The 288,358-nt window shown below is 37.2% G+C and overlaps 2 protein-coding genes across 3 annotated transcripts; one reads left to right on the forward strand and one right to left on the reverse strand.

The window, feature by feature from the left end:
- Positions 1-57,690: 57,690 nt before the first annotated feature.
- On the forward strand, positions 57,691-80,891 carry CHODL (chondrolectin). Its single transcript, XM_065913654.1, has 6 exons — positions 57,691-58,138; positions 68,522-68,831; positions 68,977-69,134; positions 74,180-74,266; positions 76,317-76,419; positions 79,531-80,891. Exons 1-6 carry the CDS (start codon positions 58,060-58,062, stop codon positions 79,613-79,615), a joined length of 822 nt encoding a protein of 273 aa, XP_065769726.1. The 5' UTR covers positions 57,691-58,059; the 3' UTR covers positions 79,616-80,891.
- Positions 80,892-83,150: 2,259 nt separating this feature from the next.
- On the reverse strand, positions 83,151-222,533 carry TMPRSS15 (transmembrane serine protease 15). Of its 2 annotated transcripts, XM_065913759.1 has the most exons (26): positions 222,389-222,533; positions 218,898-219,028; positions 218,322-218,389; positions 211,159-211,310; positions 209,015-209,059; positions 207,413-207,448; positions 195,671-195,802; positions 186,515-186,626; positions 172,992-173,098; positions 165,072-165,212; positions 164,236-164,385; positions 154,777-154,882; positions 154,301-154,451; positions 151,090-151,225; positions 143,968-144,057; positions 140,274-140,399; positions 137,957-138,097; positions 129,734-129,844; positions 128,078-128,210; positions 114,288-114,383; positions 108,279-108,328; positions 107,946-108,120; positions 94,257-94,438; positions 92,493-92,588; positions 87,857-87,996; positions 83,151-83,306 (listed from the first exon to the last, which is right to left on the reverse strand). In XM_065913759.1, exons 1-26 carry the CDS (start codon positions 222,531-222,533, stop codon positions 83,151-83,153), a joined length of 3,108 nt encoding a protein of 1,035 aa, XP_065769831.1. The 2 variants fall into 2 exon arrangements, with proteins under 2 accessions (XP_065769831.1, XP_065769832.1); XM_065913760.1 differs by lacking the exon at positions 209,015-209,059.
- Between the last annotated feature and the right edge of the window lie 65,825 nt (positions 222,534-288,358).

Here is a 288,358-nt window from a genome sequence, read left to right on the forward strand (position 1 = left end):
AAAAAATACAATAAAACAACTGGAAAATGTTATATAGTGAATGTTTCCCCACCAAGCAAAGTTGAAACTTGAACAAAACTGAAAAATAAGCTGAATGGTTGAAAATGTCTTTTTTGGTAGTAAAGGGACATGGACATGGGCAAAATGAGTGGAGAGGGTCAACCATATGGTTATGGATGGAAACTTATAATAATAATAAAAGATTTCCCACAAGTGCTGCCACACAGACTTCCATTTATATTTCATTGGCCGGGTCTAGGTCATGTGGCTGCCCACACCTGCAAAAGAACCTGGGGAATAAACAACAACAACAAAATGTATTAAAAAGCAAAAACATCAAGCAAATATCAAAGGAAGAGATAGTTTTGTAAAAATACTTTTAGGAGTGATGATTTTCCTGGCCATGAATGCTTCATCGTAGCTTCAGTGGAGGTGGTCAATGAATAAGAATGAAAAACTGTAAAATGGACTTTCTACTCTTCTGGTGATTATGTTTCAGAAAGAAACAAGAAAGTGTTTTAAGAATAGTAGCTCTTCATCATTCCACTGTCACTTTCAAGGGTGTCTCTTCTATCATCTTTGTGATCCATCAGGCCTTGATACCTCCTTCGACTGCAGTGATATCTCAGACATATTTGCCCAATGTTAATACTTGGCATCCTCCTCAAAATGTCTATACATAATTATGATGCTGTTCTCTTAATCATATCTGTATTATAATCCAAAACTTTCCCCACACATTAATATAATCTTGTTGTTGAGTTTTGGAGACAGAGTTATAAGCTACCTTGTTTAAACATCAGCTGATCAGTATTATATTGAGAAAAATGTATATTATTTGAAATTTGGATTTTAAAATGAGACATTCATCAGGAAAACATTACCCAGAGAGATAGTGATGTGTGAGGTATGATTCCTGTTCTTATTTTTGGTAGTATTGGTTAGTAATATTCATACATTTGAGGGGAATGAATTCATTACTACTTCAATTAAAACACAACTGTTAGATATGTTTGACCATGCTAGACTGAGCACAGGTGTTAGGGTCTTTGAGGGTACCAAACAGTTTTCTTTTTTCCTTAGTGGGCTCTAAAAAAGCGATTTAAAAAAAAAGAGTACGGAAAACATAAACAGTTTCGCTCACTCGTATCCACGTTTTCTGAGACCTCATAGACTATGACCTGCCAGGCTCCTCTGCCCATGAGATTTTCCAGGCAAGATTACTGGAGTGGGTTGCCATTTCTTCATCCTGGGGATCTTCCCAACCCAGGGATTGAACCGCCATCTCCGTGTGTTCTGCCTTGTGAATGAATTCATTACCACTGAGTCACCAAGAAATGGTAGTAGAAGTTGAAGTATATAGCTGAAGGTAATCACCAATGGGCCTGGCAAATGAAAACCGGAATTAGATGTACCTATTCAATTATGACAAAACAAGACCTGAGGAAGGCTCTTAAGCATTGAGTCAAACTCTTACTGTGGAATCAGAGAAAGTCTCCATTCTACAGGCAAAGAGCAGCTCTTGGGGGTGGGGGGGAGTTGAGCAAGCCCATTATAGCCTCATCACATTTACCTATTAGAAAAGTCACTGCAAAAATAAATAAATAAATAAATAAATAAATTTAAAAAAAAGAAAAGAAAAGTCACTGCATCTCCCATTGGACAGAGTGAGTGAAGGGCATGGAGAGAGGCTGGGAATATTACACTTTCCAATGAAATTCCACAAAGAAGGAAACAGTCATTTTCTCTTAATGTTTTCCAAAGCTTTATTCTCTGTTAAACTTTGAAAGAAGACAATATTTTTTATTCAAATACTCTTCTCTTGGAGAAGAGATATTGTATATAGGTGGGGTATTATCTAGAGATGGTAGGTCCACAGTGCCAAAATTATCTTGTCTGTCATGTGTGGATATAGCCCTTCTGCATTTGTACTAAGTCGCTTCAGCCATGTCCGATTCTGTGACTCTATGGGCTGTAGCCCACCAGGCTCCTCTGTCCATGGGATTCTCCAGGCAAGAATACTGGAGCGGGTTGTCAAGCCCTCCTCCAGGGGATCTTCCTGACCCAGGGAAGGAACCCATGTCTCTTGCATCTCCTGCATTGGTAGGCGGGTTCTTTACCACTAGCACCAAACCTGGGCAGCCGCCTGGATATAGCCCTCAAATTAGCTACATCTGATTTTCCAGCTGCCACTTTCATGAGGTCACTCCCCTAATTCCAGCCCCTGTATCGGTGAGTTTCTTTCTGGGGAAAAAAGACTCTTAAAATTGTTTGACTGGGACAATGAATCCATGATCACTATGCGACAAACACTGAAATTCTTTTAATTAAATGTTAATTAGTTGCATTAAAGCTTTATCCAGTTGCATCAGAAGTTTCTTTATATTTCAGTAAATATAGCATAAAGATGTTTCAAGAAAAATGTTCATAGTTCACTAACAAAATGTTAGCCACATAGGGATATAAAAAGTTGAATATGTCTGCCTCATCGATTTTATGGGAAAATTAATATTAAAATATTCCTTTTGCAAATTGAAGTCCAATGGCAAACAGATTGAATTCCAAATTTCTGCCATCCTTTGTGAGTGAAAATCCAAAGCCTTCTTCCCTGTATTTCTCTGAGTCTCAATTAGAGATGTTCTTAATACCTAGAGAGCTGGGCTGCGTCTGTCTGGAATGGAATCAGTTACACAGTGGCGTCTATAGCCTCAAAACCAACTTTGACATGCTTGACTTTAAGCTTAGAACGAGCACCTAGACTGGTGTTTAGATGTCAGAGAAATCTTCCTGAAGAAAGTCTCTACAATTAGAACTATAAAAGATTAATAGAAATAGTCGGCTAAAGGAGGAAATGGTGGTGTTGAAGCAGTATTTTAGTTTGTACAATATTGTGCAAAAGTTTAGATGCAAAAGAACACTCGCATATGTAAGACGTATTCAGTATAGTTGAACAGAATAAAAAAAAAAAAGTGATAGAACGTGTGTCTGGAAAGGTTTTAAAGAACTGAGGCTTTACTTACTGACTGATTTTAGGCAGAGGATTGGGATGATTATATTTTAGAAGTGTCCTCAATATGGTGTGAAAAGTCTATGTAAGATTGGCAAGAAATAAGTCAGTTGTTTCACTGGATGATGATGGTCCACATCATGATGACCTCAACAAGGTTAGGAACAGAGGAGAGAGGATTGGATGAATTTAATTAGTATAGCTAATGTACAACATTATGTCAATTTCTGCCATACATAAAAGTGATTTTATATATATATATGTTGTATAGCACAGGGAACTATATTCAATATCTTGGGAAAAACCATGATGGAGAAAAATATTTAAATGTATATGTATGTACATGTACATACATACATATACATTTTAATATTAATTTAAAATGTAACTATATAGTGAATATAGCCCCCTGTACTATACTGTAGGACATGGTTGTTTATACATCCCATAGGTACTTGTTTTGTATCTACAAACCCCAAACTCCCACTCCCTCCTTCCCCCAACCCCTTCCGCTTGGCAACAAGTCTGTAGATAAGTCCATTTATGTCATATTTTAGATTCGACATAGAAGTGATATCATATGGTATTTGCCTTTCACTTTCTGAATTACTTCACTTAGTATGATAATCTCTAGTTTCATTCTTTTTTATGGCTGAATAGAATTCCATTGTATATATAATACGTCCATTGTATATACGGACCACCTCTTCTCTATCCACTCATCTGTTGTTGGATGTCTAAGTTGTCCCCATGTCTTGGCTATTGTGAATAGTACTGCTATGAACATAGGGGTGCATGTATTTTTTTGAATTATATAGCTTCCCTGATAGGTCAGTTGGTAAAGAATCCACCTGCAATGCAGGAGACCCCAGTTCGATTCCTGGGTCGGGAAGATCCGCTGGAGAAGGGATAGTCTACCCACTCCAGTATTCTGGCCTAGAGAATTCCATGGACCATATAGTCCATGGGGTCACAAAGAGTTGGACACGACTGAGTGACTTTCACTTTCACTTTGTCTGGATATATACTCAGGAGTGAGACTGCAGATCATATGGCAACTGTATTTTTAGTTTTTGCAGAACTTCTATTCTGTTTTCCATAGTAGTTGCACCAACATACATTCTCACCAACAGTGTAGAAGGATTACCTTTTCACCACACTCTTCAGCATTTGTTATTTTTAAGACTTTTTAATGCTGGCCAATCTGACAGGGGTGAGGTGGTATCTCATTATAGTTTTGATTTGTATTTCTCTAATAATTAATGATGTTGAACATTTTTTCATGTGCCTACTGGCCATCTATATGTCTTCTTTATTGTTGTTGAGTTGTTTGTGTGTTTTGGAAATTAATCCCTTGTTCTCCTTGTTTGCAAATATTTCTCCCATTCTGCAGGTTGTCTTTTCCTTTTGTCTGTGGTTTCCTTTGTTGTACAAAAGCTTGTATGTTTGATTAGATCCCATCTGTTTAGTTTTGCTTTTATTTCTGTTGTCTTTGGAAGCTGACCTAAGAAAATATTGGTATGGTTTATCACATGCTTGACTTTTTAAAGAGACTTAATAAGACATCGATTACCATAGCATTTGCCTTAATCAAACTAAGTTAAAAACACAAGCAAATTTCCATCTTCCTGAGCAGTTATCTCAGGCCAATTTATGTTTCCAAAAACTAGTATCTTTTGCTGAGGAAAATAACAGGGACTCAGTGGTACCTGAGGATACCATCTCGGTGTTGTTTTTGCCGGGATAGCAGTTACTATCAATCATCCTAACCTGAATCTTGAAAATGAACTGGAACCTACTGGGACAAGTTAATTTTGGCACTATGAATCTATCATATTTGGATTATGACCATGGCCACCTGTGAATATTACCTCCTCTCTAAGCAAATGGTGTTTGGGAAAAAGATGTGTTTGTTTGTTTGTTTTGCAAAGTTTAAAATGTGCCGTATTAGAACCCCCCATCAAAGGTCTTACTTGAGGTTCCTTTCTTTTTCAGTTGGGCTCCCCTTGTGTCTCAGATGGTGAAGAATCTAAGACAAAGCAGGAGACCCAGGTTCCATCCCTGAGTCAGGAAGATCCCCTGGAGAAGCGATGGTTACCTACTTCAGTGTTCTTGCCTGGAAAATTCCATAGACAGAGGAGCCTGGTAGGCTACAGTCCATAAAAATCCTCCTAATTTTTTTCTTAAACGCTTTGTTTTTGGCACCGCAGTACTGAATTGAGTGTGGGTTATATCTAAGAGTAAAGCTTTGGCCACCTCTCACAAGCAGACGTCGTTAGTTCTGTGCACAAAGTTGTCTCTATTACCTCTTTCCAAGAAATCTCTTAAGCCTGATAAGGCTGCATTCATGGGAAGACTATTTTCTCATATATACTATTTATACTACTTATGTTATTATACTACTTATATACTATATATACTACTTATACGATACAATAAGACTATTTAGAAGCAAAGAGAGACCATATGACTTGGTGATTGTCGAGCTTATGGACAGATAATAAGAATCCAAATTTAGCCTCTGCAGAGTTCATTCCTTGTCTCAAAGATAGATAGATAATATAACATAAAAAGGAGCTTAATTAGGGAAGTGCATTTGCTTCTAGCTAACCCTAACACCAATGCTTTCCTGTAAGCTGGGTTTTTTTTTTTTTCCCTTTATAATCATTGCCTCACCCACGCCTGCTAAGCACAACTAGGTCTATGTTGTTGAAGGCTGCAGAAGCCTCCACCCTAGGGTCCCTGGTGCTTGCTGAGAGCTCATGTTCTTGCCAACAAGTCTTGAAAAAATACCCAGACTTATAGCACACTGAATGCCATACAGAACTGCCACCATACAAGTCCCAAGGAAGCCAAGAAAATGGCCATGAAGGCCAAAAGCACCTGGCCAAAGGACCATCAAATGCAAGGAAGGAAAAGCAAACATAGCTTTGTCTACTTTACAGTTACTCACATGAGTACTATATAATTTGCAAATGCAACCAAATAAATATTTCATGATGATTTAAACTTACCTAAGCATTTTGAGTCCCCATTAAGGAGAGAGGCACACAGTTGACTTGACAATCACAGGGCATTTAGTTAATGAAAAGCTATTGTTATTAGTGGAATTTATTATTTATTTGAAAATAGCAAGCTGAAAGTTATCTACAGGTCAGCAAATAATACAGACAATTGAAAGCACATAGATTGCTCTACCATCTACATTAATTAGACTTTTCAGTTACATGTAACATAGTACATTACACAAAGAACTCCTATATTCCCTAGGTAGATATAATGCTTTATGGAGGCTTTGCATTCTATTAATCATGGTGAAATGGGAAATCAAAGCAAGATTATATTGCTTCATTTTACAGAAGATAATGCAAATATTGCAGCAAGGTTAAAATAGTGCAAATAGTTACTGAAATTGTTTATTTTCCCCTTTAGTATGTCAAAGTCTACCATGAACTTTACAGAACTTTAAAAACAGCAGGCACTATTACAGTTATTTAAAATAATACAGCTTCACTGAAATCATAATAAATTTAGTTAATGTGATCTGACCTTGTTGTTGGCATAATTGTTGCCATACAAAAAAAATCTCCAGCCTCTCAAAGAGCAGGTTTTTCTTGATGTTTTGCACTCAAAAAATTTTGCTGTTTGTGATAGTATTTTAGAAAGATAAACAACGTACTTTTTAAATTATTCAGTTTAATTGCAGGCTAATTACTTAACAATATTGTAGTTAGTGAGATAATACATAACATTAACATGAGGAACATATCTGGGAGCCACATTATTTTTCTGTGTAACTCCCAGATATGCTCCTCATGTTAATGTTATGTATTATTTCACAAACATGGAAACCTTCAAATAAGGGCTATAATAACATCACCAAAAGGGAAAAGACACATTTTGTGGCATTAGATAGCTCTGCCCCAGTGGACGCTCAAAGAGATAGAGGAAATGAAAAATAATGCACGTATTAGAGTATCGGCATTATCATTTAACACATACACTTGTCCTTGAATCCAAAATATTATAAAATCAATCTGAAATGACATTTTTTTAAAAAGAAGACTTCAGCCCCTGTCTAATGCCATTTAAAGATATTGAGAGAGATCCTACAGGCCAAAGAATTAAAATAAATTGATTAAGTAATTTCCTGCTAGATAGAAAATCTAAAATGCTAATAAGTTTACATTTGGAGATTTAGTTCTCAAATACAGATTTATTTTCTGACTTTTAGATATCATTGTAACAGAGCTCCCCAAAATATACAAAAGCAGTAAATAGAATGATTGTTCATAAGCCAGGCAGCTTGGGTGAGGAGGGTAATCCCACATCATTCTCAAGGGCTGCATTTTTTCAGTCAAACTTGATTTAGGATTAAAAACATGATATTTTTTTATTAATAAACTCTAATTTTGAAAACAATTTTAGATTTTCAGAAAATTGAGTACAGAGTATTTCTTTCACATTTACTTCCTCTTAGTTGCTCACTTTAGCATCTTGATGCTTGTGGTACATTTCTTACAATTGATGAACCAGTATCAATGTGTTATAAACTAAATTCCATTGTTTACATTAGGGTTCACTCTGTGTTTGTAGTTCTATGTTACTCTTTTCTTTTTTTATTTAAATGTATGTTATTGGAGGATAATTGCTTTACATATCGTGTTGGTTTCTGCCATATATCAGCTTGAGTCAGCCATGGGTCCACATACATCCCCTGCCTCTCGAACCTCCCTTCCCCCGCCCACTCATCTCACCCCTCTAGGTTGTCACAATATGTTCTTGACAAATGTATAATGTCATGTATTCACCATTCTAGTATTATGCAGTGTAGGTCTGTTGCCTTAAATCCCCTGTACTCTACAATTCACCCATTCCCTCCTCCTGAACTTCCAGTAATCACTGATTTCTTTTCTTTTCTTTTTTTTCTTTTTTTTACTGTCAACAGATTTGCATTTTCTAAAATGTCATGTGTTTGGAATCATAGTGTATAACCTTTTCAGATTTCTTTATCAGCAATATCCTTTTATGTTTCCTCCATATCTTCTCATGACTTGATAGCTTATTTCTTCTTATTGCTGAGCAATTCACCATTGTATTGATGTACCACAGTTTAACCCATTCACTTTAAAATAATTTTATTGGAGTGTAGTAGCTTTACAATGTTGTGTTAGTTTCTACTGTATAGCAAAGTGAATTAATTATATATATGGTTATATTATAGATATATTTATATATGTATCTATAAACTCTTTTTAAAATTTCCTTCCCATTGAGGTCACCCCAAACACTGAGTAGTTTCCTCTGTTATACAGTAGGCTCTCAGTAGCTATCTATTTTATACATAGTATCAATATGTACATTTGCAACCCCCATCTCCCCATTCATCCCACCCCCTTTTACCCCTTTGCTATACAAACCTATGGATTGTTGTTCTCCAGTTGCTAAGTCGTGTTTGACTCTGGGACCCCATGCACAGAGTTCTGACAAAATGTGGTCCACTGGAGAAGGAACTGACAAACCACTCCAGTATTCTTGCCTTGAAAACTCCATGAGCAGTAAATATATGTGTACCCATTCACTTTTAAAGGACATCTTGGTAGATTCCAGTTTGGAACCATTATAAAGAAAGTTCTATAGTTCATATGCAGATTTGTGTGTGGATATAAATTTTATTTGGATAAGTATGTAGGAGCTCTATTGCTGGATCTTATGATAAAATGCATGCAAGAACCTGCCAAGCTGTCTTGCAAAGTGCCTATACACTTTTGTGTTCCCACCAGCAATGAACAACAATTCCTCTTGCTCTGCATTTTGCTAGCATTTTTCACTTTTTCACTGCCAGCTTTTTGGATTTCAGCCATTAGAGATTTTGGCTTAGTGTGGATTCAGGGCTTTAAAAAAAAAGTCTTTTCAATATTCATAGTTCTAATACCATTAAGACAATAAAATTCTTATAATGGAAAATGGTAGATATAATTGTATCTAAAGAATTACACGGACAAATATATAAAATGAGGATATAAATTAATTCAATAGTCCATTAAATTGAACTTCTAAGTAAGCTGCTTGTTTCAAGGTACTATTGTTAATACAGAATGTTTCTACTTGCTCTTTTTTTTTTCTTGAAGAATGTACTTTAATTATTGAGGGTAAGATACTTTTTATCATATTACACATACAATTAATTTCAGAGAGTAAAATGAATGTAAGCAGTAGTTATAAATAAAGATAACTACTTTTCCTCTTTATATCCCCCATCTCATTTCTCATATACTTTCAGTTCAGTTCAGTTCAGTCACTCATTTGTGTCCAACTCTTTGCAACCCCAAGGACTGCAGTGAGCCAGGCCTCCTTGTCCATCATCAACTCCCAGAATTTACTCAAATTCATGTCCATTGAGTCAGTGATGCCATCCAACCATCTCATCCTCTGTCGTCCCCTTCTCCTCTCGGCTTCAATCTTTCCCAGTGTCAGGGTCTTTTCCAATGAGTCAGTTCTTCACATCAGGTGGTCAAAGTATTGGAGTTTTAGCTTCAGCATCATTCCTTCCAATGAATATTCAGGACTGATTTCCTTTAGGATGGAATGGTTGGATCTCCTTGCAGTCCAAAGGCACTCTCAAGAGTCTTCTCCAATGCCACAGTTCAAAAGCATCAATTCTTCAGCACTCAGCTTTCTTTATAGTCCAACTCTCACATCCATACATGACCACAGGAACAACCATAGCTTTGACTAGACAGACCTTTGTTGGCAAAATAATGTCTCTGCTTTTTAATATGCTATCTAGATTGGTCATAACTTTCCTTCCAAGGATTAAGCGTCTTTTAATTTCATGGTTGCAATCACCATCTGCAGTGATTTTGGAGCCCCCAAAAATAAAGTCTGACACTGTTTCCACTGTCTCCCCATCTATTTCCTTTGAAGCGATGAGAACGTATGCCATGATCTTAGTTTTCTGAATGTTGAGTTTTAAGCCAACTTTTTCACTCTCCTCTTTCACTTTCTTTTATTTATTTATTAATTTATTTTTATTAGTTGGAGGCTAATTACTTCACAACATTTCAGTGGATTTTGTCATACATTGATATGAATCAGCCATTCCTCTTTCACTTTCATCAAGAGGCTCTTTAGTTTTTTTCACTTTCTCCCATAAGGGTAGTGTCATCTACATATCTGAGGTTATTGATATTTCTTCCGGCAATCTTGATTCTAGCTTGTGCTTCTTCCAGCCCAGCGTTTCTCATGATGTTCTCTGCATATAAGTTAAATAACCAGGGTGACAATATAAAGCCTTGACGTATTCCTTTTCCTATTTGGAACCAGTCTGTTTTCCACGTCCAGTTCTAACTGTTGCTTCCTGACCTGCGTACAGATTTCTCAAGAGGCAGCTCAGGTAGTCTGGTATTCCCATCTCTTTCAGAGATATTCTTTCACATACCTTAGACATTTGATATATTTGGCAAAATCTTAACATTCTTAGAATAGAAAAGGAATTGAATGGAGTCAATTTTTCAGTCTAACTGCTTAAAGTCAAATAGCCAGGACATGGAAGCAACCTAGATGCCCATCAGCAGACGAATGGATAAGAAAGCTATGGTACATATATACCATGGAATATTACTCAGCCATTGAAAAGAATACATTTGAATCAGTTCCAATGAGATGGATAAAACTGGAGCCCATTATACAGAGTGAAGTAAGCCAGAAAGATAAACACAATACAGTATACTAACGCATATATATGGAATTTAGAAAGATGGTAACAATAACCCTATATGCAAGACAGAAAAAGAGACACAGATGTATAGAACAGACTTTTGGACTCTATGGGAGAAGGCGAGGGTGGGATGATCTGAGAGAACAGCATCGAAACATGTATATTATCAAGTGTGAAACAGATCACCAGTCCAGGTTGGATGCATGAGACAAGTGCTCGAGGCTGGTGCACTGGGAAGACCCAGAGCGATGGGAAGGGGAGGGAGGTGGGAGAGGGGATCGGGATGGGGAACACATGTAAATCCATGGCTGATTCATGTCAATGTATGGCAAAAACCACTACAATACTGTAAAGTAATTAGCATCCAACTTAAAAAAAAAAAAAAAAGATTGCAGTCCACTGAATTGTAATCCAAAAAAATGTGTTCAAATTTTAGCTCCTATTATCTGTAAATATGATTGTGTTTGAAAAGTCTTTGCAGATTTAATTAAGGATCTTGAAAGTCAAAGTGGAAGTGTTAGTCACTCAGTCCTTTCTCACCCTTTGAGACCCCATGGACTGTAGCCTGCCAGGCTTACCTTTCCTATGGATTTCCCAGGCAAGAATATTGGAGCAGATTGCCATTACCTTCTCCCGGGGATCTTCCCAACCCAGGGATTGAATCTGGGTCTCCTGTATAGAATCAGCTTCTTTACCATCTGATCCTATCTTGAGGTGGGCCTTAAATCCAATGACTAGTATTCTTACAAGTGAGAACACAAACACACACACAAACACACAGGCAAGGAGAAGGCCCTGCGAAGACAGAGGAAGTGCGTGGAATGATGCAGTTGCAAGTGAAGAATTCTAGCAATGTCCAGGAGCCACCAGAAGCTAGGAAGAAGCAAGGACAACTTCTTCCCTAGAACCTTCAGTGGAAATGTGGCCCTGCCAAAAGTTTGGTTTCAGAATTCTAGTCTTCAGAATTGTAAGAGAATAAATATCTATTGCTTTCAGTCACTTACTATGTGATAATTTAAGGCAGCCCTAGCCAACAAAGACAGAATATTTTTAATATCTGAATAATACCTGACTATGACAAACCTAGACAGCATATCAAAGAGTAAAGACATCACTTTGCCAACAAAGTCCATATAGTCAAGGCTATGGTTTTTCCAGTAGTCACGTACAGATGTGAGAGTTAGACCATAAAGAAGGCAGATCACGGAAGAATTGATGCTTTCTAGGTGTGGTGCTAGCGAAGACTCTTGAGAGTCCCTTGGAGAACAAGGAGCTCAAACTGGTCAATCCTAAAGGAAATCAACCTTGAATGTTCATTCGAAGAACTGAAGCTGAAGCTCCAATACTTTGGTCACCTGATGAGAAGAACTGACTCATTGGAAAAGACCCTGATGCTGGGAAAGATGGAAGGCAGAAGGAGATGGGGATGACAGAGGATGAGATGGTTGGATGGTATCACCTATTCAATGGACATGAACTTGGGAAAACTCTGGGAGATGGTGAAGGACAAGGAGGCCTGGTGTGCTGCATCCATGGGGTCACAAAGAGTTGGATATGACTGGGTGACTGAACAACAACAACAATATCTGGTTAATATCTTACTCTCAGTAACACAGTGATATAAAGAACCAGGTCATCAGTTTAATGAAGCTGAGTATAGCCCTTCACTATAGATAAGTCACTGTTCTTTTTGCACTGGTACTCATTCTTAATTATTTCACCACTGTAAACATGTTAGTGTTTAAAAATTGCAGTGCTTAGATTTAATAGTGTATTGCTAAAATGTTTGTATACATTTTTATTTCAATAAACTCTTATGGTACAAAATAATTTACTTGATTTGGGAAAGGTGATCAATATTTAACCTTATTATATTGGAAACTAGTTGCCTATTAATTTGTGGAGAAATGGTCTATGCAATTTGTCCAAAATATGTTGAGTATCTATTGTGTGTCTGACATTTTCCCTGAACTATCAAAGTAAGCAAAACAAAGATCCGTGCCCTTTAGGATCTTATAATTTGCAGGGAGTTAAACATACAAGGGCTTCCCAGGGGGTGCTAGTGGTAAAGAATCTACCTGCCAGTGCAGGAGAATTAAGGGATGAGGGTTCAGTCATTCGGTGGGGGAGATTCCTTGGAGAAGGGAATGGCAATCCACTCCAGTATTCTTACTTTGAGAATCCCTTGAACAGAGGAGTTTGGCAGGCTACAGTTCATAGGTGTGCACAAAGTCAGACATGAGTCAAGTGATTTTGCACACAGATACACAAGAAACATCAAGGTGAACTATATCGTATGTTACTTATGAATCTAGTGCTAACTGAATAACAGAAAATAAACAGACCTTTAGTTTGAAGGTCAAAATGTTAGCTGACTTAGTGAACTTCCTTGAATGAGGATATGAGCAATCAGGCATTTCATAGGCACTTATTTTGAGTTTTCTTTCTTTAACATATTAAACTAGGACAGGAACCATTTCTAATCCAACAGTGAACATCTAATATAATAAATTATTTGACTTAGAAATGGCAATCCAGTCCAGTACTCTTGCCTGGAAAATCCCATGGATAGAGGAGCATGGTAGGCTACAGTCCATGGGGTTGAAGAGAGTCAGACACGACTTGACTGCGCTTTCACTTTCATATTTTAAAAAACTCCATCCTTTAAATGCATAAAACCATTTGGAATTTCAAGATAATGCCCATTCCCAAGTTTTTACATTTAAGAGTCTTTATAAAATTATTTTCTTAAATTGTATATTGTGACTTCTTTTAAAAAAAATTTTGAAGTTGATTTACAACATCAAGTAAGTTTCAGTTGTACAACACAGTGATTCAGTTAAATGTATTTATATATGCATGTGTATGTGTATATATATATATGTTTATATATATACATATTTTCTCTTATAATTATTATATATTATTGAGTATAGTTCCATGTGTTATATAGTAGGTCCTTGTAGGTTACCTATTTTATATATAGTGACGTGTGTAAGTTAATCCCAGCCTTCTAATTTATTCCTCTCCCTGCCCCACCTTTTCCCCTTTGGTAATCATATGCTTGTCTTCTTACATCTGTGAATCTCTTTCAATTTTGAAAATAACTTCATTTGTGTGTTTTTTTTTTTCTTTTAGATTCCACATATAAGAGACATGATATTTGTTTTTCTCTGACTTACTTAATGTGATAATGTCTAGGTCCATCTTTGTTGCTGTAAACGGCATTATTTCATTCTTTTTGTGGCAGAGTAATATTCTGTTGTGTATATATACTATTCTTTGTGGCTTCCCAGGTGGTGCTAGTGGTATAAAACCCACCTCCAAAACATGAGACACAAGAGACTTAGGTTCAGTCCCTGGGTTGGGAAGATCCCCTGAAGGAGGGCATGACAACCTGCTCTAGTATTCTTGCCTGGAGAATCCCATGGATAGAGGAGCCTGCAGTCTGCAGTCCATAGGGCTGCAAAGAGTTGGACACGACTGAAATGACTTAGCATGCACACACCATTCTTTATCCATTTATCTGTTAATGGACTTTTAAGTTGCTTCCGAATCTTGGCTATTATAAATAGTGCTTCAGTAAACATTGGAATGCATATATCTTTTCAAATTGTGGTTTTCTGTTGACATTTGCCCAAGAGTGGGATTATAAGATCATATGATAGCTCTTTAGTTTTTTAGTGAACATCTGTACGGTGCTAATAGTGGCTGCACCAATTTACATTCCCACCAAGAATGTAAGACGGTTCCCTTTTCTCCATGCCCTCTCCAGAATTTATTATTTGTAGACTTTTTGATGATGGACATTCTGACCAGTGTGAAGTGATAATTTGTTTTAGTTTTGATTTGTATTTCTCTATTAGCTATATTGAGAATCTTTTAATATACCTTTTGGCCATCTGTATGTCTTCTTTGAGAATTGGCCAGTCAGGTCTCCTTCCCATTTTTTTATTTGCTTATTTATTCTTTTATATTGAGTTGTATAAAATGTTTGCATATTTTGTGAATTAATTAATCCCTTGTCAGTCACATCATTTCCAAATAGTTTCTCCCACCTCCTTTCTTATATGTGAGAGAAAGGCAGAATCACATTTTGAAGTTATATTTTATAAACAGTTTTTGTTAAAGTTCAACAGCTCCTATGACAGCTTTTAATTATTAAAAGGTTATTTTGAAAATTGCTTTTTATTCTAATAAATCCTGAGAAAGTAGAAGTTTAGATTATGAAATAGTTTTATTTAATATATTCCAAGTTAAAATGATTTACTGATGATATAAATAGAGAATGGAAAACACACACCCACAGAATTAGTTAATTGAATACCTTATGTTTCTTAGTATTTTTATATAAATCTCACTTTTTGTAAAATAGACTGAGGCTAGTAGAAAAGTAACTTTTTTGTTTTCAACAAAACAAGACCAGATTTTCATTTTCATCCATCTTGGCCTTTAAAAGTATAATATCCTGCACAATTTAACATAGACAGTAAATACCCTGCATGTGTCCACATCTACTGAATCTAGCTGATCATTCAATGTCAGTGATGAACTTGAATAATTTAAAAGGAAAGTTCATCTTGAAAAGTCATTGTTAGAGAATGTCAGCCAACATAAATCAAAAATAATGCTTTAGATGATAAAGATTAATCTAGTCATTAAACTCTGAGTCTGAAATGCAGTGGGTTTTGGATATGCAGATCAAATCCATTTAGAAACTATCATAATTATTTTCTTATGTTATTTGGTGATCTTTTGGCTCACCAGAATTTTGTTTCACTTAGGTCTTAGAGGATCCTTGCTGATTTACTTTTGTGATCATAAGGGAAAGAGTGGGGACAGAAACCAAGTTTAAGAGCCATTTGTATATCCATTAGCTTTTGACATATGAGGGAAAAGTCAACTCAGACAGTTGATACTTCTTTCTTTTCAACTTTTGAATTAAATTCTGCAATATTCTCAAGTGACTGCCAAATAATTTACAAGTAAAAATGTACATATACATAAAAGCAATCATACAGTTTGCTTTAAAATTTCAAACGCTCTTCCAAGTTGCATTTAAATTGACAAAAAGTTTGTTATGATTTATAATTTCAAGTTTCATTTCTAGATAGCATTGTACATCTTATTATAAGTGAAAATATAGAACTTTTGATTACATTAATCTGGGGTCTTTAATCATGGCTTCTTAAACCTCTATCATTCCCAAGTTTTTCATTTGAGGGTTTTTTAAAATTACTTTCTCTCGCTAAGACAAATATCATATAATATCACTTATATGTGGGATCTAAAAAAATAGTACAAATGAAATTATTTACAAAACAAATAGAGTCACAGATGTAGAAAACAAACATGGTTACCAGGGGAAAGTGGGAGCTGGAGTAGGGGTAAATTGGGAGACTGGGATTGACATATACACAGTGCTATACATAAAATAGATAACTAATAAGCACCTACTGTATAGTACAGTGAACTCCTCTCAATACTCTGTAATGACCTAAACCTAGAAAAAAATCTAGGAAAGAGTAGACATATGTATATGTGTAACTGATTCACTTGGCTGTAGAGCAGAGACTAACACAATATTGTAAGTCTACTATATTCCAATGAAAATTTAAAATGCTGTTTTCATCTATCACATATTTTGGAAGGTTTTGATCATAACTGGTATTTAAAAATAATGCATAACTAACTTTATATGAATGAAAGGCATGCATGACTGTACTCTGCTCAGCATGATATATTAAGTTTAGCCAGTTAGTTGATATAATTTCAGTTAAAGACAGTCTGGTATTTTAGACAACCTAGGTATCTTCATCCACAGCAAAGGTATAACTATGATTCATGCTTATGAAATATTAATTTTATGGACCTCATTCTTATCCCTATGGATAAACTCACAGAGAAGCACCATCTTGAAGACAATTGATATAAATCTTAGGGTAGTACTTGTATGCAAGTTATGCCAAAATGACCTAACATGGTGTTATTTGATACCTTATTTTCACTCAAAAGTCACTATAGGATCTGAGAAATGAACTCAATAGAAATGTCTCAATTAAAAGTAACATATTAATCAAAGTCTACTATTACACATTGCTATTGAGGTATAGTTGATTTACAATGTTGTGTTAGTTTTGGTTGTACAAATTGATTCAGTTATACACATATATATTCTTTTTCAGATTACACTATTATGTAATACTCTTGTATTCCCTGGTAGTTCAGATAGTAAAGAATCTGCCTAAAATGCAGGAGATCCAGGTTTGATTCCTGGGTCAGCAAGATCCCCTGGAGAAGGGAATGGCAACCCATTTTAGTACTTTTGCCTGTAACCCCATGGACAGAGGAGGAGCCTCATGAGCTACAGTCCATGGGGTTGCAAGGAGTCAGACACGGCTGAGCTCCTAACACACAGAGTGGTATCTAAGGGAGAAGTCAGTGCCTGAAAAAAGAATCCTAAAAAAAATCAGCTCACTGAAAAAAAAAGAAAGATTAAACTCTGCCTCTTTTTCTGTATTCCGTTTAGAAAATTTTAAAACCTTAGGACAAAAAAAAAAATCAAGGGATCTCTTCAGTTTACCAGTTAAGACTTTAAAAAATGTTGTGGCTATGGAAATGGAAAAGAAAGTCATAGGAGCTGAAATCTTACTGGAAACTATTAAGACGTCATTATGGATTCTTGATTCTAAATCATACCAAGGTCCTATAAGACTGTTTTAAAATGAGTACTGCAGTTGTCTGGGGAATAGGTAACTAAAAATTATGGCAGCAATACTCATACTTCCAGACATATTGCAGCCACATTAAAGGTCAGATCCTGCCATTCCATGATATTTAGATTATTTTTTAATATAAAACATAGGCCATTTTCCCCCCATTGCAGTTTATTATTTCTATCTGAGACACAGTACCTGACAAAACACTCAGCATCCCCGAGTGAATTTCAGGACATGAAGCATAGGGTTTGGACAGCTTTACAGAAGAGCAGAGATAGGCTTTCCTTTTTACAAACTATCAGTATATACAACTATTAAAATATATTATTTCCCTCCTTCCCTGATGGATCAAACAAAGCAACTCTTGGAAATTACTTTTTCTGTGGTCACCGTTTGACTGTAACCTCTGAAAAGAAAACAATCTGCTCAACCCTGTTCACATCTTTACAACAGACTCTTGAATTAAGATCGCCATTGAGAAAATGGAGTTGCTTAATTCCAGAGACACTTAAACTTTCTAGCAAAGATTTGGTTTACTTAATAGATGTCACTTGGTGGTTTTTAAAGTTTATGTACAAAAAAATAATAATTTCTTCAGGCTACAGATGGTAGGTCCAAATAGTAGAGTCCATTCAGTTTAGTCCAGTCACTCAGTCCTGTCCGACTCTTTGCGACCCCATGAATCGCAGCACGCCAGGCCTTCCTGTCCATCACAAACTCCTAGAGTTTACTCAAACTCATGCCCATCGACTCAGTGATGCCATCCAGTCATCTCATCCTCTGTCGTCCCCTTCTCCTCCTGCCCCCAATCCCTCCTAGCATCAGGGTCTTTCCCAATGAGTCAACTCTTCGCATGAGGTGGCCAAGGTACTGGAGTTTCAGCTTCAGCATTAGTCCTTCCAATGAACACCCAGGACTTATCTCCTTTATGATGGACTGGTTGGATCTCCTTGCAGTCCAAGGGACTCTCAAGAGTCTTCTCCAACACCACAGTTCAAAATAATCAATTTATCAGCACTCAGCTTTCTTCACAGTCCAACTCTCACATCCATACATGACCACTGGAAAATCCATAGCCTTGACTAGACGGTCGTTTGTTTGCAAAGTAATGTCTCTGCTTTTTAATATGCTATCTAGGTTGGTCATAACTTTCTTTCCAAGAGTAAGCGTCTTTGAATTTCATGGCTGCAATCACCATCTGCGGTGATTTTGGAGCCCCAAAAATAAGGTCTGACACTGTTTCCACTGTTTCTCCATCTATTTGCCATGAAGTGATGGGACCAGATGCCATGATCTTCATTTTTTGAATGCTGAGTTTTAAGCCAACTTTTTTACTCTCCTCCTTCAGTTTCATCAAGAGGCTTTTTAGTTCATCTTCACTTTCTGCCATAAGGGTGGTGTCATCTGCATATCTGAGGTTATTGATATTTCTCCTGGCAATCTTGATTCCAGCTTGTGCTTCATCCAGCCTGGCATTTTGCATGATGTACTCTGTATTTAAGTTAAATAAGCGGGGTGACACTATGTAGCCTTGATGTACTCCTTTCCAGATTTGGAACCAGCCTGTTGTTCCATGTTCTAACTATTGCTTCTTGACCTGCATACAGATTTTTCAGGAGTCAGGTCAGGTGGTCTGTTATTCCTATCTCTTGAAGAATTTTCCACTCTTTGTGGTGATCCACACAGTCAAAGGCTTTGGTGTAGTCAATAAAGCAGTAGATGTTTTTCTGGAACTCTTTTGCTTTTTCGATGGTGCAACAGATGTTGGCAATTTGATCTCTGATTCTTCTGCCTTTTCTAAATCTATCTTGAATTGCTGGAAGTTCATGGTTCATGTACTTTTGAAGCCTGGCTTGAAGAATTTTGAGCATTACTTTGCTAGTGTGTGAGATGAGTGCGATTGTGCAGTAGTTTGAGCATTCTTTGGCTTTGCCTTTCTTTGGGTTTGTAATGAAAACTGACCTTTTCCAGTCCTGTGGCCACTGCTGAGTTTTCCAAATTTGCTGGCATATTGAGTGCAGCACTTTCACAGCATCATATTTAGGGATTTGAAATAGCTCAACTGGAATTCCATCACCTCCACTAGCTTTGTTTGCAGGGTTGCTTCCTAAGGCCCGCTTGACTTCACATTCTGGGATGTCTGATTCTTCGTGGGTGATCACACCATCGTGGTTATCTGGGTTGTGAAGATGTTTTTTATATTGTTCTTCTCTGTTTTATTACCACCTCTCCCTGATATCTTCTGCTTCTGTTAGGTCCATACCATTTCTGTCATTTATTGTGCCCATCTTTGCATGAAATGTTCCCTTGGTATCTCTAATTTTCTTGAAGAGATCTCTAGTCTTTCCCATTGCTTTGTTTTCCTCTATTTCTTTGCATTGGTCACGGAGGAAGGCTTTTTTAAAAATCTCTCCTTGCTATTCTTTGAAACTCCATACCAAATGGGTGTATCTTTCCTTTTATCCTTTGCCTTTAGCTTCTCTTCTTTTCTCAGCTATTTGTAAGGCCTCCTCAGACAACCATTTTGCCTTATTGCATTTCTTTTTCTCAGGGATGGTCTCGATCACTGTCTCATGTACAATGGCACAAATCTCTGTCAATATTTTTTCAAGCACTCTGTCAAATCTAATCCCTTGAATCTGTTTGCCACTTCTGCTATACAATCATAAGGGATTTGATTTAGGTCATACCTGAATGGTCTAGTGGTTTTCCCTACTTTCTTCAATTTAATTCTGAATTTGGCAATAAGGAGTTCATGATCCAAGCCACAGTCAGCTCCTGGTCTTGCTTTTGCTGACTGTATAGAGCTTCTCCATCTTTGGCTGCAAAGAATATAAGCAGTGTGATTTTGGTATTGACCCTTTGATGATGTTCATGTGTAGAGTCTTTTGTGTTGTTGGAAGAGGGTTTGCTATGACCAGTGCATTCTCTTGGCAAAAAAACTCTGTTAGCCTTTGCCCTGCTTCATTTTGTACTTCAAGGTGAAACTTGCCTGTTACTCCAGGTATCTCTTGAGTTCCTACTATTGCATTCCAGTCCCCTATAATGAAAAGAGCATCTCTTTTTCTTATTAGTTCTAGAAGGTCTTGTAAGTCTCCATAGAACTCTTCAACTCAACTTCTTCAGCATTAGTGTTTGGGACATAAACTTGTATTACTGTGATATTGAATGGTTTGCCTGGGAAATGAACAGAGATCATTCTGTCACTTTTGAGATCGCATCAAAGAATGGCATTTTGGACTCTTGTTGACTATGAGGGCTACTTTCTTCTAAGAGATTCTTGCCCACAGCAGTAGACAAAATGGTCATTTGAGTTAAATTCACCCATTCCAGTCCATCTTAGTTCACCGATCCCTAAAATTTCGATGTCCACTCTTGCCATCTCCTGTATGACCACTTCCAATTTACCTTGATTCATGTACCTAACATTCCAGGTTCCTATGCAATATTATTCTTTACAGCATCAGACTTTACTTCTATCATCAGTCACATCCAACAACTGGGTGTTTTCGCTTTGGCTGTGTCTCTTGATTCTTTCTGGATTTATTTCTCCACTCTTTTCCATATTGGGCATACTGGGCACCTACTGACCAGGGAAGTTCATCTTTCAGTGTCCTATCTTTTTTCCTTTTCATACTCTTCATGGAGTTCTCAAAGCAAGAATATGGAAGTGGTTTGCCATTCCCTCCTCCAGTGGACCACATACCACAGGGGGGATAACAATAACATTTCAGTGTTTGGAATGGTAAAGTATATGTATCTTGGAATAGATTTTCCAAATTACTGAAAATTAAAAAAAAAAAAAAGTTAATGTTTATACACAAACCTTTATAGGAGAATACTTTAAAAATGTTCAGATGTTCCCTTTGAATGAACATATATTCTGAATACCATGCAGAGTTTTTTCTTTATTAGGAATTCAGGCTCATCATTATGATCCTTTTCTGTTGCTCTCTGACCCTCCCAGGTGTCAGTAAGCAGCATCAGTTTCTTTTATTCTTACCCTTAGGTTTCATGGCTTTTCTAGGAAATGCCGTTCACCTTGCCTTCATCATGGACATTTCTGCATTCCCTGCAAACGGTTGTATCCTTCTTTGGTCTTAGTGGACTTCTCTGATAACTCAGACAGTAAAGAATCTGCCTGCAATGCAGGGGGCCCAGCTTCAATCCCTGGGTCAAGAAGTTCCCCTGGAGAAGGGAATGGCTACCCACTCTAGTATTCTTGCCTGGGGAAGTCCATGGACAGAGGAGTCTGGAGGGCTACAGTCCATGAGGTTACAGTCATACATGACTGAGCAAGTAACACTTTCACTTTTTTACTACTTTTTGGTCTTAGTAGACTTCCATGATGCCTTTGGGTTTCAAAGAGAGTTTAGATTTTGATGACTCCCAGATTTATATCTGGACTTATCCCCATTTTCTTCTAACTCTAGAATTTTTAAAATCTGTGACTACACACAGACATCTAAGAAACATCTCAAATCAACTGAATTCAGAATTTAGCTACCAATAAGTCTCTCCCCAAATTCCTAGTTTCTAGTTGCTTCCATTCAATAAATACCACTCCAATCAGTTATTCAGATTAAACATCTTGACTTTTCTTTTCTCACATCTACAGTAGATCCATCCAGTTCATCCAGTCCCTTAGATGTACCTTAAAACTGTATCTAGAAATTGATCATTATTCATCTGAGCCAATGCAGTCTCTTCATCCTGAGCTCCTGAACCCGATTCCTTTTTCCCTTGACTCTTTGCAGTCTTAACACAGTAGTCAGAGTGCGGACTAACCCCTCAAAGTCTATATTACAGAATAAACATTTAAAATCCTTAAAATAGTCTTAAAGTCTATACCCTTTAGCCTTCATTACTTCTCTTATTTGCCTCCTACTCCTCTGCTATTGTATTCTGTTACAGTTACACCGAGTTTTCTTGCTCTGCCCCCATCCCTATTTTTACCCCTGACTGAAAAACTCTTCCTTTAAGTAGTCACATGGGTTGCTACATTGCTACAAGTAGTCACATTGTTCTATGGAACAACAAATTGGTTCCAAGCAGGCGAAAGAGTACTTCAAGGCTGTATATTATCACCCTGCTTATGTACAGAGTACATCATGAGATCTACTCTTATATACAGAGTACATCATGAGAAACACTGGGCTGGATAAAGCACAAGCTAGAGTCAAGATTGTAGGGAGAAATATCAATAACCTCAGATATGCAGATGACACCACCCTTATGGCAGAAAGCAAAGAACTAAAGGGCCTCTTGATGAAAGTGAAAGAGGAGAGTGAAAAAGTTGGCTTAAAATATTCAGAAAGCTTTGGAGAAATGTCTGTTTAGTTCTTTGGCCCATTTTTTGATTGGGTCGTTTATTTTTCTGGAATTGAGCTTCAGGAGTTGCTTGTATATTTTTGAGATTAATCCTTTGTCTGTTTCCTCATTTGCTATTATTTTCTCCCAATCTGAGGGCTGTCTTTTCACCTTACTTGTAGTTTCCTTTGTTGTGCAAAAGCTTTTAATTTTCATTAGGTCCCATTTGTTTATTTTTGCTTTTATTTCCAATATTCTGGGAGGTGGGTCATAGAAGTAAACAGACATTTCTCCAAAGAAGACATACAGATGGCTAACAAACACATGAAAAGATGCTCAACATCACTCATCATCAGAGAAATGCAAATCAAAACCACAATGAGGTACCATTACACGCCAGTCAGGATATCTGCTATCCAAAAGTCTACAAGCAATAAATGCTGGAGAGGGTGTGGAGAAAAGGGAACCCTCTTACACTGTTGGTGGGAATGCAAACTAGTACAGCCACTATGGAAAACAGTGTGGAGATTTCTTAAAAAACTGGAAATAGAACTGCCATATGACCCAGCAATACCACTTCTGGGCATACACACTGAGGAATCCAGATCTGAAAGAGACACGTGCACCCCAATGTTCATCGCAGCACTGTTTATAATAGCCAGAACATGGAAGCAACCTAGATGCCCATCAGCAGATGAATGGATAAAGAAGCTGTGGTACATATACACCATGGAATATTACTCAGCCGTTAAAAAGAATTCATTTGAATCAGTTCTAATGAGATGGATGAAACTGGAGCCCATTATACAGAGTGAAGTAAGTCAGAAAGATAAAGAACATTACAGTATACTAACACATATATACGGAATTTAGATAGATGGTGGCGATAACCCTATATGCAAAACAGAAAAAGAGACACAGAAATACAGAACAGACTTTTGAACTCTGGGGGAGAACGTGAGGGTGGGATGTTTTGAAAGAACAGCATGTATATTATCTATGGTGAAACGGACCACCAGCCCAGGTGGGATACATGAGTCAAGTGCTCGGGCCTGGTGCACTGGGAGGACCCTGAGGAGTCGGGTGGGGAGGGAGGTGGGAGGGGGGATCGGGATGGGGAATACATGTAACTATATGGCTGATTCATGTCAATGTATGACAAAACCCACTGAAATGTTGTAAAGTGATTGGCCTCCAACTAATAAAATAATATTAAAAAAAAAAAAAAAAAAAAAAAATATTCAGAAAGCTAAGATCATGGCATCCAGTCCCATTACTTCATGGCAAATAGATGGGGAAACAGTGCAAACAGTGACAGCCTATTTTGGGGGGCTCCAAAATCACTGCAGATGGTGATTGTAGCCATGAAATTAAAAGACGCTTACTCCTTGGAAGAAAAGCTATGACCAACATAGCCAGCATATTAAAAAGCAGAGACATTACTTTGCCAACAAAGGTTCGTCTAGTCAAAGCAATGGTTTTTTTCAGTAGTCATGTATGGATGTGAGAGTTGGACCATAAAGAAAGCTGAGTGCCAAAGAATTGATGCTTTTGAACTGTGGTGTTGGAGAAGACTCTTGAGAGTACCTTGGACTGCAAGGAGACCCAACCAGTCCATGCTAAAGGAGATCAGTCCTGACTGTTCACTGGAAGGACTGATGCTGAAGCTGAAACTCCAATGCTTTGGCCACTTGATGTGAAGAACTGACTCATTTGAAAAGACCTTGGTTCTGGGAAAGGTTGAAAGCGGGAGGAGAAGGGGATGACAGAGGATGAGATGGTTTGATGGCATCACCAACTCAATGGACATGAGTTTCAGTAAACTTCGGGAGTTCGTGATGGACAGGGAAGCCTGGAGTGCTGCAGGCCATGAAGGTGCAAAGAGTCGGACACGACTGAGCGACTGAACTCAACTGAATATTTTGCTGCCTTGCATCCTAAACATGTGGGCTAGTGGTAAAGAGCCTGTCTGCCAAGGCAGGAGACATAAGAAACATGGATTTGATCCCTGGATTGGGAAGATCCCTGGAGGAGGGCATGGCAACCTACTCCAGTAGGTTCTACTGGAGTAGATTCTACTCCAGTAGATTCTGGAGACTCTCAGAGACAGAACAGCCCAGCTGGCTACAATCCATATAGTTACAAAGAGTCAGACTCTGAAACAGCTTAGCATGTACACAGACTTCCTAAACACACACACAAACACACACCCTATTTTTGCTTGGTTTTGTTCAATAGCACTTGTCATCCACTAGCATATTTCTATTGTGTCATTTGTTTATTTTTCTTATTCCCCTACTGTAAGCTCTAGGAAGCAGGGATTTTGGTTTTCTTTGTTCAGATCTGTACCCCAGTGTCTGGGACACTAAACAACCTGTAAGGTGATATCCAATAACCATTAAATGAATGAATTACTTAAGTCGGAGGAAAGCAAGTCAAATTAAAAGCAATCAATGGCTAAACAATGAGTCCAAAGGGAAGGTTAATGTCAGAGTCGTTATAGTTCCGGGGAAATTTGGTGGCAGGGCACGTGGTCTTGGTGCATTGTGAATTTGCCTATTACATTCTGGAAATTCATGTCTGAGGCCTGCATGTTTCAAGAAGAATGAACTCTGATCATACTCACTGCTTTTTTAATAGCCAATTCTATTGGTCATCACCCTCTTGTACATTTAATTTCCTTTTTCTTTGTTCATCCGCTTCAGTTCAATTTTCCTCTGGGGCTCAGTAAATAGACATGGCAGCAAAAGGCAGCAGTTTTTGAGTCTTTAGATCTGGTTGTGGGATATCTTCTCACTCTTTATTTAAAATTTTGGTGTTTTTTGGTCTCCATCAATGCAGACTTCATTATGACATCTCATTAATGATAGAGAAATCTTTAGTTGAATTCCCATTTTAGCTTTCTGATTTCCTGACATTTTTGGAAGAAAATTGGCAATCTTTCAGAAGTACAGATAAAGTTTATACCTTAAAGAACATCTAGAAATGTGCTGTCCAGTACAATAACTACAATATGTCTCTTTATATTTCAATTTAATTTTAAAGAAAGATAAAATTTAAAATTCAGTGGTAGTAGCCACATATTGTGTGTAACAGTCATATGCGGTTGGTGGCTCCTGTATTAAATAGCATTGACCTACGACATTTCAATTTTCACTCAAAATTTTACTGGATACTCCTCTCTAGACTTACTGTTGCTGATTTGAATTTGTCTATCATAAGTGCATTCATTTGAAAATATTTATTGCATGTTGAATATATGAAAGCCTTCCAAGTAAGTAGGACCCTGGAATTTTAAAGAGCTTAGAATTCATGTATAGAGTAAACAATAAATACTAGGTCGTAAGTGTTCTTCTCAGGCTTATATAGAGTGCTATATGGGCATAAATAAGGCAGTAATTCATTGTGGCACAGGTATGGGTTTGATCATGCAACACACGTTTTGAATCTCTTTTTGCTAGTTCCATAACTGTCAGAAAAGAAATAGTTGAACATTGATGTCTAGTAAGTTTATATTTATTGTCAAAAAAAGCCAATCAATATCAGTCTGAACGTTAACTAATAGCATGGCTTTACCACTGCCCAAACAATATCGTAGTTAATAGCAATTTTAAAGTCTGAAACCACTGTAATTGCCCTCAGAAGTCAATAGATCAATAGGAGAGTCTTTTTGGTTTTAGTTATGAGTATTGAGCAATACATCACATCTTGAAAAGGTTGCTTTTGATCATGGCAATCTCGACAAATTTAAAATTAATTTGAAACCTAAATATAAACAAGAATTTTTATTTTTAAAGTCTGTAAATTTAGACTTAAAACGGTGCCAACAGGCATTTACACTTTGTTATTATTTAATGAGTCTGCATGTTTACATTGGAAATATGCATTAAACTGAAAGAATTCAGAAAGCCACAACTAAATAATCATGTTCAAAATAAATTTAGAGCAACATAAATTATAGCTAAAATAACAAATTATCAAAATATATTGAGATAAATATTTTGGATTTTAAAAATAAACTTAATCTAGAAACAAATTTATAGAAAGGTTTCTCTTGAAATGAGAATAGTTTTCATTTGTCTCTTTTATTCTTTATATGTAAGTTATATTTTGAGATTCTCCTATGACAGTATCATATTTTAAAATATTTGTCTCCAAAGGGAAATTTCTAATTATCCTGCATTGGCATGTGTAAATACCTTGTTTATCTTAGCTAGACATACAAACTAAGATGAAAGCAAAAAGACAAAAATCATCACATTATTTAGAAGAAGTGATGGCGTTCTCATTTAAAGAGCAATCACTTATATTGATTGCTTTCATCATTCAGGAAACACTAACAGAGTGCAATGATTTGTTTGTTTTCTAAGTTGTTAGGTGATGTCAAGCAAATTGCCTGGGTCCAATTTCTGATAGATGAAAAATTCTTCTTTTGGCATATGTTACTGGAATTGTGAGTAATGTTCTGATCGAAGGTACATCTTTTGAGACACTCTTATAATTTAACCAGCCTTGCTGCTTTAGATAGCTGTTTGTACATTTTCAGCATTTAGTATCTGTAAGGCTTGTATCAATACAGACTGCTTATTGTTTTTGAAATGATTATTAGCCTGACCAAAATGGGTATAATTTCTAAGGAGACAGAAAGCAATCCTTTCTGATCTAGAATTCAAACAAAATGTCCAAAGGGACGATGGATCATTTTATCTTATTTAGTATACACCAATCAAACAACAAATGCTATTATTCTCCAATTCTCCATTTTGCCTATGTTGGCACACAAAGAATACTTCTTTGTCATCACAACCAGTAGGGTTTAAATATCTTAGCATAGTGCCAGTCATTTGGTGGACTAAACTTGGAGGTAGAAGAAATTAATAGGAAGATAAAAGAAATGAAAATGCTGGGGATAGGCTTGTGTGTGAAGGGAGACGAGATGAAACTAAGTATAAAATAGAACAGGGGTGGGGTAAACAAGACCAGAGGCTAAGAACCTGGGGGCATCTGTTCTAATTTTGGGTGTGCATCTTAAAGGCTACCTAGCATAGGCCAATGGAGATTTCAATTAGCTATGCCATCATAAGGATTTTTATCTATAAAATTGAGACACTGGAATAAGAACTGAGCCCAGTCAATGGGTTAGTTCAAAATGAGCTTATTCAACAATTGTCAGTGTTCAGGAAGGGGCAGTATTCCCACCACTCTAAACAGTGAACTAGATTGAGAAAGATAGGAGGGGGTCCTTGGGATCTCAGCTAGTTTATTCTTCCTCTACTGGAAGGGTTCAAGCTAGAAATTCTAAAGTAGGAGCTATGACAAGTCTTGCCTCAAAAATTTCAATGAGGCTTCGGTCTCTGAAATTATTTTTTTCTCTGTCCATGGAATCTAATAAATTTGTAATGGTAACTCTATCACCATCTATTTTCTCTCCATATCCAATTTCCTTCAGCTTGCAGTGGTTTGAATTATGATTTGTAATATTACATTAGCCCAGCATTCTCCCTTCTTTACCTTTTAAAGTCTTATCCATTAAGGGAATGTTAAGTCACCTCATTTTTAAAGCTTTACCAGGTCTATTCATCATAATGAGTCATGTCTTCCTCTGGACTTTCTGCTTCTTTAAGGCTAAGTAGTGCTTATTTCATGCTATATTTCAGTTTCTATATTTTACCAGTTAGACTGTAAGCTTAGTATGCACAGGAAGAATGTCTTAATTATCTATCTCACTAGCATCTAGCAAAGTGGTTTGCCTATAGTAATCATTAAGTGACATTGTTTCAATCAGGTTACTTGATATTTACACAAATCCTAAGCCGGACTCAATGGGCCACTTATTGTTCTCAGGTTACTAAACCTGTCTTTCCCTCAGTTCTTTATTTGCAAATTGAAGGGGAATAATTTAATTTCAGAAACTTCCCTGGTGGCTCAGTGCTAAATGATCTGCCACCAATGCAGGAGACCTGGGTTTGTTCCCTGGGTTGGGAAAATCCCCTGGAGAAGGGAATGGCAACCCCCTCCAGGATTCTTACCTGAAAACTCCCATGGACAGAGGAGCCTGGCAGGGATAAGGTCCATGGTATTACAAGAGTCTAATGTGACTTAGCAACTAAACCACCATCACCAATTTAATCTCACTATAGATTAATTTCATGTCATCCAAACAAGGATGACATAGGGAAGAAGTCATTGACTGTGTACATAATTTTTGAGCATCTAAAATTTGCCAGGCACTCTTTTGAGCATTATTATTGCTAGAGGAATCCCTCTTGGGCTAGCTCAGTGCAGACAACATTTGAACTTTGGCCAGTATCACAATGAGATAGCCACCTAATATCCTTGATTTATACAGCATGGATCAACCTCCCACCTGCTCCTGCTATGATGGTATTGTTTGGTTGATACTTTTAAAAAAGAGGAGTATGGAAATAAGAAGAAAGTAGAATTAGAAACACATGAACAATAAGAGGTAAAAAGTAGAATCCAAAAAGATAAAAGTGGTAGATTAAAATACTAAGCAGAAAAATATAAGCAAAGATAGTCATGATAAAATAACGGTGGTCATCCTAAAACATGAAGCATAGTTTTTGTAAAGTGTTATGGCTTGAGATTGCTCTCCATGATCTGGAAGCATCTTGCCTCATTATTCCCTCCACACTTGGACTCATGTTAGGTAACTCATGGGTGGAAGAGAGAGCTCAGGCTTATATTATTTAATTTCTACCAACACAAGCAAAAATATTGTTCTCTGAGTCACCTCAGGTGGGAAACTCCTATAATTCCAAAATAAACTTGCTCAGGGTTGGCACTCGAAGAAGGCAATGGCAACCAACTTCAGTACTCTTGTCTGGAAAATCCCATGGATGGAGGAGCTTGGTAGGCTGCAGTCCATGGGGTCGGGAAGAGTTGGACACGACTGAGCAACTTCACTTTCACTTTTCACTTTCATGCATTGGAGAAGGAAATAGCAACCCACTCCAGTGTTCTTGCCTGGAGAATCCCAGGGATGGGGGAGCCTGGTGGGCTGCCGTCTATGGGGTCGCACAGAGTTGGACATGGCTGAAGTGACTTAGCAGCAGCAGCAGCTGTCCTCCCCTATGATGCTTTTAAATTGTGGTTGGAAAAGACTCTTGGGAGTCTCTTGTGCTCAGGTGATGGAGCTAACTCTCCTACCCTATTATTCTTTTGAATTGTGGTGCTGGAGAAGACTCTTGGGAGTCCCCTGAAGAGCAAGGAGATAAATCAAGCCAATCCTAAAGGAAATCAGTCCTGAATATTCATTGGAAGGACTGAGGCTGAAGCTCCAATACTTTGGCCACCTGATACAAAGAGCTGACTCATGGGAAAAGATCCTGATGCTGGGAAAGATTGAGTGCAGGGGAAGAATTGGGGGACAGAGGATGAGGTGGTTGGATGGCATCACCAACTCAATGGACATGAGTTTGAGCAAACTTTGGGTGACAGTGAAGGAAAAGAAAGCCTGGCATTCTGCAGTTCATGGGGTAGCAAAGAGTCAAACATGACTTAGTGACTGAACAAAAGTCATGTTTTTTTCAGGGCTTCCATGGTGGCTCAGCAGTAAAGCATCTGTCTGCAGGAGACACAGAAGACATAGGTTTGATCCCTAAGTAGGTAAGAGCCTCTGGAGTAGGAAATGGCAACCCACTCCAGTATTCTTGTCTGGAAAGTCCCAAGGACAGAGGAACCTGTTGGGCTGCAGTCCAGGGGTTTGCAAAGAGTCAGATATGACTGAGCATGCATGCACACACATTATTATTATTCAACTTTGGAAATGGAGTCAGACAGTGAATTTTGAGTACAACCAGGCCTTCTAGGAACACCATAAATACAGGGATGCAAAGAACCTCACTGCCAGTAAAGTTCTACATTATTGATATGAAACTGTCATAATATTTCATTTGAAGAGGGATTGAATAGGAAAACTATTACTAAGTGGAAAGCGCCAATGACTAGAAGGTTTTTAATCACATAAGTGGGAGAAATGATCAGAAATTGAAGAGTGATAATCAGTAAAATTCATGGACATTTAGAAACAAAAGCAATTGGTCCAAAGAACTGAATTAGTATCTTTTCTAGGATGTTTTATCTGAAATATCTGTAAGGTGCAGTCACTGGCACCAAGAGAAAACCTTGAGAAATTTTTTCTTGAGTTTCAAAGTGAATTCTAACTATAGTAATATTTTTCATTTTTTAAAAGAGGGTCATATCCACACTGGGATATCACAGCACTCCCTACCAGAAACACATTTGTACAAGGGACTTGAGGCCTCCCAGGAGACATGGCCAGTGAAGTTTGAGACTCAAAATGGACCAACTAGAATGCCAAAATCAATAATCCAGAACAAAAAAGGCAACAGGAATGTCTAACTTCTGAAAGAGTAAGCTGTTTGTGGTGGGCACATAGGCTCCACCGAACCCCGTGAGTCCCACTCGGCTCCCCAGCTTCCTCCGCGGTTAGAACGTACAGGTGGAGGCAGCTCTCAGTAGGCGTCCTTCTGCCGTTTTTCTGTCAGTTCTCACCAGTGGCAGAGGGCATGACTAAAAGATTAAATGAACCCATATCAGAGCCTATGATCATAAAATAATATTGTTGTTGTAAAGGCATTGAGGTATAAAATACGTATTAACATAGGTATATTTTTAGTACAAGAAGTCAAAGAATTCTCAAGAAAAAGTGTATCTGTGAGCCTTGTGATACCCCTGTGGAAAGGATCATAAAACTGAAAGAAGCCTGTCACGACCAAGAGGCCAGCGTTAGAGGCTGACTGAGAGAACTCCGGCTGCTGGAGGAAAATCGCCTCACTTTTGGAGACCCTCTAAACTACTGCCAGGCAGTCACAGTGGAAAGACCGATGAGGACCCCAACACTGACCATGCTAATCTCCCTGGGACTCTGACCACTGAGTTGAACCCCAGCTTTCTGAGCTCCTGTGCCTGGAGCCCTATTGTCGACAGCTGTCTGAGTGACTGAGGTCCCTCACATGCTCGCTGTTTCTGGTCAAGCCACCTCTTCCGTACCTCAGACTTCTGTTAGAGACTTGCTCTGGGCCACTGCTGTGCTGGAAATCAGACTGCCTGGCTATAAACTCCTGCCTCCAACACTTCCAAGCTGGAGGGTCCGTCCCAAATTGTTTTTTTTTTTTTTTTAATCACTTTAGTCCCTCTCTACCTTTGCTCATCTTTAGAATAATTATTCTGATCTCATAAAGTTGATATGAAGATTAAATGAAATAATCCTATAAAGTGCCTAGGATAGTTTCTGTCATGGCAAAATGCTCAGTCATGGTTTGCCCTCCTTATTGTTAATTGCTGTAATTAACAATTAAGTAGTTGCTATAATTGCTCACTGTTCCTGGAACTTCCTGGTTCTCCATTTTGGATCTAATCTCTGAGATTTAAGTCCTAGACACAAATTAGCAGGGACTTTGTTATATTCCCTTAGGATTGAGAGCTTGGACTTTTTTTTTTTTTTTTGCCCTTTCTGAATATGCCCCACTCCTCAAACCTGCACGTTCCTTGGGTTTCAAACATCAACTATATTTTCAGCATTGTATAAAAACTGAGAGGGTAGGAACCCCCTATATATATATATTATATATATATATATAAATGGAGAGAGAGAGAATGTGAGGTATTGGGGTTAATATTTTTAGAGTTTTAATGGTTTTTCTTCAACTTCTCATAAAAGGCAATTGTTCTCCTTTTTTTTTAGTCTATGCAGTACCTTTGCCTGTTTTTTTTTTTTTTTAATGGGCAAATCTTGAAGTGAGATGAGGTGTTAGTCACTCAGTCATGTCCAATTTTTTGTGACCCTATGCATTGGGGCTCTCCAGGTTCTTCTGTCCATGAAATTCTCCAGGCAAGAATTTGCCAGAATTCAGAATGGCAATTCCAGAATGGCAATACTGGAGCAGGTTGCCGTTTCCTTCTCCAGGAGATCTTCCGAACCTAGGGATTGAACCCCGGGTCCCCTGCATTGGAGGCAGACTCTTTACCATCTGAGTCACCAGGAAAGCTCATGGCAAATCTAGAGGGTGCTGGTAAATCTTTCGTTTCTTTATTAGGATGTTGATTACACAGGTATGTTCACTTTGTGAAAATGTGTGGATTGGACATTTACGATTTGTTTACTCTTCTGAATGCATGTTTTACTTCCTAAATTTTATATTTAAAAAGGCTTGGATAGAAGTGCAGTTTAGTATTCTTTACATTACAGAGTTGATTTTTCTACTATATTGGGAAAGTTTTATACACCCTACACACACTCATTTTATGATTTGATTTGTGGTATTATATAAAATAGTTATTTATGTAATAATCCTAAGTGTACAATTATTAAAAGGTGGTATATTTCATTTGAGTTAAACATACATATGTTCACTTAAAATGTTGTCTTAAAAAAAATAACTAGGTCTTTTGTTTACTCCCGAGTGTGTATCTAATGTGTTTGGTGTTGCATTTAAGGGCAATTGCTTATTACTTGTAGGTGTTACCTTATAGACTCAATTTGCCCACCAGTGGAAAAAATTCTGTTAAATGAATTATGCAACTTGATTAGGTATTGATCTTTTTTTAATTGAAATATTTTTAATTTACAATATTGTGTTTCAGGTATACAGCATAGTGATTCAGTTACGTGTGTGTGTGTATTTAAGTTTTATTCCATTATAGTCTATTATGAGATACAATTCCCTGTGCTATACAGTAAATCCTTGTTGTTAATCTATTTTATTTATGGTAGTATGCATCTGTTAATCCCTACTCCCAATTTATACCTCCCTTCACCTTTGATCATCGTAAGTTCGTTTTCTATGTCTGAGTATTCCTGTTTTGTAAATAAATACATCTGTATAATTTTAAAAAATGTTTATTTAGCTGCAGTGGGTTCTAGCTGCGGCATGCAGGATATTTAGTTGTGGCCTGCAGAATCTACCTCCCCATCCTGGGATGTAATCTGGGCCCCTGCATTAGAATCTGGGAGTCTTAGCCCCTGGATGATCAGTAAAGTCCCCTATTTGTTTAATTTTTTTTAGATTCTACATATAAGTGAAATATTATTTGTCTTTGTCTGACTTATTTCACTTAGTGTGATGATCTATAAGTCTATCCATGTTACTGCAAATGGCATTATTTCCTTATTTCTTATGGCTGAGTAATATTCCATTGTGTGTGTGTGTATGTGTGTGTGTGTATGTGTATGCTACATGTTCTTTATCTATTTGCTTGTTGACAGACACTTAGGTTGAGTCCATGTTTTGACTATTGTAAATAGTACCACTGTGAATATTGGAATGCATATAACTTTTGAAAGAGCTTTCATCTTTTCCAAATATACACCCAGGAGTAGGATTGTTGGATCACATGGTAACTCCATTTTCAATTTTTTAAGAAACTTTTATTCTGTTTTCCATAGTGACTTTGCCAATTTACATTCCTACCAATAGTATAGGAGGGTACCCTTTTCTCCAGGCTCTCTCCAGCATTTATTATTTGTAGATTTTTTGATGCTAGCCATTTTGACTGATGTGATACCTCATTGTAGTTTCGAGCTGCATTTCTCTAATTATTATTTTATTCACTATTTAAACTATTTGAAGACATACAGACCTTCTTATGTTATTAATATAAAATGAAATATATTTTAACAATCTAAAAGAAAGATTTCTTATATAGTTGAATGCAAAATCTTCAGAATATACTGTAAACTTAACCAAAAAAAGGCAACATAAACGTTTGTACATTATTCAATTTTAGTAGGGAAGAAGATAGACTGTATATTTTTTTCTTGCATATGCTTAAAATATACCTGAAAGAACACTCAAGACTGATACAGTGACTTTTTTTTTTTTTTTTTGGTGGGATGAGTGGAAACCAGGAAAACTGGGGAAGCAATTGAAGCAAGATGACACTTTAATGTATCTTTCATTTCAAGTTAATGAAAAATATAAATTGATTGTATACTCAAAATTGGGCTTCTCTGGTGGCTCAGACTGTAAAGAATCTGCCTGCAATGCAGGAGACCCCGGTTTGATCCCTGGGTTGGGATGATCCCCTGGAGAAGGACATGGCACCCCACTCCAGGATTCTTACCTGGAGAATCCCATGGGCAGAGAAGCCTGGCGGGCTACAGTCCAGGGGTAACCAAGAGTTGGATACAACTAAGCAGCTATCACTTTTACTTTCACACACTGGAAATTAACACACAAGCACACTGTAACTGTCCTAAGATAGTAATTCTTTAGATTTTAAGGGTATTTATCTTCAAGACCCATGTAAAATAAATGAATACACACAGACAATAAAGTCCATCTGGATGCATAATACTGTTAGGAAGGGAATCTAGCACATCAGAAGAAAAGGCAGGAAGAGAGGAGAGAGGAGGGATCTAAAAGTGATATGGGACAGGAGCCAAAGGTAAACTCTACTGCCTTGTAAGTATGTCTTTTAATGAACGTGAGGGCTGCCAAGTTTGGGGAAAACCTGAGGTATGTCATTTTCACAAGGGTTCTTCCCCTTCACGCTTGGGAAGATGGAATGCTTATTTCTCCCAGTTCCAAGGGATGGATTCATTATTTTAAGTTATAGAGAAAATGAGTTGTGATTGAAAGGAAATGTTCTGCTTTTTCTATCCTAAATAGAAGATACTCTTCCTGTCTCTTAGCAATATTCATTGAAGTGAAGCGATAATTTCTTGTTTTTTGTATAAATTGATTTTTTTATTATAGTCCTCTGGAAATTTTCATGTTTCCTGTCATTTGTAATAAAATAAATATATGGATCCATTTATTTTAAGTAGTTGTTTAAAGTCTATTTTAAAGCAGTAAAATTTAAAAAAAAATTCTGGGGCAAGAGGAAAAAAAACCAAACAAATAATAGTTATATCCCAGAGAAAAGGCTCATCTTTTATATACATCAGGCTCCTAAAATCTTAGGCTTTTGTTGTTGTTCATATGCTAAGTTCTGTCTGACTCTTTGAGACCCCATGGACTTCAGCATTCTAGGCTCCTCTGTCCCTCACTATAGCTCAGAATTTGCTCAAATTCATGTCATTGAGTAGGCATTGCTATCTAACCAGCTCGTCCCCTGCCACCCCCTGTTCCCTTTGCCTTCAATCTTTTTTAGCATCAGAGTTTTTACCAATGAGTTGGCTTTTCGCATCAGGTGGCCAAAGTATTGGAGCTTCAGCATCAGTCCTTGCAATGAATATTCAGGGTTGACTTCCTTTAGGATTAATTACTTTGGTTTCCTTTCAGTCCACAGGACTCTCAAGAATCTTTTCCACAGCACAATTTGAAAGCATCAGTTCTTTCAATTCTTATTTATCTGCATCTTCTTGTCAAACAGATTTTGAGGAGACTAAGTGACCTAAATAATGTAAACTTTTCTAATGGTGGTGAATGTAAAATAATTTTGCTGTGGAATCAGTGTTCTTAATATGAAACTCATCAAAATTTCCTATGTCTGACATTTACACTAAAAATACTGTTTAATATTATTGTTTAAGCATACTTGTTTTATGTAGTGGGTATTTAAATTTTGTTAAAGTAATACTCATATGAAGAGAAAACTTGTTAATTTAACTAGTAAAATAAAAACAATCTCTTCGCTTATCAGAAATTCAACTTGATTTGGATTTAGAAAAATCTAGGTTCAAGTCTAAATTCTTCCAATTCCCAGCTCTGTCCCTGTCTCAGGAGCCTCATGGTTAAATGAAGATAATAGTAACTAACACACCAAGTGGTTAATTGAATCAACCATACAGGCATACCTTCTTTGTGCTTCCCAGATGTTATGGGATTTTTTGTTTGTTTGTTTGTTTTTTGTTTTACAAATTGAAGCTTTGTAGCAACACTGTGTTAAGTCTATCCTCATGATTTTTCCAACAGCATTTGTTCATTGCAGGTCTGTGTCACATTTTGGTAATTCTCACAATATTTCAAATCTTTTTGTTATTGTATTTGATATAGTGATCTGTGATCACTGTGTTTGATGGATTTGCTGAAGGCTCAGGCAATGGTGAGCATTTTTTAGCAACAAAATAATTTTTAATTACCATATGTACATTGATTTTTGAGACATAATGCTGTTGCACACTTAACAGACCACAGTGTAGTATAAATATGATTTTTATGTACATAAGGAAAAAGATTCATGTAACTCACTTTACTGTGATATTTGCTTTATAGTGGTGGTCTGGAACCAAACCTGCAATCTCAGGTATGCCTGTAAAATTGTATAAAAACATTTTCTGAAGTTTAATTATTTATAAAATGTTATTATTCACTTGCTTATAGCATAAGTTAACTAGAAAATTTGTTTCTCCACAATGCTCTATATATCTGCAAAGCAAAAGATTGTGAGTGACAATATCTGAATGAAAATAGTTGTTTGTGATAAAAAGTTCAAGCTTTCTAAAAAACTGAGACTTTTGTGTTGAAGCCTCTATTACATGTATTACTGCTACACAAGCACTCAGAATACTGTGTTAGCTATGGGTGGGACTGCTAATTTTTCAGTTTTGCATCTTTTTATTTGATAGGAACAAACCCAACCATTCAGTGTGGCGATGCTATTTGTTTACAGTGTTTAAAAAGTCAACTTTTTAATCTGACTTTTCTCGAGGCTTCGTACAGCTCACATCAAGATTTTATAGTAATAAATTAATTAATCTGATGACTTACTTACTGCAGCCAATAGTTTAATTTTGCAACCTGCTGGAGTCACAAGCGTAATTTATGTAGATAGTGTAACATAAGACAGTGCTGTGGATGGACAGTTGCAAATTTATGGGTGCGTATAGTCATTAGGGCGTGTCTACACACCACAAACCTCGCTATGTAAATTGCTTTTCGTGCCATGTTTTTTCCTTAATGCTCATCAGTAGCGACAAAATGGTGGGTGAATAAACCAACAGATGGTTTTCTCTCAATGGCTACATCATGGAACGCATCGTTAGTTTCATGTCTAGGCCACACAAGGAATGTTGGCGTTACTGTGGGCATCTGGTTGGCAGTCCCTCGTGGGGTTGTCACACACGTAATCTAAGCATCCCAGCTGTGATTTCAGTTCCCTGATGTCTACTTTGGCACAAGAAGGTGTTCACAAGTCAACTTAATTCTCTTGTTAATATCCTAAAACCCTAATAACCTACCCTGGTGTACTTCTTTCTTTAAATTGGTTGGTTTGTCAAAAGCTTTTTTCTCTTTAGTTTTGAATAATGAGATTTAGGATTATAGAATATGGCTTATTTCAACTAAATGATTGATATAAACATATATAGGTTATGAATTAGGTTGCTATTAGATGCTCTTGCCTGGAAAATCCCATGGACCGAGGAGCCTAGTAGGCTACAGTCCACGGTGTTGCAAAGAGTCGGACACGACTGAGTGATTTCACTTCACTTCACTTCACTATTAGATGCAGTACAAAGGTTGTGTTGTTTTGTATTTAACTCACCAAATAGAAGTAGTGGCTAATGTAACACTTCCATACTTTATTATAAAAAGACAAATCTTCTATAAGGTCTGTCTGGTTGACCTCACGAGCCCAACAGTTTATGAATCTTCTAAGTCCCTTGGATGTCCTAGGGAAGTATGGGTGAATACAACAGATGCCAACAAAAGTGTACTTTTGCAGTATGGTGACATAGAACTACAAATAAAGCTACAAAAATTGTACATATAAAATGTATGAAAATGGAAGAACACAAGATCAGGTAAAATATCACTGTTTTCTCATGTGTATAGATTACAGACACATTATTTTGAAACTAGTCATTTTCTGTGATAATGTCACATAACATGAATATTTCCCTGACTTGCATCAAAAAGCATTTATTTCTTATAGGTCTTGTAAAGAGTTGAGGCATCACTTCTTGAGACTCTAGGTATGTTTTGATGTGTTCAATATATCTGCCATTCTAAGATGCAAGCTAACCAGAGCATATTATTCTCATGGCAGAAAAGAAGAGATACAAGGCCAAACCAAAACCCATAAGCACCTTGGAAGCCTCAGTCTGAGTTGGCTGTTTGTCATATTCCTGTGGTCAGGGCAAACATCAAAAGTGTGAGAATATGTACTTCTCCAGTAACGTGGGCTGGGAGAATGAATATTTGTGCTGTAATCATGCAATCTATAATTTGTTCTTTGGAAGACAGATGTTAACTACTTTTTCCCTTTCTTTCTGGCTGTGCTGGGTCTTCATTGCTGTGTGTAATTCTCTAGTTGAGTAGTGGGGGCTCTTCTCTAGGTGCAGCATGCAGGCTTCTCCCTGCAGTGGCTTTTCTTACGGGTGGTAGGTGCTCTGGAGTGAGTGCTCAGTACTTGTGGCACATGGGCTTAGTTGTCCTGCAGAATGTGGGTTCTTCCTGGATCAAGGACAGAACCATGTCCTTACATTGGCAGGTGGATGAACAACTGGACTGCCAGGGAAGCCCAATTTTCCTTTGTTCCACCCATAAAATGTATTCATCCCTGTGCCAGTGAAGACCCCTTCCTACCCTCACAATTTTATGCTTTTCTGGCATCATACTTGAAGTTCAAAATTGTGTGGGAGTCTCAGCATCATCGCTGCCCCTCCCCCACCCCCAAGCAATATCCAGCGGTGGAATAGTAGACTAATCTCTAAAAATCTAAGTTTCCTGGCCACCCACATCTGGCCCTAAAGCCAAAGTCATTAATTTTACATTTTCCTTCAGGCATCCCGTTTCTGGTATCAATGCCTGTATTTGTTTCTTTTTGCTGTACTGATGGTAGGTAACAATGGATTGAAGCATGCCGGTAACTTATGACATACAATTAATCTCTAAAAATGGTCCTGTGTGTGGAGGCTGTGGAGGCTCTGCTCTAGGCTGTCCCTGTGGATCTGCTTGGTGCCAGATGTTTGTTATCCTGTGACCCAGAGTGAAGAAGCAGTTTCTGCTTGGGAGAGATCTTTGTAGAAAGATCTAGAGTGTGAATGAACAAGATAAATCACCCAAGCACATCTTAGGTTTTTGCTTTGATATGGCTTATGTCGGGCCTCACAGTGGCGCTAGTGGCAAAGAACCCACCTGCCAATGCAGGAGACATAAGAGACGTGGGTTCGATCCCTGGGTCAGGAAGATCCTCTGGAGTAGGAAATGGTAACCCACTCTAGTATTTTTGCCTGGAAATTCCCACGGACAGAGCAGCCTGGTGGGTCACAGTCCATGGGGTTGCAAAGAGTTGGATATGACCGAATCGAGTTATTATGCACAATGGCTAAGTCACATTCTCTCACATTGTTGGCCAAAGTAAGTCACATGACCCAAATTGAAATCAATTAAATGGGGAATTTTACTCCTCCTGTGGAAGGTGAAGGTGGGGAGTAAATATTTGTGAAACTAGAACCATCTATAGGGTTTCCCTGTGTCTCAGTGGTAAAGAATTCACCTGCCAATGCAGGAGATGAAGGTTTGATCCCTGGGTTGGGAAGATACCCTGGAGAAGGAAATGGCAACCCACTTCAGTATCAGTATTCTTGCCTGGGAAATCCCAGTTGCGAAAGAGTCAGATATGACTTAGTGACTAAAAACAAATAGTACAATCTATGTCAAATGCTTAAGTGCAATGTAGCCAAATAAAGCATACTTATGAAATTTAGCCATGAAATTAAAAGACGCTTACTCCTTGGAAGGAAAGTTATGACCAAGCTAGAAAGCATATTAAAAAGCAGAGACATTACTTTGCCAACAAAGGTTTGTCTAGTCAAGGCTATGGTTTTTCCAGTGGTCATGTATGGATGTGAGAGTTGGACTGTGAAGAAAGCTGAGGGCCGAAAAATTGATGCTTTTGAACTGTGGTATTGGAGAAAACTCTTGAGAGTCCCTTGGACTCCAAGGAGATCCAACCAGTCCATCTTGAAGGAGATCAGTCCTGGGTGTTCATTGGAAGAACTGATGCTGAAGCTGAAACTCCAGTACCTTGGCCACCTCATGCAAAGAGTTGACTCATTGGAAAAGACCCTGATGCTGGGAGGGACTGGGGGCAGGAGGAGAAGGGGGTGACAGAGGATGAGATGGCTGGATGGCATCACCGACTCGATGGACATGAGTTTGAGTAAACTCTGGGAGTTGGTGATGGACAGGGAGGCCTGGTGTGCTGTGATTCATGGGGTTGCAAAGGGTCAGACACAACTGATCGACTGAACTGATGGAATTTAGCAGGACAAAGTTTCTGAACTTACCCTAAGTTGAAGCTATTATCTTTTACAATATCCTCATTTGTTTCTTCAGGCAATTTTCTCAATACCATTCAGGGTCTTCACAATTCTAGTTCTACACAAGATCTGGCTTTGCTAGAAAAATCCTTGTAGTGAAAAAAGCTGGGAAGTAGAACCACACAAAAACAGCAAAACAAAAACCACTCAAATGGTATGCCTCTGATAGTTGTTTTGTATTCCCTAGACAAGGTTATTTTCAATGAGAAAATCATGCACTTCAAGATTACAAAGGTAGCATTACTAATTCCTTGGGAAGTTGTGGCCTTTTAAATAGCTCTACCTTTCTGTGATCACTAAACAAAAGAAAGGGAAATAAAAACTAAAAAGAATTTTAAGTATTTAGGCTTACGATTACTTGGAGTTTATTACCTCTAATGCTCATTGACTCCATATAATATGGCTTTATAATTTATTATAAAATGTTAAAGGAAGGACAAAGTGGAGGTAAATACTCACAAATGCAAATGAATTAACATAACAGAAATGTAAATCTAGTATCATTTTATAAATAAAATGTTTGTTTAGAGAGGACTGTTGGAGTTACAAGGTGGGCTAATGTGCCTCTTAATAGTAGCATTATGCATTAAAATACCAAAGAAGAAGGTAAAATATTACTATGAAACATTGACCTGTAGAGTTATAATTTTAGCATAATATATGTCATAATTGGCCAAAATTGTTTTTATGATAATGACTTTCTCAAAAGATAGCTCTAAAAGAAGATAAATACAAACAACTAGAGCTACAAATACTTTTTTTATTATCTGATTTTTCTTTCACTTCCACTTAGAGGATCTTCATTTATTCCTGCACAGGTGTTTCAACCTTTCTAATGTGTTTGCTTCAATTCAACAAAATCATATCTGCAATCATGGGCAAGACGATATGGGGGTATAAAGACAAAAATGGCCCTGTAGTTGGTGATATTATGGTTCACTGGGGAGAATGTCTGTTGTAGTTTGTCTTTGAAGAAGTAAATTTACTCAGCTTTTTAAATTAAAAAAAGCTACTAATCAATGTTACAATAAAGGTAATGGTACTTCTAATAAGATTTTGACAAGGTAACTGTCAGTTCCTCTCCCTGCCAGTCCACTAACGTGCTGTTTTTGGTTCCAGCATCATGAAATGACAGTGCTTGGAGAGTTCCCTGCAGAAGCCTATTTGTTTTATAACCTATTCAGCAGAAATTGTTTCCATGGCTTCTGGCCATTGGGCGTGTACTAGCTCTGTGACTTGGCACAGCAGAGCTTCCTTCCATTTGACTTAATTTAAGCATCTTCTTCAGCCAAACATTTTCTCTACCTTCCAGCCAATACCCAGGCCTTTCCGAAAAGGGTGCTAGAAAGAGCATTGAACTGGCCATTTGAATATCCATGTTGTAGGTCTGGGTGCATGGCCATTTGGCTCTGCCTTACTTTAATTTTTAATCTATTAAAAAGATGTGAAATATATCATTTCAAGGTCTCTTTCAGCTTCGTTTCACTCTCTATGTATTGTTTCTCTTCTTCAGCCTTAATTGCACAGTACAGTAGAAGTCCTCCAGCTTCAGAATCAAAGAGGCTTTGTGGGCTTTGGTGTCCTTTTCTGAAAAAGAGGGACAGTGATGTCTTCAGATCAGTTATTTGGAAGAGTAAGCTAGCTAGTTGGTATAGTGCTTTGAAGACACTAGTCAGCACAGTGTAAGCACTTTCCCTTTTTGGTCTTCCAAGAATCACAGTTTCTTTTCCTTTCCATCTCTATTCATGTATACCCTTGTTTGCTGCGTGTGTGTGTGTGTGTGTGTGTGTGTGTGTGTGTGTGTGTATGCATGCTCAGTGGTTGACTCTTTGCAACCCCATGGACTGTAGCCAACCAGGCTCCTCTGGCCATGGGATTTCTCAGGCAAGAATACTGGTGTGTGTTGTCATTTCCTTCTCCAAGGCATCTTCCTGACCCAGGGATTGAACTCATATCTCCTGCATTGGCAGATAGATTTTTTTTTTTTTACCACTTAGCCGCCTGGGAAGCCTTATTTTTGCTGCTTGGGCCTCTAGAGAGGGGCCTCCCTAGGCGTTCTGAAAACAAAAGAGACATGAGCTCACTGGGTGCTACATAAGCTTCTATTTGGAAAGATCACAATTGAAAAATGCATATGAATGCTCGGTGACCCTGGGTGGTTGTGACAGGATGCTCTGTGATGACCTAGAGGGATGGGACAGGGGTGGGTGGGACGGAGGTTCAAGAGGGAGGAGCTATATGTACACATATGACTGCTGGTGTTTTACAGCAGAAACTAACACGATGTTGTCAAGCAATTATATTCCAGTAAAAGAAAAATGGTGGCAAAGGAGATGCAACTAGAATAATTCTGCCTTATTTGAGACACTCCAGGGCTGGTTATCTGGAAATTTAGCTCTCAGAAAAAAGCACTGCTGAGGTCAGTGTTTAGCAAATATCCATTTGTCACATGCCGTCTTCAGTATTTCTGCCCCATTTGTCCTATTATTTGCTTAATATTTTTTCTTTAAAATGATCTAAATTATTCACTCTTCAGTCTAGTTCATATCTGAATGATCATGTTGTTGATGTGCTAATTATGTTGATTTCTTAATACACGTAAAGTTAATGTATAGCTATTAAAATTTTAAAGCTATTTCACCTAAAATCATATAGATCATCTTTGGGAAACACTGGCCTACTTTTTGACTAGATTTGGTGGATGGCTGTGTGATGGATGGAGGATTAGGTATATGAAACAGATAAAAAGTCTGTCTTGGGAAACAGAAGCTAGTGGAGGCTCCCGTCTTCCTGTGTCTATCACTCAGGAGGTGGTTTGGTGTTGTGTTAAGAGCCAAGATTCTAGAGCCTGACTCCTGGATTCAGATTCCTGCCCTCATGTTTCAGCCAAGTGTAGCCTTGGGCAAGGCGCTTAACATCCTTGTGCTTCACTTTCTTTATCTTGAGAAATCGGGGAACTTCCCTGATGGTCCAGTGGTTAATCACCTTCCAATGCAAGGGGTACTAGTTCGATTCCTGCCTGGGAAACTGAGATCTCACATGCTTCTCAGGCACAAAGCTAAAACATAAAAAAAGAAGCAATATTACAACAAAATACAACTAAGACTTTAAAAATGGCCCACATAAAAAAAAAATCTTGAAAAAAATGGAATAACAGGAATATCATGACTTTTGTGAGGATGCAATGTATTGACATATATAAATCTTTCAGAATAATTCCTGTTCTCAATGTAACTATAAACTGATTTTATCATTATTGTTATTCTCCTATGAAACTCATAGTCTCCGTAACATTATATGATATGAAGGTCTGAGTTTAGCTTTTACAGTCCAGCTAATATTTTGCTAAAACACCAGGCCAAATATTTTGGAATATATTGAATATATGTATACATTTTCTTTTACTTAGATAATTTGGCTTTAATTTATAATTTTTAGGCTCCTTATGGTAAGGTTTATGCATTTCCTTTTCTCCTCTTCTGAAGTGCCAATGGAAAGATTTCATATGCAAGATTGTATTATTTATTGCTTTACACTGTGACTTAAAATAACCTATCAAGGCTTAAATGTTTAAGGCAATAAAATACTGTCTATAGACTGACTACAACTTTCAAAAAAACATAGTACAGAATGCATGCTATTTGAATTCTTTAGTGATATATCAAAGGATGATATTCCAAATTGTATTATTCATAGAATGAATCAATAAAGCTTAACTTTTAAAAATGCTAAGATAAAGAAAATTTCCATGCTCAAGGCTCTTGGTTAACTGCATGCATTAACACAAGTGCAAGAAAACAAGTCCCATCTTATTTTTTTTTTTAACTTTTAACAGCAATAAGCTGCTTTGTGTGAAAACCAATATTTCCTCATTCAGATGCTCTAGCTTTACTCTGATTGCTGTCAGAGCTGCCCTGTGAGTGAAAAGTGGGTGTCAGCAAGATGAATATAGACAATTCTCTGCAGGAGGTCCCTTGCTTAAAGGATCACATTTCTGAAAGGCTATCAGATGACTTCCTGAGGTGTGACAGAACGGGACAGGAGAGTGTAGAATATCTTGTCAAGAAAGGGGGTTTAATGCCTGACTGGTAGTTAAACAGAAAAGAAGCACCCATGTTTCTGGCATTGTTCCTAGCTCTTAACCCATTTTTCCAGCTTTCCTTGTGTACATTATCGGTGTATGCCAAGGACCTCTTGGGTTGGTAACTGATGAAGTGGTTGTTTGTAGCAATCAAGCAATATCTGGGATAAAAGAAGAGAACACAGTTAAAAGAGGGAGGAGACAATACATTCCTTCACCTTTACTCCCCACCAGTGTTCCCATATGTCTGATGATGCACGGCTGCAAAGTGAGTTATTACACTGCATCACTGGAAGTCAGGAAGGATCTGGAATACCACTTCTACTCTGAAGACTCTTCTATTAAGTTGTTGTTCAGTCTGACTCTTTGCCACCCCATAGACTTCTGCATGCCAGGCTTCCCTGTCTTTTGCCATCTCCGAGTTTGCTCAAACTCATGTCCATTGAGTCAGTGATATCATCCAACCATCTTATCCTCTGTCGCCACCTTCTCCTCCTGCCTTCCATCTTTCCCAGGTTCAGGGTCTTTTCCAATGAATTGGCTCTTTGCATCAGGGGGCCAAAGTATTGGAACTTTAGCATCAGCCCTTGCAATGAATTTCCTTTAGGATTGACTGGTTTGATCGCCTTGCTGTCCACAGGACTCTCAAGAGTTTTCTTCAGCAGCACAGTTTGAAAGCACGAATTCTTTGTTGCTGAGCCTTCTTTATGGTCCAACTCTCAGATCTGTATATGACTACTGGAAAAATCATAGTTTTGACCATAAGGACCCTTGCTGGGGAAAAGTGATATCTCTGCTTTTTAATATGCTGCCTAGGTTTGTTATAGCTTTTTATCCAAAGAGCAAGAATCTTTTAATTTCATTGCTGCAGTCACTGTCCACTGTGATTTTGGAGCCCAAGAAAATAAAGTCTGCCACTGTTTCCATCTTTTCCCCATATATTTGCCATGAAGTGATGGGACCAGATGCCATGATCTTTGTTTTTGAAAGCTGAGTTTAAGTCAGCTTTTTCACTCTCCTCTTTCACCTTAAGTGAAATAGACAAAATTGTTGTTGGGTTGGAAAAAAGACACACCAAACATAGTTCTGCTTATGAATGAACTTACCTTCCAGTTGAGAAGGTAAAATACTTGCATGTAAGCAGCTAAGTAACTTGTAAAAATTGATCATCTGAAGCATTCTACAGAGTAGATTCTATTCAAGGACAAAATAAGATTTTTCCATCTGGGAAAGGTAAGAGAGTTATTTGAGTGGCTTTTTATTTTTTTATTTTTTTGAGAAAAGTGGAATCCATGTTTATGATAGGCATGGTGAAAGAGACAAACATGGGAAGATGTGGAAAATTGTAGCAGTGTAGGGTTAGGGTTAGGGTTAGGGTTAGGGGTGCACTGAGGTAAGAAAACATAAAGACAGCCAGTCACCTGGTTGGTGGTACTGGCTGATGTATGACAGTAGGAAGTGGAAATAAATCTAGAAAGGTAAAGAGGATCACATTTTGGAGGGCTTTGGATGCACGACAAAGGAATTCAAATTTTATTCTACCAGTTAGAATATAATTGAAAACTTCTGAGAAGTAAAATATGTGAAAACCTCTCTCTGTGTGTGTATGTAATAGGAGCTTTTGGTGGTGGCATCATCCATACATTTTCCTTCTGATATTTGTCTTGTTTTCTACAAGTTTATCTATATTAATAGTGGAAGCAAATTAAGAAATTAAAATAATGAATATATGAGAAATCTATATTTCAGACAAACAATGTGTTGCTGGTGTAGAGGATAATTGGATGTATTGGGTTCGGGGGAAGCAAAAGCCTAAATCCCAGGCAGCCGTTTGGATTGGCTATAGCTATGTCTGCACTGAAGTTATTCCTAGTATTGTCAGTGAACTGTAAAAGTTATTTTATGTCATAAAAAGTTTAAGAAGCAGTACTCATCAGGAATAATATGATCAAATAATTCTGTAAAAAGTTAAAAGATCTGTCATACATGCAACCAGCTTAATGTACTCCACTTATACTAAATTAGGTGTTCCACACAGGTTTTCTACCAAAACTTATTGAAAATAGCATTTTGTTGCTATGACAACCTAGAAGAGCAATTGGAAACTAGAGCATTAAAGGTGAGGCAGAAAAGACAGACAAATAGCTCATATTTAGCTAGATGGTATTTCTTTTTAATTTTTATAAATCCAGGGAAAATTTTGAAATTTTTTAGTGTTCAAAAATGTTTTGAATTGTTTTCCCCCTTAAAATCATATAGATTTAGAATATCCAGTTATACTTGCATGATCTGCTGGTTATTTTTTTTTTAATTTATTAATTTTAATTGGAGGCTAATTACTTTATAGTATTGTAGTGGTTTTGCCATACATTGACATCCATCAGCCATGGGTATACATGAGTTCCCCATCTGCTGGTTATTAAATGAGTCAACCATCCTTCATTTTTTCTAAATCTCAAAAGCCTATTTCATCTACTTGAGTGTTGATTGCTTTTGGTAGATTCAGAAGATTTTGACCCTTAGCTCAGCATATGATAGCTATTTATTGATTGAAACTCTGATTTTCAAAATGTGTTTTATAAATCCCAAGTGTTTCACAAAGTGTTTCTAAGGTTTTTTTGGAAGGAAGCGTGGTTATTATGGTTACTTGGTTTAGGTGCTTTCTATTTCTTTTAGATTTTTACCTTACCATCACACTAGAAATTGCAGTTGTTGTACTCAGCAAAAGAGTAGGCACTTTCAGAATTCTAAATGTTTGCAGCAATTTGATAAAAATTTGAACAATAAACATACATTTTCTATTTGTATATATAAAATATACTCAAAGGTAAAAATTAGAATATGAAAGGATAAATGTGGTAGATTAAAACACTAAACAGGAAAATGTAAGCAAAGATAGTCATGATAAAATAATCACAGTCATCCTAAAACGTTAAGCATAATTTTGGTAAAGAAGCAATTATATAAGAATATATACAGATAGTAAACTTTTATATTAACCTTCAGATAGGCTAAATTTAATTCTGTAATTTCTATTTGTAGGATTTTGAGAACACTTTATTGAAGTCAACACTTATGAATTCCTTGGCACTGCAGGATATTAATGACAAGGAATCTACCCTAAAGGAAATTGATGTGTCTACATAAAGAGATATAATGTATTCAATTAAGTATTGGAGAAAAAATATAGTATAATTTTTTTTTCAGAGTAAGAAAATGTTTTTTCTGAAAATTAAAAAATAAGCTTCATATAGAAAATGATAGTCAACCATCAAGGTGTGGACAGGCATTGTTCTGGGCAAAGCAGAACTTTGCCAGGCAAATTGGAATGTGTGGACACTATATTCATGGAAGATGTTACTGATGGGAGTGTGCAGCTGTGTAGAGATAGAAAAACAAAATTTAGAGCCTCTAACATTGTCATCAAGGAATATATATTGGAAGTTTAGATTCATGTTCACTCTCTCACAAAGATCATCTAGCTAAAATGTGTGTGACCACGATTTCTGCAGATTAGGAAGAAAGGTTTAAACTAGGATTCTTGAATGCAAGTGAGGTGAATTACTCTTGAAAACCTCTCTCCATTTGCAAGCCCAAGATCTGTCAATATCAGTCAAAGAAAATAAGGTTTTGAAGAGTTCTTTAGAATTGCAGAAGCCTCTTTTCATCCCTGCCAGGTGATGGAGTAAGGATGGAGGAAAAGAGACTGTCCTTTCTGTCCTGGATGCCACATGCAAAGTCCCTCCCACTCCCACCACCCTCCTTCCTGTGAGCAGAAAAGGAAAAGAGAGAAGTGCCAGAATTGGCTTCAGGTGAAGGTAAAAAGTTTAATGCAGAGATTCACTCATCCTTTCACTTATTTACCTGATAAATAATTATCAGGTACCTACTGATGGAAAATAAAACCAGCTCAGAATTTATAACCTCAGAGGGACAGGCAAGCATTAAACAACTAAACAGATATACCCCCGACTTTAACAGGAAAAAAGTACATGTGCTCCTTAAATGTTTGTTGAATGAGTAACAGATGCTGTCACTGGAAAAACTGGGAGAGATAAACAAGGGGTAGATTTAGCTTGGTGGCAAGGGAGATCTTTCTGCAGGTCTAGGCAGAAAAGGAGGACAGTGTCTTCACTTCCTTTATGGTCATCATAAAGAGCTTCTTAGCCCCATGAACTATTAAGTCAAGTTAGAGAAATCAATGTAGAGTCTGGAAGAAGACCCTAATATTCTAATGGCCCTCAATATGTTAGAGTAAGCCACGCGAAGTTATCTGTTTAGGGAGGGGTTGATGCAGGTGTGTCCGGAAATGATTTGGGGATGAAGACATCCAGACCTACTACCTCTGTTCCCCATTTTATCCCCAATATATGTATATTTTTAAAGTCATTAGGTTATATGCTAACGAGCTCCAATAGAGGTGAACCAGAATCCACAATGATCATCCCAGTTTGTATTAAGAACTTTATACCTTTTTGCAACTGTTATATTATTTGACTTCACAAATATTTAAAAATCTAAACTATTTTTTCAATTGTTTCCTATCCAATTAAATGACCTCTTAAATGTTGGAAAAGATAGGAGATACTTAGCTCATAGATTCATGATGATTTCTTGCCTCTCTGTTCTTTATTTTTTAACTTTTTATTTTGTATTGGAGTTTAGTTGATTAACAATGTTGCGGTAGTTTCAGGCGTATAACAAACTGATTCAGTTATATGTATACATCTACCTATTCTTTTAAAAAATTTTACCCAATAAGTTGTTGTATAATACTGAGTAGAGTTCGCTGTGCTATATACTAGGTCCTTGCTGGTTATCCATTTTAAACAAAGCAATGCGTACATGTCCATCCCAAACGCTCTAACCATCCCCTAACTTGTCTCTGATCTTGAAAATGCTGGAAAATAAAGGCTGTCTTATGAATCTTATGTGTCCACTCTTTGGAGAGAAATATTATAGCATCAATTTCTTATGTAATATGGCCAGTTTATTTTTTCTGGTATAAAAGATTTCACCATAGAAATGTACTCACTTTTGCTGTTTTTATTTTTTTCCCCCTTTCTGTTCAGGTTTATTTTAAAAGGGTTTCTTTACAATGCAGAATATTTAGACCTTTTTACAGATAAATGGGGCTTCCCTGGTGGCTCAGTGGTAAAGAATCCTTCTGCAATGCAGGAGATGCAGGTTCGACCCCTGGGTGGGGACGATCCCCTGAAGGAGGGTGTGGCAACCCACTCCAGTATTCTTGCCTGGAGAATCCCAAGGACAGAGGAGCCTGGCAGGCTATGGTCTCTCAGTTCAGCTCAGTTCAGTTCCGTGGCTCAGTCGTGTTGGACTCTTTGCGATCCCATGAACCGCAGCACGCCAGGCCTCCCTGTCCATCACCAACTCCCGGAGTCCACCCAAACCCATGTCCATTGTGTCAATGATGCCATCCAACCATCTCATCCTCTGTCGTCCCCTTCTCCTCCTGCCCTCAATCTTTACCAGCATCAGGGTCTTTTCAAATGAATCAGCTCTTCACATCAGGTGGCCAAAGTATAGGAGTTTCAGCTTTAACATCAGTCCTTCCAATGAACACTCAGGACTGATCTCCTTTACAATGAACTGGTTGGATCTTCTTGCAGTCCAAGGGACTCTCAAGAGTCTTCTCCAACACCACAGTTCAAAAGCATCAATTCTTCAGCACTCAGCTTTCTGTATAGTCCAACTCTCACATCCATACATGACCACTGGAAAAACCATAGCATACTGTGTCGCAAAGGGTCAGACACAGCTGTAGCAACTGAGCACGCACACACAGATAAATGATAGCTTGTATGTATATTTTAAAATCATAGTCTAGAGGATAAGGAGACTTTATGGATGTCAGTGACTATGAGTTACCTGACAGTGTGCTCCTTGCTTTTCCTACAATTTCTATTTTGCTGTGTTGCAGTATGAACATGCATTTGGCACATAAGCCTTTCCCCTTAGAAATAGTGTATGCACAAATATTGCAGTGACAGATGTACCTCCAGAAGGAAATTTAAGTTGACTTTTTTTTGGGTCCTAAAACCTTTGTCCCCCCCCCACCCGCCCCCCGCCGACATTCTCTCTATATGTCATTCCACATAACTCAGTTTATTGCCATTATGGCTGCTCTGACACCATTGTTTTCTAGGCACTTGATATATTTGGAAAAACATTGAATATTTGTGACTACAACAAAGGCCTCTTTTGTGTGGTCTTTAGCTATTTCTCTTCCTGATACGATTTCCTTTTGAATAAAATGGAGCACTTTTATAGAAAAAAATCTGAGTTCATCAAATATTTATTTATAGTTTTATAGTCTCTTAATTGCATTTTATTTCACTCAACCTGGCACTCAGTATTATTTTGCTGTGTTTGGATTTTCAATTTATGTGGCAACTGCAATATACTCAAAAGATCGTAGGAAAATTTTCTAGGACTCCTATTTTCTGATTAACTTGGAAATCAAATGATGGGATATATCCACTCATTGTAAATTGACACTGGCTTTTTTTTTTTTTTAATAGAAAGAGAGAGTAAAGGAGGGAGGGAAGCAGAAAGAAAAGAAAAGTTGAAGGAAGAAAGAAAAGTGTCAGATTTTCCTAACTTTAGAGAGAATGGATTGTAAAGCTGAAAGGAACTTTAGAGGTAATGTATTATGCTTTAGTGATTCTCTACCTCTATGACTATGATGCTGTAATGTTAATAAACATACTATTCCATGACTCCACATAATAATAATTGTTCTTTCAGTAAATATTGATAAAAATACATGGGGGAAAGAGTTTTATGAATTTACTGATACTGAAAAATTAAACTTGCATCTCTATAAATTTGGAAAACCAATGTGGCCATATCTGGCCCCATTACTTCATGGAAAATAGAAAGGGAAAAGGAGAAAGCAGTGATAGACTTCCTGTACTTGGGCTCTAAAATCACTGCAGATCATGACTGCAGCCATGAAATCAGAAGACAATTGCTTCTTGGCAGGAAAGCTATGACAAACCTCGACAGCATGTTGAAAAGCAGAGACATTACTCTGCCAACAAAGGTCCATATAGTCAAGGCTGTGGTCTTCCCAGTGGTCACGTACGTTTATGAGAGAGGGACCATAAAGAAGGTGGAGCACCAAAGAATTGATGCCTTTGAACTGCGTTGCTGGAAAAGACTCCTGAGAATCCCTTGGATGGCAAGAAGACCAGATCAGACAATCTTAAGGGAAAGGACAGATGCTGAAGCCGAAACTCCAGTATTTTGGTCAACTGATACAAAAAGCTGACTCACTGGAAAAGACCCTGATGCTGGGAAAGATGTGGGTAGAAGGAGAAAACATCCCGGAGCCAGATATAGAGCCAGACATCTGGAGTGCAAAGTCAAGTGGGCCTTAGGAAGCATCGCTATGAACAAAGCTAGTAGAGGTGATTGAACTCCAGCTGAGCTAATTAAAGTCCTTAAAGATGATTCTGTTCAAGTGCTGCATTCAATATGCCAACAAATCTGGAAAACTCAACAGTGGCCACAGGACTGGAAAAGGTAAATTTTCATTTCAATCCCAAAGAAAGGCAATTCCAAAGAGTGCACAAACTACCATACAATTGCACTCATCTCACAAATTAGCAAAGTAATGCTCAAATTTTTCCAAGTCAGGCTTCAACAGTACATGAATCAGAATTTCCAGATGTTCAAGCTGGATTTAGAAAAGTCAGAGGAACCAGAGATCAAGTTGCCAACATCCATTGAATCATCAAAAAAGCAAAAGAGTTCCAGAGAAACATCTACTTCTGCTTTCTTGACTATGCCAAAGCCTTTGACTGTGTGGATCACAACAATCTGGAAAACTCTGAAAGAGATAGTAATATCAGACCACCTGACTTGCCTCCTGAGAAATCTGCATGCAATTGAAGAAGCAACAGTTAGAACCAGACATGGAACAAAGGACTGATTCCAAATTGGGAAAGGAGTATGTCAAGGCTGTATATTGTCACCTTTATTTAACTTATATGCAGAGTACACATGGGAAATGCTGGACTGGATGAAGCACAAGTTGGAATAAAGATAGCAGGGAGAAATATCAATAACCTCAGACATGCAGATGACACCACCCTTATGGCAGAAAGCAAAGAGGAACTGAAGAGTCTTTTGAAAGTGAAAGAGGAAAGTGAAAAAGCTGGCTTAAAACCCAACATTCAGAAAACCAAGATTATGGCATCTGGTCCCATCACTTCATGGAAAATAGGTGGGGAAACAATAGAAACAGTGAGACTTTCTTTTCTTGGGCTTCAAAATCACTGAAGGTGGTTACTACAGCTATGAAATTAAAAGACACTTGCTCCTTTGAAGAAAAGCTGTGACCAATCTAGATAGCATATTAAAAAGCAGAGACATTACTTTGCCAACAAAGGTCTGTATAGTCAAAGCTAAGGTTTTTCCAGTAGTCATGTATGAATGTGAGAGTTGAACCATAAAAAAAGTTGAATGCTGAATAATTGATGCTTTTGAACTGTGGTTTTGGAGGAGACTCTTGAGAGTCCCTTGGACTGCAAGGAGATCAAGCCAGTCCATCCTAAAGGAAATCACTCCTGAATATTCATTGGAAGCACTGCTGCTGAAGCTCCAATACTTTGGACACCTGATGCAAAGAACTGACTCATTGGAAAAGATCTGGTGCTGGGAAACATTGAAGGCAGCCGGAGAAGTGGACATCAGAAGATAAGATAGTTGGATGACATCACTGACTCGATGGACATGAATTCGAGTAAGCTATGGGAGCTGGTGATGGACAGGAAAGCCTGGTATGCTAAAGTCCTTGGTGTCGCGAATAGTGAGACAGGACTGAGCAACTGAATTGAGACTGAAACTGAGAAGAAGAGGGTGTCAGTGGATGAGATGACTGGATGGCATCACTGATGCAATGGACATGATCTTCGGCGAATTTCAGGAGATGGTGTGGGACAGGGAGGCCTGGAGTGCTGCAGTCCATTGGGTTGCAAAGAGTGATGACTGAACAACAGCAATTATATACGTCATGACTTACCTTGGTTGGGGATAATTCTTGGTGAACATAAAGATTAAGATTTGAAACTTTTGTGAAATAAACCTTTCTGGCCCAGAATGTCAACCAGTCAGGGAGCACATAACTTCAATTCATTCTCTTTTTATATTTTAAAAGTCAAAACCAAAAAAATGAAGAAACTTGCCCAAGATCACATTGACTAAAAATCTAGACTAATGATTCTCTTAGCCAAGTAATTTTCCCGTACTTCAATACACAGTTAGGAGTTTGTCAATTACATACCTAGAAATTCAAGCTGGACACTTGAAGTAAGGATGACTTTAGCTTATAGGGTTTTTTTTTTTTTTTGGTTTAATTACCTCAATTTTGCTTGCGTGTATCCATGTATATTAAGATCAGATTTAGTATTTCAGCAAAGATTAGAGTAAAAAGTATTGGCGCATGATAAATTGCTAACAGCAGTACTGAATGCATTGCTTTCAATTAATAAAGAGGCACTAAAAGGAAATTTCAATCTACTGAGTTGATATTTAATTACATATTCATATAAATTCATATGAATCTTCAGATCTGATAACATATACTTCTAGTAATTGAGTTCCATAAATACTAACTCATCACCTGAATGGTTAAAATGACAGACTCAAGAGTTCCTGAATTTAAACTTTAAATGATAGGAAGGCAGGTTTTATTCCACAGGTGCTAGTGGTGCCTGCCAAAACAGGATACGTAAGAGATGGGGGTTCAGTCCCTGGGTTGGGAAGATCCCCTGGAGGAGGGTGTGGAAACCCACTCCAGAATTCTTGCCTAGAGAATCCCAAGGACAGAGGAACCAGGGAGTTTACAGTCCATGGGATCACAAAGAGTTGAACACAATGGAACATGCACACACATAATTCTTCACTAAATTTTAAACAGCATTATGAACACTGAAGCTCATAAGATAACCCTATAAAAATTAAGGCTTCTCTTAGAATTATGAGGGAGAGTAAAACTGGCTCTTGAATGAGGTAGGTCATGTATTCCATAGCACAGACATGGTTTGAAAAGAAAAAGTAAATCTGGGGAGAATTTGACCAAATGCTCATCCTTGCATTTTTGTCAGTTATAGGCCTGAACAGATGCCGAGGTGTCACCTCTGAAGAATTGGAAGGAAAACCTTGGATTCAATGGTATCTTCCTGGAAGTGACTGATAGCTATTATTTAGAAAAGAAAAGAAATAAAAACAGTTTGTGCCTACTGCTGATGTGGTTATATTGTAATAGCTTTGTTTTTTCACTTTCAAATATTTATTTTATTATGTCTTACCAATGATATTGATAGTCTTCAGAAGACTCATTTACTATTTTTAAACTGTAATAGAATGAATAAATTACTTTATATATAAATTTATATATAAATATATAAAAATTACAATGACATTTCAAATATATTCATATAAAGTTGTAATAATTTTAAATGTAACAAATCTCCTTTTTAGTCCATTGCAATGAACTGAATGTTTGTATCCCCACTCCTGCCCCCCTCCCCTGACCAAATTCATGTGTTGAAATTCTACCTCTCAATAAGATAGTATTAGGAGATTGGGCCTTTGGGCAGGAATTAGGTCATGAGAGTAGAACTCTCATGAAAGCAACTAGTGCCCTTATTAAAGATACCCCCAATGCTCTTTAGGTTTCTTTCCTTCACGTGTGGACCTAACCAGAAGTCCACAATCTGAAACCCAAAAAAGTGCCCTCTCTAGAACCCCAAGAGCAACTTTCTGACATAGCCACACCCAGGGGTGCTCTTTGACATGGCTTACAGACTGAGCTATATATTCCTTCATGGCTTTGAGGACTTATGTTTTCCACTTTCCAATCACAATCCTAGCAACAACTCTTTGTTTTAGATCTGTAGCTAGTGGTGAAAATCCATATTCTTTACATGATTTGTTAATTGCCCTGACCCTAGAATAAACTAGTATTTCTAATGGTTCCATAAGGAAAATAAAATACTAGATATTATAATCAGTTTGGGATTCTACTTGAGTAGGGTGGACTTCATATTCCATAAGATCCTTCCAAGTGTTAAAATGTCTTATTCTGTAAGATCTATCTTTACTGTAGAATAACTTTTTCCCGAAGAAAACAGTCCAACAAGTGTTGAGTGTACTCATGGCTTATGAAAGCAAAAGACAAGGAGGTGTTATAAAAGCCAAAGAATTTTAAAATAACTAAAAACAGAGGATTTTATTTAACAAATTCTCATGCACTTAAAGCAACATAATGGCAAAATATCAGTCCTACTGAAACCCACTATGAGACCACCCTCAGGGTTCTTATAATGGACCAGATATAGACGAAACTCTCATGAACTTCTTTTCAGTACTCCAGGAAAATTTAGCATCCTTCAGTGGACTGTTACATTAAAAACCAAATCAGGTTATGGAAAAGTTCATTTGCAACTTGTAGTATGGTTTACTTCTTTTGTTAACCATACCTCACTGATTTGTTCTTGTTCAGTCGCTCAGTTGTGTCTGACTCTTTACCACCCCATGGACTACACCGAGCCAGGCTTCACCATCCTTTACTGTCTCCCAGAGTTTGCTCAAACTCAGGTCCATTGAGTCCATGATGCCATCCAACCATCTCATCCTCTGCCTTCCCCTTTTCCTCCTACCCTCAATCCTTCCCAGCATCAGGGTCTTTTCCAATGAGTCAGTTCTTCCCATCAGGTGGCCAAAGTATTAGAGCTTCAGCACCAGTCCTTCCAATGAATATTCAGGACTGATTTCCTTTAGGATTGACTGGTTTGATCTCTTTGCAGTTCAAGGGACTCTCAAGAGTCTTCTCCAGCAGCATACCTCACTGATAGATGATTGCAAAGAAATACATACCTTTATGCCCAGGAAATTCCCAAGTATTCCAAACATTTATTTTGTGTTGATGGTTTTCTCCGGAGCTACAAATACTGAGATAGAAATCAGTTGGGAAAACTGTGTTTCAAATATTCTCTTCAATTTACTCCTGTGGCAATTTAGTCAAACAACCCTGCTTGGAAGTAATCTCCTTGCAGAACCGAGGTGGGGAAAAACCTGCCAAACAGCATAATTCACCGAATAGGTTTTGGCTCCCACTCCACCAATCCATCTTAAATAGTGGCTCGTGCCCTGCATCTAGCAATACATATGATCAAGCAGTATAGCACAAAAAAAAAAAAAAAAAAAAAAGAGAGAGAGAGAGAAAGAGAGAAAAGCCCCACAGTTTGGCATCCCCGTGGACATTAATCTTTGAGAAAATCAAATGGATACAACTTTTGCCAGAGTTTAATAGCAAAGCTGTCTCATTTTACACAAATGAGTCTGCTAGCGAATGGAAAGGGGAGAGCGCGAGGAGGTGGGGCTGCTGACTGGACTATTTTCAAAGTGGCTCCAGTTCTTAGGGGAGGGGCCAAGGATGCTCCGCAGGGCAGGAGAGACGAAGTAGTTAAAAATTATTCCTGACGAGGGGCTGGAACCTCGGGGACGTGGGTATATAAGACGGCGCCTCCAGCGCAGAGCTGCTGCTGCGTCCGTAGGAGCCACGACCTGGGCGCACGGGCTCAGCCCCTCGCTGGCCAGAGGCCGAGGAGAGGAGCCGAGGGGGCGGCGGGGTCCACACCGGGGCTCCTGCTGCTTTTCTGGGACAGACACGGGACCCCCTAACTTCGGGGGCCTCCCTGGAGACGCGCACTCGCAGGGTCGTGCGCTCCAAAACCTGCGCACTCGCGCGCGGCACCAGCGCGCCCGGCGCCAGGTCCGGCCGGAGGCGATGCTCGCAGGGGGCCGGGCAGCCGGGCTCGGGCGGCGGGCGTAGGGCCTCCAGCCGGGAGGCAGGGGGGTTGCGGGGTTAGAGCCCCGGCCGCCAGGCGGGCAGAGGCCACCTTCGCTCCGCGCCACACCTGCCGCCGCGCCGCGATGAGCCGCGTGGTATCGCTGCTGCTGGGCGCCGCGCTGCTCGGCTTCCACGGAGCCTTCTGCCGCCGGGTGGTCAGCGGTGAGTCCGGGGCCGCCCGCCGGGCGCTCCAGCCGAGAGGGGACCGCGGGCGCGCGGGCGAGGGCCGGCGTGTCCCGGGGTGGAGGCTCTCCCAGGGGTTGGAAACCCGTGCGGGGTAGGTAGGGGGCCGGAAGAGGCAGGGGGAATGGACTGTATGCTGCTTTCTCCCCATCCCTCCCTAAACACCCAGGAAAGTTTGGCATTCTTTTGGAAGTGCCGGTTTAGTAGCTGCGAAGCCAGCTCTGCGCTTTCTAGGACTTTCGACTTTCTTTATAAGAGAGTTGGCCGCAGGGCTGGTACCTGCAGAAGGGGTGGGGTACCGCGGAGGCAGACGGAGCCCGGAGACAGAAGAGCCGCTGCAGAAATGCCACCCCCTGTCGGCCTGGCTCCACTCCAGTCCGCGCCCGGCCGCCCGGGTTCACGCAGATGATTTCTGAGACCAGACCTGTTCGCGGTGGGCGGCTCACCGACCCGGGGGTGCTCAGCCTTTGTTCTCAGGAGAGCTGACAAAGACCAGGCCCCTGGGCGTCGTGGGAGATCTTTCCTTCACACACCTTGCTGCAAGTTGGGGACTTCTCAGAACAGGAAATCGGCTCGAGTTGGGTTGAGGTGTGCATGATCATCAGTGCAGGTCTGCGCACACAGTAGGTGCCCAGTTAGGTCAGTCGAGTCTATGGCCAGGAAACGGATCAGAATTGGCAAGCTTCCCGGCCTTTGCTTTTTTTTTTTTCTTCGATGACTTTTACTGTCCTGTTGTTGAGCAATTCATACCACATTCACTCTCCCTTACTTTTGGAGAAGGTCTCTTTAAAAAAAAAAAAAAAAAAAAGCGAAGATTCTTGAAAGCCTAGGATGAATGAATGGGGCCTTACAGGAAAATTGAGCATAGCTACCCTTATTGAAATTTCTTGTGATGCTAATTATAGTGTTGCAATGGATATTTGTTAGAGGTATGTGGGTTGTGTTTTAAGTGTGTATTTTTTTTTTTTTTGAATGTAGAAAGCACAGATTCTTTTTCACATTCTGTGCGTCTGTATAACAGGTGTCACTAGAGGTAGATGACAGATGACAGAGACTTAATCAGTAGTGAAGCCAGACCTTTAGAAATTGGCCTATTAAGCTTAATTGTTACTGATATTCCCCTCAGCAATGTGATGTTCTGCATCTTCTGAATACAATCCTTCAATGTCTGGGTATCAATCACACTCCACTAACTTTTTGGCCCTCTGGAGATATTGGAATTAAATACATTGTGTGAAAGGTCACTTGGAAATACATGTTGCTTACTTTTTTTTTTCAGACTGTTATTATTTAAATATAAATGGAAACATTGCAGAATCAAATAAGGTTACAAAAACCCTGGCTTTGGATTCCTCCTGCCGATGATAACTTCAAAGAAAAGTCCAGCATACAAACTCATCTGAATGTGTGAATTAAGCATCTGACTGCCTTTGTCTCTGTCAGAATTATTTGTGCAAATGAATGAAGAGCAGAGATCAGGCTCTGAGCTTAAGGTGTTTCTTAAACACATTGAGAAACTTCACTGACTTAGATAGTCTCCATTAGGTACATTCTTGTTTCATCCCTTAAAATTTGCAAAGGGAGAAGAAGAATGCATGAAGCAGACCTTGAGAAAACCATTGATGAAAAGTTTATGTTGTGTTCTATTATTGCATAAATGCTTACAAACCTTTTGCTGTGTTTTTCTAGTAAGTATTTATAGACATCTTGTAGGTGACATCTGGAAAATTTCTAATTAAGTGAACATGATTTATTCGATTTAACATAAATGATGATGTTTACTTGATAGTAAAATAATTACCTAGTTATGTTTTTCTTATGAATAATTTGTCTTGTGCCATACAAACTCACATTGAAATCTAACCATTATAAATTGATTTGTAATTTTATCCTCTGAAGACTAATTTTTAAAAATGTATATATCAGCCATAGTGGCATGAGAACAGAGCAGTCTAAAGCCTGATATTTCAGAAACATTAGCTCTAATGTCTCCTTGGATGCTGTTAGCTTTGAAAGGTGCATCAACTTTTTCATGCCACTAGGGACCATTTACCAAAATTCTATTTAACTGTCTGTCAACTGAAACAAGCTTTTCAGGGCCATTATTAGGAACATATTTACAATATATGGAATGCATTTTTTAGTTATTGAAGATCATTACAACAATTATAATTTCCATATAATGTACCAAGATAACCATTTATCCTAGGGAAAAAAGATATGAACTCATAACTTTATTCAATGAGATACTTTCCAATACTGTTACATACACCACCTTTTTAAAAGTTGAGAGCATTATTTATAAATGAAGTGAAAGCATTTTAATGAGAATGAGCTTGTGAAACATTATCTTAACCTGCCTCATAAGATTTCATAGCAGCTAGCAGTAACAGAAAAGTATGTTTATAAAATTCCTGGCTATGCTTGTTTTGATGCATGAATATGCAATAAAAATATATAACTATAAGGATAGTGATCACAGAATATCTAGTGAATTTTTGATTCTAATTTGGAAATTACTTTAAGGTCTTAGACCAGTACTGATTTGTGTAGCAATGGTCCCAATCTTTTTGATACCAGAGACTGATTTCGTGGAAGACAGTTTTTCCATGGAACGAGGGGTAGGGGGATAGTTTTGGGGTGATTCAAGCCCATTACATTTATTGTGCACTTTATTTCTATTATCATTACATCAGCTGCACCTCAGACCATCAGGCAGGTTGGGGATCTCTCATGTAGAGGATATCCCTGGGGGGTGCAGGCATTTAAATTTGTGAAATAACTGGTGGGTAATGACTTCTTCTTTAGGACAAAGGTAAGATAGATTTTACTTTGGGGGTATATGCATACATGTGAAAAAGAATTCAAAATTCAAGTCTCTAAGATGGGAGAATATATCTGAAGAGCACATGGATATTCTTAAGCATTTAAAGAGTTTTGAAGTAATGTGTGTGTCTTTACTTTCTCTTTTTAAGTACATCCATCAACCTGTTTATACCGCAAAGTGCATTAGGTGTGTTTCAGGGTACCTCCACATATCTGCAGAGCACTTTAATATGTATTCACTTGAAATTACTGAAATTGGCAAACATTTTATTTAGAAGACTGAACGATTTAGAGACTTCCATTTTGATCATCCAAATGCCACAGGATATCGCAAAATCATTGGTGGTGACCAGTAACCCATAGATTAATAGCAAGGGACATACAAGATTTTTTTTTTTTTTTAACTGCAAAAAACTGCTGAGAGTATTCCAGCTTGTGGTACTATTCCATGACATCATCAAAAGCATAAAGTGATGACAGTGCAGTTTTCAAAGACGCAATTACTTTAAGTATCTCTTGGGCAAGAGAGGCATGAATTAATCTTATTAGCAGTCACTTAATAAACTACACATTCATCATAGTCATTAATCCTTACCTGCCGTTTTTCATTATTTTATGGTTTTATTTTCATAATTCTTTTACTGGAAGATGGTAATACCTGTTACATTAACATTAAAAAGGGACGTATTATATAAAGATGTTCAAAGTAGAAATTCAGCTGATGGTCTCATTAGCAATGTTGACCTCCTCCAACTCTCTGTCTTCTGTCTTAGATGCTTAGCACACAGGTCAGTGATGGACACGATTACCAGGCAAGATTGTTTCTTTCACGTTTTAACATATTGCTGATGATAGAACATAGCCTGACAATTTGGTTACAGTTATATCCTTGCTGTTGGGGAGATGTTCAGGTTGGACCTTGCTTGTTTTGTTTGGAAAATAGAAGGTCTGGGCTTAAAAATCATTAAGGAGATATGGAAAACCTGAGATAGATGTTGCAATAGGAAACCTATGTCTAAATGTTAACTAAAAGAAATTCTGCGTTCTGCTTAGAGGGAAACTCTCCATGTACAACCCCAAGCATGTGTTAGCCATCCGTTAATCAATCATGAGCCAATGCTAAACATGATAGCATAGGTTATAGTTATTATGTATATATGAATCAGTCCCTTTATTCATGAATTTTTTCACCTTAGAAAAATATACCTGAGACCTCTATGGAGGCAACCTAGAAATTTGGGGACATGTGTGAACTGTGGAGCCAGACTGCCTGGTTCCAAACCCTTAACCATTTATGAGCTGTGTGAATTTGGCAAATGGTTTAATTTTTCTGTGTCTCCCTTGCTTCATTGTTAAGATGGGATGAGAGCATGCTCACCACCTGTGGGGTTGCTCTCTGTGACCCCATGGACTGCAGCACGCCAGGCTTCTCTGTCCTCCACTATCTCCTGGAGTTTGCTCAGATTCATGTCCATTGCATTGGTGATGCTGGATAACATCTCATCTTCTGCCATCCCCTTCTTTTGCCTTCAGTCTTTCCCAGCATCCCAGTTGTGGGGTTAAAGGGGTTCAAACACAATACTGCAGGTCGTATCATGGACACAGGCTCCACCAAGAAACTGTGAGAGGAGACTCAGCAATTTAGGCCACAGCTGTCACTGAGGCCACCTACAGGAGAGCAGCCTGGATCACCAGGAGAGATCCTCTTTCCTAATTTACCCAAAGGCGTGAGGAAGACTCTTGAGAGTCCCTTGGACTGCAAGGAGATGAAACCAGTCCATCCTAAAGGAAATCAGTCCTGAATATACATTGGAAGGACTGATGCTGAAGCTGAAGCTCAAATACTTTGGTCACCTGATGCAAAGAACTGACTCATTTGAAAAGACCCTGATGCTGGGAAAAATTGAGGGCAGGAGGAGAAGGGAACGGCAGCGGATGAGATGGTTGGATGGCATCACCGACTCCATGGACATGAGTTTGAGTAAGCTCCAGGAGATCGTGAAGGACAGGGAGGCCTGGTGTGCTGCAGTCCATGGAGTCACAAACATTTGGACAAGACTTAGCGACTGAAAAACAACAATGGATTGTGCTAGCTGTGAGGGTTTGCACACTTAGCTATTGATAAATCTCAGGCTATTATCATGATTTCTTTAAATCGCTGAGCTACTCTTACTTTTTAGGTAAGAAAACTGAGGCCAGGAAAGTTTTAAATAATGTCCCTAATATTTCCACAGTTCAAGTAAAGCTCTTATTGATCGAAGTCAGCTCTTAGTGATTCAGTGTTTGAAGTCTTCACTCACATGATTACTTGGTTTACATTTATTATTTAGATCTTATTTTAAATACTGGGTTAATGAAATAAATTCCATCCCCTTCTCAGAAGACTCTCCAAGATGGAGAGTTAGGATTTGCAGATGCCACCATTATTTAACCAATGGCCAAGACTGTTTTGGCTGTTTGTCAGTATAGGGAGATGGATTCCAGCATGATCTTAATAGCACACTATGCAATTAATTACATTACAAAATCTGTTGCAAAAGTAAAGTTTATTATAGCAAAACACTTTTATAATGAAAAATTCTTAAAATGTTGGTGCAATATTGAACAGTAAAAGCAGAACAAATAATCGATAGCTTTCCTTTTTAGTTTCAAAGTTTGGGCATTATAATCGGAAGTCATGTTACATTGTATGTTATAGTTTCAGTATATTTATCCCTTTGATTTTGAGTAGAGTGAAAAAGAACCATGAAAAGCAAATTGATTTATGGTATTCTAGTGAAATGTCCAAAGTCCAGTTAGTCTGACTTGGGGAAGATTTATCATGTAGGTCCTCTTTTGTACAACTTGTTTTTCTTTGCAACTAAAGGTAGATCATAATTGAACAACTGGAATTCATAGTACGTCTTCCATGTTTTTATTGAAAAATATGATAAAATTCAATACTTACTGAATGTTGATAATATATGATTATAGTGTGAGGTGTAAGAAAAAAATGTTATTGCTTTCATAACTGAGGACTCAACTTTCAGAAATTTAATAAATATAAGCAAAACCTAACCAAATCATAGGCTTCTCAGGTAACTCTAATGGTAAAGAACCCACCAGCCAATGCAGAAGATGTAAGAGACATGGCTTTTGATCCCTGAGTGGGAAAGATCCCCCAGAGGAGATCATGGCAACCCAGTCCAGTGTATTCTTGTCCATGGAGAATCCCATGGACAGAGGAACCTGGCAGGCTGCAGTCCATAGGGTCACACAGAGTCGGACACAACTGAAGTGACTTAACACACACACCCGCAAACCCAATCATAGATCCTTTCTGTCCAGGAAGAAAAAATTCTTGCCATGACTTATGAGTTGGTCCCGCTTTTACATTGTTACTAAAAACATTTAAGACTCTGCCAATATTTAGCTCTACAGGAATTTTTATGATTAAGAAAAAAGACAGAGTTATCTATTTGTGGAAATAGTAGAATCTTAGCTATGATAATGATAGGAATGGTTATTTTAGCAGTCAATACTAAAAATTATCACTGAATTAGAGTGCATGTATATCTATGTAGTTGTATATGAGTATGTGTGTGTGTGCATGCATGCATGTATGAATGTATGCATGAAACCAGGAGTTGTTGACTCCTAGGTAAAAAGTCTTTATCTCTTGTAAATAAGCCAACAATAAAAGAAGATTTCCCACCACAGATGTTAGGTAACTTTTAGCAAATTGTCATCAAGCTAGCCCTAGTGTAATAAAAACTGCTAGGTGGTTATCTGATTATTTTACAGGTGGGAGAATAGTAGGTGGAAGATTAGATGTAGTAGATGGAGTTAGATGTAGTAGATGGAAGACTAGCTTCCCCTTGTTTAAAAAAGTCAACGGAGGATTTATTCTGGATCTTTAAAAACAAGAGAAAAGGAAATTCTCCATGTGATCTCACAGAATGAGGAGGGATGTAGTCGTAATGGCTCCCTAAGAAGATTAGCCTTCAGAGAAGTGGGAAAGTTGCTTCCAGAAGACCGGTATTAATGGAACTTTTCTGGAAATTACGGCAACATTTGTTTCCCAGCTGTTGAAAGTTCCACTGCTCTTACAGCCAAGTGTGGTCAGCTGAAATGGTGGTGAGCGGTTCAGAAGCTGTTGCTTCTGCTGATTTTGCTGCAACTTGGACCAAATTTGCCAAATAAGGCGGAAATCGATAGTAAAACAGAATTGGATGTGAAGAAATTCAGTGTCAGCTTTAACTGATTTTATATAGAAATACCATAAAAATGTGCAGTATAGCTAATAATTTCCTCAAAACTGCCTTGCTAAAGCTGAACTGCTAGTAACTTCAGTTTTAAAATGTGTGGACACAGCTGATACTCAATTAATACACTTGGCAGTTAGCATATATCTGTAATTGGTGATTGGTCATCGTCCTCATCCCTGAGAGTCCCCTGATATGCGGCCACCACAGTCTACACCCCATCTTCCAGGATCCTGGACCGTTCCATCATCCACTGCCAAAGAAATGGTGCCTGGCACAGAGAAATGCAAAGGCTGGCTATCGTCCAGGCCTCCTACAGTATTAGTTCTCAGCTGTTTTAAATATAATCCCTATCTCTAGATTTTTCCTTCATTATTATTATTTCCGTACAGACTGATGTTTATCAACAGGTTGACATTTCTAATACCTAGTAGTGGTATTAGGAATTTCCACAAGACACTTAAAGCTCTCTTATGCATTTAATTAGAAGTGCTATTTTAATTTTATAAATAAAATTTCATCATTTTTCTTGTATCCTCATCATAAATAATAAATCTCTGCATTTATTTTTCAGTATGTCAAAGATAATGAGCATGGACTTTTAGCTTATAAAGTGTGCTAGGCATTTCCTCTGAACTACTGCTGCTGGCTTTGTTACATAAATAATTTTTAACTCATTAAAATTTCTGGCTAATGTTTTTTTTTTCTTAATTTGGTTTCTTTCTGTTATCTTGCCAAACAATCTTATTGGACTAGTTAATATTTCAAAAGTACTGGGATCAAATTGAAGTCTGAGAGTTCTTGGGTGGAAAATTGAACAAGTTGAAAGCTCAAGGGAATGCAGCTCAGATATATTTTGAGATTTAGAAGTATGTAAAAGATGTAGAAATGAAAATAGAGATAGAGCTTGCTTTAAAAATACAAGCCTAAAAAGCACTAGGCTTAATGGCATTGCTAACGTATTGACAGGGACAACCATTTTGAACATTGACATCATCACAAACTCTAATAATAAATTAGAAATTAAAAAAAAGTTGTATTAGTGTCAACCATTGGGACTTCCATGGTCATCTCCCCCAGATTATTTATTTCAGGCTGATTTGTCCCTTTGGTGTCTCTTTAATTCCAGTTTCCTGTAGTCACTCATATGAACATGTTATTTTTCATTAACCGTTAGTCGGGGCAGTCTCTTAATTTGTTCTTATTATTCAATGTGTCACTCCTGAGTCCAGATCACAGTTAATGAGACAGAGAGGACATCTGGCTGTCTTGCTTGCATTGCTGGAACTTGTATGTTGTTAGTTGGCTGTTCTCAGCTTGTATCAAGATACTGAATGCCTATCCCTCAAACACTGGTGTGAGGTTAATGGCCTTCCACTGATTTCTTCCCTCCTGCCTCCAAGTGTCATCAGAGGTCATTAACTGCTGATTCTGGGGGAGAATGGATGTGATACCAACACTGGGTCAGTGTGATGTACTGTAATTAAGAGTATAAAGCTTGAATGCTTTATTTTAAATATTCTAACACTGGCTAGAAACAGTGGTATAATAGCCCTCTAATACTGACAGCTTTTCTTGATCAGCTATAAGATTAAATATACAGTGAATAAAGCCTTCAATCCCAAGAAGAATAAGAATTGTAAGCAGTGAAGCTATGTCTTGATTTCTTGGTATAAAGTAACTTGCCTTAATTTTACATAAAACACTAGCTTGTTTTCCAAGGGCAAACCTCAAGCCGAACTGAGAGGCTGAAAGGGAGGTGGAGACTGTGGATAGCAGGCTGGGGATGAGGAATGATGACAGAGATAGGGCCATAGTGGTCTTTAAAGTTGATAGCAAAGACTTGAGGTGAATCAGGGAAGCTAATGAAAAGCAAAACGAAGCAGCAAGACCATTGTGGAGACTGTGTGTATGGCCTTGGCATACTTACTTGGTGATAAAAAGAGGCAGGTGTAAACAATAGAACAATAGGAATTTCGTTGCTAAATCCTGGACGCTACTCCTGTTATTTATATGGCTTTTTTATGATGCGGTGTGTGATCATTCATATTTGTAGTTCCGTCATAAAGTAATTAAGAGTATTCATTCTGATCTATATGTAGAGGTATGTGAAATTCAATTTTGAGAGGCCTTTTAATTCAAACTTTTGTTGCCTATGTATTTAAGTCTTCACAGTTGTTCTTAGTGATGTCACAGCAATGAAGCTTGATAAAAGGTGATATTTCATTAAGAACGATTGAGAATTATCTTAAACTTCATTTGTGGTTCAATCTAATATTTTGACATAAATTTATATTCTCTTTCTATATAGCAACTTTTAAAATCATTCATAGATATCAGCATAGATGGTTGAACTGAGTGTTGTAACTTATAAAAACCTTTAAAATACAAGTGAAAATTTGCATTTTAAATTTCTGTTCCAAATTCTAAGTATCCTAGAGTACTCTAGAAGGTTTACCTGTCACTTCTAATACCACACTATATTAATAAATTGTTTCTTATTACCCTTACCTTTATACTGACTTCTATTCACTTGAATTTTAATATGTTTGCTCTCAGATATATACAAGAAAAACAAATATTTACAGTTTATATTTGCCACTTTATTTAAACTTAAATTATTTAAATGTATTCACTTCATGATGCCTTATGTAGAAATTGCTTTTTTACTTTTTATTTATTCCTTTATGAATTATGATTCTTATTTCATAATTTTGACCTTTTAGCTTCCTTTACTGTGTATACTTGACCTTTCTTTATCTACTTTCACTTGCTTTAGCTATCAGTTTACAAAAGGTAAGCCAGAAGAATTATGACTTCTCTTTACAAAAATTTTCTTGGTGCATTGCTTCCATGGTGGCTCAGATGGTAAAGAATCTGCCTGCAAGGTGGGAGATCTGGGTTCGATCCCCGGGTCCGGAAGATCCCTTGGTTCAGAAGGGAAAGGCAACCAGCTGCAGTATTCTTACCCAGAGAATTCCATGGACAGAGGAGTCTGGTGCGTTGCAGTCCGTGGGGTTGCAAAGATTTGGACACGACTGATCCACTTATACTTTCTTTTTCCCTGTTTTGAAAAGTTTGGGTTACTAGTTTGTTAGGGAATCAATTAGCTTTTGTAGATTGAAATAGGAATCTAGACTATTTTCTAAACTTTATGCAGTGGTTCAGTGGGAGAAACGTTCTTGGTAGAATCTTTCTGTTTTGATTGGTTCTTTCATTTTAACATGTAGCAAGTAGCATTGTGAAGATAGTTCAGATAATCAGTACATGGATATCTTTTCTTTTTTTTCAGGCCAAAAAGTATGTTTTGCTGATTTCAAGCATCTCTGCTACAAGATGGCCTACTTCCACGAGCTGTCCAGTCGCGTGAGCTTTCAGGAGGCACGGCTGGCTTGTGAGAGCGAAGGGGGAGCCCTTCTGAGCCTGGAGAATGAAGCAGAGCAGAAGTTAATAGAAAGCATGTTGCAGAACCTGACAAAGCCGGGAATAGGAATTTCCGATAGTGATTTCTGGATAGGGCTTTGGAGAAATGGCCAGGGGCAAACATCTGGTGCCTGCCCAGATCTCTACCAGTGGTCAGATGGAAGCAGTTCCCAGTACCGGTGAGCAGGGATCCTGAGCAGGCAGAGGCCTCTGGGGGGGACTCAGAGGGCAAAGACTTTGGGGAGATGTCCGTTACCTGTAGAGGATGTCGGAGTAGAACAGGCGAAGTCCCTGAGAAGCGTCCCTGGTCCTCTGTCCTTGCAGAAACTGGTACGCTGATGAGCCTTCCTGTGGAAGTGAGAAGTGTGTTGTGATGTATCATCAGCCAACAGCCAACCCTGGCCTGGGGGGCCCCTACCTTTACCAGTGGAATGACGACAGGTGCAACATGAAGCACAATTACATCTGCAAATATGAGCCAGGTAGGAGGCACTGTAAGCCAGGAGGAGCAGACTGCACGTGTGTATTGGCTTATGCTGTTCATCTTTAACCTTCGCTACCTGGGCTCTTTTGGTTTTTCTGCAGTGAAACACAAAATTACTTTGCAGTTCGATGACAGAGTATTGAAGCACACTAATCTATAAAGCAAACAACTGCCCAGTGAGTTAAATGGAAGGGAGTATCTAGAAATATCCAGGGAGGTGTCTTTAAGAGACAGTAATTATTTCTAATATTAAGGCCAAATTGTGTTTTTGTAAACAGGTTTTATGAAGAGTAAATATCTATTGACAAACATTTAAGCATTTAGTATAATTGTGTAAAGTAGGTGTGTCATCAAAGCACCTACGAGTTTACACATGTAGTAGCTTTTTTGGAAGATTTTCTGGTCTATTTAAGGGAACCGAGCACCATTCCTCTGGGATATTAACTTATCCTGTAATGGCATGATATTTGGTTTCTATTCCTCAGTGAAAATCAGAATGTCAAACAAACCTGGTGCAGAAAAGTAAGAGCATGTGCCATAATCTTGCTGTGGTCCTCAGTCTATGGAATATGCTCCCTCAGTTTCCTCCTGTTGGAAGTCTCCAACTTTCTTACCTCCTACAGCACATGGAGAGGTTGCTCTGACCTGAGCTACGGTAGCGTGGTTTCCTACTGAAATGGTAAACTTGAATTACTTTGAATAGGAAAGCGGAACTGAATTGAAATTTGACCAAAAGAGAGACTAATCAGAACTTTGTAAACTCATCTTTTTAATGATCTAAGAAAGTCAACTTAGATACTCAGGCTTTGAGGTCTTTGTGCTGTTTTTATCCACTCAGTGATTGGAAGTTTCATTTGAACTCTCCCACGGGCTGTCTGCCTGACCTCGAAGCATATGTTCATGGTAGGCAATTATAATCAAGTACTGCTATTTCCATTATTCTCTTGAAATTATACTTCTTCTTTACTCATAAGACTGTAAAGCACAAGGGATTACTTGGATTAGATTTACCCTTCTCTTCTATTTATTCTGCTCTTGAGTATATTAGCCTTCTTTCTTTATCCCTGGTGAGTTTATTCTTTAAACCTCTTGGTGGTTAAATCCATCATTACCCTCTTAGAAGCCTTTGCAAAATGAAATCTGTTTTGCACTTAGGTTCTTTGTCTAGATTTTTTCCTTAGAAAATTATAAAGTTAAAATTCTCTGACATTTTAACTTTGTGACACTAAGTGCTTGAAACTGTTAAATGAAACAAAGTATATTATGGTATGTTCTTAATACAATATTATCTTCTCCTTTCTTTGAACTTTTAGTTGACCCTTGTATACTATTTTACCTTGCATCACACTTACCACTTTATTCAGGACACTATTATCTCTGAATCTTGTTTTGTATTAGGTAGTCTAAGTTTATACTACTTATGGAACAGCATTTTAGACATAAAGTTATTTTTTTCTTTATCTTCTATATTCTACCTAAATCTTCAAATATGTATAGCTTTTGAGCAAGACTATTTTATGTACTTATTGTTTTTGAAGCACTTGAACACTTCCATGGCTGGTCTTATTAATGTACTTAGAGTTTCTGTACCTTATTTTATTTTATTTTCATTTTATTTACCTTATATGTAACTGATGGAGAGGGCATTCCCAGTGGCTCAGCGGTAGAGAAGGGTATGGCAACCCCCTCCAGTATTCTTGCCTGGAGAATCCCGTGGACAGAGGAGCCTGGTGGGCTACAGTCCATGGGGTGGCTAAAGAGTTGGACATGACTGAGTGACTAACACACACACATATGTAACTGATCTTCTTTCCTTGAGTTTAGTGTCTTATTTATGAAGGATGTTGGCTTGATTAAATTCCTTGCTTGTATAGTCAGTGTTATTTTGGTGGTGAATGGCAACCCACTGCAGTATTCTTGCCTGGAGAATCCCATGGACGGAGGAGCCTATTGGGCTACAGTCCATGGGGTCGCAAAGAGTTGGATATGACTTCACTTTCACTTTCAATTAGCTTTTTAGTGGTGTGGGGATTGGAGGAGCAAGTAGTAAAACTAATCTACAAATTGTAACAATACTTTGAACTTTATTCTCTCACTCTACCAGAAGTACTATGTGACTTAAACTCAGTCTCCTCTTTCTGCTCCTGCATATTATCTAATAGCATGACTTGTTGTTTGGTTGCTAAGTCATGTCTGACTCTTTGTGCACCCATGGACTGCAGCATGCCAGGCTTCCTTGTCCTTCACGATCTCTTTAAGTTTGCTCAAACTCATGTCCATTGAGTTGATGATGCCATCTAACCATCTCATCATCTGTCGCCCCTTTCTCCTTTTGCCTACAATCTTTTCCAGCATCAGGGTCTTTTCCAGTGAGTCAGCTCTTTGTATCAGTTGGTTGAAGTATTGGAGCTTCATCTTCAGCATCAGTCCTTCCAATGAATATTCAGGACTGATTTCCTTTAGGATTAACTGATTTGATCTCCTTACAGTCCAAGGAACTCTCAAGAGTCTTCTCCAGCACCACAAGAGCATGACTATTGATATACAAAAGTGGTTAAAAAAAATTAGCCTAGATATACAGAAACTGAATAATTCACTTCTAAATTTTATCACTTTCCTCTCCAACATTTTTTGTTATTGTCCTGTGAGTTGCATATTTATTCTTTGGGTCTATCACTGTTATCCAGAGACATTATTAAGGGGATGCTTCTGAATCCAATTTTTCAGTTCAGTTCAGTGGCTCAGTTGTGTCCCACTCTTTGCAACCTTATGGACTACAGCACGCCAGGTCTCCCTGTCCATCACCAACTCCTGGAGCTTGCTCAAACTCATGTCCATCGAGTCAGTGAGGTCATCCAACCATCTCATCCTCTGTCATCACCTTCTCCTCCTGCCTTCAATCTTTCCCAGCATCAGGGTCTTTTCCAATGAGTCAATTCTTCGCATCCAGGGGCCAAAGTATTGGAGTTTCAGCTTCAGCATCAGTCCTTCCAATGAATATTCAGGACTGATTTCCTTTAGAATTGATAGGTTGGATCTCCTTGCAGTCCAGGAGACTCTCAAGAGTCTTCTCCAACACCACAGTTCAAAAGCATCAATTCTTCAGTGCTCAGCTTTCTTTATAGTCCAACCCTCACATTCATACATGACTACTGGAAAAATCATAGCTTTGACTAGATGGACCTTTGTTGGCAAATTAATGTCTTTGCTTTTTAATATGCTGTCTAGTTTGGTCATAGCTTTTTCCCAAGGAGCAATCGTTTTTTAATTTTATGGCTGCAGTCACCATCTGCAGTGATTTTGGAGCCCCCAAATGAAGTCTCTCACTGTTTCCATTGTTTCCCCATCTATTTGCCATGTGGTGATGGGACTGAATGCTATGATCTTAGTTTTCTGAATGTTGAATCCAATTTTTATATTTATTAAAATTACATTAAGCACTGTTATTCTTAGACAATGAAAACGGTATGTATGAGATTGTATTTCAAAAATTTTGTCACTTAATCAAAAATTACATTAAAACTTTTGAACTATTTTAAACAGAACCAGTTCTATATTGATAAATTGCATAATATCTGTATTATTTGTTCAGCAAATAACCAGTTGAGCACCAGAAGCGAGGAGTGCCTAAATTCTGTAGAAGAATAAGTGTAGGGTAGGACTGAAGGCTAAAGGAGGCAAAGTGTCAGGGCAAGATATGTTTAAAAGAATAGTAAATATTATTATAGGATGGTGTATGATTAAGTTTCTAATGAATAGAGACTATGTGGCCAAATTAGAATAGTAAACATTACAGTGAAATGATTTAATATTCTGAAACTAATGTAAGATGCTGAATGTGTTTTTTCTTTTCCATTAAGAGAAAAATAAACAGAGTTATATTTTTGGAACAAATGAAAGGAAATGTACAGGTTATTTCTTAGTAATTCTGTTTAATTTCTCTAAACTATTAATTAAACCACTGCTTGTGCTAAGTCGCTCAATCATGTCTGACTCTTTGCAACCCTATGGACTGTAGCCCACCAGGCTCCTCTGTTCTTGGGGATTCTCCAAGCAAGAATGCTGGAGTGGGTTCCCATCCCCTCCTCTAGCTCAATCCAGGGATTGAACTCAGGTCTCCTGCATTGCAGGTGGATTCTTTACAATAGTGCCCTAGAAAAAGATATTAGACAGGAGAGCAGTACCAGATCATTATAAAAAAACAATCAGTGTTTTTCAAGTGTGTGGCAGTTGGAAAAATCTTGCCTCAGAAAAACCAGGGAAAGAAACAATTTGCCAGCCTTAATTTATGATAATTTTTTAAAAGATGTAGATACTGTTGAGAAGGAAATCTAAGGATGGCATTGTTTGTAGGGGACAGAAATGTGCTTTAGAACATTTTTATTTGAATCATCAATTCTGGGTACTGCCCACATGCAGTTAACTGCTGTTTTTTGTTGTGAGGAGAAATCTAAATTATACCCGATAACAGTATAGAAGACTTTCGGGTCGGGAAGATCCCCTGGAGAAGGAAATGGCAACCCACTCCAGTATTCTTGCTGGCGAAATCCCACGGACAGAGGAGCCTGGCAGGCTTATAGTCCATGAGGTTGCAAAAGAGTCAGACGTGACTTAACGACTTAAACAACAGTTGTGTAGAAATCATCTTTGTTGATTTTTCTTCACAGCTAGTGCCTCACTTTCTTATGCTCACCGATTCTTGCCTATCTTTGCCTACTTTTGTACCTCCTTTGTCATTATTACCTGTAATAGGTTATCATCAGCGCAGATGCTCTGGATCATTAAATGCAGTCTGGGGCTACAGGAATTCACCCCGTGGATCCAAGTTGCAAAGAGTTACCAGGCAGATCTTTTATTCAGAGACAATTAAATGCTGCCTTTATTGTTAAATCATTTCATATAAATTTAAATTCAAAATAGAATTAGCTGGAAGTTGTTCAGAAATCAATGTTTATTTTGTTTTGTAATAAGCTTTTCTTTTCATCTACATTTGCATTTGTCTTATTTACCATTATACATGATAACTGTGCTTATTATTTACAGAGATTAATCCAACAGCTCCTGTAGAAAAGACGTATTTTACCAACCAACCTGGAGATACTCATCAAAATGTAGTTGTTACCGAGGCAGGTAATTAGTTCATATGTCTTTAACTCACCTATAAAGAGAAGAAAATGTACTTTTTTTTTTATTGGAGGATAATTGCTTGACAGTGTTGTGTTGGTTCCTGTTGTGTACAACAATGTGAATCCGCTGAGTGTGTATGTATATCCCCTCCCTCTTGAGTTCCCTCCTGAGATCATCGCAGAGCACTGAGCTGAGTTCCCCATGCTACACAGCAGCTTCTCACGAGCTATGTATTTTACACATGATAGTGAATATATGTCAATGTTACCCTCTCAATTCACTTTTGCTTCATGTTGGCCCCAATTTTCTTGTTGCTTGGTGAAAAAGTGCACTAAACATAGGCCTATGGAAATTTATTTTAGAGTGGCATTGGAACAAATGAGGCTAAGCTAGTTTTTGTGCGTGTTTTTTTTTTTTTGGCCACACAGTGCGGACTGTGAGATCTTAGTTCCCCAACCAGGGATCGAGCCCACGCCCCCTTCAGTGGAAGCACAGAGTCCTAACCTTTGGACCTCCAGGGAAGTCCCCTAAGCTAGTTTTTGAATAGAAATTGTGTTTTCTGTATCTAGTACTAAACTAAGTATCCCATGTTAAAATGTGGATTCATAAGGATCTTCCCCAGTTTGTAGGTGTTATGATATAAATCAGAGTGTTCAGTAGCCTGTAAGGAGTAGGGAACTGTAAATGTTCAGGTATTGACTGGGGTAAGCCAGGATTTAAAAAGTCCAGTTTGTAGGCTTTGGGTTTTCTGAGGTATGTATGGAAAACCGCCACACTGGCCAAATTCAGGCTACCAAGTGACATGACCGAATAGCAGATTGAGTAGCAGACACATACAATGAGCTTTCAACCCAATGCCTACGGCACACCACTGTCTGCAAAAGAGACAAAACCCAATCCCAATGCAAATCTCTTTGTAGTCAAAAACTGCTCTTAGTGTCCGCTAGGGGCCTATTACAGCTTGGTGCAGTTGGTAAAGAATCCCCCTGTCAGTGCAGGAGACACAGGAGATGTGGGTTCGATCCCTGGGTTGGGGAGATCCCTGGCAGAGGAAATGGCAACCCACTCCAGTATACTTGCCTGGAAAATTCCATGGAGCGAGCAGCCTGGTGGACTAAAATTCATGGGGTTGCAAAGAGTCAGACATGACTGCGTGACGGAGCACGCACGCATTTAGACTAAGATAATGGCTTTCAATTTGCTATCTCAATACATAGCTTTCTAATTTGCTTTTCTTGTATGGATGTGATATTAAACCTTAGTGCTTTTCACTTTTGGTTGTCTGATTTTAAAACCATTCAGACCTTGTAAATCTAATCAAACAGATCAGTAAATAATTATATTAGGAATATTTTCCCTCTTGTGACATTGAAAAATTGTTTAATAAAGTCATTGCAAACTATATGGGGGTTCTGTGTGGCAGTTTTTTATTTTTCCAAGAATACCTAACATTATCTAGTGTGATGGAAAAGGATTAAAAAAAATGATTCATCTTAGAATTTAATTAAGATCAAATATTTATGCCTCTGGAGTCTTATGTCTCTAGGTTATGACTCTATCATCAGTTAATATTTACGTATTTTGGCTTAATCCCAGAGAGTTATGCATGTCATCACGGCACTGAGCTTATTAGTTAGGATAATTACATATCCAATAAATCAACAATTACTTTAATCATGATTATTCTTTAATAATCAGTGCTTGTTTTCAAAGTAATAACTGAGAAGGATTAATGAAGTGAGATAGCTAAAGTTATTAATATGTTATGAAAGCCAGTCCCTATCTGAATTGCAAATTTAATAATAGTTTTGGAAATATGGACATTTAACTGGAACATGGCAACCATGCAGCATGATTTTGTTTTTAACTTCTAACCAAACGTAAATATGTTACTTCATTAGATTATTCAGTATTTTGGGAAGACCTTACTTGGTATCTGCTTATTGAAAATAATTCTATTTTGCCTTAATTTTTTGGAAAGCTTTTATAGAGCCATAATGTCAGAATCCTGCCTCAACTCTCTGTTTACATTAAGACTGTTTTACTTTTGTAGGAATAATTCCCAATCTAATCTATGTTGTTATACCAACCATCCCTTTGCTCTTACTGATCCTGGTTGCTTTTGGAACCTGCTGTTTCCAGATGCTGCATAAAAGGTAAGTAAATCATACATGGAGAGACAACTTGAAAAACTTTAAACATGTTTTCAGAACTCTTTAAACATTATGCTTTTAAGTTGCCTTAAGAAAATTGTGATTCTCATTCTTTCAGTATAAATGCAGTATATATAATCTAATAACATATACCTTGATTATAGGATTGTGAATTATCTCATTTCATCCTCACAGGCCATATGAAGTAGGTATCCTTCTGTTTTCTCTTTTTCAGTGGGGAAGATGGTTGCTTAAATGGGTCATACAGTTTGCCTTGGGTCTCATGGCTAATGTGTGTGATGGATCTGAAATGTGAATGTTTATAAACCGACAACATATGCAACTATACTGTACTGTCTCTTTATATTAAGTACAAGTAGTAATGCTAAACCATTTAATCTTGACCTCAAATTGTATGCCAGACTTGATTTTTGGACATGAACTTTGTAGTACCTTTTGCAAAAACATCCTTCTGTTTTATTTCCAAAGGATATTTTAAGTATAGAAACAATTGTAAAATGAGTCACTTTCTAGTAGGCATCTTAAAATAAAGTGATATATCTTAACATCAAGATTCTTGAGAGTATTCTTTTATATCTGTTTACTCATACCCTTGAATTACAGGTGAAATTTTTCATAGGTGTCAGTTTGACAGTTAAACTAAAACATTAATATGTGAAATATAAGTATGTATCAAAGAAAAGAAGATATGGGTTTAAATTAGTGCATGCTTGTTAGAATAAACTAGACATTTTTGTCAGTGTTTTAAATAAAAAATGATAGAATGTTTCCAACAGGGAAGGACATGCAGACAAGTAATTTTTTTTAAACTTCATTTTCTTTTTCATGAACCCTAAAGCATTTACTGAGTTAAAATGCTCCAGAAAAAAAAATTAAATAGATATAAACTCTATAAAAGGTACATAAAAAATTTCTTTAAAGAATCCAAGCTGTGATATATTGACTGTTTAAAGAAGCCATTTTTGAATAATGATAAATAAAGCCTGGAAAATTAACACTGTAATTTCTGTACTCAGTTTATATATATATATTTTTTTTCAATATTTTATACATAATAAAAACAATAGTAGATATCTGATTTTTACCCTTAATTCTAAGACTATAGATGAAAAGATAATTTATCACTATGCAAACAATGAAGCAGAGGGAGGATTTAATATAAATCCCCCCCATCACCCAGCCAAACTGTAATGAAGAGCTGTAAATAGCTAATCGCTGTGAACAAGGATTTGAGAAAAATTATGTAGATCTTCTCATTTCTAAAAGTAAAATTACCAAAGTGTCAGTAAGTGAGTTTTCTCTGAAGTTTGCTTTCCTTTTTCCTTCTTCCAAAATAGTGTATTATTGTGGAGACTCTGCTCATTCTCAAGTCTTCCAGGTTTTTATACTTTGAAGTCCTTGGAGTTTTCACATGTTGGAAATTCTCAAGGGTGAGGAAATAATACTCACTCAAACATATTTCTCAGAGTGAGAAAATACACTCACTCAAACATAAGCCATCTCCAGACACCAGAATTAGCTATTAGTGCTTAATTCATTCTGCCTTAGATCCTCTCATTTTCCTTTCTTCAGGAAAGCAAGGACAAACTTCATCAAAGACTCCAATCCATTGTCATCTGAGTGCCTTGCAAAAGTTTAAATTCCAGTTGGGTACACATGAGGGCTTCTGTCATTCCATGTCATGTTCAAAATAAGAAGTCTTGTTTCCTTAACCCATGATGACTCTTAAATCACATAAATACTAATGCTACCTCAAAGCCACATTAATAACTTAACCCCCCTTTTGTTTTAACTATTTAGGAGAATTTCATGTTTTTCATCAATTTTGCTTGGCTTATTTTCCATTCATGTAAGATAACTTCCTAGGTAGAGATGTGTCGATTTTACTTATTTGGATGCACATCTCCAAAATGTATCATTTAGATACAATCATGTGTTAGCAATAAATTTACAGTTAAATTGAAGTCAATTAAGTAATATTATGAAATTCTATGGCTCAGGCTTGTTTAGAAAGACTCTTTCTTTGAAGGAATTCAGCAGCACAGTGTCTCATAGACAGAGACTGAATGGGATGGGGCAGGAGGAATGCCTGGGGCGTGGGGTGGAGGCAGATGCTACTGAAGGAAGTGTCTGTAGGAGCAAGGAAGTACAGAAGAAATAACAGGGACCACCAGGGTTAGTGATCTAGGCGAGGGCTCATTCCCAGGAAACTGGATCAAAAAGAGCCTCGATCTCGATAAGTATCTCGGAGAGGCTGACTTCTCTTCAACTCAGGAAGAGAGAAACTCAGGAACAGTCACTTTTGCAGGAGTCTTAGAAGTGGCCACTTTATAGAAAAACTTGGAAGACATCCCCTGAAGAAGGGAATGGCTACCCACTCCAGTATTCTTGCCTGGGGAACTCCATGGACAGGGGAGCCTGGTGGGCTGCATTCCATGGGGCTGCCAAGAGCCGGACATGACTGAATGACTAACACTTTGACTTTTCACTTTAGAAGACATCACAGCTTGAGGGACAAGGTGGAGGGCAGGTCAGCCTGAGAGCTAGAGGAATTCTCTCAGGCCTGAATCTTCATTGAACTGCCTTTGTTTCAGAAACTATAGCAAAATTAACCTTTGGGGAATTAAATGACTTAACTATAGGACAGAAAAAAAGTGATGGGTGGAGGGGATAAGACAGTTTTTATATGTAAGACAAAAGCACTGTTTTGATGATTTGGCATTAACGTACCTCCTATGTTAATGGCAGATTATTCAAAAAGCAAAATTAGAAAAATAATTGATCAAAGAAAATGAAGATTCATTGGTGATTATAATAAACAGTTTGAAACTGGGTTAAATATTTGTGTATGTGTCTGAATTCTAAAATATGAAGGGTCAGAGAGAGATTTATTTTTTCATTATCTTATATGAACTGCTTACCCTCTTCACAAACTGGAATAATCCAGAATTTTTTGTAGGAATGAAAAAATCTGCCGATGAGAGAAGAAAGATACTTTTATAAGAAGTCTGACGAAGCTCCATTTGGACCAGAACATGCCTAGTGTGATGAGAAGTCTCAGACATTGAATTTGTTTCTTCTTCTGTTTTTCAGTAAAGGAAGAACCAAAACGAGCCCAAACCAGTCCACACTGTGGATTTCAAAAAGCGCCAGGAAAGAAAGCGGCATGGAAGTCTAGTAACTCATTGACCTGGCTCCAGAAAAGAAAACAGAGTTTTATAATTCTGGATCTGTATAAGGAATGGCATCAGAACATTAGCTTGGAATGGCTTGAAATCTCAAAGGATGTGCAAGATGAACTGTAAGCTCCCCCTTGAGGCAAATACTAAAATAATTTTTATATGTTCATTATCTCATTTATAAAATAATGCTGTGCTAATCATGGAGTGAGACATGCTTATTTTGCTAAAGGATACACCCAAGCTTCAAGTCAATGGGATGGATAAGATGCAGATAAAATGGCTGTGAACACATCAGAGCAATGAGTGCATTGGAAGCCGTTGTCTTTGTCTCTTTCACCTTTCATAAGTTGTAATCTAGTTAATGTAATGTAAATTGCATTGAAAATTTACAGTGTGCAAAATATTTTTCCTTTACATGAGTGTTTGATAGAATGGACTGTACTAGTATTTATTTTTATGATGTCTCATTTTTCAATACATGCTGTTTTGATTAAAGAAATGTATTGCTGTTGTCAACTGAATTCACACACACATACATCGATTACTGTAGAAAAAAATTTCATTTTCTAGAAATGGCTCATCTTCTTTTAGTTTCTCTGCTTTGGGTCAGAGGAAGTTTAGGAAATGTCTTCAGAAATAAGAAGTTATTTCATTAACCGTGGTATCTACTCAAATATTTTACTTAGAGGCAAGAATTGTCTAATTTCAATTGTGCAAGACATGTGCCTTACAATTATTTTGAATTTAAAGTTCAACAGATTTTGTAATAACTTTGTTAAATAGCTGTATAAACAATAATATACTCAATCTAGAACAAAAAATGGTGGCATACACAATCAAGATAATGTCTTCACATGTTGCCTATATAACCACAAGTAGCTGTCCGAGGGTTCTGAAATCAGTCCCTCTCTCGCCAGCAAAGCAAAGATGGTTCTGGTGTTGACTCTGGAGGTGCAGAGTTTGATTAAGGTCTTTCCTGGCTCTGTTTAGCCTCTATCAGCATATAAGGGGGTTTAAGAGTTGGGACTAGTTGAGTGGTCACCATGAGTGTGGAGTTAAGCACAGCACGTTGACATTTCCACGAGGAAAGAAACTGAAATCGTGTAAAAATGTGTTTGTAGGCATCAGTGATCACGTGTTCCCTGTCCAGGTTTGGGCTGGGAGAATAAATTGGAGCGGCTCTGTACTATCTTCTAGTTTCTTCAATGCTTGTGGCTCCTTCCTCTCAAGAGAGAGATGTAACTATCTGGTCTTCAAATGTCTCTGTGCTCCTTTTAACCAAATAAAAAAGTTCTTGTTTCTGAAGAATGATCATTGGTGCTGTCTAAATCTCTTACATGAACAAAGTACAGATGTGTTTGCAATAATGCATGGAAACAAATGACTGTTCAAGTGTGGTAAGAATGGAAGTTTCACTTGCAGGGTGTTCTAAACCTCATCTTTTCAATTAGATAATGAAAGTGCTTTCATTATGGGAATTCACAACTCCAGTTGGTTGGTAAAATTAAGAGAGAAAATAGAAATTAGTGGGCAGTGGTCCGTTTTCAGCTGCTTAGAGACTGAGGAAATGGGCAGCTGTCTTCTAAGCTTACAGCTGCTCACATTTAACACTCCTCTTTCCTTTCTTGGAGACCCATCTTTCTGGGCAGAATAGGAGACCAGCTGCTGAGACCCACCTCTTTCCTGCAAGCTCCCACCATGCATTACTTCCTTCAGTCCGGACTGGATGGAGGGAGACCTGGGCTTTCCCCAATGTCTGTGCCACCCACAGCTACAGCAGCTGCAGGAGGGAGGGGCAAAGCAATGGGGAAGGGACTTGATTTTGCTTTTTATCTTGTTCCAAACCTGGATTACTCTTCTGGTATCAATTACTAAACCCATAAGTTCCTAGGGATGGGATAAGGAACTTCTCTCTTAATAGAAGATGGTAAAGAGTGACTGTCCTAAGGGTTTCTAAAGCTGACCTTTGAAAAATAAAAAGGAGTCTGTGGTATATCTGTTGTAATTTTCAGAACATTGAAATGCAGGTGAAACATTTGTGGAACAATATTTGGGGAATAAAATCAAATAACACACTCTACCCTTGATGCGCCATCCTTTCTAATCACTTCATCCTTTCTATTAGTAGCAGGTCATTGGAAAGGTCTTAAAAAGGATAGTGTGTTCAAGGACTCCCAATTTTTGTTCTAATAATAAATTCCATGAATTTGTAGTCCTCAATCATCTGGCCATACCTTCTTGTTGTGACACTGTTTTCCCTTTCTCTGACCATTGCCCAGAGAGAACTCCTTTTGCTCGGATAGCTCATGATTGTCTACTGTCCCTTCTCTCTGAACTTTCAGGGTCACTCCCACCTACATGGTGGTCCCTTTTTAGTCCCTCAGTAACAACTATTCACTCAGGTCTAGTCCACGTCTCCTTTCTCCCATAAAACTGGTATGAACTGATGGATCTCTTCTTTCAACTGCTTGAAACTTTTCTATTAGTTTGGACCATACAGACCATGTAAGAATGTGTGTGTGTGTGTGTGTGTGTGTGTGTCTGTGTTAATTTGTATAATTTTTTTCTTTCTGAATAAATCAGTAGATTTTGTGGGGTGAGCTAAATTGAAGTTTGTACTTTGGAAGTGATCCAAGAGATTAAAGCTGCAGAACAAATTCATTTATTCTACATTTTTGGCCTTGTAATGGGTAATTCAGCTGTGTCTAAATAAGCTTTGGCCATGCTAGAAATACCCACAATAAACACATCTGTCAGAGAAAACCCATGTTTGTAATACTTGTATCTCTTTGATATGACTGATAACTTTTTGGAAACCCCAAAAAATGCCAGCTTGAAATAAATGGACTGTGGTATAATAATCCAAGTAAAAATGATCTGATGAGAGAATGACAATGTTAATTAGTTTAGCTTTTATTTTGATACAAGGGGGATATATAGATTTGTGCTAGTTTGCTGTTAAACTAGCTTATTTGAGAGGATTGTACAACCAGTTTAGTCCAGGCTTGTGACATGAGCTTACAATAAATATATTTTATTATGGGGAAAACATTAGGGATGTGCTCAAGATGGATTGAAAATGCATTTGGATAGAAAAACAGCAAGATGATGAGATGCTGATAATAGTGACCTATCCTGGAATTAGATAACTTATAGCAATCTATTTCAAACAATACCATACTTTGTGTAAAAGTTTATTTCACTTCTCTTCCTAATTTTGCTCAAACATTACGTGCTTTAAAATAACATTTCTTTAAATAAGAGAGTATGATAAAAATAACGATTAAGAACAAAGGAAATAATGATGTCTGTGAAAGAATAACTGTTTACAATAAAATCAGAATTTATTATTTTACAGTTACTTTGTATTGCAAAGATTAGTTTTGTTTTTTTTTTTCCCTGTAGCATTTCAGTGGCTTAGGTAAGAATCAAGACTTTTATAAATGATTTTTTAAAAAACTCTCAATTTCCATGCCTCTTAAAGTGAAATGGGAAAAGTGACTGCTTTTCATCTTTGCTCTTGGAAACACTCTAATGTAGAAAGCTGTGTATCCACTCTGTGAACCTGGGAACTCGGGCGTACACCCCGGGGTGGTTGGGCAGTGCACATTGGTATCCGAATGACGTCACGCCAGCCAGGACCCATCTGTTGTTTTCTTGGCACATGAGTGGTCCGCCTGAATCCCCCTGAAGAGTAAATTGCCAGAGAAAATCATCGATGTGTAGTCAATTGGTATAAATATGTATATAATCATTTAGCAAATAAATCCAAAACTGAAGATCAAAAATATGGTTTCATTGCAAGTCATCTATGAACAGTCTCATTGTCACACTAGATCAAGAATGAGAACATTTAGCTGGTCAGTAAAGACACAGAAACTATGACAACTGAAAAAAATTTGTGTGTAATCTTTTATGATTCACTTTTATAGCAAGCATTCCCTTACTGTAATCATGGCATGTTAGTGGGTACCAAGAAACTTGCTGGGAAATCCCATGGACAGAGGAGGCTGGTGGGCTACATTCCATGGGGTCTCAAACAATTGGACATGACTTAGGGACTAAACAACAAAGAAATTTTTTAAGGCACAACCCTGAGAGCATCCCAATCAAAATATATGTTAAAAAGTGAATCTTTTTATTAAAGGAGATATTAATTTATCCTAAGTATTATGAAGGACTTTGTGGAAAGAAAGCTATCCCACATTATGTGCTTTAGGATGACTAAGAACTGACACATAAAATTGATTTTAGTTTGTTGAGTAGGATTACCTTTTTTGGTATTAGACAAGCACAATCAGATTTGAAAAAATAATATTTCAATGGAAATAGACACACTTATAATTTCTAGTGACAGGTACACATGTTTTCATCTGAGATTTTAATTGAAATGTCTATAATTTTCATAAATATTAATTACAGCAATTCCTAGTTAGTTACATAGTTTATTTACATATGATTGTTCCTGTGTAATGCAAAGGAATATAATGCAAATGTATAGTACCATTATTTAATGACAGAGAATTGACAAATATTTTCCCACATTAATGGTGAAACCTATTTTAATTAGTCTTTCCTTTTTTATATTTATGAAGGAACGTAAAGCCCTGTATACTTTGGTTGAAATCACTGGTACAATAGACTATTTCACACAAGCTTATTTAAAAAATTATCCTGAGAGATTTTTTTTTGCCTGATTCTTGATTACCTTTGGAGCATACATTTAAGGGGAAAAAATGTATTTAGAAAATCACCTTTTCTCTCCTGGGTGCAGAGGAGCATAAGTCATATTGGCAACCACTGGTTAACTTCTTTTCTAGATGTAAAAAATGCGCTCAAGTTGTTTGAAGGCAGAGCTTGTGATTTGATTAATACTTCTACATCCTCAACCCTAGTCCTTAATATAGGTTTAGAAATATTTATGGAACAGTGTCAATTCAAGATAAGAATAAATACTGACTCTAAGTGATATGTGACTTAGAAATTAGTAAAAATAAACTCCAACTCTTTGGGTACTTTCAAAAGGACTCATTTGGTTTTCTTCATATTTTCAAAATAATTTTTTAATAGATAGTAGAATCCAGATGCTGATTACATGAACAAGGATTTTGAATTACCCAGCAGAGACTGGCTCATTTGCAATTATTTGAAGAATCCACCAGCAGGCTTGAGGCCAAACAGCTGGGTGGTCCGTCTGGTTGAGAGACCTACGCCTGGGTCTATTTTTTCCCATCATCGAACTGCACCGTGTCAGTTCCACTGTGTAACTTCTCTTTGCCTTTATTTCTGATTTATTCAATGAAGGTATAATCTTCTTCCATTATCTCTGAGGTATGTAACTACTTCAAAAATATGAGTGAAGGTTCAGATCCTAAGGGCTCAGCTGGTAGAGAATCCACCTGTAATGCGGGAGACCTGGGTTTGATCTCCGAGTTGAGAAGATGCCCTCGAGAAGGGAAAGGCTACCTACTCCAGTATTCTGGCCTGGAGAATTCCATGGCCTGTATAGTCCATGGGGTCGCAAAGAGTCGGACACGACTGAGTGACTTTAAGTTTCACTTTCAGAATATAAAGTATTAATCTAAAGTGTGTTTCCACTGAGATGCTACATTTGTGAAAAAAAAAAAAAAAATCACTAACTTCTATGACTGAGAATCTGAGTATGAGGATTGGTGACCATTTTTGTTTTGGGTAGTGGTTCTTAAACCTTGGGTTGCATCAGAAGCCCTGGGGGTGATTGCTCACACATGCATTGCTGGGCTTCCACCTCTAGAGTTTCTGACTCAGTGGCTCTCTGGCAGAGCTAAGAATCTGCACGTATAACAAATATTCGGGTGATGCTAATCTGGATTGGAGGCCACACTTTGAAAACCAGTTTATAGAATAAGACTCAGAATAGTTGGCGGAACGGGTTTGCTCTTTGTCTGTCATTCACCTAGTTTTACAGGGACTTTTGACAGCTAATCATGGTGCCGTAAAAGCCAAACAACTGTCTAGCAAGCACAAGCCTTTGGGAAACTGGAAGATATTCAAGAACGTGTGAATGACTAGTAAGACAAATTCTTCACCACTAGAGGGGAAAAATATACTGTTTCGAAGAACTTAAGTGCTGTACCAATAATAACAGAGGCATAATTTAAAATAATGTATCTTTGTTTAATCAATTCTCCTGTTTAACACAATATTAAAGTTGAACAAAGAAAATCATGTAACTCTCTTAGTATAGATTGAGTGGCTTTAACTAGAATGTGATCCCTCTTTTAACAAAATCTATTCACTTGAATAAATAGTATCTTAAAAAAAGAAAATCATGTAATCTCCAGACTATCAATTCCTCAATCATGACAATATTATGTTACAAAGAATTGTCTTGTGTGGGAGCTTTCTTACTTGCTAATGAATAACATACTTGACTCTCCAGAAACCAGAGCCAAACAGATTTCAGAGATTTGGCATGAGTTACTGACTTAATGTAGCCCGAGCATCGATAGCATCAGCAGTCATACTTCCTACCTCATGTGTGAAGGGGTCTGCTACATAACCCCCATTAACTCTAAGTGAAGTTGTACTGCTGATTTCCCGTCTAAACAATAATTATATAAATCTCCCTCTAAGTGGCAATACATTTTACCTTTAGCACACTTTTCATTTTAAAGGGAAGTAGATATCAGAGATAAATTTTAAACAAGAATGCAATCCTATTCATCTTGAATGTGCAGTGTTCATCAAAGCATAATAAATGTAAAACTAAGTTGAACATTTAAGATGACATGAGACATGGACTCAACTAGAGAACATGTACAGGTCTACCAGCTTAAGTGTCTAAGAAAGTCTTGTATCGAGTCAGATTATTATGACATATGTATTAATCCATGTTCATGTATATAACAAGTTATTTACACCTTAACAAAGTGAAGCCACTTCCGCACTGGATAAATTGCTACATTTACATTTTGTGAATTATTCATTGGCTCAATCTTGCTATCATGTTTAATCTAATCCAGTAGATATAAATATTTTACTAATTTTCAAATATAGAAAACATGGGCTTCCCTGGTGACTCAGATAGTAAAGAATCCTCTTGCAATGCAAGAGAACTGGGTTTGATACCTGGATTGGGAAGATCCCCTGGAGAAGGGAATGTCTACCCACTCCAGTATTCTTGCCTGGAGAATTCCATGGACAGAGGAGCCTGGTGGGCTACAGTCCATGGGGTCACAAAGAGTCAGACACGACAAACCCTCACAGTCCTGTTATCAGATTTAATCTAATCCAGTAGAGGTTAATGGATTAATATTTTATTAATTTTCAAATATAGAAAACATGCCACAAAATTTATTTACAGTCTTACAGTAAAATTTTTTACTCTTTTTGAGTGCCTACTTAGTACCTTACATGTGTTACCTCTTTCAAAACTCAATTTAATCATACCTATGTGACTTGCCCACTCTCACTGGTAACTTTTAAAGCAAGGGTGGGGTAAGTAGTTTGAGTGTAGAATCCATGCTCTCATTGTTATTTCATGCTGTACCTGAAAATTAATTGAATTCTAAAACCTAGCAGAATTGACTTTTTATTTGTTGAGTGTATGTAGATTTCATGGAACTGATAGATGGCTACATTGTTTCTAGGTGCTAAGATGATTTTATTTTCCATGAGGGTTATTTTGTGGGTAAGAGTTTTCTCTGAAAGTCACACAAGTCAAAAGCTAGTGATACTTCAAATACCTTACATGCTATCCAGGTTGCTTTACATCCAGAAATTATTTTGGGTGACTGGATACCTGGACCAGACTCTGAATAAGGGTTGAGAATGGGAGAAGTATGGGCCAAATTGGCCTACAGATCTGTTTTGTTTGTATTAAGGCTTTTCTTTCTTTCTTTTTTTTTAAAAGAATTAGAAATTTGAAAGTAAATACTTCTAGGTAAGGTGTACCTCTCCAGCCCACCCACCCCTATAGGCCCACTCTATTTTACTTGGCAGTTGGACACATTCTTATTTTATGCCTAGCCTGATTTGTAACTCTTGTTGGTAAAATTAACTTTGTTTCTAACGCTTAGGTCTATCTGGAGCACTATTCAGATAAGCCACAATTAAAAGTGAAAAGTCACAGTTTTGTGAAAGAAGAAATACTTAAGATCCTGGTGAATTCTGTACTCCCTGGTCATATTGAATGATGAACTCATCATGTAGCAATGCTTTCTGGAAATTGAGGGTGAGCAGTTTTGCATATTTACCTGACAAGAATCTACCCCTCCTGCTTCATAGCCTGCACACACCATATTTTCCGTAATGTTATATTCTGGCATCTGTTGTTGACATTTCTCATTTGATAGAAGGGGAACGTCAGCTTCTTGCAGTATGTCTGCAGCAGAACCTGTTGGAGATGGATAATGCAGCCAGCCAGTCAGAAGTGATCAACATGCGTCAGTGAATAAGCCATCAGTCTTATTTATTTCAACAGTTCCCTCTCATTACTGAGTGCTGTGCATATATAATGAAACTAAATGCTAAACCTTGTACTTTAAAGCACACAATAAAGCCCATCTGTGGATTTTGCCAGACGAGTGACAGTAAAGCACTTTCTTTAGTTCCCAAGGGTTAGCAGGGATGGTCGATTGGACTAGACAGTCTTTGGGTATTTTCAGTCATTTCAAGTGGTGACCGCATGGTTCATGGGGAAAAAGCCCACCAACACAAAGAGCTTCATTCATGAAAATTAGCAAAGGCGCAGAAATCCAAAAGTGCTTTTCATCTGCCACCTGAATAGGTGCTCCCTTATGATGGTATTCAGCTCCTTTGTGAGCAAACAGGTGCGAACTGAGCAGGAGAAAAAGCTCAGAGGAACTGTGCCCTGGTCTCAGAGCAATCAGCTTGTCATCCACGTGCAGGCAGAGAGAAAGGAGGCATTGAGTAGCGGAGCATACTTCCATACTTCCACGCCTTTTACAAAATGACTCATCCACTGAAAACGTGAATCTTTGTTTACCGAAACACCAGTCCCAAGAGGGGTGTGAAAAAAGCAGGTGTCTAGTGCCCTAGAAAAGGTACATGATAAGCACTTTCCAATAATTAGCAATTCTATCTGGTTTCTCAAGAGAGGCAGAAAGTTGAAAATCAGCCAGCGCATGTGACAGCCAGTGTTGTTGCAAAAATGTGTGTGACCTCATTTCCAGTTACATTTCATTGCCACTCCAAAAGATGAGAAACAAACGTGTGTGTGTGTGTGTGTGTGTGTGTGTGTGATTTAGGTGCAAAGCAATGTATAAATAACCCAGTGATGTGTTTGTAAATGTTCAATAACTGGTTTTCAAGAAATGAAGATAAAGCCCCAATATGTATTGTCTGTCAATGTGCCTGTTATAAGCACTCCAACCGTGGTCGATTTTAAGACATCGGTATGACAGTGAACATGAACTTGGGAACTGATTCCAACCAGTGCCAGTGACTTCAGAGGCTGGATGACTTTTAAAGTTTGACAATGGACTTTCAAAAGTGAATCATAGAGGTTAAGATGGAGGAGAACTTTCAGCATCCCACTGTCATTTATTCTATGAAGATTGAGTATGGCCTGGTAGACTTTAGTTTTACAATAAAAATCAAAGACAATTTTGCTGCTTGTCAAGAAATAAAAAAATTGGTTGGCTATATGATAAAACTTTAAAAAAAAGTTAAAAAGATTTGAGCAGTGGTCTTACAGTTAATACTTGTCAACATGAGTTATCAAGAGGACAACTGAAAATATACATGTTCACACAGAAAAAACCCACACAAAAGTGTTGGTGGAGTTATTTTAATTTTACTAGTTGCCTTGATTTAATCAACTAATACTTCTTTCTTTTCTTTGTAAGCAATATTGTAATAATGTTCTTAGAAAATTAATTAATGTAATATACTCAAAGGGGAAAAACTGGGATTTTAGAAATAGTTGGAAACCCTAGGACAAAGTTCATAAAATTTGTTAAAATTGCCGTCACCCAGGATGTATTTAAGTATGATTTGTTTATTTCTAAATGAAATTGATCTCAGATGCAGACTTTTTTTCTTGGCTCCATACCACTCCCAGAGTCTTTTCTTAAGTCAATTAAATGTATATCTTTAGTAACAATAAGCAAATTGAACAAGTTTACTCAACTCTTAAAAAATAATTTCTTATGCAATAAAGTCTTAAATTTTGTTAGTAGATAATTTGTTTTTGAAGAGTACATTGTAGTCATAAATGTCTTTTAGCTTGAAGTCTGATAGAAAAAATATCTAAGAATCATTTTTACTCTTCAGATTTCAAAGTTAATGAGTCATGACATTTTTCAAATGGAGGAAATAGAATAATAAACAGCCTTTGACTTCAATACACTTTCCGGGCAGCAGCAGCGAAGCATTTCAGCCACATAACGTAATTGTAGTGGAGAACCTTTGGAACCATCATGCAACGATTTGACTCACATTTTATACTCTGTCCCAAGAGAAGTAAGGGTATTTTAACTGTGCATCTTTTGCTTTTGGGACCTGCTCCTCTCCACAAGATTTTGTGCCTTTTCATCTTAAACGCAATTAAGATTTTTACATAAGATGATAATTACCTCTTGTGATCCTAGAGATCAGGTTTTTCCACCCGACAATAGTTCTTTAACTTTTTGCTTAGTTATGAGTGACTGGTCAAATGATCCTACATGGAGTTAACTCCCGTGAGGAATTTCAAAACCAATGAAACTTGTAGTTACATTTATGGGGTATGAAGTACTAGAATTTTTTTTTTTTTTAAATGCTTGATTATTTTTAATGTGGGCATGTTTTCTTTGTTTGGAAAGCAGCTATCAAAAATGCTAGTGAGCCAATGGTTTATTAATTTATAGTCTTCAGTGTAACATTCATGCCATATCTGAGTCTTCTTGTTAGCAGGTGGAATCAGCATGTTGAAAAGAATTTCCTTCTCATCTTTACATTTATATGATTAATTTATATGATTTATCATGTAAACATTTATATGATATTTTATGTAATACAAATCATACAATTTATATGATTAATACAAATACTTTCATTGCTTTGGTAAAAGTAGGAGTTAATAATTTGGCTTCTCAAGATAGAAAGCCCAGAAATAATCTTATTTTTGACAAAGGAGGCAAGAATATACAATGGGGCAATGACAGCAACTTCAATAAAAGGTGCTGGGAAAGCTGGAGAGCTACATGTTAAAAAAATGAAATTAGAACACTTCCTAACACCATACACAAAGACAAACTCAAAATGGATTAAAGACTTAAATGTAAGACCAGAAACTATAAAACTCTTAGAGGAAAACATAGGCAGAACACAATGACATAAATCAAAGCAAGATCCTCTATGACCCCCCTCCTAGAGTAATGGAAATGAAAACTAAAGTAAACAAGTGGGACCTAATTAAACTTAAAAGTTTTTGCATAGCAAAGGAAACTATAAGCAAGGTCAAAAGACAACTCTCAGAATGGGAGGAAATGATAGCAAATGAAACAGCTGACAAAGGATTCATTTCCAAAATATACAAGCAGCTCAATGCCAGAAAAACAAACAACCCAATCAAAAAGAGGGAAAAAGACCTAACCAGACATTATTCCAAAGAAGACATACAGATGGCTAACAAACACAGGGAAAGATAGTCAATGTCGTTCATTATCAGAGAAATGCAAATCAAAACCACAACGAGATATCACCTGACACCTGTCAGAACGGCCATCATCGAAAAGTCTACAAACAGCAAATGCTGGAGAGGGTGTGGAGAAAAGGGAACACTCTGGCACTGTTGGTGGGAATGTAAATTGATACGGCCACTATGGAAGACGGTATGGAGATTCCTTAAAAAACTAGGAATAAAACCACCATATGACCCAGCAATCCCACTCTTAGGCATATACCCTGAGAAAACCAAAATTGAAAAAGACACATGTATCCCATTGTTCATTGCAGCACTGTTTACAACAGCTAGAACATGGAGCAACCTAGATGTCCATCGCCAGATGCATGGATAAAGCAGTTGTGGTACATACACACAATGGAATATTACTCAGCCAGAAAAAGGAACACATTTGAGTCAGTTCTGATGAGGTGGATAAACCTAGAGCCTATTATACAGAGGGAAGTGAGTCAGAAAGAGAAAGATAAATATCATATTCTAACACATATAGTTGGAGTCTAGAAGAATGGTGCTGAAGAACTTATTTACAGGCAGCAACGGAGAAACAGACATAGAGAACAGACTTATGGACATGGGGAGAGGGGAGGAGAGGGTGAGATGTATGGATACAGTAACATGGAGACTTATATTGACACGTGTAAAATAGTAGGAATTTGCTGCATGGCTCAGGAAACTCAAACAGGGGCTCTGTATCACCCTAGAGAGGTGGGATGGGGAGGGAGATGGGAGGCAGGTCCAAAAGGGACGGGATATATGTGTACCCATGGCTGATTCATGCTGAGGTCTGACAGAAAACAACAAAATTCTGTAAAGCAATTATCCTTCAATAAAAAAGAAAATAATTTGGCTTCTGATGAGACTTCATCTATATGCTTTACAGAAATACATTTTTGTAACTTTTGGCTGTATGCACTTCAGTGAGTATATCTTTTCATCAGATAGTTTATAATATTTATATTAACATTAGATATTGAGCTTGGGGGATGCTTGAATTTCCCTCCTATAATAATTATAGTTTTATAATATGGCACGTGTAATTTGGAAATAAAATTTTTAACTATACAAATACAGAACATATGAATATAAGCCTGACAGCGCTTTTAAGAGACATTGCAGAAAAGTGTTATGAGTCTTTTTAAAAATAGTCACAGGGTAGCGTACTAGCAAGCTTTTAATATATTCTTTTGAGTCTGACAATTTACCTTGATATGCAAGTGTCCCCCAGCCAGCAATAGAACAAATTCTTCCTGGGGAAAAAACTTGATTTTCTTCTGGTAAACAAATAGGCTGTATATAATCTGGAAATATGAAAGAAAACAAAACAAGAACAAAAACACACATGCATTTCCAAAAGTTTTAAAAATCAATCTTTTTCAACATTTCATCTAAAAAAAAACCTTGTGTTTTCATTTTATCCTGCCTGGATGTGTTTTAGACATCAGTCTGAAGGGAAAGAAGCGTTGCAGAGCGCTTCTTTGAAAGTGGATTAGGTACCACTGGTGGCCTTTTAGGACTCTCCCCATTGTCTCAATTACTCTGCTGTAATGTACACATCCTAGTTCTGGAATTAGTCACATACATTTGACTTTTAAATCATCATGGTACTTAATAGAATGTGGTGCCAGTTCTGTGAAAATCTTGGTAAGGCTGTTTTTTCAGGGTTAATTAAGAGAAATTTGGGCAAATGTTCTGTGGGGATTTTTTCTTTCCCCCAATTATCCCCACATTAAAAAGGGTTTTAGGCGATTGTTTTACAGTGTACTTAATAGAGGCATTAGCATAGGTTGCTGACTTTTTAAGTCCTTCTCCAACAATTTGCAAGCCTCCTAACATTAATTCAGCATCCAAAACATGCAAATCACAGGGCAGACACAAAAGTAAATAAAAGGATAGGTGAGCACAACCAACTGCAGCAAGCATGTGCCTTTGAGAAATGCTCTCCTACATGCAGGGGCTTCCCTGCTGGCTCAGATGGTAAAGAATCCACTGTAATACAGGAGACCTGTGGGGAAGATCCCCTGGAGAAGGAAATGGCAACCCAATCCAGTATTCTTGCCTGGAGAATCCCATGGACAGAGGAGCCTGCAGGCTAAAGTGCATGAAGTCACGAAGAGTTATATACAACTGAGCAAGGAACACACACTCCTCCACATGGAGACCAAAGTCTTAGAAGCACAGGAATGCCAGCACTTTCTCCTGACGGGACTGCAAAGTCTTCAGAATGGAGGCTGGAGCCGAGCAGAGCCCTTCAGGATGAGGTTTATTCTCCCAGGTGATTTCTTGTACCTCATTTACATATTTGGAGGAAGCCCTCCATCTGCCATTTCATTAACATTACTGACTCTCTTTATGAATGGTGGCAGGGTGGTAAAGACTCTCCCTGCCAGAGCAAGAGACACAAGAGACATGGGTTTGACCCCTGAGTCAGGAAGATCCCCTGGAGGAGGAAATGGCAACATAATCCAGTACTCTTGCCTGGAAAATTCCATGGACACAGGAGCCTGGTCGGCTACAGTCCACGGGGTCACAAAGAGTCGGACATGACTGAGCACAGACACACACACGGACAGCCATTGTCACTCACTTTGCTCTTTGAACACATGGTCATCTCTCATATCCTATTCCAGACTTTGGAGCACGTGGGCCTACCTTTCTTTTCCATGAGAAGGAGAGGTGGTGTGCACTAGAGCATGACCTAGTTTCTCTGGGTTGCTTCTAGGAGTTGACCGTTATGCAGGGCTCTGAGAGTTTTATCTTACTGTCAATTTTCCAGAAAGTTGCATTTAAGCACCTTGATGAACGTAATTTAATGTTTCTCTCCATTCCCCAATCCCATGTAAATTATAATGATTTCTATAAAATTATCCAACATTTATGGACTATTAATACACTGGTACTGATAATATTTCAAATCTAACTTTGAATTAATTTGGTCAAATAAGAAGACTAAAGTTGATTTCGCTTACCTGTGTAATTCACCTTCAATTCAAGATGCATCATGGCGATGTCACTGTCCTTTCTCCGTTTATTGTAGTGTGGATTTATGACAATTTGGTCAATCAACCTAGTTTCTATTTGAGGAGAAGTCAGATTTGATGCCATATGCAGGCCTAGCACTGCTTTCCACTTAGACGGCTCTAAATTTCTCCTAAAGATTATGAAAACGAAAGAAAAAGAAATTTCCCATCCATCACAGTTACACTCTAGAGCAATTCACAGTAGATATTTCAGAACCACCTGTTCGTATCCTCAGGTAATCTTGCACTTCTCTGAGGAATTCTTCTTTAAAAATATTTCCTTTAATTTCCAAATTGGGGAAGGAGTACATCAAGGCTATATATTGTCACCCTGCTTATTTAACTTATATGCAGAGTACATCATGTGAAATGCTGGGCTGGATGAAGCACAAGCTGGAATCAAGATTGCTGGGAGAAATGTCAATAACCTCAGATATTCAGATGACACCACCCTTATGGCAGAAGGTGAAGAGGAACTGAAGAGCCTCTTGATGAAAGTGAAAGAAGAGAGTAAAAAAGCTGGCTTAAAACTCAACATTCAAAAAGCTAAGATTATGGCATCCAGTCCCATCATTTCACAGCAAATGGACGGGGAAACAATGGAAACAATGAGAGACTTTATTTTTTGGGGCTCCAAAATCACTGCAGATGGTGACTGCAGTCATGAAATTAAAAGAGGCTTGCTCCTTGGAAGAAAAGCTATGACCAACCTAGACAGCATATTAAAAAGCAGAGACATTACTGAAAAACATCACTGTAGTCAAAGGTATGGTTTTTCTAGTAATCATGTATGGATGTGAGATTTGGACCATAAAGAGTGCTGAAGAAATGCATCTGAGTGATGCTTTTGAACTGTGGTGTTGGAGAAGACTCTTGAGAGTCCCTTGGACTGCAAGGAGTTCAATCCTAAAGGTAATCAACCCTGAATATTCATTGGAAAGACTGAGGCTGAAGCCAATACTCTGGTCACCTGATGCAAAGAACTAACTCCTTGGAAAAGACTGTGATGCTGGGAAAGATCGAAGGCAAGGAGAAAAGGGATGACAGAGGATGAGATGGTTAGATAGCATCACCGACTCGATGGACATGAGTTTGAGCAAACTCTGGATTGGTGATGGACAGGGAAGCCTGGCGTGCTGCTGTCCATGGGGTCACAAAGAGTTGGACACGACTGAGTGACTAAACTGAACTAGATTGTGGTTTTCAATTTATGTTTCCCATTAGAATCACCTGTTAGACTTTTAAATAACACTGATCTCCCTTTCCTATCTCTGATTTAATGAGTCTGGGATGGAGAGAGGCATTTTTAAATATTCATTTTTAAATTAGATCTCCAGGTTGATGGTAAGGTTTGAGAACCACTGCTATAGATCACATTCCAGTGTGGAGACGTCTCTTGGTCCAGGGCTTCTTCCAGCAACCACAGTAGCTATGGTAACAACGAAAGGAGGTTCAGCAGCACCTCCTATTGAGGGGATCGCTGAAATAACAGAGGTCACATAAGCAATAAAACCTATTGTATTTACAAGGTAATACATGAACTTGAGCAGTTTCCACACATAATGAACTCATAATTTTTCATACACAATGTTGGCTACTGATAATGCACTGGTAAAGGATGGCATTTGTATTATAGGCAGATTAAATTGGAGATTGTATTAGAATTTGAAAGCGTACAGAAATTCCTCGATGTGCTGTTGGTCGGCAACATCTTCATGCCAAGAAATTACCATTGGAAAACTGGTATTAAGCCAACTGAGCCATATTCACAATGAAGTGAAAAGTCCAATAATTGCAATATAGCAGAATTAGTCATTCAATTCTCTGTGGTCACAAATGCCTAGTTTAACATGGTACTTCAAATATTAGAATCCAAGTGACCTATAAATATATGTAAATATATAAAGGGCATGAAGTTATTTCAAGTCCATCTGTTGTGTTTTTACCTATTTATTCATTACATTGTGTCTGTCTCCTAAGTAATGGGCAATTACATCTCTGAAAAAGTTGTACGCATTTTTACTCAGCATTTAATTTATATATTTACTTGATATTTACAAAAAATGCATCTTAAAATTGCCACACTATTTTCCTACTTGGTATTTAATTGTATTTATTTATATTATTTATCTATTTATTTATATTATTTATTTATTTTTATTTATTTATTTATTTATTTATATTTATTTATTTATTTATATTATATCTTGCATTATAGTTTATATAACCAATGCATTATATTAGTATTTATATTATTATTTATATGCTAAATTATACATACTAAACATACTAATCATTTATAGTTAGTATTATTTAGTGATGATAAATCATTATTATTTCTGTTCATTTATTATTAATAAATTATTAAATTTACTATTTATAATTAAGTAAGTGATAATCAAATCACTTATAAATACTAAAATAAGTAAGCTATTTATTTTTTCTGGAACTGTCTTGCTTTTTCGATGATCCAGGGGATGTTGGAAATTTGATCTCTGGTTCCTCTGCCATGGTGTTGGAGAAGACCCTTGAGAGTCCCTTGGACTGCAAGGAGATTCAACCAGTCCATCCTAAAGATCAGTCCTGGGTATTCATTGGAAGGACTGATGCTGAAGCTGAAACTCCAATACTTAGGCCACCTGATGTGAAGAGTTGACTCATTGGAAAAGACCCTGATGCTGGGAGGGATTGGGGGCAGGAAGAGAAGGGATGAGAAGAAAAGGATGAGATGGCTGGATGGCATCCCCGACTCGATGGGCATGAGTTTGAGTAAATTCCGGGAGTTGGTGATGGACAGGGAGGCCTGTCGTGCTGTGATTCATTCATTCTTCTGGGGTCGTGAAGAGTCGTACACGACTGAGCGACTGAACTGAACTGAACTGAAGTTATTTATTTAATAAATTATTGATTTTATTATGAATAATGATGTTATTATTTATTAATTGATATAATTGGTATACTAATTATTATACTAATAACACTATATTAATGATATAACATTTCAATAATAACTATTAACATTTGCTCAAAGTAATTATGACCCCATTTTATAGATTTCATTTTGAAGTTGAGTACATTTAAAAAAATGATTTTCTCCTTAAGTGTTTCTACATATTTTATATTCAGAAAAAATACATAAAAGTTCTCAGTGGTATATTCAATTTACTCGCTATGACTTTAAATCGATAAAATAATGCAGCTCAGATAAAATGCAGTTTAGTAGCTAAATTCCCAAATTAACTCTTTTGTATGTACTGTACTCTATCTGAGAGCTATTGAAATAACACTGACATAAGAGAACTTGTAGGTAATGCAAAGTTTAGTAATCATCATTTTCTCTCATTATTTTGGTATTTCAAATGGAAAAGCAATACAAACAACAAACTATGAAGATTAAGCATGCATGTTTTAATCTTCTGGTCTGATGTGACTTACAGCAATGTTATTCTGATATAATTCTTAACGATTTCTGAAACTATTATTGTGCTACAATGAATAGAGCCTCTCTTTCACGTTTTTATTTTTCCACCATCTGTAAGCAGTGCTATGGATAAGAAATATCTCTCCAACATGTATCATCTGCACTTCTCTCTCATGTCCTTTCTGCATAACTTTCTGTGTCTATGTAATTAGCTTCCCCCAGCATGAGCCCCACGCTAGCACAAGCACAGTAAAATGACTACATCCTTTTCTCTGAGCACAAAGACTTGAGAATACAGAAGTCATAGTCAACGGTACTTAAATCTTATGAATGAATGGAGAAATTTGCTAAAAATTCAGACTCCTACATTCTATCTCTAGAAATTCTAATTTAGAAGGTTGGCATGGGACTCAAGAATCCATACTTTGTAATTGCTATTGGTATATTGAGCAATACGAATCCTTTCTAGCTTTTCCATTCATCCAGAGCCAAGAGATGGGGGAAGAAAGTCTTCAGAAAAGTCACTACAGATGAAGAAAGGGGACTTGTTATGTTTCAAAAATATTTTTGTTTTAAAGCATCTGTAATCTCATACAGCAAAGAAAAGCTAGGGGACAGAAGAGAGGTTGGGATGGGAATAGTATATAGCCCCACTGGATAGGCAGATCCAATCCTGCAGAAGCTAAAGGTGGCAGAAATAGGATATTTTTAGTCAGGGCAAGTGGGCTGAATTTCTACTACATTTCATGTTTATCTGCTTTGTTCAAGCAAAGTGTTTTTCTCAGTAGCAAGGGAAAGAAAGGCGTAGGCTGAAATGAAATAGAGAGGTGTGTATTCCTGACCTCTGCAACTTCAAAGACTGTGCATCTCATGGCATATAGTAGGTGCTCCATAGATGCTGCCCTGGGTGAGATGACCTAATACTGTCCACTGTTTGCTGCTCTGTCCTGGGATGTAAGTAACTTCACAAATCTAAACATAAGAATGACCAGGGGATATCCCTGGTGGTCCAGTGGCTGGGGGGATCTGCACTTCCACTGCAGGGAGCATGGGTTCTATCCCTGGTTGGGGAACTAAGATCCCATATGCCACTCGGCACGGTCAAAAGTAAATATAAATAGTCATCCGATCTGTAAAAATCCTTAAAAAAAAAAAAAAAAAAAAGAAAGTCCATTTGTAAATAGGATTTTCATTGTGGTAGGAAGTAAATATGGTAAGATAATATCATAGAGCAACACAATATGCTTAAAGGAAAAAAAGATCAATGGGAACCCATACTATAGACTGAATTTTTTATATTCTCCCATTACTAACGGTGGCATAAAGCAACCTCAGCAAATTTGCCCACTGCCAACCCATCCATATGTTTACAGAACTTTTAGCCTCTATTATCATTCTCCGTGAATGGAAAAGAATTCCTAATGGAATAGCCGACTTCAATTTTCAAAGGCAAGAAAGAATTGGAATGTCACTGAAATGTGCTACTGTTGTCAGAGAGCAAGAAAGTTTTCAAGAGTATCAGAGGTAATTCGAAAAGAACAAAGGAGCCAGGTTAAATGGGATAACACTGGCTAGCTTTAACAATTTGAGCATCATATAGTAATCACAATAATTATTCCAGTTAATAAAATATATTGTTAATAAAGGGCCATGAGTCCATAAAGAAACTCAAAAGAAAAAAAGCCAAGTGTGTAAAAAGGCAGATGTATTGTAAAGAGGGTTGACAGGAAGGGTATGTTCCATTATTATCCTTTCTCATAAATAGGAAAGCATTTCAGACATATGGGAATTTATATTTCATCTATTAAGTATAAGTATGTTTTTAAAATAAAGTTATGCATCTATGTGTTTAAGTGTTAAAAGAGAAATAAGTACAGGGAACCAAGACTAAGCCAAACAATCCTCAGCACTATTTGATCTGGTGGATTAGTCTGGGCTTTCCAGGCAGCTCTGTGTTAAAGAATCTGCCTGCAATGCAGAAGATGTGGGTTCAGTCCCTGGGTCAGGAAGATCCCCTGGAGAAGGAAATAGCAACCCCTTCCAGTATTCTTGCCTGGAGAAATCCCATGGACAGAGGAGCCTGGTAGGCTACAGTCCATGGGATCGCAAAGAGTCAGACATGACTTAGCAACTGAACGACAGCAAGGATTATATCTGGAAACTTAAGAAATCATCTTTGAGTGCCTTTCTTCCCTTGATTCCCAGGACTATCCACGGATTTGTGATTTTCCTCTCATTTCACTCTCTACTCTTCCTCAGTTTCTCTTTCCCAGCTCTTTTCTTCTAAAAAATTTAGATGTTAGAATACTCTAGGATTTCCTTTCTGCCTTCTTTTCTTCATTAACATTAGTTTCAATGATGATCTAATCCAATGCCATGACTTTGCTTATTTATTTATTTTTTGTCATGACTTTAAATACCAGAAATACCCATGTCTCTTGAGTCTCTTGCATTGGCAGGCAGGTTCTTTACCACTAGCGCCACCTGGGAAGCCTGGATTCTGGAAGGCAGTTTCAAATTTAATGCACAAAACATCAGAACTTTTATTCCCTTTCCAATCCTGTTTCTTCTCATTTTCATCATCTCAATAAATGATATCAACACTCATCTTATTGCTTGAAGTCAAACCCTTTATTCTTCTCCTTATCTATCTGTTGTTGTAGTTTGGTCACTAACTCATGTCCAACTTGCTTTTCAACCCGTTTAACTGTAGCACGCTAGGTTCCCCTGACCTTCACTACTTCCAGAGTCTGCTCAAATTCATATTCATTAAGTTGGTGATGCTATCCAAACCATCTCATCCTCTGCCGCCCACATCTCCTTTTGCCTTCATTCTTTCCCAGCATCTGCTGGTGGCTCTGACAGTAAAGCGTCTGCTTGCAATGCGGGAGACCCGGGTTCGATCCCTGGGTCAGCAAGATCTCCTGGAGAAGGAAATGGACAACCCACTCCAGTATTCTTGCCTGGAAAATCCCATGGATGGGGGAACCTGGTAGGCTACAGTCCATGGGGCTGCAAAGAGTCAGACACGACTGAGCTACTTCACTTTTCCCAGCATCATGGTCTTTTCTAATGAGTCAACTCTTCCCATCAGATGGCCAAACTATTGGCGCTTCAGTTTCAGCATCAGTCCTTCCAATGAATATTCACAGTTGACTTCCTTTAAGACTAATGGTTTGATCTCTTTGCAGTCTGAGGGACTCTCAAGAGTGATGTCTCTGCATTTTAAAATGCTGTCTAGGTTTCTCGTAGCTTTCTATCCAAGGAGCAAGCATCTTTTAATTTTATGGCTGCAGTTACTGTCTGCAGTGATTTTGAAGCCCAAGAAAATAAAATCTGTCACTGCTTCTAGTTTTTTCCTTTTTATTTACCATGAAGTGATAGGACTGGATGCCATGATCTTAGTTTTTTTTAATGTTGAGTTTCAAGCCAGCTTTTTCACTCTCCTCTTTCACCCTTATCAAGAAGTTCTTTAGTTCCTCTTCATGTTCTGAGATCACTAGCAACTTTAGATGACTCTCAGCATCTGAACCTATTATTAAGATCCAGACTTTTGTCCAGCTTCCTCTAACACAATCTTAGAGCCACCATTGTTTCTTTCTGACTGGTTCCCCAAAATTTACCCCTGCTCCCTTCAGCAGTAGAATCTCTACAAAGATACCTGACTAGACAAGGTCACTCTTCCGCCTTCCAAACAGTCTCACATCCCACTTATCACGGCCAGCTGAGTCCTCACCAGGGTCTAGGATCTGGTCTTGTCTATATCTCATATCTTGTCCCCACTATCAGTCACTTCCTGATATAATAGTAAGCAAGGCTTCTCCCTAGCCTGTAATATAAGCATCATTTGGTCTGTAGAGCTTTATTATCCCTAAAACTTAGAACAGTGCTTGGTGCAAGGCAAGTGTTCACTGGGACTTCCCTAGTGGTCCAGTGGTTAAGAATCCTCCTTCCAACGCAGGGGACACAAGTTACACCCCTGGCCAGGGAACTAGGAGCCCAAAACTAAGCCTGTGGGCCACAATAGAGAACTCACACACCTTGATGAAGACTCAGTGAAGCCAAAAGCAGAACAAAAAAAAAAAAAAAAGGGAAGTGCTCACTGACTGAAGGATTATATGAAAAACAAGATGCAATCCAGGAGTCAGAAAGATTGAGCACAACCAGTGTTACACATATCAGCCAGATAGACAGAGGAGGTCAGACAGACCAAGCCATATCAGCACACGTGATTACACAAAATAAATACGGGAAGAGAGCACACAGTAATGCCATCCAAGATGAAGAATTAGTTCTCGAAGTAGACGTAGCTCCAGAGATCAGATGCTGAAACATTTAGGAAATGAAACTTCTGAGTGGACTAATAGTAGTAAGTTACCTGTTAATAAAAGTATGTTATTAAAAGTAGTGCTGATAGAATAACATCAAGGAAATGAGTTATATAATATGGGCCAAAGGTGACTTTAACTTTAAGTAGATGACGCTAGATAGGAAATTGGTATCTCTTAGAAAAGGAATCAAGATCCATGCCATAATCAAAACCCAATAAGTCACTAATCTTGAAATCTCTACTAGTCTAGGAAAATACTCTTCCTTTTTTTGATCTGTAAAAATTACTAAAATCTTGAAAAAGTGTTACAGGATTTCTGCAACCTGAAGGAGATAACTTATTATTAGCTGATCTCTTAAAAACGATAAGAATAGGTAGATAGAGAAATTAAACCCACAATATTTTTTTTTAGAATAGGTTTAAGTAGAAATAAAATAATTTTTAAAATATTATATTTGGGTAGATTCTGTGCCCTAGACCTATCTGATATGTTTGAGGCATTAAAAAGAATCCAAATTTTAAACTGTAATTGCAGTAGCAATTAGTTAATTAATGTTGGTGGCTCAGATGGTAAAGAATCTGCCTGCAATCCAGGAGACCTGAGTTCAATCCCTGGGTCTGGAAGTTCCTCTGAAGAGGGAAATGGCAACCCACTTTAGTATTCTTGCCAGGAGATTTCCATGGACAGAGGAGCCTGGCAGGCTCCAGACCATGGGGTCACAAAGAGTGGGACACAACTGAACGACTATCGCTCACTGTAGTTGATACTATTTAAAAAGTTGGTTTTCAGAGTTTTATTAGCACTGTAAGTTAATTTAGCACTAAATAAAGTATAAATAGTAGCATGTATTTCTTGTCATACCCCAAAGCACCTGGTTATGAAATCATCTATTTCAGAAATGTTAACACCTGTTTCAAGAAATTGTTTTAATAAGAAATGAGGTAATCCATATGGTGCATTTGATCTTCTCTGAAGAGCAAATTAAAGAATGGAAGACTGACAAGAGGCTTGTCAATGATAATTTCATCATTGTGCTCAGTCGCTCAGTCATGTCCAACTCTTTGTGACCCCACTGACTGTAGCCCACCAGGCTCCTCTGTTCATGGGATTTTCCCAGCAAAAGTGTTGGAATGGGTTGCATTTCGTCCTCCAGGAATTTCATCATGGATAGATGTCTATTCATGTGAGAGGTGTGATCCATACTGTAAATTTATAAATGAGTGACCCACCCCGACTGACCACTGGTCCCTTCTGGGGTCTACTTCAAGGACGGTGATGACTGGGAAGGGGTAAAGGAGGAATTTCCAGGGGGTGGAAATGTTTTATGTCTTGATAAGAGTGTGGTTCACACAGGCATATGCATTTTCAAAACTCATCAAATTGGAGACTTAAGATCACACATTTTGCTATATGTCAGTGGGAAAAAAATGAAAGCAATATTAAACTCTGGTTGCTTTAGACAGTGCTGTGGTTCACAGTTTTCAAACTACTTTTCCATTCTAAGCTTGAGCAATTCCATAGATATTTTGTGGACAGCATAAATAAGCTTTCTCATAATTGGAGATGAGTTACAAATATGGAAGGAGAAAAGACTAAAATGTATTCTATTTTGTTTTATTTGAATTGTTCCATTTTGAGTTCATATTTATAGAGCTTTGAGAGTATAGAGCTATGCCCACCGAGAGGGTCTAGAATCAGGGCATACCAGCAGCTGTAGGGCTGTGGACGATATTATTATTATTATTTTTTAATGTAGAAGGAACTAAAATTGCTGAATGGATTTGGGATTTCTTATAGAAAGCTTAATTTGAGGGCAAGGGCAGGGAAACTACAAGATGAACCTGGAACATTTTATTTTGTCAGAAAGTAAGGAAATTCTCAAAGAATGGGGATATATCAAGACCAAGAAGGGAGCAACCTTGAAGGGTTTCCCCAAATATAAGGACTTTCTATGAAATAACTTGCTTGTGTTAAAAAGATATCAAAGACAAGACAAAAAGGCTGAGAAAGACAGAGATAGTAAGGCTAATAGAAAGGCTATTTTAGATTAAAGATGAAAGAGACATGGCAACCAAATTGAGTGCATTATCCTTAATTGGTTCTTGGGTGGAAAGCATACAAGCTACAAATGTTCTAAAAAAGATATTTGGGACAATTTACTAAAGTGAATATATATGGTATTAGATAATTAATTAGATAATTGTATTGCATGTATGTTAATTTCCATGATTTTCTGTGATTATGTAGGAAAATATTCTTGTTCTTAGTTTAAAAAAAATAACAAAGAACACAGTGTAAAGAAGCACTGTCAAATGATTCAGAAAACAAATATTTCTCCAAATTGGAGGGAATGAAAGAATGATGAGAAAGTTCTCATCGCATAAAATGTAAACAAATGGTAAATGTCAGTGAAGGTACATAGGAGTTCTCTGTACTGTTGTTTGCAATTTTAGGGCATCTCTGAAATTATACCAATAAAAAAAATTTAGAAAAAAATGTGCTGAATATCTCATGGGTAAGACTTACAGTTTTCTTTCACGGACATTTCCTGAGCAGGAACAATAAACATTTTATTGCACATTTCTCTAATTCACAAAAGCATTGCAAAAACATTGGAGTATCTTAATTCTGCCCTGGCAATCACCCTAGGAGGTAGATATTCTGTGGACACTCTACAGATGAGATCCTGAAACCCACAGATTCAAGGTCACACAACAAAAGTACCATGAAAAAGTGAAAGGGAAAGTGAAGTCACTCAGTTGTGTCTGACTCTTGGCGACCCCATGAACTGTACCTGCCAGGCTCCTGCATCCATGGATTGCCATTTCCTTCTCCAGGGGATCGTCCCAACCCAGGATTGAACCTGGGTCTCCTGCATTGCAGGCAGACTCTTTACCATCTGAGCCACAAGGGAGCTTCCCCTTTAGTCAGTACCATAAGTAGGATCAAAATCCTATTCTTTGATTTGAAGTCAACCTTCCTTGTCTTTAAATCACAGCAAAGTTGACCCATACTTTCCAAATATCTCTTATAAGGTTGGAAAAAAAAGACACAACAGTAAAGAAGAAATAGAAGAAGCACAGAGAAGTTTAGTGACATCCAGGAATACTGAAGCTGAGGGATGGGAAAGGGGGTGTAAACATACAAATGCAGACAGAACTGTCCAATTAAACCGTTCACCTATCCACAGGTGGAAACTTCTGGAGCAGATTTACATCGATGTCAGGTCAGGTCAGGTCACTAGCTTCCAAGGTGGCTCTGGTGGTAAAGAACCCACCTGCCAATGCAGGATACATAAGAAATGTGGGTTCGATCCCTGGGTCTGAAAGATCCTCTGGAGAAGGGCATTGAGACCCTCTTCAGTATTCTTGCCTGGAGAATCCCACGGACAGAGAAGTCCAGGAGCCTGGTGGGCTACAGTCAGATATGACTGAAGTGACTTAATGTGCACACACGCACAGGTTATTTGTATGGTATGGCTTCAGTAAGTTTCTTGATTTGGGTTCTCCTTTTTATTAGGAAATTAAGCTTTTAACTGTATAAGTAGAGTTTTAAAAATCAGAGGCAGTATTAGCATATTTGTAAGAATATTTTTTTGGATAAAGCTCTCTGAAATAATATCAGAAACTTTCTTGGTTAGAGACATAAATAAGAAAGCAAGAAAACTCCTGACAACTGAAAAAGAAGGAGATATAATACCACGGAGGGGCTAAGGAGAGTGCGTGCAATGCAAGGTTGCTGAGGAAAAGTCTGAACCATCACAATTCTATTACAGCTTACACTTGCTTGCCTTTGTTCAGATTTAAAACTGTGTGGAAAGTCATTTTATGTCCTGTATGACTGAACATGTGTTTATATTAGACGAAAATGTTTTTCCATTTCCTTTATGCATTTGTGGTTTGAAAAGATGCTATTGGTATCCCTAATCCATAATAAGTGCATCTGTAAAGTAGATAATTGAAAGATGTCATTAATGTCACTGCAAGCCTGTTTGATATTTAGAAAGCATATGTTCTGTAAGGACGTCAAATGGACGAATTTACCAAACCTGATGTTAATGCAGGAGGTTGATCTCTTACTAAGACCTACCTATGGTGCAACAGAAAACATTGAATTTCTAGCTAAAGGTACCTTTTACCTGTAACATAGTTAGGGATGTAGGTTATCCATTGGTGACATGCCCAACACATAGAGTATGTATAGGTAAAGGCTGAAGTCATGTTTAGAAGGGAGTGGGAAAATTGACTGCTACAGATGTTTTTTTTATGATATGGGAGGAAAAAAAAGATTAAAATAGAATTATCAAGAAGCAGCAAAGTCAAGAAGGTGCAGTTTAGATATGGGAGAGGCTGTAGTATTGTGACCCAGATACAGAGCGTAATGCACAGACCCTGAGAACTTTAGAAGCAGAGAGACCGTACCCTGGAGAGTCCTCGTGAAGTCCAGGTAAACGGCCAAACTACAGATCAGGGTCCTCACTTCTAGGCTCCCAGCATTCTCATTGTGAGTTCACTCTCATTCTGGCATGATGGTATTTCAGCACAGGCTCAATTCATTCATGCTCATTCTCCCTGGCCCTCCTGTCTCCCCCACAATTCCGACTGCCTTTGTGGCTGACAGTTTACCCCATTCATCCAAGAACTTTCTGTGTCTGTGTTTGTACAAAGGTAGTCTTTTAACCTGCTTAACGTCAGTTGCCTCTCCCATTCTGCACACACATGGCACTTTTTCACTCAGAGATTCTGGATGTTTGAGGCTCCTTCTAACCCTCACAGCTAAGGTCATTTCCTGGAGGCCTCTTCTACTCAATCAGGGGCAGGAAATCACCCTTGTCAGGGTTCATGAATCTATGAGGAAGCTACCTTTTTCTGACCTAATTCAGAAATGGAGTATAATTACCTAAAGAGGTGCCATCTTTCAGACGGCTGAAGAAATTAACACGTTCTTGGACCCAGGAATATTGATGTTTATTTTCTACCTCCTCCATCCACTCTCATTTCTCATTTGTCTCATTTCATCCACTCTCATTTCCCACTTCTCCACTACATCTCTCATTTCTACTGCTCTAAGGATGGCTGCTCTAAAGGGAGAAGACAGATCCTAGAATTCTGCATGTGCTTTGTCAAATTATACTACAAGAAGAGCATTAGACATGGTTGATCTTAGTTCTAAGTTTTAGTTACAGTTGGCATCAAAACAGGCTTCCCTGGTGGCTTGGTGGTAAAGAATCTGCCTGCAATGCAGGAGACCTAGGTTCGGTCCCTGGGTTGGGAAGATTCCCTGGAGGAGGGCATGGCAACCTACTCCAGAATCCTTGTCTGGAAAACCCCATGGACAGAGGGGCCTGGCGGGCTGCAATCCATAGGGTCACACAGAGTGGGAGATGACCGGAGCAACTTAGCACCAGCATCAAAACAGAGCTGACTTGAGAACTAAAGAAACCTTTTTATGCTAATTCACAGCAAGGTGCTTGCATATGAATTTCAAAGAGCACATTTTTAATTTGTAACTCGAGATCTATTGATACAGGTTTTTTTTTTGGCCCTGATGGCTTAATGACAATAAATATTGTCCTAAATGACTGATAACAAACACAAATTATATAGTAAAAGCTCATTTTTTTACCTTTAAAAATGCTTACCTTGTGAATAGGTGGAAATTTCAACTTTTATGTGTGTGGGAAACATAATACTTGATGTAAGAATCTAATGAGTTTTAATTGTACTTCATTTTTATACATGACTTTCATGGGGAAATTGCTGGACAGTTTATAGTGTTATAAACAGTGGGGACGTTTCCCTGCTGGGAGGATTTGGGGAGGCTGCCTGAAATGGGATGCACAGGGTCTGCCAGGGTCCCTCGTTGGGGAAGTGATGTCACACTCACCCGTACACGCAGTGGGCGGCCGACACCAGCCAATCCCTGCTCACCAGAGAAGCTCCGCAGACCTGTTGATCGTTGAAATACAGAGCAACCACCCAAGGCCAGGCTCCTTCTCTGGAGTCATTTCCTCCGACAATCTTCGGGCTAACTTCTCGAGTCACCAGTTTTTTCCCACATGCTATTAAGATAATTGAAGAAGGAGCCTCTAGTTAATTTTGGTGAATTTCCTCTGATCCTGAAAATTGAGTGGGCCACTACAAAATAATTTAAGGTGACAGCGACTCCAGGACATTAAACTGAAGGCTGGAAGGAGAACAAGAGGAAATATTTACTTACATTTATAGTTACATTGTAGCAGAATCAGTGAATCCTCTAAGCACTGTTGGCTGTAATAGAAGAGAAACTATATTTAAAAAATGGTGCACGTAACATTTCAAACTAAACATAGTATTATAGGTTATCCCATTTTTTTCTCTTTAGTAAAATGGGCTTTTAAATATGTCATACTCAAAGTGTAGGGAGGCTGAAATGCACAGCAGAGAGTCTTCAATTGAAAGTCAAATAAAGCTGAGTTTGAACCTTTAACTCTGCAACGCAGGTGATCTTAGATAAGTTGCTCAATATTTCCGAGGCTCAGTTTTTATATCCATTAATTGGGGCACAGTACCTTATTGGAGTTTTGTGAGAAATAAAGAAATATTTGCAATGGAATTATTATTGTGCATTATACAGAATGAGTATTCCATAAACCATGCCTACTGTTAGCTTCTGTGAATCAACCTTGGATTTCATCATTCTGTAATACAGAATGTGCCTCGGTGCCCAACACCGTGTGTGAAGCTCAGGGAATTCAATTATGAATAAATCATAGGTCCTACTTTCAAAGGAGACAGACATGTAAACAGGCACATAAAGTGCAGGCATAAATAATTAAAAATTCACTACCTGTTTAAATATTGGACACCAGCTTTTTTCAAAGCCAAGAATTCTCTTTTAAAGAAAAATTGTTTTGAAATGTTATACTTACCAACCACTAGAGATCAGTATAATACAAGGAATTAAAGAGCTTGCCAACACTCCTGGTGCAGCTATGTAGCTATCGCTTATATTAAAACACACAACTACATATAATTTTAACAGTTTCTATTTAAATATTTAGCAGCATCTCTTGTGCATGTTGTTTAGCTGCTTGAAATTTTAGGAAAGAATAAACCAAGAAAACACAAAACATGACCCAAGATCCATGTGAGATAATAAGCACATATCAGAGCAATTCAATGTTTCTGGAACAAACATGATAAGTATTTGATCCCAGGCATTCATGCTGTCTAATGGGCAAATTCTTTAGATTAGACATATCCAATTGAAATATAAGGAAATGTATGTTTTATTAATAAGCAACATGCATGTAGGTATGTCTATCTAGATATAGATATATTTATATGGCTTCCCTGATAACTCAGTTGGTCAAGAATCCGCCTGCAATGCACAAGACCTGAGTTTGATCCCTGGGTTGGGAGACCCCCTGGAGAAGGGAAAGGCTACCCACTCCAGTATTCTGGCCTAGAGAATTCCATGGACTGTATAGTCCATGGGGTCGCAAAGAGTCGGACACGACTGAGCAAATTTCACTTTCTATAGATGTATCAGTATGCATTCAACATTCCCTAAAGAAGAAGCCTCAGTTAACTCTCCTTCTGTTATTCATCTAGGGTTAGGAGATAAGCAGTTTTTAGGATATTTTCCATGATGATGTCCCATTTCATCCAAACTTACTACATCTACCATCAGTTCAGTTCGATTCAGTTGCTCAGTCATGTTCGACTCTTTGCGACCCCATGAATTGCAGCACGCCAGGCCTCCCTATCCATCATGAACTCCTTACTTAGACTCATGCCCATTGAATCAGTGATGCCATCCAGCCGTCTCATCCTCTGTTGTCCCCTTCTCCTCCTGCCCCCTATCTCTCCCAGCATCAGGGTCTTTTCCAATGAGTCAACTCTTCGCATGAGGTGGCCAAAGTATTGGAGTTTCAGCTTCAGCATCAGTCCTTCCAATGAACACCCAGGACTGATCTCCTTTAGGATGGACTGGTTGGATCTCCTTGCAGTCCAAGGGACTCTCAAGAGTCTTCTCCAACACCACACCTCAAAAGCATCAAGTTTTCGGTGCTCAACTTTCTTCACAGTCCAACTCTCACATCCATACATGACTACTGGAAAAACCATAGCCTTGACTAGATGGACCTTTGTTGGCAAAGTAATGTCTCTGCTTTTTTTTTTTTTTTTTTCCATCTGTTGTGTTTTATTTTTTTTATTTTTTATTTTTTATTTTTTTTAATTTTCATGTTTCAGTGGGTTTTGTCATACATTGATATGAATCAGCCATAGAGTTACACAAATTCCCCATCCCGGTCTCCCATCCCACCTCCCTCTCTACCCGATTCCTCTGGATCTTCCCAGCCCAACAGGCCCGAGCACTTGACTCATGCCTCCCACCTGGGCTGGTGGTCTGTTTCACCACAGATAATATACATGCTGTTCTTTCGAAACATCCCACCCTCCCCTTCTCCCACAGAGTTCAAAAGTCTGTTCTGTACTTCTGCGTCTCTTCTTCTGCCCTGCATATAGGGCCATCGTTACAATCTTTCTAAATTCCGTATATATCTGTTAGTATACTGTAATGTTCTTTATCTTTCTGGCTCACCTCACTCTGTATAATGGGCTCCAGTTTCATCCATCTCATTAGAACTGATTCAAATGAATTCTTTTTAACGGCTGAGTAATATTCCATGGTGTATATGTACCACAGCTTCCTTATCCATTCATCTGCTGATGGGCATCTAGGTTGCTTCCATGTCCTGGCTATTATAAACAGTGCTGCGATGAACATTGGGGTGCATGTGTCTCTTTCAGATCTGGATTCCTCAGTGTGTATGCCCAGAAGTGGTATTGCTGGGTCATATGGCAGTTCTATTTCCAGTTTTTTAAGAAATCTCCACACTGTTTTCCATAATGGCTGTACTAGTTTGCATTCCCACCAACAGTGTAAGAGGGTTCCCTTTTCTCCACACCCTCTCCAGCATTTATTGCTTGTAGACTTTTGGATAGCAGCCATCCTGACTGGCGTGTAATGGTACCTCATTGTGGTTTTGATTTGCATTTCTCTGATAATGAGTGATGTGGAGCATCTTTTCATGTGTTTGTTAGCCATCTGTATGTCTTCTTTGGAGAAATGTCTGTTTAGTTCTTTGGCCCATTTTTTGATTGGGTCATTTATTTTTCTGGAATTGAACTGCAGGAGTTGCTTGTATATTTTTGAGATTAATCCTTTGTCTGTTTCTTCATTTGCTATTATTTTCTCCCAATCTGAGGGCTCTGCTTTTTAATATGCTATCTAGGTTGGTCATAACTTTCCTTCCAAGGAGTAAGCGTCTTTTAATTTCATGGCTACAATCACCATCTGCAGTGATTTTGAGGCCCCCCAAAATAAAGTCTGAGACTGTTTCCACTGTTTCCCTATCTATTTCCCATGAAGTGATGGAACCATAGGCCATAAGCAATGCTTAATGTTATGTTGTCTGCAGAAAATGGATGGATTTCTTTTCAGCGAGCACAGAGAAGTTTTTGGCTAACTTAACAGATAACCAGAAAATTAAAGTGAGCTTAGCACCTCATTTTTCATGTGTTTTGCTTAATAAAACTTCTCATACACAAGCACACATGTAGTCTCAGAATAGAGTGGCAAGAGGCTTCACTTGCAGTCAGAGTGAGCAGTGAATCCATTTGTCCAGGTACATTTGGAGAGATTAGAGAAAAATAGAGTAACTGTTCTGGTCTTTGGTCCTGGAGTAGAGCTAGGTTAGCCCCCCTATGGGAAAATAGACAATGCCATGATGCTGTGTCTTACTCCCAGTCCAGTGGGGCAACACTGGGATACAAATGGATGTCTATCGACTGTGTTGACAAACTGAACTAAATTCTCTCCCTATATTTGCCCAACAACACCGGCCCTTTTTCTTTCTTTTTCTTTTCCAGAACTGCTATTTAAAGTAATATGCTGCCTTGGAGCATTCGCAATATAGTAGGGTAGGCTTAAAATCTCATGTTGCCTCCAGCCTTGTGAATGTGTCCAAGTCACTTATCAATACCAGGCTTGTTTCCTCAACCTTAGAGTGGAGAAGTACTGCCTAAGTCACAGAGCTTTTATATGAACTGGAAATACCCTCTGTAGCACTGTAATGTTTATACCACAGAGTCGGTCACATGATAAGCATTCAATGCATGAGATGCAGAAGATGCAGGTTCGATCCCTGGGTCAAGAAGATTCCCTGGAGTAGAAAATAGCAACCCACTCCAGTATTCTTGCCCGGAAAATTCCATTCTTGCCTGGACAGGGGAGCCTGGCAGGCTACAGTCCATGGGGTCGCAGAGTTGGACATGATTGAGCGACTGAGTGGCAAAGTGTTGATTAGCACTCTACATCCTGTATCTAGAACACATTCTCAACCAACATGTATAAAATCTGAATCTGCTTATATCCAGGACTACCAGACAAAGAAAAAGGAAGCCCAGTGCTGGAAGTAGCACAATTCTACATTTCCAGATATATCAGGCCAAGTTGCTGGTATTATGCTTCTCCGTAGTTAGAAGAATCAACCTCCTTGATATCTTCTTCCTTCTCTTATTTTGTTATTATGACCACTAGTGAAAGAGCATTTTCAAAACACCACATTACATGGGGCAATAAACCTGTCTCTTCGAAAAATAAATAAATATATTAATAAATTAACTAAGTGCAAATATATCTGATTTCCTGCCAAAATAGTATATGTGGCTAATCAAGAAAAAAGATTAAGAATATCCTGGCTTATTGATGTACTGAAAGTTCCAAGTATCTCTGTCTATAAATGGTATCTCTTTCAAATAACACAAACCTACATACAATAGAGACATCAATGTACAATGATACTGGGATTTTGTTGATAAGCATGGAATAACCTAGTTCTTATTTTATACATATATATAATTAATATGAAAATATTTAATACTTTTCCCTTTCTTCCTAACTCATCCTTAAATGTCTGTAAAATATAAATGAGAGACATTCTCAGCTGCCTAACATCTGTAATGGTAATGTAGATTTAGACATGCCTTATTAAAAGGAAATCTATAAAAGGAGATCTTGCAGATTCTTTGCTTCACCCCCAATGAGACTAATAATATCAGCTAAAGCTCTGCAAGCATTCATATAAAATATTCAACTGCAAAGTACTTTAGTACTAAAAATACTCCTTTAACAATTTGTTTTACTGGTTGAACTTACAGAAATGGCAATTTTTCATGAATAGCTGAATAATTATATAATTTCACTTTTCACCATTTAATATGTTAAACCAAAAACTACAATCTAATATACCAGCAATAATATCTTAAATTCTTGTAGTTATAGTCTTTCCTTAAAGATACTTTCTCCACCCATTTTCAAGCTGGCCTTTAATGGAGCTGTAAAATTTGAAGCCAATTTCAACTGAAGTTAACATTAATGCCCGAACAGAATACAGGAAAGATGGTGCTTTTTAAAACATGAGTGAAAACAAACCTAATTTTAAAGAGCAAAAGAGAAATGCAGGCACAGCTTAGAGTCTGGATTCCTTCACTGAATATCCATGCTTTATTTGCTAGGAAGGGGCTTCCCAGGCTGCTTTAGTGGTAAGGAACTCACCTGCCAATGCAGGAGATGCCTGAGAAAAGGGTTTAATCCCTGGGTGGGGAAGATCCCCTGGAGGAACGCATGGCAATCCATTCCAGTATTCTTGCCTGGAAAGTCCCATGGTCAGAGGAGCCTGGTAGGCTACAGTCCATAGGATCACAAAGAGTGGGATACGACTGAAGCAACTTAGCATGTACACATTTGCTAGGAAAAAAAAATCATGACTTTTTGTTTTCTCTTTCTTCTCTTTTGATGATAGATAATGGTATCACTCTTTTTCATCAGATCAACATGTACCTATTTATCTCAACTCACAATTTATTTCTATGGGATTTACTTTTTTTAAATCCAAGAGTAGGGATAAAAAGGATATTGAAGTAAAACTTTTTGAATCTCTGTGTGCTATTTAGTTACACTACAATACTTCATTTGACCATCTTACCGTATATATGGATTAGATAATGTTATCCAATAGGATGGATTAGATATTGTTTGAGATTACTTGAATAACAAAAAGTTAAATGCCTTTCAAAATTATATGGCCAGTATGTGATGGCTTCAAAATCTGACTGACTTTGAAATCTATTATTTGGTCCATGTACATCTAATCAAAGAACACATTTTGTAACCTACCTTGGTGTTAGTATTAAGCTGCCATTAGGTGCTGTGTTTAATTTTACAAACGGTCCACCTCCAGTAGAAAAGGTTGGCATGGATGAGTTTCCAGTCCTAGGGAAAAACCCATGAACAAAATAAAAACACAAACAAACAAACAAACACTGTAAATTAAACTACTAGTTATTTAATGCTGTGGACATTGAAATAAACCATGGAATTTATGACAAAGAGATTAACATTTTAATATTAAACTGCAAGTGTTTTAATGTCTAAAAGATGGTATAGATCTGTAGAAGAATTTCTCACAATGACATAAAATGTCATTTTAATGTTTGCTTAATACTTCTAGTTCTTCTTTGCCTGCTCATATATATTATTTAACTGAGTTAAGATCAGTGCATACATCACTTGAGTGTCTGAGTTTGTCACTTGAGTTTTTCTGTGCTGTCCAGAAATTTCCATAATGGTCAATTATAATGACAACTTCACAGACTTGCTGCACCATAATTTATTAAATTTTTTTTTTCCTGTTGAGTGTAATTCACCTTTTAAGAACATGCACGTTGTCTAAGAACGTAGAAAAAGGACATCTTCAGTGTTTGCTTTAGTCGCTCTGTTCTTGATATTTTATTCAATGCAAAGCCTATGAATAACCATCTTAAAGTCAGAAGCTATGTGATTGTTCTCAAAGAGGGAATATGTAGCCTGGCCCCAGTGAGCCAGAATGGGCTACACACCTCTATGTGACAAAAAACATTAAGTTACTGGCCTTTCTTATCCTTGAAAGTCTGTAACAGCCGTTCTGTCAACTGTGAGCCCTCATGGAAGATTTCTTTTAATTATCCACTCTTTCCTAGGCTTAGGCTGGAAACTTTTGGCTTATGTTTTTACTCTTTTTCCTGCCTTTTTTATTTATTCTAGATTTCAATCTTCATGTAAACCATGCCTTTAGGTTAGAGACATCTTGGTGCCTGCTCTCGTCTCCTGTCTGGCACAAAGATGATGCAGTTCCTATCTTATTTATTTATTTTTTTCATTTATTTATATTTGTTGGAGGCTAATTACTTTACAATATTGTGGAATATCATTACCCGCCCACTGCCTCTTCAAAATACGTCCCAGTGTCTTCCCCAGATGATTGTCAATGCTGAACATTTTCTACCTCTGTACGCAGAGGAGTTTCCAAGGAAGACTCATGCCTGTTATGATCAGTAAGAGGAAAAGAACTAAGGAGAGGGTGTTTCCTCTCTCTTTCAGGTCATTCAATACCTTAAAGACCCTGAAAGTGTCTAGTAGCTTTCATCCACTGAACAGAAAGCTGGAACAATGAAACTCCTATGTAATGTCCCAGGATTTATCACTTGCACTTTCATTTTATAAACAGATGAAAATATCTGAAGCACACAAATCAATGACCAGTCCTTCAATAAAGTCTAAAATGGATTTACCCAAGGGAAAATGAGTCTTACTCCTATTATTGCTAAAGTTTAATATATTCCTTCCATGTGGGAAGAATAATTATCTTTTTTAAAGACTTATATAAAATATAGTTGTTATAGCTCAGAAAAGAAAACAGGAATAAAAACATCCAAAGAAAAGGAAAACACTCACTTAAGATACATGCATTTCAATGTTGACAGCAGTATTAATTACAAACCAAAATATGGAAGCAACCTATGTGCCCATCAACAGAGGAATTGATACAAAAGAATAAAATTTTGCCACTTGTGACAAAATGAGTGGACCTAAGCAATCTGTTTAAGGCACTCATAAATTAATTCATACATCAGGATTCACAAAATGAACATCACCCAGGGGCCTGGTCCTTGTCGCAAATCTAAATCTAAGTCAGCCTACACTTACAGGAAGTGCTTCACTGTCAAGAAAATGTAACACCAGTCATAATCCTCCAACTCAGGTTTAGCTGGCTCAGTTCAGTTCAGTTTAGTCACTCAGTCATGTCCGATTCTTTGAGACCCCATGAATCGCAGCACGCCAGGCCTCCCTGTCCATCACCAACTCCCGGAGTTTACTCAAACTCATGTCCATCGAGTTGGGGATGTCATCCAGCCATCTCATCCTCTGTCGTTCCCTTCTCCTTATGTCCCCAATCCCTCCCAGCATCAGGGTCTTTTCCAATGAGTCAATTCTTCACATGAGATGGCCAAAGTTTTGGAGTATCAACTTCAACATCAGTCCTTCCAATGAACACCCAGGACTGATCTCCTTCAGGATGGACTGGTTGGGTCTCTCCTTGCAGTCCAAGGGACTCACAAGAGTCTTCTCCAACACCACAGTTCAAAAGCATCAATTTTTCAGTGCTCAGCTTTCTTCACAGTCCAACTCTCACATCCATACATGACCACTGGAAAAACCATAGCCTTGACCAGATGGACCTTTGCTGGCAAAGTAATGTCTCTGCTTTTTAATATACTGTCTAGGTTGATCATAACTTTCCTTCCAAGGAGTAAGCATCTTTTAATTTCATGGCTGCAGTCACCATCTGCAGTGATTTTGGATACCCCCAAAAATAAAATCAGCCACTGTTTCCTCTGTTTCCCCATCTATTTGCCATGAAGTGATGGGACCGGATGCCATGATCTTAGTTTTCTGAATGTTGATCTCTAAGCCAATGTTTTCACTCTCCTCTTTCACTTTCATCAAGAGGCTCTTTAGTTCTTCTTCACTTTCGGCCTTAGCTGGCTCACCTTACCCTAGAAAACAGGACCCGGTAGCCTGGGAGCCTATAAGGAAATCCTTGGCCTTCCAGCCAGTGGTACCCGGTTTCTGCCTTGCCTCTTCTAGCATTCTATAAAACTCACACCTGCCCCAAATCCCTCAGTAATAGTGCTCCACTGCATGTGAGGCATTATCCCCTCCAATCCATGGGCTATTTTTTCTTGAATGCATGTGTATGTGTGTGCTCAGTCATGTCTAACTCTGTGAAACCCCATGGACTGTAGCCTGCCAGGCTCCTCTGTTCATGGGATTCTCCAGCAGGAATGCTGAAGTGGGTTGCCATTTCCTTCTCCAGAGGATCTTCCTGACCCAGGGATGGAACCCGCGTCTCCCGCGTCTCTTGCATTGCAGGTGGATTCTTTATCACTGAGCCACTGGGGGAAGTCCTTCCCCTTGAATGAAGGACATCAACTTGTTATTAAATTCATTCAGTTTTGTCATTTGACAGCACTTGTGACTACATGGGGGAACATTTAGAAAAGTTATTCATTAAAAATATACATTAAGGTTGTAGATTTAAGGCTTGCTTTGTCCCTGGCTGTTTTTAGTCTATTGCTTAGTTGTCTTTTAAAGATAGATCCTGAGGAGATGTATTTATTTCTGTGGAAATTCAAAGCAAAGTCTAAGCAAAATGAAATTGAAAAAAATACTGAAAATTATTTATAAATCAGTTTTTAGTCTAATATCTGTTTATCGCACACCTACCACTGGTACTGCACTGTGGTGGGATTTTCAGTTATATTTTTAACACAAGCCTCTGTTAGAAGAGAGGAAGACTAGAGGCAAAGCTTTAAGGATGAAGAATATTTAGTAAATGCTGAATGTCCTACCTGGGATTCTCAAGTAATGCTTCATAGTTATGTTTTCACTAGCTGGCTGAGAAAAATAGATTATGTATGTATGTGGACAAAATGACAGACATCAAGCTTGTATTCTAAGCTTGTGTTCTAAATTTGCAACCTCAAACTTTATATGAGAAAAAAAACTGTAGTTAATGGTGCATGTATCTTGTTTTGGGTTACTCAGAACAACTGGGTAAAACATTCTCTTGGAAAAACTTCTAAAGTACTCACATAATTAACTTTTATTGTAAATATTGCTATCAGCAACCTAAGGGTGGTGTATAGGGCCCATTGGTTCAAATAAACATTTCCAGGCATCAGTGCTGGATATTAAAAGTTAGAACTTAACTTGAGAGAGAGTACCTGCATTTCAAACCCTGCCAAGCTGAACTCACCTTTTTCAAACCAAACATGATGTGTTCCAATTGGTATTCGCAATAAACAAAATATAAGCAGCAGAGGAAGTTTATGATAAACTATTTCTTATTTTAGAAAATGATGGAGATGATAAAGATACATTTAAAATATTCTTGGCAAAGTAAAAGGTTGGCAACCGTATGTTAAGTCACTAGTTCATAGAAACAAAATCTCAGAACTGGGAAACTGAACAGTTGAGAATATATTATACTCAGTTCTTTAATTGAAGCATGTAACTGAAGCCGTCCCTGACTCAGTTTCCTCTTTGCGAGAAAACCAGTTGTTCATTTTTAGAGAGGCATTCTGTCAAGATTACAGCTGGAGTTTGCACTTTTTTAAATTTTGAAAATGCCCCAGCTCTGCAGATTTAGATAACTCCGTGCATATTTGAGTAACTGTTTGAAATCTGCAGTTTCATGCCACATAAAAATGCATCCATACAGCATCACCTTGATGACATGGTAATGCTCCCTGACTGCCTATTTCTAAGACTTCATTACCATTTTTGTACATTGTGCACCCTCAAAGGGCTCCCCTGGCTTCAGGGGAACCTTATTCTCTGCAAGAAAAGAAGCATATAAATGCAACCCACCATTATTATTTTTGAGGTCATATATGGAGTATAAAAATACACTCAGAGAAGAATTCTAGAGAGAAAAAGAAGCCTGTCCCAAGGCATCTTGCACAGCATTAAATCTGACTCTCTTTTCAGGCCCCTTGTAGGTTTCCTCTCTTTTGTCTCTCTCCCTAGACTGTGTATGCTGTGATAAGAATTCCTCCCTGAAGCTGGAGCTTAGGTAGGGATGTTTTAAGCTTTTGGACTCACTAAAGCTGCAAAAAATAATAATAAATGTTGCAAATGCTGCAGTCAGGCACTGCAGCTCATTTCACACCCCAAAAGGTTTAAGTAATGAATGGAACCAGATGGGATTAGTCTGAAAATGGTTTAGAAGAATGGGCCTTCCCTTTCGATTGGAGGGAAAGAGAGGGATCTACTTGGCAGAACAGAAGGTAGGAGAGAGCATTTTAATAGGCAGGGGAAGGGTGAATGAAAGGAATCTGAGGCAATGGATGGCAAAGCATCCCACTAGGAGACTGGGGACACGTGGGCAATTTCACAAGCATCATGACTGAACTGGACACATTGTAACTAAAATAGCTTATTCATTTAACACATTTATAACAACTCACCTATCACTTACCCAGCCACATGTTAGCTCTTAGAAAACAAGTAAGCTTAATTAATTTTAGATTTTCTGATCTCAACTCAAAATTTCATGACAAGCAAAAGGAAAAAAAAATGCCAATAGAAAAAATTTTCTTCCCCTGACCAATTTACCCCTTTGTACAAGCTACTGTATTAAGAACCAGAGAGAAATTGATAGGGTCAGTCTGGTAGCCACTCTACCATATGAATGGTATTTGCAAAGAGACAAACTCCTGGTATCTCCTACTAAAAACCAAAAACATGGCTGAGAGAAGTGATACTTCGATCACGGGAGATGGGATCTCTGTGGACAGCATCTTGGATAAAATGATCTTAACCCCTTGTAGTATTTTCTTGATTCAATTGTAACATTGTTTTCTCAGTCACTGCAGTTTATTTATCTTTGAATAAGAGGTATACAATTTACACCTCCATGTTTACTATAAAATTTCTTAGTGCATGCTTTTTAATGCCTTCATACACTTTAAGGTCATACATGCAAAATTTCCTTTATAATTGAGGGTTCAGAAGAAATCTGTCTTCCTATGGAACTGGTATTATTCAACTTATCTCATAATTAAAGTTATGCAACTTTTAATGTTTTGTTTTTGGCATGGGTTTCCAGGAAATCTAAAACACATATATTAGTAGTTGTGCTGACCCTGTATATTGTATCCATTTGGTTCCTTCTTTCTTTAAACCTTATTTACTCTACTAGTCTATTAACTTTACCACATATACTCTGTTATAAATCAACGCAGTTTCTACTGAAAAGATAAGAGTGTAAAGAAAGGAAGAAAAAATGGAAGGAAATAGAGATGAAAAGTTGAGGGGAATAAGGAAGTGATGACGAAAGCAAAAAATAAAGAAGAAAGAAAATAAGAAAAGAGGAAGGTGTAATTAAAGGAAAGGAGAAAGAGAGTATATTATCTCATTTGATTTCATCAATTTAATCCAAAATTGTCCTTGACCTCAAAAAATATACCACATTGTTTACAGGCTGATCAGTTGGAAATAATTTTTAGCAGGGAGGCTAATAATGAACAAGGAGCTTCCCTGGTGGCTAAGTGGTAAAGAACCTGTCTGCCAATGCAGGAAGTGCAGTTTCCATCCCTGGGTAGAGAAGATCCCTGGAGAAGGAAATGGCAACCCACTCCAGTATTCTTGCCTGAGAAATCCCACGGACGGGGGAGCCTTGGTGGGCTACAGTCTTTGGCGTAGCAAAAGAGTTGGACACGACTTAACAGCTGACTAAACAACAACAGAATGAACAAGAAAACTTTTGTTATTCATTTAGGGAATGATAGTTTTCTCCTGCCTTTATCTGTTTCTATTTTAGAATATAGACGCCTCCCTCCCTCTCTACAACAACAGGATTTAAAGGAACGGTGAAGGATATTTTGGTTTGGGGAAAACTATATTTGTTATTTTTATGTAACACTCTTTAAGTGAAGGAAAAAAGCCTTCGATTAAAAAAGCAGAAACAGCAACCAAAACCAAATGAAAACTCCCCAACTCTGCAACAGGCTTTTGTAGACTAGACAGTTAAGTTGCAGAAAATTTATTGGTAGATGTTTCACAATTGACCAGAAGAAATTTTCTCTCTTTATGTGTATAATTATATTCTCAGCAATTTCCTTGCCCCATAAATTTCTCTGGGTTGCAAAATACCCATTCAAGTTTAAGTCAAAATAAAAGTTAAAGACAACAAAGAGTTTGCTCCCTAAATTGAATTAATAAAAATAAGTGATTTCTTATAAAAGAATCCTTTATTTTCCAATAATATATTTCCAGATACTTACTAGCGTACATCAGGAATGGATTTTTCCCAAGCAAGCAATAATATCAACCTGTGTTTGTTGAAATCTTAACCATGAATTTTTTTCCTTTTTTAAAAAAAATCCATTTTAATGATGTCTTACTTATAGTGGTCTTTTTAAACTCTCTAATTTTGTTTTGATCTACAGGGCGAAAAAGTTTTCCAGAGAAGTTAAAAGAGGCTAGTGTCAGAATGAAAAGCTGAGGAATCCCCAGGATTAAGCCAGAGTTGACCCGCACGTAGGGAGGCTAAACCTGCGTGTTGGGCTTCCGAGGTGGGGCTAGTGGTAAGGAACACACCTGTCAATGCATGAGAAGTAAGACAGAAGGGTTTGATCCCTGTGTCGGGAAGATTCCCTGGAGGAGGACACGGCAGCCCACAACAGAATATTTGCCCAGAGAATTCCATGGACAGAGGAACCTGGCAGGTTCACAAGGGTCACAAAGAGTCAGACATGACTTAGCACACATGTTCTTAGTAGAAGAAAAAATGTTTAATTATTTTTAACTTTGTTTTTAATACCAGATGAAATGAAACTACCAAACTTCAGAGATGTTTTGTATAATTTCTGTTTTCTACTGAAACAAATATGCAAGGTTTCTTGGGATCTTTTGATATGACTGGACTACTTTCCTGTAGTAGGAGAATCATCCAGTGTTCTTGAAAGAACCAAGACCTCTGGCTCTTACTGTAGCCAAAATTCCAGCCTGAGTTCTATGGAGACCCTAGCAATTCATGGTAACATGTAACCAGTTTATAGTTGGAGGAGAAATAATGACATCTTTATTTTTACTAACTTGTAATTGAAACACAGTCTTTATTTCTGCTATATATGTAGGTGACTAACCACAATATTATTAGCAGCACCTATAATTTTGTCACCAAGACAAATTACACATATCTTCAGATTTTACTGCATACATCTAAAAATATCACTTATGCTCATCTTTGATAGCACAGCAGTCATTAGAATCACCAACATATCTTATTTACTCTCTTAAAAAAGAAATATATAATATCATACTATATTTTTAACACCTTGATAGCTTTTTCAATGAAATGAATTTCCTTCAAAATTATGTGTATTTTACTCTTTTGCAACTTAAAAACATGCACCTAAGAAGAGGTTGGTAAGTTCCACCAGACTGCGAAAAATGTCCATGACACCTAGAAAGTTAAGGACAACTACACTTAGATAGTGATTCTCAAACTGTAGCAAGCATCAGAAACACCTTAAGGGCCTATTCAAATACAAACTGTTGGGCTCTGTTCTAGACTTTCAGATGAGTGGGTCTGAGGTGGGGCTCCAGAATGTAAATTTGTATACATGCATCCCAGGCGGTTGTTACAGATGCTGCTAATTCTTTTTTATCTTATTTTTTAGTTTACTTTTTATTTTATATTGAGGGATAGTTGATTAGTTGATTTGCAATGCTGTTAGTTTCAGGCATACAGCAAAGTGATTCAGTTTTATACACATACTCATTCTTTTTCAGACTCTTTTGCCATGTAGGTTATTACAGAATATTGAGTAGAGTTCCCTGTGCTATCTAGTACATCCTTGTTGATTATCTGTTTTACATATAGCAGTGTGTATATGTTAATCCCAAACTCCTACTTTATCCCTCCCCTCAACCTTTCCTCTTTGGTAACAACAAATTTGTTTTCAGAGTTTGTGAATCTGTTTCTGTTTTGTAAATACGATCATGTGTATCATCTTTTTAGTTTTCACATATAAGTGATATCATATAATATTTGTCTTTCTTAAAATTTACTTTATTGAGTATAGTTGATTTATAAAATTCTGTTAATTTCTGCTGTAAAGCAAAGTGATTCAGTTACTAATTTGATTTTTAACTGGAACACTGGGAACCGTTGACCTAGACCACCCTGAATCTAAATGCCTGGGAACATGACTGGGTGATTTTAATGTATCACCAGGTTTGGGAACTGCTGATCCAGCTCTTGGATTACAATTCGTTGGTATACTTGTTTTCACGCCCTTGCCCATAGTAGATATAATTATTTACCACTGTGTTTTCTACATCTTTGTGAGATGATATGCCTATTACAGATTAATCTTCAGTTCAGTTCAGTTTAGTCACTCAGTCCTGTTCGACTCTTTGCGACTCCATGAATCGCAGCACGCCAGGCCTCCCTGTCCATCACCACCTCCTGAAGTTTACTCAAACTCATGCCCATCGAGTCGGTGATGCCATCCAGCCATCTCATCTTCTGTCGTCCCCTTCTCCTCCTGCCCCCAATCCCTCCCAGGAAGTTATAAATTATTACAGTTTGCTATTATTTTCTCTTTGCTTATTTTAATTAATGTATTTCTCATTCTAAATCAGGAAAAAAAAATCAGAGCTACAAATTGCAATTCAGGCAAATGATTAGCTTTTTAGCTTGGTCAATTAAACCAAGTATAATAAAATTTTTTTCACCATTTTGCCCACAGCCCCTCCTACCCAACTAGCCCACTGCTTCAGCCATTCCAACCAAGGAACATAGCTAAGAATAAAATTAAAATTTTCTTGCATGGTGAACTTGTAAATTAAAATTTTAAAATAACAGAAAATATTATTAATTATTTTTTGCAAAAAGTTAGCAAATAAAAAAATCATTTAAATTTGAGGTAGCAGTTACACTTTTCCTATTAATTCTTATATCTAATCTTTGTCATTTTTTTGTGTTAAGGCTTTGCCTTCATAGTTGAAAGCTTGGGGATAGTGACAGAAAATATGTACAAGAACAGGAGCATTGTTTGTCTACCAATTTCTTAAACTAATAGGAGACACAGATTCTATTTTCAATTTTCTATGAACCTATTTTTAGCGTTAAATTGTGAATAAGAATTTGCTCTAGTGCTTACACAGAAAATTAAATTATTATGCTCTATCTATGTGAAATGTGAATTTTTAAAAATATTTACCACTCTCCTCCCAACATTTTCAAAACACCTCTGAAAGGGAATAACATTGAAGTAATTATATTTTTTATTTGGGGTTCAGAATGAGAGGGTCAATTGATGTTTTTGATATATGAACTGAAGGTATCTGGCACAAGACTACTATGGGATTTAAAAATTAACATTAGTTCCTCATGGGGATTCATATAGCTAATTTTATTTCTAAAATGTTAGCATTTCCTAGATTTTGTCGAGGTTTACAGACCTGATGACTTCTTGATTTTAATGCCTTAGCAGAGCACATCAACTGCATCATTCATTTATTGCGTTAATAACAGGAAAGTGTGGTTTCCTAGGAAATACTTTAAAAACCACTACTCAATATTTCTTTAACATTTATTCTTGCATCAGTCTAAAATGTTTTCTTTCATACTTTGATCAGAGACATGAAAATGTTATTCAAAGTTCTTTTTACTTATGCAGTTATCAATGGTGGGGAATGAAAATATTTCATTAAAAATAGGAAAGCTGATGAAATCTGCCTCATATAATTTACTAGAATCTGTGGGGAATTGCATTTTTATACCCTAACTATGCAAATAATCTTGAGAGGCTACAGTGCCTTTTTAATAAATTGACTCTTAAATTACTTTCCTTTATACCAAACACATCATTTTAAACTAAGTTTTCTTTCGTTAGCATGCACCAATCTAGACATATTCTCATTAAGGCTGTAACTTTCTTTCAATTACTAGAGCACTAGGGAGACTGGTTAAGAAGTGCTGGTCCAAAGATTAAAGTCTTTGCAGAGATTATCTGACTCATTTCTGAAGAGAGCCAAGTGCCTGACCTTCATGAAAAACATTGTACTGAAGGCAGTGGGGTGTTCTACTTGCTTTACACACACTAAAAAAATCTAGTTCTCTGTCCTTGTCTGTGACTGTGACTGTGATTCATTAGAAATGAGGTCAGTGAACTAGAGAGTAAAATCTGGCTGGAGGGAAAAACTTGCAAATAGACAGTATATGGTTATGTGGAACTGGCCATCATCCATACAGCTCAGGCCACTTTCTAGAAAGCTTTCCCTGACATGCCCAAATTGATAGAGGTTCTCGTACAGGACATTGTCTTTGTCACATTATATTGTAATTCTCTATTTCTGTGTCTGTCTCCCCCATGTAAGCATTTAAAGCAAAAACTGTATCTTAATCATCCAAAGACCAGACACATTATCATTACCAATGCATAAACTTCTAATCTGTGAGTAATCAAAATAATGTGTTTATATTAGCAAATGTTAGAAAAAATAATAACGATAAATGTTTCTTTTCCAACATGCTCTTGCATGAAAATAGAGTCAGCTTTATGCTATCACTCAACATATTTTATTCAAATGCATTAAAAATACTTTTGCCAAAGAAGATCTTGATAACTTTAATTTTTGTAAAGGTTTCGCCTTAACTCCAACATTGTCTCTTTGAGGAGACAGTTTAGCTAAGGTTCAAACACCACAGGGGAAAGAACACCTTTGTTGATAATCATATAGTGATACTTAGACAGTAAACTGGAACACAAGCTCCTGTACAGTAAGAGACCAATCATCCAGGGCATTTAGATTCACCAACTGTGGTCACAAGGTCAATGAGCCAATCTCCTTAGCCTAAACTGTACCAAGTTCCTGAGTCTATAAAACAGCTCCTCGGCATGGCTATCAAATTGAGTAGTGGAAGCAACTGTGGAAAATTCTTAAAGAGATGGGAATACCAGACTACTTTACCTGCCTCCTCAGAAATCTGTATGAAGGTCAAGAAGCAACAGTTAGAACTGGACATGGGACAACAGACTGGTTCCAAATTGGGAAAGGAGTACATCAAGGCTGCTTATTTCATCCTGCTTATTTAACTTATATGCAGAATACATCATGAGAAATGCTGGCCTGGATGAAGCACAAGCTGGAATCAAGACTGCAGGGAGAAATATCAATAACCTCAGACATGCAGATGATACTACCCTTATGGCAGAAAGTGAAGAAGAACTAAAGAACCTCTTAATGAAAGTGAAAGAGGAGAATGAAAAAGTTGGCTTAAAACTCAACATTCAGAAAACTAAGATTATGGCATCTGGTCCCATCACTTCATGCCAAATAGATGGGGACACAATGGAAACAGTGACAGACTTCATTTTTGGGGGCTCCGAAATCACTGTAGGTGGGGACTGCAGCCAAGAAATTAAAAGACACTTGCTCCTTGGAAGAAAAGTTATGACTAATCTAGACAGCATATTAAAAAGCAGAGACATTATTTTGCCAGCAAAAGTCCATCTAGATAAAGCTATGGTTTTTCCAGTAGTTATACATGGATGTGAGAGTTGGACTATAAAGAAAACTGAGCACCAAAGAATTGATGCTTTTGAACTGTAGTGTTGGAGAAGACTCTTGAGAGTCTCCTGGACTGCAAGGAGATCCAACCAGTCCATCCTAAAGGAAATCAGTGCTGAATATTCATTGGAAGGACTGATGCTGAAGCTGAAACTCCAATACTTTGGCCACCTGACACAAAGAACTGACTCTTTGGAAAAGACCCTGATGTTGGGAAAGATTGAAGGCAGGAGAAGAAGGGGATGATAGAGGATGAGATGGTTGGATGGCATCACTGACTCAATGGACACGAGTTTGAATAACTCCGGGACTTGGTGATGGACAGGGAGGCCTGGAGTGCGGCAGTCCATGGGGTCACAAAGAGTCGGACATGACTGAGAGACTTGAACTGAACTAAGTGGAAGCAAATAGCTTCCTAGGGCCTCACGTGCATGGATTCACTATTGAACTGAAGTTAAGTTAGAAATTTAAGTCGCTCAGTCGTGTGCGACTCTTTGCGACCCCGTGGACTGTAGCCCACCAGGCTCCTCCGTCCATGGGATTCTCCAGGCAAGAACACTGGAGTGCTTGCCTATTCCTTCTCCAGGGGATCTTCCCAACCCAGGGATTGAACCTGGGTCTCCCGCATTGCGGGCAGATGCTTTAACCTCTGAGCCACCAGGGAAGCCAGGAACTATTGAATTAAAAGCAACGTTAAAGGAGGAATCTGGAGTCAGTGCCACTTATCCACTGCTTTTCTTGCAGTGAGCATATACAACTATTCATTTCAGTGTTTTGGTGATTTTTCATCAAAAAACATTATTCCCCAACACCCCACTGACTCAATGGACATGAGTTTGAGTAAACTCTAGGAGATGGTGAAGGACAGGGAAGCCTGGTGTGCTGCAGTCCATGGAGTCACAAAGAGTCGGGCATGACTGAGTGACTGAACTGAACTGATAGTAATTTTTTGAAACTCATTTGAGAGTCATTAATATGGAATTATTACTTGAATTAAGTCTTGCAATTCTGCACATTTTCCTTCTCATGACAATAATGCTTCTTCAAATTTTCCAAAAGAACTGTCATGAATGGGAGAGGAAGACACAGCAAAAGCATGCTCTCTCCATTACCCATGTGATTAGTTATATACATTATAATAGAGCAAAAAATTGAATATTTCCTTTTCTTAAAAAAGACAATCTCTAGAAAATATTTAATGACATGAGAAATGTCCATATGTAAATAGGTTACAAAACAACTTATAATATGGTATTTTGCATGATTTTATGATATACTATTTCTGTATACTCATATTTATGTAATATTTCTTGAAAGATTATTAACTGTGGTTGTCTTTTTGAGAATGGGGTTAAACAAGATTTACGTTTTTGTCCCTTTTGAGCATGTGTTTTCTAAATTCATGACTTCCACAAATTTTAAATTTCTTAATAAACCCAATTTGAAATCCATAAAAAAGCTTGAGAATAATTTGAGTGCTGAGTGAAATTACTTACCCTAGTCCCAGCAGCTGACACACATCATCTGAGATCTGGGTTGTCCAGTTCTCGGCACAGGCTACATGCCATGTGCTTTGAATCCTGAACTGCACCAAACCGCTGCTGTCTGTCGTGCCATTGAAGAGACGCACTGAAAAGATGAGATCATACACAGGGTCACTGTGACCCAAGCCAATAAACAAATGTTGGACTCTTAAGCTAAACACGTAAGGTTCTTAACATTTAGAGATTGATAGTGTATGATTTTTCTTAAGAACACACTGGAAGTCTTAAGTTGAAAACAGTAAGTTTGGTAGTATGAATTTTGCTTTTTCATGTGATTATAAAGATGGAACTGGCAGAGATATGTAAGTTCATTGCATATCAGTACAGCCAATAAACAGAAAATAAAGCTATTTTGAAGAGCTTATAAGCATAGTTAATAAAAGGAAAACAAATTCAAGAACAACTTTAAACATTTTTTTTCTTACTTCTCTCTCCAGAAAGTATCTTCTTTGACCTTAATTTTTTGCTGTTTGGTGTCTGTCATTCCCCCCTTCAATTTACAACCATTTAGGACAGAGAGTTAAGGCCCTTAGCAGCTAGGTGGGAGACTGGGCTAAGAGAGTTAGTTTATCAAACAGATAAAATATCATCCGTCATAGTTTTACCCGCAAATATCATACAGTAATTCTATGTGTTTGTTACTCTTTACCATTTTTTCTGATGATAAAAAGAATAAAGGCATTGCCTGTAGAATTAGATAGACTTGGGTTGAAAACATAGCCCTAAGCCTTACTAGATGTGTGATCTTTTGCAACTACTTAACTCCTCCAAGCCTCAGTTCTCAGTGAAACAGAGTTAATTCCAATTATGTTAAGATCATTTTACAGCACCCTGTTACAGCACATGCATATCATGTTTACTGTTTTTCCTAAATAAAAGTAGGACAGAATAAAAGTAGTCATTATTCCTAATGTAACGGAGAGCTGGATAGGGGATGGACAGGAGACTCAAGGCAGAAGGAGAATTAGATACTGAAGAATCAAGAATGCAAGGACAAGTCTAAGAAAGTCAGTTATAAATAAGCACGAGGGGGCCTCTGGGTGTAGGCAATGTGCAAAATATGAGTAAGAGTGGTGGCTAGAGCGGCTGGCATGGGCTGTTGTCTTTCTGAGGTATTTTATGCTTTTTACCTGAAAATGCATTGTCCTAGACCTAGAGCTGGGCTTCTCAGGTGGCGTTAGTGGTAAAGAGCCTGCCTGCCAATGCAGGAGACCTAAGAGGTGTGAGTTCGATCTCTGGGTCAGAAAGATCACCTGGAGAAGCAAATGGCAACCCACTCCAGTATTCTTTCCTTGGAAATCACATGGACACAGGAGCTTGGCTGCCTGCAGTCCATAGGGTTGCATAGAGTCGTACACAACTGAAGCAACTTAATGCACGCAGACTTAAAGATATTAAATGTAGTGAACTTTAAACAGAAACAAGTTCGTGTGTTAGCATTTCATATAACCAGAATGATGGCAGAGGCACTAAAATCACCAGGAAATAATAATCCATAAGTACTAAGATATGTCCTAATAAATATAGTCATAATCTTCCTTTTGTATTTGTAGAATCCAAATGTAGAAATTAAGATGATCAAAGTTTTTCCCTAAAAATAAAACATACCACAATCTGCTTCATCTGAGCCATCCTTACAGTGTGGAAAACCATCGCAGAGATTCACCAGTGAAATACAGTCCCCATTCTTACACTGAAAATTGTCTTCCTTGCAGGGTTCTATGGAAGGAAAAAATATGTATTGCATAGGATAATGAAACGACAGATAGACCATTCTGGAGTACCCATACCATTTCTGTCCCTTTAAACATCCATTCTTTGCCACAGTCCTTCGTTAAGCTGACTTTGATATTGAATATGACAAACAATTGCTCCCAATACTTTTGCAATAGTCCTGTCAAAGCTAGAGACATGGTTTAATTAGAATATGAACAAAACCTTAAACATCTCCTTAGCAGCAGAGGGCAAGGCAGTTCCAAGCAATGTGTGAGAGATTTTGGACATACCATCCCACACTGTCTCTGTGAATCTTATAAATTCTTCCAACCCAGTGAATGTGAGTGTACAAGTAACAACCATTGGAATGTTCACAAGTGTAGAGAGATCTCTTGGTTTTGCCATCCAAATGATACCTCCAAATCTTTCTTACATAGAAATGTGGAAGCTGTCTTTTGGTGGAATCAAAGTTGAACCGAGCTGGAAATTGTTTAATTAAAGCATGGTTAGGTGGGAAAAAGTCATCTAAAGAAATGGAAACTGTAATAGCAGTAATTTGAAAGGAAACAGGGAAAACAGGGCTGGAGTTATTGGGAATGTGCTTGGACATGAAAAAACAGGACAGTGAAGAGGCTGGACAAGAGAGGATCAAAGTACATATGGTGGTTGCTTCCAGAGTTTTGAGTTGTGCATAAGATGTCTACTTGAAGTATTCATTGTTTAACGGGAGTGAGAACGATGTTTCCTGGAAATGCTTATTTATTCTTATGGAGTTTTGCTCTGGGGGAGCCCTCATCTCACTGGAAAAGAGGGGTTTGCTACCCTAGAGTTGTTTCTGATTGTGGCTTGGAAGGACTAGCTACATCCTGATTTTAGAATCTCTATTGGGGCCACATGGAATCTGGATTTTCTGAGAAAGGAAATAGCTGTTGGGTATGAAGAGGCTTTGCTTGGGCTCCAAATAGTGACTGCAGCCATGAAATTGAAAGACATTTGCTCCTTGGAAGAAAAGCTATGACAAACCTAGACAGTGTATTAAAAAGCAGAGACATTATTTTTCTGGCAAATGTCTGTATAGTCAAAGTTATTGTTTTTCCAGAAGTCATGTACAGATGAAAGGCTGGACCATAAAGAAGGCTGGGTGCAAAACTACTGATGCTTTCAAACTGAGGTATTGGAAAACACTCTTGAGAGTCCCTTGGAAACAGCAAGGAGATCAAACCAGTCAATCCTAAAGGAAATCAACCCTGAATATTCATTGGAAGGACTGATCCTGAAGCTCCAATACTTTGGCCACCTGATGCGAAGAGCTAAGTCTTTGGAGAAGACCCCGATGCCTGGAAAGATTGAAGACAGGAGGAGAAGTGGACGACAGAGGATGAGATGGTTGGAATGTATCACTGACTCAGTGGACATGAGTTTGAGCAAACTCTGGGAGATAGAGAAGGACAAGAGAGCCTGGTGTGCTGCTCCAAGGCATCAAGAGGATTGGACATGACTGAGTAACTGAGCAACAACAAAGATGGGTAAAAGTAAAGCTTTTTCTATTAATGCTCTCATTGAGTCCATTCATTAAACTGAACCTGTAACTTACTAGCTGTAATATCTATATGCCTTGTTTCTTCATTTTTATATGCCTAGGACTTGACAAAATGACTGGAACAAAGTAGGAAATCAGTAGATATTTGTTAAATGTTAAGTGAATTAATTTGTATTAGGTAAGTGGATATGCCTCAATAATCAGCATGCACATTAGTAATAAGCACAATACAAATAAATCACTAAAGGTATGATTTCAAAAAATACATTTAAAAAGTAGACAGTTGATTGGCTGATAACTATTGACTTGAAAAATAAAAATCAACTATGAATTATGAAGATAAAATGTACTTGTCTGAATTTGGGTGCAGGTTAAGACATAAGCTCTGGAATCATGTGACTGATGTGACCTTCAAGTTAAACAAACATTTTCTTTTTATTTATTTTTGACCTTGGACAAATAAATTAATCTTTTAGAAACTAAGTTTCTTTGATATAAGTGGGATAAATACTGCTTATGTCTAAGTTATATCATGAGAATCATTTTTTTAAAAAAATGAATGTATTTACTGTGCCAATATGAATACACTGAATGCAGAATAAATTTTATCTTTAACAGTAAAACTAGTAACACTTAGAGGTCATCCTTTTCATTGATACTTCTGTGTGCTTGTTGTGCTACTTTCTTCTCCAGATAATGCGAGAAATCATACTTAGTGCTTTGCTCCAGGTATCTCACAGCAATAATTGGAGGTATTTGCATGTGTTATTTTAAACTTTGATAAAGCCTATATTTTTTCAACCCAAATTTAAGTTACTTTAATAAAAAATACTTTAAGAAAGGCGTGATTGGGATAGTTGCTTCTACAAATGTTTATCCACTGAGCGTAGGTTACATATATCAAATATAATACTATTAGGAAGACTCTTGTAAATGCAATTATCAATTTATTTCACAAACACATATTTCTAAACCAGATTAGTGAGACAATAAATGGGCAAAGACAGCTGCTTATTCTACAGGCAAGCTTCAACGTTTTAACTGGCTTTATATTTTAATCTTTCCAGTACTGATTTTAGAAAGCAGGAATACTTAAAACTAGGTATTCCTGTGTTGAATTTATATCTTCTATTTTAAATCTATATTTTAATATATATTTATTTTAAAAACTGACAGCCTAATTTTGTATCCATAATCAAATATCTTAATATACTTATAGAATGTTAGTCATCACTAGTTATTTTTAAATTATCCCATTACTTTGTTTTCATAGATTTTTAAAGTCATTAGGTAAAAATGAGTTTTAAATGCCAATAATTTAATCATCAGTAATTTATTAATAATTTTACTCTTTTACTGGTACAGCCAGGCTATATTTAATTCAGAAAGCATGTATCCATTGAACTAAAATTTAAATAACCGAATAAAAATATGAATGAAAGCATGTGCAAATATCTGAAAATTGTAGTTCATTTTTCTGCTCTAGCCAAAGCTCTTAGTGTTATACCAAATGAACATAGAAAAATTATCCTATCTTCATAAGATGAGTCTGTTGGATTGAAAAAAAGTGCTGAATGGGAAAAAATAATCTATTGCTGCTGAACTGAAAATAAATGACAAATTCTGAGAAATTTAAATAAATTGTTTTAAAATTTCCCTTTATGTACATGAACTGGATTCTGATTCTTTGCAGCATGTAACAATTCAACTTCAAGAATTTAATCCAAAAGTTTAACTCTCTGTGGCCTCTGGAGTCTTATTTCTGATCATTTTATGCTCACAGTGAGAGAGACAAAAAGAAATATTATTAAGAACTGAATTTCCCCATCTCCTTTTTATGAGGTCTCCAATAGCCCTGCCTCATTTAGTCAACATATGCCTGGTTTTAAATGGAACTGAACTGATCTCTAAGGCACATGCCACACAGTCTGGAGAGGGTGCTGAACCCCTAAATGTAATCAGCTGCCACTTCCATAGTTGCCAGATAAGCGCTATTGAGTTCCAAATTAAGACTCTGAGATTCAGAAAAGAGCAAATTAAGACTCTGAGATTCAGAAAAGAGCAATGAGGGGACATTCAGAGGAGAGTGATCTTAGTAAATCCTATTTCTTATACTCTAGTTTAATGTAAATAAAATGTGAAAACTAAGATAAAAAAAGGAGATAATATGTTGTACAAGGGTTTTACATGCCACTTAAGTGCTTTGGAAGGTGTACCTAAAATATCTTAGAAGATAAATGAAGGACATTCATGCTGAATATTTATGATATTCCTTTGCTCCTTTTTTCTGAAAATGACCAGCACAGCAGGACACCAACATAAAGATGTGTGTGCCTAATCTCTCCTTCTGTTACCAGTGTGATTATCTGCCACTGCCAGTTCACTGTGTCTGTAATTGCTTTTCAGCCTTTTGGTGTAAAAAAATCCCCCTGGGAGAAGATTCTGTTGATAATGACTCAATCACTCCATTTTCTAGTCCCTAGCAGCATAAGTCCCTGGCCAAGGGAATGTGAGACCACATTCTCAACATATTCAACACAGAGTGATGGTCGTGGAAGACTCCATTTTAGCTTCAATCCAGGGAATTTTCTCAAAATGATTTATTGCCTAAATAACATTATCATAGTAACTAAAATCTTTTGAAAGGGCAAACAAATGAAAACAATACCTAGGCCATAAATCTCCTACCTATTTTGTGTTGTAAGCCATAGATTATGTTCTTTTGGCTTTTATCTTGACTAGAAGTTGCTTGTAATATTTTTCAAAGTCCTAATGTATTTACTTTATTAGAAGACTCAAATAAAGCCAGCAACTGTAATATTTTTGATGAAAGAGGTGTTGTTACCTTCCTTTCCCCAAACTATTTTCTATAATTCTTTCCTCCCTTTTCTTTTACAATTTAAAATATGGCTTAAAGACCTACTATTTCTCTAAAATTTTGTTTCAAGATGTTTTCATTTTTGCAGATGGTAGATGGTCAATAATTACTTTTTTGGATAAATTCACTCCCTTATTGGCTACAGATATTAGTTTTTCTTAATCTCATTAGTTCAGTTGGTTTTGCAATTCATCTTCATTTCTTTAAAAATATAGCAATTTTCAGTCAGACAGAGAAAGACCAGTATCATATGACTTTACCTATACGTGGACTCTAAAATGATGATAAATATTTTATCCTTTCCAGTGCAATGGTAAGATGGTAAATGGGATTGGTTCCTTAATTTCTCTCTCTGATCTTTTGTTGTTTGTTTATAAGAATGCAAAGATTTCTGTGTATTAATTGTGTAACTTGGAACTTTATCAAATTCATTGATGAACTCTATTATTTTCTGGTAGTGTCTTTATTATTTTCTATGTAGCTGACCCAACACTGTAAATCAACTACACTCTAACAAAAACTTAAAAAAAACTAAAAAAATTAAAAAAGAATACAAATGAACTTATTTATAAAACAGAAAGAGACTCACAGATATAAAAATTAAACTTACTGTTATCAAAGGGGAAAGTGGGGTAGAGAGAGGGATAAATTAGGTTAGGATTAACATGAACACTACTATATATGGAATAGAAAATCAACAAGGACCTACTGTACAGAACAGGAGACTGTGCTCTATATTTTGTAATAACCTATAAGAGAAAAGAATCTGAAAAGGAATATATATATAAAATATATGTAACATATAAATGAATCACTGTACTATATATGTGAAAATAACACAATATTGTAAATCAACTATACTTCAATAAAAAAAGAAAGTAGAAAAAACCGAAGATCATTTTAAATTGGTGAACAGACACGGGACAATACTAAACAGCTAACTCAATCTGCAGTTAAAATGATACAAGTTTTTAGTTTATTTTGTGTTTTATACTCACGTGAAATAAACATTGAAAAATGAATTTTATTGTGATAACAAATAAATATAATTAGAATAAATTTAAAAGGCATATAGTACTCCTCAAAAGTTCCTTCCATGACATCTTTGGAAAAAAGTTGGGAAGTCCACCTCTCCAAGAGAGTAACTATTAGGTATTTTCTTGCTCATTTTAAAATAGAGAATCAAGCACATAGTTGTATTTCATTCAAATACAAATGATACTGATGTCACACATTTTCTTTATTGCAGAAGTTTCTCCTCGAAAACTTAGAAACATCACTCCACTGTTTTAAAATATTCGTCATGAAATGACTAAAATATAAAGCTGAACTGGTTTTTAACATCTTTAAAAACTGATTTTGCTTATTCTCCTTTAAAATTTTATGAAAATTTTCCTTTAAAATTTAAAATATGAAATGTTTTAATACTGATTCCTACTTATAAATTTTTATGATTTTTCAGACACTTTAATCAGATCTAGAAATTATATTGTTTTTTTCCTGTTATAACTTTCAGTGTTAGTTTTAATTGGCTTTCTTCCTTTGGGAATCACTATCACTTTCAATTTGTGGGTTGGTGTTTTTCCTGTATGCACACCAGAGACGTCCACATGTTTCCATCTCTTTACCTATCATTTTTGACTCTTGATCATGCTTTTGTGCAGTGTTTTTGTGAGATTGTGGTATTATGGTGTCAGAGTTTTTGAATAGGTATACGATTGACCAAAAATCTGTGCAGTTCACACCATCACCAAAAACCTCTGATGGAGTCAGAAATAATAATCTGGTTGTGGTAGAGTTTCAACAAGAAATTCCTCTTCTCAAAGAACAGAATAGGCCATAGGGATAGAAAAGTGACTTAATTCAAAAGAGGTCTCAAAATTGCCTTGATTACTACTTTCCAAAGCAGTGATTTAATTATCTCCTAAGTTAGTTTTTTATTTTGTATACATTGTATCTATCTATATCACTCTCTCTATGTATCTTACACATTATATTTACACAAACATATGACATCTATTTATATTTTCATATCAATATATTTTCTTTTTTGTTATTTTGAAAGATAATTATAAATATAATTTAAAATAATTTTCTTTATAAATTAAAATAATTGTAAATCATATTACTTTCTATATGTTTCTCATTTTTCATATATTCTTTTTTACAATAAATTCTAATTTTCAGTTGCTCTAAAGTCATTATCCCTTTTCTTTGGTGCTGTATATTCTTTCATAGGCCTTAATGTTTTTGTTTATTTACTTCTGTAATTGATGTTTTGTTTATTTACTTCACTAGTGGATTTTTTGGTTGATTCATGTCAATGTTGCTTATAAATGCTAAGTAGGTGTATCTAATACCAATCACAAATTCCAGAAGAAAAGTATCATTTCCTAAGCTACCACTTACTCCCATCTGAGTAGCTTGGGCAGTAACAATTGTTATGACTTATATTCAGGGCCAGAAGATAGATAAGCTACAGGTCATTTTTCACATTTGCAGTAATGTTCAAAGCACACAATTTTCTGGAATGAGGTCTAAGTTGTGAGTAGAGGAACAGATATTTGTACAGATGATTCTAGTATCAGAGAATAGGCCAGATGATGATCGATACTACAATACTACCTCTTTTCTAGACATTCTAATTAAAGACATACTGACCACAGTTCCCTATGGAAGGGAAATGTAGATGTAGGAAGCGATGTGTATTCGGTCTTCCTGACATATTTCCATCTACAGAACCACTAAGTGGTGGGACAGAGGTATTTTAAAAAATCATAGTTTAGGGGGAGCAGCAAGCCATAAAAATTCTCTTTAGACCCCTGAATGCAGAGTTAAACATATGAATGAAAATACCTGTATCTGTATCTACATCTATAACTATATCTACATCTCTCCATGATGAGCAGGCAGGTCACAATTTTATTTTTTCCTGCTGATTATGTTATGAATGTAATAAAAAATATAGGGGAAGAATGTTGTGAAAAGTGTGAAGTGATAGTGTTTGCTGCTCAGTCGTGTCTGACTCTAGGAGACCCCATGGACTGTAGCCTGCCAGGCTCCTCTGTCCATGGGATTCTCCAGGCAAGAATACTGGAGTGGGTTGCCACTCCCTTCTCCAGGGGATCTTTCAGACCCAGGGATCGAACCCAGGTCTCCTGAGTTGAAGGCAGCCTCTACCATCTGAGTCACCAAAAAGGTTGTGCATTCCAGCAAATAGCAGCACCAAATTCCTCCTGCCTTCATGGCCGTGCCTTTTCACACTGTCTGTCTCCAAGAAGTTGATGTTAATTTTTTAATTGGATGTTGTTGGCATTCAAACGGCTCATTTGCTTGCTTTCCTGCTGTTCTCTGAAAACATTCTTGGCAAAAGGAACGTGACGGACAATCTTATTTCCTCACAGTGCCAAGAAGCCCCCCTTTGCAGTTTAAAATGGCCCTCTTCGGTGTACAAGATACACAACTCTTTACATACCAGAGAAGTGTGAATAGGTCTGCTGAAAAACCCGTGTGGATTCCTGCTTTGAGCAAAGTCAGCTAGTGGTTAATCAGGCGTGAAGGAAGTAACAAACTCTCCTTTAAGATGAGGAAAAATGAATGAATGTACTAGAATGCAAGCACTGAAATTAAGTTTTGGCTGTTTCTATTGTTTGGCTCCAAAACTTATAAGGCAGCATGTAATCCCACGCCTACTTACCTGGAATCCCCAAGCCATAGCCAGTAGTGAAATTTGCTTTAAATCCCTGTTTTGCCAACATATCATCAGTGATAAAAAGCACAGTCATTCGGTTGGTGGTCGAGAACACGTCCTTTACTGGACCAGGGCCTGTGTACACAGCTGCTCCCAAAGAAAATGGATAATCAGTGAGATAATCATTTGACTCTAGAAGGAAATGCACCCTTTTTCTTAATTCTGTCTCCCAGACATATGCAACATGTGCATGGCTTGCTCAAGAAGCACCCACACATAGGTAAACATGTACATTCTCATATTCTAGACACTGCTTCTAAGAAAGCCAACTTCTCTGTTGATCTTTTCCAATATTACTTAAGGTTTCTGCAGCTCTAGAATTTAATGATGAAATTACTCATAATATTGTTGAACTTAGCACCAGTACTATTCAAAGCTCATGCTACCCCAGAAAATTATTTGCTTGCTGTAAAGACCTTTATAAAATAATGGAGGATATAAATAATTTTTTACAATTTTTGTCTCAATAAATTTAGTCTGAATTTTTATCTTCATAAATCAATTGCCTTTTTAATAAATTTTTTGTTTAAATTCATTTGATATTTTTAATAAATTGAATCACTAACCTTATCTGAAAGATATGTTAGAGACAGATAATGTAGACCTAAATGGTGGCATTCAATTTTTTCCTCTCTAATCCCTAGGGCTACAGGGCTTTATAAACAATAAAATCCTTTTGGTAACCTTTCCCTTCTCCAGGAGATCTTCCCAACCCAGGGATCAAACCTAGGTCTCCCCCATTGCAGGCAGATTCTTTATCAGCTGAGCCACAAAGGAAGCCCTATTAAAAAGTAATGGCTTCAGTTAATTTAAAAATACATTCATTGTGTTAAATATTTTACATATTGGAATACTTGAAAGTGATTCTGTATCAAAAGAGCTTCTTGCTGATAAATTAGAAAACAATGTTTATGAGATCCTTTTGGAATTCTCATTTACTTTTCAATGATTGATGGAAATACTAAGAGGTGAAATGATAAAAACTGATTATTGTTAGATCACGAGAACAGAAATGTTTATTAGAAAGACAATGTCGGGGGCGAGGGGAGAAAAAAAAAAAAAGAAAGACAATGTCAAGTGAAAATGGAGAAACTACTCAAAATGCATTTATAACTGTACTGAAAATCAAACTTGAAGTTCCTCAGTTCTTGCTGGTCCAAGGCACTGTAGTTTATGGAGACTTTCATTGTTATTTGCTTTGTGTGTGGCTCTTCTCTCCCAGGAGGTTTTTGAGAGTCAGACATGACTGAGCACATGCTCAGAGCACAGTTAGATAAAACACTTCTGAAAAGTGTGCTGTTTTTGCATTCCAGTTGACATTTCATGTATTTTCATAGTTTAATGCACGACTTACCAAGAGACACTTCTTTCTTAAAAGTTTGTAGCAATTTAATAAGATATTAGCCATTCTATTTCATAGAACTTTATTATATTAAAAGGTATTTATGATCTAGGTATAATAACTTCTTCTTGAATAGTACACTTTTCTTCCAAGTCTATTAAAAATTAGTGATCAACAAATGCTTGGGAAAAATCAATTTGATCAATTTTTGACTCATTCTCAGATATTTATATAGAAGCAGCTAGTACTGGAGACACAATCAAAGTAATAGTGAAACACAAAGTAAATATCATTTTAAAATTTTGCATAATAAATGTAATTGATCCTTCAGTTTGAAATGAAATGTATTATAATAGTTATCTTTGGACATACAATGTATACATAATGCATAGAATAGCAAACTGCATAATGGATGTTCTTGGCTTTTAGTCTCTAAAGTATAATGCTTATTATAGTAAATTAGTATCACTAGGACCTGCTGACTCAAAACTGTGAATCCTGGTTTTCCAAGAATTCTCAAGAACATTTTTCATCGTTGTGAATGCTCTGCATATTGGAAATGCCACATACAATTTGATGTGTTATTCTACTGTTGTGTTTTCACTTTGCTCTTTGTAAAAAACGTGACTACATGTATTTAGAAATTCTCTGTCCATGGGCTTCCCTGGTAGCTCAGCTGGTAAAGAAGCCGCTGCAATACGGGAGACCTGGATTCGATCTCTGGGTTGGGAAAATCCCCTGGAGAAGGGAGCAGCTACCCAGTATTCTTGCCTGGAGAATTCCATGAACAGAGGCGCCTAGCAGGCTACAGTCCATGGGGTGGCAAAGAGGCGGACACGACTGAACGACTTTCACTTTCATTTTCTCTCTCCATCAGTCTGTCTTGAGTCATACAACTTTCACAATAAACTGGAGACTTACCTAAGAACAAGGAGTCATCTCCTTCACCATCTCTGATTTCAACTACATCTGCAATATTTTCCAGGTCAAATTCCTGAAAGTGAAGCTGAATATTTTTTCCCTTTTGTGCATTTAAATTCCAAACACCTTAAAAGTAATAAATAATAAAGTTAGTTTAAACATACTTCTTTTGATTTCTCTTAACTTCAATCTTCTGAGAATTTCAAATCATTTTCAAAATTCTTTTCTCCATTTAATAAAACCTAATATTCCAAACTATTTGTGTGAAGAAATATTTCATCTATTCTAGGATATTTATAGTGAAATTTCAACTAAATTTGAGATCATTTACTCTAATTGAATTTATTTTATTCATATAAGTGAAATACTTTCATCAAAGCTTGCAAATAGCCTTTTACTCCTACAATCTAAAATATATGAATGTCAAAAGATATGAATATTCTACTTCCATTTATTTTATTTCCAAGATTAAATGTAGAGCAAATGAGGTAATTAAAAAGTAATTTGTAGGGCAACTAAACTTTAATATTTCTTTAAGTAATTGTTGCAATTATTTTTATATGTCATATGATGGCAGTTCCTTTTGAAACAAAACAAAAAAATATTTATAGCCTTAGTATCAAGAATCCCTGGTGGCACAGCGGTAAAGAAACTGCCTGGCAAAGTAGGAGACGTGGGCTCAATCCCAGAGTTGGGAAGACCCCCTGGAGAAGGGAATTGCCACCCACTCCAATATTCTTGCCTGGGAAATCCCATGGACAGAGGAGCCTGGGGAGCTATAGTCCATGGGGTCCCAAAAGAATTGGACATGACTTAGTGACTAAACCACCATCACCAGCCTTAGTGTCCATAAACACTCCTTGTTTTTTATTGATTCCTTAAATAATTTAGTCTTTAGATTTTGCACCAGAATTTTTCTTCATTCTACATGAATTTCTCATTCACTCTTAGGGAAATCATTTTACTGACATAGTAATGACCTCTAAGTGCTTATCTTCTACATTTTTTTGAGAAGTAGACCCATTTATTCAAATATTTACTGTGTATAAATGTAAGTATCTCAAACTCAACAAGGAATAAAGGTAATACACAGTGATCTCTTTCCCCAACTCATTCCTTTTTTCATTCTTCCTATTTCAGTGAATAGTACCACTAATTGTCCACTCACAGTTTTCTACACCAGAAGCCTCCTCATCTTCCTTGACCTCTCTCCTCCCATTTACAGTCAATTACCAAGGCTGCCAATACTAGCTCCTATATCCCTGGAATCACATTGCCTTCTCAGTCTCCAATGCCGCTATCCGAGTTCAAGTCACTATTATTTTTCATCTCCTAATTCGTGAGGCTAATTGCTCCCTTACAGCCTACCTCTGATCCTGCAATAGAATTTGCTGCTAAAAAAAAAAAAAAAAAAAGAATTTGTTGTTGTTCAGTCACAACGTTGTGTCCAACTCTATGGACCACAATACAAAAGGATGGATCCATCCACAAGGCAAATTTGATTTTATCACTATTTTCCTGTAAGCCGTTGAAAGTCTCCTCAGTGCTCTCAGAATAAAATTCAGACTGCTTAACATGGTGTGAAATAACTTCACATTTCATTTCCATTTGTTATCATTACTTAATTTTGCTTGAAGATTCAAGAAAAAATCAAGGTCTTCTACTTCTGAACTTTTGTATGTTAAGTACTTCTTATACTCCTGCACAGCCTCCTGTCTTTGCCCTTATTACAAACAAGACGTTAAACACTGTGTGATGCCTGACAACTTATCTGAATCCTTATCTAGGCTGAACTGTTTGTTTCTTCTTTACTTACTTTAGTACCTAACAAATAAGGCACTCAAAAAAGATTTCATGAGTAAATGAATAAATTTAATAAATGTCTCCAAATTGTTCTTTCAATGTTCCACTTATTTTTGGATACTTTTACATCATTACTTTGTACAAGCGATAATGTACAAATCATATTTTTACATTATTACTTTGTACAAATGTTTAAAAGATAGTTTCCATGCTAAGTGGAGATGATAATGTCTAGTTCCCCATACAAGTCAAATTAGATTAATGGCTGTTTATTTTTTTAAATCAGATATCTCCCTATAATAGTGACTATACTATCCTATCAAAATGATATGATCTCTGGATCATTTGAAGGAAGAAACATTGACATTTTCTAATAACACATTTTTCACTGTCATTGGGGTATTTTTTTCACTGGTAGAATTTTCCATTTAGGTTGGTGGTGCTATCAGAGGCCATGGAAGGCAGGGGAAGAAAATGTTTGTTTCTCAAAATACTAGTGTGGAATCTTTGGAGGATGGGCCACGGAATCTTCATCTTTAATACAAACAGTCTCTGTGCAGTTCTAATGAGCTTCTCTGTTTAGGACTAATGACCTAGATATAAGCTTTATCTGGTTTTATCATAAAAGCCTCTTCTCTCTAGACTTAGAATTTTTTAGTGTCCTTCATATTAGCTCATCCTTTATATTGGGATATATTGGGACTGTTTCCCTGGTGGCTTAGGTGGTGAAGAATCTGCCTTAAATGCAAGAGACCTGGGCTTGATCCCTGGGTGGGGAAGATCCCCTGGAGAAGGGAATGGCAGCCCACTCCAGTATTCTTGCCTGGAGAATCCCATGGACAGAGGAGTCTGGTGGGGCTATATACTCCATGCGGCTGCAAAGATTAGGCATGACTGAGCAACTAAAACTTTCACTTTATATTGGGATTCTAATCACTGCCTGCTTTATTCTATTTAATCTGTAGTTATAAAAGATACATATATATATGGATGAGTCCCTTTGCTGTCCCCCTGAAACTATCACAACATTGTTAACTGGCTATATTCCAATACAAAATAAAAAACATAATAAATTAAAAAAAAAAAACCTGTGGAGGCCAGAAATAGTGAAAACCTATTTATAAAGTGCTTTGAAAACAAAACAGAAAACTATCAACCCAGAATCCTTTAATCAGCAAATGTATCCTTCAACAATGAAAATGAAATAAAACCATGTTCAGAAGGAAGAAAATTAAGAGAATTCATTGCCCGTAGACCTACTTTAAAAGAAATGTTAAAGAAAGTTCGCAGGGAAAAAAAATGATAGCAGAGGGGACCCTGGAATGCCAAGAAAGAAGGAAAAGTAACAGACACGGTAATATCTGAGTAAATAGAATAATTTTCTTCACCTTTTACACTTGTTAAAATATGTATAAATAAATAGTACCTAACATTGGGAAAAAAAAAAAGATGTGGTGTCACAGTTGGCTCTTTGCTTTACATACTTTCCACTGATTTTATACTATGGAACTTAAACTTGTTATACACAAGATAAACAATATATGCATTATCAAGGAGATTGGTATCTGGAATAAGGCTACTACCTCTTTTACTTATTTTTTTAAACTTTTAAATAGGAGAATTATTATAATATCACCTCTTTTAAAGAATTATTGTAAGAACTGACTACAATAAGTTATATTAAGCATTAGTGCTGTGACTGGCATAAAATAAATGCTAAAAAAGTTAGTCATTAACCATTATTATTCTTCTCATTATATTAAGTGATCTCATAGATGTAGTAGTTGTATCCAGATATAGCAAATTTATAATCTAGTTTGCTGTGTCAAGGGGAGAATCTAACTTTGATATATACATTTGTTTTCCATGATCTGGAAAAGAAATGACTCACAGAAAGCCTGATTAGGGTAGGTGTTTGGGAAGTTTGTAGATGTGAATGTTGTATTTGGCTCCCACAGTTCATGAGGCCCTCCACAGTCCGCTGGAAAGGAAAGCAATGAAAAATCATTAGTAACATAATAGCATAATATTTATTTCAGAGCAATAATACTATATGCCAGCAAATTTCCAGTTTTATTTCTTGGAATACTGGTTTTGGCAGAAACATTTTAGAGCTTGCATAAGGGAAAATATAGGCTAACAGGTTTCTTTACTGAAGAATTTCTCAAACCCTTGTATATTTTTATGCTCTTTGTGATTCCCCAAGAAGGCATAATAGTGTTCTGCATTTTCCAAAATTATCTGGGCAAGGAAACAATTTTGACAAGCATCTTTTATAGGTAGTCTTCATGAAAAAAAGTATCAACTCCTTGCTTTAGAAAAAATAGATGAATCTTTGTAATGGAACAAATAGAGTATATGCCTCTCTCTTATGGGAAGGACTAGTAAATAACTAACCCTATCATTTCTTGTTTTTTCTTCTTTTTTCCCTACTTTTCTTTAGTAGAGCAGTTTCACTAATTTGTATACTGTATTGAGGCATTTGATGGTCAAGAAAGGGAGACAAACAAAATTGCTGCTTTCTAAATAGTTACCCCAGATTGTCTAGGAGTGAAGTTGGGACTGAACTAAACACAAATTTATAAGAAAAAGCGCTGATCTTCCAGTTAAGAGTACAATGCTTCAAGTAGGTAAATTAACTTTTTGAAATTCGCAACCTACTTCATATTTATTTATCTTGCTTATTAGAAGAACATTCTAAAGTAATGTAAAAATTTCTTAGCTACTTTAAGTATTCCGGTTCTTACTTTTTAATATCATATTATATTTAAGATCAAAAGAATAAAAGTAACCTAAACAGAAGAATATAGAGAATCAAGATAAGCATATATTTTCCTATTATTAATGCAGATGATAATGATATGGTTGTGTGTGTTTAGTCACTCAGTCATGTCCGACTCTTTGCAAGCCCATGAACTGTAGCCGGCCTGGCTCATCTGTTCATGGAGATTCTTCAGGCAAGAATACTGGAGTGGGTTAGCATGATCACCTCCAGGAGATATTCCCAACCCAGGGATTGAAGCCAGGTCTCCCACATTGCAGGCAGATTCTTTACTGTCTGAGCCACCAGTGAAGAGGAAGAATACTGGGGTGGGTAGCTTATCCCTTCTCCAGTGGATCTTCCTGACCCAGGAATCCAATCGGAGTCTCCTGCATTGCAGGCAGATTCTTTCCCAGCTGAGCAACCAGGGGAGCCTGATAATGGTATACTTACTCCCAATAACATAGAAATCAGATTAGAGAAGAGAAAATTAAATGTTTCTACATCTACAGCAGTGCCTTCTATCAGACTCTCTTGTTTAATCCCTCATTCACATGTCACCTGCCTTATTTACGTGGATCCTTTCCAATTTATGTGCATTTTTCAAGCTGGTAGGTAATAATATTCTTTGATTTGGGTTTTAGATATGCACAATGGGACAGAGACAGTTACTGTGGCTCAAACTGGTATCATTGCCAATATAGCTTGCTCTGTAAGGTGACAGGGCTTGGTCTCACTTATATGAACTCCTGGGACTTAGCCAGGAGTTCTGGCTTATCCAGAAACAAATGAGTTCAGCAGGAATAATAAAATCTTTCTAAAAACTCATTGTTTGCAAAATGTCCATGCACATTGCCTCATCTGGAGAGAGAACACAGTGTACAAAAGGAAGATGTGCTGTAGCTGGTGGAGTAAAACGGTTGCTCTGAGCTAGTTTCTCATCTTTTTGAGACTGGGTCTTCTCATATATAAACTAGATATATATTGGAGATTTTTAAGGTTGTTGTAAAAATCAGGAATAATTTGTGAAAAATGCCTGGCACATTCAGCACTGATTTTCAATGAACCTCTGTGAAATAAGTAATTACTACGACTATTTCAGTTTTAAATGGGCAATCCAGACTTTGGAGGTATTCCATTACTTGCTAATGCTTTCAACATTCAGTTATTGTTAAGGCTTCAACTCAGTTAACCCCAAGCTCATCTCACAGTATGTTACCATCTCCTGTTGGGTTGATTAAATGGAATCATTTTAACCACCTGGTCCAAGCCATAGGCAGGGTTTAGACTGCATCTCAGTAAATGGCACTTGGTGGGTAGGTGACAAGAAGGAGGATAGAGGGGAAGGTGGATGAGATCTCTAAAAAGTAAAGTCAATGATGGACAGATCTAGAAGGAAGAAAAAGTATACAGGCTGCTGAAGAAGACGTTGGAACCAAAGAAAGTGGTAATTCAGAACAAGGGCACTTTCTTAAGAAAGTGGTAATTCAGAACTAGGACAGTTTCTCCACTGGGAAAGGCTGAAGGAACTTTGAGCTCCCAGGCAGCTGTCTCTTGGAGGCAAATCCTCTCCTTGATTGTGTGATCTTTGTCTTGCAAAGATTCCTGAAAAGGGATCTTACTACAACCCCTCAACTCTTCCCCACATACAATGCCTGTAACTTTCTGTAATTCTAAATGCCTTGAAATTCTTCCTTCATTCTTCTAGGAAATTGATGGGAAAGGAGAATGTAAGTACAAGGACAAAAAAAAACCACTGCAGATTGAAGAAGGATGGGCGGGTGGGGTGGGGAGAAAGCCAGCTCTTCCTGCTTTATAAGTTTAGCCATACCCAGTGTGGCGAGTAGGGATGCTGTTGTTTAAACATCATTCTCATTTTCTCTTCAAGGAACAGGAAAATTTCTAAATTGTATACTCCTCATACAGTAAAGAGTCAAAATTCTGGAGAATGTATTACATGTTCACCTCTCTGAACACTTGACAATACATTGTATTATATGTAGATGAGTACCTAGGACTTAAACACAAGATCAGAACTAAAGTGTTGTTAAGGGCATCATTAAGTCTGTCAGGGCAGGCAGTTGACTTAGCATTTCTCTTCTGAATAGTAATCTTGGCAAATTCGATACTTTGAAGTACTTTTAAAATAATAAAATACTTAAGAAGTACTTTTTGAAATACATTTCAAATATAATTTTATATCATATAACTGATCAGTAAGTATCTCTGTTCATTGGCCTTATAAGATGGGTATCAGCTACTCCTGGTATATAAATGACTGTAAAGAAACTGGCAAAAGTACTTTCAGCCATTCTAAGCATGATGACACAGTTGATTTTAATGGTAGTGTTGCTATAGCAGAGATGTAGCCTGTGCTTTTTAAGAGAGGAGCCAAAGGCTCATGAAATATAATTCTGGAGATCACGGTACTGCTGTGTCATTTAATAAGCCATCTCCAGCCAGAGAATGAGAGTCAAATAGCTTCTTGATATGGGGAACCCTATTCACTTACGGTTGTTAAACTCTCCCATTTTTCTTTTTCTTGGAGCTGTTCTCTCAAAGATTTGTTCTCTGATTAAGTTCTTCCTATGCCAGTAGGGATCTTCACTGCATGCAATATGTAAATAACATGCAGTATTTTGCAAAGTGCTTGTCAGGGATAGATATTTTCCTTGAGGCACATCATTTTTAATCCATGCTTAAACCTCTGACATAAATGAGATATGTGTCAATGTGGAGGCATTTACTGTATGGTGAAAAGGAGAGTCAGGCCCTTCACTTACAATAAAAGGGTTCAAATTAAAGTTATTTCTGACAAGATATTTCAATCAAGAAATAAGGGCGATAAAAGTAGGTTTCTGATTGCTACTTTTATGTGAGGGAAATAATAGGTGCAGTTTAAGAAATACTACTCACATTGATATTTGAATATGTTCAAAGGGCTAATTTTTAAAATTAGGAATTTTCTTGTAATCATAGTAATACATAAGTCCAATATTACAGGCAACATTTTAAAAGATTAGGTTGCTATATAAAAAGAAAATTTGGAGTTCAGTTTGTCAAAATTTTTATTTCCATTCACAGGTTATAGTGACCAGTCATGATATAAATATTTTTATTAAATTGGTGGCAATAAAGGTCAATTTTCATTTCCAGTGATTTTCATTTTATTTATAATTAATAGGAATCTAGCCAATGATAGATCTAATAAGTAGGCTGTTTTGAAGGTAAAAGAATAAAACAGTCAAAAGCACTGATATAGAAGCATATGAGTGCAGTTAATTTGGAATTTGCTAACAGTTTGAATATTGAATCATACTAATGATATAAAAGGCAAGCAGATCTACATGACCATTAATTATAAAATAATTGAATAGATATTAATTAATTTTACATGAATAACAAGAGCCAAAGATTATTTAGCTCTAAGTATAATATCAAGTCCATGAAACTTTCCAAATTAGCTTTTATTTTGTCTTTGGAAATGGAAAAAGGCTTAATAATGTCCAAATAGAGCAAAACTGTAGCAAAAACTGTTTAACTGTTTTACAATAGTTAAAACTAGCTTTTTTTTTTTTTTTTTGATTAGTTTTAAGAGTCCAGAAATAAGCCAGGGGCTAAAATGTGAATTTCTTTTTGCATGTATCTATTCTATTTATTGGGCTTCCCAGGTGGCGCTCTGGTAAAGAACCCACCTGGCAAGGCAGGGGATGCAAGAGATGCAGGTTCAATCCCTGGGTCAGGGAAAATCCCCTGGGGGAAGGAAACGGCAATCCACTCTAGTATCCTTGCCTGGAGAAGCCCGCAGACAGAGGAGCACCCTACAGAAAGAGGAGCCTGGCAGGCTACAGTCATAGAAGCACAAAGAGTGGGACAGGACTGAAGTGACGTAGCATGCACGCATGTATGCTATTTAGTGAGGACTTGTGATGAATCATTCTGATTGTGTTGCAAGTTGGCATTATATTTGTGTAACGGAATGTTTACTTTTTAAAGTGTTCTCAATATAGTCCTCATATTTAAATTACTTGTGCCAATGTCACAGGGCAAAAATGATAGAGCTGATGCAGCAGCAAGTGATTAAAATAAAAAGAAAAAAATAAAAAGAAGAATCCCTGCAGTTTGGAACATTGAACTTATATTTCCCTAAATAAGGCACAACCTGAATCCCTAGAAACAACAGAGAAAAATGGCCTTAGCTAGTCAGTTACTCGACCAGCAATATTTTCTTATTTAAATGCTCTCTAAGAGCCAAAGAAAAGACTATTAGGCAGTCAGTCATGGTTTCCTTTTGTTTCTGCTTAAACAAATCACTGATCTGGAACCAGAAAAGCTCTGCTCAAATAAGAATTTCACTGAACCAATTGCAAATGGCATTTGAATGAAATTGTTCAGAATGCATTTGATGGTAATTAACATTTTTTGCTGTGCTAAATATTGCCCTGAAGTGAACCATTTGGAAACTGGAACAAATACACCCTGGGCAAATTCTAAAGTTTATATTTTAAACTCAGATGAGTTATTCTACCGTTATAATTTCAGTATGGTGAAAATATGCAGGTATATCATGCTTCCTTGACACTGAGGTATTATATTTTTCTCTTTCTGGTTGGAATAGATTAAGTGGACTGTGCATTAAACAGATAAAGTTTCAGTAGAAACAAAATTTAAAGTTTTAGCTATATATAGATGATTTTATAGATGAAAGTTTCCTCAAAGTTATCAAATTTTCTATTTTGTATAGTGATGAAATTTACTTTTAAAATATCAATTCTATGAAACTATGCTACTTTCACCTAGAAAAGTTTTCTTCTTGACAACTTATTGAGGAATAGAGAAACAAGCTAACAGAAAAGATTGTGAAGACAGTCTGTTTTTTAAATGATTGCAGTTAGCAAGATGTTGGTAATGTTTGGTATCCATAGCAATTATTTATCAAATCAGCAATGATTTTAATGATTGCAATATTTTTTGCATAAAAAAAGTTTTATATAATAGGCCAGGAGGGTGTGAGACGCCTTTACAATATGAAGTGAGACAATTATTTTTAAACAATGTTGTGAAGCCCAAATTTTTGATTTCAGATTGATATTTTCTCTATTGCTAGCCCCATCATCATTTGCAAGCTTTATTTCTGATATCAAAATTTTGTTTGGCAGAAAGTTTTTTGTTACCAAAAGGAACAAACAACTGACAGAGAGAGAGAGCTTTAGTTTATACCTAACAGTATTTACTGATGATCAACATATGCAATATTAAGAACCAGACAACAGTGAAGCAAAGGTGATTTAGATCCAGAGTTTGGGGTCAAGAAAACAATTTTGGGGGCAATATTATTATATGGAAATGACTGAGCATGCACGTATACGGGCACACTTGGTATGTTCTTTCTTCTGTTTCAGTTTTTTTGTGTCATTCTGTGGCTTGATCTTAATGCTTCCTTGAAGCCTTTTCCAGCTCACAGTCTCTTCTCCAAAGTCCTCTACCACTTAAGTCTCTCATTTATTAATTTTAGAGACACATAGTTATATGTTGTTTTTTGTATTTATTAATTTGTAAATTAATATTATATGGATTATTCTTTCATGTAGTAGTGGTTATTGCTATATCTTACATTTTCTTATGAAGTGCTTTGTATGCAATATTTATAAAATTTGAATGAGTGTTTAAAATATTGAAGAATTTAAGTATAATCCATACATGCACCTAGCATTGTGTGCATGCTAAGTCACTTCAGTCATGTCTGACTCTGTGTGACCCTATGGACTGATCCCCACCAGGATCCTCTGTCTATGGGATTCTCCAGGCAAGAATACTGGAGTGAGTTGCCATGCCCTCCTCCAGGGGATCTTTCTGACTAGGGATCAAATCTGCGTTTCTTACTTCTGCATTGGCAGATTTTTTTTTTTTTTTTTTTTACCACTAAGGCCACTTGGGAAGCCCCACACCTAGCATTAGTTTGTATTAAATTGAAAACTAAATGGCAATCAGTGCCTAAATTATTTTCAAAAATGAAAATGTACTAAAATTATCATAAACATGAAGCATAACATGATGCACAGCATGATTTCATTGGTGATCTATATTTAATATGTAATATTTTACTAGTTTCCATTTTACTTATATCTTAAAGTTTCTGATTTTCAGTGAAAAGACCGCACTATGGCAAGATAATAAAAAATAAGTCAGAGAGAGATCTACCTGGAAATACTAATAACCTAATTAGGGAAAACACATGTTAATGTTACTTACTGGGAAGTTCTGGCGGAAGAGTGGGGACTAAAGTTGGTTCTGGATAGAGGCTCACATTGCAAATCCCATATGTTAGGCTAATGTCATCCAATGCTATATCACTCAGGAACTGGTTTTTAAACCCATAGAAAGCAATCTGTAATTCAGAGAGGTACACAAAATGATTCCACTTTAATCTTTTCTGATTGATTCTTCTTGTGGCCCAGTATTCTCTGGAGAATCAATACTGCCATGTCCAAGTAAATGTGGACAAGTTATCACACAGTGAAATATTGCTTTTCAAGGTCCTTTGGCTGAGCCCAGCTTCCTAGCTATGCATTCACGGTGGTCTAAATTTTTGCTAGTGTCTTCCTTCTGTGTTAGGCAACATCGTCACAGTTTCTTTATGTCTCTAGCTCCTTCTTTCATGATATTGTCAAGCTCCATGGTACTCTGTCACATACACACATCATCTTGCAGGGACAGCAACCTTATTCTAGGTTCTTTCCACAACATTATTAAAAGTCCAGGTAGCTGGCTGCCTTCCTAGAGCATACAACCCTGAAGAGAGTGAGAGCTGCTCTGTCATGTTCAACTCTTTGCAACCTCTTGGACTATACAGTCCATGGAATTTTCCAGGCCAGAATACTGGAGTGGGGAGCCTTTCTCTTCTCCAGGGGATTTTTCCAACCCAGGAATCGAACCAGGGTCTCCTGCATTGCAGATGGATTCTTTACCAACTGAGTTATCAGGGAAACCCCTAGAGCATACAGCTCTGAAGAGAAGACACACTGATTAGGTAATTTAAAAGGGAGAAGAAGGAAACAAGAGGAAATATGAATATGTAGTTATTCAGAGCCAGATAGTGGCTCTAGTGGTAAAGAATCTGCCAATGCAGGAGACACAAGAGAGTTAGATTGCTGGGCTGGGAAGATCCTCTGGAGTGGGGAACGCCTGCTGGTACTGGTCATAATTGACCAGAGAAGTTTGTGTGAGATATATTACAAAGGTGATGATCAGAGGACACAGACCAGACCTGGGAGAAAGGTCCAGTGTTTAGATGAAACATATTAGGTTCTTAAGAACAGTGGGTATTTTTTACTGACCTTTGTTGGATCCTCTCCTGTCTGGTAAAGGAAAGACACAAACTGAATAACTGATGTGCAAATTGCTATGCAAGGTGCATTGAATACATTATCTTATTTAATTTTTCCAACACTAATTAAATTGAATTTACAGTCATCTATTCACTCGTTTATTCATTCATTATACCTACTTCAATATACAATCATCTATTCACTTGTTTGTTCATTCATTCTACCTGCTTCACGGTAGACACTATTCCATGTAAGAATAATCTTTTCCTTTCAGATACACACAAGCTGAATGTCAAAGAGACTAAAGTAACTTTTTCAAAATTTTGTAACTCAAGTGGCCAAAGCCAAGGTGTAAATATTTATAGAACCCTCTTACACTGTTGGTGGGAATGCAAACTAGTACAGCCACTATGGAAAACAGTGTGGAGATTTCTTAAAAAACTGGAAATAGAACTACCATATGACCCAGCAATACCACTTCTGGGCATACACACTGAGGAAACCAGATCTGAAAGAGACACGTGCACCCCAATGTTCATCGCAGCACTGTTTATAATAGCCAGGACATGGAAGCAACCTAGATGCCCATCAGCAGATGAATGGATAAGGAAGCTGTGGTACATATACACCATGGAATATTACTCAGCCGTTAAAAAGAATTCATTTGAATCAGTTCTAATGAGATGGATGAAACTGGAGCCCATTATACAGAGTGAGGTGAGCCAGAAAGATAAAGAACATTACAGCATACTAACACATATATATGGAATTTAGAAAGATGGTAACAATGGCCCTATATGCAAGGCAGAAGAAGAGACACAGAAGTACAGAACAGACTTTTGAACTCTGTGGGAGAAGGCGAGGGTGGGATGTTTTGAAAGAACAGCATGTATATTATCTGTGGTGAAACAGACCACCAGCCCGGGTGGGAGGCATGAGTCAAGTGCTCGGGCCTGGTGCACTGGGAAGACCCAGAGGAATCGGGTGGAGAGGGAGGTGGGATGGGGGACCGGGATGGGGAATAGGTGTAACTCTATGGCTGATTCACATCAATGTATGACAAAACCCACTGAAAAATAAAAAAAAAAAAAAAAAGAACTCAGTCCTCTCACTTTGCTGATGAAAAAGTGGATGCAGTTTTGTGACTTTTAAGACTCTCCAGGAGTTGCCCAAGATTTAGTTACTGCAATACCTATCTTCCTGCTTCTGCTGTCTTATTGTTTCTTCATGTTCCATTTTCCTTTACCTTTCCTTGAATTGTCAGAAAATGAAGGTGGAAAAGAAAACTTTACAGAATTATAGAATCAGAAGAAAGAGAATAAGGAAAGTGGATAGGGAAAAAAAGAAAGCTGGGAGGAATACACATGAGAGTCATTGATTATCGCCTGCTTTTTATCAAGTCACAGGAAAGCACTGAATCTTCACTGATGACAATGTCTGTCCAAACATACATCTTCTGAAAGTTATACTCTTGTACCTGAAATTGCCCAATTAAAACATTGTTAATTTGGTCAAGCCATTAGCTTATATGATTCTATATTTTAATTGCAAACACCCTTGGGAAGAGAACATATTAAGCTGCTATGTGAAAAATTAATTCACCCTTAAGTGAAATAAATGATCAGAGACTTCCCAATGATACAGCTCATAGAACTTGTCTCTAGAGGAAATATATGGCGATTAAGTCAGAATGGGGCAGCGTGTGTGGATACTGGTGGGTGTGGATGTTCTAACAGGAAAAGATGATTCCCTAGAAAAGTGTAGGGGTCATTTAGGTGGTGTTCTTGAAAAGTTGGAAAACCTAGTTAGGCAGTGGAATAGGAAGACATGGTTGGCTTGTGTTAGAAAGTTGCTGAAGAAAGCTGAAATATCCTTCGAGTTTTCTATGAATTTTATGGCTCATTATAAGTAGTACTTCCATGTAGCAAATTATTCCTCAGTAAGTGGTTTTTAATGTCAGTGAATAATTGAAAATAGAGGCACTAAAATATGTATAAAATAGAGGAAGATCAGGAAAGAAGAGAAAATGACTTAGCCATACCCAGAAAGTAAATTGTTTTTCATATATCACCATAAACTATAATTGTGTCACCATTTTATAACACAAATACATGGTTATAAAGTGTTTTGCCCACCTTAAATTCCACTGTTTCATTTAATGTTACTTGTCCATAGTTCCAACTTTGTCCATAATTTCCTTCTTTTTGGAAAATTGTCTTCTCCATGTTTTGGTCACTGCTGATATTAATGCTTAGTTTGTAAACATTTTCACCATACATATAATACCTAGTTTGGAAACAAGCAACAATTAATCAATTTCTAGAACATTAGAATATATATATATATATATATATATATATATATATTCACATATGTATAGATATATCAGGGTTCTTTTAAATCCTTCACTCAAATACCTCTTTTCTCTTGGGTGAGGGACCTGATAGAGAAAAGCAAGCTTTCAGTATTTGCTACTTTATGAATGGGAAAAGTAACGAGCAATGCATTAAAACTTGGGGGCAACATCTTAGTAAAATTTGAGCCTGGCAATGTAAGAAAAGCAACATCACTCATTAAATAAGACGTTACTTAACATGTGTCTATAACATACCAGAAACTAAGGCAGGCTTGTTTGGGAGTGGGATCTAAAGGGAGAGTTAAAAGTCCTACTCTTTCTCGTCTTCCTCCTGGTCCAGTTGGGGTGGAAATGTAAAATCCTGTAAAAAAACAACAAAAATATTTTGCTTCACTTATCATTAGTGATTTTTTTTTTGTTGTGAAATGATAGTTGTGCTTTCCTTCTATATAATTCATAAACAGGAAAGCAAACTTTAACATGAAAATATAAAGAAACATGTTTAGGTAGAAGGGAAAGGAGCTATACTACAAGCCAGAAGGCAACTTCCATTATCAATTGTTAAAGAAAGTCACTTCTCAACTTTGGACTTCCCAATAGCCTTGAACTGGAACATCCCTAAGGATATAACAAAATCTAAGTTTCTAAGAGTTCACATGACTGTTTCATCTTACTATTTTGAGCAAATACCACTTTAGTTCCAATTTATTAAATGTTTTGAGTATTCACTCCTTTAGAGACAATAAGGCCATGAAGATATTTAGATATGCTGATGGACTAACTCACTTAAGGCAAGTACTTAAATACAAATTTGAAGGGAAAGTTCAATTCCTTCTATTGGAGTTTCCGTTACAATTGTATCTGTCACTAACTTTTCAGGTCATTTAAGTCAAATTAACATCTCAGAAAATCCTTCTTGGTCTTCCCAACTAGATGTGACTCTTGAATTCTTAGCTACACTTGTACTTCTCTGATGTCACTTAGAGTATTCCATCGTGTATTATATTTATATTCATATGTGATGTCAAAGACTTGTAAGAAGTTTGGATAAAAGAAAGACACTTGGTACATTTTCTTAATTCTCTGTGTGGATTCAGTTCAGCTCAGTTCAGTCGCTCAGTCGTGTCTGACTCTTTGCGACCCCATGAATCACAGCACACCAGGGCTCCCTGTCCATCACAAACTCCTGGAGTTTACTCAAACTCATGCCCATCGAGTCGGTGATGCCATCCAGCCATCTCATCCTCTGTCAGCCCCTTCTCCTCCTGCCCCCAATCCCTCCCAGCATCATGGTCTTTTCCAACAAGTCAACTCTTCACATGAGGTGGCCAAAGTACTGGAGTTTCAGCTTCAGCATCAGTCCTTCCAATGAACACCCAGGGCTTATCTCCTTCAGGATGGACTGGTTGGATCTCCTTGCAGTCCAAGGGACTCTCAAGAGTCTTCTCCAATACCACAGTTCAAAAGCATCAAGTTTTCGGCGCTCAGGTTTTTCAGTCCAAATCTCACATCCATACATGACCACTGGAAAAACCATAGCCTTGACCAGATGGACCTTTGTTGGCAAAGCAACGTCTCTGCTTTTTAATATGCTATCTAGGTTGGTCATAACTTTCTTTCCAAGGAGTAAGCGTCTTTTAATTTCATGCCTGCAATCACCATCTGCAGTGATTTTGGAGTCCCCAAAAATAAAGTCTGACACTGTTTCCACTGTCTCCCTATCTATTTCCCAGGAGGTGATGGGACCAGATGCCATGATCTTAGTTTTCTGAATGTTGAGCTTTAAGCCAGCTTTTTAACTCTCCTCCTTCACTTTCATCAAGAAGCTTTTTAGTTCATCTTCACTTTCTGCCATAAGGGTGGTGTTATCTGCATATTTGAGGTTATTGATATTTCTCCCTGCAATCTTGATTCCAGCTTGTGCTTCTTCCAGCCCAGTGTTTCTCATGATGTACTCTGCATGTAAGTTAAATAAGGAGGGTGACAGTATACAGCCTTGAAGTACTCCTTTTCCTATTTGGAACCAGTCTGGTGTTCCATGTCCAGTTCTAACTGTTCTTTCCTGACCTGCATACAGGTTTCTCAAGAGGCAGGTCAGGTGGTCTGGTATTCCCATCTCCTTCAGAATTTTCCACAGTTTATTGTGATCCACACAGTCGAAGGCTTTGGCATAGTCAAGAAAGCAGAAATAGATGTTTTTCTGGAACTCTCTTGCTTTTTCGATGATCCAGCGGATATTGGCAATTTGATCTTTGATTCCTCGGCCTTTTCTAAAACCAGCTTGAATATCTGGAAGTTCTTGGTTCACGTATTGTTGAAGCCTGACTTGGAGAATTTTGAGCATTAATCTGATAGTGTGTGAGATGAGTGCAATTGTGTGGTAGTTTGAGCATTCTTTGGGATTGCCTTTCTTAGGGATTGGAATGAAAACTGACTTTTTCCAGTCCTGTGGCCACTGCTGAGTTTTCCAAATTTGCTGGCATATTGAGTGCAGCACTTTCACAGCATAATCTTTCAGGATTTGAAATAGCTCAACTGGAATTCCACTAGCTTTGTTCATAGTGATGCTTTCTAAGGCCCGCTTGACTTCAAATTCCAGGATGTCTGGCTCTAGGTGAGTGATCACACCATTGTGATTATCTGGGTCATGAAAATCTTTTTTGTACAGTTCTTCTGTGTATTCTTGCCACCTCTTCTTAGTATCTTCTGCTTCTGTTAGGTCCATACCATTTCTGTCCTTTATTGAGCCCATTTTTGCATGAAATGTTCCCTTGATATTTCTACTTTTCTTGAAGAGATCTCTAGTCTTTTCCATTCTGTTGTTTTCCTCTATTTCTTTGCATTGATCACTGAGGAAGGCTTTCTTGTGTGGATTAGCTAAATATTATTCAGTATAGTCATGCTACATTAATTTGACTGGCTTTTTATTTTAAAATTTATTAAAGTACTACACAGTTGAAGTGACTAAATAGGTATTTTCCACAATCCTATGGGGAATTATAGGTTAAATGATAATTCTTTTAAAATATCTTTGAGAGTTCTTGGAATTAATCCCAAGAGTCAGCTTCAAAATTTGTAAGTTAAGCATTCAGTGAGTTTTTCCAAGCCATTCGGTTTCTCTTACAACTTCCATCTATCCCTTTATTCTGCTTATTTCTTCATGAACTGAACCTCACCTCTGTCTCCCAAACACTCCAGCTTCCAAAGAATTTGTAGTATTACTTCTCTTCCAAAGAGAAGTAGTCTTGGATGTTGATGTAGAGACAGCAGAGATTGCAGACAGAGTAGAACTTTCTGGAAACCTGGAGGGCCCTCTCAAGAAGAAAATACTATTCTAAGAATCACTTTGTGATTTGGGGGTGCATATAAAATTAACTGAATCTGATACATAAATATCAAAAGTTTTAGATTGAGAATGGTGCAAACTCAGCCAGGTTCTCTCAATATTAAAGAGCAACATTATTTTCTGAAATTCAACATCACAGGAAAGATAAGGAAATAAGGACAGTTTTACTTTGAAACACTGAAATTACTCTAATTTTAGAATAGGTTTATAAGTTAAATAAAATGCAGATATCCCACAGACTTAACATACTTTTGAAAATTGAATCTATAACTATTTTCCTCTCTGGCATAATATTTAGAACAGTACCACAGCCAATTTGTTTCTGTTGAAAGTTTCTGTGGTATGCGAAGAAAATAGTTATGATAGCTAATCTGTATAAAGCATTTTTCATATGCCAGGCATCTTCCTAAGATTTTTAAAAACATATTAATTTAATATTCATAATATTCCTCCGAAGTCAGGTTCTATTATCATCAACCCAGCTTCCAGATGAGGAAACTGAGATAGATGATAAGATGATTAATGATGACGAGTCATCTAACAGAGTAGATTTAAATGGTAGAGCTCAAATGTGAACCTAGCTATGACTTCAGGGCCTCTATTTTAATGATCCTTACCACTATACAGTGCTAGCTAGCCTCCGAGTGTTGGAATGATTATGATTTCATTGAGAAAGGCCAACAAAAAATACTTTCTTCATCTCTTCTAGCTCTTTTGTGACTCCTTCATTTCTGAAATTTTTGTTACTCATCTCATATCCCTGAATGTTCTGGACAAATGGGTCTCTGCTGAGCATCCCAAGGTGCTAAACTGTATCAGCACCAATGTCTCCAACAGTTCCCTTTGTTTCTAAGAAGAACAGAGAAACGGAGCACTGACAATACAGAGATTTCAAAGCAGGTGCTCCACCAGGAGAAACCTCTTCAGAAAGGCTCAAAGAGTTAAGAGGCTTAGATGTTCTTCCCTAAAGCAATGGTAATTCAAAGTTTATCTGTTTCATTTAGGCCTACCTGTCATTTAAAGTGAAAGTAAAGAACAAAAAAAATCCTGCATGGATAAGAGGAACAGCAGGAGAGATTTAATTCCCTTTCATCTCAGAGGCAGGATGTCTGACACATAAAAAAGCAAGCTGGAAGAAAAATACCCCTTGGAGGGGAATGACTGCTAGATTATGAAATCACCGGTATGAGACTTGGGAAGGACCTATTAAGGCCTCTCATCCGTTCTCATTACACAGCTGCCTCTGGTGGGCTCTGAACCGCTCTGACTCATCTCATTTTAAATAACTCCTGCTTCACAATCTTCTCCTGAGACTGCATTTCCAACCCGACTATTTAAAACCTCCACCTGACATTCAACCTGTCTCACTTTGGTCAGTTTCATCTTATTTCTTTTGTGATTTAATCTGTTGGCAAGCCGAAATCATTTTTCTCCTTTAAAGTACTTATAGTCTTCAAATATCAGTGGAATGATTTTTCTCCCTTATTATGATGACATAAAAGGAGAAAATGATAATCTGAACATCAAAGATTTCAACTACATAAAAGCTATCTGTCAGAGTCAATAGATATAGGTGCTTCCTGTACGTCCCTCTAACTACTCTTGCCCAAGTGTGAGAGATATTTTTTTTATTATTATTATAGTTAAGGGGAAAAAAATGGTCAAATTATTTGACTGTTTTAGGTCAGGATTCTCTAGAGAGTTGGGGGTGATTATCACTTGGGGGTTAGTCTTCAGCTGTGCAGATTACTAATTTATCCCTAGAGGACCAGGCTGTGGGAAATCACTGATTCAAAGGAGAATAATTATGCATAAGATGATGCATGTCATAATTTTTAGTTTTAAGCATGTAAGTCTAATGAGATTGGCCATCTATGCAGAGCATATATATATATTTTTTATCCATAGGGTCACACTGGTAACTAATTAAGCAGGATCCTATTAACATTACTTTCAGATTATATCCAGAATCTGACCTTATATCACCACATGTGAGTCCCATGGCCTCTTTTCTGGATTAAGTGATAACTTTTCACTGGTCTCCTTGACAACTCTCTTGCCCTTCCATAAACTATTCTACCAATCAAATGAATCTTCTCATCCCTACAGTTAAACGTCGATGGCTCCTCACTTCCCTGGGGAAAAAGGCGGAGCCAAGGAAGACTCATTATTATCTGAACTCCATTGGCCCTATTGATTCTGCTTCCGTAATGCTGGTTTCCTGGCTTTCCCTCATGCAGGTCAGGCATGCGTCCTTTATAGCCTTGACTCTGTGTTTCATATGCCTGGAGTAATCTGTATGTCCCTTAAAATTTTGATTCAAATGTCACTTATTGTTTCAATGAGACCCAACCTAATGACTGTAGTTTAATTTGCAGAAGCACCTCAACATCTGCCCAACCCATTGACATTACCAAGCTCTGTATTTTCCCCCAAGTACTCATTAACATTAAACAGATGCCCAAAATGTAATGATTTGTGATGCATAGTGCTTATTTTCTGTTTTTCTTTGCTATAAAGTGTGTTCCATAAAAGAAGAAAATCTGGTTTCTTTTATTCACAGATACATCCAGAGGTCTTGAATAGGGCCTGGACTCAAAAAAATACTTCTTAAATAAAAGAGTGAATGAATACAACGAGTGGGAGTTTCAATGATTTCTTAGAGAAATAGATCAAAAGCAGTCACATTTTTGTTAAAAAATATTTCATGAACTGTAATTTGTGTGAACTGTATTTTGTTATCCTGGGCTGCATTTTCTAAGGAACTAGGATTATTCAGATACATTTCTACTATAAAAAAAAGGTGTACTCTTACTAGGTGTAACTTGCAATTGACATTAGATCAGCTAGTTAATTTTCAGCTTATAAAAACATGGATATTGATCTATGTAATATTTGCTGCTATACTTAATTGCTCAGTCATGTCCAACTCTTTGTGACCCCATGGATTGTAGCCTGCCAGGCTCCTTTGTCATGGGGGTCCTCCAGGCAAGAATACTATAGTGGGTTGCCATCCCCTCTTCCAGGAGATCTTCCCAACCCAGGGATCGAACCCAGGTCTTCTGCATTGAAGGTTGATTGTTTACCGTCTGAGTCACCAGGGAATATTAAATTACAATGCATAAGTGCTCAGGCTATTTTTACGTTATAAGAATTTTCATGGAGTCAATCACTTATTAAAAAATGACTTATCGAGTCAAAACTATAGACATTTGCTCATTAATTAAAAATAATTTTACATATTAGTTATATTCAGGCACTGAAAATGCACTAGCATCTCAAAGATGAAAAAAGACAAAGTTCTTATTCCTGAAGAGGATATTGTGATGAAAAGAAACAAACAAGTAAGCAGAGATAAGGTCATGTGATAGGAAAAATAAAAGGGGAGCTTTAAAGCTTAATGGAAAGGAAAATCTTAACTTGAAAGTTCCAGAAAGGCTTTGTAGAAATTATGATGTGTGATCCATGTCCTCAATACCTAGAACCATGTTTAGTTAAAAGAAACGTTTAATATGTGTTTTTTGAATTGAATTGACTTCTCAATAGTAAACATACTATAGGAATGATTTTGTCTAAGAAAATCATCTAAAGGCATGAATTCCTATTCTGTCCTTTTTGTAATTTTCCTTGTTTTTTAAACAGCTTCCCTGGTAGCTCAGCTGGTAAGATCAAAAGCAATGAAACTGCATTCCTTTTTTGAATTGAATCCACCTGCAATGCAGGAGACCCCGGTTCGATTCCTGGGTCTGGAAGATGTGCTGGAGAAGGGATAGGCTACCCATCCCAGTATACTTGAGCTTCCCTGGTGGCCCAGCTGGTAAAGAATCCACCTGCAATGCAGAGACCTGGGTTTTATCCCTGGGCTGGGAAGATCCCCTGGAGAAGGGAAAGGCTACCCACTCCAGTATTCTGGCCTGGAGAATTCCATGGACTCCATGGGTTTGCAAAGAGTCAGACATGACTGAGCAACTTTCACTTTCACTTTACTTTGTAAGATCCATATTACATCTAGATTTGTAGTTAGATCTACTTCTGCTTCATTGATGATGCTGAAGCCTTTGACTGCATGGATCATAACAAACTAGAAAATTCTTAAAATGATGGGAATACCAGACCACCTTACCTATCTCCTGAGATACCTGTATGCAGGTCAAGAAGCAACAGTTAGACAGGACATGGAACAACAGATTGGTTCAAAATTGGGAAAGGAGTATGACAAGGCTGTGTATCATCACCTTGCTTATTTAACATATATACAGAGTAAATCACTGAAACGCTGGGCTGGATGAGTCACAAGCTGAAATCAGACTTCTGGGAGAAATATTAATAACCTCAGATAGGCAGACAATATCACTCTAATGGCAGAAAGTGAAGAGGAACTTACAAACTTCTTGATGAGGGTTAAAGCGGAAAGTGAAAAAGTTGTCTCAAAGCTCAACATCCAAAAAACTATTAATAAGATCTTGGCATCCATTTCCATCACTTCATGGCAAATGGCAGGAACAAAAGTGGAAGCAGTGACAGATTTTATTGTCTTGGGTTTCAAACTCATTGAAGATAGTGACTACAGTCATGAAATTAAAAAACACTTGCTCCTTGGAATGAAAGCTGTGACAAACCGTGACAGCATATTAAAAAGTAGAGACATAAGTTTGCCAACAAAGTCCATCTAGTCAAAGCTATGGTTTTCTGTATCATGTATGGATGTGAGAGTTGGACGATAAAAAAAGTTGAGCACCAAAACATTGATGCTTTTAAATTGTAGTGATGGAGGACCCTTGAGAGTCTCCTGGACTGAAAGGAGATCAAACCAGTCGATCCTAAAGGAAATCAACCCTGAATATTTATCAGAAAGACTGATGCTGAAGTTGAAGTTCCAATACTTTGGCCACCGGATATGAAGAGCTGACTCATTGGAAAAAGACCCTGATGCTGGGAAAAAATAAAGGCAAAAGGAGAAGGGGGTGACAGAGGATGAGATAGTTAGATAGGAACTCAATGGACATGAATCTCAGCAAACTCTGGGAGACAGTGAAGGACAGGGAAGGCTGGTGTGCTGCAGACCATGGGGTCTAAAGGAGTCAGACACAGCTTAGCGACTGAACAACAATAACAAATATTACAAATACATGCATCCAAGGTATATGTGGTTGGTCTTTTCACTACAAGTGCTTTATCCCCTAATAATCCCCAATAATTTCTTGTCTGAGTCAAATTTTATCATCTTAATGTTTCCACCTGAAATCCAGTTCTAATATCTCACTCATGTGACAAATATACTTATAAAACATCACCTTTCCCTTCAGTTCAGTTCAGTCACTCAGTCGTGTCTGACTCTTTGTGTCCCCATGGACTGCAGAACACCAGGCCTCCCTGTCCATCACCAACTCCTGGAGTTTACTCAAACTCATGTCCATTGAGTTGGTGATGCCATCTGACCATCTCATCCTCTAGGACCATGATTTAGAATTGAATCTTCCATAGTTTTTCTCTTATGGTCTGAATGGTGGTCTCCCTCCTGCCCCCAATATGCTGAAACCCTAAACCCCAATGTGATGAGAGTGGAGATGGGTCTTTTGGAGGGTAATCACTTCATGAAGGTGGAGCCCTCATGATGGTATAAATGACCTTGTAAGAAGAGACAGGAGAGATGAGATATCTCTCTTACGTTCTCTCTCTCTGCTACGTGAGAATACAGTAAGAAGGCTCATGTCTGTGAACCAAAAGGAGGGCTCTCATCAGAACCACACCATGCTGACACCCTGACCTCAGACTTCCTGTCTTCAGAATTGTGAAAAATAAATATTGATTGTTTAAGAATACCAATCTGTAGAATTCAGTTATAGCAGCCTGAACGGTCTAAGAAGGCTTATCAGAAGTAAACCTGCCTCTTTATCTGTATTTCAAGGTGGTATGATATTGATCTATTGAAAAGTCTTAAAAAACTAATTTCAGCGAAACTGCAAGACACAATGTCAATATCCAAAATCAACTGGCTTTCTATACACTAGCAGTGAACAATGAGAAAATGAAATTAAGACCAAAGTTCAGAAAAGTTAATTACTTCCCACTAGTCCACTTAGTTAATAATAAGTGGCAAATCTATGGCGACAACCCAAGTCTCTTTGTCTCTAATGGCCTCTGTTCTTTTCAACATTTCATGAATATATAAGGTAGAATATATATTTCTTGAAATACTGTTACTTGCCTATTTGATACCATTTTCAGTTAAATTCATTTTATTAGTCTATGATCAAAAAAAAAAAATCTGAAGAAAAAAAGGTCTTGCATTTAATACTGCTCAATTTGAACTGTGGAACAAGATGCCACACTTTCTTTTTGGTTTCTGAATTAAATATGAATTATACCTGACTCATTGCCAAAAGTGTGGTCAAAAGTTGGTCCAGTAGATGGAGGGAAGGTGCTTCCCTGAGTCCTTTGCCACTCATTGTCATCATTTAGATCCTGGATCCAGAAACAGAAGCCATCTTCAAAATTACAGTTGATTTTCTCATAATCTGTAAATTAAAAATTTGCTTCAAATTGAGTCAACAATACGACTAATTATAATATATTGAATTGAAAATAATATGTACTCATACAATTTATAATCAAGTGGCATGCACAGAAACATTTTTTTAAATTAATGCTGTCTGTTTAACTTGATTTAGTTAAAAAAAAAAAAACAGCTTTTATTGCCAACAGTGTTAATATGTTTCTTATGCCCCATTAGAACTTTAGCCAAGACAAGCCTTTTGTTCTTATTGTTCTTTAAATTTTATAGCTTACCTCTGTTGACTTACCTGCATAAACTTTGTTCCCATTTTTTTTCTCCCTCTATCTATTTACTAAATTTAATACTCTGGTCAAAACTGAATTGATGTGGAATATTCTCAGGATTAATTTTATGCTAATTTTTAATCTTTGAATACTTACAGTATATAAAAGTTTAATTTAACTTTTCTATTGATTTATATTTTTAATTGGTTATTTCATCATTTTGAAGGATGTGATTTTCTGATTTCTCATTTCTTTCCAAGTATCAAGTGGAGAAAGGTATACGTAAGAGATACTCATTGAAGAACTTGCACAATGAAACAGATAATGATCCTTTTCTAAAATATTAGGTTCTTTTGCTTTTAAAATTCCATTATAGCATTAAAGCACCTGAAGATTCAAAGACTAAGGAATAAACAGTACTTACTATTAAGCTCTTTGCTGTTAAATGTAGTGTATGTTACTTTGAAGCCGATATAATCACTTTCATCAGAGCCTATAAGAAATGTGGCAGTAACTTGATTGGAAAAAATCCTAATTATGCCAGGATTATTTGACCAGAGAGAAGCTACAAAAAAAAAAAAGAAAGAAAAGAAAGAAAAGAATGTTTTATGTACATATGTATCTATTCATTTACCTATTGATGTGTTCATCATTCATCTATCCATTCATCATTCTACTGATCTATCAATCTTTTTATCTGAGCCTAAGGTTAACTGAAAGCATTAGTCCTAAAATTAATTTATTTGAAATAAAGTGTCCCTTGCTCTATTATAATAATGTTTCAAATTAGAAGTACATAAGTTAAAAAGTTATGAAACAAAAAATGACTTTAATACTATCAGTATTTCCTATGCTATACTAATAGGGGCTAAACATCAAAATAATAGAAATAAGGGTATCTGTTTGTCTCTTTGTTTACATAACTGTAGGACCTCAAAAAAATCCTAGGCAACTTAAGTATTGTTTCTACAGAATTTTATTTATTTATTTATTTTTCAATTATTTTTATTAGTTGGAGGCTAATTACTTTACAATATTGTAGTGGTTTTTGTCATACATTGACATGAATCCGCCATGGATTTACATGTGTTCCCCATCCGATCCCCACTCCCGCCTCCTTCCCCATCCCATTCCTCTGGGTCTTCCCAGAGCACCAGCCCTGAGTTTTATATTGATCTTGTGTGCTGTGCTTAGTCGCTCAATCGTGTCCAACTCTTTGCAAGCCCATGGACTGTAGCCCGCCACGCTTCTCTGTCCATGGGATTCTCCAGGCAAGAATACTGGAGTGGGTTGCCATGCTCTCCTCCAGAAGATCGTCCCAACTCAGGGATCGAATCCAGGTCTGCTGCATTGCAGGCAGATTCTTTACGGTCTGAGCCACCAGGGAAGCCCATATTGACCTAGTCACTTTTCTATCTTAATTCTAGCTATAAAAGATATTATCTTTCTAAATTTTTGATTCTCACGAATTTATATACTGCTTGAGAAAGTACTCACATGATGATTTTTTTAAAAAGCATTGTTATATAATACTTTCTTTGTATAAAAATTGTTATATATATATATTATATATATATATTTTATAAAGCATTGTTATATAATACTTTCTTTTTATAAAAATTTGTTTTAAGTACATACATTTTCAAAGGGGGTGATATTGCCTCTTAGATGGTAAAAAATTATAAATGGTAAAATTTTTCTCAGGGGCAGAATAAAAATTGTTAGATTTTATAATTCTTAAAAATTATAAATGGTAAAATTTTTATCAGAAGCAGAAGAAAAATTCTTAGATATTCCTGTAGTACAGGTATAGATGATATCAGAAATATTAAAATTTCACGGGTAAGCAGCTAGGGGGAAAAATGTCTAAAAAGTTTCTTAGTGAGAGTAATAAAATAGGGTAGGAAACAGTAGCTTAAATTTTAGTGTGACAGTTTGAACTGGGTATCAGATTCAAGTTTATGAAAATTATTATGCTTGCAAATTGAAGACAAAGCATCACTGTTACTTATTAAGTTCCAAAAAAATATACTTTCAAAACTACTGAAAAATTCTGTGCTTATTGTGTAGAAATTAGTAAAAAATGTGATACCTGCATGACAATTTCAATAAAATCTAATGGAAAGAAAGCCACGGATAACCATTCACTTATATCTTACTCTTTTTCCCAATAAAGTTGTATGTCATTCTTTCAATATTTTCTCATGAAGAAATACATTGGTTATTTGGATTCCTTCTACTAGCACATGTAACTGTGTAGTCTAAATGGTTGGGCTTCTCTGGTAGCTCAGATGGTAATGAATCTGCCTGCAATGCGGGAGACTGGGGTTCAATCCCTTAGTAGGGAAGATCCCCTGGAGAAGGGAATGGCAACCCACTCCAGTATTCTCACCTGGAGAATTCCATGGGCAGAGGGGCCTGATGGTCTACAGCCCATGGGGTCGCAAGGAGCTGGACATGATTGAGCGGCTAACACACACACAATCCAATGGTTCCTATATTGAAACTTTTTGTAGTCCATAAATGTCTAGTTGCTTGAAGGATGTTATTATTTAAGAAATTTTGCTTCAAACCTATCTGCCTATCTTTCTTGCTTTTTTTTTCTATAGCAATATAGTTTTTGGGGAAAATGACTTCTGGTAGGATCTGACTGTGGCTATTGGTTCAAAAGGGACTTGCCTAGTGGCTCAGTAGTAAAGAATCTGCCTGCCAATGCAACAGACATGGGTTTGATCCCTGAGTCAGGAAGATACCCTGAGAAGAAAATGGCAGTGCACTCCAATATTCTTGCCTGGGAAATCCCATGGACGGAGTAGCCTGGCAGGCTAATGTCCATGGGATTGCAAAGAGTTGGACATGACTGAGTAACTAATACACACACACCCCAATGTGATTATTTTTGTCATAGGACAAGCTGACAATTCAAGATGAGCCTCAAGAAGATGCATTATGTTTATTACATATCTTCAGCTATACTGTGACCACTTTTGTGTGATTCAGTTTTAAAAACATGATCTTAAACTATAACCTCCAATACTAAGGATATGATAATAATAGTCCTTTGGTCTAACAGTCCTGTGGGAATGGAATGATAGCTAAGTACTTAGGATATAAAAAAAGAGTAATGAATACATACACAGAAAAAATGAATTTCTGAGGGTGGCAACTTGAAATGGCTTTCAGCATTCTCATACAGGCTGTTATTGTTGTCTTTCTTTGCAGATTCATAAATATATATATATGTTTTTGAATAAAATATTAATAGAATATTTATCATCTTCTATATGATGATATAGGGACTGGAATTTCATTATGGGGACTGGAATGTAAAAGTAGGAAATCAAGAAACACCTGGAGTAACAGGCAAATTTGGCCTTGGAGTACGGAATGAAGCAGGTCAAAGGCTAACAGAGTTTTGCCAAGAGACTGCACTGATCATAGCAAGCACCCTCTTCCAACAACACAAGAGAAGACTCTACACATGGACATCACCAGATGGTCAACACCAAAATCCACTTGATTATATTCTTTAGCCAAAGATGGAGAAACTCTATACAGTCAGCAGAATCAAGACTGGGAGCTGACTGTGGCTCAGATCACGAACTCTTTATTGCCAAATTCAGAATTAAATTGAAGAAAGTAGGGAAAACCACTAGACCATTCAGGTATAACCTAAATCAAATCCCTTATGATTGATTATACAGTGGAAGTGGAAAATAGATTTAAGGGACTAGATCTGATAGACAGAGTGCCAGATGAACTATGGACAGAGGTTCCTGACATTGTACAGGAGATATGGATCAAGACCATCCCCAAGAAAAAGAAATGCAAAAATGCAAAATGGCTGTCTGAGGAGGTCTTACAAATAGCTGTGAAAAGAAGAGAAGCAAAAAGCAAAGGAGAAAAGGAAAGATATTCCCATTTGAATGCAGAGTTCGAAAGAATAGCAGGGAGAGATAAGAAAGCCTTCCTCAAAAAGATAGAGGAAAACAACAGAATGGGAAAACTAGAGATCTCTTCAAGAAAATTAGAGATACCAAGGGAAAATTTCTTGCAAAGATGGGCTCAATAAAGGACAGAAATTGAATGGACTTAACAGAAGCAGAAGATATTAAGAGGAGGTGGCAAGAATACACAGAAAAACTGTACAAAAAAGATCTTCATGACTTAGATGATCAGGATGGAGTGATCACTCACCTAGAGCAAAACATCCTGGAATTTGAAGTCAAGTGGGCCTTAGGAAGCATCACTATGAACAAAACTAGTGGATGTGATGGAATTCCAGTTGAGCTATTTCAAATCCTAAAAGATGAAGCTGTGAAAGTGCTGCACTCAGTATGCCAGCAAATTTGGAAAACTCAGCAGTGGCCACAGGACTGGAAAAGGTCAGTTTTCATTCCAATCCCAAAGAAAAGCAATGCCAAAGAATGCTCAAACTACCACACAATTGCACTCATCTCACACGCTAGTAAAGTAATGCTCAAAATTCTTCATCCCAGGCTTCAACAATAAGTGAACTGTGAGTTTCCAGAAGTTCAAGCTGGTTTTAGAAAAGGCAGAAGATCCAGAGATCAAACTGCCAATACCTATTGGAGCACTGATAAAGCAAGAGAGTTGCAGAAAAACATCTATTTCTGCTTTATTGACTATGCCAAAGCCTTTGTGTGGATCAAAACAAACTGGAAAATTTTGAAAGAGATGGGAATATCAGACCACCTGACCTGACTCTTGAGAAATATGTATGCAGGTCAGGAAGCAACAGTTAGAACTGGACATGGAACAACAGACTGGTTCCAAATAGGAAAAGGAGTACTTCAAGGCTATATATTGTCACCTTGCTTATTTAACTTATATGCAGAGTGCATCATGAGAAACGCTGGGCTGGAAGAAGCACAAGCTAGAATCAAGATTGCAGGGAGAAATATAAAAAACCTCATATATGCAGATGACACCACCCTTATGGCAGAAAGTGAAGATGAACTAAACAGCGTCTTAATGAAAGTGGAAGAGGAGAGTGAAAAAGTTGGCTTAAAGCTCAACATTCAGAAAACTAAGATCATGGCATCCGGTTGCATCACTTCATGGCAAAAATGGGAAAACAGTAGAAACAGTGACAGACTTTATATATTTGGGCTCCAAAATCACTGCAGATGGTGATTGCAGCCATGAAATTAAAAGATGCATTCTCCTTGAAAGGAAAGTTATGACCAACCTAGATAGCATATTAAAAAGCAGAGGCATTACTTTGCCAACAAAGGTACGTCTAGTCAAGGCTATTGTTTTTCCAGTAGTCATGTATGGATGTGAGAGTTGGACTATAAAGAAAGCTGAGCACCAAAGAATTGATGCTTTTGAACTGTGGTGTTGGAGAAGACTCTTGAGAGTCTCTTGGACTGCAAGGAGATTCAGCCAGTCCATCCTAAAGGAGATAAGCCCTGGGTGTTCATTGGAAGGACTGATGTTGAAGCTGAAATCCAATACTTTGTCCACCTGATGCAAAGAACTGATTCATTGCAAAAGACACTGACACTGGGAAAAATTGAAGGTGGGAGGAGAAAGGGACAACAGAGGATGAGATGATTGGATGGCATCACCGACTCAATGGACATGAGTTTGAGTAAACTCTGGAAGTTGGTGATGGACAGGGAGGCCTGATATGCTGCAGTCCATGGGGTTGCAAAGAGCCAGACACAACTGAGCGACTGAACTGAACCATTTCAATACCCAGCACTGATAACAATTAACACTAATGAATTGAATATAGTACTTTATAACTACAACTTAAAGAAAACATTTTTGAACTATCCTGCTAATTTATTCTAATTTACCCTGATTCCCATACTTACTTGGAAATAAGTATTTCCAAATACTTCTTACTGTACTCTATATAGTCTGTCTTTATGAGATGCCCATCTTCCTCTGAAACTTTTCACAAGACAACTTTTACATCATGACTTTATATAAAAATGACTGATAAATACCTTTAAAATTTGTTTATACTGACATATTCCTAAGCAATTTTGTAATAGCTATTTTATGGTGCTGGAAACTTGTATTTTCTTATAATTTCTTTCCATAATATGATTTTCATTGATTTAATTAAACTATCTGTTTACTTCCATGTGATAAAGGTAATTATCTTTATTCTGAATTGCAATTTAATAAAGTACATTTGTGCATATCTCTCACAGAAACTTACTGAAATGTTTAGAAAATAGATAAAAGTATCAGCATATTTAAAAAACAAAATACCTTTAAAACTATAAGAAATGTTATAGATCTCCATTGATTTACTATTATAATACCATAGTATATTAGTGTGTTGATTTGATTTAAATCAACAAATACTAAGTTTTTACAATATATCAGGCATGTGCTACTATCTAGGGGTAAGATAGTTTTACCTATCTTTAAAAGAGTTATTATTTTAAAATTTAAAATGTAATTTTAGTAACAATGCCATTTCTCATATTTTTAAAGTTAAATTAATATATTTAATTTTAAAGGCTTTTAAATATTTTCATATTTCAAAAAGACTCTAAAAACTAAACAACTGCTTGTTTATTATAATTTAAGTTAGTTTTCAGGCAAATTGCAGCTGAAGAGAAGAGAGCATGAGGGTAATTTCACCTACTACTTTTGGCCGGTTAACCTCTATGAATTTAGTTTTTATCATCCATAAAGTAAAGATTGTAACAACACCTACATAATATGATTTACAGGAGCATTTTTTTGAGTTAAGGTAATGATCACACTACTTTGAATATTTTAAGTGATCAATGTATGCTAAATTTTATTATTAACATCACATTAGCCCTTGGAGAAACTTATATGAGCTGGCTTATTTGTCCAGCTATGTAAATATTTATGTTGACATAATTTGAATGAACTTGATTTATTAACTACAGAAATAAGTAGATTATGAAATGACTGGCCCATTTATTCAAGCCAAATGTGACTTACCATGAGTTCATCTGTTTTATGTATACTCATTATTATATTTGTACTTGGAGCTTTTAAAGCACAATGAATTAATGCACTGTGTAAGTCAAGAGTGTTTGGGTCTGATTTATATCTGCAACACTAACTACCTTTGTGATCTTGTGGTTATTTAACTTCTTGGACATCACTTTCCTCTCCTATAATGAGCATTTTGCAGATTTATTAAAAATGTTAAATAAGATATCCACATAGAGCACTCAGTATGTTGAGTGCCATACTGAAAGCATCCAATAAAAAATATGTGTTATTATCATATGGTCAAATATTCCTCAGATCAATAAGTCAATCAAAGCATGTAATAGATAGGATCTACTTTTCATTTCTCATAATTGCAATTTAAAATCCAAAATTATATATATATACAGCTCAGCTGTACCAGTGGCTCAGTGGTAAAGAATCCACCTGCAATGCAGGAGCTGCAGGAAACACAGATCCAATCCCTGAATCAGGAAGATCCCCTGGAGGAGGGCATGGAAATCCACTCCAGCATTCTTGCCTGGAGAATTCCATGGGCAGAGAAGCCTGGCGGGCTACAGTCCATAGGATCATAAAGATCAGACACTACTGAAATGACTTGGCAGTCACGAATATATGCAGTTATTATTTAAACTTTAATAAGAGATACCACTTGTAACCTCATCTTAGCTCTGCACTTGATTATTTCTCAAAAGTGTGAGGAAAACTAGTTATTCCCTGGATTTCACTGCCACATTCATCCTCATTTTATTTCCTCCTTCATTCGTATTTTATTTTCACTCCTATATTTTTGGCTACCATGAATAGGTCTATGCATTTGGGGACCAGATGGTATAAAGTGGGATAGCCACACATGTATTATTCATGCTTTCCCTGCCTTTTCTCAGCTCCCACAGGTGTCTATGTCCACAATGACAAATAGTTGCACAATAACAATACCATCCACACCACCCATTTAAAGAGCTTACATCCTGATCTAGTCAGTGCGTTATCCATTTTACTAGTAATAGTCCTGCAAGAGCCTGAGAAGCGGAGTGCATATTAAAAAGAGAAAAAAAAAAATCAAATGTTGAAGAAAAATAGTCATTTTTAGGGTTTGTTTGAATTTTGCTTAATGAGGAGTAACAGGGTAGAGTTAAATTCCACATGAAGAGGATCATGTGAAACAGTGTCTCTTTTATTACAAGAAGATTGATTACACAGAGCACTAAATTATAAATTTTTATAATGAAGGTCAGTTTTCCCTTTTAGAAACAAAATACAAATTCATATTCAGCTCAAAATCAAAGCGAAAGCACAACACTACTCCATAACTTTTGTACATATTTTTGTTTTGATAATGGACTGTATATTTGTTTTAACTTACCTCTTAAAATCTTGCTTGAACCCATTCCTTCATAAATATTTAATACATCTGCATAATATGTATTAAAATAATCAAAGTTCAGTTGAATGGAAAGTCCTTGGTTTACACTAAATTAAGAGCAAAAAAAAAAAAAGATTATTACACATTTAACAGTTGGGACAACTCAATGCATTCTCAAATTAGAATGTATTATTCCAATTGTGATAAAAATATATAACTTGAGATGGACACTCAACAAATATTTAAATGTAAAGAATGCTACTTGTAACACAATATTGTACTTCAGCTCTCTGAAACTCTTAATTTGCATGACTGAAACTCTGTAGTCATTGATCAGTAACTGCCCACTGTTTCCACTGTTCTACTTTTTGTCTCTGATTTTGAATGCTTTAGATGCTTCATGTATGTGAGATCATGCAAGATTTGTCCTCTTGTGACTGGTTTATTTCAGTTAGTTTATTTCCTTAAGGTGTGACCATGTTATCACAGGTTTTTCTTCTGTTATAAAGATAGGATTTCCCTCTTTTAATGACTGAATAATATTCCACTGTATATATAGTGAAACCATAGTTTCTTTATCCGTTTATCTGTCAACAAACATTTAGGCTGTTTCTACCTCTTGGCTATTGTGAATAATGCTACAATGAATATGGGAGTGTGTATCTTTTAGAGATCTTGATTTCAATTCTTTTGAATAAATACTCAAAGAAATCAGATTGCTAGATCATATAGTAGTTATATTTTTATGTCTTTAGGGAAATTTCATACTGCTTTCTATAATGACTATACCATTTTGCATTCCAATTAACAGCACACAAGTGTTCCAGTTTTTCCACATCCTCACCAGTATTTACAATGTTTTGATCTTTTTTTGATAATGACTATCATTATTTTGATTTGCATTTCCATGACGATTATTGATGTTGAGCAATGTCTGTTGGCATTAGTATGTCTTTTTATTTTTTATTTATTTCTTTTTTTTTCTTTCTTTTTTTTTTTCTTTTATTAGTTGGAGGCCAATTACTTCACAACATTTCAGTGGGTTTTGTCATACATTAACACGAATCAGCCATAGAGTTATACGTATTCCCCATCCCGATCCCCCCTCCCACCTCCCTCTCCACCCGACTCCTCTGGGTCCTCCCAGTGCACCAGGCCCGAGCACTCGTCTCATGCATCTCACCTGGGCTAGTGATCTGTTTCACCATAGATAATATACATGCTGTTCTTTTGAAACATCCCACCCTCACCTTCTCCCACAGAGTTCAAAAGTCTGTCTTAAAAAAAAAAAAATCTATTGAGACCTTTGCCCAATGTTTATTTAGTTTATTTTGCTATTGAGCTTTGAAGGAGTTCCTTATATATTTTGGATATTAACTCCTTATTAGAAAATGGTTTGCAAATATTTTCTTTCAACCTTAGGTTGCCTTTTCATGCTACTGTTTCATTTACTGTATGGAGGGTTTTTAATGAGATGTACCCCCACTTGTTGATTTTTGCTTTGTTGCCTGTGCTTTTGATTACAAATTCAGGAAATCATTGTGAAGGCCAAAGCTATGCAGTTTTCCTTCCATATTCTCTTGTTTGAGATTTATAATTTCAAGTCTTATGTTTAAACCTTTAATTTTGAGCTGGTTTTGTGTATGGTGTAAGATAAAGGCAAATTTTGTTCTGCATCAGAATATCTAGTTTTACCAACACCATTTGTTGAAGAGACAACTGTTTCCCCATTGTGTAGTTTTGCCATCCTTGTTAAAGGTGATTTGATCATATATGTGTGGGTTACTTCTGTCCTCTCTATTCTTCTTCATTGGTCTACATGTCTATTTTTATGCTGGAACTATACTTACTGATTACCGTAGCTTTGTAATATAATTTGAAATCAAGACATGTGAGGCTTTGTTCTCTTTTTCAAAACTTTTTTTAGCTATTTTGGGTCCTTTGTGATTCAATGTGACTTTTAGGATTCTTTTTACTTACCAATTTTTTTTTTTAAGTCATTGGGACTTTGATAGGGATTGTGATAAACTTGTAGATCTTCAGTAGTATGGACATTATTATATTATGTTACTATATTTTAATGACATTATCTTCCAGTTCATAAATGTGAGATCCTTTACATTTATTTGTCTTTAAATTACGTCAGCCATGTTTAATTATTTTCACTGTTTAAAACTTTTACCCCCTTGATTAAGTTTATTTATAAGTATTATACTTTATTCTTTTCACTGCTATTGTAAATGGGATTATTTTCTTGACTTTCTTTTGCATGATTAGTGTGTAGAAACACAAGTGATCTTTCTATGTGAATTTTTGTATCCTGTAACTTTTCTTAATTATTTTATTACTCTTAACATTTTCTCTCTCTCTCTCTTTTTTTTTGGTGAAATTTATGCTTTTCTATATATAAGATCTTGTCCTCTGTGAACAGATATTTTTACATCTTCCTTTCTTATTTGGATACACTGCATACTTTTTTCTTGCTTAATTGTTCTGCCTAGAACTTCCAGTACTATGTTGAATAAAAGTGGTGAGAGGGGGCATCCTTGTTTTATTCCTGATCTTGGAGGAAAAGTCTTTACTTTTTCATCAATTAGTATGATATCAATCTGGGCTTTTTCTTATATGGCCTTTATTCTATTTAGGTAATTTTCTTCTATTCCTAGTTTGTTGAGTGCTGTTTTTTTTTTTTTTTTTTTTTTAAATCATGAAAGACTACTGAATTTTGTCAAGAGCTTTATCTGCATCTATTGAGAATATCCTGTGATTTTTATCTTTCAATCAATTAATAATGGTGTATCAAACTGACTGATTTTTATATATTGAAACATCCATGCATTCCAGAGATGAACCTCACTTGGTGATGGTGTATGACTCTTTTAATTTGCCATTGCATGTGGTTTGCTATTATTTTGCTTAAGGATTTGTGAATTTATGTTAATATTTGTCAGGGGTCTTGGACTGGGGTTTTCTGCAGGTGATTTTCTATGGCTTTGGTATCTGTAAACACTCCTTTTTTAAATTATGGAAGAAATTGAGAAAGATTAGTATTAAGTCATCTTTAAATATTTGGTAGAATTCATCAGTAAAAGCATTGTGTTGCAGTATTTTGTTGGGTATTCTTTGGTTACTGATTCAATTTTCTTAATAGTAATTGGTGTGCCGCGATCTTTGTATTTCTTAATGATTCAATCTGAGTAGATCAAATGGTTCTAGGAATTTATCCCTTTCTTCTAGGTTAACCCACTTTGCACTGCTTTTTCCCTATTCCCATAGAGTTTGTTATTATTATTATTTTTTTGCTTGTCTTGATTTGCTTCAAGATATTATCTAATTTCCTTTTTGATTTTCTGAGACCCGTTGACTATTCCAAAGCAATTAGAGGCTCACAATACCAAAGAAGGGCAATGCCAAAGAATGCTCAAACTACTGCACAACTGCGCTCATTTCACATGCTAGCAAGGTCATGCTCAAAATCCGCCAAGGCAGGCTTCAACAGTAAGTGAACCGAGAGCTTCCAGATATACAGACTGGATTTAGAAAAGGCAAAGGAATCAGAGATCAAATTGTCAACACCTGTTGGATCACAGAAAACACAAGAGAATTCCAAAAAAAAAACATCTACTTTTGCTTCATTGACTATGCTAAGCCTTTGTCTGTGTGGCTCACAACAAACTATGGAAAATTCTTAAAGAGATGGGAATACCAGACCACCTGACCTGCCTTCTGAGAAACCTGTATGTAGGTCAAGAAGCAACAGTTAGAACTGAACATAGGACAACAGACTGGTTTCAAATTGGGAAAGGAGTGTGTCAAGTCTGTATATTGTCACCATGTTTATTTATCGTATATGCAGAGTACATCATGTGAAATGCCAGGCTAGATAAAGCACAAGCTGGAATCAAGATTGCTGGGAGAAATATCAATAACCTCAGATATACAGATGACACCATCCTTATGGCAGAAAACAAAGAGGAACTAAAGAACCTCTTGATGAAGGTGAAAGAAGAGAGTGAAAAAGCTGGCTTAAAACTCTTAAAACTCAACATTCAAAAAGTTAAGATCAAGGCATCCATCAATTCATGGCAAATAGATGGGGAAACAATGGAAACAGTGACAGATTTTATTTTCTTGGGCTCCAAAATAACTGCGGATAGTGACTGCAGTCAGGAAATTAAAAGATGCTTGCTCCTTGGAAGAAAAGCTATGACAATCCTATACAGGGTATTAGAAAGCAGAGACATGACTCTATCAAAAGAGGTCTGTATAGTCAAAGCTATCATTTTACCAGTGGTCTTGTACAGATGTGAGAGTTGGACCCTAAAGAAGGCTGAGTGCTGAAGAATTGATACTTTTAAACTGTGTTGTTGGAGAAGATTCTTGAGAGTCCCTTGGACTGCAAGGAGATCAAGTCAGTCAATCCTAAAGGAAATCAACCTTGAGTACTCATTGGAAGTACTGATGCTGAAGCTGAAGATCCAATATTTTGGCCACCTGATGCAGAAAGCCAACTCATTGGAAAAGGCCCTGATGCTGGGAAAGATTGAAGGCAGGAGAAGAAGGGGACAACAGAGGATGAGATGGTAGGATGGCAACACTGACTCAATGGATATGAGTCTGAGCAAGCTCCAGGAGATGGTGAAGGACAGGGAAGCCTGGGGTGCTGCAGTCCCTGGGGTCACAAAGAGTCAGATACGACTGAGCAACTGAAGAACAACAAGAGGTTGGCAGGTTTCTTCTTTGGTGGTTCCTGTTTCTTGTTCTCTCTGGTGTCTGTAATGTGGGCTGCAAGTTTTCTCTTCCTATCACAGCAAGTCACCCCACTATCCCTTATTCTCTGCAGCCACCAGGTCATACAAATTGTGCTGGTTCATCAGCTTCCCACTCATGCAAGGTACACACCAGTTGGTGGGGAAGTTGTTGAAATAGCTAGAATGTTGGGAACTTCCTGTACTTCTTTCTTTTCACCTTTAGGGAGAAGCCTTGATTTGTTCATCTTTTCCTATTGTATCAAGTCCTACTGATCACAGCAAGCTGCACCCAATCCAATTTGTTCTCAGTATCTCTCAGACATTCAAACAATGCCAGGTCCATTAGTTATACATATGAGAACAGAAACTAGTTCCTTTGGAAACTCTTGGAAAAGCTGGAGCACTGGATGCATGTTCCACCCTTCTCTTTCCTTCCAAGGAAGGAAAGTAGAGAGTTAAGACCTGTGTTGAGCTGTGCTGTGTTGGGGGAAATGCTGATGGAGTTTAAAATGAACTTAATCTTCTTGCCCATTTATTGCAGCTGTTCTTGGCTTTGCACTCACCCAGGGTATGCAACTTCTAAACTGAATTCTGGAATTTTCATAAATATGTTTTGGTCCACACGTCATTGTTAAATTGATACATCTGTGTGAGAACAAAGGTGAGTTATTCCTGACTATAGAACTATTTCCTTTCTCATCTGTATGAAAATCTCCTATGGTGTGATTTATTCGTGGCAGGTTCAAAGTTGGGAGCATCCTTTATATACATCCTTTTTTGCTAAGTCTTGAATAAAGTTTGGATCAGTTGCTACATATCTGGTCTCTAAACTCTTGATTTGGTTGAATGGTTCAGTTGTTATGATGATCACAATAATCAAATTGCCAATGGCTGATCTACATTATGCTGAATGCTCTGTGGGGAAAGTGTTCAAATTTTAATTTTCAGATTGAGGAAATGTGTCTAGGGCAATGTCTATTGATAATTACATTGTTTCACTGAAGTGTGGGATCAGAAACGTGAATAACTTTTTAGTGTTTTGGAGGAACTATGTTTCCCTGAACTCTTCACAAAGGAGGAAGCTGCACAGTAAAACAAAGCATGGGTGATAATGTTGAAGCTGGCTAAATACTGAAAGGGCTGATAATAGGGAGATGGCTAATCTCCAAAGACAAGGGGACTGAAAAGACACTTGACTTCAGAGGCTGACTGTGGAGGCTACTGACTGAACCAGGATTCCTGGCCAGGGGCATGCAAAGTTCAGATTTTTGGTAAGGTATCAGTCATAACTTGATCAATTGAGAAACGGGACATTCATCACAAATAAAATAACAATGATAAAGGAAAAAAAAAAAACTAAAAGAAAAAAATTAAGACCAACACACTTATAACCCTTAATAACACCAGCAATAAAAAAAAAGTTTGATACTATCAATTCTATTTAGGATTGTACTAAAGTCTTAATCAGTGTAAAAAATAAAATAAAATTAAAAATATAATAAAAATAAAATTAATAAATAAAATCTATTATTTGACAGTTAAAAAACAAATATAGTTAATTTTGAAACTCTGGATTTCATGGTAGAGAAATGTCAAGTTGGGGCATTACCTCATTGTATAAGATTCCTGATGATGGGCTGGAGGCAGGGCTAGAGTTTAGCCTTCAAGGAGTGGGGTTGATAACACTGAAATTGCCATGACCAGCAGTGCAGGATTAAAATACATCTAAACAGATATCCAGGGTTTTGGATCCGACCAGTGTTTACTGCCTGGAAAGTGAGGGTGGAGCACTGGCAGGTTATTGATTTTTTAAAATACTGGCATGTGGACTTCAATGGTGGATATCAGATTCAGTGGTTCTGGAGTGGATTAGGGGATGTGTATTTTTATATGCTCCAGGTGTGAGGTCCATTGGAGGAGGATAGGCAGATATAGAGGATGCTACACTCAAGGGCTGCCCTCAGATGTATTTAGTAACCACAGGAGGTTGACAGACGTGGGAGGAGATCAATACGAGGGAGCATGAGATCTTCCCAGCCCAGACTGAGAGAAGAACAAAGCAGGCAGTGGCAGCTGTTTAGAAGAATTCCACCTCCTAAAGGCCTCTTCAGGGATTGGGGGAAGTGAGCCCGCGAGTGAGACCTTGAGGGAATCCAATATCAAAGAAGAAAACAGAGGAAGATGAAATAAACAACCCCCTCAGGAGTGATTTCTGTTCTTTTAATGAATGTTTTGGTGTCTCCAGGCAAGAAAATAATGATTCTTTTTTTAAACAATTGATGTTGTTTTTAAGCCTTGAAACTAAGGGATCAAGAAAAGCTCCCTAAGAAACTTTGTGTTCAGATGCCCTTTACTTTTTCAAAATAGATAACTGAAGATGGAGAGAAATGAGTGCATGCTGTGTTCTACTTCGGATTCAGAGAAGCAAACTTACTTACAATAAAACGTAGGCATTTATAAAGGTGAGATTAATTAGTAATTTTAGCCATGGCTACCTTACTAATTTTTTAAGGGAAGGGGTACTTTTCTAAATGTCGTTTTTATATTTTACATTTTTGTATCAATAGCTACTCTTCCTAGAGCCCAGTTTTATTGAGCACCTAATAGAGCACTAAGTGTTTTACGTTTCATGATGACTTTGATCAAAGCCTTCGACTGTGTGGATGACAATAAACTGTGGAAAATTCTGAAAGAGATGGGAATATCAGACCACCTGACCTGCCTCTTGAGAAACCTGTATGTAGGTGAGGAAGCAACAGTTAGAACTGGACATGGAACAACAGACTGGTTCCAAATAGAGAAAGGAGTACGTCAAGGCTGTATATTGTCACCCTGCTTATTTAACTTATTTGCAGATTGCATCATGAGAAACGTTGGGCTGGAAGAAGCACAAGCTGGAATCAAGATTGCCAGGAGAAATATCAATAACCTCAGATATGCAGATGACACCACCCTTATGGCAGAAAGTGAAGATGAACTAAAAAGCTTCTTGATGAAAGTGAAGTAGGAGAGTAAAAAAGTTGGCTTAAAACTCAACATTCAGAAACTTAAGATCATGACATCTGGTCCCATAACTTCATGGGAAATAGATGGGGAGACAGTGGAAACAGTGTCAGACTTTATTTTTTTGGGCTTCATAATCACTGTGGTTGGTGATTGCAGCCATGAAATTAAAAGACGCTTACTCCTTGGAAGGAAAGTTATGACCAACCTAGATAGCATATTAAAAAGCAGAGACATTGCTTTGCCAACAATGGTCCATCTGGTCAAGACTATGGTTTTTCCATTGGTCGTGTATGAATGTGAGAGTTGGACTGTGAAGAAAGCTGAGCACCGAAAAATTGATTCTTTTGAAGTGTGGAGTTGGAGAAGACTCTTGAGTGTCCCTTGGACTGCAAGGAGATCCAACCAGTCCATCTTGAAGGAGATCAGTCCTGGGTGTTCATTGGAAGGACTGATGCTGAAGCTGATACTCCAGTACTTTGGCCACCTCATGTGAAGAGTTGACTGATTGGAAAAGACCCTGATGCTGGGAGGGATTGGAGGCAGGAGGAGAAGGGGAAGACAGAGGATGAGATGGCTGGATGGCATCACCAACTCGATGGGCATGAGTTTGAGTAAACTCTGGGAGTTTGTGATGGACAGGGAGGCCTGGTGTGCTGTGATTCATGGGGTTGCAAAGAGTTGGACACAACTGAGTGACTGAACTGAACTGAACAGAACTTGACCCCTGTAGTTAGAGGCCCTGACCTCTATAGACATAGAAAATTTGAGTCTAAGAGATTTAGTCATTTGCCTGAGATCATAGATGTTGAATGTGAGGAGACCAGGTTTGAAGCCACACAGACTATCTTCAGCACTTACATCCTTCATCACAGACACTGCTACATGTGGCCTTAATATAATTCCAAAATATAGTTTAACTGTATCATAACCATTTCTCTACTGGCTACTGGCTCTCCAAGCTTGTAAGAAACAGTATTGCTTTTATACCCTACTTTGATCACCATTAAGAAAAACAAACCACCATCTAATATAATAATCAGTTTTGAGAAGAAAATACACTTAGAAAATTTATATACTTTTAAATGATAATTTTATGATGCAGTGCAGTATTTACCTAGAGTAATATTTTAGATTTTGCAGGTTTTAAAAATCATCCCTAATTAATTGTGGATTTCTTAAAATAGTTTTAAAAATTAAGTTATTGAAAGGAAATAAAAAGAACAGACCATAAAATCTTTAATTAATATAATGTGATTATGCATAAATAATATTAATATTACAGTAAAAATAATATTGCTTATTGTGGTCTACTTATAAGACTTCCCTGAAGACTTGACCTAGATTTACCAAGAAATGGAGGATGATTAAATATTAATTACATAAAAAGAAAAGTATTGTTATTTAGTATTAAAAAAGTTCCAAAGATTTCATGAAGAAATCATTGTGCAGTTAGGAATGCATCATAGACCATTTAGAATTCATTTTATTTCCCTTTTTAAAGGAAGTAATTTAAGATTTTTCTTTGACTATCTGGTGACATTTTAGGTAAAAAAATGAAATATTTTTTCATTATACTAAAAAGAGCACTAATAGCCATTTATAAATCTTCTTTTTAAATGTGATTATCAGAAATGATGTCCTAATATTTTTACAATAAATATTAAATTTAAAAAATTTCATATATAGCTTTTATTATGTTTGAGGTATGTTCCTTCTAATCCTGCTTTCTGGAGGGTTTTTATCATAAATGGATGACAAACCCTCAGCAAACAATATCCTCAATGGTGAAAAATTGAAAGTATTTTCCCTAAAGCCAGGAACAGGACAAGGGTCCCCACTCTCCCCACTACTATTTAATATAGTTTTGGAAGTTTTGGAAAATGAAATAAAAGGAATCCAGATTGGAAAAGAAGAAGTAAAACTCTGACTGTTTGCAGATAACATGATCTTCTACATAGAAAAACCTAAAGATTCCACCAGAAAATTACTAGAGCTAATCAATGAATATTGTAATGTTGCAGGATATAAAATTAACACACAGAAATCCCTTGCATTCCTATACACTAACAGTGAGAAAACAGAAAGAGAAATTAAGGAAACAATTCCATTCACCATTGCAATGAAAAGAAGAAAATACTTAGGAATATATCTACCTAAAGAAACAAAAGACCTAAATATAGAAAACTATAAAACAGTGGTGAAAGAAATCAAAGAGGACACAAATAGAGGGAGAAATATACTGTGTTCATGGATCAGAGGAATCAATATAGTGAAAATGAGTATACTACCCAAAGCAATCTACAGATTCAATGCAATCCCTATCAAGCTACCAATGGTATTTTTCACAGAACTAGAACAAATAATTTCACAATTTGTATGGAAATACAAAAAAAACCTCAAATAGCCAAACCAATCTTGAGAAAGAAGAATGGAACTGGAGGAATCAACCTGCCTGACCTCAGACTCTACTACAAAGCCACAGTCATCAAGACAGTGTGGTACTGGCACAAAGACATAAATATAGATCAGTGGAACAAAACAGAAAGCCTAGAGATAAATCCACACAGTTATGGGCAACTTATCTTTGACAAAGGAGGCAAGAATATACAATGGAGAAAAAATCTCTTTAACAAGTGGTGCTGGGAAAACTGGTCAACCACTTGTAAAAGAATGAAACTAGAACACTTTGTAACACCATACACAAAAATAAACTCAAAATGGATTAAAGATCTAAATGTAAGACCAGAAACTATAAAACTCCTAGAGGAAAGCATAGGCAAAACACTCTCCAACATAAATCACAGCAGGATCCTCTATGACCCACCTTCCAGAATATTGGAAATAAAAGCAAAAATAAACAAATGAAAAAAAAAACAACAACTAATGGGACCTAGTTAAAATTAAAAACTTTTGCACAACAAAGGAAACTATAAGCAAGGTGAAAAGACAGCCTTCAGAATGGGAGAAAATAATAGCAAACGAAGCAACAGACAAAGGATTAATCTCACATATATACAAGCAACTTCTGCAGCTCAATTCCAGAAAAATAAGTGACCCAATCAAAAAATGGGCCAAAGAACTAAACAGACATTTCTCCAAAGGGACATACAGATGGCTAACAAACACGTGAAAAGATGCTCAACATCACTTATTATCAGAGAAATGCAATCAAAACCACAATGAGGTACCATTAAACGCCAGTCAGAATGGCTGCTATCCAAAAGTCTACAAGCAATAAATGCCGGAGAGGGTGTGGAGAAAAGGGAACTCTCTTACACTGTTGGTGGGAATGCAAACTAGTATAACCACTATGGAGAACAGTGTGGAGATTCCTTAAAGAACTGGAAATAGAACTGCCATATGACCCAGCAATCCTGCTACTGGGTGTACACACTGAGGAAACCAGGTCTGAAAGAGACAATGTACCCCAATGTTCATCGCAGCACTGTTTATAATAGCCGTGACATGGAAGCAACCTAGATGCCCATCAGCAGACGAATGGATAAGAAAGTTGTGGTACATATATACACAATGAAATATTACTCAGTCATTAAGAAGAATACATTTGAATCAGTTCTAATGAGGTGGACGAAACTGGAGCCTATTATACAGAGTGAAGTAAGCCAGAAAGAAAAACACCAATACAGTATACTAACACAATTATATGGAAATTAGAAAGATAGTAACGATAACCCTGTATGTGAGACAGCAAAAGAGACTCAGATGTATAGAACAGTCTTTTGGACTCTGTGGGAGAGGGCAAGGGTGGGATGATTTGGGAGAATGGCATTGAAACATGTAAATTATCATATGTGAAATGAATCACCAGTCCAGGTTTGATGCATGATACAGGATTCTCAGGGCTGGTGCACTGGGATGACCCAAAGGGATGGAATGGGGAGGGAGGTGGGAGGGGGGTTCAGGATGGGGGACACATGTACATCCATGGCAGATTCAAGTCAATGTATGGTAAAACCAATACAATGTTGTAAAGTAAAATAAATAAATAAATTAATTAAAAAAATTTTTTCACTTGAGAATTACTTGGAACTGCCATTTTTAATATGCAAAATCTTATCTTTTGCACACAAGTAGTGTGTTGTTTAGGTATTTCCTAGGTGGCTCAGTGGTAAAGAATCTGCCTGTGCATGTAGGAGACACAGGTTTGCTCCCTGGGTCAGGAAGATTCCCTGGAGAAGGAAATGACAGCCTACTCAAATATTCTTGCCTGAAAAATACCATAGACAAAGGAGCCTAGTGGGCTATGGTCCATGGGGTAGCAAGAATTGGACATGACTTAGTGACTAAACAACAGCAACAACATATTGTTTAGAGCACTGAAAAGAAGAAAGTGTGCTTCTAGTTATATCATATAACTTACATGGGGCTGTGCTCCAAAATAGAAATTATTTAAACAGAACAGCATGTTCTTTTTTCTCTGAATAATGCCAAGTAAATGTGTTTAGAACAATCTTCCCTTCATACCTCATGTCCTTTCTGGAATATGTCTGCACAGGAAAACAGCTCTTGTGAGTATTTATGGGGCCATTTCCTATCATTTTTTTGGCAAGAACCTGAGGCTCTGTCTTTCAACCTTGTTTGATCAGTTGTTATATCGATTCCCCATTTTCTATTGAGTCATCATAATGATTAAAATAAATATATGGTAGGTCAGATTGGGAAACCAAAATCCCTTCCAGCTGTTAAGAGAAATGAGCTAACTAGAATTCATTTCTCAAAGTAAATTCCACAGAGCATGTGTGTTGAATACTTTGTGGGGGGAAAATCTCAGTGGCTTAATAGGAAATATACAGTTGACTCTTGAACAATACTGGCTGGAAGAGTGTGGGTCCACTTATATGTGGATTTTTTTTTTCAAAAAGTAGATACTACAACACTGCACAAACCACAGGAAATAGAACAGAGGGCCAACTATAATGTTATACACAGATTTTGACTGCACAGGGTGTTGGCACCTCTAAACCTTCTGTTGTTCAGAGTCAACTATATATTTGGGGGGATATTTACTTGCATATTAACTTATCTAAGGCTATGAGAAGTCTTGCACTTTAAAAGACTGCAATGAGCTTATTTCAGTATTACTTATATTTATTTGAGTACAAATGATAATTCTCTTGGAATATCTTGGAGAAACATTACTCCTCTGTGAAAAATGCTTAGGCATATATTAAGGTAGACTGGATATCAGCAGTTTGATTATTTTGATTATCATAATGATTGCATTCATCAACTGAATTAAGACTTGGAGGTCAAATATATAGTAAGTGAACTAAGTGTTATTCAAGATACAACAAAGAGGATGAGAATAGAGGGTATCCCAGATCTTGATCTGCATGACCAAATCACAAAATAGGAGATTTCATACAGATACAAGCATAATGAGAAAGGAACTATTCTGCAGTCAGGATGCAGCTGAAGGAAATAGGGTTTCTTGTGATATACAGATACACAGGTGTGCTGTTCATTTTGATAGCACTTGATTTGTGACAACCATATGGGGGAAGAAAGAAAAAACTTGCTACAGTGCCCAATGAGATGGCCCCATTTATGGGGCAAAATTCCTTTTTAAAAGGTTAAGAATGAGAAAGAAACTTCTTAGATACTATATCAGATGGGAAGGCTTTGCTTTGTAGCTAATGGAAACAACTGTCCAGAAAATAAATGCATTACTAAAGATGCTAAGACTTCCTGCATTAGAGAAAGACTTTACGACTTAAGTACATGGAATAAAAGGTGGTTTATTACCGTATAATCCACCGACAAACAACACTTGTATTATTAGAAGGCTTGGGATAATGGGGAGCCTCGAAGGATCCAGAAGATCCAGTCAACAAAAATCTTCCATCACAAACTGTGGCTGTGAAAAAGAGGAAATTAATGTCAGACAAAAAACCATCTTGGAAGCATTTCTCAAATGAAATGGGATTCAAATTGGCTAATGAATCTTAATAGAACACTCATGACTAAATCTATAGGAGGCTATTTCACAAAACCAAAATGATCGAATGGAAGTAGACCAAATTTCATGTTTTAAATCTATTACTTATTTTCAGATACTTTTACACAGCCCATTGTAGAGTCCATAAAAGTAGAAAAGCATCCTATTTCTAAATACCCATAACTAAGTTGCATTTTAGTATATTTCTTTCACATTTGTAGAAAAAATATATATCTGAATTATAAACATCCAATCTAAACAAATAACTACTGTGTTCTTCATTTTATTTTCCCCATTAAGTTGGAGCTAGAGTGAATTTTAACTATGTGTACTAAGTGACTTGTCTTCTGAAAATGGTCAGAATATGACCAGGCAAATGAAACATATGGTGCAAGTGGCATGAAGAGAACTTTCCATTCAATCTACTGCACAAAACTTCTAGACTTCTCTTTTGCTCCTTTCATATGATAGACTTACGATCTAGTTCAGTATTTTCATTCGGCACCTCTGGATGTGTTTTTCCTTCCTATGACAACTCACTTTCCTCTTTTAATTCTTGTAGCATGAGTATATTTATGTCAAGTCAAAGTGTTAAAGTATCAGAGTGTCAGAGTGCTCAGTGCTCAGTTGTGTCCGACTATTTGCACCCTATGGACTCTAGCCCACCAGGCCCTTCTGTCCATGGAATTCTTCAGGCAAGAATATTGCAATGTATTGCCATTTCCTATTTCAGGGGAACTTCCCGACCCAGGAATAAAGGGCTTCCCCTGTGGCTCAGCTGGGAAAGAATTCGCCTGCAATGTGGGAGACCTGGGTTTGATCCCTGGGTTGGGAAGATCCCCTGGAGAAGGGAAATGCTACCCACTCCAGCATGTGGCCTGGAGAAGGCCTGGAAAATTCGATGGGCTGTGTAGTCCATGGGTTCAGAAAGAGTCAGACACAACTGAGCTACTTTCACTTTCACTTGGGGCTTCCCTGGTGGCTCAGAGGGTAAAGTGTCTGCCTGCAATGCAGGAGACCGGGTTTCGATCCCTGGGTTGGGAAGATCCCCTGGAGAAGGAAATGGCAACCCACTCCAGTACTCTTGCCTGGAAAATCCCAATGGACGCAGAAGCCTGGTAGGCTACAGTCCATGGGGCTGCAAAAATTCGGACATGACTGAACAACTTCACTTCACTTCCTGACCCAAGAATAAAACCCATGTCACTTGCGCCTCCTGCGTTGGCAGGCAAACTCTTTACCACTGTACCACCTGGGAAGCTGTTCCCTTTAATGTCATGCAGTACTACTGATTTTAGCTTTCATATGAATCATTTCCAATTATAGTAAACCTTTTTGAAAGCATGAACCAGGAGTCATTAATTAACAGCCTTTCATTTTATATTTGCTATGTATCATATGTACTAAAAATAAAATTATTTCTCAGGTTATTTTCTGTATACTTATTTCTATTGATACTATATTCTAAAATAAAGACTTCTGAAATGTGTCCTTTATCTCTTGGCATGTTGTTAATTCCTCATATGCCAGATGTGTTGATGGAAGGCAGGGAAATAAAGGAAATTTATCAAAATCACCTTGCTGCTCTTGCAATCTGAGTGCTAGCATAAGCTAATCCTAAATTGATAGATGGAAAAGCCCATCCTACAAAAACGCTGTCAAGTTATAAAATACAAGCTATTACGTGACATGAAATATTTTGCATGAACAAAAGAAAGAAATTGAACAGCACATGGAAATCTAGATAAAAATCTTGCATTTTGGTTGACTTTTTACTACTTTGGGCATATATGTTTTAAAGGCATATAAGGTAAAGGCATAAAAAAAAAGTAGGTACATTTTAAGATTCAAAGTCTGTTAAGAACAATGGCCTAGGAGTTAATTGCATTGGATTATGCTTGGGATTGTTGTAGCCTAGTTCCCAGCAGGTGACAAAAGAAAGAAAAAAAAGAACAAATTATATTATCAAGTGTGAAACATGACCGGTCCAGGTTGGATGCATGAGACAAGTGCTCAGGGCTGGTGCACTGGGATGACCCAGAGGGATGGGATAGGAAAGGAGGTGGGAGGGGGGTACAGGATGGGGAACACATGTAAATCCATGGCTGATTCATGTTAGTGTATGGCAAAAACCATTACAATACTGTAAAGTAATTAGCCTCCAACTAATAAAAATAAATGGAAAAAAAAAGAACAGAAAAGATAGCAATCTAATATCATAGATTTCAGAAAATAAAAGGGAAAATCTGTGACTTGTTGAGAGAACTGACTCAATTGGTATGCTATACTTATTGGAGCAAAAAGGACAATTAAGGCTAGTTTATGGGATTTGAAAGTAAACAGTGAAAATATGACTTTTTAAGGCAGAACTAAATGATTTTCTAGCTGTAAAAGAATTCCCTTATTCATTCAAAGCTGTCTATCACAAACCACACCAAATAAATGAGACCGTTAATCCCTTAGCTTCACTGATCATAAAAATAAGAATAATGTCTGCATGCATTTTAAATGATATATGGAGCCTTTTAATCACAGTTTGTAAAGAAACATGTGGACTCCAAGATTATTGGCAATGCATGAAAATCCACTACTATTGTAAATAGTTTATATTTAAACTATAATACTCAGGAACTCAGTGAGGAAGAGCAATTAATCCTACCAGCAATAAAATACAGCTGCTAGCATTGGTGGAGTATTTCTTATGTGCTAGCCTTGCCCTAAGGTTACTATATAAGTATTAATAATGTTCTCTTCACCACAACCTTATGATGTTTTAGGTAGGGAAACTGAGGTACAGAGGAGTTAAGTAACTAGCTTAAGTTCTCCCAGCTTATAAGCAATGATTCAAAGACAGGCAGTCTTACCTAATATCTAATATTATCTTAATACCACAATATATAAAGCTATCATAATGATATCACTTAAATCTCTTTGAGTTGAAAAGCAGGGGCATATGTGTGTGTGTGTGTGTGTGTGTGTGTGTGTGTGTGTGTGTGAGAGAGAGAGAGAGAGAGAGAGAGAGAAATTGTAAATGAAAGAGGAAATGAAATTAAAAGAATTTCATCAATCCAGTGTTTTTAAAATTATAATAGAGATCACATTTGCAATAGCACTTTGCAACAAACAGGAGAAATAAAAAGAAAATAAATGAAGTAAAAAAGGGAACAAAACAAGTCCAGTTTTAGAATGTGTAAATCCTATTTGCAAAGCTGATAACATTTTAGTAATCCTCCTTGTCCACTCCGGAGAAGGCAATGGCACCCCACTCCAGTACTCTTGCCTGGAAAATCCCATGGACGGAGGAGCCTGGTTAGCTGCAGTCCATGGGGTTGGGAAGAGTCAGACACGACTGAGCGACCACTTTCACTTTTTCATGCATTGGAGAAGGGAATGGCAACCCACTCCAGTGTTCTTGCCTGGAGAATCCCAGGGATGGCGGAGCCTGGTGGGCTGCCGTCTATAGGGTCGCACAGAGTTGGACACGACTGAAGTGACTTAGCAGCAGCAGCCTTGTCCACTCACTACATATTTGTGGGGAAAGGTGTCAACAGCTCTGGGCTGCACAACAGGATTAATAAATTTCCAAAAAAGCTGAACTATGTCCCTGTTGGCAAAGATGGTTGTATGTTTGCCATCCCTTCACTCAGTCCTTTTCTAGGTGCATGGCTAGATTGCATACCTCCAATGGGTCACATGACAGAGTCTGGTTAATAAACTATGGTGGAAATGATTATATTTATTTCTAGATATGATTTCTAAAAAGATCTTCTGTAACATTCTTCCATTGTCTGTCAGTAGGTTGCAAAGAATCCAGGTAAGAACTTGGCTCAGAAGGTATGGTAGAGGCACTGGAATCCTGAATGCTTCAGAGCACAGCCTCTTGCCATCTTTCTTGAATTATAGTGTCAGTGATAAATTGTAATTGTCTTATACTGTTAAGATTATTTATCATAGTATTTTTTGTTGTTCAGACACTAAGTCGTATCTGACTTTTTGCAACCCCAGGGACTGCAGCTCACCAGCCTTCCCTGTCCTTTACTATCTCCCAGAGCTTGCTCAAACTCATGTCCATCGAGTTGGTGATGCCATTCAATCATCTCATCCTCTGTCGTCCCCTTCTCCTCCTGCCTTCAATCTTTCCCAGCATCAGGGTCTTTTCCAGAGTCAGTTCTTGTATCAGGTGGCCAAAGTATTGGCGTTTCAGCTTCAGCATCAGTCCTTCCAATGAATATTCAGGATTGATTTCCTTTACAATTGATGGCTTTGATCTCCTTGCAGTCCAAAGGGGCTCTCAAGAGTCTTCTCCAACATCACAGTTCAAAAGTATCAATTCTTCAGTATTCAGCCTTCTTTAGGATCCAACTCTCACATCCATGCATGACTACTGGAAAAACTAAAGCTTTGACTAGACAGACCTTTGTCAGCAAAGTGATGTTTTTTTAATATACTCTTTAGGTTTGTCACAGCTTTCTTTCCAAGGAGTAAGCATCTTTGAATTTCATGTCTGCAGTCACTGTCCACAGTGATTTTGGAGGTCACGAAAATAAAGTCTGTCATTGTTTCCATTGCTTCCCCATCTATTTGTCATGAAGTGATGGGACCAGATGCCATGATCTTCATTTTTTGAATGTTGAGTTTTAAGCCAGCTCTTTCACTCTCCTCTTTCATAATATTTAGTTTGCCCTTAAGGACATGATCAGTTTGTGTGGTCAGTTTTCTATGAAGTTGCTGGATTTTAGTGGAAATGGATAATCTACAGATCAATTTATGCTCTAAAGGGACTTTGGGAATTCTTACATTTGAGAAAAGATTAAGAAGAAAATTCCTGAAGGCATTTAAAGTTACAATAGTATTGAACTACTTATAACAGCTATGACAAACCTAGAAAACATCTTAAAAAGCAGAGACATTACTTTGCCAACAAAGGTCCATCTATTTAAAGCTATGGTTTTTACAGTAGTCATGTATGGATGTGAGAGTTGGACTATAAAGAAAGCTGAGCGCCAAAGAATTGATACTTTTGAACTGTGGTGTTGGAGAAGACTCTTGAGAGTCCCTTGGGCTGCAAGGAGATCCAACCAGTCTATCCTAAAAGAAATCAGTCAGGAAGGATTTGTTTTTGCAAAAATAATAGATACAATGCTTCCAAATACTCACTGGAAGGACTGATGCGGAAGCTGAAGTCTCAATACTTTGGCTACCTGATGCGAAGAACTGACTCCTTAGAAAAGACCCTGATGCTGGGAAAGATTGAAGGCAGGAAGAGAAGGGGACGACAGAGGATGAGATGGTTGGATGGCACCACTGACTCTAAGGACATAGTTTGAGCAAGCCCCGGGAATTGGTGATGGATGGAGAAGCCTGGTGTGCTGCAGTCCACGGGGCTGCAGAGTTGGACCTGACTGAGCGACTGAATTGAGCTGAATGTTACTTAAGACATGAAGCAGGGCATACTTCTGGAAAAACAGATATAACCCAGCCATGGCTGAGTATTATTGCTTAGTATTCAGGATTACAATTTTTTAGACTACAAAGTGCTTTTTAGTGTGGTGCTAAGAAAAAACTCTCAGTGGGAAATAAATGAACCTGTCCAATGTTATACTCTCAGCCATTCTATTGCACTATCCAAAATTGACTCCAATGGAATGGGATTCATATAGGTGTGTTCTTAGGACCCACTGAGAGCTCCCTCTGCTGGCTCATTGTTTTTTAGTAGTATGTTTGCTCAGCACACAATTCTCCAGGAATATACATCAAACTGGAAAAGGGCATGGCAACCCATTCTAGTACTATTCTTTCCTGGAGAATTCCAGGGACAGAGGAGCCTGGTGGGCTACAGTCCATAGGGCAGTAAAGAGTTGGACATGACTGAGTGACTATCATGCACACACACACACACACACACACACACACACACACATCAAACGTGATCTCTGCCCACCCGCCCAAGTCTGTTTTGCACGTACATGTGAGACAGACAAAAAACCTATGGAGGCACTTGCCAGCTTCCAAAATAGGCCTGAACATTGGCCTGAAGGGTGTGGGTCAGCACTTTTTCTTCTCACAGGTCAGCTAAAAAGTGAACTTTCCTGCTGATGCAATCCTCATCAGAAGAAAAAGACAATTTAAAGAAATCTTGGTTCTGCTATCGTCAGCTATAAGTCTTGAAAACCTAAATAACTAAAGCCTAAAAAGGAAGCTGTTTAGGAAGTTAACATTAATATGACTCTATTAATAACACTGACGAGAATTAGAGCTCACAGCTGGAGGAATAAGGGAGAGAAGAGAGAGCATAGGTCAATTTCACACAGATAGTTCTCTTACAATCATCTTTCAGTGATTGTAAATTGATGGACAGGGCTTTCTTCTAGAAATTGTGCTACAATTTGAGCACAAGTTTGAGGTGGGGCTGAGGTGAAGTACTCACAATCATTTATGGTTAAGTAATGAATGAAAGTGTGAGAGTGAAAATGTTAGTCGCTAAGTCATGTCTGATGCTTTGTGACCCCATGGATTGTGGACTGTCAGGCTCTTCTGGCAATAGAACTCTCCAGGCAAGAATATAGGAGTGGTTTGCCATTTCCTCTTCCAAGGGATCTTCCAACCCAGGGATCTGACCAAGTTTACGAATCTGGGGTCTCCTGCATTGTGGGTAGATTCTTTACCATCTGAGCCACCAAGGAAGCCAAATAATGAATAAAATAAGCATATATGACTGTAAATCCTGGATAAAGATAGAGTAGTTGATTGATTTTTTTTCTCTTCTTTATTCCACAAAGACTTTAAATTGTTTTTGCAAAAATAGTAGATACAATGCTAACTTTAAAGTGCAAATAATAAAGAGAATCAAGAAAAATGACAGACAAGGATCTATAGGCTTCAGAAAGTTACAGACTTGGATGGTGAATGGATAGTAAGTTTCAATTAACACAAAACCTTCATGATATTGAAAAATAATAATGTAATTTGATTATGTATTTAATGCAAACACGTAATCATTAATCACATAATTAGAGAATTCAGTTCTAAAAGCATGTCATGAGTTAGAGTGACTCAGAAACATAATTCATGGCCTTATAACTTACTTCAGGACAAGTTGCCACATATAGTGTATTTCTATGGTTATTATTTGATATGCATGGATACTAATTTGTTATGAAAATTATAAACTCTGTAATAGTAGAGAGCACACAATAGGTACGGTTCATTTTCTGATTATACATCTTAGATATTTCTCCCCATTTAAAGTTAGTGATCATCATCAAATAGACTTTAAGCTATGTGGTTCACTTTGATACACATAATTTTTGAAATACAAATCGGGGGAACATCACCTCTATTACCTCATGATGGCACACTTGTACCACATTCCCACTGAAGAGGTTTTGAAAACTGCCTGTAAACCACAGCAAACAAAGACATTGCTTTCTTCTTCTTTGAGTAATTTAGTTATATAAAATAGATTAAAAAATATTCTGTAGCCTGCACTTTCTTCCAGTATGCTCTGAGTGCACTTCAAAGTACGCAGTTAAATTTTGAAGTCTGGATTTCATCCAAGAACATTTGAACTAGGAGTGCTTAGTTAGTCAAGTTGCTGGGTTTTTGAGTTGGTTCTGGGAAACAGACCAACTGCCTGTCTTTTCAAGTATATCCTGAGTGGGTAGGTAATTTTTGAAACTTCAGTTGGTATTGGAGCATTTGTCTTCAATTCATATCAAAAAGAAGAGCAAAGTATAACAAGTGAAGTGAAGTAAATTGTAACTAAAGCCTTTACACATTTCAGGAACTAACTGTGCCCATGGCCAATTTTTAAATTGATTATAAACTACACCAAAAAGTTGCTCAATTCCTGCTGTTTAATTTTTCAGAAACAAATTATAGGTTAGAATTGTTCAAATAGTTCTTTACATTACTTACTAATTGTATATATATTTATGTGCTAATCTTTCATATGTATATTATCCATGCAATAAATTGAAGAAATAAGCCAAAGAAGAAATATGTTTAAATTACATTTTAAAATTACATGTTTAAATTACAACTATGTTCGGCATTTTGATGCTGAAGTTGAAACTCCAAAACTTTGGCCAACTCAAGCGAAGAGTTGACTCATTGGAAAAGACCCTGATGCTGGGAGGGATTGGGGGAGGAGGAGAAGGGGACGACAGAGGATGAGATGGCTGGATGGCATCACCAACTCGATGGACGTGAGTCTGAGTAAACTCCGGGAGTTGGTGATGGACAGGGAGGCCTGACGTGCTGCAATTCATGGGGCCACGAAGAGTCGGACATGACTGAGCGACTGAACTGACTGACTGACTGACTTAAGTGTTAACTAATAATAATAATAGTGATTAAAAAAAAAAAAACTATTAGCACTCTAAACAAATGCCAGTATTTACAAAAAACAAAACAAAACATAATTTAGTTTAACAGACATGAAGATCTTAAGTGATTTTCTTTACTCACAGAACTACACTTTTACACTTTTTATCTATTTTTTGTTTCTTTGCCAAAAGTTGAAAAAAGGCAACAATTTGAATTAAGGAGTGATGATTCTTGAGTTAAAGACTGTTAAAATGACAAAAAGTAAAGTGATCAGTATTATGATATGATGGTGAAAAGCATTCAAATTCATAATAATTCATAGCAGTTTAATAATGGATGAAATATAAGGTCACTTTCTTCTTTCAGATATTATTAACCACAGGATTCTTTCTATACTTGTCAAATGGAATTCTGTTTAACTAATTAATAGGTTTAATGTAACAAGATAAAGTTTAAGAATACTAATATGATTACTTTTAGATTTCTGTCTTAAATCCTAAATATGACTAAGGGTATATATCAATCCCCAGTAATTTCTGGTACCTGAGAATGTGTGTGTGTGTGTGTGTGTGTGTGGACACAGTGAGGGAGGGTGGAAAAGAAGGGAGGAGGGAGGAGGGAAGTTAATCACTTACCACAAGTTTTACTGTCTTCATCAGAGCCATCTGGACAGTTTAATTCTCCATCACAAAATAAATCAATTGCTATGCACTTTAGAGCATCAGCACATAGCCTTGAATCAGGTGGGCACTCTATTGAGACATTTCCTTTAAAAAAAAGATTGAATTTAAAGGTTTCCCACATAATAAATTTAATTTCCAACCAATGAGATATGTACAGTGTTTGGATATTTATTATGTAATCTTTGTCATTTAGGTAAGTATATACTTGAAAGTGAAACTGAAAATCATTTAGTCGTGTCCGACTCTTTGCAGACCCACGGACTATAAAGTCCATGGAATTCTCCAGACCAGCACACTGGAGTGGGTAGCCTTTCCCTTCTCCAGGGGATCTTCCCAACCCAGGGATCGAACGCAGGTCTCCCACATTGCAGGCAGATTCTTTACCAGCTGAGCCACAAGGGAAGCCCAAGTAAGTATATGCTTACTTATAATTATTTCAACTTCCAAAAAAAAATTTATGTCATTTAATGAATTGATCTTAGAGTTTTAAATTTTGAAGGAATGATACATATTTCTTCATAGATATTAAATATGATGCTGACTTTGTTGACTTTTTAAAAAGATTGTTCATTCATTTGCTTTTGGTTGTGCGTGCTGGGTCTTTGTTGCTGCACGGACTTTCTCTAGTTGCGGCAAGCGTGGCTACTCTCTAGCTGCAATGTGCAGGCTTCTCATTGTGGTGGCTTTTCTTGTTGTGGAGGGAGAATGGCCTTTAGAGCAGGTGGACGTCAGTAGTTCCGGCTCCCAGGTTCTAGAGCACAGGCTCAGTATCTGTGGGGCGTGGGCTTAGTTGCTCTGAGGCATGTTGGATCTTCCTGGATCAGGGACCAAACCTGTGTCTCCTGGATTGGTAGGCAGATTCTTTACCACTGGAGCCATCAAGAAAGTCCCTACTTTGTTGATTTTTAATCTTGATAAATGAATGCAACAGTCTGGACATTTAGTCCCCAATATTTATACCTCCTAGGATTGCTATGTGTAATGTGGGACAATTTGCTAAAATATGTATCTCATCATCTACAGTATTTAATAGCCACTTCATTTACTTATAAACTTATGACTTGAAAATATAGTGGTTGAAGTTAAGGTTTGCATACTGCAGAACAAAATTTGTCAGTGAAAACTATTTTATAGTAAAATGAAACTTAAAATCCAGAGTACATTGAACATGAAAACCAACTGGTTTTCTTCTGTTTATTATCTCCTTGCTTCTTGGGTCAGGGTTTCTTAGGGGGAAAGGTGCAAACATCCCCCTGAAGGATTCCATGTCATACTCTGACCAAGATGTGATAAATTTACACCTCTCAGACTGTCCTGTCCTTCACCTGCTTCTTTCCATCTTGCTAAACATAGAGATGGACTGAAAAACACATATTGCTTCTAGAAATTGACTTGGAAAATTTAGGAGCAATCCTAATAATATATGCCCACTGGATAACCATATATGTTTTTAACTTTCTGAGCAATGCTAGAATTTCAATATGTTTCTTTATGATTAAAATAACAATGACAGTTTAAAGTTTTTGGAAAATCTTTAAGCTCAATGGCATTTTTTTTTCTTTTTGTTATTGTCCTTAATCTTAAAGCCAGCATTGTACTGCCATCTGCTGGGTTGAAAAATATATTTGATTCTGAAATTTCTCTTAGGCTCCAAGAAATAAATTGGAAAAAGTGCTTCTGTTAATAAATCTGCTAAGGTAATGCTTAATTAAGAACATTATAGACAGAGTTGCTGGGTATAAATACAACTAAATAGATCTTTTATAATTGTAATTGAAATAGATATAAGCCATTGGGAAATTCATGGACCACCTAACATCTAAAATAGGACAAGATAAAGCTGAATCATTTCCAAGTGCCAAAACACTTCCATTTAAGAGAAAAAATTAATTTAAAAATATATTAAATAAACTTGCATAGTATTATGACACATCAAGAGAGTTCTTAATTATTGAGTCACTAATCCATAAGAGGTGTCATGTTGATAGTATTCAAAAAATGCTTGATAAAAATAAATGAGAAAAAGGACATCATTGTAGTAACTCTATGTTTCCTTTAAACAGTGGTTGAAGGAGTTCTGGGTATTCAGCATCTATAAGAATAGATTTGGGCATTTAACTAGGGACATTATAATTTTGTCTGATCTAATGCTTTCTATAGAAACTTCACTTACTGATGTTTCATATCTTTGTCTATTGCTTATTGAAATTTAAAGATTGAACTTCAAAGCCACACTGTCAAGAGACACCACTTGAAACGTTTGATCTCATTAATGATTATTCATTCGCTTTACAAGTATTTATTTCCCATTTATTTGCATCATGGCTTTTTAAGGGATGGAAATAATAGGATGAGAAAGGCAGAGACTATTATGGAGTTTGCAGTTTAGTGTGAAACTGATTCATTGGCTAGCAAATTTTGTAATGACGTAGAAAAAAAGTGATGCGAGAACATCGAAACTGGGCTATGCCATGGATTATCTTCCTCCTGAGTCTGGGATCGAAAACATCTTCATATAAACTAAAATTTGAAAGATACTTAGAAATGCACAAGGGAGAGAGGAGTGAAATGACAAGAGCACATTACTATAGCGAAAGCAGAGGCATCTAACGTATCTAGATGTTGGGATGCTTACTGACACTATGGCAGGAAGGGAGTGTGCTGACAAATTCTGGGGGACATTTAAAAAATAAATTTAACATATCAAAATATTTTTTGCAAATAACAGTATTGAAAATGTTAACATATATATGTGATATGACCAGTCCATGTTTCATAAAGACAATTCTGCTACCAAGTGGAGAATCATGTGAAGAGAGCAGACCAACTGAGAAGCCATTTCAACACTCAAGGTGAAAGTTGCTGAGAGCTGGAACTCTTCCACTAGCAGGGAGATGGGGACATATTCCAATTGCTATTTCACATGTAGGGTTGATGAACTTTGGTGGCCAGATATGCTCCTGGTCAGAGGGAGGTGGATAAAAGGATGCTCAGAATGGTAGATGCACCTTGGAGTGGCCACGAAATACCAGTGTTCGTTAGTCACAATAGGCATTATCAGAGAAACAGCTGGTGGGATTAGTAAATGACTTTAGTTTGAAATATTTAGATTTGAAGGTGGAAATATTACACTCTTGTTTAGATTGTACTCTCGATATCTCCATTTTCTGTTGTACAAACACTCTTCATCTGTCCTGGCCCATGAATAAAGAGAAATTACTCTAATTTAAAGCCAATATAGAAAATATGAATATAGTCTTCTTATATAGAGGAAGGATGTTTTAGGATTTTATCAGATTTTATTTTTACCTAGTGTTCTGTCTCCCTCTCATCTCCCTACATACACAGGTATGATGTCCATTTCCAACAAAACCATTGCTTATTGATTAAAACATTAACTGTTACATAAATTAGCCAGACACCAGTATTTAAAATAACCTTCCATTCTTAAAGCTAGAGTTCTTTGACTGGACTATTTAGTTTGCCATTCATCCTTTTCTAGGGAAACTCTACGGTGATTCTCATGAGGAATATTTAACAAAATGGTTAAGGATTTCTATTTAAGGAAAAGTGTACACCCAAAAAAGATGTTCTTCTCATTATAGGGGACTGGAATACAAAAGTAGGAAGTCAAGAAACACCTGGAATAACAGGCAAATTTAGCCTTGGAGTACGGAATGAAGCAGGGCAACGACTAAGAGATTTGCCAAGAGAATGCACTGGTCATAGCAAACACCCTCTTCCAACAACACAAGAGAAGACTCTATACATGACATCACGAGATGGTTGACACTGAAATCAGATTGATTATATTCTTTACAGCCAAAGGTGGAGAAACTCTATACAGTCAGCAAAAACAAGACCAGGAGCTGACTGTGGCTCAGATCATGAACTCCTTATTGTCAAATTCAGACTTAAACCGAAGAAAGTAGGGAAAACCACTAGACCATTCAGGTATGACCTAAATCAAGTTCCTTATGACTATACAGTGGAAGTGAGAAATAGATATAAGGGACTAGATCTGATAGACAGAGTGTCTGATGAACTATGGATGGAGGTTCATGACATTGTACAGGAGACAGGGATCAAGACCATCCCCATGGAAAAGAAATGCAAAAAGGCAAAATGGTTGTCTGAGGAGGCCTTACAAATAGCTGTGAAAAGAAGAGAAGCGAGAAGCAAAGGAGAAAAGGAAAGATTTTCCCATTTGAATGCAGAGTTCCAAAGAATAGCCAGGAGAGATAAGAAAGCCTTTCTCAGGGATCAGTGCAAAGAAATAGAGGGAAACAACAGAATGGGAAAGACTAGAGATCTCTTCAAGAAAATTAGAGATATCAAGGGAACATTTCAGGCAAAGATGGGTTTTATAAAGGACAGAAATATTATGGACCTAACAGAAGCAGAAGATATTAAGAAGAGGTGGCAAGAATACACAAAGGAACTGTACAAAAAAGATCTTCATGACCCAGATCATCACAGTGGTGTGATCACTCACCTAGAGTCAGATATCCTGGAATGTGAAGTCAAGCGGGCCTTAGAAAGCATCATTATGAACAAAGCTAGTGGATGTGATGCAATTCCAGTTGAGCTATTTCAAATCCTGAAAGATGATGCTGTGAAAGTGCTACACTCAATATGCCAGCAAATTTGGAAAACTCAGCAGTGGCCACAGGACTGGCAAAGGTCCATTTTCATTCCAATCTCTAAGAAAGGCAATGCCAAAGAATGCTCAAACTACTGCACAATTGCACTCATCTCACATGCTAGTAAAGTAAAGCTAAAAATTCTCCAAGCCAGGCTTCAGCAATACATGAACTGTGAACTTCCAGATGTTCAAGTTGGTTTTAGAAAAGGCAGAGGAACCAGAGATCAAATTGCCAGCATCTGCTGGATCATTGAAAAAGCAACAGAGTTTCAGAAAAACATCTATTTCTGCTTTATTGACTATGTCAAAGCCTTCGACTGTGTGGATCACAATAAACTGTGGAAAATTCTGAAAGAGATGGGAATACCAGACCACCTGACCTGCGTCTTGAGAAACCTGTATGCAGGTCAGGAAGCAACAGTTAAAACTCAACATTCAGAACACTAAGATCATGGCATCTGGTCTCATCACTTCATGGGAAATAGATGGGGAGACAGTGGAAACAGTGTCAGACTTTATTTTTTGGGCTCCAAAATCACTGCAGATGGTGATTGCAGGCATGAAATTAAAAGATGCTTACTCCTTGGAAGGAAAGTTATGACCAACCTAGATAGCATATTAAAAAGCAGAGACATTACTTTGCCAACAAAGGTCCATCTGGTCAAGGGTATGGTTTTTCCATTGGTCATGTATGAATGTGAGAGTTGGACTGTGAGTAAAGCTGAGTGCCAAAAAATTGATGCTTTTGAACTGTGGCATTGGAGAAGACTCCTGAGAGTCCCTTGGACTGCAAGGACATCCAACCAGTCCATCCTAAAGGAGATCAGTCCTGGGTGTTCATTGGAAGGATTGATGCTGAAGCTGAAACTCCAATACTTTGGCCACCTCATGCGAATAGTTGACTCATTGGAAAAGATCCTGATGCTGGGAGGGCTTGGGGGCAGGAGGAGAAGGGGACAACAGAAGATGAGATGGCTGGATGGCATCACCGACTCAATGGGCATGAGTTTGAGTAAACTCTGGGAGTTGGTGATGGACAGGAAGGCCTGGCGTGCTGCGGTTCATGGGGTCGCAAAGAGTCAGACACGACTGAGCGACTGAACTGAACTGAATTGTACAAAAATAATAATTGATTCTGTTTATTAAAATCTGTTCAAGTTGTCTAAATATTAGTTGCTCTTTTCTTGAGTGGAAAAAAGATTAGCATATTTTAATATTATATGGCATTTTAACCTTCAGGATATTAATTTTTGGCATTATATGAAAACTCACCATAAATTAGTATTATTTGTAATTCTGAAAATTGAAGGCTTTATCTTCTATTTATATTTGTGTCATGAAGGATTCAGTATACACTCAAATGTGATTACTTCAGAGTGATCCACTGTCATAACACTGTTCAATGACTTGAGGTGAGGAGTCTCTCGTTTCTATTTTGTGCAGACTCTGGACTAAGCATTGTGGGGCAGAAAAATACTGAAATCCATTATTTGTTTTCTCCCAAACCAGTTATAAGAAGTGTTACATACAAGACTGTATTTTGAAAATCATATTTGGGAAATCTTAGATTTTTATTTTCCCTGAAAATAGGTGTAATAACCCTTGGTGACCAAATATGAGACAAATTAAACCAAAGATTTAATAGCTTACTTATTAATGAAATCGGAATCTGAATGAATGAAAGCCTGCTCTAAGAGATCAAGTTCATTTCACTGTACTCTGTTTGGGAGATATCACTTTACAGAAATTCTCCTCGACTTTAAAAGAACAAATTTAATCATTTTAGCAAGACTGTGGCTGTTCAATTCAAATGAAATTAAAGTGGGAAAATACTTTAACGGTTCTGTTATTATTTGTGTAGGAGTGTCTTAAATTAGAGGAGAGTGCTTAGCAGTATATGTATGTTGCTTTCTCAGATGCAAAGAAAACAAATACTTGAAGTCAAAAGACATTTGATGTTCATTGCAGTGCCTGTGTGTGAGTCCTGGGAAAATCAATTCAATTGAAGAGTATAATTCTGTCTTAAATTCTCTTGAACCAATTTCACATTCTTCACTAAATTACCCAGTTCTTTTCCTTCCTTCCTCAAACCCCTCCACATGGTGGAACTATAGAAAATTGCATTTTGTTAAGACTGAGAAAGCCCATGATAGTGAATTTTGTTTTTCTGCAATCATTGCCTGCCCAGTAAGCAACAAAAGGCTAGAACAAGCTGTATTCTAGAAACCCTTCAAGCATATGAACAATTGCACAAAAGAACCCCTCTTGGGCACACTGTTAACAGCTAGAAATCAATCGGTGTAATGCAACCTTAGTTCCCATCTCTCCCTTTACTGTTCCAAATGGGTTAGTAAAACTTTACGGTAATTGGCAACAAAGGCAGTTGAACAATAGAACATAATCCTCATGGACTTTGTACCCACTATCAAATAAAAATTCTCTTTGGCAGAATTTATAATAGTACTCACACCAGGTATATGGTGCATGCATTTGTTGATTTTTCTCAAACTCTGTCTTCCAGGCATATAAAAATGAGAATAAACTTAACATCCCTGAAAGTCATATTCATAATAAATTACTGCTTGGAAACTGTGGTTTTCAAGTTTAATTGCCTCGTTCCCCTCTATAAATCTATAGTATCTTGATGTATGAGAGGAATGAATAGGAATGAATGGTGACTGGGGACTCATGGATCCAGTAAAAGAAGGAATGTGATATTTTACCACCTACTTACATTATGAAAATTCGTCAGGGTTGAGTAAGGTAATCAATATGGTCTCCAATAACAGGAAAGCTTTGGAAATGGGGTTTTGGGGGGCAAGGAAATGATCAGATTAAAACGGGCACTACTGAATACAACAATCTTGTTTTAATCTTACTCTAGTTTTTGAAAGATCTTTTTCAAAAAGTATACAACTTGGTTTTTTTTTTTTTTTTTTTTGGTTGTGTCCCTCCTTTATGCCAGTCATGAATTGGTATCTGTATTATTTCCTTTCTTCATGATTGCTCTTTAAGACATATACTTAAATCTTTCATGTCAATGTATGACAAAACCCACTGAAATGTTGTAAAGTGATTGGCCTCCAACTAATAAAATAATATTTAAAAAAAAATAAATAAAAATAAAAACAATAAAAAAAATAAATCTTTGTCTTTCAGATAATAAATACAAAGTTCAAGAAGATTAGATGGCTTACCAAACATTATGTGAGAGTAATTGGTGGAAATACTTAAGGTGGATTTACCTACACACTTTCAGTGTTTGAAAATTGTATGTTACTTTTTGGTTTTCATTATGATTATTAAATGCTCATGTAAAATGCGAAAGATAGAAATAAATACGTACTGATTCCATTACAGTTTACAGGTTAGAAAGATTTCTGTTCCCCTCTCTAGGAAAGAAAAGTGCTGGTCAGGTAGTACGCTCATGCTCTGGGCTCCCCTTTCACCATATCCTTTTGCCAGAAGTGAGGCTGTTAGCTGACATTTGATCCTGCCCAGATTCTCTGGTGGTTCAGAAGGTAAAGAATCCACTTGCAATGCATAAGACCTGAGTTTGATCCCTGGGTCAGGAGGATCTCTGGAGAAGGGAATGGGTATCCCTTCAGTATTCTTGCTGGAAAATCCCATGGACAGAGAAGCCTGGTGGGCTATAGTCCATGGGGTCATAAATAGTCAGACACAACTGAGCAACTAAGAGTGTATGTACATAGCACGTAAAATGTCATAACATATGTGGTCTGAGGGATATTTTGGTCCAGAAGACATTTGGTTCTTAAATCACTTGATCCATTCCAAAAGGTCCTTAAAATTTGCTCCTATCTAACGTATCCATGGACAGAGGATCCTTGGTGGACTACAATAAAAGGAGTCACAAAAGAGTCAGACTCAAGTGAACAACTAAATAACAACAAAAAATGTCCAAGAGCATATCTGTTCCATTCAAATGATTTGGGTTTTGTTGTTGTTTTGTTTTAATTTATTTTGGCTGATCTGGGTCTTTGTTGCTACACGTGGGCCTTCTCTAGTTGCGGTGAGCGTGAGCATCTCTATACTTAGAGTGTGGTGGCTTCTCTTGTTGCAGAGCAAGTGGGCTCGAGGGCAAATGGGCTCAGGAGTTGTGATGCATGGGCATAGTTGCCTTGTAGCATGTGGGATCTTCCTGGGTCAGGGAATGAACCCATGCCCCCTGCATTGGCAGGCAGATTCTTAACCTCTGTACCACCAGGGAAGCCCTCCAAATAATTTTGGACTGGACCAAATGATCAAGGACCATTTTGGTGTGGCAGAGGCTTTACGGGCATAGGACCAAAAGTCTTGCAAGAAACTGGGCATATTGTTCAGTCACTTTTCATATTTTTGGTGGGCTTGTCTTCAAGAGAGTAAGAAGGAAAATTTGTTTTAAGTCCAAAGATTTTTTGCTCTAACATTTTTTTTCCTTCTAAGTCTTTCCACATATTTCTCTTAGGGCACTTTATACATCTAAGAGGGCCTCAATAACTGTGGGTTTTATGAATCACTCAGTGAATCAATAAACAGGTAAATAGAAAACACAGCACTAACTTTGGTATTTGTTACTGACTTTTAAAGTTATAGAAATGTTTCTTAAAATATATTAAAGTTATTTAGTTTAATTTTAGATTAAATGAATTGGTCACTATCCATCCTAAAATCACTTTTTGAGAGTGTGTTGAAAGGTGATTTTAGATGCTATATATAGTTTTCTGCATTGCATAAGGGACAGTGGGCTGAAGAACAGTTCTATTTTTCATCATGTTGTGCTGCTCTCTGGACAACACCAAAATACAACCACAGGCAGGCTTGTCTTACCATAAGAGCCCTCTATGGGTTCAGAGGTGGGATGATTTGTTTCATAAAGTATTTTGATACATCATTCACATATCACTCTGCTTTTCAAACTTCACACATACTGTTTCATCTAGGAATTGCTAAGTCTTACCCAGAGACACTTATAGTGTCACAAATGTTTTCTCCTTGTATTATATAATATTTGATATAAATTTTAATAATGTGAAAATAGAAGTATTATTGTAGGAGCTGAAGAGTTATACAATATTACTTGTATGGAGTTTACCTAAAGAGATTAGGTACACATTCAGACTGTTTAACATGAAGATTAAGTTAGGACTAGAGAAGACACTTTGGTTAACTAGCAGATAGACAAAGGCAAAGTAGACAATTATTAAGAATCTGGAAAAATTATAACATTAAAGACACATACCAACCATACACAAAACTTAAAAATAAAGTCAAAGTGGAGCAAAGACCTAACTGTAAGACCAGACACTATAAAACTCTTAGGGGAAAACATAGGCAGAATACTCTTCGACATAAATCCAAACAAGATATTTTTTGACCCACCTCTTAAGAGTAAGGAAAATAAAAATAAATGATGGAACCTAATTAAACTTAAAAGGCTTTGCACAGAAAAGGAAGCCATAAACAAAAAGAAAAGACAACCCTCAGAATAGGAGAAAATATTTGCAAACAAAGGAACTGACAAGGGATTCATCTCCACAATATGCAAACAGCTCATGTAGCTCAATATCAAAAGAACAACCCAATCAAAAAATGGGTGGAAGACCTAAATAGACATTTTCCCAAAGAAGACATACAGATGGCTAAAAAGCACATGAAAAAATGCTCAACATCACTAATTGCTAGAGAAATGCAAAGCAAAACTATAATGAAGCATCTCCTCATACTGGTCAGAATGGCCATCATCAAAAATTCTATAAGCAACAAATACTGGAGAGGGTATAGAGAAAAGGGGACTCTCTTACATTGTTGGTGGGATTGTAAACTGGTACAGCCACTCCAGAGAACAGAATAGAGGTTCTGCAAAAAACTGAAAACGGAGCTACCACATGACCCAGCAATCCTACTCCTGGGTATGCCCAAAGAAAACTATAATTCAGAAAGATGCATGCACCCAGTACTCATTGCCGCACTGTTTACAATAGCCAGGACATGGAAGCAACCTAAATGTACATCAACAGAGGAAGGGATAAAGAGGATGTGGTACCCATATGTGATGGAATATTGCTCAACCATTAAAAGGAATGAAAAGGGCCATTTGCAGAAACTTGGACAGACCTAGAGATTGTCATACAGAATGAAGTAAACCAGGAAGAGGAAAACAAATATTATACAAGATGGCTTACTTGTGAAATCTAGAAAAATGGTACAGATGGATGTATTGGCAAAGCAGAAATAAGAGACACAGATGTAGAGAACAGGCTTAAGTTTGTTGATAAACTTAACAAACTGAGAGCAGAATGTGGGTAGGATGAATTGGGAGATTGGGATTGAAATAGATACACTATTATGTATAAAGAAGATAACAAGTGGGAACCTACAGAATAACACAGGGAACTACTGTTCTACTCAACGCTCTAGTCACCTAGTCATTGTTCTGTGGTGACCTAAATAGGAAGGAAATCTAAAAATAGGGTATATATGTGTATGTATAAGTGATTCACTTTGTTGTACAGTAGAAATTAACACAAAATTTAAAGCAACTGTTCTCCAACAAAAATTTAAAAACAGATACATGACATGTGTTGGTATAAAGCAGTCACTTAAGGAAAAATTGAATGAATGAATCCAAGGCAACTTTGGTACCGATTTGGCAACCATACCATGTTAAAAGGAGAGAGCAAGTATATGTCTATTGTATTCAGAGAGAATAATTAGAAAAAAGAAGTCGCTCACACCTGATGAAACCTATATCTTTTCTGGAAAACATTTTGATCCTACTCTTGACATGCTTAGCAAAAGATAATAACCATGATTCTAATAGATGGAGGACTGGAGTAAGATTAGGTAATACAGGCATTAATTAACTTCAAATATGTTGTTGCCTTTTGGTAAAAACCTAGGCTAACTATAAACTTTCATGCTTTATTTTTCTTATCTATGATAAAGGTATTGTTAACTGCTGTTTATCAGATAATTCTCAGAAGTCCAAAATGAAACATAACAGAAACTTTTTAAAAAAAAAGAAAAAATATATTATTAAAACTGACCTGGGGTTGCCAGAGGAATGCTGGTTGTTAGCTTTTCTGTAAAAATAAATAACATAAATAAAAATTACATTTTAAAACAGATTATTAGGAATTCCTTCTGTTTAATATTTTATGTGAGAGTTTTTTAAATTAGTATGAATTATTAATGGTCAGTAACTTGATATATTATTGAATCTGGATCTAAGAAACAAATCTTTTATGTTTTTTATTGATTTTTAGAGTTGTAAACAGAGGCTTTTAGATGTGTTCATTTTTTTAAGGAAAATAGATTTTTTCAATAATTAATTAACTAATATAAGAATTCACTTATTTCATAATGGCTGTAGACATAAATGTTCTAGATTAATCTGATGCTATTTGAAATAGGAACTTGAGATACACTTAAACTATTGGCCTTGGAGTCCAGAGAATTACTTTTAATTCCTGACTTTGATAAATTTAAACTGTGTGACTCTGGGCACTTTCTTTATTATTTATGTATTTTTAAGTAGAAAAAGTATTACCTCTCTACAAAATCATTCTGAGAATTAAATGAGATAATGTTTGTAAAATATAGTACCTAGTAGTAGATACTTCAAATAGATTTTTTAAAATATTAGAAAAACATTCATGATTACAACTGATATCAAAAGTAATATGGTTATAGTTTCATAACAATGTATACTTTAAAAATCACTTGTTTATGAATTTGATGTTTGGGATGACTTCTAACATTTTAATTTATTTTTTATTTTTTAATTTTTTAATTTTTTTATTTTTCAGTGGGTTTTGTTATACATTGATGTGAATCAGCCATAGAGTTACACGAATTCCCCATCCAAAATTTTATTATTCACAATTTATGGAAACAGATTTTCAGAAGGTGAAATGCTCAGTGATTCTGATGGTTGGCAGAGACAGGATTGGTGTTCAGATCTTTTGATTTCAATTTGAATAAGATTTCTACAACAGAATGATTTTACATTTTATGGTAACTCAGGTTAATTTTAAAATGATAATTTCTCAAAGCTCTCTTTTGATTATCAGTATGATCTTGATAAGACAAAATGAAGTCCTCAATTTTATGAGCAGTAGTGACCAATTGTAGTTAGAAAGGGAGAGTGAAGAAAATGCTGGAATAGAGCAAAGTTAATATTAAACTTTAGATTGTCCTTTCCAAACAGTACAATACATTTTGAAAGTTATCATTTCATTATCTTTAAAACTCCTTTTCCTCATTCATAGTCACCTTAGCAATGTCAGGGTTTCATTTCCAAGGCTGCATAATCAGAGTCATATTTTGAGATCACACACACACACACACAAGCACACACACACATATTCACACACATCATATATGCATACATATGTATATAGAGTTTAAAATAGGAAAGGATGATTGATATTTGAAATGCATATCCTTGCATATATACCTAAGCATTATGAATCCTGGATATTATGAACTACATTATTCCAGGCCAAATGTATACTTTTTACATTTTTAAATGAAGACTAAATACCTCATTTAGAAAGAGCCATGAGAAAAAAATAGAATCCTTGCTTAATGTCATAAAGTTTTATGGTCACCAAGTTATATATTTTAAAATGTCGTTAAGTACTGACCTGATGTTGTTGCAGGACTTATCGTAGAGAAATTCTCCAAAGAGGCTGGAATAAAGGTGGTTTGAATATAGTGCTTAGAGTATTACAAAACATCGAGTGCAGTTCAAGTAGTTATTCAAAAGGCATCTGATCTAGAGTTTCCATTTCATCCTTTCTTACCCTGAATGTTCCTATTTATTTAATTACTATTTAATTATGATACATCCAATGAATTTTCAGAATTTTTATATAGTCTCTCTATAAAATTTACATATACAGAATGTTTCATTTATTTTACCCATTTTAGAAGGATATCTACTGATTCATCATAGTTACATAGAATAATTTATATTTAAGAGAGATAAACTAACACCCCCAATATTGTGGGACCTAGAATCAAAACAAATGGGTGACAAAATAATCTGGCACATGATAATATCTATTGAGAACTAAGAACTGTTTAAGCATAAAGTGATTTTCACTTAAAGGATAAAAATAGCGATTTTCTTCATGATTTAACATATTTAATATTTTTAAAGACACAATGACAGCTATGTTAAAAATAGAGGGAACCGAAGCATATCTTCTGAGAAGCCCTGATCTAATGAATTTGTTTTTATTCAAAACAATATTTATAGTAAGTGGGCTAAGAGGTAGGTCTTCTTCTACTAACTAGATGGTTTATTACATTATTTCTTCATTACTGCATTGTCTTCTTTGTAAAAGACCTGTAACAGTTTCATAAATATGTGGTAGATTATTAATGAAGAAGATTAAATCAGTGTTATAAGATTTTTTCTTAAAGAAGATAATATCCTAATTTTTCATTGTGTTTGGCTTGAGTTTACTGCATAAAAATCTAAGATGTTTGTGAGATTATTAACCAATTTTAAAATGTAACAAATTTGAAAATTGACATGATGCAAACAAATATTAAAATGAAATACCAGGCCCATCTGTATCCACAACCTCTTCTCTGTAAACCTTCAGCTAAATGTTTTTGAATTCAGAAATTTTTAGATGTTAGAAAGCTCATCAATATATAAATATCCACTTCAACTGGAATAAATGCACCCTCTAAGTAGCCTATTGCCAGTTTAAATAGTTTTACTTCGGCCTAAGTCAGTATCTGTTTGCTCTTAGGCAAATATATAAAGACATGTGTGGGCTTTGTTTCTTTGATTTTGTAATAGTAGATACAAAATTGCAGACCTCTAGCTCCTTTTCTTTACAGAAAGAGCTCATCAAGCACAGTTTACTTTTATTCAGTTTCCTGCTTTATCCTGCTGTGCCTGTTCAGTGAGAAGGCAACTCAACTTCTTAAGCACTTCCTGTACTGATGGTTTGGTCCCCTCTGGCACACCAGCTGGAGCAGAGACTATTTTGGACTTTTGTCTAATTCAAATGAGCTGAAAAATACTACTAACTATTATTAGCTAGAACAAGTGATTTTTCTATCAACACATTTACCCCTGAAACCAATCCTACTACACAGTATCTTTACTATTCCCATTTTACAGATGAGATAATGAACACAGAGAAAATTCTGGTAAATTCCCTTAAATAACACAGCTATTTAGAGGTAGATTAAGTATTCTAGAGGCTTCCCAGGTGGTGAAGTGGGAAAGATCCACCAGCCAATGTAGGAGGTTCAAGAAACTCAGATTCAAATCCTAGTCCAGGAAGATACCCTAAAGAAGGAAATGGCAACCTGCTCCAATACTCTAGCCTGGAAAATTCCACAGACAGAGGAACTGGGTGGGCTACAGTCAATCCATGGTGTTGCAAGAGTCAGACACAATTTAGTGACTAAACAACAACAATATGGCTATCAGAAAGTAATGTGTCACTTTCAGATCGAGGGTTCCTGGAAAATCAGTGCTGTGCTTGGCCAATGCCAAAAGTGTGATTAGACCCACAAACATTTATGCATGTCAATATTTTCAGAACTTCTTAGGCATTTGATATTTTACAAAGATTTGTTCACTGGCATTTTTTTTTTCCTAATATGTTTTCTCCATATTTCACTATCCTTATGTAAATGTGCTACTCATGCAATAAGACAGGTTCCTAAAAGTCCAGGGTGATCCCACTCCTCCTTTGGTACATAGAATTTTAATTTCATGGCTTATTGATTCAAAGTATCAAATAAGGTTCACAGATACCTGTGATATCAATGCTGTTCAAGTCAATGTGGAAAGTAACCAGTTGGCTGGATTTATTTGCTTCAATGCCTTGAATCAGTTCTTCTTTTATATTTTTATCTGATACCCACTGGACAAACAGAAGGTCAAATATGACTATAATGCTGCCATTTCTGCAAAGCAAAAAGTGACATAAGAGAAAAAACTCAGCCCTCTTCAAATGATTTGTGTTCGGTTCTCTACAGTCATCATCACCTTGTTAATCCTATCACACTTGCACAAGGAAGGTCATGTCAAATGTTATCTTTATTTCACAGGTGGAAGAAAGAGAACTTAAACGAGTGACTGTTTCTACAAGATATATCCAGAATTAGAACCCAATTTTTCTCAGTTCCACATTAGCACATTAATCCCTAGGCCAAGCCACAATCACTTGTGTCAAATTAAACAAAATCACATGATATCATGACATTTATTCCTATTGTACTGTTTGAAAAAAATGAGGATTTGTAATTGGATTTTTTATTTTCACAAATGACTTCTAAGTAGGAAGAAGTCTAAAGTAGTTACACTGATTTCAGAAAAAAAAATTTTTTTTCTTTGTAGTTTACAAAGGCCTGATGGGAAGCCTATAGCAACTGTTAATAGATTATATCTACTTTTTCTTCTTCATTCTTAATATATTGAAATATGTCCTGACTTCAAAGAGCAGAAAGAAGACAAACATAAGTGGGTTACTGGGAAGTTGTGGGCTATACTGTCTCATTGTCAAGAGTTGGGATTATATTGTCTATTCATCTCTGACCATGATGTTAGAGTTCAATTTCATGACCCAAGTCATCATCTCTTTTATATCTCCTTCTCTGAAGCCTGCATTTTAAAAGTTTTCCTCACTGGTAATTTGTTTACAGTTTAAAGAATCAAAAAATGAATACATATTTGGTCCAGGGGAAATACTACAGAGATCTTTGCTCTTTGATCTATGTTTCTACTTTGCTACTATGCTTTTAGGGGCTTCCCTGGTGGCTCAGTGGTAAAGAATCCACTTGCAATGCAGGAGCCTCGAGTTCGATCGCTGGGTCAGGAAGATACCCTGGAGGCGGGCTTGGCAGCCCACTCCAGTATTCTTGCCTGGAGAATCCCATGGACAGAGGAGCCTGGTGGAAAACAGTCCACAGGTTAGCAAAAGAGTTGGACACGACTGGAGTGAATGAGCAAGAGCAATGTGCTTTTAGGATACAACCCTTTGGAAAATGAACTCTAGCTCTGGTCTTCCTTCTGTACCCTTCAGTAAGCTAGGGCTGCTCAGGGTTTACTGGGATCCTTAAGAGGCAGACTAACGGACTTCTCTGGTGGTACAATGAATAAGAAAATGCCTGCTAACACAGGGATGTGGCTCAGGTTCGATTCCTGGTCTGGGAAGATTCTACCTGTTGCAGGGCAACTAAGACCGGAAGCCGGCAAAAATAGAGTGAGCGCCACAACAAAAAGCCACCAAAATGAGAAGCCTGCATGCCACAACCAAAAATATATAAAACCAAAATAATAAATTAATAAAATAAATAAAAATAGCAAATAAAGATAATTAAAAGCAACAAAATAATATAATAATATTAATATAACAAATAATAACATAAATAGTAATCAAATAGCAAAAATAATAAATAAAATAAGTAAAACCAAAATGCAACCAAAAATAAATAAATATCCATTAAAGAGAATGGAATCTTAAAAAAAAAAAGGCAGACTAAAGAGAACCAAATTTTGCTTATGCTTGCTGTTTCTGAAATTTAGGCATTTACATTCATATCTGTAAGTTAATTAGTTTCTTGAAGGGCTTCATCAACTCCTGAAGGGTCCTTTATATATCTGCATGTATATATGTCTCAGTAGAGACTACTATATATATATATATTATATATATATATTATATATATATATATATAATTTTTTTCCCTCTCCAAGACTAAATACAGGATCAAAATGTCCCTGAAAGATCTCAGGAGATCTCCATTTATCCTTGGTAGGATATTCCTTTTTAGTTTCTGTGCTACTGTTCAAGTTCACAGTTTAGAAGTAATTCCTTTCTATGTAGCTAGTTTTTCATGATTTATGTGAACAGGCTGATCAATAATTGCACATTTCACCTGTATAACGTATAGAGTTTTAAAATGTTAGAATGTTTAACTTTCCAATCATTTGATTTAATTGAATTATCCAAATCTTTTAAATGGCAAGGCTCCTTAGCAACTATTTACTAAGTAACAATGTCCCAAATTCACCCACACGTGTAATCACTTGCTCTCCGTGATAAAAGTAGATTTCATCACAGACACTGCTTTTACATACTCCACACTTGTGAATTTTTCCATGCTGATCAGTCTCTCTTTTTATTTGAGAATAATGCTCCATTTTCCCATAACTTCTGCAACCATTTCATGATAGTTTTATTCATGAGCATGTGACTAGGCCCTGGGCAATGGAATATGAGGTAAGACTGATCAGAAACTTCTAGGAAACATTTCCATATTTAATGTAATAAAGGCTCATAGTGGACTACTACTCTGTTGCTGATCATTATTATGTCTACGTGTGATTGCTGGAACTGTTGCATCTATTGTGGAACCATGAGGCAACTTATGATTGTCAAGCTACAGATAGCATAGTAAAAGATTGAAAACATGTATATTTTTGATCATGTCACAATCCTTGTACCACTGAATTAACCTCTTCCAAAACCTACAGATTTCTTGTGATGTCTGATGATAATCACTTTTGTTTAGGATACTTTTAGTAACGTGTTCTGTTAACTGCTATTTTAAAAATCCTAACAGGCATATGACTCTCAGGTTTCATGCTATATTTATTTAAACAGAAGCTTGAGTAAGAGAAAATGACTCTAGCATTTTTCACCTGATGTTGGCCAACACTGTAATTTTAGCAATAAGGAGACTGAAACTTAGAATCTCATAGGTAATTGTACCTAGAGTTATATAGCTTACTAGTACCAGATAGAGGAATAAAACCCAGAAACTCTGTGTCCCAGATGTGTTTTGATATAGTTCTTATTCCCCAATCCCGTCCACTGCTATTAACACCACAATTATGAAGTATTTATCAATAGGGAAAACAATATAATACATTTGCCTAGATGTAGGTCCAGGTTTTTATTATCTTGCATTGTTACCAGAACTTTATATTCAAAGAGATGGCGGAAATGGTTGGTTGGAATTGGGATGGTGAGTGGATAGTTTATTGCCTCCACACTTTTGAGAAATAAAATCTTCCCTCCTCTCTTTCTCTCCCTCTCTCCCTCCTCTCCTGCTCCTTCAATAGCTCTTCATCTTTTTCTTTTCTGTCTCACTCTTTCTCCTTCTTTTCCTCCTCTTCTTCCTTCTCTTTTTCCTTGTCTCCTTAGCAATCTTTACCCCAAACTTCTTAAATGAATAGAGTTAAATGAGGTTAAAATAAAGTGAGAGTGTACAATGTCCATCAGTTTTTCTGTCTTCAATTCATCATTGCCAACTCATCCTTGGTGCCCAGCATATAGTTTTAATTCTGATTAAAACAGACTTTTTCTCTTTATGTAACTTTCACAGATTTAATTTCACTTACCACTTTCTTTTATTTTATTTGAATTAGGGATTAGAAGAGGTAAGGTAATTTTGGCAGAGAGCATAAAAATTTGGAATTTTCTTTCACTGAGTTGAAAGTAACTGGATTAGTTTATCCTCAGGCATAAAACATCTTTGTATTAAAGATGTGTTTTTGTTGTTGTTGTTGTTGTGAATTATACATTGCATTTAATAATTCATTTGCAAGGACAGGAGTTATATATTCTATATCTACACACAGTTGCATTCTTTAAAATTTGCTTCTTATTCAGTATAAACATTGAGATAAGAGAGATATACAGTGGAAATCAGGGAAACCATAGTAAACACGTATGCTTCACCTAATAAGAAAGTTAAAGCTGTTATGTGGTTTAGTAATCATCTCTATCACAACTGTGAGATTGAATTTATTTATTAAGAAAATGAGAATTCTACCTTTAGGAAACAAAAAAAGGAAACAATGACCATTTTCATTTCAAAGCCTTTTTTCAGTGGAATATCTGAATTCATCCTTTTTTTTAAAAAAAAAGAGAAGAGATAAATTCTATCATTATACAGAAAGCCTGTGTGCAATAAATCAAATGTTTCTTATCTCATTTTCCTTAATGATATTGATAACCTCTAGGGTTGCTGAGTAAACAAAAGTCTTTCCTTTCCTAACTTGATGACTTATCTGTGCTCAAAGGGCAAAATAAGCTTCCTATTGCTACAAAGGGTAACAGCACTGTATTAAAAGAATCAGCTCTTAAATGCTCTTTGAGTCAAAGCATTTTCCACAAAGCAGAATAATAAAAGGCTTCCCAGACATGGGTAGACCATTTGCTTGTCCTGCCGAGTAGCTCAACACACACACACATACACACATATGTACACAAAACTTAATGGAGGAGGAAAGAGTTGACATTAAATAATATTTTTAAAAGGAAGAAGAGATAGGTTAATGACTACTTGTAGTATTCTGAGTGCTATAATTTGACCACATGTATAGAGTGTGTGTTTCATTAAAATCAGTAACAAAAAATGAAATAGGCATTTTAAAGGATTTTTAGATGTATTTTTCAGAGTTGATATGGCTACTGTTAGTTGAGAAGTCAGTTATTTTTGTTACTTGATTTTATCAATCAGTATAAAGTAAAAATAATTTATAAAAGCAGTTAAGAGTCTGCTACATATTTCTATAGGCTTCTCTGATGGCTCAGGTGGTAAAGAATCTGCCTGTAATGGAGATCTGGATTCGATCCCCGGGTTGGGAAGATCCCCTGGTGAAGTGAATGGCAGCTCACTGCAGTATTCTTGCCTGGAGAATCCCATGGACAGAGGAGCCTGGTGAGCTACCCTCCATGGGGTAGCACAGAGTCTGACATGACTGAGCAACTAACACTTTCACTTTTTTCTGTAAGTGGAATATGTCATTTTATATCATATTAGTTAAAGTAAACCTAAATGTTTGCTTGTTACTTTCTTTCCTGCTTCTAAATTTCTTTTCTCATCCTTTTCTTCTCAGTCTCCCAAAGCACCTACCTGTAATTTATCTTACAGATATTTTCATGAAATTCCTTTGCTTTGCATCTTTTAAAAAACTCACTTCTGATTTAAAAGTAGTTCAGCTACAACTAGGTGAAAGTTCCTCTATACTGATGAAGTATATTATTTGAGAATTGTTATAAAATATGTATCAAGGTTTAGGTACTATATTGGTCTCCTAGGTAGTTTAAAGGAAGGGAAAGAAATAATTCCTCAGCTCAAATAATTTACAGTTTCAAACATAGTGATTTTACTATCTAGAGAAATGTAAAGTTACTTAATAAATATCAAAGAAAATGCTAGGGTTTTGATATACTACCAGACCTTATATAAAAGTCTGTATTCAGCAAATTTTCCCAGTTGAGTAAAAACAAAGTTATCCAGCAAGTTGTAAGCAAGAGAAGACAAAGAGTTCCATTAGGAAACTCTCCTAATAAACTCTGCACTACACACTGTGTTTAGCATGGATTTCACTGGGCAGAGCCTTATGAAGGTAAGGAAGAACATGGGATCCTGCTACTTAAAAGTGATAGTTGCTCAGTGTGGACTTAGCCTGCTAGGCTCCTTTGTCCATGGAATTCTCCAGGCAAGAACACTGGAGTGGGTAGCCAGTATCTTCTCCAGGGAAATCTGTGCTAAACCTTTAAGAACTAAATTTTAATTGAAGCTTTAATGCAGATCTCCACCCTCAGTCCTCTCTAAAACTGAAAAAGAGAAATTGGTTCCACTTACTCTAAAATAGATAATTAACTTAAAGTGAAATAAAATCTTTCATTCATAGCTTTACTTACACAGAATAAATACTGAATAAATATTTTAAAACATTTTGAGTAAAATACACAAACAGACAAGATCAGGCGCATTCAGGGTGGTATGGCCATAGACTAAAATATACAAACAAAAACACTAATAAATCTTTCCTGAGAGGCCACATGTCTCCTTCTAGCCCTGAAATTAAGTTATGAAAGAGGTTATCAGAGATCATAAACCCTGGAAAACAGGAGTCAAAACCTCTGTGTTGTGGACAGGAATGAAGTCAGTAGATGGGGTGGAGTTGACTGGTTACTGAGACTAAGATATCAAGAATATGCTATCTGGGATAAAGAATGATAAAGATAAATAGATAAGTAGGTGAGAAATAGCCTTTTTTTTTTTTTTTTGTATTTGGTAAAATAAAGCTTTGTGCTTTTGTTCATTTTGTTCCAACAAGAAACGGCAAGGACTAACATTTCCTTTTGCCCATTAACTAATTTGACCTTCTGTTATTGTTCTTCTAAGTATAATCTCTTTTTCTTTGACTTGACCTCTCTCTGTTTGGTCCCTGTGAACCAAAGAACTGTTATACAAATGTCAGCACTGTTGTGAAGACCATGTAACAAGTATCTTTGGTGGTAGACTCTCTAGTTTAATTGTTTTTGATCTGAGATAGATTGCGTGTATGCTCAGTCATATCTGACTCTGCGGCCTTGTGGACTGTAGCGTCAGGCTCCCCTGTGCATGGAATTATCCCAGAAAGAATACTGGAGTGGGTTGTCATTTCCTCCTCCATGGAATCTTTCCCACTCAGGGATCAAACTCGCAGCTCCTGAGGCTCCTGCAATGGCAGGTAGATTCTTTACTGAGCCACTGGGGAAGCTCGGAAATAGATAAATAAATTAATTAATTAATAAAATAAAGTGAGGCTGTTTGTAGTCTCCAATGACCTGGACTCCCCTGTGGCTTGCATTGGATATAGGTTAACTGTCAGATTCCTAGACATCTGCATACAATCAACCTCACTCTTCTTCATGTGTCTCTGAAAGATTTTGTACTCTCGTGAAGGAAATATGTTAATATGAGATCAATTATCTAGCATTGTTATCTTCTACCAACATAAAAGTCTATACCGTGCCACTTTTCTCAACCTTCCCAGAAAATGTTGAAAATTTAAAAATATTCCATTTTCTCCTAAAAATTGTGATGTTCTTTTTACAAATATTAGCAAAGAGGTTACTACGTTGTGATTCTGTGCTTTTTATCTATATAAAAATTTTGAGCTATACTCACTCAAATTGTAAAACTCTCGAGTTTTTATATTCATTTTTCAGATTACTTGATTGGAAGATATCATCTATCTAAAAGAAAGTTAAAAAGACATATTAAATTTAATATTTTATTTATTAAATAAAGTAATAAATTTAAACAAAATAATTTATATATTCTTCTTAGAACGATTTTGGGGTACTTCCCTTCTCTGTGATGATACATTTCATATAATTAGGTATCCTGAGTAATTATATTTATTAGCTGATTTTTTTCAAAGAGAATAAGATATATGTGGGCTTCCCTGGTGGTTCAGATGGTAAAGAATCTGCTTGCAATGTGGGAGACCTGGGTTCGATTCTGGGCTGGGAAGATTCCTGGAGAAGGGAGCAGCTACCACTCCAGTATTCTAGCCTGGAGATTCCATGGACAGAGGAGCCTTGCAGGCTACAGTCCATGGGGTCACAAAGAGTCAGACACGACTGAGTGAATGACTTTCACTTTCTCTTTCAAGATCTATCTATCTTTAGCAAGTAGTTAGCGAAATTATGTTATGAAATTTTAACATAGCTAAAGAGAGAAAGAGAAAAAGTCTCCTACCATTTGCTGAATGTCAAAAGCAAGAACTTTGAAGTCCACTGAGAGTTTGTCTTGCAAATGAGGATTATAAGTAGCTCCGGATGTTATTTTCAATGTCCCTCTGGCTTCATGACTTTTTCCAAACGCTGCATCTAGATGAATTTATAAGAAACAAAACACTGAAAATGTGAATGATGAGTAAGAAAATATGCACATTCTGATTAAGACACAGAAGTAAAGTTCTTGCATAGTGTGTTGACTTTGGAGTTCTTGTTTTTTCTTTTCAGTCTTCCTGTTTCATCATCAGCTGCGTTTATCTTTTAATTTTTTCTTAGCTATCTAGTTGTTTTAAAAGATTGAAAATTAAAACTTCGTCTCTGTCCCATTATAAAATTTTTCTTTTCTTTGAAATCTAAGCAACTCTGCAAGCTTCCAAGTTTTGCTTTGTTTTCGTTTGTTTGTTATTGAGGTTCCTGTTGGAAGATACAGGAATGATCAACTTCCACCAATTATGGGAACTGATTCAGGGAAACATGGTGAGAAAGGCACCTTTAAAAGTTTTGTAGTTGCTTTCAGCTACTTCTTGAACACCTAGCATCAAGGGACACTGCTGCTTTTCTACATGTGGATTGCTGTGAGGATTTCGGTGTGTGCATTACTTTGAAGCATAGCTTTGAAACTACTTCTTTCATTCTAGTAATTATAAATTTGACATGTATAACCTTTTGCCATTAGATGGGGACTGTCATTATTGGAGAAGTTATTGAGCATGCTGCAGAAAATAGAATTATATGAAAAATATGTAAAAAAAGCTAACAAATTGGGGTAGGGATGTGGGAAATAAAATATGCCATTAAGTCCAATATAATACTATTATGTGATTATTTTCCTTGAATGTATGTTCAAAATGAATTGCTTCAGATGGAGCTCTTACAATGATGAGATCATTAATAAATGTGCTAGTAATGGTGCATTGACCTGATATGAGAAGACGCTATTTCTTTTTTTTCATTTTTTTCAGCTGGGGAAATTGGGGCTTAGACTCACTAAGAAAAATTTTCAATGTTATAAAAGTGACAGATGTGGAATTTGGACAAAGGATTGACTGACTTCAAACCTCAAGATCTGTCATGCTGTGCTTAGCTGCTCAGTCATGTCGGACTCTTTGCGACCCCTGTGTCAACTGCGTCCTCTGTCCACGTGGATTCTCCAGGCAAGAATGCCATTCCCTTCTCCAGGGGGTCTTTCTGACCCAGGGATCAAACCCAGATTTCCCATATTGTACATATTGACACAAATCTCTTTGTTCAGAAGAAACTTTAGAATTATTACTTTAAACAATACTCAAAATAATATTTAGATTTGTGTATTTAAAAGATAAGGAAAGACTGAGGAACTGTCATGGATTGCCAGAGACTGAGGAAACATGGAAACTAAATGCAGTGTAGGAATCTGTACTGAATCCTGAACAAGAAAAGACATTCGTGAAAAAACCGGTGAAGGCTGAATAAAGTGTTTAGTTAATATTATTGTAACAATTTTATTAATTTCTTGGTTGTGATAGTTGTACTATGTATATACTTGATTCTGAATGAGGGGAACTTGTATGAATGTTATAAAATAATTCTACAATTTTGACAACTTTTTGAAATCTAAAATGATTTCCAATAAAAGTGTTAAGTATATTAAAGTGTATACTATGAAATACATTAAAGTAAGTGTAAAGTAAAGATTGAAGGTAAAATGAGAAGAGGGCAGCAGGGGATGAGATGGTTAGATAGCATTACCGACTCAATGGACATGAACTTGAGCAAATTCTAGAGACAGCAGAGGAGAGGGAATCCTGGCATGCTGCAGTCCACGGGGTCTCAAGGAGTCCAACAGGCTTAGCGACCGAAGAACAACAAATATTAAAGTATGTGTTGAAACTGTGTCTTATGTCCTATGGTGTAGTGTTACAGCTTTATTTCAAATCTCTTCTTATATTCATTTATTCATGATTAAATCACACTAACTTTTAAAAGTATTCATTTTTTTATTTTCTTAAAAAACTAACTTTTGTATTTTTATTGAGTATCAAAACATTCCAATGGACTTCCAAATGATCACATGTCCTTAAAGGTATTCACAGAGCATTTAAGACCAAAGAGGTAACTTTTCTAAAAGTCTCAGTGAACTTCTAAAATTTATTTAATTTTATACCCACAAGCCTTCCTTCTCTTTGTATATAACTATAGTAGTAATATAAACCAGGGATTATATTGGAATTCTTTTATAAGACTATAAATCATATTTATTATTTCTAATTTAAACTTAATTGCTAAGGGAAAAGAACTAACTCAAAGGTTGAGAATTTCCCCAGTAAAACCAAAATTACTACCATTAAACGGTTTTGAAGGAATGCCATATAATTCATCATTTTATAAAAATGTGAAAATTTCCTCAGAAAAAAATAAATCCAATTTCAGCTTTGCTATGCTAACATTAAAAAAAAATCATATAAATGAATGAATGGTAGAGTGCACATTCTCTAGTTAGATTATCTAGTTTGTACTACCTGGCAGTGCTGCAAATTGAAACAAGTTACCTAAATTCTGCCTCTGGTTTTCCACTTGTATAATGGGCATTTCAATAGCCACTAACTCACAGGTTTGTTGTAACAAGAGAATACATTTGTAGAGCTTTTAAAGCAGTTGTTGCTACAGGTAATTTGGACTTCCTGGGTGACTCAGATGGTGAAGAATCTGCCTGAAATGCAGGGGATCTAGATTTGATCCCTGGGTTGGGAAAATCCCCTGGAGAAGGGAATGGCTACCCACTCAAGTATTCTTCCTTGGAGAATTCCATGGGCAGAGGAGACTGGTGGGCTACAGTCCGTGGGGTCACAAAGAGTTGGACATGACTGGGTGACTTTCACAACACAGGTCATTTAGCTCTAAAGAAGAGTTTCTTTTTCTTATTTATTTATTTTTTCTGTTAATCACAAATTGCTACTCAGGCAGGCATCTTGAGACATTTATAAATCCACAACTAATAAAAATAATTGAAAAAAAAATCCACATTTATACCAAGGTTCCCTTATATTATTATAATTAAAATTGATGTACTAGTAAGAATGAAGATATAATTCTCTAGAAATAAGCGATATTTTTTCTTTAAATTGGCCTATTTAGTCACTTCTATAGTCAACAAGGTTTGACTGTGTTTATGATTTAAATTCTATCAGAACAGACCCAAAGGCTATGAACCTACTTTGTTATGTGTTGAAACTGAGAATCTAATCATTTTCTCATTTTAAATACTTAGTCTCATATTCAAATTCTGAATTAAATTCAAAATTATATACCAACTTAAAAAAAAAAAAATTCCTGTGATGTGAACTAAGGTGAAGCATCTGAATGCAATATAAATACCTTGCCAGGAAATCAATCACATCAATGGATACAATATGCTGGCAGGATTCTGGAGACTGAAGTGTGAGCACTTTCTGTAGCCAACCTTATATAACTTACCTTTTTCTGATCCCTGGATTGACAGCCAGGACACTGCAATTAATCCAGCACAGAGCGCCACCAATATGACAAAGAGAACTGCAAATGTGACTTCATAGGTGCTGAGAGAACGGCGCCTTGATCGTACACTTTGCTTTAACCCCATTTTTGATTTTTGAAGGTTTGCTACTCTAAGAACTCTGAAAGTGCACAGAAGCTTGCGGCAATTGAAGAGCAGAAGCTCTCCAGTTTCCAAAGTTTTGTTAAACAACAAATCTGCATTAGTCTTACTAGTCAGTGTATATGAGTGTGCATGTCCCTTTGCCAGCATTACATCTCTATACATTAACTAGCTTTAATCTCTAAGAAGTTAATCTTTAAGAAGATATTAGTGAGTCCAGAGATGTTTAGAGTCATAAATGTTAACCTCCCGAGCAGGTCAGTGTCAACGTGAATGAAATTAACTGCATGATGTAAACAAAAATGAAACGCTATCATTTTGAGAACTGGTAGAAGAAACATGAAATTCGTGATAGTCAAATTAGTCATTGGGCACACACATGATATTTGTAGTAAGTCCCTAACAGATCAACCTTCTACCCTCTGACTCAGGTCATTATTAAGGCATTTTTCCTGTTTTATGTAGGTTTAGGCATTCTAAAGATAACTTTTAAGCACACATACACACACACGTATATATATTTATTTATATCTTTATATATATATAGCCTAACATATATATTAACACTTACATCTTTCTTCCCACCCTCCCTCTATCCCACTTTCTTTCTCTCTCTCTCAATATATATATTGAGAGAATATATATACATAAAGATATATATATATATTTATATATATACCTCCTAATAAATACATATATATTTATATATATACCTCCCTATATATGTGTGTGTGTGTGTGTGTGTGTGTGTGTGTGTATACACCTCCCAATAAGGTATGTATATGTATATAAGGTATGTATATGTATATAAGGTATGTATATACCTTATTGGGAGCTTTCCTGTTGGCTCAGATGGTAAAGAAACCTCCTGCAATGCAGGAGACCCAGATTTGATCCCTGGGTGGAGAAAATTCCCTGGAGAAAGGAATGGCAACGCACTCCAGTATTCTTGCCTGGAGAATTCCATGGACAAGGGAGCCTGGTGGGCTACAGTCCATGGGGTCACAAAGAGTCAGACATAAAACAATCACAAATTTTGCAATCTTCATTATGTCACACATCTAAAGTTATGCAATGTAAGGGAGTATTGATCTAATGTAAAGGAAAGTCCACACAAACAAGGCATCACATGCCAACATTTTAGTGTCCTCTTGTAGTTATCAATGAATAAGAGTAACTGCTGTGGGAGGAATTAAGCATCTGTTTCTCTTTCAAGGAAGTATTCTGGGTGGGGAAGACATTACTCACTTGCCTTGAACTTTATTATTTTAAATATCCCAACAATAATGACTGGACAGGTTGAGATAACCACACTCATGATGATGGTTATGTGAAAACCAAGACTGTTCTCTGATACTAAAAGTACACTTTATCATGAGGCCTTCCACACTTTGAATAAAAATTGATTTAGAATTAAAATTAATAAATAAGGCCAAACTTGTTCTGAAGTAAGCCAATTTGTCTCTTGTTCTGGCAAGTAAAACTGACCAGAGGCCAGGAATTAATCCAGGTCCAGGGTTAATGTGCTGAAAGTGTGGCATATTATATTGGCTCAAATAAGCAATAACTTATTTGTTTCTTCTTCTATACTCTTGAACAAAAAGAACCACATGTTGCTCTCTGAAAGCTTTGCTAATAAAAAGTGGAATAGAAATAAATAAAGGTATGTCATGGAATATATTTATTTATTTATTTTTCATTTATTTTTATTAGTTGGAGGCTAATTACCTTACAATATTGTAGTGGGTCTTGTCATATATTGACATGAATCAGCCATGGATTTACATGTATTATATTTTATTTAAATGAGTTCATACTAAGTATTCTTAATCATTTTATTTTTTTTGTCTTTTAATTTGGTTTATTAAAAAATTTTTTCCCTTTTATTTTTATTAGTTGGAGGCTAATTACAATATTGTAGTGGTTTTTACCGTACATTGACATGAATCAGCATGGATTTACATGTGTTTCCCATCCCGATCCTCCCTCCTGCGTCCCTCCTCATCCCATCCCTCTGGGTCTTCCCAGTGCACCAGCCCTGAGCACTTGTCTCGTGCATCCAACCTGGGCTGATGATCTGTTTCACCCTTGGTAGTATGCTTGTTTCAATGCTATTCTCTCAGAACACCCCACCCTCACCTTCTCCCACAGAGTCCAAAAGTCTGTTCTGTACATCTATGTCTCTTTTTCTGTTTTGCATATAGAGTTATTGTTACCATCTTTCTAAATTCCATATATATGCATTAGTATACTGTATTGGTCTTTATCTTTCTGGCTTACTTCACTCTGTATAATGGGCTCCAGTTTCATCCATCTCGTTAGAACTGATTCAAATGAATCCTTTTTAATGGTTGAGTAATATTCCATGGTGTATATGTACCACCGCTTCCTTATCCATTCTTCTGCTGATGGGCATCTAGGTTGCTTCCATGTCCTGGCTATTATAAACAGTGCTGCGATGAACATTGGGGTGCACGTGTCTCTTTCAGATCTGGTTTCCTCGGTGTGTATGCCCAGAAGTGGTATTGCTGGGTCATATGGCAGTTCTATTTCCAGTTTTTTAAGGAATCTCAACACTGTTCTCCATAGTGGCTGTACTAGTTTGCATTCCCATCAACAGTGTAAGAAGGTTCCCTTTTCTCCACAGCCTCTCCAGCATTTATTGCTTGTAGACTTTTGGATAGCAGCCATCCTGACTGGCATGTAATGGTAATTTGTTCTAATTCTGTGAAGAATACCATTGGTAGCTTGATAGGGATTGCATTGTATCTATAGATTGCTTTGGATAGTATACTCATTTTCACAATACTGATTCTTCCAATCCGTGAACACGGTATATTTCTCCATCAATTTTTGTCCACTTTGATTTCTTTCATCAGTGTTACATATGAAATGAGAGAAACCATGGATGGAGTTGGGAGAGCTTCATCTTCATCATGTTCTAGGAGATGATTCTAATGATATGTGAGACCCTCCTATACAATGGGAGACTTGAGAGGGTCTCCTTGAATTTGAGGAGTCAAGAAGATGGAGATAAATGACTGTTTTCTTCATTATAGCTGTTGCATAAGCAATTGCTTTTGGAAAATCGAGTAGAATTTTCTTTTGACTTTATATAAGGGAAGAAAAAGACAGCAAAATTAGTTCATGCACCATCCTCCACACAGGGCCATAACATATTAAACATAAGATTGAAAATCAACAATTATATACTTATGTTCAGAAATGAAATCAACATTCATATTATAATTTTTCCTCAAATTATATGCTTTAAGTGACTATGCTAATTATGTTCAAATAAATGAGTAGAAGAAAAGCTTTTCTTTAAAAAGACGTTGATTTATGAAGGACAGACTGAAAGAAGATGAACAGGTTAATGTGAAAAAGGACAAATTATGTCTTGAAACTGAAAAAGTTACTAAAATAAAATGGAACTTATGCTGTGCTGCTCTTAGTTGCTGAGCCATGCCTGACTCTTTGTGACCCCATGGGCTGCAGCCTGCCAGCCTCCTCTTTCCATAGAATTCTCCAGGCAAGAATACTGAAGTGGGTCGCTATGCCCTCCTCCAGGGGGTCTTCCAAATCCAGGGATTGAGTGCAGATCTCCTGCATTGCAGGTGTATTCTTTACTATGTGAACCACCGGGGAAGCCCCAGAATACTGGGGCAGGTAGCCTATTCTTTCTCCAGGGGAACTTCCCAAATCAGGAATCGAACAGGAGTCTCCTGCATCGCATGTGAATTCTTTACCAGCTGAGCCACAAGAAAGAAAGAAAATGAAGTCACTCAGTTCTGTCCCCCTCTTTGTGATCCTATGGGCTGTAGCCTGCCAGGCTCCTCCATCCATGGGATTTTCCTGGCAAGAATACTAGAGTGGGTTGCCATTTCCTTCTCCAGGGGTTCTTCCCTACCCAGGGATCAAACTCAGGCCTCCCACATTGCAGGTAAACTCTTTACCATCTGAGCCACAGGGAAGTCCCCCAAGCTACCAGAGAAGCCCAGAACTTGCCATATCAGATAACAAAACTCATTACACAGTTATAATAAAGAGTGAGTGATATTGGCCCAAGAGTGAAAAAATATTTCAGTGGAAAAGAATAAGGAATTCACAAGCAACTTGATTCATATATGGAAATTTCATATGTCAAAAAGATAGTTTTACTAATATATGAAGAAGAATACTACTTCATAAATAATGCTGAGTCATCAGGTTATTCTTCCAGGGATATACAATTAGATCCTTGTTTCACATCATAAGAAAAATAAAGCCCAGGTATATAAATAAACAAAAGCTACAGAAAAAAATCTTTGAAGTAAATGTAGAGAGATGTCTTCCTGAAATAGGATACTAAGGGAGATTTAAAAAAAATTGTCCTTTTATTAAAAATGTGAACTAGGAAGAATATTGATAAATTTAACCAACAATAAGACAAACTGGATTTTAAACAGAAGACATACAATGAAAGTAAAAACAAAACGCAAAGAAGATTGTTTCCTTTTTCTTTTTCTTCACTTTTTACTGAATATGTTTTTATTTGGCTACAACAGAACAGAACTGAGGCTAAGATTTTGTATGAGTTTCTCAAACTTATTTGGAAGTAATCCAAACAAAGTCCATGAGAGGAGTTAAGAAGTGAAAAGTGGGGAACAATAAAGGCAATAAAACTATATAATCAAGCCAGAAGCCACTGTAGGCTCAGGAACACAATCCTGCTGTGGACTGTGTGAAACAGAAAGAAAAGTCCTCAGGATTACCCCAATTAATGGGCAAGGAAGCAGGGATGTTTATTAACCAAATAGCCTTGCTCACCAGCAGAAAGTAGTTTCTGGGGCTTTAACTCTCCTACTTTCAGCTCACCCTGTGTGTGTATAGAACATTCATGAAAAATTGCTTTCAGATTACAGATATGAATGAGAGCACATGTGGGAAGGACCCTTATAGTTTCCAACTGAGAAAATATTTTCAATAACTCATGGAGAATTTCTGCTACATAACATTTAAAAGACAAACACCAGGCAATTAACAAAAGCACAAATCCTAACAAATTTTAAGAAATAAAACACAAGAACACAAATGTCTATAGGCAGTCAATTTTAGTAGATGGTCAAATTCAGTAATAATTATAGAATTCCAATTAAAATAAAAAATGAAATATTATAGACCTCAAATATACTAGCAACATTTTACATCCTTAGTATTGCTGAGCAATGGCAACCATTAATTGTGAGAAAGAAAATTAAAATAATCATGTTGAAGAGCAATTTGTTAATATCTATCAAAACTAAATATACACATAGAATTTAACTGCCAGGTTCATCTTATAATAATACCTCCTAGAGAAACTCTAACACATGCAGATAATGAGACACTATGATAATATTCATCATGAAACTACCTTAAGCCTCACAAAGTAGAGAGAAAACTTGTGTCCTTCAATAGGGAAATGAATTGTACTTTTTACATGATAAAATATTATACACATTATAAGTGCACAAACTGGAGCTCTATGTAACAGTTTGGAAATAATCAACAAACTTTTTACATAAATAAACCAGTTAAACCCCAATATCTAGCCATGTCCACCAGCAGATAGACAGACAGACAGACAGACAGACAGAACATCCTTTCAAATGTTGCTGAATACACGTTCTTTTCAAGTGATGTGGAGCATTTTCCAGGACAGATCAAATACTAGACCACAAAACAAGTCTTATCAAATTTAAGAAGATTGAACTCATATTAAGCATCTTATGAGATGAGGCTAGAGACTGTGAACTAGAAGACAGCTACTATGTGGCACACCTGAAACTAATATATCATTGTATGTCAAATTATGTTTCAATAAAAACAAGAAGGAAATTGGAGAAGAATATATGCAGCGTTAAACTTTTTTAAAGTCAAAAAAGAAAACAATTTGTTTAGGAATGTAGTTACATGTAGTGAAAGTTTACATATGAATGATACATTAAAAATTCAATATAATGATTACTAAGAGTGGGATTGGATAGTGTGGGAATGGAATACCAACCAAGGGGACTTCAACTGTACTTGAGTTGTGTTGATTCTCTTAAAATTTTTGAAATAAATTAATGAACCATGTTAACTTGACAAAATTACATGATTGGGACACATGAATCAGTCGTTTTCTGCATTATTCTAATATATGTATGGTCTTCCCAGTTGGTTCCATGATAAAGAATCTGCCTGTCAATGCAGGAGATGTGGGTCCCATCCCTAGGTTGGGAAGATCCTGTGGAAGAAGAAATGACAACCCACTTCAGTATTCTTGCCTGGAGAAAATCCCATGGACAGAGGAACCTGTTGGGTTGCAGTCTATAAAGAGTCAAACACGACTGAGTGTGCACACAATATATATATGTCTGTGTATGTGTGTGTGTGCACACTCAATCATGTTTGATTCTTTGTGACCCCAAGAACTATAGCTCACCAGGCACCTCTGGCCATGGAATTTTTCAGGCAAGAATACTGGAGAGAGTTTACATATATGTTTATATATACATACACACACACACACACACACACACACACACACACACACACATATGTGGGCTTCCAAAGTAATTCAGCTAGTAAAGAACCTGTCTACAATGCAGGAAACCCTAGTTTGATTCCTGGGTCAGGAAGTTCCCCTCGAGAAGGGATAGACTACCCAATCCTGTATTCTTGGGCTTCCCTGGTGGCTCTGATGGTAAAGAATCTGCTTGCAGAATTGATCCCTGGGTTGGGAAGATCTCCTGGAGGAGGGCATGCCAACCCATCACAATATTCTTGCCTGAAGAATCCCCATGGTCAGAGAAACCTGACCAGCTACAGTCCATGGGGTCACAAAAAGCTGGATACTACTGAGCAACTTAGCACAGCATATATATATATATATATTTATATATATATATATATAATGAAAGGGGAAGCATATGATTGAAGTCTGTTATATTAGTTTCATCTTATTTAATAACAAGTAAATTTTAAAAATATTTATGCCTAAGGCTTTTTGCTTTGAGAAATGTAGAAGTCATAGAAACACCTGACCCCACTTAACTCAAATCATTGAACATTTATAAGTAAAACATATATTTTAAATATATATTAAAATGTAACCATATATGCTAAAATGATCTAGATGAAGTAGAAACAACTAAGTAGGAACAAATATCCGGCATGGTTAATGAAGAGAATATTTAGCTCTGGAAAAGTAAGTATCATTAATATTCTTAATGAAGTAAGTTTTCAATGAGGAAAACAAAATTGTGACCACTTCAGTGATGGGAATGACACATTTCAGTTAAGTGAAAAATGAAGTGGGAAGAGACTTGAAGATAGTGAAAAATGTAGTAAATAGAGCCAATACTGAACTTTTGAAGAGCTCAATATTGAACTCCTGGGTGAAATTGCAATCATTTTAACCTATACTGAATGAAAGGTTAAGGGAAAAAAAAAAAAACCCTAAGAAAATTGAATCTATAAACTCTTGTTAATATTATTGAAGCAAAAGGACCAGAGGGTTAAGAATCATGTTACATAATATAGTTTATTCATTTCCTAAATGTGATTTTATACTCTGACTTTGTAAGTAGCTGTAGTAATTACAAAGAGTTTCTGAAGATTAAGGCCCTGAGCATTTATAAAACATTTCTTCCATTATTCAATAAGATGTGAGAAAGTCCCAATAGCTTTCACCTTTAAATATGCAAAATTCCTATGACTGGTCTTTTACTGGAAAAATTTCTTGAATGAATATTAAATTTAAAAAAAGCTAATATAAAATGAGAATAGCAATAATGCTCACCAGTAATACTTCTAGAGACTCTACAGATGATTTTTTTTCCTCTGAAAATGTGTTCAAATAATCCAATGTGGTCAGTAAATTAACACTTTGATGGCTTTTATGATTCATAGTTCAAAGACGACAGAGCTGTATGAAATACACATTTGCTTGTCTCCAAGCTGGTGTATTTGTTTTCTTTAATTTTTTTTTTTTGACTTTTCATACAATTTTGGCACATTATTCTAAAACTTAAATAATGAGTCTCTTTCTACTTTAGATGTTGTAAGGATGGAGTAATCGTTCTTTGTGCAATATCTGAGGACTTTGATAAATACCTCTGGGGTGAAAAAAGATGGTATTTAGGTCCTTAAATATGTTTGTCAATGAACATCTTTAGATATTGTAATCACAGACATTTGCACACTAGGTAATGTTTTTTACAGTTTTGACACATGAAGAAAAATTTGACTGAATGTGAAAGTGTGAAACCATACCATCCCTCCCTCAGAAGCTTGTAGATACTCTTCCACTAGTCTCTGGAAGCAATTATTGAACAAGTTCTCTTTTATTACCATTCCATTCATCTTTGATTGGATGTCAATCATTATTTGCTAGGTCTTCTTGTGCGTGTGTTACCTTTAGGGCTGATGCATTCTATATTCCCTGAGTTTATTTATATGTGAGAAACCTTCCTCTTTCTTTCCTACTTGAGTGATAATTTTCTGGGGGCCATATGCATGGGTAAATAATAAGTTTATTTTTTTCTGGGAATTCTGAAAATTTTTTTCTAATATTGTCCTTTTGACATGGAACAAAACAAGAACACGTTTAAAGCTAATTCAATATCTTATTTTGTATGTGACATGCTTTACATCTGCTTAATTGCCTAGAGAATCCTTGTTTCATGCTTGAGTCTCAAGAGGAAATAAGTTGGCATTGATTATTATGAACTGAACTTTCTTTGAATGCTGTGTACCTTTTTCAGTTTCCACTTCATCTAAAAATTAATCTTCTTTTATTAAAATTTTGAAAATTTTTGTGTTGTTCAATTTATTGGATATCTTACTGGGGGTTGGAGACCAATTATTTTGGTTGTATTATCTTAGTAATTTCTTTATATTTATACATTTCTCTTAATTATTACCATATCTGTAAGTCTCTCATATATTTTAATTATATACGATGCTCAATTCTATGCTTTTTGTTCTGTTGTTTTTAATTTATTGATAGTTTGTATAATGCTGCTGATTCAGACTGCAGTTTATTAAAAATAATCTTTCTCTTTTAACCACTTCTATGCTTTATTATCTTATTGTTGATTTATTACTCTCTTGAACTTATTTTCTTATTAACATATTTTTTAATAAGTAGTACTGTAGAAGAAGTCCGAGCATTGAAGAATTGATACTTTCAAGTTGTGGTCCTCAAGAACACTCTTGAGAGTTCCTTGGACTGTAAGGAGATCAAACCAGTCAATCCTGAAAGAAATCAGTCCTGAATATTCACTGGAAAGTCTGTTGCTAAAACTGAAGCTCCAATACTTTGTCCACGTGATGCAAAGAGCTGACTCATTGAAAAAAGACCCTGATGCTGGGAAAGATTGAAGGCAAAAGGAGAAGAGCGCAGCAGAGAGTGAGATGGTTAGATAGCATCACCAAATCAATGGACATGAACTTGAACAAACTCCAGGAGAGAGTGAAAGGCAGAGCAACCTGGCATGCTGCAGTCCGTGGGGTTGTAGAGTTGGACATGATTTAGCAACTGAATAACAACAACAAAACTGTAGAAAACCTTCCTTTGGTTGAAACTGCTTCTAGAGTCAGATTTTTGGACAAGGTTTTATAAATTAGTCTCTTCCCTTCTCCTTTCTTTCCTTCTGAGGCATATTTGCATGGCTGCCACGCTATTTCTTTTTATTTGGTTCACTTAGTTCTCTTAGACTCTTTCCCATAGTTTTCCCAGAGAGTGGGTGAATTCTCCATGCCTTTGTAGGAACAACATTTTGAGGAATTCATACTATATGCTTTTTTAATTTTTTATAAACTGAGGGGTTGGGAGAAGGTTTTGAGGATGGAGAACAAACTCATAGGAAGCTATCTATTCCATATTTGTGACCATTTATATTTCTTTCTCTCCTGCAATTTTGTCAAACAACCTACAGCAAAGTTCCCCCTGTACTAATGTGGGGGTTTATTCTGTTTGTGAATGTGTGTGAGGTACAACTGTGCTTTATACTCTTTCCTACAAATTTGTGAATAGCACTGAGAAATTACAAGGCCCTGTGGTTTCTACTTGTCTACACCAAGATGCCCTGCAGTCAGTAGTCACTAGGGATCACTGTGCTGGGTGCTAAGTTACTTCCGTGTGTCAGACTCTGCAACCCCATGGAATGTAGCCCACCAGGCTCCTCTGTCCACATAATTTTCCAGGCAAGAATATTGGAGTGGGGTGCCAGTTCCTTCTCCAGGGGATCTTCCTGACCCAGGGATCAAACCCATGCCTCTTACATCTCGTGTTTTGGAAGGTAGGTTCTTTACCACTACCGCACTAGTGGTAAAGTTCACTAGTTTGACCAGCTTGTCTACAGATTGCAAGATATTAAAAATATTAAAATAATTTTTTGTTCTCTTCAGCAATACTGGGAGTTTCCCTGATGATCAGTGGCAAAAACCCTCTTGCAATGCAGAAGACTCAGGATCCCTGGGTCAGAAAGATTTCCTGGAGAAGGAAATGACAACCCAGGATTCTTGCTTGGGAAATCCTATGAACAGAGGAGACTGGTGTGCTACAGTCCAAAGGGCTGTGGGAGGATAGGGTTTGTTAGGTAACTAATAGAAAAAGAGAGACAGGTTGAACCTCATAATATTCTTGCTGTTGGACAAAGTTTTTGCCAGCAACTTTGTTTATTGCTGTTGTTGTTTGATCATTTACTTTGCTTCTGCACCATCCCATCCCCCCAACCATTGGTGAGTTTCAGCTTATAAGTAGTTTATGACTCATTTAATTGCATTCTAGAGAAGGATGTGTTAAGCTTCAACTTCATTTCAGACTTTACCCAAAAGTCTATCCAATGTAATTTCAGACCTAAAGACTATAAAAATTTTATTCAACTAAAATTATACCTAAATATTAATTTATATATCATATCATAAGTTCTTGGCTCTGAAAAAGTCTGAGGATACAACATTATTAAGTTCATTTATGGACCATGTTATCAGCTAAATATTAGTTTACTAAAAAGTAAATACATGAAAACTGAAAATAAAGAGAATAAAAATCCTTTCAATTTATAATAACCTCTTACATCGTTTTACAGTCCCATCAACCAGTTGTTGGGTTCCACTATTACTTTTAGGTTGATAGTAAAAAGAAATCCCTTTAAGTTTTTACATACTGAAATAGTCTGTTTAAATTGTAAAACTGCATTCTTTAATTTGCTAAAAAATGTATTTTCCATTCAAAGAAGGGGTATGAGGTTGTGGAAAATGCATTAGTCTTATAGACAGCAGGCTCGCCTTTATGTATAGACATAGACCCATACAATGCAACCTGGGGCATTTCACTAAACCTCTTTTTGAGCTTCAGTGTTATTACCTGGAGAACAGTTGTTGACCTCAAAATCAGTCTTATTTCTAAAATTTCCTGAGTTTATGACTTTTATGATGCTTTCCAAAGGAAAGTATATGACTTATGTCCCTTCACGTTAAAACTCTTTATTTCCCAAATTTCTTTCAGAGATTCACCAAAAAATTATCCATGTGAGACAATGTCTTTTCAAACATTTTCTTAAGGTCTTTTCCTTCATCTCTCCCACTGACCTTTCATTTTCACTGCTGCTTCTTTTTTATCCTTCTCTTGTCTGACTACAGTGAAACCCTATTTACTTTCCCTTTGCTAATGCAAATTGTGCGTTGAAGTTCTTCATCTTTTGTTCCTGCTCTGCATGTAGCTTCTTACCTTGCTATATGAAAGTCACTCACACCAAGCGTATCTCCCTAATCTACTTTTGTCTGTAAAGTGGATTATGAAACTTTTAAATCAAAGGTATTATACCAGGACATGCTGAACTGCATAGCACTTAACTGTTTCGAAAGAGAACTCTATTCATGACAGCATTCAAAAATAGACCTGTGTCTCAGGAAAGAAAAATATTCTAGGCTGGGAGAGATTGGTTTTTCCTAGTAGGGGTTACCACACTTTTTATAGCATTTTAGTTGGTTAGTAGGGAGCCCTGAAAAAAAATATCAGCATGTTCCTCCCTATAAGCAGCTAGCTTAGGTCATTTTCAAAGAAGCCCCCTATGTACCCAGAATCCTAACCAATTCACAATCCCACGATTTTATATTGTTGTGATGGTCACATCTGAAGCTCAGGCTGGTTTTATCATCTCACCATGTTACTTTTTAACTTTAATCATCTTAGTTCCTGGAGGTCAAAAGATTTTTTGATATTGAAAAGGAGTCAGCCTACTACTCGTCAAATTTTCTCAGTTCCTTTTCCTCTAATTGCCCTGCTATCATCACTAAAGTTTTCTATCAAGCATTACTTTTTCCATAGAACAAGTTTACCACATCAACTTGCTAAAGCAGTTTTCACTGTCCTGTCATTAAAACAGTTCCAGAAAGCTCATTTTCTTTTCTTTCCTAACTAAAAGAATAAAGATCCAACTAAGAAATCATCTGCTTAAGAAAACTAAAGTTTTACACCTTGATCCAGACCTCAACTTCCCATGTAAAATTCTGCACTTCATTTTTATGACTATGCCTTTTTAGATGACATCCAAAGAAATTCTTTTGGCAATATTTTTACTAAGTAAGTGTAATGCGTGCATATCAGACTCTTTGCAACTCCATGGACTGTAGCCCAACAAGCTCCTCTGTCCATGGGGTTCTCCAGCCAAGAATTCTGGAGTGAGTTGCCATATTCTCCTCAGGGGATCTTTTCGAATCAGGGATTGAACCTGTGACTCCTGTATCTCCTGCATTGCAGGCAGATTCTTTACCTCTGAGTCACCAGGGAATACCAGTAAATATCAATGCATAGCTTCTTTATATGAATTTTGTTTACTTCTTTTTTTACTGAGTGTCAGTTTCTAGATGAACGTGGCCAGGTATGCAGTTTTTGCTTAAATAATGTACTGTATCCAGAATTGTGCGCTTAATGAATGTTTCTTGCCGCTACTACTAAGAGGGGATTATACACATTAAAAATAAAATAACTTGCAGTAACCAGGAATGTAGCTTTGACCTTAAGCCACTATTTTCAGATGCAAAGTCAATGATAGAGGCATGAGTTTGGCAAGGTTAGTTAGGCATCAGGAATTAAGCAGGATACATTTGTATAGTAACTAGATTTCTTGGACATCACCAGATGGTCAAGACCGAAATCAGATTGATTATATTCTTTGCAGCCAAAGGTGGAGAAACTCTATGCAGTCAGCAAAAACAAAACCAGGAGCTGACTGTGGCTCAGATCATGAACTCCTTATTGCCAAATTCAGACTTAAAATGAAGAAAGTAGGGAAAACCACTAGACCATTCAGATATGACCTAAATCAAATCCCTTAGGATTATACAGTGGAAGTGAGAAATAGATTTAAGGGACTAGATTTGACAGACAGAGAGCCTGATGAACTATGGACGGAGGCTCGTGACATTGTACAGGAGACAGGGATCAAGGCCATCCCCATGAAAAAGAAATGCAAAAAGGCAAAATGGTTGTCTGAGGAGGCCTTACAAATAGCTGTGAAAAGAAGAGAAGCAAAAAGCAAAGAAGAAAAGAAAAGATATTCCCATTTGAATGCAGAGCTCCAAAGAATAGCCAGGAGAGATAAGAAAGTCTTCCTCAGTGATCAATGCAAAGAAATAGAGGAAAACAACAGAATGGGAAAGACTAGAGATCTCTTCAAGAAAATTGGAGATATCAAGGGAACATTTCAGGCAAAGATGGGTTCAATAAAGGACCGAAACGGTATGGACCTAGCAGAAGCAGAAGATATTCAGAAGAGGTGGCAAGAATACACAGAAGAACTGTATAAAAAAGATCTTCACAACCTAGATAATCACAATGGTGTGATCACTCACCTAGAGCCAGACATCCTGGAATGTGAAGCCAAGTGGGCCTTAGAAAACATCACTACGAACAAAGCTAGTGGATGTGATGCAATTCCAGTTGAGCTATTTCAAATCCTGAAAGATGATGCTGTGAAAGTGCTACACTCAATATGCCAGCAAATTTGGAAAACTCAGCAGTGGCCACAGGACTGGAAAAGGTCTGTTTTCATTCCAATCCCTAAGAAAGGCAATCCCAAAGAATAGTGAAACTACCACACAATTGCACTCATCTCACACGCTAGTAAAGTAATGCTCAAAATTCTCCAAGCCAGGCTTCAGCAATACGTGAACTGTGAACTTCCAGATGTTTAAGCTGGTTTTAGAAAAGGCTGAGGAACCAGAGATCAAATTGCCAATATCTGCTGGATCATTGAAAAAGCAAGAGAGTTTCAAAAAAACATCTATTTCTGCTTTATTGACTACGCCAAAGCCTTCGTCTGTGTGGATCACAATAAATTGTGGAAAATTGTGAAAGAGACGGGAATACCAGACCACTTGACCTGCCTCTCGAGAAGCCTGTATGCAGGTCAGGAAGCAAGAGTTAGAACTGGACATGGAGCAACAGACTGGTTGCAAATAGGAAAAGGAGTACGTCAAGGCTGTATATTGTCACCCTCCTTATTTAACTTATATGCAGAGTTCATCATGAGAAACACTGGGCTGGAAGAAGCACAAGCTGGAATCAAGATCGCCGGGAGAAATACCAATAACCTCAGATATGCATATGACACCACCCTTATGGCAGAAAGTGAAGAGGAACTAAAAAGCCTCTTGATGCAAGTGAAAGAGGAGAGTGAAAAAGTTGACTTAAAGCTTAACATTCAGAAAACTAAGATCATGGCTTCTGGTCCCATCAACTCATGGGAGATAGATGGGGAGGCAGTGGGAACAGTGTCAGACTTCATTTTTGGGGGCTCCAAAATCACTGCAGATGGTGACTGCAGCCATGAAATTAAAAGATGCTTACTCCTTGGAAGGAAAGTTATGACCAACGTAGATAGCATATTAAAAATTAGAGACATTACTTTGCCAACAAAGGTCCGTCTGGTCAAGGGTATGGTTTTTCCATTGGTCATATATGGATATGAGAGTTGGACTGTGAGGAAAGCTGAGTTCCGAAAAATTGATGCTTTTGAACTGTGGTGTTGGAGAAGACTCTTGAGAGTCCCTTGGACTGCAAGGACATCCAACCAGTCCATCCTGAAGGAGATAAGCCCTAGGTGTTCATTGGAAGGATTGATGCTGAAGCTGAAACTCCAGTACTTTGGCCACCTCATGAGAAGAGTTGACTCATTGGAAAAGACCCTGATGCTGGGAGGGATTGGGGGCAGGAGGATAAGGGGGCGACAGAGGATGAGATGGCTAGATGGCATCACCAACTTGATGGGCATGAACTTGAGTAGACTCTGGGCATTGGTGATGGACAGGGGGCCTGACGTCCTGCAGTTCATGGGGTTTCAAAGAGTCGGGCATGACTGAGCAACTGAACTGAATTGAAGATTTCTTACATTAGGTCGTTAGAGAGATTGCATTAAAATAAGAAAAAAGTTATGTAAACAAAACCGTAGTGGAGATCACCCTTTCCCTATTTTCATTTTCTCTTCATCCTGTTAGTCATGGAACTCCCTGAGTTTTCCATGTGAGCCATGAACAACAGCCCTTTCAGTTTAGACATGGCCATGTGATTAATTTCAGGAGAGTGGGATATGAGAGAAGGTCACACGTGCAACTTCTGGATCATCTTTTTACAGAGACTTGCTAGAATTTTCTCCTTTTTTTCGAAGGCTAGAAAATGAGGAAAAGTAGTGGTCTTGGAAGCTCTTAGTACTTGTGAATGGCAGAGCCAGTCACATGCCCTGATCCTTTGTGTCTGCACTAATATAGAGAGGAAAACAAACATGTGTGTTATTTAATCAACTTACTACTTCTTTATCTCACTTATACAGTAAACTGTCACTGTGAGTTTTATGAGGACTTTCAATATAATTCATGATATACTTTTAAAAGATTTATATACATCTTTAGAAAGTGCTTCTTTGTTTATTTAAAAGTAGAAATTCTCTAACTATGATATTTTGATAACATTTTTCTTTTCCATGAGTAATTATTCCAGTGTGGGAATGTATTTGTTCTCAACTTACTACACTGCCATTAGAATAATAATTAAAATATCTTATCTATTTTTCCTTAGTGTCTTTTTAAAAGTTTTTCTAATTCTTAAGATTTTACAGCATTTTTACTCCATTTTAACTGTTAATTTTCCAGGATATCCTAAATTAAAACTCAGATTATCCTAAATATCTTTTAAACAGTGGACGTGTGTGATTGAGTCCCTTTGATTTATCTATGGGCTTCCTTGATAGCTCAATTGGGAAAGAATCCACCTGCATTGCCGGAGACCCTGGTTTGATTCCTAACAGTATAAATTTATCTATACTATTAACAGAGTGGGACTGATACTTTAGTTTGTGAAGTTCTAATATTTAGCTACAATGTGAAATTCTTTGATAAAGTCACAAGCTATTTGCAGCATACTCTAAAGCATTTTTAAAAATGTGTTCTTACTTTTTACTTTGAAATACCCAGAGCTTTTGACTTTCTCGATCTCTTGTTATTGGATATAATAAGTTTATTCGTTCAAGAACATACACATTTGTATCCTGCTGATACCTTGAATATACTTATCTATTGTGGACACATTTTCAATGATCTTTATGTTGCCTTAATGAGGTTTTAAGACATTAATTCTGAAGGCAAATTCTGCTTACACTAGATTAATTTGAAATAAGTCAGGCCAGTTGACTTTCTACCTCTTTGATGATAATGATAAAAAGATCATATCAATTTACATTTTGATAATTGTAAGATTAATGTTTTGTTGTGATGTAGCAGCTTGAAGTGAGTGGATATAGAATAAACCGTAATCAAAAAGTCACATTGATTGTAATATTTATGCCAAATTTACATAAAAAGTTGAAGCTTTCAAATAGTTTCAAGATTTTGGACATGTAAGTTTTAATTACCATTTCTTTGGCCATTCTGCTTTAAATTTTTTTTACCCCTTTTCATCAAAAATATGTTATTAAAAATTCAATCACAAAGTCTCCACTGTGTGAAGATAAGAAGGCAAAAATGAACCATTCCAGCACTTTACATAATCCTACTGTTGTCTACATTGTATAAAAAGGTCTGCCAGAACAAGTAAGCAGGTAAAATGACAGCCCAACTGAGGTCTCTAAAGATAAAAAATAAATAGAGACATTGCTTTGGATGGCTAGTAGACACATGGAAGGATGTTCAACCTCACTAATTATTAAAGAAATGCAAATCAAGATGACAATGAATTACCACCTCACACTAGTCAGAATGGCCATCCTCAAGAAGTCTACAAATAGCAAATGTTGGAGAGGGTGTGGAGAAAAGGGAATCCTCCTACACTGTTGGTGGGAATGTAAATTGATACAGCCACTATGGGAAACAGTGGAGGTTCCTTAGAAAACTATAAGTAGAATTACCATATAATCCAGCAATCACATTTCTGGAAATAAACCTGGACAAAACTATAATTCAAAAAAATACATGCACCCATATGTTCAAAGCAGTACTGTTCACAACAGCCAAAGTATGGAAATAACCTAAATGTCCATTGACAGATGAATGGATAAAAAAGATGTGGTATTAATACATATATACAACGGAGTACTATTCAGCCATAAAAAAGAATGAAATAATGCCAATTGCACCAACACAGATGCAACTACAAATTATCATACTAAGTGAAGTAAGTCACGAAAGGAAAGACAAACACCATATAAGATCATTTATATGTGGAATCTAAAATATGGCACAAATTAATCTATCTACAAAACAAAAATAGACTCACAGACATACAGAACAGACTTGTGGTTGCCAATGGGGAGAGAAGATAAAGAGGGATGGACTGGAAGTTTGGAGTTGGTAGATACAAACTGTTACGTATAGAATGGATAAACAGCAAGATCCTAACATATAGCACAGGGAACTATACTGAGTATCCCATGATAAGGCATAATAGAAAAGAATATAAAAAAGAATGTACAAAAAAAAAAGAATGTACATATGTGTATAATCTAGTCACTTTGCTTTACAGCAGAGACTGACTCAACATTTTAAAGCAACTATACTTCATTTAGAAAAAAGAAATAAAAGAAGAGATGTTTCAGTGCTAAATGCTGAATTGCCTCAGTTGTGTTCGACTCTTTGCAACCCTATGAACTGTAGCCTGCCATGCTCCTCTGTTCATAGGGTTCTCCAGGTAAGAATACTGGAGTGCATTGCCATTCCCTGCTCCAGGGGGTCTTCCTGACTCAAGGATCGAACTCGTATCTCTTATGCCTCCTGCATTAGCATGGGGGTTACCACTAGTGCCACCTGGGAAGAGATTCCCAAACATGGTTATATAGTTAAAATGTTCAATTAAAGCACACAATGCAGTTAAAATAGCTACCACATTTCCTTTCAATAGCAGAAGACTGCTTTTAAAAACAAACAAACAATTTTTTGAAGCATTTTACTTCAATGATTACTTAAGGAGCATCTGTGTCAAACAAGTTTTGCTATGTTCACAATGCAATTCGGACTCAGCAACCCTATGATAAAAGCAGACTCAACCTTCTCATATGTCTATATCTAGATGTTTCTGATCTAGAAAATAAATTATTCAGTGCAACTATTCAAATAGATGGTCAGAAACTATTGTTGCTTAGTGTGAATGGATCATGTTATAAAAATAATGAGAAGTTGTCATCATAAACAGCTTTAAAGGGTCAGTCAGACTGGTAGCCTATACACATATAAGCATGAACATGTACACAGGCTCATATGGACAGCCACGCACAGAAGCAGTACATACATGTACCTGTACAAAATCGTGCACACATACACACACATACTCATTCCTACACATTCCTGCAAGAACAGACACATACAGTCACACACACATAAGCATATTGAAATATAATTGCTAAAAATTCTTTATTTATTTCACAAGTAACCCATTAGAAGAAATTGAAGAGCTGATCTTCCCTTTGCAGAACTTTTGGAAGAAACTGAACTTGCCTAGAGATTTGAGAAAAACAGTCACTGCATCCTGGTCTCCTTCTTCATGCAAAGGTAACTAAATGTGTTATTCATTTCTTCTCTCAGTCATAACCAATTAACACAAGAGAAATGATACCTTCTCTCCATCTTTCCCAAACACACCCTCCCCTCCGGCTTCATTTCATCCATCAACTTCTTTAATATTTGGTACTAACTGGCAGACAATATCTGAAAGAGGCTAAGGGGTACCCTCCTTCTGTGGATTAGGCATGAGGGAGTTGTCTTTCTTCTGAAAAGTGTCCTTTGGTCTTTTTTGCATCTTCTCACTTTTATCTGCAGTGGCCAGCTGGAATGAGGGTGTCATTTTGTAGCCAGTGAGTTAGACTCTTGATGATGTTATAGGCACATAAGTAGAAATAACAGTGGTCACAACTTTGTGGGAGTGAATTATCCACCTGTATACATCAGATGTCTGGGCTATAACCTTAAGCTTGGGTCAGACGCTTGGAAGTTCCCATAGATGTTGCCTTTTGCAAACAAAACTGCCTCAATAATTATATATATAGCTATATTTTTAGTTAACAAAAGAGGATACTCACATTTCAGTTCTTCAGAATAAACCTGACCAATCTCTGCTAGAAAACATCATTGAAATTGGAACCACCATGCGAAGAAAATGGACCAATTATGGGCTGTTTATTGAGTCTATGCTATAAACACTAGATCTATGCCAAAGCAACAGAATTCACACTATTTATAATTGGATAAAACTGTGCCATTTAAAAAATACTATTTATACTACTCTGAAATTATTGAAAGCAGTTGCTCAGTCATTTCTGACTCTTTCTGACCCCAAGGACTATGACCCACCAGGTTTCTCTGTCTATGGGATTTACCAGGCAAGAATACTGGAATGGATTACCATTTCCTCCTCCAGGGAGTCTTCCCGACCATGGATCGAACCCAGGTCTGCCACATTTCAGGTGGATTCTTTACTGTCTGAGCTACCAAGGAAGCTCTTACACTAACTTAATAGGAAAATACTGTTCTCTACTCCACTGACATCAAGAGTGACCATGACCCTTGCTATGTTCCTCTCTGCAAATAGAAAAGACATGTAGTCATGTTATGATTGTTTTGGACTAGTGAAATGTGAGTGGAAAGAATTATTATTTTCCCCTGTGTAATGAGAAAAGCAATCTCTCAGATAGGACTACTCTATCAACCTGGGCCACAAAATGAAGATAACATGAAACAGAGTCACAGCTGACCAATTGTGGGCATGCAATATGGACAAGAAAGGGATGTTGCTGTGTGCCACTGAGAGCTGAGAGTCAATTTCGAATGACATGAATGCAGCATGACTTGGTCTGTCCTGACTTATCTAACAGTAATAGTGGGGGTCGGACAGTCAGTCAGTTCAGTCGCTCAGTCATGTCCGACTCTTTGCGACCCTATGGACTGCTTCACACCAGGCCTCCCAGAGTTTACTCAAACTCATGTCCATTGATTCGGTAAGGATATTCAACCATCTCATCCTCTGTCATCCCCTTCTCCTCCCACCTTCAATCTTTCCTAGCTTCAGGGTCTTTTCCAATGTGTCAGTTCTTTGCATCAGGTGGCCAGAGTATTGGAGTTTCAGCTTCAGCATCAGTTCTTCCAATGTATTCAGGGCTGATTTCCTTTAGGATGGAATTGTTGGATCTCCTTGCAGTCCAAGGGGCTCTCAAGAGTCTTCTGCAACACCACAGTTCAAAAGCATCAATTATTGGGTGCCCATAGTGGAGGTGGGTATATCCAAATAGAAAGTCATTCTTCCCTAAACACCAGACTAGGAGCTAAAAATCTAAAATCCCTTTCTTGATTTTGCTAATAACATTATCTTAAACAACTTAAGTGAATTGTTCAAGTTTCAGTTTCTGCATTTATACAATGAATATTTTGGATGAGACAAAGTTAGCCAACTATCACATCATTGAGTCTATGGTAAGAGTGACCTTAAGCAGCATTGCTAAAGTCACCATTTGTCTTATTTCAGTCTGCTAACAACAGAATACCATAGACTGGGTGACTTATAAAGAATAGAAACTTATTTTTGATGGTTCTTGGGCAGCAAGGAGATCAAACCAGTCCATCCTAAAGGAAATCAGTCCTGAATATTCATTGGAGGGACTGAGGCTGAAGCTGAAGCTCCAATACTTTGGCCACCTGATGTGAAGAACTGACTTACTAGAAAAGACCCTGAGGCTGGGAAAGATGAAAGGCAGGAGGAGAAGGGGATGACAGAGGATAAGATGATGGGATGGCATCATCGACTCGATGGACATGAATTTGAGCAAGCTCCGGGAGATGGTGATGGGCAAGGAAGCCTGGTGTGCTGCAGTCCATGGGGTTGCAAAGAGTCAGACACGACTGAACTGAACTGAATATGAAGTCTGAGATCAGGGTGTCGGCATGATCAAATTATAGTGAAGGTTCCCTTCTGGTTGCAGGTGGGCATTTTCTCATTATATCCTCACAAGGCAGAAAAGACAAGAGAGCAATCTGGGGTCTCTTTATTAAGATCATTTAACCCTTAGCCTATCCTGACTTATCTAACAGTAAGGGCTTAGATAAGTCCTTAATTATCTAAGAGGGCTTCACCTTATGACCTAATCATCTCTCAAAGTCTCCCACATTTTGGAGCTGAGATTTCAACATACGAATATTGGAGGTACACATATGAATTTGGAGGAATTTGGGAGAAACACAAACATTTAACCCTTAACTCTATGATCAAGCTTTGCCATAATCTTTCCTTTCATTATTTCTTTATTAGGTAACCGGAAGTTACTTTATAGTTGGAGAGAATACAAACTCAATTGAATTTGCTATTTCTGTGTGCTTAAAAAAAGTCTTCAACACTTAAGAGGCACAATAAAAATTCATGGGTGGTGGTAAGAATCAGATCAATCACCATCATCACCATCACTACCTTACACATAGTAAAACTCATGTACTACCTCAAACAATTAGCAATTTGATTTTGTTATTCTTTATGACACCATACTGGATTAAGATGTGTAACATATAGCAAGCACACTTGATCTTGCTGCTGTGTAAAACAAGCTTTTGATCTCTGATTTTCTGTTAAGTATAAATAGTATGGCCAGGCTTGGGCAGTGGGAAGATATTCCCAGTGGGATTCACCATGTAGATGTGATCCTGGGGCTTAGTGACATTAGAGACATCATTGCAGTCAGTCCCAGCAATATATAATCAAAGAGTTTCCTGGTGTGTGGGCTTTCTTTCTCCCCCATGAGTTATCTAGAGAGGATGTGAAGAGGTTATACCTTTACCATTCAAAGTTAGGTTTCTGAACATCAACTGGAAGCTTGTTAGCAATGCGGAATCTCACCCAAATAATTTACCAAGAATCTCTATTTTAACAAGATGGCCAGATGACTTATATGCACATAAAAGTTCTGAAAGTACAGACTTTTCAAAGAATAAGCTTAGGGAGAAACCCAGAAATTCTCTTTTTAACTGTTATTTTAAATAGCTGACTTGGGACTAATACAGTATTGAGTATTACTGGGAACACTACCTACTAATAATTGCGAACATTGAGAAAATAAATACTAATAAATACTAATCTTGAGAAACAGCATTAATAAAGAATTAATGTGGCCTGGATATAAAAATATGCAATATATTAAACATTTCAAATCAGCACTTGGTCTAGCATAGAAGAATCTAATTTTATGTTCTAAGACCTTGGCCACAGTTTTCAATGTTCCCTGCTGATTGTGAATCAAAGACATTGCTTTATTAAAAAAACACTGACTTTGAGTTCAGATCTTGGCCTCTTGTCACTAATTGTAAAGATGTAAGTAGATTTTACCTAATTTCCCTGACCATTGGTTTCCTCATCAATACAATGGATATAATAATTGTCTGTTAAGGAAAACTTCCAAAAAGTTCTCCTTTGATACCAGATATTCTTATGCCTGGTCAGATAACAATGTTTCCTTTCTTACAGTTCTAATAAGATTCTATTAGTGTTTTAATTTAGGCATGCCAGAGATCAGCATATTTTTGGAAGATAACTACACAGTTTCATTAAAGAAAAAAGATAACGTGCAATTTGCATCCTTTTGTTTGGGGATAGTTCTTTCATGCCAATGAATGTATTTATCCTTAATCTATTACGGAATAGTTTGCTCCTTTGTTTAAGGTCTGAGTAGCATTTTTCTGATATCAAATTTTTGCCTGGAATGATAACGGATTAAGTCTCAGGGAGATTGTAAGTAGATTTCATCATCTGTTTTAAGTTCATCACTGCCCTAAGAAAAATTGTCATTGACATGTCCCCTTGGCTATGTTCACTGAAAATTACAATGCCAGCTTTGAGCAAAAGTCTTCTCACACTTTTGGTGTTTCTGCCTTCAAGCAGAGGGCTGAAAGCAATGTATTACCCCTAATAGACAACAAATAGAAAACAAAACCCTTGGAGTCTTGATATTTTGTCGTATTACGGTTTTTAAAAATTACAGTATACTCTAACTAGAGAAGAAGCATGCTATTTCAGAATAGATCCCAAGACACCATTTCAGGAGACTATTTTGCAAATAGAGTAAAAAGAGATTAAACAAAATAATATGTAATTTCTTATATTTAATGGTCATTTACTAGGCTATGTGTCATTCTAGGAACTTTACATGTATTTACTTATTTATAATAAAGTATAGTAACCTTATACTTCTTATAACAACACTATGGGTAAGGTGCTAGTATTATTCCCATTTGAGGGATGTTGGAACTGAGACACTGAACATTTGAGTAGCCTGAGGTATTAGAGCCCGTAAACACCAAATACAGGAAATAGATTCAAGTAATCAAGGTTTAAAGAGCAAATTCAATGGCTTTGCATGTGTCCATTTATGTAAATTAGCATGATGTTTCAAGTGTCCTTCTCTGTATGGTTCTGGGTGTCAACTACAGATTGGCACTTGCTGTCTATTTTTCAAAGGATTAAATCACGTGTTGCTGCACCTGCTGGCCTTCAACACCGCCTAACCTTCAACACTCCGTGAGAAGAGTTCGGAGTGGAGAACAGAAATAAGGCACTCTGTGATCTGGGAAAAACTGGTAGGACAAGTCTTCAAGTAGTTAAATATTTTTAGGAGCTGATTTTATGAGACCAACTCTTGTATCTCATCATATCTAGAAAAGCACTAAATTCCTTTAAGGTGACATCTGAGCCTCATGATTAGCAGTAACCTCATGAGATTAGCAGAAACCTTCTGCAAAGAATACGTGCTTGATTGTGTGTACTCTCCCTTCACTAAAGTCACATAAATACTGACCTTCCCCCTACCTCTTTGGAGCAGTTTCTCAGAGCTATCTGAAATGCTGCCTCTCTGTCTATTGTTTTCATTTTGTTTCAAATGAAGCTGAAAACTCTCACATTTTACATTTTTGAAGTCGACATAGGCTAGGGTGGCCACCAAAGAAATGAGTGAGATTTGGAAGGTGGGTATGAAAAAGCAGCTAGTAAGCTATTAATAGGAGATTGGTGCAAAGGATCCAGGCATTACTGTGGGTCTCACCTTGCTGCTGACTGGCTAGCTCATCTCAGCATGGGCAGCCAGCACAGAGCTCCCTCTGGTTCTTTAATTTGTCAGCCAGGCTCCTATGCAGTGCCAAGGTGAAGGGCCCCAGCTTCTTCTGCACGTCATTCAAAGTTATGTGTTGCATTAGAGACAATAAGAAAAGCAATGAATGAAAGTACAGGTTTTAGTTAATCCTCGTGGATTTTGGTGTGTCCTCATGGGTTCTTATTCAATTTTTCTCATTTTAGGTGCAACCCTGTTGATCTATAGTCTGTTCACTTCCAAATGCAGAGGCAACAGTCTTCTATGAGTGTGTTAGTTGCTCAGTCGTGTCCAACCCTGTGGACCATAGACCACCAGGCCACTCCATCCATGGAATTCTCCAGGCAAGAATACTGGAGTGGGTTGCCATTTCCTTCTCCAAACAGTTTTCTGTAGATTTCACCAACTCTTGTCCGTGATTCTTAGTTAGTGACTTTTCTCTCATCCTCCAGCTCCTGATCTTTCCTTTGGTGGATTTTTTTATAACTGTGGAGAATCTAATCCCCCAAGTGAATTTCTTATTTATTCAGTGGTTCTCCTTCCTTAGTAGAATCCTCACTAATATATATCTCTTTAAAATAAAAATATTGATAATCTATAAAAGTAAGTCTTCCCTTATATCAACAGGTTATAGCTTAATATGTTTAGCACAATGCCAGGGACATTATGACCACTCAGTGATGTTTCATATCAACCTCATCTTCATCTTCATCCTCCTTAATGAAAAACTTATCACAGCATGAACCAAAATGGAAAGTTGCTTTAATTAAAGAAAAAATCATTTCAACTAGGTGTCAAGAGTTTGCCTAAATATTTTTATAGAGAGTTTCTCCATAAATTCTCAAATGGAAAGCCATTATATTATCCACTTCCAAAGAAAATAATTTAAATGTTCACCAATAGATTCATAATGTTATCTGAGACCTTGTATTTATTCTTTAGGCTTCCATTTAGCTCAGCAGTAATTTCCAAAGCTCATAACCTCTGCTCACTTGAAAGAAAATTCTGTTCTCCAGTTCTTTTATACTCCTTTTCACATCCTGAACATTATCTTGCTTAACCTTCAGTGCCCAGACATCTCCCAGTGGTCTAACAAAGCTCTCAGCCCAGCCAAACATTGCGGAGAAACCATACAGACCTTCCTTTATACTACACTCTTGCCTTGACATTTCGGAGAGTCTATTTACATGTAGTAATTTCCCAGTGCCAGTTAAAGTCAGAAAAGTGATTCACAGGGGCATTCTTGCAAAATATGATAGAGGGCTCATTAATCCTTTGATTCATAAAATCTATGGTGCTGTTTTGCTTAAAATAAGAAGCACAAAGTAAGCAAGTCCCTGATAGGTTTAATTCAGAATCAGAGCTAAGCAATGCCGACTCCGCAGATTCAAAAAAGAATTGACAAAAGGAGCAGTAGGGCAAAAAAGACCGTACACATGAACGAATTATGCTTTGTGAAAAGTTGCAAGCTATAAGCTGATGGTTCAAAAAGGGCTGGGAATCCAACAGCTAGAAAAGAGGCTGAAAAGCAAGGGCAATTTACTAAGTTGCATGGTTTTTATGTCTTCTTGATGTAATACAGCAGTAGAAAGGATGAAAAAAATAAACAAAGGAGACCGAATAGAATGTTGAAAAGTCAGATGCCAGAGATTTTCAGGGCAAAGAATTCCCTAGCAATGTATGACTAATACAATACAGAATACTATCTGTTCACGAAGAAGCCAAAATAAAGGAAGACATCATTGGAATGCTGACACTATAATCTCTTCAAGGGAAACTAGTAAAGTAACTGCCTGCCAGCAGAAAAGTATTCTTATTGAAATTTGCATCCATATTGATTGGCCATCCATGTTTTGTTGCAATCAGCAAATCTGCCTGATAGGAACCCAGAGTCAAATCTGAATTTAAAATTATGGATAGTAGCTTTTCAAAACTTCTCTGCTGTTTTGCCTTTGAATGAAACTTAAAGAAAATTTGCCTAGGTTGCAATATTTCCCACACTTTTAAAGAATAATTTAAAAATCAAGAGATAGAAAGAAAAGAAGTCTCATAATGTAAATCTTCACTGAGCAAACAGTTTACACCAGTAATCTAAAATATCTCTATTGTTGGAGAAACAATGGCTCTTCTGGTTTCTCCTGCAGTGTGTCTGTTTCCGCCATTGTCTTTCGTGGCATGCAAATCATAAGTAATATATTAATATTTAGGAACTACCCATGTAGTTACATATATAAACTATTTAAGAAGTTTAAATATATATATATATATATATATACACATACATACATACACACACACACACACATATATATATATATATATATATATATACATATACATATATATATGTATACATGCACAAATTTCCCTGGTAGCTCAGTTGGTAAAGAATCTACCTTCAGTGCAGAAGACTAGGGTTGAATCCCTGGGTCAGGCAGATCCCCTGGAGAAGGAAATGACAACCCATTCCAGTATTCTTGCCTGGAAAATCCTGTGGACAGAGGAGCCTGGTGGGCTACAGTCCATGGGCTCGCAAGAGTCAGACACTACTTAGCGACTAAACCACCACTAAATACATCGCAGATAAGAAGTTCTCAAAGCTTCAAATGCTGTGATAATATTGAAAAAAATGAAAGTGTTAGTTGCTCAGTTGTGTCCGACTCTGTGCAAACCTATGGACTGTTACCTGCCAGCCTCCTCTGTCCATGGAATTCTCCAGGCAAGAAGACTGGAGTGGGTAGCCATTCCCTTCTCTAGGGGATCTTCCTGATCAAGAGATAGAACCTGCGTCTCCTGCATTGCAGGCAGATTCTTTACCATCTGAATCACCAAGACCTTAATAATATTATACCTTACATCACATTCAGGAAAGAAAAGGTGTTTAAAAATATCTTCAAAATATACTTGTACATCTTTCTCTTGGAAATTTTGATGATTCAGATACATTGGTATTCTGACCTCAAGCAGGCTTGGTGTCAAAAACCTGAATGAAACAAAAATACATTATTTTGTGGGAAAGAGAAAGACATTAACATTGATTTTTGGCTCTGCACAAGCTCAATACTATGAATGTGATAAATGTTAACAAAATATCTTTGTATTCATATAATTATTTCCTCCCTAAATATTTTCAAGAAACCTTTTTTAACTCTGCATAGCTTTTTCTGTAATGATGTCTTTGTTTTCCTTTCCGTCTCCAAGGACATACATTTACTTTATTTCATAAACTCTTATTTAGCCACTAAGTATATATGTAGACCTATGTCTGTATAAATATACACACATATAGATATGTGACAGATACCCTAAATACTTGCACTTTACAGATATAACCTCATTTAATCTGCATATGTATTCTATAAGGTAGGAAATAATAATATTCCCTTTAATTGGAGGAGGATACCTAAGAATAGAGAAGTTAATTCACTCTTGCCTTGTCACTTGGCAAGTAAATGGCAGATTCTGGAGTCAGATGATCTGGACACATTTACATGCTCTTCTGCGCAATGTTGTCATGTGTAAGGAGAGGCTCAATGGGGAATTGAATTCAATGACTTCTGCTCACTGATTAGAAAACTCCCTATTTCTCTGTTTTACTAAAGTATCCTTTCTGATACATTGACCATCTCAATAAAATGTGTTCCATTATTTAATTCTGTTGAACTCAGCTTATATTATTTCCTGCTTTCCAAAGATTCCCATCATTACAAAATTGCATATTTTCAATGATAAAATTTGAAAAATAGGGAATTCCTTGGCAGTCTAGTGGTTACGGATTCACACTTTCACTGCTGTGGGCCCAGTTATGATCCCTGGTTGGGAAAATAAGGGCACAGCTAAAAAAAAAAAATTGGAAACTAAAGAGGTGGGAAAATGTGTTGCCAATTTTTTCACCAATTATGCTAATAGTATAATGACAATATATTTCAATTCTTCCTAGCTTACTCACATTGTCATAATGTGAATGTCATAATGTGAATTCTTTTTACCACAGGAATTAAACAAACAACAATTTTTTTTAAATTAAATGCTATCAAATAGAAAAGTTAAAAAAGAAAAGTCTACCTTCCCATTCCCATCTTCCACCATGCCTGGTTTCAGTTCAGTCGCTCAGTTCTGACTCTTTGTGACCCCGTGGACTGCAGGATGCCAGGCCTCCCTGTCAATCACCAAGTCCTGGAGTTTACTCAAGTCCATTGAGTCAGTGATGCCCTCCAACCATCATATCTTCTGTCGTCCCCATCTCCTCCTGCCCTCAATCTTTCCCAGAATTAGGGTCTTTTCAAATGAGTCAGGTCTTCGCATCAGGTGGCCAAAGTATTGGAGTTTTAGCTTCAGCCTCAGTCCTTCCAATGAACACCCAAGACTGATCTCCTTTAGGATGGACTGGTTGGATCTCCTTGCACCCCAAGTGCCTCTCAAGAGTCTTCTCCAACACCACAGTTCAAAAGCATCAATTCTTCTGTGCTCAGCTTTCTTTATAGTCTACTTTTCACATCCATACATGACCACTGGAAAAACCATAGCCTTGAATAGATGGACATTTGTTGACAAAGTAATGTCTCTGCTTTTCAATATGCTGTCTAGGTTGGTCATAACTTTCCTTCCAAGGAGTAAGTGTCTTTTAATTTCGTGGCTGCAATCACCATCTGCAGTGATTTTGGAGCCCAGAAAGTAAAGTCAGCCACTGTTTCCACTGTTTCCCCATCTATCTGCCATGAAGTGATGAGACCACACCATCGTGATTATCTGGGCCATGAAGATCTTTTTGGTATAGTTCTTCTGTGTATTCTTGCCACCTCCTCTTAATATCTGCTGCTTCTGTTAGGTCCATACCATTTCTGTCCTTTATTGAACCCATCTTTCCATGAAATGTTCCCTTGGTATCTCGAATTTTCTTGAAGAGATCTCTAGTCTTTCCCATTCTCTTGTTTTCCTCTATTTCTTTGCACTGATTGCTGAGGAAGGCTTTCTTATCTCTTCTTGCTATTCTTTGGAACTCGGCATTCAAATGGGAATATCTTTCCTTTTCTCCATTGCTTTTCACTTGTCTTCTTTTCAGAGCTATTTGTAAAGCCTCCTCAGGCAGCCATTTTGCTTTTTTGCATTTCTTTTCCATGGGGATGGTCTTGATCCCTGTCTCCTGTACAATGTCATGAACCTCCATTCATAGTTCATCAGGCACTCTGCCTATCAGATCTAGTCCCTTGAATCTATTTCTCATTTCCACTGTATAATCCTAAGTGATTTGATTTATGTCATATCTGAATAATCCAGACTTTTTTCAATTTAGGTCTGAATTTGGCAATAAGGAGTTCATGATCTGAGCCACAGTCAGCTCCCGGTCTTGTTTTTGCTGCCTGTATAGAGCTTCTCAATCTTTGGCTGCAAAGAATATAATCAATCTGATTTTGGTGTTGACCATCTGGTAATGTCCATATGTAGAGTCTTCTCTTCTGTTTTTGGAAGAGGGTGTTTGCTATGACCAGTGCATTCTCTTGGCAAAACTCTGTTAGCCTTTGCCCTGCTTCATTCCGTACTCCAACACAATCCAGGTGTTTCTTGACTTCCTACTTTTGCATTCCAGTCCCCTATAATGAGAAGGACATCTTTTTTGGGTGTTAGTTTTAGAAGGTCTTATAGGTCTTCATAGAGCTGTTCAACTTCAGCTTCTTCAGCATTACTGGTTGGGGCTTGGATTACCGTGATATTGAATGGTTTTCCTTGGAAACGAACAGAGATCATTCTGTCGTTTTTGAGATTGCATTCAAGTACTGCATTCTGGACTCTTTTGTTGACCAGCCTATCCCTTCTCCAGCAGATCTTCCTGACCCAGGAATTGAGCTGGAGTCTTCTGCATTGCAGACGTATTCTTTACCAACTGAACTAAATAACCTGGTTAAAAAAACTCAGTTCAGAATGCATTCACATTTATTCTTTTAATGTTAATATTAAATAACACCAAGTGTGCTGTTCATAAGACTTGCTTTCTCTGGGGCAACAGAGACATTGCCTGATCTTATCATGGCCAAGAACATCTATCCTTTTAATTTTAGAACTGTCCAATGGCCCAGATGATGGGAAGGGGTGGCCTAATCCTCTGTGACCTATGAAAGAAGAATAGGTTTCAGAAATAGTGAAATGATGCCAGTTTGATGCTATTCACATGCCTTATATGCTAGGGCTGAAAATAAAGAAGTAGGAGAAACTCTTTGATTAATGTCTTGGAATCTCTGTCCCATCATTTCTCTTAAAAATAACAAAGGTTTAGCCTATCTCCCCAAAGGTAGTCACCTCTGATTTTGGTAAAGGCCAAATATATTCAGATATATCTTTCAGGCACTGGCAGTATCTCTTTACATTCCCATGAAAACTTTCATTATTTGTTCTGCAGTTTTGTAGGAGTTTTGTAATTAACTTTTCTCTCACCCTGAATACTTGAAAACATCTGTCCATCATTTTATTCCACTTTCCTCAGTAAAAAGATAATTATTCAAGGGAAGATGAATATAATTACCTCTTCAGATCATCCTTTATATCAGCATGTGGTAGGCCAAAAAGTATAAAAGTGGTTAAGTAACAATTGTAAATATTGCTTTACATTTGTGTAGTGCTCTATGTGGTCTTTTTCAAGGGCTTTCATATGACTGCAAGCATGCAAAGTCGCTTTAGTCATCTCTGACTCTTTGCAGCCTATAGACTGTAATCCGCCAAGCTCCTCTGTCCATGAGATTCTCCAGGCAAGAATACTGGTGTGGATTCCTCTTCCAGTGAGTCTTTCTGACTCAGGGATCAAACCTCCATCTCCTGAGATGCCTGCAGAACAGGGGGATTCTTTACTGCTGAACCACCTGGCACTGCATACTATAAATTATTACTAACATTATAAAACTGGTTCTGAGTCACAGTTGGGAGATTAACAGAAAAAACAGCAATCTAATATCAAGTCATACTCTAATTATATGCAAAATATATGTGTGTGCATGAATGCATTTTTGTGTGTGCATGCATGTCTAAATTTGAGTGGTGTGGTTTTGAAAACTAATGCACTGTAACTGTTGGCCTAGAAAATAAATCTAAAGCAGAAAATTTGTGTGTCAGTTGTGGATGCACATCAACTTAGGTTTCTTTTTGCAGCCACCATTTAAAGGAAGTTGAAATTTCACTATGAGAACACTGAACTAGATTTAATTAACAACTTTAAGTCATCACAAAAGAATACTTTATTGCAGAATGTTATAGATCATTCATTTGTTCTTTTTTAAAGTCATGAAGCCCTTTAATCCATATGGCTTCCTTTGAATCTTTTAATTAATCTGTGGCTCTGCATTCTTTCTTATAAATCTTTTTTCTTAAGGTTAAACAATTTTGAAAACAATCAGCTCTAAAAAGTCAATTCTCCACTTATACCAACTTTCAGATAAAATCTCTTCTATGCTCTTCAGGAATTACTGCTGGCCATTTGAGATTTATACATATTCATCTCCGCGTTTACTTTGACAAATTTATCAATGGCAAATGGCCTTTTTGTTTGTTTGTTTGTTTGTTATAATGCTTTGCATTTAAATAGTTCATTACATTTAGAAATTAATGTAATTCTGCTAACATCTCTGAAAGGAAAGAATGATTTCTGTGATCATATTGTTGATGGAGAAACTTTAGTTCTAAGGGTTTAAAAAATATACCCACAAATTGGCTAATCATATCAAGGCAAGGATATCTATTTTTCAGCAGTCTTCTTTCTTTGAAGCAGTCTTTTTTCCAGTATGTATAATAAAGTTTTGGAAGAATTTCAGGTAGGAATAGTGACTAAATTTTTAATTTTATTAAAAAACATTTAAGTTCTGGAGTCATCAACCTATAAAATATATAGTTGAGAAGTTTCACAGTTACTGCATTTTTCATTGCAAATAGCATTCATCACCTTTTCTTAGAGAAATAAGATTTTAAAAGATGGGTTATAAAAGTATCATGGTCAAAGTCAATAACAGAAAGACAGGTTAAGGAGAGGTATACATTACATTATATTTATAGGTGGATAAGAACAGAATGGTTAGATTTAGAAGCAGAAAATTATAGTATGCTATAGCTGGATCATTGAAAAAGCAAGAGAGTTCCAGGAAAACATCTATTTCTGTTTTATTGACTATGCCAAAGCCTTTGATTGTGTAGATCACAATAAACTGTGGAAAATTCTGAAAGAGATGGGAATATCAACCATCTGACCTGTCTCTTGAGAAACCTGTATGCAGGTCAGGAAGCAACAGTTAGAACTGAACATGGAACACCAGACTGGTTCCAAATAGGAAAAGGAGCACATCAAGGCTGTATATTGTCACCCTGCTTATTTAACTTATATGCAGAGTAATACCTCATGAGAAACGCTGGGCTGGAAGAGGCAAAACCTGGAATCAAGATTGCCAGGAGAAATATCAATAACCTCAGATATGCAGATGACACCACCCTTATGGCAGAAAGTGAAGAGGAACTAAAAAGTCTCTTGATGCAAGTGAAAGAAGAGAGTGAAAAAGATGGCTTAAAGCTCAACATTCAGAAAACTAAGATCATGGCATCTGATCCCATCACCTCATGGGAAATAGGTGGAAAAATAGTGGAAACAGTGTCAGACTTTATTTTTAGGGCTCCAAAATCACTGCAGATGGTGATTGCAGCCATGAAATGAAAATATGCTTACTCTTTGGAAGGAAAGTTATGACCAACCTAGACAGCATTTTAAAAAGCAGAGACATTACTTTGCCAACAAAAGTCCACCTAGTCAAGGCTATGGTTTTTCCAGTAGTCATGTATGGATGTGAGAGTTGGACGGTGAAGAAAGCTGAACACTGAAGAATTGATGCTTTTGAACTGTGGTGTTGGAGAAGACTCTTGAGAGTCCCTTGGACTGCAAGGAGATCCAACCAGTCCATCCTAAAGGAGATCAGTCCTGGGTGTTCATTGAAAGGACTGATGTTGAAGCTGAAATTCTGATATTTTGACCACCTGATGTGAAGAGTTGACTCATTGGAAAAGACCCTAATGCTGGGAAGGATTGGGGGCAGGAGGAGAAGGGGCCGACAAAGGATGAGATGGCTGGATGGCATCACCAACTCAATGGACATGGGTTTAGGTAGACTCCAGGTGTCGGTGATGGACAGGGAGGACTGGTGTGCTGTGATTCATGGGGTCGCAAAGAGTCGGACACGACTGAACGACTGAACTAAACTGATAGCGTGGAGAGAGACTGGCCATCATCTTCAAATCTCCTTTTAAGTGCAAAGTTTTCTGAGTGGGTAGCTGTACAACCCATTTCGGAGACGTTTATACAAAGCTAGAAATCACAGGAGAACAGAGATTAGAAGTCTGAGATAATGACTTAAAGGGCATAGAATATTTCCAAGTGGGATTGTTGTGAAGGGGGTGGGGAGTTATCTTGATGTCCTGTAATTAAAGCACATGGGGTTGCTGGATCCCACACAAAGTGTTCAGGGAAAGTTATGTTCAAATCTTGTTGGTGTGTGCTCCGTCGTGTCTGACCCTTTGCGACCCCGTGGTCTGTAGCCCACAGGGCTCCTCTGTCCATGGGATTTCCCAGGCAAGAATACTAGAGTGGATTCCCATTTCCTTCTCCAGGGGATCTTCCTGGCCTAGGGATTGAACCTACATCTCCAGTATTGGCAGGAAGATTCTTTATCACTGAGCCATCAGGGAATCCCTAGAGACAAATCTTACTTATGTGAGTTTACTTGGAAAAGCTGCAGTGACATATGTATGGTCAGGCCACCCACGATGGCTGCTCTGTTGCTCTCTGTGTCTGTACATCCCCATTCGACCAGGGCCCACCTCGCCTATATGTTACACAGATGACTGACTTTGCTACATACTTGCTCCAAGCCCCAGCTACTGATCGTTCTTTTCTATTATTAATTTTTATTGGAGTATAATGTTGTGTTAGTTTCCACTGTACTGTTTACAACAGTCAGGGCATCTTAAATGTCTATCAACAGAGGAATGAATAAAGAAGATGTGGTACATATATATAATAGAATATTATTCAGCCATTAAAAAACTGGGTCATTTGTAGAGACATGGATGGATCTGGAGACCATCATACAGAGTGAAGTAAATCAGAAAGAGAAAAACAAATATCATATATTAACACATGCATGTGGAATCTAGAAAAATGGTATAGATGGTCTTATTTGCAAGGCAGAAATAATGATTGTTCTTATCAAAGTAGTGCTGAGGGGTATGACACTCTACTGGTTTCTGTGGTAACTAATGAGTCCACCTGATACCAATCAATTCCCTAATAACTTCATTTGTCCCCTCCTCATCCTACGCCTCCACCACAGCTAAGACAGGTAAGATACTTTCTCCGTTAAACCACCGATATCTCTGTTGTCTCTGGGTTCTTTCTTCAGTCTTAAAGCTGGGCAACTGCAGATCTTGTAAGGCCTGTGGGGTGCAGCCCAACAAAATATATTTCTATGAGGATCAGTACAAAGGGTCTGTGTAACCCGAAATGAGAAAGCATTGAGATTATAAGTACTGAAACCTCTATTTCTTTGTCAAATTCATGGATCTGTTGTATAAAAGAATCCTGGACATATTTTCAAATGTGATAATTTTTAAAATTTGAAATTAAATAATTAAAAAAAACTGCAACCTTGTAAACAATTAGACAGTATTCATGCATTTTGAATACTTGTATATTTTAAAACTTCAAATAGTGCTTCATTAAATTTTTGTCATGACTATTCATGTGAATGTTAGTTAGTTACTTCACATGAATGTTTATTATGATAGCTTTCCTTCCATTCTTTAAAGATCTAATTAGAAAGGAAATCAGTATAACATAGTGATTGATAATAATATATTTTTTCCTCTGCATAAAAGATAATTATTTTAATGTTGCAAAATGATCAAGGCACTGCCCCAAAGCAAGAGTTAAGATGAACTCCGTGAACAATTGGACATGTAGGAAATTCTGGAGGAAAATTAAGTATCAATTTTTTGGCACTCAGCTTTCTTCACAGTCCAAGTCTCACATTCATACATGACCACTGGAAAAACCATAGCCTTGACCAGACGGAACTTTGTTGGCAAGGTAATGTCCCCGCTTTTTAATATGCTGTCTAGGTTGGTCATAACTTTCCTTCCAAGGAGCAAGTGTCTTTTAATTTCATGGCTGCAGTCACCATCTTCAGTGATTTTGGAGCTCTAAAAATAAAGTCTGACACTGTTTCTCCTGTCTCCCCATCTATTTCCCATGAGGTGGTGGGACCAAATGCCATGATCTAGTTTTCTGAATGTCGAACTTTAAGCCAACTCTTTCACTCTCCTCTTTCACCTTCATCAAGAGGCTTTTTAGTTCATCTTCACTTTCTGCCATAAGGGTGGTGTCATATGCATATATGAGGTTTTAGATATTTCTCCCGGCAATCTTGATTCCAGCTTGTGCTTCTTCCAGTCCAGCATTTCTCATGAGGTATTACTCTGCATATAAGTTAAATAAGCAGGGTGACAATATACAGCCTTGACGTACTCCTTTTCCTATTTGCAACCAGTCTGGTGTTCCATGTCCAGTTCAAACTGTTGCTTCCTGACCTGCATACAGGTTTCTCAAGAGGCAGGTCAAGTGGTCTCGTATTCCCATCACTTTCAGAATTTTCCACAGTTTATTGTGATCCACACAGACGAAGGCTTTGGCATAGTCAATAAAGCAGAAATAGATGTTTTTCTGGAACTCTCTTGCTTTTTCAATGATCCAGCAGATATTGGCAATTTGATCTCTGGTTCCTCGGCCTTTTCTAAAACCAGTTTGAATATCTGGAAGTTCTCGGTTCACGTACTGTTGAAGCCTGGATTGGAGAATTTTGAGCAATACTTAACTAGCGTGTGAGATGAGTGCAATTGTGTGGTAGTTTGAGCATTCTTTGGCATTGCCTTTCTTAGGCATTGGAATGAAAATGGACCTTTTCCAGTCCTGTGGCTACTGCTGAGTTTTCCAAATTTGCTGGCATATTGAGTGCAGCACTTTCACAGCATCATCTTTCAGGATTTGAAATAGCTCAACTGGAATTCCATCACATCCACTAACTTTGTTTGCAGTGATGCTTTCTAAGGTCCGCCTGACTTCACATTCCAGGATGTCTGGCTCTAGGTGAATGATCACACCATTGTGATTATCTGGGTCATGAAGAACTTTTTTGTACAGTTCTGTGTATTCTTGCCACCTCTTCTTAATATATTCTGCTTCTGTTAGGTTCATACCATTTCTGTCCTTTATCGAACCCATGTTTGCCTGAAATGTTCCCTTGATATCTCCAATTTTCTTGAAGAGATCTCTAGTCTTTCCCATTCTGTTCTTTCCCCCTATTTCTTTGCATTGATTGATGAGGAAGGCTTTCTTATCTCTCCTGGCTATTCTTTGGAACTCTGCATTCAAACGGGAATATCTTTCCTTTTCTCCGTTGCTTTTCACTTCTCTTTTTTCACAGCTCTTTGTAAGGTCTCCTCAGACAACCATTTTGCCTTATTGCATTTCTTTCCCACGGGGATGGTCTTGATCCCTGTCTCCTGTACAGTGTCACGAACCTCCGTCCATAGTTCATCAGGCTCTCTGTCTATCAGATCTAGTCCCTTAAATCTATTTCTACTTCTACTGTATAATACTAAGGGATTTGATTTAGGTCATACCTGAATGGTTTAGTGGTTTTCCCCACTTTCTTCAGTTTAAGTCTGAATTTGGCAATAAGGAGTTCATGATCTGAGCCACAGTCAGCTCCTGGTCTTGTTTTTGCTGACTGTATAGTGTGTCTCCATCTTTGGTTTCAAAGAATATAATCAATTTGACTTTGGTTTTGACCATCTGGTGATGTTCATGTGTAGAGTCTTCTCTTGTGTTGTTGGAAGAGGGTGTTTGCTATGGCCAGTGCATTCTCTTGGGCAAAACTCTATAAGCCTTTGCCCTGCTTCATTCCATACTCCAAGGCCAAATTTGCCTGTTATTCCAGGTGTTTCTTGACTTCCTACTTTTGCATTCCAGTCCCCTATAATGAAAAGGACATCTTTTTTGGGTGTTAGTTCTAAGAGGTCTTATAGGTCTTCATAGAACCGTTCAACTTCAGCTTCTTCAGCATTACTGGTTGGGGCACAGGCTTGGGTTACCGTGATATTGAGTGGTTTGCCTTGGAAATGAACAGAGATCATTCTGTCGTTTTTGAGATTACATCCAAGCACTGCATTTCAGACTCTTTTGTTGACTATGTTGACTACTCCATTTCTTCTACGGGATTCCTGCCCACAGTAGTAGATATAATGGTTATCTGAGTTAAATTCACCCATTCCAGTCCATTTTAGTTTGCTGATTCCTAGAATGTCGACATTCACTCTTGCCATCTCCTGTTTGACCACTTCCAATTTGCCTTGATTCATGGACTTAACATTTCAGGTTCCTATGCAATATTGCTCTTTACAGCATCAGACCTTGCTTCTATCACCAGTCCCATCCACAACTGGGTATTGTTTTTCTGTGGCTCCATCCCTTCATTCTTTCTGGAGTTATTTCTCCACTGATCTCCAGTAGCATATTGGGCACCTACTGACCTAGGGAGTTCCTCTTTCAGTATCCTATCATTTTGCCTTCTTATACTGTTCATGGGGTTCTCAAGACAAGAATACTGAAGTGGTTTGCCATTCCCTTCTCCAGTGAACCACATTCTGTCAGACCTCTCCAGAGCCAAAGGGAGATAGTAAATCTAGAGGGAGAAAAATCACAAGACTACTGTTTTTCTAAAGTAAAGTTCGGAAATTTCTATTGGAAATGGAGGAGACACAATTTAGCCATGAGTCCCTTCTCCCTTAGCTAATATCCTCTGAACTTTGTTTGCTTCTCTTACCATCAAATCTGGCCTCAAGGGGAGCAGTTCTTTAACATTATATTTCACAGCTTAAGTCAAGAACTTATCAATAGCAGTTGATAGCCACTAACAGCAGTTTAATAGGAAATTGCAAGATAATAACCTGGTTTAAACAATTTAGAGTTGTAGACTGAATGTTTATGACCACCCAAAATTCATGTATTTAAGCTTATTTCTTACCATGATAGTAGTATTTGGAGGTGGGGCCTTTGGAAGGTGATTAGGTCTTAAGTGTAGAACCCTTAGGAATAGGATGAGTTGCCCTTGCAAAGGGGACATCAAAGATCTCCTCCACCCCTCTGCCATGTGAAGACAGAGAGAAGACAGCCACCCCTGAACTAGGAAGGGGCTCTTGCCAGACAAAATCTGCAGGGGACTTGATCTTAACTTTCTAGCCTCTGGAACTGTGAGAAATAAATGATAGATTTCTGTTATTTTTAAGCACCACCCCCAACACTTCAGACTATGATCTTTTGTTATTTATAACAGCCTGAATAGTCTAAGACAACTATTTTATACTTACAGTCCAAAAAAAGAAAATATTCATGACCTGGTTTTGGTCTTCACGCCCACTACTGATGGTAGGGCAGAGATCATCAGCAATCAATACTATCTAGCTCAAGCAGAATCATCTGTGGTGTTCAAACTCATTATCTAGGGAAACAGCTTCTCCAAGGTTTGCATTTCAAATTGATATATTTTGTCTTCACACAACAACTAGCATGTGATTAATCCAATCACTTTTAGGGAAAGTTACAGACAACCATAGACGTGTGGCCTTCTCTAAATGATCATTTCAGTATAAAATAATAAACATTCATGTATTAAAAAAAACATAAATATCTAATGTTGTGGGAAAGGAGACTATTCTTTTGTCACGGATGCCTTTGGATACCACCCAGGGTCATGTGATGCTTTGTATTGGGACTCTTAGTTGTATGTGCATGCTAAGTCACTTCACTCCTGTCCAACTCTTTGGGACCCCATGGACTATAACCCACCTGGCTCCTCTGTCCATGGGATTCTTCAGGCAAGAATACTGGAATGGGTTGCCATGCCCTCCTCCGGGGGATCTTCTCAACCCAAGGATTGAACGTGTGTCTCTTGAGCTTCCTGCATTGGCAGGCGTGTTCTTTACCACTAACTAGTGCCATCTAGGATACCCCTTACTTATATGTGTAAAGGCAACTTTGGGAATTATTGCAAAAATTAAAAGAAAATGAAATAAAAGAAAGATGACAGTGAAAATTGTAATATTTGTATCTTTAAAAATGAGAATATTTATATTTTCCATGTCTGCCTTTAATTCTAAAAATACTAAGTTTGGTGATTTGGACATATATAAGCCCCACAGGAGATTTCTATTTTGTTTTTCAAAGCAGTTATTTATATTTAAATAATTCCAAAGTCTTTCACCTTTGTATTTCATCAATCCTAGAGCAGTGTGCAGGAGTGATTGACCTGGTGGTGGAATAGGTGGAGCAAAATGAGAGAAGAAAGAAGCCAAGAAGGCTGGTTTGATTTAATGTACATGCATGGGGGCATCTATTATGGCAAATATGTTTGCTTTTATTTATTATTGACTTGTAAAGGAAAGAATTTGTTGACACACATTGTTTATTTTGTTTAACATATTTATTGAGTTTACCTACTGTGTATGTTTTAGGGGCTGAGAACACAGATTGTATCCTATTTTAAAAGCACATAGAGTTGTTCAACTATCATGGGTTTGAGAATCATTTGGGGATTTTGTTAAAGCTAGACTAAAAAAAATATTTTCAGACCCATCACCGAGCATTTTTATTTCATTTGCCCTAACGAATCCAAGACGGAGAAGCCAATGCCACCTCACTCCAGTACTCTTGCCTGGAAAATCCCATGGACAGAGGAGCCTGGTAGGCTGCAGTCCATGAAGTCGCTAAGAGTCAGACACGACTGTGCGACTTCACTCTCACTTTTCACTCTCATGCATTGGAGAAGGAAATGACAACCCACTCCACTGTTCTTGCCTGGAGAATCCCAGGAACGGGGGAGCCTGGTGGGCTGTCGTTTATGGGGTTGCACAGAGTTGGACACAACTGAAGTGACTTAGCAGCAGCAGCAGCGAATCCAAGAAAATGCTTTTTAAAAAATATTTATTTATTTATTGGGCTCTGCCAGGTTTTACTAGCAGCACTAAAACTAGGCTCTTTGAGCTTCATTGTGACCTGGAGGATCTTTTAGTTGAGGCATGTGGGATTTAGTTCCTTGACCAGGGACTGAATCTGGCCCCCTGAGTTGGGAGATGGAGTCTTAGCCACTGGACTACCAGGAAAGTCCTCAAGAAAATGCTTTTTAATATAGTCTCCCTAGATGGCCCACATACTTTGCTTCTCTTAGTATACTTTGAGAATACTGGCCTATGTGTCTGAAAAATGGATTTTGATATTGTGATGTCATAGATTGATGCTAGACTGCAATACATTTTACCACAGAAGTGTCATTAAGAATTCTGAGTCTAGATTTCCTCATTGCACAGCCATGTTTATTTAATACAAGTTTTGGAAGCTTGGGAGATTTGGTAAACTTCCTGCCACATTTCTACCACCTTCAACATGGATGTAATAATAGCACCTTCTGCATAGGGCTGTTTGCTGTTTAAATAAAGCGATAGAGGCAACACATTAAGAAGATATGCAATGCATTTTGAGGAATCAGTAAAGTTTGTTTCTTTTTGTTTGGCTATTTTGGGGGAGTGTGCAATTTCTCCAGTTTTATCTCGCCACAGCAAAAATTTGAAGTGATGGACAGACCAGTGTTACAGCTCAGTTTTATTTGGCAAGCAAAGGAAAATACCTCCTCGAGGTGTGAGGGCAGGCCGGCCCAAAAGATGTGAAGAAAAGAGAGGCCAAAGGCCCAATTTTGGCTCCTCATTTTATATGTTTTTTCTCCTCCCACTGAGACTACCCTATGTAAATTGGGCTAGCCAGGAGGGCTGTTAGTTTCATCTGATGTTCTCACTCTGCTCCTCAGACTTTCCTTTGTTCTATTTTCATGGGCTTTTCCATTCTTTGTCTTTTGGTCACCACCATTCTGTACTCCTTTTTCCTATTCTAACTACCTAACATTCCCCCCTCAAGAGACAGGAGGCTCAATTCTTTGGGAATAGGGTCATTGAGGTCTCTCTGGCTACTTCCTGCTGAACTGGGACAGCAAAGGGCATTGGGCCTCCCCCTCTTGCTAATCTCAATCCTGAGAGTCCATATAGCAGTGTCCATCTAAGGGTGAGGGGTATTTTCCATGGTCACCTGTAGTTTTATATATCCTTGTTGAACGGCACTGCATGTTGTAGCTTGTTGACTTTGGGCAAAAACAAAATGGATTAGACAATTGATAATACATGGAGCAATCATAAGCAGCATCAGTATGGTGATATCAAGGATTAGTTGGGGTATTAGCCAACTCCAAATTCCCCCTCGCCAGGAGAAGGATACCCCAAAGACAGATTGTAGCCACTTTAGAACTCTCCAGCTCTTTCTTTGAGATCCTGTAGGATCTGAATATTTTCTTGAGAACTGTGAGACTGTCTTTAACTTAGCTGGAAGTATTTATCCAGAACAACACATCTCACTCAAGTTGGCTCAAGTTCCTCCTTGTTTGGGGATCAGGAGATCTATCTCTTGTCTATTTTGGAGTAAAACCCCTGCCAAGGTGTGTTGCCTCTTTAGAGCTATCCTGATAAATCTTATCCCCAGAAACTTAATTTTGGGGGTGTTCATTATAATGACACTCATTTGTATTTCTGAATGGGTATCTGAGACCTCCCAGGGGCTCACAGATATACTGAGTGTCCTCTTTTGTTTTCCTCAATGGCTTGACTTGTGAGTAGTGAATCCAGGAGTCATGTCCTAGTACCTTGACTACTATAGGGGTAGAAAGTATTACCGGGTAGGGATCCTTCCATGTCAGCTGGAATCCCTTTGGGGACCCGTCTTTCTAGACTTTAATTAGGACGAGTCCCTGGAGCATATAGTGATGGCTCTTTAGAATCTTTTGGGTGCTGGTTGACACCCCACAAGTGTATATTCTGTTGGAATTGCCCAATGGCCGTGGTATAAGACTCGAGGGTCTGAGCCTCTGGATCCAGGAAGAGATCATTGAAATAAACAAAAAGTCTCCCAGAGAGCATCTCATAGGGACTAAGACCAACCTGTTCCTTAGGGGCAAAAATAGTTACAGAGGAAAGCTATTGGTAAAGTCTCCTTCCATCCCAGGGAGGTCTCCTGGGTTATCTTTTTCATTGCTGATTTTAAGAATTGGTTAGCTCTTTCTACTTTTCCTGAAGACAGGCCTCCAGGCACAATGGAGATAATAAGTAATGCCCAATGTTTTAGAAACCCCTTGGGTGACCCTAGAAGTAAATGACGTCCCAATGTTACTTTGTAATGACCTGGGCAGACCAAATCTCAGAATGATTTCATGCAGCAGTTTTCTTACCACCTCCTCAGCCTTCTCAGTCTGACTGGGAAAGCCTTCAATCCAATCTGTGAATATATCTATCATGACTAATAGGTATTTATACCCTTGAGAAACTGGCATCTGGGTGAAGTCCATCTGCCAGTGCTCTTCTGGATAGATCCCACGTCATTGGGTGTGCTAGGCCAGCTGGGGTCTTCGAGCTCCTTGGGGATTGTTTAACTAGCAAGTGGGACAAGAGGAGACCACCTGCCTTATAGTTGTTTGGAAGCCTGTTCTTCTGAAGGACCTTTCTAGTACTCTTTGGAGGGCCTTCTCCCCTAAATGGGTGGCAACATGTAAGGAGTTAACCAACTTCCATTGGAGGTTCCCAGGCAGAAAAAGGAGTCCCTCCTTTTGGAACCACTCCATACAATCTTCTTGAAAGCCCTCACTCTTAGCTTTAAGAGTCTCACCCTCAGTATATGAAGGAGTTTCTGGCAAATAAGTCTGTGGAACTAAGGTGGCAACCCTACTAGGTTGTTGTTCTGTAATGTTGATCTCTTAGCTGTCTGATCAGCTGCTTGGTTCCCTTGGGCCACTTCCGTGTTCCCTTTTTGGTGTCCTTTACAGTGGGAGACTGAAATCTCAGTGGGCAGATGGACTGCCTCCAAAAGTCTAAGAATTTGATCACCATATTTGATTGGGGACACTCTGGTGGTCAAGTGGCCTCTTTCTTTCCAAAGAGCAGCACGTGCATGTAGCACTAGAAAAAGGTATACTTGGAGTCAGTGTAAATGGCTACTCTTTTTTCTTTTCCCAGCTCTAAAGCTTGAATCAGGACTATGAGTTCAGCTAATTGGGCTGAAGTACCTAGTGGCAAAGGTTTAGTCTCTATGGTCTCAAAATTGGAGATTATTGCATATCTGACCCTTTGTCCATCCAAGACAAAGCTGCTTCCATCAGTGTACCAAATTTCTTCAGGATCATTCAGAGGATCTTCTGACAATCCCTCTAGGGATTTTGTCCGGTGGTCCAAACTTTCTAGGCAAGAGTGAAAGGGGGGAGGGCCCTCGGGGGGTAAGCTGGAGGGAGCTGTGTTAAGAATCTCATAAGGAGATATAGCCAGGCCTGGATTTTCCATCAGCACTACTTGATATCTGAGGATCCTTTGATCAGACATCCATAAATGGCCTCTCCCATTCAGGAGTTGTTGCACTTGGTAGCTGGTAAAAATAGCTAATTTGCCTTCAAGAGAGAGTTTTAGAGCAGAATTTCTATCAGGATTGCAACAGCTGCAAGATTACGAAGGCAGGGAGGACAGCCGCGGGTGATTGGGTCAAGCCTCCTGGATAAGTAAGCTACAGTCTGGGGCTCAGGTCCCAACCTTTGAGTTAACGCTCCCAAGGCTATTCCTTCCTTTTCATGGACATAAAGTTGGAAGGCTTTTTCTGGGTCTGACAACCTCAAGGCAGGTGCCTGAGTTAAGGCATGTTTTAGTGTAGCCACTGCATTCTTTTGAGAAGTTCCCCACATCAGTGGGATTGAATCATCCCATCCCTTCAAGCTTTGATATAGGGGCTGGGCAATTAGACCATAGCTGGGTATCTTGATTCTACAATACCCAGTTAGCCCCAGGAAACCTCACAATTGTTTTTGAGTTGTGGGGAAGGGTAACTGGAGGATTACTTGTACTCAATCAGAGGACAGCCTCCTGGACCTATGTGTAATCTGAACTACCAGGTAAGTGACCTTTGTCTCAACCATCTGTGCCTTAGCATGGGAGACTTTATATCCCTTTTCTGCCAAAAAGTTTAGAACTTGAATTGTACATTGTTGGGCATTTTGCTCATCTGGAAAGCAGATTAGTAGAGTAGGTCATCTACATATTGTAATATTTTACCATTAGTTCCCAGGTCCTGATCTAGGAGATCCCGGCTAAGAGCCTGCCCAAACAGGTGGGTGCTCTATCTGAACCCCTGAGGTAATACTGTCCAAGTCATATGTTGGTGTTTTTCTCCTGGAGCCTCCCACTCAAAGACAAAAGGATATTGGGATCCTTTAGCCAATAGTATGCAAAAGAATGCATCTTTGAGATCCAGGACTGTAAGCCACTTGAAACTGGGCAGGATTTCTCCCAACATTACATAGGGATTGTAATGTGCTGTGGGATGGAGGGGGACTACAGCTTCATTTATGATCCAGAGATATTGAACCATTCACCAGGTCCTGTCTTTTTTTTTTTTTTTTAAAGGGAGGATCAGGGTGTTACATGGTAAATTGGTGGGGACCAATGGCCCACAGGCAAGAAATTTATTTATTAGAGGCTGTAGTCATTCCCGAGCTTCTCTTCTGAGGGGGTATTTTTTCTGGTTTGGAAGTTGAGTGGGATTTTGGAGGACAAGAACAACCAGTTCAGCTTGGTGGGCTTATCCAGGAGTCCCTGGTCCCACACCTGGGGTTTAATTTTGCTCTCCCATAGTTTTTGGTCCCTCCCTATTGGAGAGGGTGTAATGGATTCCTCAGTAGTAACCAGAAGCTGTAGGGCTCTAGAGGCTGAAAAGCTTCCCATCACAAGGGTGGTTCCCAGTTAAGTGAGTATATCTCTTCCCAATAAGGGAGTAGGACACTCAGGGGTCACCAGAAACTGGTGGGAAAATATTTGTCCTTCTCAGCAACAAAGAAGTGCTCGGGTGAATCTTTCTGTAATTGTTTTACCTGTAGCACCCAAAATGGTACAGGTTTGGGAGAAGATGGCTCTGGAGTTTAGGAGGTCAGGACAGAGTAGATAGCCCCTATGTCAACCAAGAAATTCTCAGACCTACATGCCTTATCCAGTTGTATACCCTTGGCTCCAGCCCCATGATGGTTATCTGTGACAGGTGGGCTGGCTGGAGTGGGCTACTTCTGTCCTGCTGAACTATCATGAGGGAAGTCTTGGTGCTTGATCTTGAGGCTCTTGGGTCCCCAGGGCAGAATGCCACCCAATGTCCCAACTGATGGAATTTGTAGCAAACCATTTTAGGAGATATGTCACGGTTTGGACACTCTTTGGCCCAATGTCCCACCTGTCTACACATTAGGCATTTGCCTTATGCCTTTTCCTTTAAGGACTCGGGGTTTGCCATAGGGCTTCCTTGGAGGTTGGCCAGCATCTGGGCATGCCTTGCCTCTTTCCTTTTCTCCCTTTCCTGGGCCTTGTATTCCCTTTCCTGTTCTCTGTTATAAAAGGTGTTGGTGGCTGTCTGGACCATCTCATCTAAAGAGGCAGCAGGGTCCTGTTGCTATAGTTGTTGTTAACTTTATCCTGATGTCTAATGCACATTGGGGCAGGAATTTGTCCTTTAAAATTACCTGTCCCTCATAAAAGTATAAGTCCAGATTTGGAAATTTTTTGGAGGGCCTCTTTTAGACTTTCCAGAAAGACAATGGGATTCTCATTAGACTCTTGAGTTATTGCTGGGACAGGGCATAGTCCCACAACTGATAGGCTTCCTTCTATTTCCATGGGTGGATTTCTTTAGGGGGTGAGTCTTTTTGAAGCTTATCCTACCCAGTACTGTTGCAACCCTAGAGCCAGGCATCCCCAGGTCAGGATGCAGATCCCCAGGCAGGCTAAGGCATGGCAATCTCCTGGAGATCAAATCCCCAAGCAGGTCGAGGCAGATCAGCCTCCGGAGAATTGGATCCCTGGGCAGCTTGAGGCATGTCGACCCCTGGGATCCCTGAACTGGCAGATCCCCAAGCAGGTTGAGGTGTGACAACATTTTGAGGACCAGATCCCTAGGCAGGTCGAGGCAGGTTGACTTCCTGGGACCCCAGGGCTGGAGTTGGGCATCCCCAAGGTGTCCAGCAAGTGCTGGGCAAGTTTACAAGTGGTTGTAATCTTAACTCATTGCTGATTTGTCCACTGCAGATGGGAACAGATACCATGATGTATGTTCCAAGCAATCCAAGCCTGTGCCCTGAGGCTGGGAACCTGGTGAAACAGCCATAAGCCTTATCCTCTTATTACACTGAGGAAATGTATGTCAGTGATTTCCTCCCCTAGTCCTCCATAAAATCAGGTTAGGGTGTCTCCAGTGGTAAACCTCTCATTGTCATAGACCCAATTTAGGTAATAACACAAGTAATGACAAAGAAGTTGACTATCTGGTCCTGTTTGGAGAATTAAGAGTATTTTAATAATAAGTGAGGGGGAGCAATGTTGCCTACAAAAGAGCCAGGGTCTTGGTTGTAGGAGTTAGTAAGTGGTTTCATAACAAATTGATAGGAGGCAACAAACCAGATGTTCCATAAAAGTGGAGTGGAGAATTGATCTTGGGGTATATTTGTAACTTTAGGAGAAGGGTGGTAAGGGTTTGGGCCCAAATGGCCTGCAGGTCTAACTCCCAAAGTGGCAAACATTATCCCTGGAAGCCAATTGACCTTGAAGGGATGCCACCAACGATGGATTTCTAGCAGGCTTTGTGTGCCTGTCACCCACCCTAGTGGGTTCACTGAAAGACGCTGTTGTTGCACATGTAGGGAACATGGAAGATGAAGGCCTGAATATCTAGAGGGATTGGATATTATACATTATTTCCCTCCCAAGGGCAACTATTTTCTGGTTGTCCTTCCAGAAGATTGTAGAGGCAACATTGTGGGGCTCAGCCAGGGCTAAGCCGGGGCTCAGGAAAAGAGCATGAAACAGGAGCAAAGGGTGCAGGGCACATCTTTTGAAAGAATGATATATCCTGAGGTCATAACATAAACAAATTAAAATCAGATGGATCCAAGATGGCAGACAAGTGAAATTCAGCTAAACCTTTATCCTTAACCTGCAAGCTAAGTCACACACCCAGAGGTGCCATGACATTTCCAAGGCACTGTCAAAAGATCAAGGAGTCAGTGGTTCCCCAGTTGTTAGAATGATCCTCCACTCGTTAGCATATGAAATCACCCAGCTTGCAAAAACTAACCACACCATATTCCACGGCTGCCGCACTTACCCTCTGCCATGGCCCACACCCTGTGGACTATGCTTCTCTTTAAATCCAAACAAATCCACCTCTTACCTATTGCTGTGTCTTTCACTGAATTCTTTTTTGCAATGAAACATCAAGAACCTGAGCTTCATTAGGTCCTGAAACCAGGAACCATGGATTTTGGCTGGGTTCAAGTCCTGGTCAGATCTGACTGAGTGACTAAGCATAGCACAGAGTCTCTGCCACGTGGGTTTGAGTCCCAATCTTAGGTAAACAGTTTCAACCACAACATTCAGAAATGAAAAGATGATGATCTGCCCAATACTTTGTAAGCAGTGGCAAGATAAATGCCTGACCTGTGCTCACAGTTTTCATTGGCCTGATCTTTGGCACAAAGAAGATTAAAGACATAAGAACCCTCATCCACTTGGACAACAGCTACTAGGGCACAAGAGATAGTGGAACCTTTGGGAGACACTGGGGAGTAGCCCCTGACAGAGTCCCTCAATTATACCCACAGACACTTGCCTGCTCGAAGATGCTTCAAGGAAACAAGAAATGAGAGCTTGTTATGGGATTAAGATTTTGTTAGCTATATGTCCTTCCAGCCATAGGAGTTAGGACCTCCTACCTTAACCAGAGCTCTCCTGGAATCTGAGCCTGAGCCGCGTGAGCCTTCTGCCGAGTTTGTTTTTGCCGTCCTGGTTTCCAGCACGCTGGGCTTCTTCTCACTTCCACTGGGCTGGGTTTTCTTCATGTTCAGTGTCTACCATGGGAGCTTTTGTGGAGTTGGGCTTCTGCTGTGCTTGACCTCTGCCTCACCAGGGCCAAGCTGAGGTTGTTTCAGCCAGGTGAAAACCGAGTCATGGCACCAGATATGTTGGGGACATTGTAATTTCATTGGTTTTGTCTCATCACAGCAAAAATTTGAAGCGACAGACAGACCAGTGTTACAGCTCAGCTTTATTTGGCAGGCAAAGGAAAATACATCCTCCACGTGTGAGGGCAGACCGGCCCAAAAGATGCGAAGAGAAGAGAAGCCAGAGGCCCAATTTTGGCTCTTCATTTTAAATGTTTTTCCCCTCCCCCTGAGCCTACCCTATGTAAATTGGGATAGCCAGGAGGGCTGTTAGTTTCACCTGAGGTTCTCACTCTGGTCCTCGGACCAACCTTTGTTCTATTTTCATGGGCTTTTCCCTTCTTTGTCTTTTGGCCACCACCATTCTGGACTCCTTCTCCTATTCTAACTACCTAACAGTTGGTTTTTGAAAAGATAAAAAATGGAAGCATAGAATATGATAAAAAATTTGTTAGTATATGCATTATAATAACAACATGAGGTATTTATATAATTTTAAATCATGTTGCAATGTAGCCTCATTCTGATATTCAGAGGCCCGGAATCCATTATATTTGCATTTGTTTTACAACTTTTATTTGTAACATCAAAACTATTGCTTAGATAAGTTATTCTTTACTGTTTCTGCAGTTAGCTTTAGTAACTAAAAAAATTAACTACTACATATTAACATAAAACATTTCTATCAATGATTTGAAAGTGGCCTGATATTTTACAATATATTAGCATGTCTTATTCTTTTTTTGAAACAAGAATGACTCTCAAAATATGTCTGATAATTATGCTTTTTGTATACATGAGTTATATGAGACTAGTTGGTAAATGAAGAATAGATTTTTGAGAAATTAAAATACATGAACATAATTTGCTTTTCTGACCTAAGGCCACACAGAAAATTTGCTGATCTTTTTGTTCTTTTGTTTGAGAAAAGGAAAGGAAATGGCTACTATTTATCCAATGAATTATGATCTTATTCCAGGAGTTTTTGAAAATGTAGTTTTATATGAAAAATAGAATTTCTATATACAATACAAAATTTAACAGTTCATATAAAAAGTAACCTTTCATATTTTGAATTCAATTCCATGCACATAGTAATGCTGTGAGATGGGGACTGCTAATCCATTTTTTAATAACCCAAAATCTAGGTCCTCTCTCCCAGACAAAGTAAAACCAATTTACCAACACCAGGTTGTTGTGAAGGAAAGTGCAACACTTATTGTAAGGCACCAAGGAAGGAGTCCAACCTAAAAACTCAAATTCCCCAAAACTCAAATTCTTCAATGGGTTTCAGCAAAGCATTCTTATAGATTAGGTGAGGAAAGGGAGTCCCAGGGTATGTGATCCATTCATGCACAATTCTCTGATTGGTTGATAGTGAGATAACAGGGTGAAGTCTAAGGGTTAATCTTATCAATCCTTAGACTTCAGTAGGCCTGAGGGAAGGGGCTAAGTGCCCTTGGTCATCAAGCAGTTAAGGTCTTCCATTTGGTGGTGGTTTTAGTATCTGCAAAACAACTCAGGAAATGTTCATCAGATATTCTTATCTAGGTACTTCAGAGAGGAGTTAAAACAGAGGATGTGGGTGTGGGGTCTGTCCCAGGAAGACCCCACAGGGTCCTGCTCTGTTACAATTTCACTGAAAAAAAATAGCTCTGAGCATGTATGTATGTCTTCTGACTTCAAGATCACTACAGCTTCTACCAATACTTTAATGTGTAAACAAGAATTAACATTCTTGAGTTCAGTTCTTAATATTACCACCTTACTAAATGTGGGGCTTTGGTCAAATTATTGAACTTTTATTTACTTCAGTTTCCTGCTTCATAAGATGGAAATACTCACTGAATTCCCTTCCCCAGGACTTTGTGACTGTAATTGAGCTAATTCATGTAAAGTGTTTGGGGCTTCCCTGGTAGCTTAGCTGGTAAAGAAAAATCTGCCCACAACGTGGGGGACCCGGGTTCAATCCGTGGGTTGAGAAGATCCGCTGGAGTAGGAAATGGCAACCCACTCCTGTATGCTTGCCTGGAGAATTCTGTGGACAGAGAAGCCTGATAGGCTACAGTCCATGGGGTCACAAAGAGATGGACGTGACTGAGTGACTAACACACAGCTATGGTATATGACAGCATGCAGTGACTCTCACTTATTATTGTCATTTCATTTTTTAAACCAGACTTTTGAAGTTGTGAGTATCTGAGCAATGAGAAATATCCAGTCCTTCATGAGACTCATCCTTGAATGACTCTAAGCTCATTTTACAGGCTTCCGTTGGAAATGTTCTCACCTTGAGATGACCCAGGAAACTCACCAATCTTCTCTTCCAAAACAAAGATAAATCCATGTAAAATGAAATAATAATCCTTAGAAAATACAGCAAAAAGATATATATCATTTTTATGATTCAACACAGTTTTTTCTTAAAACTGGTACTTTTCAGGTTTCCATTACTTGCATTTTGCTTACCTCTTTCGTTTTCAACTTGTGGTAGAAATTGGTTGAATAGAAGCTCCAAGCAAATAAACAGCCCAGAACATAGTGCATTCAATACACTTTTTACATTCTTTTATATACAGTGCATATTCATTTTCAAATTAATAAATATAATCTTAACTTCATTATTTTATTGCTTATATGAATTATTTCAAATTAAATAAAATGCATATTCCATTATTTCCTATATTTCTCTAGCATTCTATTCCATCTGGGATTGTGGAATGGGAGGATATATTTTCTTCCGAAAACTTTTGTTATAGTTTGAAAGGATCAATGACTGTTCCTTGTGATTCAGTTTCACCTGACTATTTCCTATGAGTCCTTAAAACAGACTCTCAATGCATTTTTGTCTGCTTAAGGATTTTAAATCTTACTTCATTCTGTGATTATGCCATCCCTTGACAATAGTTTCACTGAAAGATTTTCAAAAGCTGAGTTCTGGGAGTAGAGACAGGTTTCAACTTTGAATGCTGTTTTCTGATCAATTGGAGCTCCTTAATCCTCCTCCTTTACTTGACTGTGCCCTGGTAAATAGCTGTCAGCAAGGGAAGAAGTTCAATACCTCTGGGCCATGACCCACTTAAATGCTCCTTCTGCTGGGAAAAAAAATCCACAGCAGCCTTAAATGTCAGTATTCTCCTGGCATCCTCTGGCATGTGCCTCAGGGGTTTGATTGTCATGTGTATATATAAATTCCAGCCTTTTCATATAAAATACTGGAAGTTTCTGCATGTGTCAGGTGAAACCCAGTTAAATATGGCCTGGGATATAAATATTTAGACCATGTATATGTGGTAAACAATAACAAAACCAGGGAGACATTCTAATATTTGAACCTAGATAAACAGTTCTATAGTTATGTGTGATATCCTATTCATTTCAAGCTAATCTACAATTAATCACTGATACCACATTACAATGCAATGTTCCATCAAATTTATGCAGATTGACCTACTTTGAAAAAACAAAAACAAAAACACCAAGTGCATCTTTTTCATTTCAGATGCAGTGATTTTTTTAAGAACTTTATTATAATACAGTTTTTCAGTTCTCTGGGAGTTGGGACTACCTACATAAAGGGGCATTTCTTAATGAAAGGTCCATGAAGAACATGAAACCAGTAAGATGAACTAACGTGTCAAAAACTACTGTCAGGTTACCAATTGTTATGAAGTTATTTTAACTTCAAGCAGTTCACAAAAAACCCTACTGAATTAGATGTCCACTTTTATTAATATCCTAGGGGATTGTGTTCAGTTGCTCAGTCGTGTCTGACTCTTTTAGACCCCTAAACTGGAGCCCGCCAGGCTCCTCTGTCCTTTGAATATTCCAGGCAAGAATACTGGAGTGGGTTGTCATTTCCTTTTCAGGGATTTTAGGGGATTGGCCATGGATTTATCTGCTTATATAAGATGATAAGTTATAATATTGTATAAAACTGCAAATGTCTACATCTTTAAATGCAAACTGCCCAAAACGAAAGTCAAAGTTCTTATTGAAATTGTTAGTCGCTTAGTCGTGTCCGACTCTTTGTGACCCCATGGACTGTAACCCACCAGGCTCCTCTGTCCATGGGATTATCCAGGCAAGAATACTGGAATGGATAGCCATTTCCTTCTCCAAGGGATCTTCCCAACCCAGGGATGGAACACAGGTCTCCTGCACTGCACGTAGATTCTTTACCATCTGATCCACCAGGGAAGCCCAATATTCTTAGTAGGAGGGATAAATCTTGGTTTCCCCATGTGCAGCACTTAAGTTTTAAAGCTAACTTGCATTTCCAGTATAGAAGGGTCCTCTAAGCTTACTTAGGATCTGGTTTGCCTTTCTTATAACAGTTCTTTTCTGCAATTACAAAAAAATCTTAATAGCAGAGCTTGTGCTTTTCTAGACACAAGCATATGTTACTTGTTATTAAACTTACTTTCGCTTTTTTCTTTAATTCTGTTTTGTATACTTCCCTGGAGGAAAAATTTCAGTTTTCATATAGCACTTCAAGATGAAAACAGAATTGCTGGATATAAGCTTTGGCTCTGGTGAATTTAGAGGAAATCATTATTGTCAAACCAGTGTCAAGGTTCACACACTAGGCATGCACAAAGCAATTACTTTCCTACTTGTGATTTTATCCTCTCATTGTGATGTTTTTGTTTCCAATGGATGCAATTGAATTAAAAAACACTTGTTACAATTTTACTTGAGAAAAAAAAAATTCCCTCTAGACTTCCTGGAAGCCACTGCAGGATGGAAAAGCTACCTCCTACTCTGGGGCTCTCAGAGAGAGATCAGCTGGCAATAAATGAGCTAATATTAATGTAGCAGCATTAATACAAGTGTATAGATGCTGAAAGTGTTAGGAACTTAGTTGAGCCTTACCTTATAGATTCAGAGAAGCCTGGCAAGCTACAATCCATAAGGTTGCAAAGAGTTGGACATGACTGAGAGACTGAATGCACACACACACAAACCCCATACATCAGTATTCAGGTTTGCAATTTCCTCAGCGTGTTTTGTTGAAATTAGCAAACATAGGTTTGAGGAATAGAAATAACTTGTTTAGGTTATTCTCTACTTACAACTCAAAGACACACACATACATATACACACACACAGAAGGCATGTATTATGCAGCATTAATATTCAGTAAGTTCCTCTGCATCCTATTGAATCTTAATGTTGCATAATGTGCACCTTCCATGTGTGTGTGCGTGTGTGTGTGTCTCTGAGTTGTAAGTAGAGAAGAGCTTAAGCAACTTATCTCTACTTCTCAAACTTATATGTGCTAACTGATGACTTGGAGGGGTGGGATGGTGGGGGGAGAGAAGGGAGACTCAAGAGGGAAGATATATATGTGTGTATATATATATATATATATGTATATATACATACACGGACACATATAATTATGAGTCAGTCACATTTTTTTTCTGGCAGAAACCAGCTGCTGCTGCTGCTGCTAAGTCGCTTCAGTCGTGTCCGACTCTTAGCGACCCCATGGACTGCAGCCCACCAGGTTCCTCCGCCCATGGGATTTTCCAGGCAAGAACACTGGAGTGGGCTGTTATTGCCTTCTCCTCAGAAACCAGCACAGCATTGTAAAATAATTTTTCTCCACTTAAAAAATTTTTATAAAATTAAGAAAATATTCAATAGGATATCTTGATTTTGAGGGCTGTATTATTGAATAAGAATACAAATAAATGTGAAGTAATTGATAACAATTTCAATACAAAATTGATACTATAAATCAACAGTAAACATTTTCATACTTATCCTTAGTTCCTTGGACTTAATTATCAACGGTAGAGATGTGAGTATTAGAACTTTAATATTGGAATATTTGAATAAATATTGTCTCCATTTATTTTATACTGGAGACAATGTCATATAAAGAATTCAAATTTTCTTTACAATGTTCCAAAGAGGATGCTCATACTTGTGAATCTAATTTGAAATCTGGGCATTTTGAAAACCATTTTTCAGAAAAACTGGTTAGATATTGAATGAACCACTTATTTCCTTGTTTATGTATTAATACTTTATCCTGATAAGATTTTTACCCTTCAGTTGGAATTCTTCTTAGGAGCATGTGAGATTCATTTTAATGGTTTGGTTAAGGATCCATTATTGTCCAATAGGATCATGTAATTGTAACCCTTCATACAAAGCTATTAGATAAGTTCTAGATACTTCCTCATCAACATTTGAGTTACATGAAAAATGTATCTGATCTGCTGTTAGGAAATAACTGATCTGGTGAAGTCATGACCTCTACTTATCAGACATATCAGAACTTTGGTTTCTAAATCCTTATTAAGCATCCCAGACCTTGAAATGATTCATTTATAAAAATTAACTTTTGAAAATTTTCTCCTTGCAAAGGATAGCTGCTCATCTTTTAGTCTTGTGCTTAAATTCCTCAGCAAGAGACTCTGGCTTTATGTCCAGTATTAATAATGAAAATCAGTGAGTTTTGCAGAAAGAAGTATAGTTGTTTAACTGTATAAAATATTTTAGGGGAAAAGAGATAATAAATAATAGTTATTAATTTTAACAATTGAGAAGGTGAAATCAGTACCAAAGGGTAGTAAAAATACAATATCTCTCCTTGTATAGTTCTGAATAACAATCTAGACACAATTTGATTTGATTTTCTCAGAAACATTAAGTTCTAACAACTTATAGATTACTAAAATGAACAAACCAATCCCTTTGCAAATTATTTAAAGTAAAATGAATTCCTTGAATAAAACTGAATGAATACAATTAACATGGGAAGCAATCCTTTAATTAGAAAAGTTAAATAATTATTTTTCTTCAAAGAGATGAAATTGCTGAAATTACTGTTTGAACAGATAATACACTATTATTTAATAGATAACTTTAAAGAGCTCACAAGAAGAAAATTTAACTAGTCAGTAAAATATTTACAGGGCATTCAGGGATTAACTTTCTCTTTTAGAAGATTTCTTAGAACTTCAGCATTTATTTCCAAACCTAAAAATAGAATGATTGTGCAGCCTCAGTTTCATTGAACAACTGCTCAGGCAAATTTATTTTTATCTTAGAAACAATTTGTCAAATAGGGCTTTAAATGTAACAATTAAAATTATGTCATTTAGAATTCACTATAATAAACCATATACATCACACAAAGTCCATTTATTGTGCCAGTTATACATCTCAGTGTTTAGACATTTAAACCGGACAATTTTATGTTTTAGAAGGAATTTAGGAATGGAACTGAAGGCAGCTATCTAGTTTCCTACTTTCCAAAATATACACAAACCAGAAAATTAAGATACTTATTTAAAAAAAAAAATCATGGGGAAACAGTACAAATATTTAGCAAGGTTCTTACTATGGTGCTGATTAAAATTGTTAATTAGAGTTGAACATTGTTCATGAATTTAAATCATAAATGCATCATTTAATTAAGTAATGCTACTATGCTTATAAGAGTCAGCAAAGTTTATTCTTGGAATAAACATATTATCTTTGATACATACATTTGCAAATTAACAGAAATTTTTCAGAGATTTTTTTTCTTTTTCTTTTAAGATGTGAACAGTTAATTAAAAAAAAACAAACATACTTCCATCTAAGATATATTGCTCCACACAGTAAGATGTTTATGTAGCCTGAATTTGGCAATCAAGATTCAAAATAAAAATTTCCATATAGTAGTCCATCACATTTAGAAAATATATAAGGCTGTGATTAAGAAAGTAGGCTGTGAAATCAGGCAGATTCGCATATGAACTTGTTCTGCATTCCTTACTGTGGGACCTTCTCAGTAAAGCACCTGACTCATTTAAGCCTCAGTTTCCTCACTGTGAAATGTACAGAGAATTATAAGTGTATCACAGGATTGCTGAAGGCATTGGAAAAATTACATGGAACTTGCTCAGCACAGTGTTTATACCAAGGGTCTCAATACTATCACAATGATTTTCCATACAGACTTACACATGAAGAATGAAAGTTAGAATGTGGATGTTTGTCAACCTTAGAATATTTGAGAGCTTTCTGCTCAACTAGGCCACTCTTGGAGACACATATTTCTCCCTTACCCCAGTTCACCTGGGAGAAATAAAGTTCTGCCTCAGAACAGGCACACATAAGCAGCTTTCTGTGCCTCCACTTAATTTGGAATGGGCGCTGATTAAGAACCTTAGGTGGCATAGGATTTCCTAGATACGGGAAATTGCTCTACTTTCTCTGTGTGATTATCTTGGCCTGAAGGTTTCAGACAAAACAATGCTTAGCATCGTTTTATTTTTTGAGGGTAACAATCCTACACTAGTCATTAATAATGCAAGAGTTTAAAATCCTGAAGTAACAAAACAACTTCAGTAAAAAAGGTAAAATGTTTGGGCTAAAAAGAAGCAGGCTTTCAATCTAATAAGAAGGACTTGATCCTAAACAGGCAACAAGATTATGCCTTCTATTTCTAGCAATGATAGGTCTTTAAAGAAGCCGGGGATAAATGCCAGGGGGTTAAAACCAATGAAAGATGACTGAGTCCTTATCAATGGATGGGGTAATAATTGATATAACCATGTTTGTTTGTTTGTTTGTTTTGGTTTAGCATTTTGTAGGCTGAACACTTGGACAAAATTTGAACAACCAAATCAGTTTGGTAGGCCAGAAATTATAATGTTCCATTCTAGGGAAGGGGCCACTTTCATTGTTAGAATGGCCTTCCATTGTTAGTATGGCCTTACATTGTCAGTAATATCCTTTATTAGAAATGATAAAGCTCAGACTGGGAGAGAATACTGCTTTGAGACCAAGATCAGAAATTTAATCAATGTATAGTCAGTGCTGACTCTATCTTTTTAAATTCACTGACCAGAAGTGAATAAGCCTATTTTTCAATAACCTTCTGGAGAAGGAAATGGCAACTCACTCCAGTATTCTTGCCTGGAGAATCCCATGGACAGAGGAGCCTGCAGGCCAGGGTCCAGAGGGTCACAAAGAGCCAGACAGGATTGAGTGATTAATACTTATTGCTTTTTCAATAGCCTTACGGCTATTATTAAAGTAATTCAGTTAGAACGACAGGATAAGGAGGATTGAGATAAAGTCATTCTTCCACTCAGTTTTGGTCACTTGTCTAATTCAGACACTATTTGGAACTGGCTATTGGAATCTTGTGGACTTCCCAGGTGGTTCAGTGGTAAAGAATCTGCTTGCCAATTCAGGAGACCCAAGAGATGAGGGTTTGATTCCTGGGTCAGGAAGTTTCCCTGGAGGAGGAAATGGCAACTTACTCCAGTATTCTTACCTGAAAAATCCCATGGGCAGAGGAATCTAGCGGTTTGCAGTTCATGGGGTTGCAAAGAGTCAGATACAACTGAATGACTGAGCATAGCACAAGACACTGGAATCTGTGCATGAGGGAGGAAAAAAGGAAAGGAGGATTAGAATGCTTGGGCATTCTCCAAAAACAGTGAGTGGCACCATTGGGAAGACACATTAAAGTATACTTTTGGCATCCATGTTTGGGTTGAGAAAATTTTAGACATTTGACTAGGAATACACACTGGGCCAGAGCTGTGTTAGAACTTTGAGATTTCAAACTAAAAAACTCAACCAGTCCTTGAATAGATGAAGTTGAATACTGGTAGCCAGATATCTTTTGATATCTTTTAATAAATGTCAGAGAAGAACTAGAAAAGATGGGACTGTTTTTGCAAAGTGCTTGGACAAAATATTTCCATTAAGGGAATTTCTGATGTGTGACAGCAGCTAAACATGTGAGAAGTGAGCTTGTCTCTAAGAATAAGTGAAAATGAAGTCACTCAGTCATGTCCAACTCTTTGCAACCCCATGGACTGTAGCCTATCAGTCTCCTCTGTCCATGGGATTTTCCAGCTAAGAGTACTGGAGTGGGTTGCCATTTTGCATTTCATAGCCAGAGAAAGGATTAAGGGTGACGTCTGAATGCCATCTCTATAATATCTATGAGTGAGTGAAATCACTCAGTCGTGTCCAACTCTTTTTGATCCCATGGACAACAGTCTACCAGGCTCCTCCGTCCATGGGATTTTCCAGGCAAGAATACTGGAGTGGGTTGCCACTTCTTTCTCCAGGGGATCTTCCCAACCCGGGGAGTGAACCCAGGTCTCCCACATTGCAGGTGGATTCTTTAGAACCTGGGTCACCAAGGAAGCCCAAGAATACTGGAATGGTTATCCTATCCCTTCTCCAGGATATCTTCCTGAGCCAGGAATCGAACCAGGGTCTCCTGCATTGCAGGTGGATTCTTTACCAGTTGAGCTACCAGAGAAGTCCATCTATATATGTCTATCTTAAGCTAATATCTCATCTCTTAATTAATATAATTTTAAAGAAAATATATATGTCAAATAGTATAAATCCTGCCAATGCATTGTTCTGTTATGAATATTTTTGGTCTTTTAAACTTGCATGTAAATTTTATAATCAGCTTGCCAATTTCTATTTAAAAATTGCTGGAATTCTGCTGAGAATTGTTTTTGAATATATCAATCAATCAGAAGAGAACTAATGACTAAACATATTGATTTTTCTAATCTGTAAAGATCTCCAGCTATCTAGATTTTCAAAAATCATCTTAAAGATGTTTTGTAATTTGAAGTTTGAGGGTATTACATACAATAGTGATAGCTTAAGGTGAACGATGTCGGATTCATGATCTCCAAAGAAAATTTAGCTTCGGGGCCAGGGACCAGGCTTGATCACTCAAGAACTTTTGTGTAGCAGTTTTATTAAAGTGAAAAAGGGACAGAGAATGCTTCTGACACAGACATCAGAAGGGGGATGGATCTATTGAGATAATCATATGGTTTTTATCTTTCAATTTCTTAATGTGGTGGTCAACCACTTGTAAAAGAATGAAATTAGAACACTTTCTAACACCATACACAAAAATAAACTCAAAATGGATTAAAGATCTAAATGTAAGACCAGAAACTATAAAACTCCTAGAGGAGAACATAGGCAAAACACTCTCCGACATAAATCTCAGCAAGATCCTCTATGACCCACCTCCCAGAATATTGGAAATAAAAGCAAAACTAAACAAATGGGATCTAATGAAACTTAAAATCTTCTGCACTACAAAGGAAACTATAAGTAAGGTGAAAAGACAGCCATCAGATTGGGAGAAAATAATAGCAAATGAAGAAACAGATAAAGGATTAATCTCAAAAATATACAAGTAACTCCTGAAGCTCAATTCCAGAAAAATAAATGACCCAATCAAAAAATGGGCCAAAGAACTAAACAGACATTTCTCCAAAGAAGACATACAGATGGCTAACAAACACATGAAAAGATGCTCAAGATCACTCATTATTAGAGAAATGAAAATCAAAACCACAATCAGGTACCATTACACGCCAGTCAGGATGGCTGCTATCCAAAAGTCTACAAACAATAAATGCTGGAGAGGGTGTGGAGAAAAGGGAACCCTCTTACACTGTTGGTGGGAATGCAAACTAGTACAGCCATTATGGAAAACAGTGTGGAGATTTCTTAAAAAACTGGAAATAGAACTGCCATATGACCCAGCAATAACACTTCTGGGCATACACACTGAGGAAATCAGATCTGAAAGAGATACGTGCACCCCAATGTTCATCGCAGCACCGTTTATAATAGCCAGGACATGGAAGCAACCTAGATGCCCATCAGCAGACGAATGGATAAGGAAGCGGTGGTACATATACACCATGGAATATTACTCAGCCATTAAAAAGAATTCATTTGAATCAGTTCTAGTGAGATGGATGAAACTGGAGCCCATTATACAGAGTGAAGTAAGCCAGAAAGATAAAGAACATTACAGCATACTAACACATATATATGGAATTTAGGAAGATGGTAACAATGGCCCTATATGCAAAAAAGAAAAAGAGACGCAGAAGTACAGAACACACTTTTGAACTCTGTGGGAGAAGGTGAGGGTGGGATGTTTCGAAAGAACAGCATGTATATTATCTATGATGAAACAGATCACCAACCCAGGTGGGATGCATGAGACAAGTGCTCAGGCCTGGTGCACTGGGAGGACCCAGAGGAATTGGGTGGAGAGGGAGGTGGGAGGGGGGATCGGGATGGGGAATACATGTAACTCTATGGCTGATTCATATCAATGTATGACAAAACCCACTGAAATGTTGTGAAGTAATTAGCCTCCAACTAATAAAAAGAAAAAAAAAAAAAAAAAGAAGGGGGATGGAGAGTGACTCACTCGCTACTGTTAGCAAGGGAGTTACATATTCTTTTTTTAAATTAGTCATTACAATAAATCAAAAGAACCAAAAAAAAAAAAAAATCAAAAGAACCTTTCAAATTTGTGAAAATTTTATCAGACCCACCCCAAAATTTACATTTTAGGACAACAGGATTAGAATTTAACAATAGAAAGATCCTCCCAGACCCACTCCCATAATATACACGTTAAAATATCAGGATTAGTCAGAAGGTTTTCAGGAAGGAGAAACTGTCCTCAGGTAAGATACATTGTAGCTATATAATCCCTTGCACAGAGTTTAAACTGAGTTGTTTGTTGTGTAAGTATCAGTTCAAGGCTTAAAGAAAAAAAAAACCTTTTATGCCACTAAGACTAAGGGAAAAAAAAAAAAAAAGTTTGTCCTTTCCTCCTCCTTGAGAATTCCAGACCCCTATCTCCTCCTCAAGAGCCCCAGACCCCTCTCTCCTTGGGGACCCTTGGACTTCTTATCATCTTGCCTCGAAATCAACTATCTCAATAGGCTAAATTGATTTTTGAGAATTTTGCTTGATGCCTTTTATATGTGGATTTAAAAAATTACATTATCGATACCATAAAGAAATATAATGATTTTTAAATTTTTTTTCTGTAACAGATTACCAAATTTTAAAATCAATTCTATTTCTTTATGCAATCAATAATGTAATAAAGAATCCAGGACAGACTTTATTTTCTTGGGCTCCAAAATCATTGGGAATGGTGACTTCATCCAAAGTTAAAAGATGCATGCCCTTGGAAGAAAAGCTATGACAAGCCCAGACAGCATATTAAAAAACAGACATTTCTTTGCCAACAGAGCTTCATATTGTCAAAGCTATGGTTTTTCCAGTTGTCATGTATGCATATGAGAGTTGGACCACAAAGAAGGCTGAGCACTGAAGAATCAGTGCATTTGAACTGTGGTGCTGGAGAAGACCCTTGAGAATCCCTTGAACAGTAAGAATATCAAATCAGTCAATCCTTAAGGAAATCAGTCCTGAATATTCATTGGAAGGACTGATGCTGAAGCTCTGATCTTTTGATCACCTGATGCAAAGAACCAATTCATTGGAAAAGACCCAGATGCTGGGAAAGATTGAAGGCAAGAGAAGGGGACAATAGAGGATGAGATGGTTGGATGGCATCACCAACTGAGTGGACATGAGTTTGAGCAAGCTCTGGGAGATGCTGAAGGACAGGGAAGCCTGGCGTGCTGCAGACCCTGGGGTTGCAAATAGTCAGACAACTCAGTGAGTGAACAACAATAACAACTGCAGTGGAGTGGAATTCACTTCTGTGTGTTAATAGAAGAGGCATAACCTTCTGCTCTTGGAAAAGAAATTTTTCTATATCTTTGTTTTAATTATTTACAAAAACAAAATTTTATTATCTTCATGCAACAAATATATTACATTTCTAAATTTGTTTTTAGTCATTATGTCTTGCTCTATTTTGTCCATAATTCTGACATGACTCAAATTTATTCCTTCTAATGCAGTTGTACACATTCAAGTGATAGGGAAAGAATTATAACTTAGATGTTGTTACAGCTTTGATAGTACAAAGAAAATACATTTCCATCCTGAAAAGAGACAAAATTAACCAGCACTCAAGGTCACAGAATACTGCAGTTTATTGGGCTTTTGAGAAATGAAGTCTTAAAAGAAAATTAAAAGTTGCATTAAAATATTATTCATGATTATGTACAATAGCAATATAAAACACAATGTGGTAAATTATTAATACAATAAATTCTAATAGTGTGTTTCTACAAACTTCTGCTCTATGAAAGAGAGTGTGATATAGTCTCACAATCTCTAGTTGTAATTGCTGTTTTAACCATGACCTCTTTAATGCAAGTCTCCTACTTGAATGGGTATGTTATACCCAGAAGGGAATAAATTTTGTGAGGAAAATTAGTACTGTACACAATCAAGTAATTATCGTGTTCGTAAATGGCCAAACAAAAGGAAAGAATGCCAGTCTTTGAATGTCATCTCACATATTATTAAAGAAAAAAAAACTTTTGAAACATTTTGATCAAACATACTTAAAAATTCTCTTTTAAGCTGTTGAGAACTTGAACTTGGTCTAAAGAAAATAAACATAAGAAGTGCAAACAAGAAAAAAAAAGATTATAGAAACAGCTTTCACTAAGAGAAACTCTTGCCTGAACATCAAAGCTTGAAATCTCAGATTAAGGAAAAACAAATCCCTACTTACCTATCGAGATTCCCAAATGGTGTCAGTGGTTACGAACTCGCCTACCAGTGCAGAAGATGCAAGAGACACAAGTCAGATCCCAGGGTCAGGAAGATCCACTGGTGGAGGGTGTGGCAACCCACTCCAGTGTTCTTGTCTGGAGAATCCCATGGACAGAGGAGCCTGGTGGGCTACAGACCATGGGGTCGCAAAGAGTTGGACACGACTGAAGTGACTTAGCACACATGCACACACTTACCTATCATAGAGCTAAAATGTGAGAACAAATATGAATCTGTCAAGTAATAAACCTTGATTAATAAGAATAAGGCACCTACTTTGGCCACCTGATGTGAAGAGCTGACTCATTTGAAAAGACCCTGATGCTGGGAAAGATTGAGGGCAGGGGGAAAAGGGGACAATAGAAGATGAGATGTGGATGGCATCACCGACTCAATGGACATGAGTTTGGGCGGACTTCAGGAGTTGGTGATGGACAGGGAGGCCTGGCGTGCTGTGGTTCATGGGGTCGCAAAGCATCGGACACAACTGAGTGACTGAGCTGAACTGAACTGAACTGAATTACTCTAATACAAAATAATTAATGTACCAAGGTTTGAAAAAAGTCTTTTTTTTTTTCTTGAAAAATTTTTTAGAGGAGACTTGAAAAGAGGAAAAACAGCAGAGTTCTTGAATCTGAGAAATACAGGTTTAATCATGAAGGAGAAATTCTGTGTCTGGATGAAGCAGAGGACCAGGAGTCAATGACTTAAGATTTGTGTTGCAAGGATGACAGTATGATGAGGATATTATCTCACAGTTTTGCCTTGTGGATCCTACTAATATGTGAAACCAAGAAGATAGGGGAGTAAAGAGAAAAGGAAGATTATGGTTGGATAATCCCAGAAAAAAGGAAAATCTTTCAGAATCCAGTTTTTCTCTAATTTTAATTTTATTAAAACGGAAGAGAAAGATATAGGAGAGAGAGAGAGATGATGGGGAAGGAGGAAAAAAGAAAAAGAACTCGTGAGACCTCCCCTACTGCTGCTCCTGGAGATCGTGGAAATGCTTTGTGTACAAAATTTTGCCTTGCAGGAATGTCCGTAGCTAGAATTTTAGCTTATTTGATCTTTGAATCTTGCTTCTTTAAATTACTTCAGTGCGATTAATATCCATCAATATTATTAACTTTAATAGCAGTGGAATTTTTTTAGTAGTATCCCTTTTTATGGATATCACATTTGATTGAGGGACATTATCTTGATTCCAGTGTTTAATGATTATGAATAAAGCTGATCTAGACATAAAAAAAAAGAGCTGTTGAAAATTTCACTGGAAAGTTCCAGTCAATTGTTCAAGTTACAATGAGACCATATTTACATAAAATAGCAAAATTATAGAATACACACTTGAGTAATTCGAATGAATTCCACAGATTTCCAGTTTCAGAATGGTTACAACATCGAGATTTTATTTTCATTCTTAGCTCTTTAGAGAGTTAGAAAGCTAATGTGGATAATTGATATTCTCTGCTCCAACCCACTCATTTACAAATAAGGAAAAAAGGACTCTTTTCAGTGGGTGATTTAGACTTAGTGCAGTTGCTTTTTCCTCTGTATTTTTTCCAGGGCATCGCACTCATGGGCAGAATACACAATTGCTTTATCCATTCATGGAAGCAATACTTAGATTGTTTCCATATCTTGACTACTGTGAATAATGCTACAGTGAACATGGGAGTGTAGATAACCCTTCAACATATAGATTCCATTTACCTAGAAGTGGAATGTGGATTAGATAGTATTTCTGCGTTTTCCATATTGTTTCTCATGGTGGCTGTACCAATCTATCTTCCCTCTTCTCCACACCCTTGCTAACATTTGTTTCACCTTGTCTTCTTGATGCTAGCCATCAAAAGAGGTGTGAAGTGATAGCTCAATGCGGTTTTGTTTTGTTTTGCCCTGATGGTTAGTGATGTTGAGCACTATTCCATGTCCCTGTTAGCAATTTTGTGGTATTATATACACACAATGGAATAGTATTCAAACATCAGAAAAGGAAATCCTGGTGTTTGTGACAAGATGGATGAAGCTGGAGGACTTTATGCTAAGTGAAATAAATCAGAGAAAGAAAGACTCTAATATCTCGTTTACGTATAGAACGTAAAAAAGTGAAACTCAGAATCGTAGATTAGAATGGTGGATGTAAAGGGCTGGGTGGTGGGAGAGATTAAGAGAGGCTGGTCAAATTTTCAGTTATAAGATGAATAAATTCTAGGGATACAATAGTCAGTCAGCATGGTGATTACAGTTAACGCATACAGTATTGCATAGGCTTGAAATTTGTTAGAGGTGTAAATCTCAATTATTTTCACTACACACACACACACACACACACACACACACACACACACACACACACACACAAATTATGTGGTTTAATGCAGCAGCTCCCAATGTTTCTGGCAAAAGGAACTGGTTTCATGGAAGACAATTTTTCTGCAGACTGGGGATGGGGTGGATAATTTCAAGATGATTCAAGTGCATTGCA

Source organism: Muntiacus reevesi, chromosome 21, assembly GCF_963930625.1.
Source record: "Muntiacus reevesi chromosome 21, mMunRee1.1, whole genome shotgun sequence".
NCBI classification, from domain to species: Eukaryota; Metazoa; Chordata; class Mammalia; order Artiodactyla; family Cervidae; genus Muntiacus; species Muntiacus reevesi.

What these genes read in the sequence shown, in the direction of transcription:
- CHODL (XM_065913654.1), top strand. Translation starts at nt 58,060, where the DNA reads ATGAGCCGCGTGGTATCGCTGCTGCTGGGCGCCGCGCTGCTCGGCTTC. An exon ending in GGAAGCAGTTCCCAGTACCG is followed by an intron (nt 68,832 to 68,976) that starts GTGAGCAGGGAT and finishes CTGTCCTTGCAG; the next exon opens with AAACTGGTACGCTGATGAGC. An exon ending in TGTAGTTGTTACCGAGGCAG is followed by an intron (nt 74,267 to 76,316) that starts GTAATTAGTTCA and finishes TTACTTTTGTAG; the next exon opens with GAATAATTCCCAATCTAATC.
- TMPRSS15 (XM_065913759.1), bottom strand. Translation starts at nt 222,533, where the DNA reads ATGGGGTTAAAGCAAAGTGTACGATCAAGGCGCCGTTCTCTCAGCACC. An exon ending in TTCAAGCAAGATTTTAAGAG is followed by an intron (nt 165,213 to 172,991) that starts GTAAGTTAAAAC and finishes TTTTTTTTGTAG; the next exon opens with CTTCTCTCTGGTCAAATAAT. An exon ending in GGGGACACTTGCATATCAAG is followed by an intron (nt 87,997 to 92,492) that starts GTAAATTGTCAG and finishes CATCTCCAACAG; the next exon opens with GTTCTGCTGCAGACATACTG.